At 37.3% G+C, this 288358-nt stretch overlaps 1 protein-coding gene and 1 non-coding gene across 2 annotated transcripts; one reads left to right on the top strand and one right to left on the bottom strand.

The window, feature by feature from the left end:
- The first annotated feature begins 71426 nt into the window (after window positions 1–71426).
- Chm (CHM Rab escort protein) lies at window positions 71427–211762 on the top strand. Its single transcript, XM_005082985.4, has 15 exons — window positions 71427–71511; window positions 97534–97600; window positions 114684–114756; window positions 115954–116078; window positions 129798–130170; window positions 132761–132877; window positions 133386–133506; window positions 135077–135302; window positions 171363–171440; window positions 181169–181273; window positions 181662–181725; window positions 185335–185431; window positions 198875–198973; window positions 204322–204482; window positions 208736–211762. The coding sequence occupies exons 1-15, from the start codon at window positions 71463–71465 to the stop codon at window positions 208925–208927; spliced, it is 1947 nt and encodes a 648-aa protein (XP_005083042.1). The 5' UTR covers window positions 71427–71462; the 3' UTR covers window positions 208928–211762.
- A 19001-nt stretch (window positions 211763–230763) lies between these two features.
- Window positions 230764–230869, bottom strand: LOC121140078. Its single transcript, XR_005876917.1, has one exon. It is a non-coding gene; the product is annotated as a U6 spliceosomal RNA (small nuclear RNA).
- Window positions 230870–288358: the final 57489 nt, after the last annotated feature.

Here is a 288358-nt window from a genome sequence, read left to right as displayed (position 1 = left end):
AATCTTCATGTTTTTCTGACCACGTGTCTTATCTGTTAAAACCGCGGCTGTTTTAAACTGCCGGTTTTTTGTCAAGATGGCGGGCGTAAGCGTGACTCCAGCTTACTGACTCAGTCCATGCTGACCTCCAGCAAAAGCTGCCACTTCCAGCTGTACGTACACACTTTTCAATCGTTAGCAGAGTCTCTTAAAAGAACCTTGTTGGTTTTTTTTTTCTTTTTATGATGAGTCAGGAAGACTCCGGTAAACGAGCCACGTGAATCTCGGCTTGTCGCTAGCAAAACAGAGCACACCTGAGAAAAATGCTGCTACCAAAAATCTGTGCTTCTCTACGTTCTTCTGTTTCTAAAATTCCTTTAAAGCTTTTGTCATTCTGCGTGGAAATTCAATCCCACTCCTGATCACCATTATGTTAAAAGAAGCTTTTTCTTTGCTAGCCGCTTTGGTTTATCCCCCGCCAGTCACCTGGGCTCTGCCGCACCAGCCTGGTTCTAGATCCGCATGAGTCCCAAATAAACACACAGGAGGCTATATTAATTATGAAGCTGTTGGCCTTGCTTGTCCCTTACTGGCTAGCTCTGCCTTAAGTAATTACCCCATAATTGTTAATCTAAGTATGTTTCTTACCGGAGAATAGTTCCCGGCTTCTTACCCCTATGGCGTCACATGTCGACTCTCTTGTCTTTCTCCTTCCCAGAGTTCTCCTGGACACCTAGTCCCTCCTATCTAGGTTTCCTATAGGCTCAACAGTACTTTATTGACAAATGCACAGGACTTCCCCCAACATCCCCTCATTTCCGTTGGGAGGGTGAGGCCCTCCATGGGGGTGTTCATAGTCTGTCATTTCATATAGGGCAGGGCTTAGACCCTTCCCCAAGAGTTCAGGGTGAGAGTGCACCTCACATTGTTCTATGGGAGTCCAAAGTCCGTGTGTATACTTGGGATGGGTACTGATCTGCTGCCCAAGGCTCAATAGATTCCCTAGACCTCCTCACTGACACCCCCATTCAGGGGGTCTTGATCAATCCCATGCTGGATTCCCAGGCTGATGCCTGGGATTCAAGAGTTAACCTTTGTCAGGTCAGCTGTTTCTGGGGTTAAACCAGCCCAGTCTTAATCCCTTTGATAATCAGTCCTCCCTCTCTGTTACTGGCTTTCTTGAGTTCAGCTCAGTACTTAACCAAGGGAGTCTGCCTCTTCTTCAATCAGCCACTAAATAAAGTTTCTGATTCCCAGACTCTCTGGCCATAGGATTGTAGGCTGGCACTCCCCAGATCTATGTCTAAAATCCATATATGAGAGAGTACATGCCATGTTTCTCTTTATGTGACTGGGTTACCTCATTCAGGATGGTTTCTTCTAGTGTCATCCATTTGCCTGCGAATCTCATGATTCCATTATTTTTTTCTGCTGAATAGTACTCCATTGTGTAGATGTACCACATTTTCTCTATCCACTCTTCGGGTGAGGGACATCTAGGTTGCTTCCAAGTTCTGGCTATTACAAATAAAGCTGCTATGAACATAGTGGAACAGACATCCTTTGTTGTATGAATGGGCATCTTTTGGATATATGCCTAAGAGTGGAGTTGCTGGGTCTTGTGGTAGGTTTATTCCCATTTTTCTGAGGAATCTTCATACTGATTACCAAAGTGGCTGAACCAGTTGGCACTCCCACCAGCAATGGAGGAGTGTCCCCCTTTCACCACATCCTCTCCAGCATAAATTGTCATTGGTGTTTTTGATTTTAGCCATTCTGACAGGAGTGAGATGGTATCTCAGAGTTGTTTTGATTTGCATTTCCCGGATGGCTAAGGATGTTGAGCACTTTCTCAAGTGCCTCTCAGCCATTTTAGACTCCTCTATTGAAAACTCTCTATTTAGTTCTGCAGCCCACTTTTTAATATGGTCCTTTGGTGTTTTGGAGACTTGCTTCTTGAGTTCTTTGTAAATTTTGGAGATCAACCCTCTGTCAGATGTGGGATTAGTGAATATTTTTCCCATTCTGTGGGCTGCCTTTTTGTCTTGCTGACTGTGTCCTTTGCCTTACAGAAGCTTCTCAGTTTCAGTAGGTCCCATTTATTAATTGTTGATCTCACTGTATGTGCTACTGGTGTTATGTTCAGGAAGCTGTCTCCTGTACCAATTCGTTCAAGGGTACCACCCACTTTCTCTTCTAAGAGGTTCAGTGTGGCTGGATTTATGTTGAGGTCTTTGATCCATTTGGACTTAAGTTTTGTGCATGGCGATAAACATGGATCGATCCGCATTCTTCTACATGCCAGTCTCCAATTATGCCAGCACCATTTGTTGAAGATGCTTTCTTTATTCCATTGTATATTTTTAGCTTCTTTGTCAAAGATCAGATGTTCGTATTTGTGTGGGTTAATACCCGGATTTTCAATTCGATTCCATTGGTCTACCTGTCTATTTTTGTGCCAATACCAAGCTGTTTTCAAGACTATAGCTCTATAATAGAGCTTGAGGTCAGGGATGGTGATGCCTCCGGACATTGCCTTGTTGAACAGGGTTGTTTTGGCTATCCTGGGTCTTTTGTTTTTCCATACAAAATTGATTATTGTTCTTTCAAGGTCTGTGAAGAATTGTGCTGGGATTTTAATGGGGATTGCATTGAATCTGTAGATTGCTTTTGGCAGGATTGCCATTTTTACTACATTGATCCTACCTATCCAAGAGCATGGGAGATCTTTCCATTTTCTGAGGGCTTCTTTAATTTCTTTCTTTAAAGATTCAAAGTTCTTACGATACAGGTCTTTCACTTGTTTGGTTAGCGTTACCCCAAGGTATTTTATGTTGTTTGTGGCAATTGTAAAGGGTGATGTTACTCTGATTTCTCTTTTAGCCCTTTTATCATCTGTATATAGTAGGGCTACTGATTTTCTTGAGTTGATCTTGTAGCCTGCCACTTTGCTGAAGGTGTTAATCATCTGTAAGAGTTCCCTGGTAGAGTTCTTTGGGTCATTGATGTAAACTATCATATCGTCTGCAAACAGTGAAAGTTTGACCTCTTCCTTCCCAATTTGTATCCCCTTGATCCCCCTTTGTTGTCATATGGCAATGGCTAGAACTTCAAGTACCATGTTGAAAAGGTATGGAGAGAGTGGACAGCCTTGTTTTGTTCCTGATTTTAGAGGAATTGCGTTGAGTTTCTGTCCATTTAGTTTAATGTTGGCTGTTGGTTTACTGTATATAGCTTTTATTATGTTTAAGTATGTCCCTGTTATCCCAGATCTCTCCAAGACCTTTATCATGAAGGGGTGTTGGATTTTGTCAAAGGCTTTTTCAGCATCTAGTGAGATGATCATGTGATTTTTTGTTTTTCAGCTTGTTTATATGGTGGATTACGTTGATGGATTTTCGTATGTTGAACCATCCCTGCATCCCTGGGATGAAACCTACTTGATCGTGGTGAATGATTGTTTTGATGTGTTCTTGGATCCGATTTGCGAGTATTTTATTGAGTATTTTTGCATCAATGTTCATGAGGGATATTGGTCTGAAGTTCTCTTTCTTAGTTGTATCTTTGTGTGGCTTGGGGATCAAGATTATTGAAGCCTCATAGAAAGAGTGTGGCAAAGACCCTTCTGCTTCTATTGTGTGGAACACTTTGAGAAGAATTGGTATAAGCTGTTCTTTGAATTCCTGGTAGAATTCTGCACTGAGGCCATCTGGACCTGGGCTTTTTTTGGTTGGGAGACTTTTGATGACAGCTTCTATTTCCATAGGTGTTATAGGTCTATTTAAATTGCTTATCTGTTCTTGATTTAGTTTTGGCAAATGATAGCTGTCCAGGAAGTCATCCATTTCCTTTAAATTTTCGAATTTTGTGGAGTACAGGTTTTCAAAGTATGACCTAATGATTCTTTGGATTTCCTCAGAGTCTGTTGTTATGTCCCCCTTTTCATTTCTGATTTTGTTAATTTGCGTGTTCACTCTCTGCTGTTTGGTAAGTTTGGACAAAGGTTTGTCTATCTTGTTGATTTTCTCAAAGAACCAATTCTTCGTTGCATTGATTCTTTGTATTGTTTTCCTGGTTTCTACTTTATTGATTTCAGCCCTCAATTTGATTATTTCCTGGCGTCTACTCCTCCTGGGGGAGTTTGCTTCTTTGTGTTCTAGAGCTTTGAGCTGTGATGTTAATTCTCTGGTATAACTGTTCTCCTGTTTCTTCATGTGAGCACTTAGTGCTATGAACTTCCCCCGTAGCACTGCTTTCAAAGTGTCCCATAGGTTTGGGTATGTTGTGTCTCCATTCTCATTGAATTCGAGGAAGTCTTTAATTTCTTTTTTTATTTCCTCTTTGACCCAGGGATGGTGCAGTTGAGCATTATTCAATTTCCATGAGATTGTAGGTTTTCTGCAATTTGTGTTGTTGTTGTATTCTAATTTTAAAGCATGGTGGTCTGATAAGATGCATGGAGTTATTCCAATTTTTTTGTAGCTGCTGAGGTTTGATATGTTGCCAAGTATGTGGTCGATTTTTGAGAAGGTTCCATGTGGTGGTGAGAAGAAGATATATTCTTTTTTATGTGGATGAAATGTTCTATAGATATCTGTTAATCCCAGTTGGGTCATTACTTCTATTAGAGCTTTTACTTCTTTGTTGAGTTTCTGTCTGGTACTCCTGTCTAGTGGTGAGAGTGGTGTGTTGAAATCTCCCACTATAACTGTGTGGGGCTTTAGATGAGATTTAAGTTTTAATAATGTTTCTTTAACGAATGTGGATGCCTTTGTATTTGGGGCATAGATGTTCAGGATAGACACTTCATCTTGGTGGGTTTCACCTGTGATGGGTATGTAATGACCTCCTTCATCTCTTTTGATTGATTTTATTTTAAAGTCTAGTTTGTTAGATATTAGGATTGCTACCCCTGCTTGTTTCTTGGGTCCATTTGATTGAAAATTATTTTCCCAACCTTTAACTCTCAGGTAATGTCTGTCTTTGAGGGTGAGGTGTGTTTCTTGTATGCAGCAGAAGGAAGGGTTCTGTCTTCAAATCCATTCTGCTAGCCTGTGTCTTTTTATGGGTGAGTTAAGGCCATTAATATTGAGGGATATTAATGACCATTGATTGCTCATCCTTCTTCGATTTGCGATGGTTGTTGGTGGTGGAATTATGTGTGGAATTTCACCCCTTTGTTCTTTTGGCTGTTGGTAGAGAGGGATTCTCTAATGCTTATGTTTTTCTGGTTGTAGTTTGCTTCCTTGGGTTGGAGTTTTCCTTCCAAAATTTTCTGTAGGGCTGGGTTAGTGGACACATATTGCTTGAATCTAGTTTTGTCATGGAATATCTTGTTTTCTCCGTCTATAGTGATTGAGAGCTTTGCTGGGTATAGTAGTCTCGGCTGGCATCCATGGTCTCTTAGTGTAGGTAGAACATCTATCCAGGACCTTCTGGCTTTCAGAGTTTCCATGGAGAAATCAGGTGTAATTCTGATAGGTCTGCCTTTATATGTTACTTGACCTTTTTCCTTAGCTGCTCTTAATATTCTTTCTTTATTCTGTATGTTTGGGGTCTTGATTATTATGTGGCGAGGGGATTTTTTTTGTGGTCCACTCTATTTGGTGTTCTGTAGGCTTCTTGTACCTTCATTGGCATGTCTTTCTTAAGGTTGGGAAAGTTTTCTTCTATGATTTTGTTGAATATGCCTTCTGCCCCTTTGAGGTGGATTTCTTCTCCTTCTTCTATACCTATTATTCTTAGGTTTGGTCTTTTCATGGTGTCTCATATTTCCTGGATGTTTTGTGTTAAGGATTTGTTGGATTTAAGGTTTTCTTTGGTTGATAAATCCATTTCTCCTAGTGTATCTTCAACACTTGAGATTCTCTCTTCCATCTCTTCTATTCTGTTGGTAATGCTTGTATTGGTAGTGCCTGACTGTTTGTCCAGCTTTTCTATTTTCTGTATTTCTTCAGATTGTGTTTTTTTTAATGTCTCTATTTCAGTTTTCAACCCTTGCAGTGTTTGTGTTGCTTCTTGCAATTTTCTGTTCATCTGTTCATCTGTTTGTTGCCTTTTATGAATTTTTTGGTTTGTTCTTTCTTCCATTTCTTGCATTTTTTGGTTTGCTTTTTGTTCCATTTCTCGCATTTTGTGCCTTGTTTCTTCTTCCATTTCCTGCCTTTTTTGGTTTGTTTCTTCCTCCATTTTTTTCATTTTTTCCTTTGTTTTTTCTACCATTTCTTGCATTTTTTGCTTTGTTTCTTTTTCCATTTCCTGCCTTTTTTGGTATGTTTCTTCTTCCAATTCTTGTATTTTTTGCTTTGTTTTTTCTTCCATTTCTTGCATTTTTTCCTTCATTTCTTCTTCCATTTCGTGCCTTTTTTGGTTTGTTTTTTCTTCCATTTCTTTGAGGGATTTTCCAATATCCTCTTTTAGGGCCTCTATCATTTTCATGAAAGTGCTTTTAAGATCGTTCTCTTCTGCTTCGTTCGCATTGGAATGTTGGGGTCTTGCTGGTGTGGAGTCTCTAGAATCTGGCGGTGTCATATTTGTTTTTCTGTTGCTGACTGTGTTTTTGTATTGTCTCTTTCCCATCTCTTCCTTTAGTGGGTGCAGAAAGAGCCCCTTCCTGGTCTGGGGACCAGAGTTCCCTTTTGGTGGGTGCTAGTAAGTCCAGTAATCTGGTGGTTCTTCTATGCCTTGTCCAAATGCTGGTACGTGGGTAGAGAAGAAGAACAGGAATCTGGTCTCCTTGGTGGGAGAGAAGATCTGGAGTCTGGGGTGCTTGGCTCCCACCGGGATTGGGAGCTCTGTGCAGTTCCCAGGTGATCTGGAGGCACTGGAACACAGGCCAGGAAGCTGGCCTGTTTACTTGATGCTGCCAGAGGAACAGCTGCTTCCCTGGACTCCCAGCCTCCTCTCCTTTCCTGGTCTCCTTGGTGGGAGAGAAGATCTGGAGTCTGGGGTGCTTGGCTCCCACTGGGATTGGGAGCTCTGTGCAGTTCCCAGGCGATCTGCAGGCACTGGAGCACAGGCCGGGAAGCAGGCCTGTTTACCTGATGCTGTCAGAGGAACAGCTGCTTCCCTCAACTTCATGTATTTTTAGTAATAAAATATTTAATTGTCTTGACCAAAACACCCCCCCTCTGATCATGGCCCTACTCACACCATGCCTTCTCCTTGGATCCTCCTGGGCCTGTTCTGAGCATAGAGTAGACAGGCTCCTGCAAGACAGACCACCCTGAGTCTGGTCACACCTCACTCTAGACCCCTCTTATGCCCTCTGCCCTCCATCCACTATCCTCTGCCCTCTGAGCTCTACATGAGTCTTGGTCGACCTACACCCTCTGCTTGAGTGAAGAGAACACCAGGAGAGGCTGGACCATCCAGAGTTGAAGACGCTGAAGTGTTGGCTCACCTACACCACCGGGAGACTACAGGAGAGAGACAGACCCCACCTGCACCCACTCAAAGAATGGATGGGAAAATGACAGTATAGGAACATTCAACAACAGAAAGACTAATAAGACACCATTAGAATATAGGGACTCCACACCAGCAAGACCTGAAAACCAAATGCAGAAGAAGCAGAAGGACCTTAAAAACTGTTTTATGAAGATGACAGAGACCCTTAAAGAGGAACCAAAAAAATACCTTGAAGGAATAGAAGAAAAATCAAACACACATACATGAAATGGAGGAAAAGACAAAACAAAAATTCAAGAAATAAGCAAATCTCTTAAAAAATCAAAAGAAAGCTAAGAAGAAACAAACAAACAAGTGAAGGAAATAATTCAAACAGTTCAAGGCTTGAAAGCTGAAATAGAAACAAGAAAACACAGATGAGGGGATGCTGGAAATAGAAAAACTGGGTAAATGATCATGAACTACAGATGTAATTATAAGCAATAGAATACAAGAGATGGAAGAGAAAATCACAGGTGTTGAAGACTCATTAGAGGAAATACATTCATTGACCAAGGAAAATCTCAAGTCCAAAAAATTCATAACACAAAATATCCAGGAAATATGGGACACCGTGAAAAGGATGAACCTAAGAATAATAGGTATAGTAAGTGAAGAAATACAGCCCAAAATACAGAGCACATATTCAACAAAATCATAGAATAAAACTTCCCCAACCTAAAGAAGGATATGCCTATGAAAGTACAAGGAGCTTACAGAACATCAAATAGACTAGACCACAAAAAGAAGTCCCTTCATCACATAATAATCAAAACATCAAGCTTACAGAAAAAAAGAAAAACATTAAGAGCAGCAAAAGAAAAAGGCCAAGTAACATATAAAGGCAAACCTATCCAAAATACACCCAACATCTCAATAAAAACTTTGAAAGCCAGAAGGTCATGGGTAGATTTTCTACAAATGCTAAGGGAACATGGATGCCAGCCAAAACTACTATACCCAGCAAAGCCCATATGAAGAAAGTGGAGAATAGACACACAAGAGAATTAACAGTACAACTGAAAGCTCTAGAACAAAAAGAAGCAGACTCACCCTGGAGGAGGAGACTCCAGGAAATAATCAAATTGAGGGCTGAAATCAATAAAGTAGAAACTAGGAACACAACACAAAGAATCAATGAAACAAAGAGTTGGTTCTTTGAGAAAATCAACAAGGCAGAGAGAGAGCATGCTAATTAACAAAATCAGAAATAAAAGGTGGGGCATAACAACAGACAGAGGAAATCCAGAGAATCATCAGGTCATACTTGGAAAACCTGTACTCCACAAAATTCTAAAATATAAAGGAAATGAACAATTTTCTGGATAGATAACACTTATAAAAAATTATATCAAGAACAGACAAGCAATTTAAATAGACCTATAAACCCTAATGAAATAGAAGCAGTCATCAAAAGTCTCCCAACAAAAAAAGCCCAGGGACAGATGGTTTCAGTGCAGAATTCTACTAGAAATTCAAAGAACAACTAATGCCAATTTTCCTCAAAATATTCCACACAATAAAAACAGAAGGGTCATTGCCACATTCTTTTATAATGACTCAATAACCTTGGTACCCACGTCACAAAAAGATACAACTAACAAGTTGACCTGACCTAATGAGAGCACGCAGACCCTAGTTGTAAAGCAGGGGAACCAGCATTGGACCAAACCAAGACCTCTGAATGTGGTTACCAGCTAGGAGGTCAAGACAGTCTATGGAACCTGTAACAGTGAAGCCAGGGTTTATTCCCAGGCCACAAATGGGCTTGGGGAGCCCATTCCCAATGGAGAGATACTATTGCAGCCCAGATACGGAAAGAAGGGCCTGGGCCCTCCCCCAAATGATGTAATGAACTATGATGATCCCCCATGGAGGGTCTCTCTATCCCTGGGGAATGGGTGTTGGGTGGGTTGGGGAGGGGTCGGAGGGAAGCAAGGGAGAATGAGAGAGTGAGGGAATGGGGGGACGTATATGTAATTTTCTATAAAATAAAAAACCAAAACAAAAATAGATCTTTGAGACTGTAGGAAAAAAATGAAAGAGAACTACAAACCAATATCCCTCATGAACATTGATGAAAAAAATACTCAACAAATACTGGCAAATTGAATCCAAGAATGCATCAGAAAATTCATCCAACATGATCAAGTAAGCTTCATCCCAGGGATGTAGGAATGGTTCAACATACAAGAATCCATCAAAGTAATCCACCATATAAACAAACTGCAAAAGAAAAATCACATGATCATCTCACTAGATGCTGAGAAAGCCTTTGACAAAATCCAACACCCCTTCATGATAAAGGTCTTGGAGACCACACCTGCACCCTGGCTTCAGATGAGCTTGGGTCCTCCTGGGAACACCTTCCCTGACCCTCAGTTGCAGTCCCCAAACAACACACTGTTGGCCATTTGCTTGTTTCTTACTGGCTAGCTCTGACTAAAGCATTTAAGTCATAATTATTAATCTAAGTATTTCTCTTACTGGAGAAAAGGGTCTGGACCTCTTACTCCTATGGAGGCTACATCGTGACTGACTCTGCCACCCTTTCCCAGAATCCTCCTTGACTCCTAGTCCCACCTATCTTGCTTCCCTATTAGCCAACAGTGCTTTATTCAACAAACAATAAGAGACAGATTTACAGAATTACATCTGCCATCAGAGGGAAACCCACACGCAATAACACCACCACCAATAAATACAAAACAAACAATAATCAATAATGAATTTTTTGTTACTATCCCTCAATATCAATGTTCTCAACTTGTCTATAAAAAGACAGACTAACAGAAGGGATATGAAGACAGGACCCATCCTTCTGCTGCATACAAGAAATGCATCTCAACATCAAAAACAGATGTTACCTCATGGTAAAGCGTTGGAAAAAGATTTTCCAATCAAACAGACCCAAGTAACAAGCTAGTGTAGCAATCCTAGTATCTAACAAATTAGACTTCAAATTAAAATCAGTCAAAAGAGATGAAGAAGGACATTTCATAGTCAGCAGAGGAAAAGTTCATCAAGATGAAGTCTCAATTCGGGACATCTATGCCTCAAATACAAAGGCAACCACATTCGTGAAGGAAACATTACTAAAGCACAAATCGCACATAAAACTTCACACACTAGTAGTAGTAGACTTCAACACTCCACTCTCACCACTAGACAGGACCTCCAGACAGAAAATTAATAAAGAAACAAAATAACTAACAGAAGTTATGACCCAATTGAGTTTAACAGACATCTATAAAACATTCCATCCAAACACAAAAGAATATACCTTCTCAGTGCCACATGGAACCTTCTCGAAAATCAACCACAAAATCGGAGACATAGCAAACCTCCACAGATTAAAAAAAAAAATAGAGACACAGGAAAGACATCAGCCCTTCCAAGACCCCAATCGCAGCGAGTCCAGCTTCAGGTGAGATTGGGTTTCCGGCAGGACCCCTGCCCAACACCCATCCCCTTGATCTTCTGGGGCCTCTCCTGGCATCCAGAAGACCCGCCCACACAGGAAAGACATCAGCCCTTCCAAGACCCCAACCCCAGCGAGTCCAGCTTCAGGAAAGACATCGGCCCTTCCGGGACCCAAACTCCGTGTCAGCATCCCCAGCTTCAGCTTCAGGAAGGAAGGAGACCAGTGGAGACGGAAAGATCCCACCAGAACCCACTGGAAGAACAGATGGGAATAAGACAGAATAAGAGCTCACTCAGCAATAGAAACACCAACATGACCCCACCAGAATCTAGGGATCCAACACCAGCAAGACCCGAAAAGCACTACATAGATGAAGAAGAGGAGACAGACCTTAAAAATTATTTCATGAAGATGATGGAGACCCTCAAAGAAGAAACAAGGAAATCCCTTAAAGAAATAGAAGAAAAAACAAACAAAAAAATCCATGAAATGGGGGAAAAATTCAAGAAATAAACAAATCTCTCAAAGAATCTAAAGAGCACCAAGAAAAAACAACCAAAAAAATTAAAGAAACAACTCAAACAGTTGAAGGATTGAAAGCTGAAAAAGAAACGATAAAGAAAACACAGAATGAAGGGATGCTGGAAATAGAAAAGCTGGGTAAACGATCAGGAACTACAGATGCAAGTATCACCAGTAGAATACAAGAGATAGAAGAGAGAAATCTCAGGTGTTGAAGACTCATTAGAGGATATAGAGTCGTCAACCAAAGAAAATCTCAAAACCAACAAATCCTTAACACAAAATATCCAGGAAATATGGGACACCGTGAAGAAGCCAAACCTGAGAATAATAGGTATAGAAGAAGGCGAAGAAATACAACTCAAAGGTACAGAAAACATATTCAACAAAATCATAGAAGAAAACTTCCCTAACCTAAAGAAAGATATGCCTATGAAAATATAAGAATCTTACAGAACACCAAATAGGCTCGACCAGAAAAAGAAGTCACCTCACCATATAATAATCAAAACATCAAACCTACAGAGTAGAGAGAAAATATTAAGAGCAGCTAAAGAAAAAGGCCAAGTAACATACAAAGGCAGACCTATCCGAATTACACCTGACTTCTCAATGGAAACGATGAAAGCCAGAAGATCCTGGTCAGATGTCCTACAAACGCTAAGGGAACAAGGATGCCAGCCCAGACTACTATATCCAGCAAAGCTCTCAATTACCATAGATGGAGAAAACAAAATATTCCATGACAAAGCCAGATTGAAACAATACGTATCCATGAATCCAGCTCTACAAAAAATGCTAGAAGGAAAACCTAGAGCCAAGGAAGATAACTACATTCACAAAGACACAGGCAATATATAATCATACTTTACAAAACACCAAAAGAAAAAGGGAGGAGAAACTACACAAAATAACTTCACTAACAATAAATCAAGCGCAAACAAGGATCACCAATCAATGGTCATTAATATCCCTCAATGTCAACGGCCTCAACTTGCCTATAAAAAGACACAGACTATCAGAATGGATACGAAGACGGAACCCTTCCTTCTGCTGCATACAAGAAACACATCTCAACATCAAAGACAGACATTATCTCAGAGTAAAGGGCTGGGAAAAGATCTTCCAATCAAACGGCCCCAAAAAACAAGCGGGCGTAGCAATCGTAATATCTAACAAATTAGACTTCAAATTAAAATCAATCAAAAGAGATGAAGAAGGGCAATTCATATACATCAAAGGAAAAATACATCAAGACGAAGTCTCAATTTTAAACATCTATGCCCCAAATACAAAGGCACCTACATTCGTGAAAGAAAGATTACTAAAGCTCAAAATGCACATAAAATCTCACACACTAATAGTAGGAGACTTCAACACTCCGCTCTCACCACTAGACAGGACCTCCAGACAGAAACTTAACAAAGAAACCAAAGAATTAATAGAAGTTATGACCCAACTGGGTTTAACAGACATCTATAGAACATTCCACCCAAATACAAAGGGATATACCTTCTTCTCGGCACCACATGGGACCTTCTCTAAAATTGACCACATAATAGGAAACATAGCAAATCTCCACAGATACAAAAAAATTGGAATAACCCCCTGCATCTTATCAGACCACCATGCATTAACATTAGAATTCAACAATAACACAAATCGCAGAAACCCTACAAACTCATGGAGATTGAACAATGCACAATTGCACCATCCCTGGGTAAAGGAACAAATAAAAAAAGAAATTAAAGACTTCCTCGACTTCAATGAGAATGAAGACACAACATACACAAACTTATGGGACACTTTGAAAGCAGTGCTGAGAGGAAAGTTTATAGCACTAAGTGCCCACAAGAAAAAACTGGAGAACAGTCATACTAGAGAATTAGTAGGACAGCTGAATGTTCTAGAACAAAAAGAAGCAAACTCCCCCAGGAGGAGCAGACGCCAGGAAATAATCAAATTGAGGGCTGAAATCAACCAAGTAGAAACCAGGAAAACACTGAGAAGAATCAATGAAACAAAGAGTTGGTCCTTTGAGAAAATCAACAAAATAGACAAACCTCTGTCCAAACTAACCAAAAGACAGAGAGAGAGCATGCTAATTAACAAAATCAGGGATGAAAGAGGGGACATAGCAACGGACTCTGAGGAAATCAAGAGAATCATCAGGGCATACTTTGAAAATCTGTACTCCACAAAATTTGAAAATTTAAAGGAAATGGACAATTTCCTGGATAGATATCACTTGCCAAAACTAAATCAAGAACAGATAAACAATCTAAACAGACCTATAACCCCTAATGAAATAGAAGCAGTCATCAAAAGTCTCCCAAACAAAAAAAGCCCAGGCCCAGATGGCTTCAGTGCAGAATTCTACCAGAAATTCAAAGAAGAGCTAATTCCAATACTCCTCAAAGTATTCCACACAATAGAAGCAGGAGGCTCACTGACAAACTCTTTATACGAGGCTACAAATACCTTGATACCCAAACCACACAAAGACACAACTAAGAAGAGAACTATAGACCAATTTCCCTCATGAACATTGATGCAAAAATACTCAATAAAATACTCGCAAACCGGATTCAAGAACACATCAGAAAAATCATCCACCATGATCAAGTAGGCTTCATCCCAGGAATGCAGGGATGGTTCAACATTAGAAAATCTATCAATGTAATCCACCATATTAACAAACTGCGAAAGAAAGACCACATGATCATCTCACTAGATGCTGAAAAAGCCTTTGACAAAATCCAGCACCCCTTCATGATAAAGGTCCTAGAGAGATCAGGGATAACAGGAACGTACCTGAATATAATAAAAGCAATATACAGTAAACCAACAGCTAACATCAAACTAAATGGAGAGAAACTCAAAGCAATTCCTCTAAAATCAGGAACAAGACAAGGCTGTCCACTCTCTCCATATCTCTTCAATATTGTACTTGAAGTTCTATCTACAACAATAAGACAACAAAAGGAGATAAAGGGGATACAAATAGGAAAAGAAGAAGTCAAACTTTCACTATTTGCAGATAATATGATAGTTTACATAAGTGACCCAAAAAACTCCGCAAGGTTACTCCTAGAGCTGATAAACACCTTCTGCAATGTGGCAGGATACAAGGTAAACTCAAAAAAATCAGTGGCCCTATTATATACAGATGATGAAGTGACTGAGAAAGAAATCAGAGAAACATCACCCTTTACAATAGCCAAAAACAGCATCAAATATCTGGGGATAATGTTAACCAAGGAAGTGAAAGACCTGTATATCAAGAACTTTGTGTCTTTAAAGAAAGAAATCAAAGAGGATACCAGAAAATGGAAAGATCTCCCATGCTCTTGGATTGGTAGGATCAACATAATAAAAATGGCAATCTTGCCAAAAGCAGTCTACAGATTCAATGCAATCCCTATCAAAATTCCATCACAAATCTTCAAGGACCTGGAAAGAACATTAATCAACTTTATATGGAACAACAAAAGGCCCAGGATAGCCAAAACAACCCTGTACAATAAAGGAACTTCAGGAGGCATCACCATACCTGACTTCAAGCTCTATTATGGAGCTATAGTCCTGAAAACAGCTTGGTATTGGCACAAAAATAGGCAGGTAGACAAATGGAACCAAATCGAAAGCCCTAATTTTAACCCACACACCTATGAACACTTGATTTTTGACAAAGAAGCTAAAACTGTACAATGGAAAAAAGAATGCTCTTCAACAAATGGTGCTGGCATAACTGGGTACTGGTATGCAGAAGACTGCAGATAGATCCGGGAACTCTTCAACATCGCCGGCGCCGCGGGAGACCCCTCGGAAGACGGGGCGGATTCAGAACTGCAGGGACGTAAGTTCAGAGAGGTATGCTTTATCCTGAACACCCCTTTTCTCGACTTTGGCCTTAGTTTGTCATCACCGTGGGACGGGTCAGTGGAGGCTTTGGTGCTAGTCCTGTTTGTCCTTCTTCTTCATCGTGGCTGGTGCTGACAGAACGGTGCTGTCAGTCTGGTAAAGGAGTCGAGCGCCGTTTTTTTAGATAAGCCGCTAGCGCGATGGGGTCGTCACGGTCAGTGGTTACTGCCCTACAGACTGTGCTAAAACAAAGAGATCTCAAAATTGCACCACGAACACTTCAAAATTTTGTGAAGGAGGTAGATAGAGTGGCACCATGGTATGCTTGTTCCAGGTCCCTCACTGTGGCCTCATGGAACAAGCTAGGTAAAGAACTAGACAGGAAGCATGCAGAAGGAGATCTCCGCTTAGGTACCAAAGCCATTTGGAAGCTAGTTAAAAACTGCTTGGAGGATGAGGCCTGTCACCCTGCTATAGTAGAAAGTCAGGGAACCTTAGAGGAAGTTCAGGATAGCATGTCAGAAACTGAACGGAGTGAGAGAATGGGAGCTCGCAAAAGGAAAGACATGTCTAAGAAAAAAGGCCCTCCCCAAGAAGTTAAGAAAGGGGGGAGAGAAAGAAGGGAGTGATCATTCACCCCCTAACAAATCTAAGAAAAAGAAAAAGCCAGAATCTAGCCTATACCCTACGGTAGAGCTAGAAGCCTTGGAGCTAGATAATTCCGATTCTGACACTCTGGATTCTAGCGAAGAAGGTGGTCTAGAGGAGGAGGTGGCACGGTATGAGGAAGAAAGATATCACCCTGATAGACACCGGCCGCTGAAAACAAAAATGAATGTGAGGCCACCGCCTATAAATCCAGCGGGCTCACGCCCCTCGGCGCCTCCGCCGTATGAGCTTCGGCTGAATACTGGTACTTACTCCTTTTTACCTTTAGAGGAACGGAGAAAAATACAAATGGCTTTTCCAGTATTCGAGAATGCGGAAGGCGGAAGAGTACATACCCCCGTAGATTACAATCAAATCAAAGAATTGGCCGAATCCGTTCGTAATTATGGGGTCAATGCTAACTTTACCACAATACAGGTGGAAAGGCTTGCTAATTTTGCCATGACTCCCACTGACTGGCAGACGACAGTGAAAGCAGTGCTTCCCAACATGGGACAATACATGGAATGGAAGGCTCTCTGGTATGATGCAGCCCAGGCGCAAGCTAGAGTTAATGCCACGGCTGAAGATGAGAATCAGAGGCAGTGGACATTTGAAATGCTGACAGGTCAGGGTCAACATGCCCTTAATCAAACCAACTACATCTGGGGCGTCTATGGTCAGGTGTCGGCCGCCGCTATTAAAGCATGGAAGGCCCTCACAAAAAGGGGAGAATCCAGTGGACACCTTACAAAGATTGTCCAAGGACCCCAAGAGCCATTTTCAGACTTTGTGGCCAGAATGACCGAGGCCGCTGGTCGCATCTTTGGTGATTCAGAACAAGCAATGCCCCTGATTGAGCAACTTGTCTATGAACAAGCAACCCAGGAATGTCGAGCGGCTATCGCCCCTCACAAAAGCAAAGGTTTACAAGATTGGCTCAGAGTGTGCAGGGAGCTGGGGGGACCCCTAACCAATGCAGGACTAGCTGCCGCCATTTTACAAATGCACAGGCGTAGAGATTTATCTAGTCGAAAAGCTTGTTTTAATTGTGGGAAAATGGGGCACCTTAAGAAAGATTGTCAAGCCCCTGAAAGAACAAGAGAACTGGAGCTTTGCCATCGTTGTGGGAAAGGTTATCATAGGGCTAGTGAATGCAGGTCAGTCCGGGATATGAAAGGGAGGCTTCTGCCCCCTATTGAAGAACCCAAGGTACCCCAATCAAAAAATGGGTCACGGGGCCCATGGTCCCAGGGCCCTCAGAAATATGGGAACCGATTTCAGAAAAGCAATCAAGAGGAAGTAGAGGCTTCCGAGGAACCCCCGGAATGGACTTGCGTGCCGCCTCCGACTTCTTACTCATGCCCCAAATGAATGTTCAACCGGTCCCAGTCCATTCCCCTGGACCTTTGCCCCCTGCCACCATTGGGCTTATTCTGGGCCGTGGCTCCTTAACTTTACAGGGACTCATTATATATCCTGGGATTGTTGACCCGTATCATAAAGAGGAGATTCAAGTTCTCTGTTCTAGCCCTCGGGGTGTATTTTCTATAAAGCAGGGAGATAGAATTGCACAACTGGTGTTGCTGCCCTCCCTCGGGGATGGAGAAACCTACACTTTACAAAAAAGGGCTATGGGATCTTCTGGAAGTGATTCAGCCTATCTGGCTATACCCCTAAATGAGAGACCTACAATAAAATTGTTAATTAATGGAAAAGAATTTGAAGGGATAATGGATACGGTAGCAGACAAAAGCATTATTTCACTCCATTGGTGGCCGAAGTCTTGGCCCACTGTTGTTTCATCTCATTCTCTACAAGGTCTTGGATACCAGTCCTCTCCTGCCATCAGTGCCTCAGCCTTAACCTGGCGGAACGCTGAGGGCAAACAGGGATGTTTTACCCCGTATGTGTTGCCACTCCCTGTAAATTTATGGGGACGGGATGTGTTACAAACCATGGGCATGACCCTAACTAATGAATACTCCCCCCAGGCATCAGCCATTATGGCAAAGATGGGGTATACAAAGGGTAGAGGCTTGGGTAGGCAAGAACAAGGCAGAATAAAACCCATTATGCAACATGGAAATCGGGGTAGAAAAGGACTGGGTTTTATTTAGGGGCCGTTGAGGCTTCACGACCCATACCATGGAAAACAGAGGAGCCGTTATGGATCTCTCAATGGCCTCTATCCTCTGAAAAATTAGAGGCTGTCACAAGATTAGTGCAAGAACAGGAACGGCTGGGGCATCTAGAGCCTTCTACCTCCCCATGGAATACACCAATTTTTGTTATTAAGAAGAAATCTGGGAAGTGGAGATTACTCCATGACCTGCGGGCCATTAACAATCAGATGCATCTTTTTGGCCCTGTTCAAAGAGGACTTCCTTTGCTTTCTGCACTTCCTCAAGATTGGAAGCTTATTATTATAGATATTAAGGATTGTTTCTTCTCTATTCCACTTTACCCACGGGATAGACCAAGGTTTGCCTTCACTATCCCTTCTCTTAATCATATGGAACCAGACAAGAGATTTCAGTGGAAGGTACTGCCGCAAGGCATGGTCAATAGCCCAACAATATGTCAGCTGTATGTGCAGGAGGCTTTGGAGCCAATTAGGAAGCAATTTACATCTTTAATCATGATCCATTATATGGACGATATTCTTATTTGTCACAAAGAGTTAGATGTTTTACAAAAGGCTTTTCCCATGCTGGTGGCTGAATTAAAACAGTGGGGATTAGAGATTGCCTCAGAAAAGGTTCAAATTGCAGATACAGGCCTCTTTTTGGGCTCAATGATTACTCCCAAAAATATAGTTCCTCAGAAAATAGAAATTCGCAAAGACCACTTACAAACATTAAATGATTTTCAGAAACTTCTGGGAGATATAAATTGGTTGAGGCCCTTTTTAAAAATTCCATCTGCTGATCTAAAACCCCTCTTCGATCTCCTGGAGGGTGAGCCTCATATCTCCTCACCCAGAAAATTTACCCCTGCCGCCCACCGAGCCTTACAGATGGTGGAAGAGGCCTTACAGGAAGCACAATTACAACGTATTGAGGAGTCACTACCTTTTAATCTGTGTGTTTTTAAGACAGCTCAATTGCCAACTGCAGTCCTGTGGCAACATGGACCATTACTTTGGATTCATCCAAATGCTTCCCCTGCTAAGATTATTGACTGGTACCCTGATGCTGTTGCACAGCTCGCGCTTCGCGGAATAAAAGCAGCTGTTACGCATTTTGGCAGGGATCCTGATTCCTTGATTGTGCCTTATACTGCTGCACAAGTTCAGACCTTGGCAGCCACATCTAGTGATTGGGCAGTTTTAGTTACTTCCTTTTCAGGACAAATTGATAATCATTTTCCAAAGCATCCAATTTTACAGTTTGCCCTAAACCAGGCTATAGTGTTTCCACAAGTGACAGCTAAAGACCCACTCCCAGATGGGACTGTGGTGTACACTGATGGGTCCAAAACTGGTATGGGAGCTTATGTGGTCAAGGATAGGGTTATATCTAAACAATATAATGAAACTTCACCTCAAGTTGTAGAATGTCTGATAGTACTGGAGGTTCTTGAGGCTTTTCCAGGACCCCTCAATATTGTATCAGATTCCTCTTATGTGGTTAATGCAGTTAATCTCCTTGAGAAAGCTGGAATAATAAGATCCTCCAGCAGAGTTGCTAACATCTTTCAGAAGATACAAGCTGCCTTGTTAAATAGGAGATTTCCTGTTTTCATTACCCATGTCCGAGCACATTCTGGACTCCCAGGTCCCATGTCCTTAGGGAATGACTTAGCGGACAAGGCTACAAAGCTGGTGGCCGCTGCCTTGTCTACCCACGCACAAGCAGCAAAAGAGTTCCATCAGCGCTTTCATGTGACGGCTGAGACCTTGCGCCGTCGGTCGTTTTTCTCTATCCAGGAAAGAGGCTAGGGAAATTGTTACTCAATGCCAGAATTGCTGCGAATTCTTACCTGCTCCCCACGTGGGAATAAACCCACGTGGCATTAGACCATTGCAGATGTGGCAGATGGATGTTACTCATATTCCCTCTTTTGGAAGGCTTCAATATGTTCATGTTTCTGTTGACACCTGTTCTGGCGTAATGTTCGCCACGCCCCTAACAGGGGAAAAGGCCTCATATGTGATTCAACATTGCCTTGAGGCCTGGAGTGCTTGGGGAAAACCCAGAATTTTAAAAACAGACAATGGACCAGCATATACCTCTCAAAAATTCCGACAGTTTTGTCGGCAAATGGATGTTACCCATCTAACTGGCCTACCTTATAACCCTCAAGGACAGGGCATTGTGGAACGTGCCCATCGTACACTCAAATCATATCTGATTAAACAAAAGGGGAGTATTGAGGATGTTCTACCCTCGGTACCAAGAGTTGCTGTGTCCATGGCACTTTTTACCCTTAATTTCTTGAACTCTGATGCCCAAGGCCACACTGCGGCCGATCGCCACAGTTTAGAGCCTGATAGGCCAAAAGAAATGGTAAAATGGAAAGATGTCTTGACTGATCTCTGGAAAGGCCCGGATCCTATTCTTATAAGATCCAGGGGAGCTGTGTGTGTTTTTCCACAGGAGGAAGAAAACCCCCTGTGGATCCCTGAAAGACTCACTCGAAGAGCTCCTTCACAACTCCAGAATAAGAAGGATGGAGGCCAAGTGGGTGATGAAGACTCTCCTACTCGGGATGATGGTTCCTAGTATGATGGGAGAGTTACGGTGGGCCATCATGTCTACCTTCCCCTACCGATGCCAGTGATGCATAATGCCCAGGAGTTCCCTAGATTTTTCACAACTAATAGAGAGTTGGGGCTTGCCTTTTTGCCTTTAGATCCTCAGATACAGAGTTTTCAGGATGAGAGAACCTTGTCATTGGTAGGAAGCTTGTGCTTTACTGTGATTTCTTCATTAAAGGATAATTTTATTCATATGGATCCAGAAAGATCTAATGCTAATCCTTTTGAATTAATGGAAGCTGTACTGATCTTTCTCCTATGGCAATGATTGCTGGAGGATATAGTGAGAAGGGACAGATTACTTTTGATTGGAAAGGGGCATTAGGCAACAGTCTGAGTGAGGGACAGAGCTCTGGATCATCTGATTGGTCCTCCTCCAATGTTAAGTATACCCCTTTTAAGAGAACTAATTATTCAGCTGCTCCAATTTGTGTTTGGCTGCCCTTTATTTGGGTTGTGAGTAATGATACCTTAGGTAAGAATCAGAAAGAAATAAATTGCTCTGCTTAGAATTGTTTTTATGCATTATGCTGGGATGCTATTAAGCACCCTTTTGCTTTGGTAATGCGCATGCCTCGATTTGTTCCAGTTCCTGTTGAGGTGCCAAGTAGTTTGAGTTTGTTTAGGGAAAAGCGAGATTTTTGGGATCTCTGCTATTATTGTGGGCCTGATAGCCACCGCCGCGGTTACTGCTTCGGTTACCGCCTCGGCCCTTGCACTTTCCGCCACTGTGCAGACAACTCAAACCATTAATGAACTATCGGCCACTGTGACCATGGCCCTAGATAAACAGGCCACTGCCAATTCTCAGATACAAGGAGGCCTGATGTTGGTAAACCAACAGATTAATTTGGTTCAGGAACAATTGGATATATTGTGGCAGATGGCCCAATTGGGATGTGAACAAAAGTTGCCTGGCCTTTGTGTCACTTCAGTACAATATGAGAATTTTACAAGAGCAGCTAACCTGTCAAAAGCTCTGTCTCAACATTTATTACAGAATTGGACTTTTGAGTTTGAGCAGACACTCCGTGAGTTGAGAGTGGCGATCCTGCAAGTGAATTCGACGCGTCTGGATCTTTCTCTGATGGAAGGCCTCTCCTCCTGGATTTCATCTGCATTTTCTTATTTTAAGGAATGGGTGGGGGTGGGATCATTTAGCCTAGTTCTCTGCTGTGGAATAGTGTTGATGCTTTGGATGGTGTGTAAGCTCAGAGCCCAAACAAAAGAGACAAAGTGATGGTGGCACAAGCACTTGCTGCCTTAGAACACGGAGCCTCCCCTGACATTTGGTTAACCATGTTAAAGCAATAGGTCGCTGGCCTCCCGGCTCTTGCACCCCACGAGGCTAGTCTCATTGCACGGGATAGAGTGGGTAGGCTTCAGCAGCCCAAGGAGTTGCAAGGCTAAGCACTGCACAGGAGAGTTCTGCGGTATAACGACTTTCTCCTGGGAGATAAGTCATCTTGCATGAAGGTTCTATGTCATGATCTCCTTCCCCCAGAAAAACGACATCGGGACTGGTCAGGGCTCCCTCTGGGGATAAGACCCTGGAGAGGAGCTTTGTACATGTTCCAAATTTGCACATGGGGATTTGACCTCTATCTCCACTCCAAAGTTGTGGGTGTCCTATGGCTTCAAAAATAAATGAATAGGGGGAGATGTGAGGAGCCGCCCTCGCTATCACTATCGCCATTACAAGATGGCGCTGACATCCGCTGTCAGTTGGAGTTCACCGTTTAAGCTGTGCCTCTCCCGTGGCTTCATCTGGGGTGATGAGCAAACCACCAATCTCGGCTCTACACGTCTCACTCGGAGCTCCTAGGCTTATATAAGGGGCTGGGTTTCTTAGCTTGGGGTCTCCCTCTCAGAAGCTGATCATCTATCTCTCAAGATGTATTAAAGCTTTACTGCAGAAGGATCCAAGTGTCCTGCGTCGTTCTTGCTGGCGAGACGGTAGCGCGGGACAAACCACCATCTTGTGTTGCAAGCAATCAGTGAAACAAAGTGATCCTCTTAAAATGGCAAGAAATAAATCCCAGCACTTTCTTTCCAACAAAGTATGAACATTGGACATTCCTCTGTATAGGCCATTTATCGTGGATGTAAAAAGCATAATGTGTTTAAATCAATGTGCCAGAGTACTTTTCTCAGTTGGGTGCATGTAAAATTTATTTTTAATTATTATTTTAATTAATTTTTATTTAAATTAAAAGCAATCTTATTTTACATAGCACTCTCAATTCCCTCTCCCCCTCACTCTCCCCCCCAGCTCACCAAGCAACCTTGAGTCTGCTATCTGCACTGAATTGATCCAGCTCCCACCCATGAGGAAAGGGAGTGCATCAGACCCGCCTGCACCCACTGTGAGGACCATCAGAGTATTGGACCTGTATGTACCAACTGGAAGAGAACTTTGGACCCGTACCCACCAGGAGAGGAAGAGACCCCACCTGTATCCACTGGAAGAAGGGATGGAAAGATGACAATATAGGAACACTTCAACACCAGAAAAACCAACATGATGCCACCTGAGACTAGGGACTATACATCAGCAAGAATCGAACATCCCAACACAGATGAAGCAGAAGAGAAGAACCTTGAAAACAACTTCATGAAGATCATAGAAACCCTAAAAGAAGAAATGAGAAAATCCATTAAAGAAATAGAAGAAAAGACAAACCAAAAATTGCAAGAAACAATTCAAACAGTACAAGGTTTGAAAGTTGAAATAAATAAAAATAACACAGTCTGAATGAATGCTGGAATTAGAAAAGATGGGTAAAAGAACAGGAACTACAGAAGCAAACATAACCAACAGAACACAAGAGATGGAAGTGAGAATCTCAGGTGTTGAAGATACATTATGAGAAATAGATTCATCGACCAAAGAAAATCTCAAGTACAACAAATCCTTAACACAAAATATCCAACAAAAATGGAACACCTTGAAAAGGACAAACCGAGGAATAATAAGTATAGAAGAAGGTGAAGACATGTGAGTCAGATCACACACTCCAGCTTCAAGGGGTGTAATGCCCTGTTCTCTCTTCTCCAAGTACCACATACACATGCACACACAAATAAAATTAATGTTTTTAAATTAATAGTATATTATTAATAATTAAGTATTCTTCCAGGCTAGGGCCAAATATTTAAAGAACTATTATCAAGTCTATTGAAAATAATTGAAACAGAGGAAGGAATATTTTCAAATAAAATCTAGGTTTTAAATTGAAAAATGAAAAGAAGGTGAAGAAACCCACCTCAAAGGTACAGAAAACAGATTCAAGAAAATCTTAGAAGAAAACTTTCCCAACCTAAACAATGACATGCCAATGAATGTATAAGAAGCTTACAGAACACCAAATAGAGTTGACCACAAAAAAGTTCCCTCATCACATAACGATAAAAACAACAAACATACAGAACAAAGAAAGAATATTAAGAGAAGCAAAGCAAAAAGGCCAAGTAACATATAAAGGCAAACCTATCAGAATTACAACTGACTTCTCCACAGAAACTCTGAAAGCCTGGATAAATACTCTAGAAACCCTAAGAAAACACAGAAGTTAGCCCAAACTACTATACCCAGCAAAGCTTTCAATCACTATAGATGAAGAAAACACCATACTCCTCAACAAAACCAAATTTAAACAATACATATCTACTAATCCAGCCATACAGATAGTACTGGAAGGAAAACTCCAACCTAAGGAAGTTAACTACACTCACAAAAACATAGACAATAGATAATCCCACTTAACCAACAGCCAAAAGAAAAAACAGGGTAAATCCACACACAATTAACACCACCACCAACAAATCATAACAGAAATTATGACCAAATTGGGATTAACAGATATCTATAGAACATCCCATTTAAACACAAAAGGATATACCTTCTTCTCAGTGCCACATGGTACCTTCTCTAAAACTGATCATATACTCAATAACATAGCAAGCCTCAACAGGTACAAAAAAATGGAATAACCCCCTGTAACCTATCAGATCACCAAGGTTTAAAGTTAGAATTCAACAACAGCACAAATTTCAGAAACCCTATAAACTCATGAAATTTGAACAATGCGCAATTGCACCATTCCTGCTTCAAGGAAGAAATGAAAAAAAGAAATTAAAGAATTCCTAGAATTCAATGAGAATGCAGACAAAACATAACCAAACTTATGGGGCACTTTGAAAGCAGTGCTAAGAGGAAAGTTCATAGCACTAAGTGCCCATATGAAGAAACTGGAGAATAGTCACACTAGAGAATTAATAGCACAACTGAATGCTCCAGAAGAAAAAGAAGCAAACTCATCCAGGAGGAGGAGACCAGGAAATAGTCAAACTGTGGGCTGAAATAAATAAAGTCGAAACAAAGAAGTCAATACAAAGAATCAATGAAACAAAGAGTTGGATCTTGAGAAAATCAACAAGATAGACAAAACTTTATCCAAACTAACCAAAAGGCAGAGAGAACATGCTAATTAACAAAATCAGGAATGAAAGGGGGGACACTGAAGAAATTCAGAGAATCATCAGGTCATACTTTGAAACTATGTAGTAATACAAATGGACAATTTTCTGGATATTACTTAACAAAATTAAATCAAGAACAGATAAGCAATTTAAGCAGACCTATAACTCCTAATGAAATAGAAGCAGTCATCAAAAATCTCCCCCCAAAAAAGCCCAGGGCCAGATGGTTTCAGTGCAGAATTCTACTAGCAATTCAAAGAAGAGCTAATTCCAACACTCCTCAAAGTGTTTCACACAATAGAAGAAGAAGGTTCTATTTATGAGGCTATAATTCCCTTGGTACCTAAGCCACACCAAGACACAACTAAGAAAGAGAACTACAGACAAATTTCCCTCATGAACATTGATTCAAAATTATTTAATAAAATGCTGGCAAATTGTATCCAAGACCACGTTTAAAAAATCATCCACCATGATCAAATAGGTTTCATCCCAGGGATGCAGGGATGGTTCAGCATACGAAAGTCTATCTATGTAATCCACCATATAAACAAACTGCAAAAGAAAAGCCACATGATCATCTCACTAGATACTGAAAGAGTCTTTGACAAAACCCAACAACCCTTCATGATAAAGGTCCTGGAGAGATCAGAGATAACAGGAACATACCAGAATATAAATAATAAGAGCAATATACAGTAAAACAACAGTCAACATCAAACCAAATGGAGAGAAATTCAATGTAACTCCTCTAAAATAAGGAAAAAGACAAGGTTGTCAACTCTTCCCATATCTCTTCAGTATCTCTGAAGTTCTAGCTAGAGCAATAAGACAACAAAAGGAGATCAAGGGGATACAAAGTGGAAAAGAAGAAGTAAAATTTTCACTATTTGCAGATGACATGAGAGTTTACATAAGTGACCCGGAAAACTCTACCAGGGAACTCCTACAGCTGATAAACACCTTCAACCAAGTGGCAGGATACAAGATTAACTCAAAAAATCAGTAGCCCAACTATATGCAGAGGATAAACAAGCTGAGAAAGAAATCAGAGAAACATCACCCTTTACAGTAGCCACAAACAACATAAAATGTCTTGGGGTACTATAAGCGAACAAGTGAAAGACCTATATAGCAAGAACTTTGAGTCTTTAAAGAGAGAAATTAAAGAAGACACCAGAAATGGAGAGATCTCCCATGCTCTTGGATAGGTAGGATCAACATAGTAAAAATGTCAATCTTGCCAAAAGCAATCTACAGATTCGATGCAATCCCCCATCAAAATCACAGCACAATTCTTCACAAACCTTGAAAGAGCAATACCCAGTTTTTTAAAATGGAAAAACAAAAGACCCAGGACAGCTAAAACAACCCTGTACAACGAAGGAATTTCCTGAGGCATTACCATCCCTGACTTCAAGCTCTATTTTAGAGCTATAGTCATGAAAACAGCTTGGTATTGGCAGAAAAATAGGCAGGTAGACCATTGGAATCGAATTGAAAACCCTGATATTAACCCACACACATATGAACACTTGATTTTTGACAAAGAAACTAAAACTATACAATGGAAAAAAGAAAGCATCTTTAAAAAATGGTGCTGGCATAACTGGATGCTGCCATGTAGAAGACTGTAGATAGATCCATGTCTATCGCCATGCACAAAACTTAAGTCCAAATGGATCAAAGACCTCAACATAAATCCAGGCACACTGAAGGAACCCCTTACAATAGAAAGGAGGAGGTACCCTTTAAGGAACTGGAACAAAAGACAGCTTCCTGAATGTAACACCAGTAGCAGAGACACTGAGATCAACAATTAATAGATGGGACCTCCTGAAACTGAGAAGCTTCTGTAATGCAAAAGACACAGTCAACAAAACCAAAGGTAGCCCACAGAATGGGAAAAGAGTTTCACTAACCCCACCTCTGACAGAGGACTGATCTCCAAAATTTACGAAGAACTCAAGAAGCAAGTCTCCAAAACACCAAAGGATCCAATTAAAAGTGGGGTTCAGAACTACATAGAGAATTCTCAATAGAGGAGTCTCAAATGGCTGAGAGACACTTAAGAAAATGCTGAATATCCTTAGCCATTAGGGAAATGCAAATCAAAACAACTCTGACTTACCATCATACTTCTGTAAGTATGGCTAAGATAAAAAACACCAATGACAGTTTATGCTGGAGAGGATGTGAAGAAAAGGGAACACTCCTCCACTGCTGGTGGGAGTGCCAACTCATACAGCAACTTTGGAAATCAGTGTGGAGATTCCTCAGGAAAATGGGAATCAGTCTACCAAAAGATCCAGCAATTCTACTCTTAGGTATATACCCAAAAATACTCATTCATACAACAAGGACATCTGTTCCACTATGTTCATAGCAGCATTATCTGTAATAGCCAGAACTTGAAAGCAACCTAGATTCCCCTCAACTGAAGATTGGATAGAGAAAATGTTGTACATTTATATAATGGAGTACTACTCAGTGGAAAAAAAACAATAGAATCTTGAAATTTGCATGCTAATGGATGGCACTAGAAGAAACCAACCTGAGTGAGGTAACCCAGTCACAAAAAGACAAACATGGTATGTACTCACTCATATATGGATTTTAGACTTGGAGCAGGGGAGTGCCAGTCTTCAATCCTAGCACCAGAGAGTCTGAGAAACAGGGAGGACCCTAACAAAGATATGCCTGGTACCCTGGAGAAGGGAAATGGAACAGGATCCCCTGAGCAGATTGGGAGCATATGGGAGGTGAGAGGGAACTGGAGGGAAGACTGGAGGAGAGGAGGAGAGGGGAGGAGGATATGGGGGAGCAGGAAGTTTGAATCAGGGGAAGAGTAGAGGAGAGCAGGATGAGAGATACCATAATAGAGTGAGCCATTATGGGTTTGAGGAAAGATCTGGCACTAGTGAGATTTCCAGAGGTCTACAAGGATGACACCAACTGACAATCTAAGCAACATTGGAGAGGTTACCTTAAATGCCCTCCCTCGATAATGAGATTGACAAATACCTTATATGCCATTATTGAGCCTTCATCCAGTGGCTGATGGAAGCAGAGGCAGACACTCACAGCTAAACATTGAACTGAACTCCTGGAACCCAGTTGCAGAGAGGAAGGTGTGATGAGCAAAGGGGTCATGACTGGGCTGGTGAAACCCACAGAAACAGTGGACATGAATAAGGGGGGAGCTCATGGACCCCAGACTGATGGTTGAGAGGCCAGCATGGGTCTGATCCAGACCCCCTAAATTTGTGTGTCAGTGAGGAGGCCTCGACAATCTATGGGACCTCAGGTAGTAGATCAGTATTTATTCCTGGCATATGAATGGACTTTGGGAGCTCATTCCACATGGCAGGATGCTCTCTCATCCTGAACACATGGGAGAGGGCCTAGGCTCTGCATGGGATGATATGACAGACTTTAAATATTCCCCATGGAGGTCCTCACTGTCCCTGAGGAGTGGGGTAGGGATTGGGTGTGGGTTGGGAAGGCTGGAGGGGCCTGGGGAGGATGGGAGTGAGAGGGAGCTGGCACTGACATGTGAAGCAAGCTTGTTTTTCATTTAAATAAAAAAATAAATAAGGTTGCAGAAAAGGGTTAATAAAATCATTGAGACTTGATTCTTGTATTTTTACTGTTATATGAGAATTAGATGAAACAAAGATGTGGAATATAGTTCAAGTGAGTATATAATTCTCCTCTTACACTTTACCAAGTAGAATGCAGATTTCTTTCTCATTTATACTAAGAACTAATCCATTGTTTATTACTAAAATAATCTCCTTCCAGAACTAAGAAGAAATCTATGGCTTTTTCTGTGACGTCAAAATCAATTTGATAGTAGTGTTATATCCAGCTTAATTGAAACCTTCAACATAGGAGAAGTAGCACTTATAAGAACAGAATAAACTCATAGTGCTTTGATTTTAAAAATACACTGAAATGAAGCAAATAGATCACTACTTGGGGACTATTGGAAGTTTGAAAGATTATCTAGAAAATTTGTGCTAAGGAATACAATTTGTTTCCTTTAAAACAGCATTCTCCTAAATATCTGTCTTAATTCAGTGTGGACTTCAATTAGGCTAAGTGAACATTATATTTTCTTTTCACTATTTTCCTATAATCATCTTCATGGCAGTCAAACTTTTATATTCAGATATCCTACACGCCTACATTCTTGTCTTTTCATATGCTGTTCCTCAGCCTGCAATCCTCTTTATAAAGTTCTATCCTTCTCATTCTATTTTTATTTCTATATCTCAGTTTATAAAGTCTTTCTTGCAGAATTTTTAGTATGACTTACAGTTTTTTGTGTGATTGCTGCAAGCAAACATGAAGCGACCTTCCCCAGAAACCCATATAATACATTTCCATTATTAAAATATACCTGTTTTTATCTGGATGAAAATTGGGATTTTCAGCAGCAAATATGTGTTGGATTCCCACTATGTGTAAGACATTTTATGAGTAATTGTTCAGTGTGTCTGACGAGTGATGCATAGTATGCACTTCTGGATGATAAGGACCACTGATCATTTGAAAGACATATAATTCAGAAGCATGTGTAGTTAATCAAATCTTCCAGGTATATCGATGCATACTTAGGAGGCTGAGGCAGGAGATTCCAACCAGAAGGTCAAGCTTGGATGGATTCTGTCTCAAAAAAAAAATAATTGATACAACTTTACTCAGAAGCTCACATTGCTTAGTCAGCCTTTTAAAAGGGACTCCAAAACAGTTTCACATAAATATTGCTAATATATTCTATTTCAGTTTGTATCAATATTTATCTGTCAAACATTTTTGTTTGTTTTTAAAGGAAACTGATAAATTCAAATGTCTGCATGCCAACAGAAAAAGCAATGCCCTCTTCTGCATAATTAAATGTTTTGTTTTAATGTGTGCATAATGTAAAATCAATAAATAATAATTACCACTGATTGTAATTGAATGTTTTCTTAATTTAATTGTCATCCATGATAAATAATCAGTACACTTATACTGCAATAAATTAATTAGTGTGTCATTTGCATTACATACATCAGCAGTGTAGTAATGCTGTGGCATCTGTTTTTAATGTTTTGAAGAAAAAATATTCATTGTTACATAAAAGAAGGAGTTGCTAGAGATATTTTCAGTGATTAGAAAACATACTGGTTTCTTCATAGTGTTCTTTATAATAATAGTATTATAATAATTCTTAAAGAACTCTCAGATTGCTTTGTCATACCAATACACTACTCGTTAGACATTGTATGACTATAAAAATAAAAATAGATTCAGCAAATAAAATCTAAGGTATTATATTTACAACATGAATATTGTTCACTGCTGATCTGAAATATAATACTAAATATGGCTAGTCCACAGGAGACCATCCTGACTAATAGCTGTGAGCCTTTCAGCATATCTTCTAATGTGTCTCAAAATGATAGACAAATAAGTGTGGTTTTACTTAAATCTCCAAACTTTGTCTCCAAAGACCCAATCATGTCTGACAAGGATCAAATAGCAGCAGTTGTCCAAACAATTCCTTAAAAAGAAACACAAAGCAGCCATGCGGTGGGGGCACACGCCTTTAATTCCAGCACTAGAGAGGCAGAGGCATCCTGAGTGAGGTAACCCAGCTACGAAAAGACGAACATGGTATGTACTCACTCATATATGGATTTTAGATGTAGAGTTAAGGATTACTAGCCTACAGTCCACACTGCCAGAGAAGCTAGGTAATAAGGAAGACCCTGAGACATACTTGGTTCCTACCTCCCAGAAGGGGAAAGGGACAAGATCTCCTGCTCTAATCGGGAGCATGGGGGAGGGGAGAGGAAGTTAGGGGAAAGAGAAGTGTAGAAGAGGAGGGGAGAAGAGGACATGAGGGAGCAGGAAGACTGAGTCAGGAGAAGAATAGAGGAGAGCAAGAAAAGAGATACCATAATAGAGGGAGCCATTATAGGTTTGAAGTGAAATCTGGCCCTAGGAAAATGTCCAGAGATCTACAACGATTACCCCAACTAACAATCTAATCAATAGTGGAGAGGTTACCTTAATGCCCTTCTCTGATAATGAGACTGATGACTACCTTATATGCCATCCTAGAGACTACATCCAGTAGCTGATGGTAGCAGAAGCAGACACCCACAGCTAAACACTGAGCTGAACTCCTGGAATCTGAATGTGGATGTCAGTTTTGAGTATGGGCAATCTATGGGGCCTCTGGTAGTGGATCAGTATTTATCCCAAGAACTCGAATGGTCTTTGGGAGCCCACTCCACATAGGGGGATACTCTTTCAGTACACACAGGGAGGGTCTAGACCCTGCTCCAAATCAGAGTTTGAAGATGCCCCCATGAAAGTCCTCACCCTCCCTGGGGAGCAGAAAGGGCATGGGATAGGGGTTTAGTGGGGGATAGGGGAGGAGGGGAGGGAGAGGAACTGAGATTGACATGTAAAACAAGCTTGTTTCTAATGTAAATAAAAGATGGAACAAATAGGTGTCATTGCTCCCCATTAACTAAAGACACTCTGATCATTATTAATAATGATTCTTAAATAATTCTGTTTGAAATTCAAATACTGAATCTATATACCAAGACAGTAAACCAAAACAAAAATGTTTCATGATTCATTAGGTATCTCAACTTTTTCCCAGTTTTTCAATTTTAATTAAAATATATTTACATTATTTTGTCCCTTTCCTTTTCACCATTCAATCTCTCCCCTACATCTCCCTTTGCTCTCTCCCTCTCAAATACATGATCACTTTTTCTTTAATCATTGTGAGACATACTTTTACATGTATGATTTCAGGGCTGATCACTTGGTATTGAATAACCAAGTTGAGGACTCTTTTGTAGAGAAGACTATTTTTCTCATTCTCAGCATGCCTTTAGTTGCCTGTAGTTTTTTTCTTTTCTTTTGTTTTGTTTTGTCTAGAGTTGAGGCCAAATGAGATCTCCTCCTTCCATGTTAGTATGTCTACTGGTGTCATCCTTGTTCAGGTCTTATTTAGGTAGCCATAGTGATGAGATTTCATGGGTATAGATTTTAAGTTCAATTTTCTTATAAGCAGTGGACTATATCCTCAACATAAACTAGAGATTTCACATGCAGACACACACTCCTTCACATTATCTTCCATAATAGATATGTGCTGTGTTTAGCATAAACAACGAAATTAAATCAACAAGAACCCTCATTTTGCTTCTTTCCTGTGTGTGACCTAGCATGGAGTTGCCATCACCTAGTGACATCTATTTAATCATTTTACTTTTCAAAACCAAATTGCATACAATTTTGAAAACTAAAACAATGTAGAAATCAGAAGATAAAGTACTAGAATCAATCAATCTAAAAATATCTGTCAGGCCATTGTTTGACTCTTACTTAAAGTTTTCTGATTTCAAAAAATTGGAATTCTTCCAGGTTTCTTACATGTTAAGAATTTATTTATTTAAAAAATGAATTCATTTATTGGTGAAAATACAAGCATTGCAGATTGTACATTCCTTTGTATTTTAAACTTAATGAAACTCTATGGCAAAATCTGACTTACCAAATTGTTTCCAGTAATAATAGTTTTCCATTTTTATAAAACATGCTGCCATCTGCAGCTTTTATCTTGAAAAGTTTCTGTGTATGCAGGTTCCTGAGATCTTGTCACTAATGATTTCCTTGCATTCATGACTACATAAATATTGTCTTAAAGGAAAAATGTTAGCATGTGGTCAAATATTTTAGAATTCTTTCATAAATAATGTCTTCAATTAGTTATCTTTCTCACCTTGTCTCTGTCTCTGTCTCTCTCTGTCTCTCTCTCTCTCTCTCTCTCTCTCTCTGTGTGTGTGTGTGTGTGTGTGTGTGTGTGTGTATGTGTAACCCAGCTCTGTAGAAACTATAAAAATTTGTTTATTTTTTTTAGCAGTAAACTGCTATCATGTTTCTAGTCACACACATAGTAATTTCTGTGTGGAAAATGATGTGTTTAAGCTAGGAAAGAAAAACTGAAATTTTTATTTTAGTTTTCATAAGAATCAGTTGCAGCCCTACTGATAATAAAATAGAACACCCACAGAAATATTTGAATTTTGTTTTTTTTGTTTTGTTTTGTTTTGTTTTTTTGTTTGGTTTTTCGAGACAGGGTTTCTCTGTGGCATTGGAGGCTGTCCTGGAACTCGCTTGGTAGTCCAGGCTGGTCTCGAACTCACAGAGATCCGCCTGCCTCTGCCTCCCGAGTGCTGGGATTAAAGGTGTGTGCCACCAATGCCCAGCAAATTTTGTTTTGTTTTATGAACTACTTTTTAGTAACAGAGAGTACACACTTAAAATTATCTACGGGCTAGAGATGTACCTCAGTGGTAAGATATTTGCCTAGCATGTGTGAAGCCCTGGATTCAATTCCCAGCATTGCCAAAAATATCTTTCACAATTTAAAAATATAATGGGTTATATATAATTTTTCGATTCAATCCTGTTTCCCCACAAGAACAGTATGAAAGTATCTACCATGGACACTAAACATGCCAAACAAGCAATTTAATCACCCTTCTAGTTGAGGAACTGCTTGGTGCTTGGGCTAATTCTTTTGTGTCTGCCAGTAAGTAAAACCCTTAAATATGAATGGGTGGTTTCTGGGTCTCTAGGTTAGTAGCCACTTTTCATTCCCAGAGTCACTAGAACCAAATCTCATTAATCTATGTCTTGTAAAAAGTGATAGGGGTCACATTAAAATGTGTGCCAAACGACGGTTTCTCCATCTGTGCTAAAGAGAAAAACAAAACTAACAGTAGATTTGTGAGGTTTAGACCTTCTATAATTTAATCCCAGGGTTAAATTTGAGAAGTGTCTTAGTGCTATTACTTAATAATAGCATTAGGCTTAAATTCAGCTGATGACTTAGAATTAGACATCTATTATATAGGACTATATGATCTTTGGTTAGATTATGTTTTAAACAGCTTCTAATTAAATATATATAATGCTGGATCAATTACACAATTATTAGAGAATTATAAAGGCAAATTTACTCATGTCATGTAAAATATACAATGTAATATAAAATACTCTCAGTTCTTGATCATATTCCTCATTCTCTTATTCATTATTTTGATCTGAAAGTACAAACTAAGTTTAAAAATAGTTAAGTAGCTGTGACATACCACCAGTATAATACTACTTTCATGAACATAGTTTTTAAAATGTGAAAATATATAAACTTGATTAAATATTTTTAAAATCTAAAAAATTTATGATGAAAGTAATAATCTTAAAAACATTAATTTTTTAATGTAGCCAACATGGCTCAAACATGAGAATGCTTCTTTAACTTGATTTCTTTGTGCACATTTTTTCATCTGTATTACCAGATTGAGGAATGGAGTCAATAACAGAGTACTTTGTTTAGTACATACTAGACTGTGGGTTAAAGTCTCACACACACACACACACACACACACACACACACACACACACACTCTCTATCTCTCTCTCTCTCTCTCTCTCTTAAATTTACCAAACTAAATAAATAATTTGTTTCAAGGTATTTAATAGTCGTCAATGAGAATTTTAATTAAAAGACCATTAATTAATAAATGATTTATTTCTTAAAATATTAAGTAAAGATGCTCACTGCTGAGACAGACATTTCACTTTCAGTTTAACATACATGTTGTGGATTCATTCAGCATTTCTTATTTAACATCAGTCTGTAGGGCAGAGGTTAGACTACAGTAATCCATCAGATGCAAACCTCTCATGTGGAAACACTCAACAGGGGAATATTGTTGTAGCTTCCTAGAGAGACAATGAGACCCTACATTATTGTGTTCTATGTAGTCATAAGAATGAAAGACAAGAACAAAAAATAAAAATGATTTTTACATTTAAGGCAATGACAAAGATTTAAAATCTAAGTGATATGAAGCAATTAAATTCTGCGTAAATGTTGTAAACCTATCTGCAGTGATTCTAATAAACCAATATATATTAAAATGGAAAGAAGTTGTCAAAAACAGAATTTTCAATATGTAAGTAAAAATAATTTGTAAATTCAGAGAATGGTGGCTCACATGAGTAATCCCAACATTTAGGGGCTAAAGCAAGAGGGTTACAAATTCCAGAACATCCTAAGATAGTCAATGAAACCTCATCTCAATAAATGAATGATTAGTAAATAAACAAATAGTATTCAAGTAAAATAAAATGGAGAATATAAAAGAGATGTGGTCAAATAGAGAATTCACAGATGAGCTTAAATTATAAAAGGAGTCTCACAGAAGATGAAAAAATAAACACTGCAAAGACATGTTTTACTGGCACAGATACACATATTTATACATCAAAAGAAAGAATGATGCCAAGGAAGTGATGAGAATTACAAAATTAAAAGGAAAAATCCAACCACTCAAAATGCTTTGAAAAATATGTACATAGGACTCCCCAGGTTTGTTGAATACCTGTTGTACTGGTCATGTCCTGCACTGGTTCCCCTGCTCTTTTCCTCTTTTTTATAGATTTACTCTTTTGGTGAGAACATGTCCTCCAGTCCTTTTCTCAATAATAAATGAAACACTTTTAAATGAATGGGAAAACAAATATTTAAGAAAGGCCTCTGATATAAGAAAAACGGAGGTCAAATTAAGCAGAGAATTTCATAGTAAAAAGAAAAGCAAACTAAGTATAAAACTTTGAAAATGAATTCATAATATTCAGAGACAAATAACATCTATTTAACAACAACATAATACCTTGAAAATAATTAGAGCACAAAACAAGTATACTGGAAATATAAACATAATGTAATAGTGTGCTAAAGGTTTAATGTAGCACAAAAGTGACCTACAGATTGCATAATGAAGAGGATGGGTTATGCCCAGATGATCAATTTTCCCTCTGAAATGCCACAAAAATTATAGGAAAGAATATGTAAAGTCTCCATTGCATCAGATAGCAAATGTAAAAATTAAAAAAATCAAGAAAATGACAAATCTATGACCAGTCAATAGCCTTGAAAAGGGGTTGCTACTATTAAGATTGAAAGTAAACAGAGGCATAGCCAGCTGACTTAGTTTAAGGCAGAGAAAGGTGTACACAGGTTCACTCCTCACTGCTTTATTAAGGCACAGTCCTTTCATATTTCACTTATGTTTCTTGACATGGCTTCTATGTTTTCTGTATACCATGAATAAGTCTTGTAGAAGAATGAATTTCAATATTTTCTGGGTGGTAAGCTGAGCAGATTCCCAAATGTTAGCACCAGGAGCTCCTGAAAAACAGGCACAATTTTAGTGGTCTAGTTTAGTAACCATGTATTTTGGGCTACAACCTTTTGAGTTCACTTATCCAAATTATCACAAAATATTTTCTCATATTATATTTTATCAAATTTGTTGTTTTCAATTTCTCACACACAGATTTTCATGCACTTAGAACTGAAGTTTTTGGGTTTTTTTACATTTTTTATTTTTGTGAATATTTTCCCCACATGTACTTATGTGCAATATGTGTGTAGCCAAAGAAGTCAGAAGATGTTATCAGATCCCCTAGGTGTAACATGTAGTCTTCCCACCAGGTGCCTGAGCTCTGCTGAGCTGTCTGAACCCCCAAATAACACACAAGACGCTATATTAATTATGAAGCTGTTGGCCATTTGCTATTATTTCTTATCGGCTAGCTCTGACTTAATTGTTAACCCATGATCGCTAATCTGAATATTTCAATGTGGTCTTCACTTACCGGAGAACAGGGTCCAGACCTCTTACTCCTCTGGTTTCCTACATCGTGATTGTCTGTACCTCTCTTTCCCAGAATCCTCCTTGACTCCTAGTCCCACCTATCTTGCTTTCCTATTACTCCTAGTCGCACCTATCTTGCTTTCCTATTGGCCAACAGTGCTTTATTCAACAACCAATAAGAGAGACAGATTTATAGAATGATGTCTCCCATCATCTCCTTTTTTCTGTCTAAATAAAAAGAAAGGTTTTAACTTTAACATAGTCAAATTATATATAACCGAATAGTTATCAAATAAGAACTATAATTACAATATTTTGTCTATTAACATTTAGTAAGATTTAAAGAAAGTATTTTATCATCTATCCTATCCATGTGAGTCTAAAGTCTTATATGTAACTTATCTTTTATCATAACTAAGAAAAACTATAATTATAACTAGCTGTCTTCAACTCCATCCAAGACCACAGAAGGATTATAAACACTAGAATTGACAGAGATATCTTGCTACCTGGACAGTCACCTGAAGTTCCTCTGCAATGTTGGGGCATCCATCTTCAGCCCATAGGCCAGCGTGTGTGGCAGACTTCTCAGCAAATCAGGAATTTTTTAAACTGTACATCTGCATTGGCAGTTTGTCAATCATTTTTCTATGTCCTGCAGAATGTCTGGCAGACTCTTCCATGAAGCAGGAACCCTATAGGACTGTTCAAGTTCAGCAGTCATTTTCCGGTGGGTCCTGCATGTCTAGTTTATACAGCAGCAGTCAAACAGTCCAAGCAAGAACAGTTTCTTGCCCAAATAGCTAATCTTGCTATGTTGAAAGCAAACTCCATAACGAGTTTCTTTGATGCCCAACTTCCTCTCAGATGTAATTGATGTGCCAGGAGCAGACATTTCTCATTGTCAAGAAAAACCCTAAACTATTTAAATGCTGTATATTCTGTAGGTCTTTGAAAGATTTGAAGAATATCTATCCATCTCAAATACATCTCTGTATAACTAGAAAACCTACTAACCTAACTATAAGTTTTGACTATTATAGGTCACTATCTATAATCTGTATTTAATTATATACTGCATTTAAAAAAGATCAGTATAAACACAATACTTAAACAAGAGAAATATACATATGACAAAATTGACCTTAAATTTGTATCAATAACTGAAAATCCATACCAATACAAAGTATTCATTACTATATCATATTCCCCTTTTCCCTTTTGAAAGAGATTGACTGTGATCATTACCATTTATAAGCAGCCAAATTTAAGTGAAAACAAAAATTTATAAACAATATTTGGAAATTTGGGCATTGATCATTCTAAACTGCTTTCTGCTGGATGGGAGCGCTGTACATACATACCATGGGGATCATGACAAAACACAGAAACCTGGCCAAAGTCCCTGTTTCTGTAGTCTGCAAGGCTGCATCACCTCAGCGGTTTCAGATGCTGGATCACCTGGGACATTGTTTCAGGAGGTCTTGCTTCTTCACACCACAAAAGCCTGGAAGGAATCCACAGCTTTCCATTTTCTGTGGAAATATAAATAAAAACTCTATTCCCAAGTAACCTGTCATTATATTTAAATTGAGAAGTCAGAGCATTTTCAAAAGTTATCAATTGGATTAATTCAGTAGCATTTATATTCAAGTATATTTCAGCAGTTGTTTCTTTCTTAGCAATTGAACAACTGAAAAACACAATAGCATAAAGTATCCAGACTCTGTATTTTCCATCTTTACGTGGCTTTTTTATTACTCTACTTCTTTTACTTCTATTTATTTATTTTTTTCTCTGAGACAGGGTTTTTCTGTGGAAATCTGCCTGCCTCTGCCTCTGGAGTGCTGGGATTAAAGGCGTGAGCCACCAATGCCCAGCCACTTTCTTTGTTTATGTTTTCCTTCCAAGTGCTGGGATTAAAGGCGTGCGCCACCACCGCCCGGCTAATCTCTTTATTTTTATTTCTTCCAATATCTTGTTTCTTTTACTCTCCCAAGTCTACCTATATTTTACTTCATCTGAATCTGGATTTACTGTAAAACTTTAGGTTTAATGGCCACATGTCTTAGATAGGCTAAAGAACATTGCTAAAATTAAAGCGGAAACAGCTGCTGGCCTTCCAACATGGTGGGCTTAAGTTTGCCCTCAGCATTGGGATCTGTGCTCACCGCCTTAGTCTATGTTGGCATCCAGCAGCATGGTGCCGACTTGGAGATGTGCCAGGACCTCTTAAAAGAGCCTTGCAGTTTTTTTGCCTTATGTCAAGTCAGGAAGACTCCTTAAGGGAGCTGCGTGAGTCTCTGCTTGTCTCTAGCAAAACAGAGCCCACCTGAGAAAAATGCTGCTGCCAAGAAGCTGTGCTTCTCTCTGTTCTTTTGTTTCTAAAATCCCTTTTAAGTTTTTGTCATTCTACATGGAAATTCATGCAACCACTTCTGACACCATTTTGTAATGTGTAGTCTTCCCTCCAGGCGCCTGGGCCCTGCAGAGCTGTCTGAACCCCAGATAACACACAGGGCACTATATTAATTAAGAAGCTGTTGGCCATTTGCTATGATTTCTTATTGGCTAGCTCTGACTTAATTGTTAACCCATAATCGCTAATCTGAATATTTCCATGTGGTCTTCATTTACCGGAGAACAGGGTCTGGACCTAGGAATGGAGTTATAGACAGTTGTGAGATACCATGTGAATGCTGGACACTAAACTCTGCAAGCTGCAAGAACAGCAAGTACTCTAACCACTGACTGCTAAGCCATTTTTCTAAGCCTGGAAAACTTGTTTCTTTCTTTCTTTCTTCCTTTCATTCTTTCTTCCTTCCTTTCTTCCTTTTTTTTTTTTTTTTGGTTTTTCGAGACAGGGTTTCTCTGTATTATTTTGGAGGCTGTCCTGGCACTCACTCTGTAAACCAGACTGGCCTCGAACTCAGAGAGATCCACCTGCCTCTGCCTCCTGAGTGGTGGGATTAAAGTCACGCACCACTAACACCCGGCAGAACTTGTTTCTTTTGATAGTATTGTAATAAATATCTTTTACTAGAGATATCAAAAGGATGCATTTGGGAGTAAACCATTTCTTGCACTTTTGCATTGCTCTGCTTTGAAATTGTGTGACCATGCATATGTGGATCTGTTTTTAAATTCTGTATTACAATACATTAACCTACTTTTCAGTTCTTCCATCAATACTATTGTAGCCTTGTCAATATATATTATTTTTGAGTCTTGATATATGGTTCTTCAGTTTTATTATTCTCTGCACAGGTTGTTAGGGTTATCCTTGGGCTTTATTACTTCTTTTTTATTTAAAAAATATTTTGCATTTTACATACCAACTCCAGTTACTCCTCCCTCCCCTTCTCCAACCCCCCATCTCCCCTCCATCCCATCCCCAATTCACTCCTCAGAGGGAGTAAGGCCTCTCTTGGGGGAGCCAACAAAGTCGGACATACCAAGTTGAGGCAGGACCAAGGCCCTCCCACATGTATCAAGGCTGATCAAGGTATCCCATCATAGGGAATGTGTTCCAAAAAGTCAGTTTTCATGTACTAGGGATAAATCCTGGTCCCACTGCCAGCACCCCCCCCAACACACACACATAGCAGATGGAGCCACATAACTGTCACACACATTCAGAGGACCTAGTTTGGTCTCATGCAGGTTCTGCAGCTATCAGTCCAGAGTCCATGAGCTCCCACTAACCCCGGGTAAGCTGTCTCTGTGGTTTTACCCATCATAATTTTGACCACCCTGCCCCTTGTGTTAACATGATCCCTCCTCTCTCTCTTCAATTGAACTCCAGAAGCTTAACCCAGTGCTTGAGTGTGGGTCACTGTGCTGGTTTCCATCAGTGACTGGATATAGGTTCTATGAAGACAATTAGGGTAGTCACTAATCTGATTATAGGAGAAGGCCAGTTCAGGCACCCTCTCCACTGTCACGACCACCTTGACCAGCAAGGAAGATGAGACTCAGGAACTCTTCTTGCAGACAGTTTATTCAGGACCTTAATGAACAGTGGAAAGGCAGCCGCGGGAGAAAACCCTCCTGCTCCCTAAATAGCCGAGGCCAGCCAACCCTGAGCAGCCACGTGTGCGCAAGCCATAGGCTCACCAGCATGCATAAGCAATCTGATGATCATGGTGTGACCCCAGCGGGATAGGAGCACACCAAATAAGGAGTTGTTTACTACTGAGAGCACTCACCATCGGGATGGTGGAAGGCGGAAGCCAGCGCAGCGTGGCGCAGCTCTCCACACTCCACTATTGCTAGGAGTCTTATCTGGGGTCATCATTGTGGATTCCTGAGAATTTCCCTTGTACCTGCTTTCTCCCTAACCCCATAATGGTTCCTCCTGTCAAGATACCTCTTTCATTGCTCTCCCATTTGTCCTCCCCCAACTTGACCATCCCATTCCATTATCTTCTCACCCCCATCCACTCTCCTCTATAGCCTCCCAGTTTACCCAGGAAATCTTAGCTATTTCTCCTTCCTGGTGCCCTCCATGTGTGTCCTTCTTAGGGTCCTCCATTTTACTTAGCTTCTCTGGGTAGTGGATTGTAGCCTGGTTAACCTTTGCTTTACAACTAATATCGAATTGTAAGTGAGTACATACCATGTTTGTCTTTCAGTGTCTGGGTTACCTAACTCAGGATGATTTTTTTCTAGTTTCATCGATTTGTCTACAAATTGTGTGATGTGTTTGTTTTTTACTGCTAAGTAATAATCTATTGCATGAATGCTGCACATTTTCTTTATCCATTCTTTGGTTGAGAGACATCTACGTTGTTTCCAGGTTTTGGCCATTACAAGTAATGTTGCCATAAACATAGATTAGGAAGTGTCCTTGTGGTATGATTGTGCATCATTTGTGTAGTATTTCTAAAAATAAATTTTAGAATCAATTTATCAGAATGTATATAAAATGTGATAAGAACTATTGTCAAATAAGCCAAACTATAACAAATATCACTCAACTGATAAATTTAAAAGATCATCTCTTTTTGTTTCTGAACATGGCACATCCCCCCATTTATCAGAATTTCTTATTTTCTCAATAATATTTTATAGCTTTTTACAATAATCTTTTTCACTTAAATTAAAATCAATCTTATTTTACAAGCCAATCCCAGTTCCCTCTTCCTCCAACCCTCCCATTCCCCCAAACATCCCCCCATCCCACTCCAATCCACTCCTCAGAGAGGGTGAGGCCACCCATGGGGAATCATCAAAGTCTGTCACATCATTTTGGGCAGAACCAAACCCCTCCTATATCTGGGCTGAGAGAGAATCCCTCCATAGGGAATGGGGCCCAAAAGGCCAGTTCATGCACTAGGGTTCCACTGTCAGAGGCCCCATAGACTACCCAAGGCCCCCAACTGACACCCACATTTAGGGTGCCTGGCTCAGTTTATGCTGGTTCCCTAGCTGTCAGTCTGGAGTCCCTGAGCTCCTACTTGCTCAGGTGGGCTGTTTCTTTGGGTTTCTCCAGCATGGTCTTGACCCCTTTGATCATCACTCCTACCTCTCTACAACTGGACTCCAGGAGTTTGGCTCAGTGCTTAGCTATGAATTTCTGCTTCTGTTTCCATCAGCTACTGGATGAAGTCTCTAGGATGGCATTTAAAATACTCATCAATCTCATTATAGGGGAAGTGCCTTTAAGGTAGCCTCTCCACTATTGCTTAGATTCTTAGTTGGGGTTATCCTTGTAGATTCCTGGGAATTTCTCTAGTTCCAGGTTTCTTGTTAAGGTCATAATGGCTCCCTCTATCAAGGTATCTCTTTCTTTGTTCTCCTTTTCTGTTCTTCCCTTAACTCGACTTTCCTTATGCCTCATGTTCTCCTCCCACCTCCCTTTCTGCCCTCTTCTTTCTCCAACCTCCCTCCTCCCTCCCGACATGCTCCCAATTTACTCAGGAGATCTTGTCCCTTTCCCCTTCTAGGATAACCATGTATGTCTCTCTTAGGATCATCCTTGTTATTTCATGGCTTTTGTGCATGTTTTTCATATCTATTGTTAGATTTGGGTTGTTTTGTTTGTTTGACTTTTATATAAATTTTTATTTAAATTAGAGACAATCTTATTTTACATAGCAATCCCAGTTCCCTCTCCTTCCCATCCTCTCATGCCCCCCACTGATTCCTTCATCCTACCCCCATCCACTCCCTGGGGTTGTTTGATATTTTTACAAATGGTGTATTTTTCTCAGAACAATATGGATTGATTTTTGTGTGCCAAACTTTTATCCAGAAAGCTTATATTTATTGTTTCTAACACACATGTACACATTTATAGATTGTTTCCACCTATAACAATGTCAAATGCTACTATAGTTTGAATATAGTTTGTTCCCTATGTGTTTATGTGCTAAAACCTTGCTCCCCATTGTAAAACCTTTAATACGTGGGGCTTAGTGCAAGATTATAGAAGCTAATAAAAACCCTTGCTAATAATTAATCAATTTTTCATAAGACATAGGTCAGTTCTTGAGGGAGTGCTTTGTAATCAGACTAATATTGTTCTTTGAGTGTCCATGATTTCTGTCTTGCTATGTGACTGTTACCTCTCACTTACATTCAGAATATAATGTTATGTATCATCTTTTGCTATGGTAAGGAAGTCATCTTTTAGACACCAAACACAAAAATCTTTGTGATACTGCACTTTCAACTTTATAAACTGTAAGTAAGCATCTTTCTTTCTAAGGCATGTAAGGTCACTCTGTTGCTTCAACATAAAAGAAAGTAATACCTTTATAAGTCATAAAATTCTTAAGTTTTCTCTTATAACACTTCTTTTTATAATTTTCTATTCATTTTTATTAATTCTTTTGACAATTTCATACAATGTATTTTATATTCATCCCATGTCCCAACTCACTCATATCTATCCCCCTTTCCTTACCCACCTAAATTTCTGCCCTCATTATTTAAAAACATCTAGTTCGATTTGTCCCATCCATTAGAGTACAGTTGACCTACAAGGGATAAAACCCTTAAAAAATTGACTCTCCCTATCGCAGTAGCTGTCAATTACCAATAACTCATTAGCTATGCCTTTGAATGTGTAACTACCTCCACTCTCTATGCTGGGATTTTATCAGGCTAGACCTTATGTAGGTCATATACATATAGCCATCCATAAAGTCTGGCTCTAGCAATCATTCCACCATGAGGTGCCTCTGAATTATGTGTCTGATCTATTTGTAGCTTTTGAAGGAACTTCTGCTCGGTTTTCTGTTGTGTTTGCCTTCATTTGCACTCACAGCACTAAGTGTGCCAATTTCTTACATCATACCAGCATTTAGAACCATTTGTGGTTTGTGTTACATTTATACAAAGAAACATTATGCAACTGTTAGGAAAAATGAAAATATAATATCTGTAGACAAATGGATGGAACTGTAAACTTTCATTCTGAATGAGGTAACCAAGACCCAGAAAGACAAATGTTGCAGGCTTTCTTTTGCTAATTGATGTTTTCTTTGGATATTTACATAAATCTGTTTCAATTGAAATATGCATAGAGATAAGTAAAACATAAGAGACCACACAAAAGGGATTTTCTGTGAAAGGGAGATAGAACACAGTGCTGTAAAGGGATAGTGAAGAATAATGGAATAATAAATGTTGAAATGGGTAGTGGATAGAATACAAGGTAGAAGAGGGAATATGGGGGAAATAGGTAACACTAAAGACCTTTCCAAACAGTCAGATGGAATTCTACTACTATTGAAACATCCTAAAATATAAACACATATAAAAATAGTTGTAGGTGTTACTCTATAATAGGGTGAGAATGACCCTAGAAGACACTGTGCACTAACAAATAACACTAGTGTCTATAATCTGTTATTTCATTCAAAGTTATACCACATTTTCATTATCTATTCATCATATTTCATTATCTAGTAATCAATTTATGAATATCTAGACTATTTTTATTTCACGCTCATTGTGAATTGAACAGTAATGAACATAGATGAGCAGGTTTCTTCATAGTAGGATATAAAGGCATTTGAGCATTTGCTCAAGAATAGTGAAACAGAATTATGTGGCTGATCTATTTATAACTTTTGAAGGCTGATCTATTTATAGCTTCTGTTGCTGCAGTAAAACACCATGACAAAGGAGTCTTAAAGAAGAAAATGGCTTACCTTGGCTTTTGGTTCCAGAGGAGTTGAGTACATAATAGTGAGGACAACATAACAGTAGCAACAGGAAGCTGGGAACTTACCTTTTGAATTGAAAGTATGAAACAGAGAGAGCAAACTGGAAATGACAAGAGGCTTTTGATATCAAAGTTGTCTCCAGCAAGGCAACACTACATAAACAACAACACCAACCAGTACAAATTGTTCAAATGCCTGAGACTAAGGAGGACATTTCTCTTTCAAACCACCACAGTCAGCAGTTCTCAATGACTTAACTGCCCTTAGGCCTCACCTCTTATGGCCCCACTACTTCTCAGTCTCAACACATTGGACAACAAAATTTCAACAAATGAATCCTTGGGAAGCAAGCCACACCCAAACCATAGCACTATCATGCTCATTAACTTCACATTTTGCAATATGAAACTGACAATTGTCATTTCTTTGTAATTGCAGAAGGCATGATTTTTTAAACTTCAACTTAAATACACCCTGTTAATTTTCTTTTAGCCTTTGTAGGGGTGAGCCCCACAAAACTCTTCACTCCCATAAGGGAGGAGGTAAGGAAATTAGCACAGGTGAGGATAAAAGGAAGCAAAATAAAAAGCACTCTCTCTCTTGGGAGTGGGCCACATTCCCAGAGCTTCTATCCCTGTTTATCTTGTAAGTATATTTAGTAAAATATATTAGATCTCTTTTTCAGATAGCATTATTTCCATCTTCATTTACTCGTGATCCTCCTGCCTCTGCCTCCTTCAGCAAATCCTACCGGTGTGCGCCACCACAACCAGCTTCTCTATTTATTTACCACTATGTCGTTTCTTTTCCTCTCTCAATCCTACGTATATTTTTAAACACACTGTAGACCTTTAGAGTTTTTTCTTTATCCATGTCTGACTTTACTGTAAATCTTTATGTTTTTCTGGCCACATGTCTTATCTGTTAAAATCGCGGCTGTTTAAACTGCAGTTTTTCCAAGATGGCAGGCTTAAGCGTGACTCCAGCTCAATGTCTTAGTCTATGCCGACACCCAGCAAAAGCTGCCAGCTTGGAGATGTGGTAACTGCTACTTCCAGCTGTACGTATGCATCTTTCACTTGTTATCAGAGCCTCTTAAAAGAACCTTGTTGGGTTTTTTTCTTTTTCTTTTTTTCTTTTTTCTTTTTTTTTCTTTTTTTCTTTTTTGCTTACGCTGAGTCAGGAAGACTCCCTTAAGCAAGCCGGGTGAATCTCTGCTTGTCGCTAGCAAAACAGAGCCTACCTGAGAAAAAGCTGCTACCAAGGCCGGGCAGTAGTGGCGCACTCCTTTAATCCCAGCACTCGGGAGGCAGAGGCAGGCGGATCTCTGTGAGTTCGAGGCCGAGCTGGACTGACAGCCTCCAGAACAATACAGAGAAACCCTGTCTCGTAAAAACCGAAAAAAAAAAAGCTGCTACCAAAAGCTCTCTGTTCTTTTGTTTCTAAAATTCCTTTTAAGCTTTTGTTATTCTACGTGGAAATTCAATCCTGCTCCTGACAACCATTTGTTGGGCGTAGCCTGCCCCAACATCCACCTGGGCCCTGCCACATTGCAGTCCCCAAATAATACACAAGACACTGTATTAATTAGGAAGCTGTTGGCCGATTGCTTGGTTTCTTACTGACTATCTCTGACTTAAGTATTTACTCTATAGTTGTTAATCCAAGTATTTCTCTTACCGTAGAAAGGGTCCAGACCTCTTACTTCTGTGGCAGCTACATGATGACTCCCTGTGTTTCTCCTTCCCAGAGTCCTCCTCGACTCCTAGTCCCACCTATCTTGCTTCCCTATTGGCCAACAGTGCTTTATACAACAACTGATAAGAGACAGATTTCAGAATGACATCTCCCATCAAACCTTTGTTGGATTCTACATGTTTATTGTCCCTCAATTCTTTCAAAATTAATATATTTTAATTTCTACACAATACTTGTACAGGATTACCAGGTACAAGGTGACATTACAACCCATGTACAATAGATAATGATCATACTGGGTAAGTAATATAACCCTTAAAAATTTATTATTTCTTTGTGTTAGAAACATTCAAAATCTTTTTGCTAGTTATTTTGAAGTGTGTAACTAATTGTCCCACTTAAATGTTTGCCTATCATATCTTCTTGTAAGGATGTAAGGAAATTTAGGGGGTTTATATTTTATTAGAAGAACTTTGAAGACAATTTGTGGGATATTTAATTAGTTATAACACGTCATTTTAAAACATAAATAATAGTATGAATAAAATCAATGACATAGAGATTCATTTGACTATAAAAACAATGATATACATCTTCATTTGCCACAGCAAAATGTCTTACAAATATTCACCCATACCTCAGTTTTGAACTTACAGGAAATCATATTGGGATGAGGAAAATCAGGCACAGCTATCTTATTTCAAATCTAATAATTCTTGAAATAGCCTGATATGTATTCACCACATAGCCCAAGTACAAATTTGCTTGTTGGCAGTCCTTTTGGATGAACTCTTATCAGTAATAACTGTTTATCAATGCAGACTCTCAGTAGAGGAGAAGCAATAGCCTACTTGCATGAAAGAATTGTCTATTGTTCCCTTGTGGTAGTATCAAAAGCAATTTAAGCAGCTAACACTTGGAAAAATGGATCTTTGTGTAAACTTATTTTTCTCAAAGGAGTATCTACTGGGTATCATTGAGTTATTTTATTTACTTTCTTTACATGTCGTTTCCCTCTCCCACTAGGCAGTTTAAGTGTATTTTCATAATATAACCTTTCTTGGGTTTTGGTCAGTTGCTAAATGTTTTCAGTAATGGTGTACAAAAAGAAATAACTGATAAAGTATCCAAATTGCACTCTGTCCCTGTTATGTAATGGGTATAGTGTATCCTTCAGCGAAAATATAAGTGGGAAGTAGATGTATAAAACAGAATCAATCCAAAACAGAAAACTTAATGTTTTCTTTTAAATAATTACTCCCCCTACGTTTTGGGTTGTTGCTTGAGAAGCATGAAAATTTGCTTAGTTGTTTGAGCCAATATATTAGGAAGATCTAATATGTAAGTAATTATTTTTAATCTCTGAAAAGTGCCGACAGTGTCTAATACCAAACTGCAAAGAAATTCTGTCAGCCCTCAAGCAGTATTTAATGGATCGCTAAGATGAATCTTAATCTAATTTGGGGCATCTAGCTGTGATGTTATCTATAGGAACAAGTTATATTGCATTTGTTTAGACAAAGATATTGGAATTGCAAATTAAAATTCCAGGTGAAAAAGTGCTGTGTTGCCTTCTTAGGAATACATGCCGAGGGCTGTTCTCTCGCCACAGTGACTTCAAGTTCTTAATATTGTTGACAAAATTTAATTAGCAATATTTTAAACACACTTTTACGACAACACTGATATGTACAAGTCAACCTCCAAAAACGTTTGCAAAGGAACTTATTATTTTATAAACGGTTCAGACATTTAATATGCTATCAAATTCAGCCCTCTATTCATAATTAAAAGCTATTCTTTATATCCCAGAGATAAAATATTACTAGCAGTGATAACTGTACCCATGTTACCTGGTTCTCAAGTAAAGGGAGTGTTTTTGATTGCTTGATATGTTTACTCAGCTCCCACTAATGTGAATAAGCAGTCCCCAGGGATAAAAAAGAAATTATAGATCTGGCAAAAGAAATACAAGCTCAGTAAGTTTCATTCTGCAAAGGGATGTGAAATTCCTCCTGACACAACAACAACAGCAAGTAAACTTTATATAGAGAGAAAGGACTTGAGAAGCAATTCCCTATCAACTCACACCAATAAAAGTCACCAAGATTTTGGTAATCTGGCTAGAAAAAGTATGGGTGCCTTTAGTGCATCAAAATTTAACAACAATGCTAAAGAGCAATGAGGCATGTTTATTTAATCCACAATTGTTATCAAAGTTTGCTAACTGTTAATTGAGTCATATTGAGGAATATTTGAGAAAAGAAAAGAATTTGCAAATTTTTATTTTTCACTACCAATAGCAAGCTTTTAACATAAAAGGGGTGGTCACAGCATATTTGGAATTTATTTTTCAAACTCCTACAGGAATTGGCTTCTCCAAATATCCTTAGATGGAAAGGGCTAGAGACCGAGTTTGGGGAGGAATGAACTGAAAGAGTGTCTTCAGAACATGACAGGATCATTGCACTCATGAACTCACATTAGCTGTGGTTGCCTGCACTGTACCTGTACAAGGTCAAGTGAGTCAACATTCCAGTGTAGGGGAGAAAAGTCAAAATCCAATTTAAAAAAAACAAAACGAAACAGAGTTTGTTAAGAATTTGGCATGTTGACCATGGTAGGTATTTGGGCAGCATAAATAGGGATCTGTGTGTTGTTTAAAAAAACAATAACAGGACTGGAGAGATGTCTCAGAGGTTAAGAGCACTGACTGCTCTTCCAGAGGTCCTGAGTTCAATTCCCAGCAACCACATGGTGGCTCACAACCATCTACAATTCAATCTGGTGCCCTCTTCTGGCATGTAGGCAGAACACTGTATAGGTAATAAATAAATAAATCTTTTAAAAAAAGATGAAAAAAAACCAACAACAATAATGACCAGATATTTTCAAGTACACAATAGTATCACTTACATCCTAGGGCTAACAGCTACGAAAACGGGACTTCATGCTGGTACTATAAACCTAGCCTAATATCTGTGGCAGGTCATGGACCCTACAGGAGAACATACTACTGCCAGTTTCTTAATTTAGGATGATTCTCAATTACATTCTAAATATCTATGTTTATACCCACAGTAGTTTACAGCTTGACATAATTTTTCTTTTATTGAAAATAGATACTTTTCATACAATAATCCTGATTATGGTTTTCCCCTCCCTTTTCTCCTCCCAGTTCCTCCTTACCTCCCCTCCCATACAGATCTACCTGCTTTCTGTCTCTCATTAAACAAACAGGCTTCTAAAGACTAATAGTAAGATAAAACATAAGATAAAACAAAAACGAACACAACAGAACAGGGAAAATAAAAAAAGAAAGAAACCAAACAAAAAGAAGGAAAAGAGCCGAAGAAAAATCAGAACAGACACAGAGACCCACTTTTTTGCACACTCAGGAAACCATAAAAACACAAAACTGGAACCCAAAATACATACACAAAGGACATGTAGGATAAGAGAAGAGGGTCCCATCTGTTGTAGGTGCCATCTGTCGTAACCCATCTTTGTGGGCTTCAGTTGGATCCAGCTGACTTGCTCAGTTTGTAACTGGGAGGGGAAGTATGGATTGAGAAATGGCAGGTAAAGGCACTACGAAAAAGACAGAGACACAGGACAGAATCAGGAGGGCAGTTCAGTGAATACTGGATGCCCCAAGTTTATTCTTCAACACTCTAAAGTACCCCAACAAAAGGGGGACATGGCAAAAGAATGCTTTATCATGTATAAGGAATAAACAGACTTTCTTTCCTTAATCCACCAAGCATTTGGTAACCACACCTTAGACTCAATTTCCATTATCCAGCCACCTCATCCCAAGTCAGTTGTTATTTAGATAGGACATCCTCTACCAAGATCAAAACATCCTACACTAGTGGACGCCTTAGACAGTTAGGTCTTTTGACTTTAACCTTGGAAAACTAAAGGTAGCTTTGAACTCTCTGACCTTGAGTCAAGATAAAGCAGAGCTATCTTTGTGGGCCCAGACAAAAAATAAAAAGCACAACAATTTACAAAGCCCTGACTTAACACTTTGAGAAAGAAACCTCCAAATGAGCCACAGAGTATGTTTTCTATTGGCCATCTGCTGCTGGGCATGCAGCATATCCAATAAGAGCTGTTTGTTTCCCCAGTGAGACTCCCTTGGAGAAAAAAATCATTTGTAAGAGGTTTTCAATTGCAGATAGCTTATGGATGGGGGATGAGGGCATGTGTCTAGGATCCCATCTGGTACAGACCCATGCAGGCCCTATGCATGCTGTCTCTGTCTCTGTGAGCTTTTGTTCATCTGTTCTCTTGAATAGAGAAGGTCTTGTTTTCTTGGTACCTACCCCCCAAATCCTCTGACTCTTTGTGCCTCTCCTTCAACAGTGTTGTTCCCTGAGAACTGAGGGAAGAAATTTGATGGAGACATCGCATTTAGGACTGAGCGTTTTAAGGTCTCTCACACTCAATGTCTGGCTGTGGGTTTCCACATTCGTTCCCATCTGCTTCAGGAAGTAGCTTCTCAGATGATGGGTGAGCAAGACTCTGATCTACACAGTACAGCTGAATATTACTAGGAGTCATTTAATTGCTACATTGTTTTAGAATAACAATAGTATTTGGTTTTGCCCTAGGTCCCTGAGCTATCTAGTCTCAATTCTTGGTAACCAAAGACCCATCTGGTTATGGTTCCATCTTGTGCAGTGGGCCTTAAGTCAAATCTGATATTGAGTGATCACTCCCACAGCTTTGTGCTGCCATTGCACTAGCATATCTCGCAGGCAGGGCATCAGTGTGAGTAGGTTCTCGTCTGGGTTGGTGTTTATGTTTCTCTTTTGATAGATTGCAGAGTATCTTCCTATACCAAAGATGTTGGAACAAAAAAGTAAAGGCTCTACATAGGCACCAGCTCAACTTCCCCATGTTCATGAGTTGCGTCAGTGTTGTCTTTAGGAATGGGGCCTTGCTGTCAGTTTGTAGAGAACAACCTAGGCTTGAGAACAGCCTAGTTTGTTTTGAGATTCCTTGGGACCCCTTTAGCCAGCAACTCAATTAAACATAACCCATTCCTGGTACTGGAAGTTTTGTTTGGTAACAAGAGATGTCCAGTTGGGCCTGTATGAAAGTTCTGCTGAATTAGGTTTCCATACTACCCACAAATGACCCTCAAGTTTAGCTTCCTCTTTCCGTATACCCTCCTTTGTCCCTTCTTCCCTCTCCTTTCCTGTTTGACCCAACCATTCCAGTTCCTCCCCTCATCCATCAAAAGCTATGTATTGTATTTCCCTTCCTAAGGAGATCAATCAAACTCCTCTAGTCACTTATGCTATATGCAACCTCTGTGGTTATATGGATTGTAGCTTGCTTATCATTGAATTAACAGATAATATCTACATATAAGTGAAAACACACCATATTTGTCTTTCTGGGTCTGGGTTATCTTAATCATGATGATTTTTTATCTAGATTCATCCATTTATAAACCTTCAAATTTTGTTATTACATTTTTAATGGTTGAGTAGTAGCCTATTGTATAAATACACCTCATTTTCTTTATCCATTCATCTATTGAGGAATATCTAGGTTGTTTCCAGCTTCTGGCTATTATAAATAAAGTAGCAATGAACATGGCTGAGCTGAGCAGGTGTCTCTATAGTAGAATAGAGCATCCTTTCAATATGTACACAAGAGTGGTATACCTGAATCTTTACGTCAATCAATTCTCATCTACCTAAGGAATAACCACACTGATTTCTATACTGGCTATACACGTTTATACTCCCACCAGCAATGGATGAGTGTCCTGTTCACTATACACCCTTGACAGCATGAGCTGTCATTTATTCTACTGCTTTTAGCCATTATGAAAGGTATAAAATGAAATTTCAATGTAGTTCCCTTTAGTGTTTCTCAGTCATTGGAGTTTCCTCTTTTAAGAAAATTTTATCTTCCATTACTAGGAGTCCTGGATATGGTCATCCTCTTAGATTCCATGAACTTTCCACTGAACTAGGTTCCCACATCATCTCCTAAATGGCCGTGCATTCCAGGAACTGCCATGTTCTGTAATTACGCAAGGCTTGAGTGATGGGAGCAGGACACCAAACCAGCTACAAAACCTTTGGCCTACAACTTGCCCTATTTGTAAGATGTGTTGAGTAATGGTGGCTCAGAACTTGTGGGAGTAGCCAACTAATGACTGGTCTAACAACTAATGACTGGTCTAACTTGATGGCCATACCAGGAGACATAGTCCATAAATGACAATGCCTGGAGGGCCTTGAACCAGGGGTAGTGGAACCAGTATTTATCCCTAGTGCATTAACTGACTTTTTGGAGCCCATTCCCTATGAAGGGATATTCTCTCAGTCTAGATACAGAGGGGAGGGCCTCGGTCCTGCCCAAAGTGATGTCACAAACTTTGATGTAAAATAAGGTTGTCATTAGTTGAAATAAAAAAATAAAGGATAAAAGAATAATTTCTGTTTTCCAGTTATGTTCATGGAAAACTCCAGATATTTTTATGACATATACCTGAGATATTCAATAAACCAAATTTGTAACCAAAAAAGCACTTTCTCTTCCTAATAGTAATATGATCATTCTAAAGCAGGTCTTCTTGCTAACCTTTCTTCTAAATGACTGCCAAAATGAAGAATAGAACAGTCATTCTTTCTGTGCCAAAGTTTTCAGTAGATGCTTTGATTTTTGTGGAAAATTCGGAATAATATCTGTGTGGTGCATTATCCTTAGAACCACTAGAATAAAGCTTATCATGTATTCTAGTGAATAGTCCAGATTGTAGTTTGTTTTGTTTTGTTTTTTTTCTCATTTACTCTTTGCTCTTTTGGGGGCCCATCACCCAGCTATCAAATAAATCACACATGGAAGCTTATTATTACTTATAAATGCCTGGCTTTAGCTTGGCTTGTTTCTAGTCAGCTTTTCTTAACTATCCTGTGTGTTGTAAAATGAAAACTAAATGAACACAGAGTCAGATATTGGAGTTCAACTTGAAGATCAGGGAAGCAAAGCAGTTGGTCACCTCAAGCTCAGTCTGAAAGGGCTGATCCATGCACAAACTCTCCACCAAACTTGAAACTGCTGCCTCTCCTCAGCGTGGCTGGAGAATAAATGTCTGATACTGAATACTTAAGGCCCTGCTTCTGTCTTTTATAGCCTTCTAGTGCAGGGATTAAAGGTGTGTGATCTGTTACTCTTTTAGACTGGTTTATTCTTGTGTATCCGTGGATGGCCTGCAAGTCAGAGAGATCCCTCTGACTCTTAATCCTGAGTCCTAGAATTAAAGGTGTTTACCACCACCTCCTAGCTTCTGGTTGCTGGGATTAAAGGGCTTGTAGCTAGCTGACTTTGCTTTCTGAATCCTCAGGCAAGTTTTGATAAATCAGAAATAATATATCACCACAATCTATCTTTTGCCTCTGGGCTTTTATCTTTCTCTATTCGATATACCTTAAATTGTATAAAAATATTAGTCATCAGAACATCTTCCTTGATAATTCAAGTGATGAGGGAATACACTTGATGGGCAAAAAATTGAGACAATTCAAACTGGAAAAATTGCTGCATTCTATTGTAACATTAAAAAGCACTTCCCTTGGGGGAACAGAGTGGGTATTGGGTTGGGGGCTGGGGTAGCTACTGGGGGAGGGAGGGAGAGGGAGCTGGGATTGGCATGTGAAGCAAGCTTGTTTCTAATTTAAATTAAAAATAATTAAAATTTAGAAAGCACTCTAATGCATAAAAACGTAAAAAAAAACCAGTGTGTTTTCCTAGGTAAATGGGAATTATTGGGAGATAATCCAGAACAGTGAGCTTTGTCTTGCTTTTTGTTATGGAAAGCAGAAACAAAAATGCCTGGAAAAAAAAGAAAAGCTTGTTTCTGTCAACTGCTTTCTGTTCAGGAAGAGTGCATCCATATGAAAATATGACCTTTATAAAGCTGCCAAGTTTAGGAAAATCTAAGGTGATCTTTCGAGGAAGTGCTAAAAGCAGCTTTAACTTACACACCCAGTTTTAAAAGCTTTTGAAAACAATCTCCAAGACAATACTTATGACATGCTCTTCTGGTTATTCCCCTCTCTTTTTGACTTCCTCTGTCTCAAATTAGGCACTACATAAATATATTGTTTCTAAGAGAACTAGAAAACATTAAATTTAACCTGTAACTTATGTTTCTCATCATTTGGGGTACTAAAGTTTCATATTTGTTTTTTATCCTTTTTGAATTTGCAGTGTCTTCCTCAACAAATCTGAGTTTTCAAGACCTCGTTTCATGTGATATCTTTATGGTCATTTGTTTATGGATTCCCTTTAAAATGTCCAAGTTAAAGTATTGCGTATGGGGGGCATCAAAGCTTTACTTTTATGAACCTCCTTAAACTCTTAGTTTTGTGATGAAATGTAAAGTCCCTAAACTAATTTTTCCAGTTCCAAATTTTGGACATTGTCAAACTGTTTGTCATGATGACTTCAATTTTTCAGGGTTATAGGAAGACTATAATTTAACAAATTTCCCCAATTTTGGAAAAAAGAAAAATAGCAAAGTTTCAAGTTAGATCTCTGCTATGCTCTGACATAGAGTTTTCAGAACAGCAACACACATTGTCTGTGCTTTCAGCCAATTTGAGCTGACTGAAAAGTGTTGGTTTAACAGTTGTGAACAGAGATTTGACGTATTTGGTGACAAGGAGCTATAAAATAACATTTATATGTGTGTTATGTATTTATATGTGGTAGTTATGTATCTAAGAATACATATGCATGTATATGTACATATATTAAATTATATCTGCATGTATGTAATATATGTAATATCAATTAATGGAGAAAAGAGGGCATGGATTTGAAATAGAGCAAGGAATGATATATGGAGGGGGTTGAATGAGGAAAGAGAAGAGGGAAATTATGTAATCACAATATCTCAAAAATAATATATAAAAAATCCCCTTTATAGGGACATAGTGAGTAATATAAAATGAGTAAAGTTATCTTGTATAAGAAAATATGTCTTGAAACAAGATGCAATTCTCATCTCTATTTTTTTCACTTTTGATTTATAACAACTCCAACACGTTTTCCCCCATTTGTTTACTAAAGGAAATAAAACAGTGGAAAACAAGGAATAGCAACTGGCAGTTTTAAATGTGTCTATGAGCACGATTTGGCTAGGTGTTTTCAGGGTATGACTTTTGGTTTAAAGGGAATATCAAAATTGTTAAGTTATCTAGACACTAGCATCAGAGTAAATTTTTATTCATATAAATATGAAGGATAGGAAGACTTGTCTTTAATGCTTTAGAACAATGAGAGATTATAGTTGTACAAATGTTACAGGGGTCACCAACAATTTTCCATAATGAATAAGGAAGCAGAGGAAGGTCGGTACCTGGTCTAGCTTTTTCTGAGATGGATTTTAGAAAGCAGGTCTTTTAGTTAGATTTCTATTATTAAGATAGAAACCACAACCAAAAAAAGTTGAGGGAAAAAAGGGTTTATTTTGTTTACCCATCTGAATCACAGTCCATCATGATGGACAAGCAGGGTAGACACTCGAGGTAGGAAGCGGGGGCGAGAACCGAAGCCGTGGAGGAGTGCTTCACACAGGCTTGTCCCTTTTGGCGTCATCACCTGACTTTTTCATACTGTCAGGGCGTGCTGCCCACGAGAAGCACTGCCCCTTATGAGGTCAACCAACTCAGCCTGTCCACATCAATTATTAGTCAAGAACTACCCTCCACACTTGCCTACAGATTTGAGGCACCGCCTTCCCAAATAACGCCAGTTTGTGTCAAATTGACAAAATGCACACACACACACACACACACACACACAAGCAAGTGATCTTTACTGGAAGTTTATTATCTTGACTCAAAAGTGTTATTCTGATGCATAAATCTTCTCAGCAGAAAGAAAAATCCTATAGCCATCAAGGGTCACCACATTCTGAAAAAACGAGTGACATAATAAAAGCAGAGCTAAAGATGAAATATACACTCTACAGGCATTGGTTGAGCCACTCCTTAACATCGATTTACACAAGGAAATAAATTCTCCTTTAGACTTTAAGGAGTTTTATTTTCTCATATTTTTGGTTATGAGTCTAGTGTTTAATGACTGAGCCATCTCTCCAGCCCAGGAGTTTGATTTTCTTTCTGATAAATGCATTACCATTAAGTTTGTGAAGAATAATAAGTTGTGAGTTTTGTGTACTTGTTTCTTACCCTAGTCACCAGAGTGTTCTGAAGGAGGAATCCTGGAAAACTTCAAAGGCATCTACCTACTTAGAACAAAGTAGAATGCTTGCACAGAACATCTCAGCTGACAGAATTAGGAGACAGAAGACACCAGGGTCAAGTAAAAGCTACTTTTCTGGGGTGAGGGAATGTGGAAGACAATGCACATCATGTTCTCTTCTTTGAAAGGCAAATCATTTGAAAGCATTTAAAATGACTAAGAAATCCTATTAGTAAATAATGGAAGATATTTTTGTTAATTTAAAAAATTAGTTGTTTATGTTTAGTTTTTGGAATCAATCATTAAACTTTGAGGTTGTATTTTTGTTTTATTTTTATTTGTGTGTGTGCATGTGCATATGTGTGCATGTTGTTGCATGAGTGTATGTGCACTTGGGTGTAAGGATGCATAAGACTGTGAGTACCTACATGAATATGAATATCCGATTACAACCTCTCTTGTCATTCTCCATGTGTCTTTTACCTTTTGTTTGAGGCAGAATCTGTGCTTGGCTTAGTACTTACCCACAAAGGTTAGACTACCTATCTGGCAAACCTCTGAAGATTCATCCCATTCCACTTTCCATCTCACCACTACTGTGATTACAGGTGCTTACCAACACACCTGTCCTTTTTGTGGGTTCTGGGTATCTGAATTCAGGTCTTCATGCTTGAAAGGCAGGTGCTGTAAGGGCTGAGTTATCTCCTCACTATACGTTATATATGCATTTTAAAGTAATAAATCAGACAATTAATATAATTTGCATTTATTTATATGCTGCTTCATTTTGTCCAAAAGTATACAGATCTCTCACTATAAATTCACAACAGTGGAGAACGAGTTAGTGAATTTAAGAGGAACCATGAACTCATACACAGAGATTGGGCATTTAAGTACAAGTCAGGGGAGCCTTTTGAAACAAAAATCAGTGGGGACTAAGATGTCCTAGGAAACTCAACACATGGACATACACACACATTGTTGCTACTATCCTGTGAGGAAAGTCCCCAATGTTTTACTTTTTACGTTTTAAATATAATGTCAATTACTATTTTTGTTGATGATGCTACTGCCATTATTTTTATTGTTATAACTCTGGGAACAAAACAAAATAAAATCTGTTATAATTTTAAACGTCAATGTTCATTCACACAACAGATATGTTTATTGTTTCTAATATGCTTCAGATTTTATTACAATCATATTGCATAAAAACAAAGGAAGCCAAACATGTGCTCCCATGAAGCTTCTAGAAACACAGAAGAAGCAACACAATTTACAATGATTTTCTTATATTTTTGGTTCAGCCTTTAATGGCTGAGATATCCCTCCAGCCCTACAATGATTTTCTTATTGTGTTTGGTGTTGTTATGCCAAAATGCCTGAAACTGAGTTGTTTACAAAAAGGTTACATTTAGGCCGGGCATTGGTGGCACATGCCTTTAATCCCAGCACTTGGGAGGCAGAGGCAGGCAGATCTCTGAGTTCGAGGCCAGCCTGGTCTACAAGAGCTAGTTCCAGGACAGCCTCCAAAGCCACAGAGAAACCCTGTCTCGAAAAACCAAAAAAAAAAAAAAGGTTAAATTTAGCTCATAGTTTAAAAAGTTCAAGAATATGAAGCTGGCATCTGTTTGTCTCTAATGAAGACTTTATGGCAAATGGCATTACATTTTAATTGTGGAGAAGAAATGGTCAGTGGCACATATCACAAATAGATTCAAGGGAGGCACCAAAAATCACAGAATTTCACTCTCAAAGAGTAAAGCTGTGAGAAAAGTCTTAATAACCCTTTACTATTCAGTCATGTCTCACTAATGCAACCTCTTAGATGTTTTGCTACCTCTGAAAAAGACTACACTAATACCAAGCCTTCAGGACCTCAAACCACATCCAAAATTTTATGATAATGCTTCACATGCTCTTGTTCATAAAAATTCCCAGACAGTCTCAATGGAACATATAAGATATGTATGTAACTTTTTCTGGTAAATTAATATTAACTCAATTTATAGTTCCATATTTTATTACTTTTTAGCAGTTATAATTATCAATATATACGGTTTTCTATTTCTCTTTAAGGAGGGGAAGTCCTTAATTAAAGACATAAGAGGCTGTATTTGTTAGGATACTAAATAACATGTAACTGGAACACTGTGAGATAATACTTTGAGATGCTTTTTTTTAACACACTTCTTCCTTTTCCATTACTTTCTCCCACCAGTTTTGCAAATAAAAATCATTTGGCTTGCTATATTATACTTTTATTATGTGTAAGTGTATCCCTTGTATCCTTCATCTCAACTGGACTTTTATCAGGAAGGGATTTTGAATTTTGTCAAAGGATTTTTCAGTATCTAATGAGATGATCATCTCTTTTTTGATCTTTGTTTATATCATGGATTTCATTGACTCATTTTCATATGTTGAACCATGCCTCCATCTCCAGGATGAAGTCTACTTGATCATGGTGCATGACCTTTTGATATGTTCTTGGATTTGGTTTGCAAGTATTTTATTGAGTATTTTTGCATAAATGTTCATGAGGAAAATTGTTGTCTAATTCTCTTTCTTTATTGAGTCTCTATATGTTTTGTTTATCAGGGTAACTGTGGCTTCATAAAATGAATCGGACAATGTTCCTTCTCTTTCTATTTTGTGGACTAATTTGAGGAGGTGGAGAATAAAAAATAATTTGAGAAGTATTGCCATTAACTCCCCATTGAAAGTCTGATAGAATGCTGTGCTAAAAACTGCTGGTTCTGGACCTTTATTGGTTGGGAAACTTGTAATGACTGTTTTATTTCAACAGGGATGGTAGGTCTGTTTAAGCCGACCTTCATTTAATTTGGAAAAGCAGAACCTATTGAGAACATTCTCCATTTCCTTTAGATTTTCTGATTTGGTTAAGAACAGGTTTTAAAAATATGTCCTTACAATTCTCTGGATTTCCTTGATGTTTGTTGTTATGTCCCTTTTTGATTCTGATTTTGTTAATTTGGATAGTCTCTCTGTGTCTTTTAGTTACTTTGGATGAAGGTCTGTCTAGCTTGTTGATTTTTTCAAAGAGCCAACTCTTTGTTTCATTGATACTTTGCATTATTCTTTTTTTTAGTTTTTTTTATTTTAATTTTAAATAGCTTGTTTTACATGTCAATCCCAGTTCCCTCTCCCTCCACTCCTCCCCCACCCCCCACCATGCCCCCCATCCTCCTACCCTATTGCCAATTCCTTCCGCATAGGGGATATCTAGAGTCTATCATTTCACTCAGTGTAGGGTCCAGGCACTTCCCTAAGAGTCCAGGCAGAGAGAGCATCCCTCTTTGTGTTATGGACACATGATGTCTGTTAGTATTCGAGGGATAAACACTGACTGATCCACTGCTCAGGACCCCATAGGTAGCCCAGGCCTCCTCACTGACTCTCACATTCAGGGGGTCTGGATCGGTCCCATGCTGGCCTCCCAGCTGTCGGTCTGGGGTCCAAGAGCTCTCCCCTGTTCAGATCAGCTGTCTCTGCTGGTTTTGCCAGCCCCATTCTTTGCCAATTTGCTCTTCGGTCCTCTCTCTCTGTAGCTGGGCTCCTTGGGTTCTGTTCAGTATTTAACTGTGGGTGTTTGCCTCTGCTTCCATCAGTCACTGGATGAAGGCTCCAGGATGGTTATAGACATCAAGTTCATTATCAGGAATGGGCATTCGAGGTGGTCTCTACACTATTGCTTAGCTTGCCAATTGGTGTCATCCCTTTAGATCACTAGAGGTCACAATGGTGCCTGATCTGTCTTCTAACCTATGATTCCCTCTTTCCCCTATCCTACCCCCAACAAGTCAACCTTCCTGTTCCTCCATGACCTACTCTCTCTTCCACTTCTCCCCCCTCTCTATTTCCCAGGTCCCCCTCCCCCCACCCCTCGCTGTGTTCCCCATCTGTTCAGAGGATCTTGCCTCATTTCTCTTCTCTTGGGTACCATGCATATATTTTAGGTTCTTTCCTGTTTCACAGACTCTCTGTCAGTGGAAGTGCAGACTGGCACTCTCCTGATCCATGTCTAAAATCCATATATGAGTGGAGTGAGTACATACCATGTTTGTCTTTTTGTGACTGGGTTACCTCACTCAGGATGGTTTCTTCCAGTGCTATCCATTTACCTGCAAATTTCAAGATTCCATTGTTTTTTTCTGCTAATACTCCATTGTGTAAATGTACCACATTTTCTCTATCCACTGTTCAGTTGAAGGGCATCTAGGTTGCTTCCAGGTTCTGTCTATTACAAACAATGCTGCTATGAACATAGTGGAGCAGATGCCCTTGTTGTATGAATTTGCCTCCTTTGGATATATGCCTAAGAGTGGAATTGCTGGGTCTTGTGGTAGATTGATTCCCATTTTCCTGAGGAATCTCCATACTGATTTCCAAAGTGGGTGTACGAGTTGGCACTCCCACCAGCAGTGGAGGAGTGTTCCCTTCTCTCCACATCCTCTCCAGCATAAATTGTCTTAGGTGTTTTTGATTTTAGCCATTCTGACAGGAGTAAGATGGTATCTCAAAGTTGTTTTGATTTGAATTTCCCTGATGGCTAAGGATGTTGAGCACTTTCTTAAGTGTCTCTTGGCCATTTTAGCCTCCTCTATTGAGAATTCTCTGTTTAATTCTGTACCCCACCTTTTAATTGGATTCTTTGGTGTTTTGGAGACTTGCTTCTTGAGTTCTTTGGGGCCTGGAAGGGCTGATGTCTTTCCTGTGTGGGCGGGTCTTCTGGATGCCAGGAGTGGCCCCCCCGGAAGATCGAGGGGATGGGGGTCGGGTGGAGGATGGGGAGTGCCCCCCCCCGGGAGACCCAAGCTCACCTAGCTGGGATAGCAGGAGATTGGGGCCTGGATGGGCTGATTGATGTCTTTCCTGTTTGGGCGGGTTCGATACTTTGCATTATTCTTGCTGTTTCTATTTTATTGGTTTCAGTCCTCAGCTTGATTATTTGCTGCAATGTGCTCCTCTTGTGTGTGTTTACTTCCTTGTGTTCTGGAGCTTTCAGGTATGCTTGCATTTAAGTTGTTAATATGAGATCTTTTCATTTTTAAAAATGTAGGGACTATGATCTATTAATGTGCCTCTTTTCACCACTTATATCATGTCCCATAAGTTTGGATGTGCTGTGTATCAATTTTGTTTACATCTCTTTTGGCCCATTTTTCATTCAATACAGACCTGTTCAGTTTCCATGAGTTTGTAAGCTTCCTGTTGCTTCTGTTGTCGTAGATAACCAGACTCAATACGTGGTGCTCTGTTAGGATGCAGGAACTAATTTCAATTTTCTTATATCTGTTGACACTCGCTGTGTGTCTGAGTACATGGTTAGCTTTGTAGAAAATTCCATGGGGTGCTCACAAGAAAATATATTCTTTTGTGTTTGGGTGAAATGTTCTGTTAATATCTGTCAAGTTCATATGGTTTATAACATCTATTAAGTCCAGTATTTTTCTGTTTAATTTTGTCTGTATGACCTGTCCATTGGTGATTGTGGGGTAGCAAAGTCACCCACTTTCAGCGTACGAGAGTAAATATGTTATTTGAGCTGTAGTAGTAATGCTTTTCCAAAAATGGGTAACCATGTGTTTGAGGCACAAAGGTTAAAAAATGAAATGTCATCTTGGTAAATTTTTCCTTCCATGAGTGTCCTCTCCCATATTTTCTGCATAGTTTTGACAAAAAATGTAATTTGTAATTTACTCATTGATTAAGGGCATTTAGGATTGTAATCAAAGTTTCCATTAATGTCTTTCCATGGCTATATAATATTGTATGCACTGGATAGTTCTACAGTCTTTTTTTTTTAAATAGCACTTTCTTTCCTTCTCTGAAAAACCAAAGAAACTGCTTATTTTCCCTTATGCTGCAATACTTATTTTGATACCATTTTGTACAGTTTTGAATGATAGATTAAATTGTATTTAGTTGTTGTAGTCGCATCATTTTATAACATGATATTAATATGATACAAATATGTCACTTTAAAATCCAAACCTAATGTTACAAATTAGAGAGGATGGAGTTATAGCTTAATTGTAGCATAAATGTTAGTAAGAGTGAGTTCCTGGGTTTGATTCACAGCGTCATAAAGTATCACAAAAATTATGGAGTACTTACTTCTATGTGTTTGAACCTTTTCACTTCATGAACCCATATACAAAAAATTTACATGGTTTAAACTTTGAGGATAACACAAAAGGAAACAATGAAATGCAAATTAATAGTGTTTATATTTAATCTTTCCGATGTGTATCCTTGAATACATTTAGGCAATTGGGCCACTGAATATTCAGTTTAATTATGTTGGTATGTGTTTCTCTTTGTTTCTAACATCAAGGATCCACTGGTAAAATGAATGCCCATTTTGTGGTCTGTTATGCAGAAAATATTTAATCCAGTGTTTGATTTACTCTGTTAAATCTTCCTTATTGAATGTGCTTATTCATCCATGAAGAATCGGGTATGCTGCTTTCTGTTAATATGACATTATAATTAAATAGCTAAAAAATAACAGCAAGCTTTTTAGCAAAAGTTCATGAAATTACCACAAAATTATTCATAGTTTTCTGTTTTGTTTGCTTTGCAAGGACCATGAAAATGCAAATGTGTTCCAAATACTCCTGTATTGAATAAACTGACAAATACGACACTACAAATAATCATTTTGTTACTGAAACGGGCACTTAAAATATTTCTCAGATGGTGTAATGATTGCTTCTGTGACATTGATTATTTTGTAAAAACAACAATGTACATGCACTTGAAGAAGGAGATTTATAAACAGAAAATAGATGCTGGTTAAGTATTTCTACATATTTGAAATAAAAAGTTTGAAGGTGATTCAAACTACACAAACTTCATGTAATTTAAATTATTCTACAGTAGACAGCACGCTCTCTAGTTTCAGTTATGTTTTACCACCCAGAACATTTGTGCTTGAAGATTTTTATCACCACCACAAACACTGGTTTTACAGCAGAAAGATTTCTATTTAAAGAAAGCATGACAGTAGTTCTGCATTAACTATAGTTTCCTTTTTAAGCATGTAACTTACAATAATATATTGCATAAGATTCCTTTTGTAATGCTAGCGATTATTGTTCGTGGTGTTAAAAGACTCACATTGCCACACAAACTATTTTTGAGTAAATTTTCTTTAACTTAAAGACCTCAATGTGACTATGATTCATCTGACACTGGTGCTTTTGTTTATGCAGAAAGATGTCTTTTGTTAGTTTGGTAGTTTTAATATTGTGACAACAGTCTTCCATGGTGGCTTGTTTAGTAGATGTGTGCATATGTAAGGAAAGTTATGTGATTGTTCGATCATAAACTCTACTAATGCTGTCATCTGAGAAAAGTATACAATGATTCTGAGCCATCTGGTTCACTTCCACTCACAGAAAACATTTTTTTCTTGTGTTTGCTGTATTAAGGATGAGACAATGCATTATTTATGAAACTTTGAGAAATATAATCCCTGAGCATACCAATAGTCCAGCCTAGTGCATCCTATAATTTAAAAGTTATGAACCCCCCAAAAGTTATGACACCCTCATGGCTCACATGTATGTTCATTATAAATTACTTTAAGAGAACTCTTGTTCTCTATTTACTTTCTAAATGTATTTGATCATGAAAATTCTGCCAGTACCCCGCAGTATTATTCCCTTCTAGACAAGTCATTGAGAAAATGGCCTGGGGGTAAAAACTGATCATGTGAGTAAGAAAAAGTTTCACACAAGTACAATATATCTCTCTATGTTTTCAACATTCAAGAAATATTTATGATTATATTTGTATAGGCACTCTTTCAGATGTCTATGTTAATATAAGACTTTCAAAAACATATTTATAAGATAAAGTATGGTTATATGCTTAATTCTAGGTCATTTTGTGTGTAAAGCTCTCATATTTGTTTTAAGCAAAAACTGTCTATGTTATGCCACCGAATGCCAAAATAATTACTAAAATGAAAATTATTTCTTGATCATAGTGATTTTAAACCCAAAGATCAGCAAATGTTGAAATGATATGTAATATTGCATCTAGCTTAACAAATACCAATAAACCACATTTGTGAGTCTGTAGGATAAATTCCAGATAAGAAAGAGGTAGATTGTCAGGCACATACATTTAACATGTTGTGATATTGCCAAACTACCATCCAATGGCAGTATGTGCATGTGCCCGCTTGCATATATTTTTACTTATATGGTTCCTTTATTTATACTGTGTGTTATCAAATCATTTCAACTTTTAAATCTAATTGACTAAAGTTAGCCATATCCTATAGGCTTATGAAAACTGCCATCATTAATAACAACAACATTACTAAATACTTACTCTAGGAGAAATAAATCTAAATAACTTAATTTTTTCACTCCTCATATATACCTTGGAGGTAAGTTATATATCATTTTTAAGCTAAAGATTAAAGAAATCAAGTCTAAAGGTGGAATAACTTGCTCAAGGCCATCTTTCAGTTTGCCATAATGGAACTGGGGCTGGAGCTTTGTCAATCATCACATGAGTCTCAATGTATAACCGTTATCTTCTATTATCTCCGTAAGAAAGAATGTTTGTTGCAGCATGACTTTTAGTAGAAATATACCAGAAAATATTTAATAAAAATTGTTAAATGAGCATAAAATCAATCATGATATATCCATACAATATAGGTGGAGGAAATATTGTAAAGAAAGAGAAACACTTCCCTACCATGAACAGGTTATCTCTAAAACAATAGTAAATAAAGGTATAAGGAGAAGAATAATATATAACAAGATGAGATTTATAATATACACATACTATAATTCACAAGAAACTATAAGCACTAGTGCTTATTATGTATAGGGGAAAAGTTGGGGGGCAGACAGGTAGACTTAATAGTCTTACCAGTCATTGTAAAACCTTTGTGCTTCTTGGATTTTGTATTAATCACTTATTTGATATTTGTTCAATTGCATGCACAAAAGCAAATATTAAAGCAATTTTCTGGGTAAGCAGCATATTTCTGTGAAATATTAGTGATTACATCTCATGTGTTGTTTCCTCAGGTCTTCATATACTTTGCTATTCATCTACTCAAGCAGCAGATACAGTGGAATGTCACTGTGTGCTAGTCACTGGAGCATGTACAGAAAATGAAAGATTCATATAAGGTACAGTCCATGTCTTTGAAGAGCTTACCTACTAGGAGAATGAGACTAGTAATTCCCTATTTCCAATGATGGTAAGTTAAGCAACGACTATTGGGTGATGGAATTTAAGATTGCAAGAGTCCTCAACAAAGACTTGCAAGAACACATGCAATTTGAGTTAATGTAAAAAAATGAGCAGAATTATGATAGGAGAAGTGGGAGAAAAAGACAGATGTGTATCTCACTCACACATAAGACTGACCATGTATGAAAGCCCTGAAGCAAGAAGCAAGAAGCAATTCTAATATGACTGTGGGCCACAGAGTGAAAGCAAAAATGACCCGACACTAAAAACTGAGTGCATTTTGAGAGCAATGAATGGTTTAAGTTAGAGGAGGACAAAATAATATATTGAGCTAATGATGTTTACTTAGCTTATATTGTGGAAAATGAACTGGAGAGAAGCAAGCATGAATAATGTATCTAAACAGGACTTATTGTAATTGTCAGGACATAATTATGGTGGAAGCCCAGGTTGAAAGAACTGAATATGCTTACAACATGTTTCAACCAAATCCATTCCCAGTCCTTTATTTCCAATTCTTCTACTATTCCCTATCCCCCATCATTTATATTCTCAACTCCATGTTCTCTCTCTCTCTCTCTCTCTCTCTCTCTCTCTCTCTCTCTCTCTCTCTCTCTCTGAAACATACTGAGTGTACTTCATTTTACATTTTGTGTTTGGGTGTAAGACCATCCATTGGAGCATGGGTAACCTCTTGGTGGCATGGGGAACCACTTATTGGGCACATATCTGCAGAAATTGACTCCCTCTCCCCCAGAAGCCATCAGCTGTTAATAGACTCTCAGCTGAGAGTGACTTCTTTGTCCTTGTTTGAATTTTGGCTGGCTTGATCTTGTGCATATAGTCATAGCTACTGAGAGTTCATACATACAGTGCCTACCAAATCAAGCACTTAATGTTTGAGTGTTGATTCCTACTACTTATGGCCCTAACAATCTTTATTTCCTTTCTTCAACATTGACTGAGACTTGAGGCCAGGCAGTGTTACATAGACTTCACATTTAAAGTTGAATACTCCATAGACTTATTTTCTGTGTCTGATCAATTGTGGGTCTCTCTTTTTTTTTTTTTTTTTGGTTTTTCGAGACAAGGTTTCTCCGTGGCTTTGGAGCTTGTCCTGGAACTCACTCTGTAGACCAGGCTGGCCTCGAACTCACAGAGATCCACCTGCCTCTGCCTCCCGAGTGCTGGGATTAAAGGCGTGCGCCAACCTGGGTCTCTGTATTAATCAGTATATACTACCAAAAGAAATTTTCTGATGAAGTGTTGAAAAATGCGCCAATTTAGAAATGAGGGGGCAGTTTAGTACTATGACATTTGGCAGGATAATAGTATTGGGTTCTCTCCCATACCTATTCTACATACTTCAGTTATAGGTCATGAAGAAACAACGCTGATACTGACTTGGTAGTGTCATTTCTTCTGAATAGATTTCACAGTGCTAAAGGATTCTGTTGATGTTACCAGAGAAGAAACATCTTCCAAAACAAATAAAACAAAAAACACACCCAGATGTGAACTATGTGAGCTACAATAATGACTGTCCTGACAAGATATGGCTACTGGTGCATTAATGGCGTGAATGCTATGGGAGAAACTAACTACTTCTGACTGGATTTAGATGCTGATTCACAAGATGAAACTCGTGCTTGGTATAGTTAACTAGGTCTCCACCCCTTGCAGTATATTTTAATCATAAATCTGGTATTAGTTGTTAATATGGTTTAAGAGTAGAAGAAAAAGCTGTGTTCAGGATGATTCTTGATTTTTTTTGACTCAACTGAGTAGGAAGTGAAACAATATTTAAGACAGGAATTACAAGATGGAGAGACAGTTTGGGAATGTGGTTGGAATATTTTGGAGCTCAGTACTGGATATACTGAGAGGAGATACTAAGAAGTTAAAAGTAGTTCTAGAGCTGAAAAGCAAGATCCTAGGGAAAAACCCATTCAAAGATTGATTTGTAAGAAGATAATCTTTTCATAGTGGAATATACTTTTAAACACACAATAATTATATAGGGAATTATAGTTTTTCAACTCAGGAAAGCTTTATGTATAAAATTAGTGTCATGGTGATTTAATAGGCACTCATTTCTTAGATATAATTCATTGTACTGTGAGTTATCAAAATATTTCAGCACTTAAAAATAGATGTCCTTGGAACAATAGCCAGCAATTGAGTTGTTTTGTCTTATTCCATTTCCTGACATTGCCAACTCCTGTATTATTTATTTGCATAAAATGTAAACAACATTTATAATAAGAAAAGACATTTTTACATTAAGAAAATTTATGTTTTCCTAATACGGTGTTTGTTTTTCATGTGTGATATAAATTTAGAAAAAAATACATCTAATATTGTTGATAATATTACTTTCACGAAGACCATGCTTTTTATCTTCAGGGGGAAAAAGCAACATTAAATATGAGAAAAGACAGAATGAAAAGTCAGTAGAATGACGTGTGAACTTTTTGAAGACAAGAGAGTTTGCCTATTATTGGCTTTTATCTCAGCATTTAGACAATAACCTATCTACTTACAAAAGATTAATTACGTTTTAAGGAATAAATTTATTAGTGACTTCTGTAGTTACATTGTGATTGTTAGAAAATTTTCTGAAATCATAGAAAGTTACTCATATTTAGAAAACACTATAAGATGTACATATACTATGTGTATGCATGAATGTATATACATGTATCTCTGAAAGGAGAACACAATGGTGTTTGTTTTTAGTTTGTATTTCAGTGCATTCTCAACTCCCAAGTAAGATTAGTGGAAAGTTTCCAGTATTTACTTTGGGCTGTTTTAATTTTCATTTCCATTAATATATCAGGCATCTCACAGATAACATTTATTTTAGTTCTGAAAATACTCAAAACTTTCTTGTCCTAGCAAGGCAAATGATATATTGACATACTGAATAATGCATTATATTCAAGGAATCTATTTTCCAAGAGATACATACTCCCCAGTAGATCATACCACAAGAGAATACTATACTACAATAAGGTAATCCATAAATAAAACCAAGGAAGCTATAATGTTAATAATGATTTTACTAAATGTAACAAAAATACAGAAAAATATCCTACAAAATCTATTTTTCACCAGTTCCCATGGAAATTTTAAAATTAAGAAATATATCAAATGTTTTAAAAAATTCGAGGTACTTCACTGTGGCTGATAGACATAAACGTGAAAATGGCCTAGTCTCTGTCTTTAGAATGCTCTGTATCTGCTAAAGAAGTCAAGATTACATTCAGGAAATAGTTGTTGAATTCCTACTGTGCAAACAAGTTTAAGTTAAGTCTACTGAAGAAAAAAGAGAAGCACGACTTGATCTGTCATGAAAGTACTGTATGTTTGGGTGTGTGTTTTGTGTGTATGTGTGGGGATGTGAGTACTTTATAGGAGTCAGCATACATGAAATTTTAGTGCAATGTAGCAGGATTGATAAAGTGGTAATACCTTGTAAGGAAGCAGCACAACATAGAGGAGTAAAAGTGAGATAAAATACAAGCCGAGTTACATTTTCCTTTAAAAAGAATTTGTAAACATAGCTTGCTGGTTGAGCATTCTCGGCTGACCCAGCACACATTAATGGGGTCTTATCTCAAGAAGTGTATCCCTTAAAGTTTTGAATGCTTTGCCTCCAAAGGTTGTTTTTTTGTTTTTTGCTTTTCTTTTCTTATGAATATTATTTCTAAAAGTTTGTTTATATAGTATGTGTCTGTCATGTCTGCGCACTATGTGCATGAAGCGCCTGGAGAGGCCAGAAGAGGGTGTGAGATTCTTGGAACTTGAGTTACAGGTGGTTGTAATTTGCGATGTTGGTACAGGAATAGAACTGGGTCTTCTAGTGGAGCAGCCAGTGCTCTTAACCATCGAACTACATCTCTAGCCTTCAGTTTATTTTATTATTTTTAACAGACACACAAAGTTGTTCACATTCATGTGGAATCAGGTAGTGTTTTGAAATACTTATGCTTTCGTTAATATTTGAATAAGGTTAAGTATATCTCTTCCTTGATATTAAATATAAGTGTAACCTAGAGATTGAGAAGATCTTTTATTGCTGAGGAAAAATCTAGTGTGACTAGGTTGTAGAGACCGAGAAGAAAACAAAGTATGGAGCACTATAAGCACCTGAGGCAGTAGACAGTATAAAGAATTGTCACACTACTGCACCATGCATTTGACTTATTTTGAAATTCCTGGAAAATAACTACACGAACAATTCCCGAGATTAAAAAGTACTTTCCTTAATCCAATGCAACCCCCCTCTCTTTTAACTTTAGTATTTTCAGACAGGCAAGCCTTTTAAATAAGGTAGAGTGGGAGGGGACAGACCTTGAAAATACTCATGAGAGCTGTTAATTGTTTGGAATAGACAACCTTAAGCTCATTTATCAATTATGACCACTTTTATACAAGTCTATTTTACTTTAATCATTTCTCCAGCATCTTTGCATGAGAAAGTTGTATGGGCTCTTCTTTTTTGGTTGGAAATCAGATTCTGAAACAAAAGATTTATTAAGCATCTACTTTTGTTATTATTCTTTCACAGTCTTTTTCTCTGCCTCACTTTGAAACTTACATTGCTAGGCAGCTGTTTGAATTGACTAGAGAATAGAGGAGGAATTCCATTCTGTGGAAACTAGGCAAAGGGATTTTTATTTGGTGGTTCCCCTCCTTGCCCCTACACTGGAAAGACACAGGGGCGAAAAATACACAGAATATAGTTGGACAGCATAGTAATGAAGTGAAAATCGATGCCTCTTGTTCCAAAAATACAAATGCAGACATGCTAGGGGAAAGAGTTTCCTTGCGTGAATGAAAAATCTCCTTTGTCCAGAATGAACCCCTTTTTATTTCACTCCTCCTTGAGTGTCTCTGTCCAATTTTTGCTTGGTAATTGTCAAGGGGTGTACAAGACTCCTCATGCTTGACAAGTCGAATACTTACATTTCTTTTCCACATCAAACCTCCAGGATAAATAAGCTATTTCACTTAAGACTGCAAAAGGAACAGAAGAACTTTTACCACACTTGTTAACATTTCAAATACCTTATTTTTGTCACCTCTCTGGACCCTTCAGCGTAGAACTACAACACCCAGAATGCACTGTTTTTCCTTCCGCCTTCTACGGCGAGCCTGCCTGAGGAACTCTCAACCACAAACTACGGTCACATGACACATTTCCTGTTAAGATGGCGGATAATCTCCCTTCGGACTTTGATGTGATCGTTATAGGGACGGGTATGTGTGGCCGTGGTTTTTCCTAGACAGTATTTAGGAAATAATTCTCGCCTTTTAGTTTCTCTGTCAGTGGCGAGGGCTGGAGAGAAACGGCGGGGGTCGAGCCTGGGAGGGAGGAGGCAAAGGAAGTGAGGTAGTCTGGAGTCAGCGCGGGACTTGGCAGCTCCAGGGAGGGGCTTGGAACCTCGGTGTTTTGCGCCGTTTGAGTAGGGGTCGATCTGGTCGATGCCGATTGCTGAGGTTGGTTGCTGCGGTGATTCCTGTTAATTTCCTAGAGGAGGGTGGGTTTGCAGTGTCATGAGAGTGGAGGGTCGGTATTTGATCAATGGAGACGCCATTGGCGAACATAATTGCCTCTTTCCCTCCTTGTTGATTTCAAGGTTATTTTCCCCATCGTTTTCTGTCGCCATTTCATAAGACTTTTTCAATATACTTACATGATTCTAGGATACGTTGCAGCTCAGATGTAGCTTAATTTGCAGTTTATAAGAATGATGGTCATTCCCCCCACCCCCCGCGTGTATTTCTACTACGGGAAAGGAAATGGACTCCTTTTTTACGTGTTGAGTACCCTAAGGGCTTTTCCCCCCCCCTGAGGTAGCCTTTATTCTGGCATTCTGGTGTTTAAAGCACCCTTGTTTATGATGCAGAAAGGAAACATATTGTTTTCTTTCACGCATCTATACACCACAACTAGATGTGCTGAGAATAAGCCCCAGTGTTTCGGATCCCGTGTCTGACCTTGGCTTCTCCTTGCTTTTTCATCATTAGTTCTCCATGTTTTGGGTGGAGCCAGAAATCCTCTTCAGCTTCTAGTTGATTAGTTAATCCTACAATACTTGGCAGCAATGAACATTTCTTAATTATAAGGGATGTAGTTTGCAGAGGAAACAAGAGATAGTGCATAGGTTTTTCTACTGTCTGTAGAATGTGGTAGGCAGCAGAAGCTTTGGTGAATGGGTTTCTGCCCATTGTGTTAATAAATTTAGTTTTCTCTGTTCCCAAAGAGTAAGAGTAGTCATATTTCCAGGTTTAGAGTAAAAACAATAGCAACTCGTTTTCAAATGCGTATCATTTCTCAATCAATAGACTAAGCAATCCATAAAATTCCAACAACAACCTTCCTAGAATGGGTGTTCTCTTCAATACACAGAAGAGGAGAAGCATCCTGGAGCTCTAACTTGCCAAAGTCACACAGCTGGTAAATGTCCAAAGACCAGCAGTATCCAAGAAATGGAATCACTTTTTGTTTACTCTCACAATTGTACGATGTTAGCAGAAATAACTGGGAAAACGTACTCTAGATCATGTTATTTCAGTTTCCACAATTTTGAATTTAAGGTGCTTAAGTCAAATATCCTTTAAAGGAGTTATCGAAACACAAATTTTCATATTGTAGCTATATGGGAGTAATTAATTGTTCTCAGAACAGTGGAGGTGTGTTTATTCCCAGCCTGAAGATCACTACCACAATCGCTAACCTATTGCAATGAGCAGATGTTGGATGAGACTATTCACCTCTCCCAGTCTGCTGTAAAACTGAGAACACCATCCATTTTAGAGAAAGGTGATTTTTAAAAAAAATGTACTTGAATTCTATTTGATTTGGGTGATGCGTTAACTTTTATTAAATGTATTAATTCTTTTAGATACATTCCAAACGGAAACATTTGGTAAAATTCATTTTTCAAATAAAATGATTCTGACAGTTTTTTAAAGCATTTTGATTTCTTTCTGAAATATTACGCTGAAGTAGATTTCAAATATGTTGGCATTATTAAATTAATTCATAGATAACTTATAGGAAAAGCAGTGTTTCATCACTTCAGTTCTGTTAACAAAAGCAGAATGAAGTGTATCATTATCAGAAACAAGTAAAGAACTAGGCTGTGAGTTATAGTTACCCTTAAGCAAGTTTCTAGTTTAAGTATCACCAAGAGACAATTGCTTCAGCAAGTAGAATCATCCAAGAATACTGTAAAAGTCCACCTACCTTAAATAATTTTTGTTTTTTCCATTTTTGCATGACCTGGTGTAAAGCTTTTCTTTAAGGTTGTATTTTCAAGATATGGGAAAATAATATCAGAATACCCAAAGAAAGAAAGTTAACACACAGTGCTTGAATTGTGGAGGAACAGATCAAAGACCATTTGGAATCTCAATAGGGAGGAAAGGTGGTCATAAATAAATGATTAGAATGTGATCTTTGGCTTGGGTACACTATTGTCATTTCAGAATAATTTGGCATTTAAAAATAATTTTAGCAATAATTTTGTGGGTTTTGGAAAAGTTATCATTGGGTGCAAGTTAAAAATTATCTCAGCAACAAATTGTATGATCTCCAGCAAGGCCAAAAAGTCACAAGTGAGGAAGAAATCTTAGTTATAAAGGATATATGATAATGTTGACATATGCCATATATAGGAGCATAATTCAGCTCCTAACTTGGAATATATTCTTGTTTTAGAAGGAATTCTAGCATGCTTAAAATGCACTATTAGGAACTCATTTGGAAGCACAGACTCTTATCACCCGTGTAGAATATGTTTGTCTGGTGCTATTAGGTGTACAGCTGACTGCAAACTCAGAGCTCTGTAAGAAAGGGAGTATACATGAAGTGGCATAATGGCTTGGTATATATTAGTGTAAATACACACAGACACACAGTCTAATTCCTATAGAGAAACCACTCCCCTGTGCTTATAATACTTACTGTATTGCCTTTTCTTAGAAACCGTTTGGACTTGCTCAGAGTCATAATTCTACAGTTTTTCCTAAAACCATGGAAATTTTTCTTTATGCTTTCATAACACCATAAAGGAATTCAGTGTGTGTACCATTCCTTCTCGACTATACTGCTTTATCTTTGCCAAAAGTTCCTCCTCTAAGAGACTGTGTAGTAAGCTAGCTCATTTAATTTCTTAGTTATTTTCTTGAAGAAGATAGATCTTTTCTTCCCCACTCCCCCTCCCTCCCCTCCTTCTTCCCTCCAGTCTTGTGCTGGTCTTTGAACCTGGGCCTTTGCACATGCTATGGAAGTACTCTACTGAGTCACATCCCCAGCCCCACTTAGACAGTCTTTTAAGAGCTGGTAGCTAAAGCTTCTCCAAGGTAAGGATGTGTGTATGTAGATGATCCTGTGGTCTCTGTAGCCTTTCAAAGAAGTTGAATTTGTGTTCTATATATAGAACTGATTAAAATTTTTTTAAAGCTAAGCTGCTTTTTTCAGGAATGTTGATGTAGATAGCACAATCCCTTTATGATGTATCAGAATGCAACACTGAGTTAGTTTTTGACTGGCAGCTCGTTCAAGGATTGTAATGTTTTTGATAGCAGTAGGGTACTAATTTCTAAACCTTGGTGAATAATAATGCTGTAGGAAGTGGTGCCAAAACTCAGCATAAGTGATTTTCCATATTTACATACTATTTAATACTCAGAATATCTGTGTGTGCTTTGGTTATCATTAATATGCACACATTCCCTATATCTCCAAACATCCTTACACCTATTGTTGAGAAAGTTTGTGTGTGTGTGTGATTTATTTTTTAATATCCCAACTATAGTTTCCCCTCCCTCTTATCCTCCCATCCCCTCCCCCTTCCCTCTGCCTCCCTGCCCTCTGCCCCCCTCCTTCTATTCAGGAAAAGGCGGGCCTTCCATGGATATCAACCAAACATGACATACCAAGTTTCAGTAAGACTAAGTACCTCCCCATGTATTAATTTTGGGCAAGGCAACCCAGTATGAGGAGTAGGGTCCCAAAAGCCAGCCAAAGCGTTAGGGACAGCCCCTGCTCCCAGTGTTTGGAGTCCCACAAGAAGACCAAGCTGTACAACTGTAACATATGCAGAGGCCTAGGTCAGTCCCATGCAGGCTCACTGGTTGTTAATTCAGTCTCTGTGAGCCCCTATGAGCCCATGTTAGTTGATTATGTGGTTTTTCTTGTGCTGTCCTTGATCCCTGTGGCTCCTACAATCCCCGCTCCCCTTTTCCACAAGATTCCTGAGCTCTGCCTAATGTTTGTGTGTGGGTCTCTCTGCATCTGCTTCTATCAGTTGCTGGATGAAGCCTCTCTGATGACAATTGGGCTAAGCACCAAGAGTGGCTTTGTTTTTGAGTTGCAAGTTGCCACTTCTCTGTAGTTCATGAAATGGATGCTAGCCTTTAAATGAGTAGAGTATATAATAATATATATAAAATAAAAGATGTATGTATTCTCTTTATACACATAAAAATTATACTGTCTAGGAAACGTTAATCAACTTAATAGTAAATAAAATTTAAAGTAGTATTTCAAAGGTCCTTTAGACCTTCCATATATTTTGCATGTTTTTACATGCATGTGTCTCATTTATGCAGTATAATGAGGTGATTGACAGTGTGGCTGTGAAATCAGCCAAGTTGAATTTCAATCCCAAGTATGCTTCATGAGCCACCTTAGACACATTCCTTTTTAAGTAGGAAGAGTTCCATCAAGCTGCATTAAATATGAAGAAATAATTCTGATAAAATGTTTATAAAATGTAGCTGATTTTTATGGTTTGAAAGCCATACTGAGGTTTTTTTTTTATGAGACAGGGTTTCTCTGTATTGTTTTGGAGGCTATCGGTCCAGCCCGGCCTCGAACTCAGAGAGATCTGCTTGCCTCTGCCTCCCGAGTGCTGGGATTAAAGGTGAGCGCTACCACCGTCTGGCCTGAGGTTTTTGTTTTATCATTACTAGTTAGCCTGAATGGCTTCAAGGAAGAACTCAGGCTTTTCTAGTGTCCTGGATGATGCTGTTGTAAGATTCATTATCTTCCTCTTCCCATTGTCTACTTGGTTGAAAAGACCTTTGTGTATTGCCACTTTAAAAAAAAAATCAGATTGCGTATCTGGTAGTTTAGAGCTATTCCTTCTTCTCTTGAGTTTGTGTCTCCAGTTTGCATTATTTATCATTTGTTTTGCTTAGATTTATCAGTTCATGTTAATTAGGAGCATAGTGTGAAATGCTTCTTCATCGCTTAGAAATGCTGTAGGAGGTAAAGAAAATCTACAGATCTTGCTGTTTTGTTAACTACTTTATACTTACTTTGTGCTTTTTTTTTTAAGGAAAATAATATCTTTTCTACTTGTAGTGCCTAACAGCGTAAGGAGGACTTATTTAATTCCGAAGATTCTCTGAGCTGCTACACTTCTCTGTAAATCATAAATTTGAGTCAATCCCTCCAAGACAGCCACATCTGTTACCAGAGCTCTCTGGGCAGCATCATTTTCATCTCCCATGCTGCTTGTCATTTTCTCATTTTCTCCAGTGTTCTCATGATGTTTTGGATAATGCAGGCTACAGCAATTAAAATCAAATGTGGTTGCTCAAGCTCACATTCTCATGTTTAACATAAAATCCCAATGCACAGAAACAATTATAATTCCATATAATTGACCTGTTACTCCTGCTAAATCATCTGCCATTCGGTTGTAGTGTGAATGAAAAGTTAGGCTGTGCCTATTATGTGTGTAAATCCTAAAAGTTGCTGTCTGTTCATAGTGTAGAATCCATATTATAGAAAGATTTGGAGTTTGGGAGACATTTAGTCGTGGTTAGTAAAATAGGGATACTTTTCTAAAGATTTAAAACCAACTCCCCAACCAGGTTACAAATATTTGAGGAGACAGGCACCTTGGCTAGCATAATGCCTGATTGATTTCATCTCATACTGGATGGTACCAAGAACTTAAGCTGGTTTGGTTTTCTAGTATCTGCCTTCTCCTGTCACAAGTGTTCTGTTTTATTATGCTTGTCCACATCAATTTAGTATAATATTAGATTTCTTAGTGTTACCCTCTCTGAGGTAAATATTACCTCACCTTAAGTAAGTGTAAAAACATAGATTTAACCAACTTCAACTTAGATTGGATAGGTTAGGCAAGTCATTATCCGCTAAAGTTGAGATACTGAAGTGAGCTTGTTGAATTTTTCTAAGTGGAAAAGAGCATCATATACTCTGAAGATTAGATTAGTGTGTTCTAGGTTTGTGGGTTGCAGTTTTTTTACTCATGCCTACTTTATGTCTGGTCCGTAATTATAAACAGCACTATGACATTGGGGTCAGCTTGCAAACCTTTACTTGAAGGCAAATAGGATAACCTACTTAGGTTTATTCCCCAAAACGAAACAAAAAAAAATCAAAGAATTACAGATATTAAATCAGTGGGATGGGAAATGTTAGTCATGTTTTAAGATATGGTTTGTTTCAATTGAATTTCATTCATTCTAAGATATGTAATTACATAGTAATGCCGTGAGTCTGAGAATGATTCAGTATTCATCTTCTTTCAACATTGGCATTCATGTCTTAGTTTTCATTACTGTCAACTTGTTTTGTGGCCATTGTTATAAAAGCTAACACTTGGTGTTCCTTGAAGAGAAGAGTAATGATGCATGCAGAGACATAGTCTGTGTCTCTGGGTTTCTTTTTACTAAGACAAAAGAACAAACTTAATTTACAATTTGGTGTATTTAAAGGGCAGAGTGGGTTATGGGTTACTGGAAGTGTCAGGCTAAATCTAGAGCTTTGGAGGTCATTAAGGCTCAGAGTTAGTGAACATACTTCTCCTCATGGTTACCAGACCGCCCTGCTGTTTTTTACAGAGACATGTGAACACCCATTGGGAGGATTGTCTGCTTGCCCTTGAATTTAGGTTTGCCCTTGATGAAAACTTTGCAGGCCATCTGTATAGCAACAAACTTGATACACAATACTATTTCTTGGCAACAAATTTGATACACAAATAATATTACTTCTGGTTTGAATTTGTGTTTTATAATAAATAAGGCTAAATATTTATGTGATTTGGCCACCTACATTTCCTTTGTGAATTGCCATAACATAGTAGTCAGACATTACTTTTCTTATTATAAGAACGTAGTAATTCATTCATTAACTTAATTTTTGTCATATGTGTTTAAATTACTATTGTTATTTTGATTAGCAATACTTGTATATCTCAGTTTTGTTAGCATGCTCATCACTTTAAACTTTATTTCTTTATTTTACGTATATTTGAAATAATTTTTAGTTATTATTTTATTTTTAAATTTTATTTATTTTTATTTAAATTAGAAAGAAGCCTGTTTCACATGTGAATCCCAGCTCCCTCTCTGTCCCCTTCTCCCCTGCCCTCTACCAACTCCCCCATCCCATCTCCCCTCTGCTCCTCAGGGAGGGTGAGGCCCTACATGGTGGAATCCCTAAAGTCTTGTCATATCATCTGGGGCAGGGCCTAGGACCCCCCCCCCCATATATCCAGGCTGAGAGAGCATCCCTCCACGTGTAATGGGCTTCATTTCTAATTATTACGAAATGTGTAATGTGGTATATTCATTAAGTAGGTCACCAGAACTTTACTCTTCTTAATGACCAAACTCTATTCCTCTTTTACCTTATTTCCCCAGTTTCTGTTATATCACTGTTTTCTTTCATTCTTATTTTTGAATTTTGGATAGAGCCTTTTTGTATAAATTTTATTTAAATTAGAAACAATCTTATTTTACATACCAATCTCAGGTCCCTCTCCTTCCTATCCTCCCATGCCCCCCACTGACACTCCTATCCCATCCCCCATCCACTCCCCAGGGAGGGTGATGCCTTCTGTGAGGTGAGGGATCATTAAAATCTGTCAAGTCATTTGGGGCAGGGCCTAGACCCTCCACTGTGTATCTAGGCTGAAGAGTATCCTTCTATGGGAAATGGGCCCCCTAAGTCTGTTCATACACTAGGGATACATCCTGGTTCCACTGCCAGAGGCCCAGTGTTCCTAGCTGACACCCTCATTCAGGGGGCCTGGTTTGGTCCTGTGTTGGTTCCCCAGCTGTCAGACTGGGGTCCATGAGTTCCCACTTTCTCAGGTCAGCTGTTTCTGTGGATTTTCCCAGCATGGTCTTGATCCCTTTGTCACTCCTCCCTCTTTGAAACTGGATTCCAGGAGTTGGGCTCAGTGCTTAGCTGTGGATGTCTGCTTCTGCTTCCATCAACTACTGGATGAAGGCTCTAGGATGGCATTTAAGGTAGTCATCATTCTCATTATAGTGGGAGGGCATTTAAGGTAAACTCTCCACTATTGCTTATGTTCCTCGCTGGGGTAATCCTTGTGGATCTCTGTACAATTCCCTAGTGCCAGATTTCTCTTTAAACCTGTAGTGGCTCCCTCTATTGATGTGTTTCTTTTCTTGTTCTCTATTCCTCTCCCCACTCAATCTTCCTGATCCCCCATGTTCTCCTCCCTCCTCTTCTTCTGCCTTCCTCTTTCTCCTACTTCCCTCCCCCCATGCTCCTAATTTTTCAGGGCTCTTTCTTGTCTTTTCTGCTTCACGGGGGGCCATTTGTGTCTCTCATTAGGGTCCTCCTTATTTCCTAGCTTCTCTGGTGGTGTGGACTGTAGGCTGGTAATCCTTTGCTCTATGTCTAAAATCCATATATATGAATGAGTACATACCATGTTTGTCTTTCTGTGACTGGGTTATCTCACTCAGGATGGTTTCTTCCAGTGCCATCCATTTGCCTGCAAATTTTAATATTCCATTGTCCCCCCCCCCCGCTGAGTAGTACGCCACTGATATCGATGTTTTTTTAACTTCTGTTGAGATCAAGTTTTGTGAATTCCTTTAAGATCACATGGTATTTGTGTATCAGTGTTAATTTGTTTTGTTTCACATACCATGTTGTTGTAAATGACAAGATTTTCTTTCTTTTGAAAATTTATTTTATGTGTATACATATGTGTACCATATGTATGCTCAAGGAGCTCAGGGAGAGTACTGAGTCCTCTACAACTGGAGTAATGGGTGGCTGTGAATTACCATGTGGATGGATGCTGGCAATTAGCATGGGTTCTGTGATAGAGCAGTGGGTGGTTTAACCACTGAATCATCTCTCCAGCTCCCGATTTCATTTTTTTAATTGCAGAATATTGTTCCACTGAGTCTATGAACTAAATTCTCTTTATCCACTCACCACGTGACAGATGGACATTATAGTTTCCATCTCTTGGCTGTTGTGAGTAGTATTGCAATTGAATGTACTTATCAGGTGGGTGGTGGTAGCAATAATACTGCAATTGATTGTCTTTGTGGTGCACACCTTTAATCCCAGGCGAAGGCAGGTGAATGAGGCCAGTCTGCTCTATGTAGTGAGCTCCAGGACAACCAAGGCTACACAGAGAAACTCTGTCTCAAAACCAAAACCAAACTAAAACAAAACAAAAAGTGCTTGTCTCCTTGAAGTAATGATTTATTTTATTTTGGTGTACACCCAGTAATGGGAAGGCTAGAAATACAGTGATTCTACTTTTAGTATTTTGAGAAACCATTATACCTTTTTTTTTTGGAATAGCTATACAAATTCTTACTAACAGCATATAAGAGTTTGGTTTTGTCTGCCCTTGTGACTTCTTAAGTTTTGGTCTTTTCAGTGATTGGAATAAAGTCATAACCCATTCCTTTTTTTAAAAATTTGTTTGCATTTCTTATTTGAGAAGTTTCTCGTTTATCTATTGCCTGTTTGTCTTAAGAAATGCCTAATCTGTTCTTTAGCTCCCTTTTGAATTGGTTTATTTATTGCTGTTAAGTTCAGTTCCTTGTGTATTCTGGATGTTAACATACCTGCTTGTCAGGTGTATAGTTTGCGAATATTTTCTCCTGTTCTATTAGTTGTATTGCCTGTCTCTTCAGTCATTTTTCCTCAGTGATGACCATTGATCCCACAGTGAGGCCCATTGATCCTATGCCTTCGTATATGCTATTCAAGTAGTCTATTACCAAGCCTATCTCTTAAATTTTGATTGTGTCATTTGCTGTGTAGAAGAAGCTTTATAAGCTGATAGATCCTATTTTTCAATTTCTGGTTTGGTCGCTAGCAGAGTTGGGATCATTCCCCAAAACGTTCTTTACCCAGACCAATGCTTGTTAGTGTTTTCCATGTTTGCTCTAGCAAGACTCACAGATTTGAGTCTTTCAGATACCTTTAATTCACTTTGGGTTGATGGCTGTGAGAGGTAGGGGTTTGATTTCGTTCTTCTGCACATTGATACTGAGAAGACTGCCTTTTCCCTGAGGTGTGTTCTTTGTGCCTTTTGTCAGAGATCAGTTAGTTTTACATGTAGAAGGCAGTTTTTCACCTTTGTTCTCTTGCATGGATTTCATGGTAAAATTTCAGATAAACAGGAATGCGATTTTGTAACAATCTTTCAAGGAGCACTCAGTCTATTTAATCATCTGTTGTACTTAGTTTTATTACAGAAAATTCTAAAAATAGTGCAGCAGTATCAAATACCCCCCCAGGTATCAAATTCCCAGTTTTGTCAGTTACTTACTGATAGCCACTCGTGTTTTTTCTGTTTTCTCTACCTTCTCTCTCATTTCATCATACAACTCCAGATTGCTTAGAAAGAAATCTGAGATATAACATTTTTTTCCTGTAAATACAGTTCCAACATACATCTGAAAGATAAAGGCTCTCCTTACAAGCACAAGACTGTCATCCCATAAAATTTCATTGTCAGGTTTTTTTCATTCATTCATTTTCTGTGTTTGTGTATTATTTCTAGATTAGTTTTCATTTCTGAAGAGTTGGAAAAAACTTCCTTCTTAACTGATTTCAGTCTGTTTTAGGATTTCTGTTGTTGTGGTAAAACACCATGACCAAAGCAACTTAGACAGGAAAGGATTGGTTTCAACTTAAAACAACTCACAGATCACAGTCAATCAGTCAGGGAAGTCAGGACCAGACAGAGCTCAAGGCAGGAGCAGATGTAGACACCAATGAGGAGTGCTACTTACTGGCCTACTCCTCCTGCTTGTTCAGCCTGAATTCTTAACAAGAGGACCAGTTGCCTAAGTAATCACTGATAGTGGGCTGGAGAGGCCTTTCCGCATCAATCATTTGTCAAGAAAATGCCCCCACAGGCTTGCCTACAGGGCACTCTTGTGGAAGCACTTTATTTGAGGATGTTCTAGATGCCTTCAGTTTGTGCAAAGTTGACAAAAACAAACAAATACCAGGAGGCAGTCCTTCAAATGTTCCTGTTCTCTATTCACCTCACATTTGAGCTTCTCTTACTTTGATTTTTATGTCAGATGTGTGATGATTCTCTTAAATTCTCTTAGCTTATATTACCACATTTAGTTTAAAATTTCCATTGAACATGTGAGGTTGTTTTTGCTTCTTTTTTAATTGAAATTAGAAACAAGCTTGCATGTCAGTCCCAGCTCCCTCTCCCTCACCTCCTCCCTAAGCCCCCACCAGCACTCCCAACCCCCTACCCAATACTCACTCCACTCTCCAGGGAGGGTGAGGTCCTTCATGGGGGAATCTCCGAAGTCTGTCATACTATCCAGGGAAGGGCCTAGGCCTTTCCCCATGTGTCCAGGCCGAGAGAGCATCTCTCCATGTGGAATGGGCTCCCAAAGTCCATTCATATGCCAGGGATAAATACTGATCTAGTACCAAGGCCCCAAAGATTGCTGAGGCCTTCTCACTGACACCCATGTTCAGGGGGTCTGGATCAGTCTGGTGCAGGCCTCTCAGCCATCAGTCTGGGGTCCATGAGTTCCCCCTTGTTCAGGTCCACTGTTTGTGGATTTCACCAGCACGATCTTGACTCCTTGGCTCAACACTCCTCCCTCTTTGCAACTGGATTCCAGGAGTTTAGTTCACTGTTTAGCTGTGGGTGTCTGCCTCTGCTTCCATCAGCCACTGGGTGAAGGCTCTAGGATGGCATATAAGGTAGTCGTAAATCTCATCAGGGAAGGGCATTTAAGGTAGTCTCTCCACTATTCCGTAGATTGTCAGTTGGATCCTTGTAGATCTCTGGAAATCTCATTAGTGCCATATCTCTGCTAAAACCTATAATGACTCCCTCTACTATGGTATCTCTCATCCTGCTCTCCTCTATTCTTCCCCTGACTCAAACTTCTTGCTCCCCCATATCCTCCGCTCCCCACTTCTTCTCTACCTCACTTTTTCCTAGCTCCCTGTTCCCTCCCCCATGCTCTCAGTCCACTCAGGAGATCATCCTATCCCATTTCCCTTCTCCAGGGTACCAGGCATATCTCCCTTACGGTCCTCCCTGTTTCCCAGACTTTCTGGTGGTGATATTGTACGATGGCACTCCCCTGCTTCATGTCTAAAATCCATGAGTGAGTATATACCATGTTTGTCTTTTGTGACTTGGTTACCTCACTCAGGATGGTTTTTTCTAGTGCCATCCATTTGCTTGCAAATTTCAAGATTCCATTGGTTTTTTTTTCCACTGAGTAGTATTCCATTGTGTAAATTTATCCCATTTTCTCAATCCACTCTTGTAAAGAGAAGCTTTTTCCTTGTGAGAAGCCTTCCCGCCAGCCTGGTTCCAGAGCCGCATCAGTCCCAAATAAACACACAGGAGGCTATATTAATTATGAAGCTGTTGGCCTTGCTTGTTTCTTACTGGCTAGCTCTGACTTAAGTAATTACCCCATAATTGTTAATCTAAGTATGTCTCTTACCGGAGAAGTTTCCGGGCCTCCTACCCCATGGCGTTACATCTCGACTCCCTGTGTTTCTCCTTCCCAGAGTCCTCCTGGATTCCTAGTCCCACCTATCTAGATTCCTATTGGCCAGCAGTGATTTATTGACAAATACACAGGACTTCCCCAACACACTCTTCAGTTGAGGGGCATCTATCTAGGTTGCTTCCAGGTTCTGGCTATTACAAATAATGCTGCTATGAACATAGTGGAACAGATGTCCTTGTTGTATAAATGCACATCTTTTGGGTATATGCCTAAGAGTGGGATTGCTGGATCTTGTGGTAGACTGATTTCCATTTTTCTGAGGAATCTCCATAATGATTTTCATAGTGGTTGTACGAGTTGGCACTCCCACCAGCAGTGGAGGAGTGTTCCCCTTTCTTCATATCCTCTCCAGCATAAACTGTCATTGGTGTTTTTGATTTTAGCCATTCTGTCAGGAGTGAGATGGTATCTCAGAGTTGTTTTGATTTGCATTTCCCTAATGACTAAGGATGTTAAGCACTGTCTTAAGTGCCTCTCAGCCATTTTAGACTCCTCTATTCTGTGTGCTACCTTTTTGTCTTGTTGACTGTGTCCTTTGCTTTACAGAACCTTCTCCGTTTCAGGAGGTCCCATTTATTAATTGTCGATCTCAGTGACTATGCTACTAGTGTTATGTTCAGGAAGTGGTTTCCTGTACCAATTCGTTCAAGGGTACCTCCCACTTTATCTTCTAGCAGATTCAGTGTGGCTGGATTTATGTTGAGGTCTTTGATCCATTTGGACTTAGTTTTGTGCATGGTGATAAACATGGATCTATCTGCTTTCTTCTACATGGTAGCATCCAGTTATGCCAGCACCATTTGTTGAAGATGCTTTCTTTTTTTCTGTTGTATAATTTTAGCTTCTTTGTCAAAGATCAGATGTTCATATGTGTATGGGTTAATATCGGGGTTTTCAATTTGATTCCATTGTTCTACCTGTCTATTTTTGTGCCAATACCAAGCTGTTTTTAGTACAGTAGCTCTAAAATAGAGCTTGAAGTCAGGGATGGTGATGCCTCCAGAATTTCCTCTATTGAACAGTGTTGTTTTGGTTATCTTGGATCTCTTGCTTTTCCATATAAAGTTAATTATTGTTCTTTCAAGGTCTGTGAAAAATTGTCCTGGTATTTTGATGGGGATTGCATTGAATCTGTAGATTGCTTTTGGCAAGATTGCCATTTTTTACTGTGTTGATCCTACCTATCCAAGAGCATGGGAGATCTTTCCCTTTTCTGGTATCTTCTTTAAATTCTTTTTCAAAAGACTCAAAGTTCTTACTATACAGGTCTTTCACTTGTTTGGTTAGCATTACCCCAAGATTTTATGTTGTTTGTGGCTATCATAAAGGGTGATGCTTCTCTGATTTCTTTCTCAGCGCATTTATCGCCTGTATAAAATAGGGCTACTGATTTTTTTTTGAGTTAATCTTGTATCTTGCCACTTTGCTGAAGGTATACGAGTTCCCATGTAGAATTTTTCAGGTCACGTATGTAACTATCATATCATCTGCAAATAGTGAGAGTTTGACTTCTTCCTTTCCAATTTGTATCCTCTTGATCTCCTTTTGTTGTCTTATTGCTCTAGCTAGAACTTCAAGTACTGTATTGAAGAGGTGTGTGGAGAGTGGACAGCCTTGTTTTGTTTCTGATTTTAGAGGAATTGCTTTGAGTTTATCTCCATTTAGTTTGATGTTGGCTGTTGGTTTACTGTATATTGCTTTTATTATGTTCAGGTATGTTCCTGTTATCCCTGATCTCTCCAGTACTTTCATCATGAAGGTGTGTAGGATTCTATCAAAGACTTTTTCAGCATCAAGTGAGATGATCATGTGGCTTTGTCTTTGTGTGGCTTGGGTACCAAAGTAATTGTAGCCTGGTAAAAAGAGTTTGGCAATGAATCTTCTGCTTCTGTTGTATGGAACACTTTGAGTAGTATTGGAATTTCTGGTAGAATTCTGCACTGAAGCCCTGTGCTAGTTCCTTTGTTTCTTTGTCAAGTTTTTTTCTGGTGGTCCTGTCTAGTGGTGAGAGTGGGGTGTTGAAGTTTCCCAGTATAAATGTGTGACGCCTCATGTGTGCTTTGAGTTTTAATAATGTTTCTTTTACAAAGGTGTGTGCCTTTGTATTTGGGGCATTAGATAATCAGAATTAAGACTTCCTGATTGATGAATATGAAATGGACTGTCTTCATCTCCTTTGATTGATTTTAGTTTGAAGTCTAATTTGTTCAATACTAGGATAGCTAAACCAGCTTGTTTCTTGGGTCCATTTGGTTGGAAAATCTTTCCCCAACCCTTTATTCTGAGGCAATGTCTGTGTTTGAAGTTGATGTGTGTCTTGTATGCAGCAGAAGGGTGGATTCTGTCCTTGTGTCCATTCTGGTAGCCCATGTCTTTTTATAGGCAAATTAAGGCCATTAATATTGAGGGAGATTAAGGACCATTGATTGTTAATTCTTGTTTGTTTTTGATTTGTTTTTGGTGGTGTTATTGTTTGTGGATTTACCCCGCTTTTTCTTTTGGCTTTTGGTAAAGTTGGATTGTCTATTGCCTATGTTTTTGTGAGCATAGGTTCCTTCCTTAGGTTGAAATTTTCCTTCCATTACTTTCTGTAGGCCTGGATTAGTGGATGTATATTGTTTAAATCTGGGTTTATCATGGAATATCTTGTTTTCTCCATCTATAGTGATTGAAAGTTTTGCTGTGTATAGTAGTCTGGGCTGGCATTCATGGTCTCATAGTGTTTGTAGAATATCTATCCAGGACCTTCTGGTTTTCAGAGTGTCCATGGAGAAGAAGTCAGGTGTGATTCTGATATGCCTTTTTATGTTACTTTGCCTGTTTCCTTTGCTGCTCTTAATAGTCTTTCTTTATTTTGTATGTTTGGGGTTTTGATTCTTATGTGGCAAGGGGACTTTTTTGTGATCCACTCTATTTGGTGTTCTGTAGGCTTCTTGTTCTTTCATTGGCATGTCTTTCTTTAGGTTGGGAAATTTTCTTATATGATTTTGTTGAATATGTTTTCTGCCCCTTTGAGGTGGGTTTCTTCACCGTCTTATATCCCTATTATTTTTAGATTTGGCCTTTTCACAGTGTCTCATATTTTCTGGTTATTTTCTGTTAGGGATCCGTCAGACTTAAGATTTTCTTTGGTCGAGGAATTATTTCTCCTAGTTTACCTTCAGTGCCTGAGATTCTCTTTTCCAGCCCTTGTATTCTGTTGGCTATGCTTGCATCTGTAGTTCCTGGTTGTTTACTCGCCTTTTCTAATTCCAGCATTTCTTCAGACTGTGGTTTTTTTTATCGTCTCTATTTCAGCTTTCAAATCTTGCAGTGTTTTAATTGTTTCTTGCAATTTTTGGTTTGTGTTTTCTTCCATTTCTTTAAAGGATTTTCTCATTTCCTCTATTAGGGTCTCTGTCATCTTCATGAAGTTGTTTTTAAGGTCATTCTCTTCTGCTTCAAATGTGTTGTGTTGTTCAGGCCTTGCTGGTGTAGAGTCCCTAGACTCTGGTGGTGTTATATTGGTTTTTCTGTTGTTGAATGTGTTCTTATAATCCCTTCTTCGAGTGGATACAAATGGGGTCTTTTCTTTTCCTGATGGGTACAGGTCCAAGGTTCTCTTCATGCGGGTGTAAACAGGTCTAGTACTCTGATGCATCTAACAGTGGGTGCAGGCCTGTGTGAGGCACTCCCTCTCCTCTGCCCTGAGTGGGGCCAGAGTAGACTGAAGTTCTCAGCAGGCTCCTGGTTACTTGGCCCTCCAGGGGCAAATTGCCCTTGCTGCAGTCCCTAGACCAGGAGATCCCGAGATGGCAAGAGGAAGAAAGTCCGTGAGGTTGTTTTTTTAACAAGTTTTATTTGAATGTTTGGAGTGTTATTTTGCTTTGTTTTTGTTTTCTTAATGTGCCTTAAGTACAGTTCATCCAAAGTTTTGTTTTGTGTTGTTTTTTGTTTTTTGAGACAGGGTTTCTCTGTGACTCACTGAGATTCGCCTGCCTCTGTCTCTGGAGTGCTGGGATTAAAAGTGTGTCCTACCACTGCCTGGTTTAATCTAGTATTTTTTTCATTCATTGGGAAATTCATACATGTATATGGTGTATTTGTTCATATTCTTCACTTCCCTCTGGATGTCCTCTCAGGTTACCCTCACCTCACATACACGAGAGAAAGAGAGCGTGTGTGTGCATGTGTGTGTGCGTACATGCGAGAGAAGGAGAGAGAGAGGGGGGGGAGACAGACAGACAATATGATGCTATGTCCATTTAGTAAAATTAAAGTTGGTTCACTCCTAAAGCCTTAGTTCTCCAGCCACTACCTCTTGTCTAGATTTATATTACCAGACATAATTTTCCTTTTGTGGGGTTGGCCTTAAAGTAGTAAATCAGGAAGTCATTGGCCTCCAATAACATTCATGCCACAGTTGGCACCTGTTGCAAATCTTGCCATACTAGTTGTTACTGTAACTCATAGCTTTCATAGCTTAGTGTTGATGTCTTTTCTTCCCCAGCCGGCTGCATGGCACCTTCTTGTACTATGATAAATAGCCAGCAAGGAGGGTCCTTATCAATGTGATTTCTCTGACACTTGTACAAAAAAAATCTACTATCTTTAGCAATATGGTCTTCACCAATTTCTGTTAGCTAATCAAGAGCAGTGCTAATAGCTCTCTAAGGTGGTCTCTAGGATTCTCCCCTGACCAACAACTTGAAGGGAGGTATTCTATGCCTATTACTGGGCTTTTGATTTGATAACTTGTGGCTTCTGGGAGTAACATTTTCCACATGGCTTTTCAAACATCTTCCTCTACCCTCTTATTTTCCCCACCCTCTCATCCCTCTGTCCACTTATACCTTGCTCCTTAGCTTACAATTCAGTTTGATTTGTCAATTTTTTGGGGCATTCTGACCCTCCTCTTATACACCCATTTCTTTTTATTCATCCACATTAAGGCCTTCAGCATCTCATGCATTTTCCTACATTTTCACAAGAGTGTGCCAACCTTCCAGCCAGTACATAAGGCGATTTGGGGTGTTCTAGCTCTCAAGGTAATGATACATTTGCCTTACCCTCATTTTCTTGTTATCTCTTGGGTGTTGGAATTAACCTACTCATATTTTGAGGTTTATGATGATAGTGTATATCCAGGTTTTGTTGTGATGTTTTCCTTTAGGATTTGATACTTAGATGGTCTTCAGGGAGATTTATCACATCAAACTCTTGTGCTCCTGTGGTTTTAAGAATCTTTATTTTTCATTTCCTATCATTTGCCTATTTTGCATTACCATTCATGTCTTTTAGAGTCTGAAATAAACCTTTATATCATTTATGCTAAGCCCTTCATTTTATCTAATGAGAATATCTATTGGTAAGGAATTAGAATTGCAGAGAGAAAATGGCAATGACTTTCCCAGTGTCAAAGCTACTTATTTAATATAGACCTGAAAAGATCAAGACAGTTCTGTGGTTTGGTTCAACACTGTTCTCATTATTAGTCATTCTTAGGAGCTTACTTTGTATTGAACTTGCATTAATATTTTGATTGGTGACTTATTTTTTCAAAAATGCTAGAAAAATTATGCATGTAAGTACAATATTTTTTACAAGGAAGACATCCTTTAGATTTTAAGCATCATTTATTAAAATGTGCCTGATATTTTGGGGGAATTAATGTGAGTTAATATTGAATTTAAGAACCATATTTTCTGTGTTTTTGTGATTCCCTAGGTTGTTTCCCTGGCACTTTACGGTTTTCATTTTAAAGTAGCCACTAAAAGTAGTCTGAATGTGACTACTTAAATTAGGAATAAACAAAATGACTTGAGCCATGGTTGAAATGGAGTTTCTACTTAATATTATGTCATCCTTTTTGAGTGGCTTTAACCTTTGAAGGATGTAGCCCTACTTTTGCATTGCTCTCTAGTCATTTCTGTACCTAATGTTGCTTCTGTTTTGTTTATGATGGTGCAGGTGTCTACATAGTGTTGATTAAGTAGTAAAGTAAAAGCCGTGGCTCACTAAAAGCTTGGTGGAGTCACAAGTTTCTTCTTGCCAGTCATTCTGTTTCTCTTCCTAAAAAAATATTCTTCATAAAAGCAGTCACAGTAAATTTTCTAGTTCTATGTAATTTTCTTTCCATCCTGGTCTTCACTAGTTATAAATAACACATGAAATGACTTTCAAGGTAGAAAGCAGGAATCCATTTTGAAATGTTCTATAAAATAAAGAGTGATTTATGGTTTCATATGATTTGAGCTGAAAGCACTCGGGCTTTGCCAGGTCATCAAAGTCCTGTCAGGGGAATCTATTATTTATTGTTTGATTCACTAGGAGTGGTGTAAGTATTTTATTTTATGTTTATCTTATGTAAGTGTAGTGTTAGGAAAAATCAGCCACAAATACAAATACAATTTTAAGAATATATCATGGATCTAACCTAAATATTATAGTTGTAAATGATGAAGTCCAGCATTAATGATTTGGATTGAAGGTTATTTTAACATCAAATGAATAGTTTCCTCATTCTTTTAAGGTATTTATAATAATATTCTTGAAAATATTCATCGTATAATTTTGTAGCCTTTTTAAACTTGTGTCTTAATTTGATTATTAGACATCTTTATCCTAACAGGTTTTGAAAAATTGCAGAAGGATGGGACTATTCGTATCAGTGTGTGATCATATAACAATCCATAAGCTTCTAAATGTATTTTTTTAGCTAACAACTTTGTAGTGGAATGTCAAGTGAGAAGGTGTGATGACCAATACTCCAGATTCTCCATAACAACTGTTAGGAAAAGTCATTTTCTTACCTCATATATACCTATTTTTAGTATTGTCTTTTCAGCTAAATTGTTCTTATACAAAAACTATGCATGCTTACTATAATTGAATGGCATGGCTGATTCGTTGGGACAACCTTACTAATCATATGTAATGGGAAATGTTTTGAGAAGCTTCTATAGAATACATAAAATGATTTGCTTGCTTATAAATAAAATTATCATACATAATAACTAATAAAAATAATGTACAAGTGCCATGTATTGCATATATTTATTTTTTTAATTTTATGCATGTACTATGTTTATATCATTCATTTTTCCTCACTTCAGCTCCCCCTTTGTTTCCCTCCATTCTCTCTAAAACTCTTGACCTCCTTTTATTTAATTATTATTATTACATCTAGGGTGTGTGTGAGTGTATAAGCAAATTAAGAGATAAATATCCTTTACTGAATCCATTTAGTATTCCTCAAATGTATATTTTTTAGGGCTGACCTTTTGGTATTAGATAATCTGTCAGGGACTCATCCCTGGGGCAGATTGATTTTCTTCTTCTCAGCAGTCATTCATTACCTGTAGCTCTTATGTAGGAATGGGGCCTTGAGAGATTTCTCAAATCCACAGCAGGATGTCAACTGGTATATCATTGTACAAGTATTCTTTAAGGGACCATATTGTTGAAATTTCATGGGTACAACTTATTTGTCCTATATAGGTTTTTTTTTTAAAGCACACATCTTCCCTGGTCCTCTGACTCTAAGAATTGTCCTGGCCCCTCTTCAATACTTCCTGAGCTTTAGATGTAAACATTGTGTTGTAGAAGCATCAGTTGAGGGTGGAAATCCCAGTCAGTTGTTCTCTGCATTTTGGTCCGTTGTGACTTTCTGTAATGGTCTCAATATGCTGCTAAAAGAATCTTCTTTGATTGGGGTGGGGGGGTGGGGGGGTGGGGATGAGAGTACTCTTATCTGTCGATATAAAGAGAAGTATTTAGAATGTGGTTAGAAAGTATACTGACTTAGGAAAATGACAGTAGTAAGTTCTCCTCTAGGTTTCATGGCTTCTCTAGCCATAGGTAGTGGGCTAGGTTTACAGGACTGGACATCAAGTCTCTCCTGTTCAGTGTGACTTCAGTCCAATTAGACAGCTGCTGGTTATACCCAAAATAGACATAGCAGTGCTGCATCTTTGGGGATAACTTGCCATGCTGACCATTGCTGTGGTCCATAAGTGTCACAGCTGCCTGGGAATACTGACTGCTTTTCAGCTTTGGCAGCCTGCATAGTACCTTATAGTACTATGAGAGGCAGTCCTCAGGGTCAAGGTTCCGGGTCAAATCTAACTTGATTCTTCCAAGTCCTGTGTCCAAAGTGTGTGCTCTTTTCAGTAGTAGGGGCTTACCTTCAAATTCTGGGAGGCAACCAATGGCAACTGCAATACTTTATTCTTTGGGGGGGGGATCTCTTATATTCCTGACTTACAGCTTCAAAGGAGGTTTATCAGGCTTGGTACTGTCCTCCTTTCCCCTTTCCCAGCTAACGACTACCCTCCTTTCTCCATTCCCCGCTTCATAGTACTTGTTTTCCCACCCCACATGTCCCCTTTTATTTTCCTGGTTTCTGAAATTACTCCAAGCTATATATGCACACATAAAGATTCAGAACTAGGAACCACAAATAAGAGAGAGTATTCATCACTTGTTTTTTTTCTGGGTGTAGGTTATCTCACTCAGTGTAATATTTTCCAGTTTATCCACTTATCTGCAAATGTCGTGATTTTATTTTTCTTTTCACTATTGCATGGTTGTACCACGTGTTCATCAATTTAAAGACATTTAAGTTGTTTCCATTTCTACATAGAGATTCATGATGTAAATTCCCTTGTAGATAAAAAGCTTCCTTTATTGTCTATAACTATTGAAGATCCAGAAAATTATGAGTATCAGTAACTATTTAGAAAATATTTTATCTGAAGTAATCAGATGTATACCAATAAACTATGCCACAGAAGACAGACGAGAAAAATTCCCTAAAGACCTAGGAAGTAGTGTGATTAAAAATATATTTTTAACCACACAGACTGTGTATTAGTTACTGTCCTCTAAAGGAATAGAATTGATAGAGTGAGAATTGTTAGAATTATTTACAGGCAGGTAGTCTGATGATGGCTGTCTCACGACTGATGATAGGAAGACCAAAAATTCAGTAGTTGTTCAGTCCATGAGACTGGATGTCTCAGGAGCTAGAGTCCTGAAGCATTTCTAGAGAGAAGCTGATATTTAGTCCACCTTGGACTGAAGAAGTAGGTCTAATACCAGTGAAGGAATGCCTCAGCAGAGTGTAGACAAACTTTCCAGCCTCAAAGGTGTTGTAGTAAGCTAAAAAAGTGATTCATACTGGTAGGTGTTGAGTCTTGCATAGAATATAATGGACTTGTTTGTAAAAGTGCACGAAATAGTTTTTTTTCTTCTGGCACAAAACAGTAGTACCTGACTTCTTATTAGAGCTATAATCACTGTGTAGATCTTTATTTTGGAATAAACCTAATGAACAAAAAGAAGCAGACCCACCTATTGCATATAATGCAATGCTGGTGGAGTGTTCATCCCTTTTTCCGTCTTCAGCTGGCACTAGTCTCAGACCTGCTTACAAATGAACTTTAAAAATGCTTTTGAAGATAAATGAGTGGTAAGCAAGTGGTGCTATTTTAAACCCTCAGAGAGCTAATCTTAACTCAAGAAATAGAGGAAGAGAATATTTTTTCACATAGCTGTATAGGTGTGTCATACCATTTTGTTCCTGTTCTTCCCCAGACCCTATAAGGTACATTAGTAGGCTATCTGAGCAGTGGACACATTGCACTTACATATTTGTGCTCACACATTTCATAGAGCTTCCAGTGAAACATTGTGTGATTTGTATGTGATCTAACATTAGGCATTAGCCAGGTCTTTGAGGATATACAACCAACCTACACACAAACTCCTCACAAAGGGTAAAGGAGAGGAGAGCAAAAGAGTGGTCCTGAGTAGCCAGGCTGGCCTGTATCACTTAGCATGTTTCCGATAGTCATCTACTTTGCAGCAGAGGTCTGCCTCTAAGACATCTGGCTTTTCTTCCTAGGGAGATCTTACAATTTATTAAAGCCTGTATGTGTTCTAGATAAAGACTCACAAGGGTGTGTGAATTTGAGTAATGATTCAGTACCATTTTTCTAAGCGTTAGAAGAGATTTTATTACAAAATTAAAGTTTGTAAGTGATATTAAAGTTGAACATACACATACACACATATACATCCATATTTAAACAAAATAAGAAAGACAAAAGGGCTGGTGAGATAGCTCAATGGGTAAGGATGCTTGCTGTTAGGCCTGTCAATCTGAGTTTGATTTCCAGGACCGGCAAAGTTGGAAGGAGAGAAATGATTCCTGCAAATCTTGTCCTCTGACCTTCACATGTATGTGCATCATGGCACATGTTTTCTCCAACTCCTGTTTTAAAACAAGCAGTCATTTTATTAAATGATTGAGAACAAAAATTTAATTTGTCCCTTTTCCTACACAAGTCTTTTAAAACTTGCAGCTCCCATTTAATGAAAGTTTATTCTCTCCTGTGACTAGGGGTAGTTTTTTTGGGTTTATTTTATTTTATTCACACGAACATTGCACCTGTATGCATACACATCTACCAACTGTATGCCTGGTGCCTGAGAACATCAGACGAGGGCATCAGATTCTTTGGAGCTGGAGTTAGGTGGTTGTGAGCTACCATGTGGGTGCTGGGAACTGAACCTGGGTCCTCTGCAAGAACAAGTGTCCTTAACTACTGAGCCATCTCTCCAGCTTCAAGTCGAAATATTTTTAAAAGCTAATTCATACTGAAACACTCAAATCCTTTTCAAACTCCTTTTTCCTCAAAGAATGGCATCCAGACTTCCTAATTTGGCTCTAACAACTCATTTGCAAAAATTTGTTTTATTGCAGTGAAAATATCTAACATAATAGCTGCTCTCTTTTTTCTTTGCTGTGTCCTTTCCTTAAAAGTCATTTATTGACTGGGTGGGACAAAAAAATGTAACCTAGGCCACAAAGAAATTACTAACTGAATCCGTAGCTTGTTATTTTAACAATTCTAAGCATGCAGATAATGGACCCTTGGCATTTGACATTGGAACAGCTTGCCTATTGATTTCACAAACTTGTGGTGATATCTGGATGGAAGTATTAAGGAAAATTGCAAATAATAGTTATTTGGGTTTTATGTAGTTTGGATTCAGATCATATTTCACATTGAAAACCATTTTTGGCTTTGCGTTGTCAGCAGAGGCTTGACTTCTGACTGTTGATTTCAGGCATAGAAATTACCACACACATATCTTCCTACCCAAAGGAATAGTTAATTTGGATAAAATAGAGGAGAGTGATATTGTCTGCGGTTGGTGTTGGCATTTGTGCAAAGACATATGTTTGGTGTGGTGTTGAATGAAATGTTCGTGCTTCTAAACTATCCTCAAGGATGCTAAGAATTCTCTTCCAGGTTGTATTTATGTATTTAGGAATATTTATGAATGTATTTGTAGATGCATATGCATATATATTATCAATTAATTAGAAAAGAGGCCACTAATTTCAGAGAGTGCAATGAAGGAATACATGGAAGGCTCTGGAGGGAGGAAAGGGAAGGGGGAAATTATCCAATTATTATAATCTCAAGAAGTAAATGATTAAAACAGTATTCTCAGCACAGACAGTATTCTACTAACTAGAGAATCATATGAAATAGGTGATGAAAATTGCCATTGACAGAAGGAAAAATAGGTACAGAAAGTGTGACTTGTCTAAAGTTGCATAGCTAGGGAACCAATGAAATAAAGATTCATGTCCATGTCTCAATGGTACTCATTTTATTAAGTGACCTATATTGCCCTTCAGTCCAGTTGTCCAAAAGTGAATTGCTTCTTTTACAAAATTCCTTTGTATTTGGCTTGTTTCCTCACTTAGATAGTATTGTCCATGATGATAATGATAAATAGATGGGATGATATGTGTTTACATGATACGAAGCATAAAACTATATATATGTGCCATTTTAATGCTATTTTATAGAAACCTTTTTAACATTTCTATTTTGTAATATTTCTTAGCTTATCAACTTTTAAAAGTATATTGATTACATTTCTTTATCAAGGGAAGTTATTTAGGCATGCAAAGTAAAGATCATCATAGTACACATTAGAATAATAGTTTTAACTGAAAAATATAATATGTATAATTATTTGAAACTCTCATTTCTCTCTAGTCTTTTTCTACACTTATATCAAAAGATAAAACTGTATGGTGGCTTGGTTCCAAAAATTGATATTTAATGGTTATACTCTGTATATTTGGACACAACTTCTATTTTTGAACCAGACATTATATACCCACAAAATGTTCAATACTGGAAAAATAGTTCTTCATGAAGGCGGTTGGCTCTTGTGTTTAATGTGGTTTTTAGCTGAAGACTGATTATGTCAATTGTTTCCATGTGTATTACTTTAAATCAGCTTTCTAACTTGTGTGTGTGTTTGCTGGGCATATGGAGTAAGGTCTGAGGATAGCTTTGTGGAATTGATTTTTCTTATTCTACAGTGTGGACTCTGGAGGTCAAACTCAGGTTATCAGTCTTGGCAGTAGGCATTTTTACTCATTGAGCCCTCCCCCCAGCACCATATTACATTTCTACAGAGGAAAGTTAACCTTTCCCTTTTTTGTAATTCTTGCTTCTTAGTGAGCACTTTAAGTGGTCATCAAAGAATGCAAAACAATTAGGCTTTTTCATATTGATAGTGGTGCTCATTCCAGAGGATTGTACTGAACTTTCAATATGCTTTATCTGGATGACCTAATGACCTCTAGTGAAATGGTAGATCTGACGATAAAAATTGTGGAAGAGTCTTGAACTTATAACATAAGGTATATCAGTAATGTCATAGAAAACTTGCTCTTTATTATAACATAATTGAGCTTGCTAATTAAAATTTGTATTCATATTGTTAGTAATTTATAGTCCCTTTTATGATAATAAGCTTTGGTATGACTACATTTGATTCCAAAGCAATAATATTTTTGTTCCAATGTGCTATAGCGACTAATAAACAAGATAATTAACTAGCATAATTTTTAACATAAAAAGTGTATTCCATTCTTACTTAGAGGCTTTGTGGCTTTGGAATTAGATCTGAGTTGAAATTTCAACTGGGAGCTTTTTCTTAGCAGTAAATTTCCATCCCTGAGCAGCAGTCCCTTTGTTGTCTCTGCAGGTGCAGATTGTTATCTCAGCGCCTTTGGGAGGATCAGATAAGCTTGTGTGGCTACCTGGCTCCTAAGTCACAAAGGCCTATTTGTTTCAAAACAGTTGTCCATTTCTGATAATTTACAGAAGGAGCTGAGGGCTTATCTTCTTAAAACATTTATCTTCTACCTGAAACAACCCAGCACTAGTTTTATATGTTTAAGAAACATCTCTCTTTAATATATGCTTTATAGCTTTGAAAATTATACATTTTCTTTAGTGAAAATACTTTTAGTTAAAAAATTTTATGCAGCAATAGTATGAATTGAACATTTTCTATAAAATACGTATATACCTACATTCTAAATGATATAGGTATGTGTTTTTATAGGTTTGCCTGAATCCATCATTGCAGCTGCATGTTCAAGGAGTGGCCAGAGGGTTCTGCATGTTGATTCGTAAGTTTTAACCCTGGTAGCATTTAACACACCTATATGTCTATATATTTATGAATGTGCCTGTATATATGTATCATGTGAAATTTCTTAACATAGAAAAAGCACTAGTATTACTTTGATTTTTAACCAATAGTCTGTAAAACGCAGGGTTTCTTAGTGTATTCTTTGAAATAAGGATAGTTGTCGTTTAAGAGTAAACCAAATGCGTCTCTTGAATTTTTTTTCTCAGACGTGAGCTTGATCTTAAAATAAGTAAAACAGGCTTGAAAACCCATATGTACCTTTTTATATAAACATGTGTTTGTCTGTGAGAATATACCACATTTATTGTATTTTAGGCTTCATGTTTTATCACTAAAATTTAGCCAGTAGATTTGAATTTATGGTTTTATTAAAGGATATCAAAATCAAACTTATGAGAGTCTTAGGAAAAATGTGTAGGCTAGTTTTCTCTTAAATGCATTAATAAAAAAGAAGTAAAGGGAAAACTGCTCGATGCCTAACTTAAATCTTAATTCCCATGTCCCTTGAAAGCAGATCTTAAGTGTGTCACCTGTATGATTACTCCTTTTGACCCAGAAGATATAGAATAAGCGGACTTTCTGTTTTCTTGTAGATATTAACTACAGTATTTTCCAGAGTGCTAGAAAACAAAGTAGCGCTAGGTCTGAAAATAGTGTATGGTGTTTTCCCATTTGTTCATATTGTAAAATGTAGCATTCATTATACTTAACATTTCATAAACTAATGTGATTCATCTTTACATATGTATGTATGTATTTCATTACACCTTATTCTTACTCATTCCCCATTTCCTTACCCTATCATACTAATGAATGCTCTTCTTACTGATCCTTTCTCGTCAGTGACCCCTCCCCGTCTGTGTTCACATCACATGTATTTATAGCTATTTTCCTTACCTTCTCTGAGGCACCTCGTCAGATCATTTCCTTTCCTCTTATGGTTTCCTTTTTAGCTTTGTAACAGTCTGTTTCTCTGTATCTCTGTCTCCACAGACCATCAGATTGTGTGCTGGTTAGTTTTTGTCAACTGAACACACGGGAGAGTTATCTAGAAAGAAGGACCAGCAATCGAGAAAATGCGCATATCAGATTATCCTGTGTAGGCAAGTCTGCTAGGCATTTTCTTGATTAACAATTGAAGTGGTGGTGGGTGGACACACAGCTAGGCATGTGGTCCTGAGTTTTATAATAAGGAGGCTGGATAGGGCATGGGGAGCAAGCCAGTGTGCGGCATTCCTACATGGTCTCTGCTTCAGCTCCTACCTCAGGTTCTTGCCCTGACTTCCCCTCTTGATGGACAGTACACTGTAAGATTATAGAAAGTAAATAAAACAAATTTGCCTGTCTATATATATTCTTCAGAATGTAATTGAGACTTTCTTGTGAAATGTGTTGAATTTTTTTATCACTTTCAGTGCTATAGCTAATTTTACAATATGAATTTTGCCATTCGATGTGCATGGGAAGTCTTTTCATCTTCTCTTCAGTTTTTTCTTTTAAAATTGTGTATTTATGAAGGCAACAATAGGATGGATATCCAAGAGTTATCCTAGTGAGGTCCAGTATCAATAGTGTGGTAGAAGCCAGAGGCTTCAGTCTAGACTAGTGACTTATTGCAATGAACACTTGCAAGTGAAGATTATGAACTAAAGGGTAAACTGTGTGACACACTGGGCCACACTACAGCTTCCATGCTGAGATTTTTTATTTGTCTTCTGTTGTTGTTTTGGTTTTACTTTTAAATACTATTTTAGGGAGGATGCACGAACAGAGGGCAGAAGTGAGGGGACAGGGGGGTGAGTGGGATCAGGATGCATGTGAAACCCACAGAGAGTCAACAGAAAGTGAGAAAACCTGTTTTTACTTTTAATTCTTTGAGACAGGGTCTCATAGCACACCACTTCTGATTCTCCTCACTCTGCTCCCCGAGGGCTGGGGTTAGCAGACATAAGCCATTGACACCGGCTTTAAATTTTAGACTTTAGTGTTGATCATAGTGGTGATCTCTTACCTCTTTTTGTGTTCCTGAGGATTTTATTCCTTTTGTGGAGCTATTTCAAGTGAAGTGTTTTTTTTTTGCTCCAAATTTTTCCTCTACAAGTCTGTTATTGTTATATAAGTAAGGGTGATGGCTTTCATATGTAGATTTTATGTTCTATTTTACTATATGTGTTCATTAGCTCTGAGGGTTTTTGCTGAAGCCTTTTAGTCTTTTAAATAAGATCATATTGTAGAAATAATTTGGCATTTTCCTATTTGGCATCCAGTTCATCTCATTCTCTTATTGAAATCTACATTGACAAGAGTGAAGAAAAGGTGGACCATTTTCTCGTTCCACGTTTTAGAGTAAATGACATTTTGCCACTTAGCATAATGTTGGCTTCAGGTTTCTTTCATGTTGAGATATGTTTCCTGTAGTTATAGTTTTCTAACAGATTTCATCATGAAGTTTGTCAAAGCTCTGTTCTCAGTGCACTGATAACTGCCATGTGGTTTCTGGCCTTAAGTCTGTCTTATATGTTGCATATCTTGATTTATCTGTGTTGATCCAAATTTCTATCCTTTGGGATAAAATCAACTTGGTCATAATATAATAGATTTTAATTTTGGTTTACATATATTTTATTGAGATTTCTAAACATTTTAGTTCTTTAGAGAAATTGGACTTTAATTTTATTATCTTTATAAAAGAAATTTGATACTATTCCCTCTTTCTATTTCATTCAACTTTGTTTAGTATTACTGTTACTTCTTTAAATTAGTCAGGGTTCTCTAAAGGAAGAGAAAAGATAAAATGAATATATGTAGATTATCGGCTTATAGGAAATGGTCTATATCGTTTAGCAATGGCTGCCTCAGAGTCTGGCAGTTGTTTAGCCATGAGGCAGGATGTCTCAGCAGTTTCATTCTGTAACTGGAGGTCTAGAGGATTCCTGGAGTGCTCAGGTCTTTAGTCCACATTGGAATACCAAAGAATATTTTTGGTTGTAAAATCAGTCAAGAAATGTCACAACAACAGAATGAATCAATTTGCCAGCTAGCATGACAGCAAATGGGTAAAAAGGAAAATTTCCTTCTTTTATGTCTTTTGATTTGGACTGCTGTCAGATGGTTCCACCCAGATTTAGGATGGGTTGATCTTCAAATAATCTCCCACAGGAATGCTCAGCACCCCGTGCTTTATCCAGATGTAATCAAATGGATAATCACGATTAATGTTCATACTCTTCCTTATAAAATTGTTAGAATCTGGTAGTGAATCCATCCATCCAGTCCTGGGTTTTTCTTTCTGGGAAGGCTATTGTCATGCTTCTTTCCCTTTTTCCATGGCTTATTATAGGGTTTCTTCAAGCTGTTTTGCTTTTGGCAGGTCATCAGTATTAGACTTCATTTCTGTTCTGTGTGTATATATTTAAAATTATGTCTTCCTGATTAATGGTATCTTTAAAAATATTTTAATTTTTTAAATACAATTTTTAAGGAAGGCTACTACATTGTAATTTTAAGAATACAATGTAGTGTCCTTCCTCAAATCTGAATAGTTTAAAGACTTCATTGTCAGGAAGCAGAATAGCATTTCCAGCTTGTTTCGGCTTCTGTTTGCCTTATTTGTTGATTTCTATCCTTTAACTTTATATGTCTTTATAAGTAAGTTACATCTTGGAGTATACCCAGTTCAATATTCATGCCTTCCCACGTGTGCTCTCTGTCTCTCTGTCTCTGCATGTTTCTCTGTGTGTGTGTGTGTGTGTGTGTGTGTGTGTACCTGTATGCATACTTGTGTGTATGCTCGTGAACAAGCTCAAGTGTTCTTCCTTAGGATCCATCTGCCTGTTTTTTTTCCAAGCCAGGGCCTCTTGCTGGCCTGTGCTTGCTAAATAGCCTCTGGTGGCTGATTGGCCGGCCCCCGGGATTCATTGTCAACTACCTTCCAAGTGGAGGATTACAAGATGGTGATGTTATGCCTTTCTATTTTCTGTGGGTTCTGTGGATCACATTCAGATCCTCTTGCATTCAAGGCAAACATTTTACTGAATGATGTGTCTTACCAGCTTTTCCCATGGTTTAAATATTTTTAAAAAATTACGCTTAAGGTGAAACAAAATTTACTATCTTAATGCTTAGATATACAATTCAGTTGTGTTATGTATATTCACATTCTTGTATTCACATTGTTGGACCATAAATATTCAAAACTCTTGATCTTTTAAAACTGGAATTTTATAGATTTAACAATAACTGTGCCACAATCAAATTTTTAGGAGCTAAAATTCTAATTTTTGTTACCATGAATCTATACACTTCATAGAAACAAATCAAAGAATTTGTCTCTTTATGATTGGTTTATTTCACTTTGCTCAATATCATCATGTTTCATCTGTATCATCATATGTTACAGGATATCTTCCCTTTGTAACTGAATAATAACCCATGCTGTGTTCTTTGATAGATATCTTGGCTGCTTAAACTTTTTGGCTATTGTGAATAATGCTTCTAGAAATATGTGATAGCAAATATTTGTTTTTAGTTCTGACTTTAATTCTTTTGTATAAATACCCAGAAATGGGATTGGTAGATGACATGGTGCTTTAACATTTGTTTCTTTTTACAAACTATAATCAGGACATATGTGAGAAAAAAATCTGTTCTCAGTAAAGTCTTGCGGGGGGAGACTGCCTGTTTAAATATCATTGGGAGGTATTTTTCATTGCAAAATGATTTATTTACTGTCTGTCAGATAGTATCTGGGTGTTGATGATACAAGGAGAACTTAAAGTTCAACACATGCGTATGTAAAATACAAATGTCAAATCAACTTTTTGGCTGACAGCTTCTTCTCATCTCCTCCCCAAATCAGAAGGGTTCCCAAGTGTGTGGATGCTGGAGTGACCCATAATACTCAAAACTGATACCTGCCCAGCCTCAACATTCACATCAAAGTCTGCATTCATCCATTTCAGATTGACAGGCACAGCTGCTGTCTGGGGAATGAAGGACGTCCCTGGGGAAGAGGCATGCCATTCTCTCTCTTGCAAATAAGGGAGTTGACATGATTAGCTTTCATGTGTGGTATTTTAGTATGGATTTCCCCTGTTACTCTCTAGGTTTTTTCAAAGTAATTCAGTGACTACATATAAAAATGAGAGTTTCAGTTTTCATGTGCTTTTGTGTTACTTAGCACTTTAAAAAGAAATAGATTTTGTGATTCACAAAAGCAATGTAGACACTAACATTTAATTTAAACTTGGAGTTGCTTATGTAAGGTTCAACTATAAGAAGAGAAGTTCATATTTGATTCTACTATACTTGTACCAATAACTTTGTCTATGTGGTCTGGTCAGACTTCTTTCTTATTTAGTTCTATTTTGGTTCTGTTAGTGTTTCTAGTGTAATACTACTTTACATGAAAGAGAGGGTTTAAACTCTCCATTGAAAATGATGATGTTACCTCACTGAATTAACTTATAGAAAGTTATGGATTTATTAGTAGAGGCAGGTTTCATTGCTTAGTAAAATTTCACTTCATTGAATCATTTCAGAAATTGCATCTGTAATTGTCTATCAAATCAATTTTGTGGTTATTTTTCTGCCCCGGAAATAAATTGTACATAAGCAGAGTTCAGTGAAATGATGCCTTACTTCTCTAATGAAAGAACAAAAATGCTCTAGATGTTCAATGATTATTCACTCATAAAAAGGAAACCAGTATTGATTCAATAACTATTCCTCCCGTGACAATTCTTTTTAGTAGCTTTTTAGTGGAAATTAAGATTTGATTGGCTGCTTTCGTGCTCCCAGCTATCTCCAACTGACAACCATGCACAAAGGAAAAATTAGTTTCTTCAACAGAGTCTCACTGGGTATACAAATACATTCTAAGGACAGACCCCATGCCCAGCTGTAGATGGCAAACACAATTGAACCCATTGGTACTTTTGGAATTGATTTTCCCCCTCTTTATAAGTCTTTTGCTTATATATTATGGTTTCTGATTTTGTGTCTATATGGGATTTCTATGTATGCAAATGTGTGTGTGTCTGTGTATCTATGTTTTCTTATGTTCTTTCTTTGGCTTCGTTTCCTGTTCATTTGTTATCTCCTGTGCGGGTTTGTTTGTTTTTATTTTACTATTTTTTTTAAAGATGCCTATTTGTTTTCAAATGAGAAAGAGTAAGAAAGTGTATGGATTTGGGTGGGTGAGAAGGTGGCTATGATCTGGGAGGGCTGTGAGGAGGAGAAACAACAGTCAGAATATATTTTATGGAAAAAAATCTATTAAATAGATAGATAAATAAAGAAATAAAACAGGGGGGTATTATAATGTGCTTCCAAGGTTGCTAACCACTTCCTAATAAACGACTACTCAAACAAGATAGATCTTATTAGTTTCTTTTCATCTTTAGTATAAATAAGTTAGACAATATAGAAAAATAATGTCTTTTTCCTTTACTATATTATACCGATATATGATTAAGTTAGCACAAAGTGATATATTTTGTAGACTTTGTGAATAATACTATACCACAAAGGGATTGTAAAATAGAGAAAACTTTACCTCATTCTGAATAAAAGTATCATTTATAGAAAAGATATAAAATTATCCTTGTCAGTGATATTATGAAAATAAAATCAGGCAATCAGTTGCTACCATATTATTTGCCTTCTCTTCTTCATGTTGTTGTTTTGTTTTAATTGCCATAGTTTTTAATTGTTGTTCAAACATGGTCTTATGTAACATAGGCTGGTCTGGAACTCTTTGAGGATAGCTTTGAACTCTTGATCATCCTGCTTCTTCCTAGGATTAGAGCCTTCTTAGTGCAATCCCAGTTGCCACAATCAGTATTATCCCTTTTGTTGAAGATAGATTTTCTAATGCACATGATATTAATTTGTGAAAGTGATTTTCATTTGCTTATGATGATCTCTAATAGTTATATATTATTAGACACAGTACAACAATAATAGCTATTTCCCAATTCTTTGGTTGTACTGTAAATACTCCATAAATATTATGTAATACTTACTAGATTTCTCTGAAAGAGATATGCTTTTTGTCCTTTGTGCAGACAAGGAAACAGACTCAGGCCTGAAGTAAAATATATAATATTCCTCTCATGTAACAGGGGAGAACCAGCTTTTTTATGTAGGCCCATTTGACAAGCAACACCTGTGCAAATTTCACTATGATTGTTATGTAACAGACAAAAATTCATATTCATTGATGGTCAAGAGACATGATACAGGTTCTGACTCTCAATGATTAGTAACATGACTGATATTTTCTTTGCCTGTAAAATTAGACTAGCATGCAAGCTACTAAGAGCTCCTGTAAGGGTTCAGTGGGTTATACATGAAAATCTGAGTTGTGGTTAGAAATGAGTGAAGATTAAATGTAGCAGGTTCAACCAAACCTTCTTCTTTGGACTACTCGTATGTTTAGGCTCTAATTTGGAAAACAAGAAGAAAAACAAACTCACTCAAACAGTTTATAAATTTGTGTGATCTTGAAGAAGAAATGGCATTTTACCTTCTGGTCACTGAAATTCCCACCACAGCAGCTTCATTTGCAATTGATAATTATCGCAGAAGGAAGAATCTAGTCCCAACTAATTGAAACAGAAGCTGGATTGATTAACATAGATCTCTGTAGAAACAAAGCATCAGCTTCATCTAGATGTTGCTAACCTTGACTTGTTTTATTGAGTTTTAATTTAAGACAGTTTTTACATCAGCTAGAAAACTATAAACGAAAGTAGTCGAATGTACATATATGTACTTTTTAAACATAAATCAGTTTCCCCAACCTCTACCATATTAAGGTTTCTACATGACCCTTTCTATTTTGAAAAAAAAAGTAAAGATTCACTTTTGATTTTTGCTCTTAATTTATTTTTTTAATTTAAATTGGCAACCTGTCAATCTCAGCTCCCTTTCCCTCCTTTCCTCCCCTGCCCCCCACCTGCCTCCCTCCAGCCCCCCATGCAATCCTCACTCCATTCCCCAGGGAGGGTGAGGCCTTCCATGGGGATCTCCAGAGTCTGTCATTTCATTCAGGGCAGGGCCTAGGCCCTCTGCCAAGAGTCCAGGCTGAGAGAGCATCCCTCATTGTAGGAGGAGCAGGCAAAGTTCATTTGTATGCCAGGGAAATATTGATCTACTACCCAAGGCCCCATAGATTGGCCAGGCCTCTTCACTGGCAACCATGCTCAGGGGGTCTGCTTCAGTCCCATTCTGGCCTCCCAGCCATCAGTCTGGGATCCAAGAGCTCCCCCTTATTCAGGTCAGCAGTTTCTGTTGGTTTCCCCAGCCTGATCTTGATCCCTTTGCTCATCATTCCTCCATCTCTGTCACTGGGTTCCAGGAAGTCAGTTCAATGTTTAGCTGTGGGTGTCTGCCTCTGCTTCCATCAGTCACTGGATGAAGGGTCTAGGATGGCATATAAGGTAGTCGTCAGTCTCATTGTCAGGGATGGGCATTTAAGGTAGTCTCTCCACTATTGCTTTGTTTGCCAGTTGGTGTCATCCTTGTAGATCTCTCGAAATCTCACTAGTGCCAGATGTTTCCTGAAACCTATAATGACTCCCTCTATTATGGTATCTCTCAACCTGTTCTCCTCTAATTCTTCCCCCGACTCATCCTTCCTGCTCCCCCATGTTCTTCTCTTCCCTCCTCTTCTCCCCCTCTTTTCCCCCTCCCTCTCCCCTCTCCCATGCTCCCAATCTGCACAGGAGATCTTGGCTTGTTCTGCTTCTCTGGGGCGCCATGCATATCTCTCTTAGGGTCCTTCCTGTTTCACAGACATTGTCAGTGGAGTTGTAGGCTGACACTCCCCTGATCCATGTCTAAAATCTGTATATGAGTGAGGACATACCATGTTTGTCTTTTTGTGACTTAGTTACCTCACTCAGGGTGGTTTCTTCTAGTGCCATCCATTTACCTGCGAATTTCAAGATTCCATTGTTTTTTTCCGCTGAGTAGTACTCCATTGTGTAAATGTACCACATTTTCTCTATCCACTCTTCAATTGAGGGGCATCTAGGTTATTTCCAGGTTCTGGTTATTACAAATAATGCCGCTGTGAAAATAATGAAACAGACGTCCTTGTGTGTGAATGTGCATCATTTGGGAATATGCCTAAGAGTAGAATTGCTGGGTCTTGTGATAAATTGATTCCCATTTTTCTGAGGAATCTCCAAACTGATTTATTTTTAATTGTATTAGAATTATGTCACTTTTTCTCCTTCCTTTCTTCCCTGCAGCCCCTTCTAGTTACCCTCCTTAAAGTCCTCCTATGCTCCCCTCATTTTCTTGTTGATAGTCTCTCTTTCTTTGATTAGTATTGTTACATAACTATACATATGTATGTATGTATGTGCACAGATACATAAATATAACCTAAGTCATTTTTGTTGTTGTTGTTGGTAGTGGTGGTGGTGGTGGTGGTGGTGGTGTGTGTGTGTGTGTGGTGGGGGTGTGTGTGTGTGTGTGTGTGTGTGTGTGTGTGTGTGTGGTTTCAGGGACCACTACTCTGCACTAATAACCATATAAGGGGGCTCACTTCCATTTTTTTTTACACTTTTATGTATCCTTTTTATTTTTGTTTTTGTTGGTTTGCTTTTATTTTGAAGTGGCTACTGTTCTTGCCAGTTGCTTAGGAGTTTAAAGAATATCAGTCAGCTTCCTAACTGGGAGTAGAATGACATACAGTATAAACAGCAAATCTTTTAACCTGTTCCTGTTGCTGCATGCTGTGATTTGAATGAGAAATCTCCCCATAGGCTTATGTAATTGAACACTTGATCCCCAGTTGATGTTGCTGTTCGGGGAAGGTTGTAGAACCTTAAGGATGTGGAACCTTGTTGGAGAAAGTATGTCACCGGAACAAGCTTTGATGATTCATAGCTTCACTGTACTTTCTTTTCTCCTGCTGTGCTCTATGTTTCCTGTGTGCAAATGAAGCAGTATCTCTTTTCTTCTGCTCTTGTTGCCTTGCCTTCCCTGCTATTACAGATTGTATCCCCCTGGAACTTCTGGAACTGTAAGCCAAAATAAATCCTGTCTCCTCCAAGTTGCCTTTGGTCATAGTCTTTCATTACAGCAACAGAAATATACTTAATATGGTTGAATTTCGTTGTTCCAGTGAAGAAAAAGGTTTGATTTGCCTTACTGGGACAAGGAGGGATGAGGAGGGGTTCAATGTAAGGAGTGGAAGACATATCCTCAAGTAGAGGATAGGGAAACCAGGAAAGGAAATAAGCACATAATCTTTTTTTTTTTTGGAGGAAGTGTTTCTCTGTATAACCCTGGATACCTTGGAACTCACTTTGTAGACCAGGCTGGTCTTGAACTCAAGAGATTCACCTGCCTCTGATTCCTGAGTACTGGGATTAAAGAGGTATACCACAACCACCTGGCAGCACATAATCTTTTGATGTACAATTTCTATCTGCAGCTGTGACCACCTTATTTTTTCTGGTTTTTATTCTTAGAGTTGTCTGTAAATCCAACAATATTTGACTGGCTCCAAACTGTTTTAATTGGTAGCAGAAGAGCTCTGGGGATTGCTATATATTTTTCTATGTTTATCTTTTGTAACAGGGAAAAGGTAGTGATCATGGTAACTATGTGCCAAACAGTGCTTTAAATCCATATATTATGGATGTGGACAATGAGATTTTAAAGAGTAATCTCTGTAAGTGGGTAACTGAGGTTTTACAGCTATTAAGAAAGTAACAGCTTACCAAAAAATAAAAAATACAAAGTGGGACATTGGTGGGGCATGCTTTTAATCCTAGCACTCTGGAGGTAGAGGCAGGTGGATCTCTGTGAGTTCGAGGCCAGCCTGGTCTACAGAGTGAATTCCGCGACAGCCTCCAGAACAATACAGAGAAGCCCTGTTTCAAAAAAAACAAAACCAACAACAACAGCAACAACAACAACAACAAGAAAGGAATAACCTGGATTTGAACCTTGCTCTGTTAGGTTCCAAAGGCCCTAACTGATATCAGTGTATTTATTGTTAGTAAAGATTTCCTTATTTTACAAGTATTACTATTGTTAATTGCATTACATAACCTAGTAACTCTCCTTATTCCTAAGTTTCTCTTAGTCTTAACAGAATAAGCATCCATGCAATCTAATTATAGGACATTGGGGCACACAGTTCTTTCGATGACTTTATGTTGGAGCACTGGAGGCTGCACAGAAAAGTGATGATGGATTTGAGAATTCTGAATGTGCTGGCCAGTACCATTATTAGTTTTGTGATGAACTAAAATTATGGCATAGTATAGACAGTAATACAAACAAAAGACACATGGAGGCACTTGGCTTAGTCAGGCAATGTTGAATATGAGTTTGTGGCTGGTGCATATAGAAAAGTAATAAGATGATACAGTTAACACAGATTGGCTACTCTAATTGTCATCAGAGAGGCTATACCCCACCAAGCATTAGGCTGTGCTCGGGGAATCCTAGTGAAGAGAGAGAGGAAGGATTGCAGGAGCCAGAGGAGTCAAGGACATCACAAGAAAACCCACAAGGGGACTGGAGAGATGGCTCAGAGATTAAAAGCACTGGTTGCTTTTCCAGACATCCTGAGTTCAATTCTCAACAACCACATGGTGGCTCACAATCATCTATACTGAGATTTGGTGCCCTTTTCTGGCACCCAGGCATACATGAAGGCAGAACATTGTATAGGTAATAAATTTAGTAAATCTTAAAAAAAATGTTTAATAAGAAAAAATCCCCACAGAGTCAACTAACCTGGGCTCATACAAGCTCACAGAATCTGAACCAACAGCCAGGGAGCCTGCCCAGAACTGACCTAGGCCCTTCATATACATGTTCCAGTTGTGTAGCTTGGACTACTTGCGGGACTACTACCAGTGGGGGCAGGGGCTGTCCCTAACACTTTGGCTGACTTTAGGACCCTATTCCTCATACTGGGTTGTCTTGCCCAGCCTTAATACAAGGGGAGGTGCTTTTTCTTACTGCAACTTGATATGCTGTGCTTTGCTGATATCCATGGGAGGCCTGCCCCTTTCTGAACAGTAAAGGGGGAGGGAATGGAAGGCGAGGAAGCACTTGGGATATAAACTAAAAAATTAATTAATAAAAAAGATTATAGAGTTGAGTTGGTAGTAATTTGTGAAACATTTTGTGACCTTAATGATTTTGTACTTGGTTCCAGAAGTGTTAATGAGCCATTAGACATATTTAAGCCTGAGAAATACATAATTTAGTCTCTGAAGAGCAGATCACAGTGGCGTTAGTGTTGAGGTTGTATTAAAATGGGAAGAAGCTGGAGGTAGGGAAATCTTTGGTGAGACTAATGCAATAAGACAGACCAATGGTAAGTGAATACCTGAACTAAGACAACAGAGGGAGGGTTGGAAAGGACAGAAGTCTGACAAACTAATTACAGTTGACCCTTGAAGTAAACTTAATTGGGGCTAAGTGACAAATAGCAATTTTTGCCTATTGATTATATAGACTCAAAGTGAATTCTGGCTGTTTAATGAAGGGAGATGTCCAATAAGCTGGCGGCACATGATCTACATTTTCAGATCTGAATTTTGAGGGGCCCATATTGGAATGCCTATTTATGAGTTATCAGTGAAGGAGTGATAAGTGACTCATCAGTGGGGACACATGAGCTCACGTGAGAAAATACAAGTTGAGGATCAGTTTGTCATGTATTCATAGGTCTGCCTTGTTACCTAAATAGCTTGGATTAGATGGGCTTATATAGAATAACTAATGACTGCAAACATAAGAAAAGTTTCTCACTAAGCATAATGACTGGAAAAGTAACCTGGTTATTTCTTTCTACAAGATTAACTTGAGTTTTAAAGGAACCTCCTATAGCTTCACAGGACTCATTTAGTAACATAACATGTCATAATGATAAGTACATGCATTTTTTGCTACTTAAAACACCACAGTGAAGAAACGGCCTGATAGTCTTCTCTCATATTAGAATTATATCTGCAGAGTCTATCATGGAAGCCCAATATAATTGTCTAAGAATGTAGGGGATAATGGAAGTACTACAGCTTCCTTCTGTAGCACGTTTTGAACTTTTACTAAATGAAACTTTGTGTAGGGTAATCCAAAATATTGTTTATGTCCTAGAATTATGGCTTACTGTTTTTTTTTAACACGGTGATAGTGGCATGTCATTACTGTAGTATTCCAACAAAATTAAATGGAACTGACCATTTTTATGAGATCAACACACTATCTACTGTACTAGGGAGGCAGGCTTGATGCACTGTTTAAATTGCATATTGTACTCATTTCTAACTGGCAAACCAATACTAGTAGATATGGCAATAATTCTTTTCTTTTTCCTACTTGTTCATTCTGAACTTGAGAGATCCAATGAAATTTCAGGTCCTAGAAATGAATAGTCCCCCCCCAGTTCTGTTGAGGTTATTGTACTGGTTTTATTACGCAAAGAAAAATAAAATAGACTTTATACTATCTGGAGTTTGTAAACAGATACCATTGCTTTTACTTATAAGTCAATCTAGGTTTTCTTATGCTTGTAATTTTACAGATCTGAAACCCATAGATTATAGTAGGTGATATTTAGTAGGCAGAGGTTAGGCTTTGGATTTGATATGCCCTGGCTCATGTTCCAAATATACTATTTCTTATCTGAATTAATTAGACAGGGTATATAAAGTCTAAATGAAAATGTGAATATAAAATGCCAAGTTCAATGCAGGTAGCTTTCTTTCCCCTTAATATGAATTCAGCTAATATTTTTCAAATTATGTTCTGCTAAACCTCTTTCATTCAAAATCCCTTCTCAAAAATGTGCTCATTGGTCACTTGTAATAGTTAATGGTGTTGACAAGCCATGACACTAGAAAACCATTTCTTATTCACTTTTTGGAACCTAGCGTTTTCCATTTTTATTTTGTCATTATGCTCCCCCCAGACAACTATTAACATGGTTTCACTTTGGAGAAGGAGAATTTAGACTTAGAGGCAAGCTCTATCTCAGTATACAGCTACTGTTATCTTGAGAGCTAATGCTTTCTAGTCTAAAAGTTACAAATTTGTGTGTTGGCATGTACAGGATTAGCATTGGGAAGAACTGAGTTTGAACATTAGTTCCCTCATTTGGAATTGTCCTGTCTTGACTGATAGCAAGTTTCATTAGGCTCATGTGCCTTTCTCACAAAAAAAGTGATGGAAATCTAAGAGAAGATACTTCTGAAAACAAACTTGGAAAGGTAAAATGCTGAAAAGGAAAATGTTATTAGTCTTCCCCTAGGAAGAAGAGAATTGTAAGATATTGGGACATAGGAAAGTACTATTAGAACTTAGCTAGGTCAGTTCTCTTTCTCACTGAGTAATCTTAAACCCTATTGCCTACTTCTCTGAATGTATTTTCAACTATAGGTTTCTTAAGGAAAATGATTCCCAGATGAATGTGCTTGGATGTAAGTAGCTCTGTCTTTTGTTAGTGTTTTGGGACTAGTTTATGTAAGCAATTTCACAATATAGTATATAATATAGTATCTTGTGTCTGTCCTAGCTGCTGACTAGTCAGTAAAGTATTATAATTATGGTGCCAAATAGAAAGAAAGAGGGCTTTTTTGTAGATCCTAACTAAAATATTTAATGCTCATCTTCTCTACTTGTTATTTGTTTTCTCTTGGATAAGATTAAGCAAAGTGATATAAACACTATGGAAAGTGTAAGAAATATTTAGAAGTACTGTGTCAGCAGTGTTTTCTTATTTATTGATTTGTGTTAATTGATGCAGTTGATGAAACTATTTCTTCATTGTATTTGGAAAAACTTAGGTAACATTTGGAGTAGGTCATAAAACTATAGAAAAATTAAAACCATATTTTATGCAATTTTAAGATCATCATTTCACATGATAATGGAATGGGGATTGTCTTAAAGTAAAAGAAAAATGCCTCATTATAATTTTTCTCTATTTTTTGGTAAAGACTTTAGGATACTTCATTATAATGGGACATTAGAGGGCTTTAGATTCTAGTTTTATGTTTCCTGTTTTTATATCATGAATACTTTCTGTTTTCCCAGACTCCCGTTTTCATCTTCAGAAACTGTTCTTGACAGCAGAAATGTACTTCCTTTTCCATAATCAAATGCTTCTTCTTTTACTTGATGTGCAGAGGTAGTGATGGCACAAAGTTGGCAGACAACGTGTCATACGATTTCCCCCTTATTTTCTCTCATTTTCACTTTGTCTTTAAATCATGTTTCCGAGGTTTAAAAACCCAAACTAGCAACCTAGTTTTATTTCCCCTGTAGAATCAGTTTTAAACATAATGGAAAAACATTTTATAAATTGGATTGAAATGTCACAGTTCTAAAACCATATCTTTAAGGATAAAACATTTTGTAGCTTTAATTTCTACCATATCTATTGTAGTTTGTTTCATGGATCTTTTTGGAATGTCATATTGATTTTTTCTATTTCTCTTGATAGTAATACCTAATGTCTTTATTTAAGTAATGTCATAAACCACATTTAAAACTATGGCGATATCAGAATGAGTTTAGTCAGAATCTTTTGTTTTCATAGTAAGTTTACTAATAATTGTCTTGCCATCTTTTGTCAGAAAGACCACAGTAATGAAAACCATGTTTCACCTTTTACATACATAATTGGATGAGATCACCAGATGTTTATGTTAGCAACAAATCAACAGGAAAAGTAGAAAATGGGAGCTGCATGGAAAAATACTAGAACAATTAGTTCTGTCAAATAACATATGACCACGTACAGGGGAGAAAATTAGGTTTTGACCAGGAACTGACCTCAGGTCACTTAATAGTGGAAAGAAACACCAGAATGACTCTTCTTACAGTTTTCTTAGACCTTTCATAATTAGGTGAAAATACCTTGAAAATGGACACATTGTAGCTAGTACTCAAAAGGAGATTATTTCTATTTTTCCTACATTTTATGGTAATAATTTTCAAGTATACAGAAAACTTGAAAAAAAACCCACCGTATTGTGAACACCTATGAGTTAACTATGTAGGCTCAATAGTTGCCATTTGGATGTAGTTTCTATATATCATATAACCATCCACATATTCATTCTTTGGATCCATGAACCTTTCAGTCTTACTGATTTGTACACATCGGTAATTTCTGTCACTCAGGGTGCTAGCATAAACATTACTAGTAAACACTTAATTTTGCCTCTTTTCAAAGATAAGTTTTCTATATTGTGAAATGTACAGATTTTAAGTATATCATTTAAATATGTTCTTAAAATTGCATGTACCTATGTAATTAAAAACTTACCACTCCCTCTCTGAGGTACCCGCTTATGATTTTTTAATCATAGATTAATTTAGCTTGCTTTTAACTGTCCTGCAAATAGAATTATGTAATATATACTCTTTGTGGCTTAGGCTTGCATTCAGAGTAAGTTTTGAGGTTGATCTATGTCATTGTTTGTGTCACTATTTTATCTTCTTATATTGCTATAAAGTATAAATCCAATGGGCATAGCTTATTTACCCATTTTCATATTGAAGATATTATCACTTTGGGCCTTTAATGTGATGAAAAAAATTTTTATATTAATATGTTTTTCTCTTGTATGATCACTTAGGAATACAATTGCTGGATCATTGGGTAATTGTACCTTTTTTATGAAGCTGCAATTTATTTTTGAAAGGTTATCAACTTATACACACCATTCCATCAGTGCCCAGCATTGTGACTTAACTATTCTGTGGATCAATGTTGGAATTCATTATTCTGGGGCTTTGAGACTGAGTTTCCCTCTGATCACTGAAGAAAACTCAGTAGAGGGCAAAGAATAGTTAAGCTGGTATGCCAGGAAAAGTTGCTTTTGAGATCTGAGAATAGCCATTTGCTTACACTTACTCTTTTCTCTTATTTCAACAGCTCAATTACTGTGATTTGGAACACTTAGGACAGTGATATTGGAAAATGGTATAAGTTTAAAGGTCAGGCATGACTTAGGTTATAAATATCAGTGATGTGATTTTTCATGTTCTTTGTATTTCATTGTTAACAGACGAAACTACTATGGAGGAAATTGGGCCAGTTTCAGCTTTTCAGGACTGTTGTCTTGGATAAAGGAATACCAGGTAAAATTCTTATCTGATATTGTAAGTCACTAGGTTGTATCTTGTGTCCACTTATTAAAGAGATGTTTTCTTTTTCTGTCATGTGAGATAGATACCTTATTTTCATTCACTTACTTGGCAAAAATACACACAAGTACCTTTTTAGCTAATCATATCTATATGATTTTTCCTTTGAATCATTTACAGAAATTTTACCAGATGTTGTAAAATCTCACCTAGTTTTAGTTATTCTTTGTATTACTGTGTGAAAAGAAAAACAATGTACTATCAGTTATTTGAAGAAAGAAATTTAATTTGGAATATTCTCTGGTTTGTAAGTTTATTTCTGTCATGTGCCAGAGGCAGTTAAAGGAAAAAGAAAGAAAACAAAATTGAAGTTCAGAAATTGTTTTTCCTATGGTAGCTTCTTGTTACTACAACTGTTGAATACCCATCATAAAGAAGAGTTTTAGAGATAAGTGGCTGTGTGGTGTGGAGATTTAGTCACACTGTATAGTTTAACATTTTTTATAAGACATGTTTTGTAAAGATATGGGTATATGTGACTTGAATGTAACTTATGCTGAGAACATCTTACATGAACTCAGACTGTACTGTTTCTCAAATTAGCTGAGAAGGTTGGGAATAGAGAATGATAATATTCCAGAAATCTATATTCAGTTAGCTAAAAATTATTACATACTTACAGCATTCCATTACTCTCTAAGCATGGTACTTGCTTTCATTGATTTAATGGAGTATTATCAGCAGTAAGTCTCCTGAGGACAAAATCATGGGTGATAAAGTCACATTGATATAGTTTAAGTATCATTGCATAAAAATGTGTGTGTTCCACTGGACAACATGCAGAGCCTGAGAGACTTTGAAATACTTATCCCTAAATGGAGTGTCTATATCATATAATATTGTACATCAGAACTTAACGATCTATGCAGACGATGGAACAGAAGATTAAGAGTCAGGACCTCATTGACACCTGTATACCAAAGCTAGCTTTTGATAAGATTTTATGCAGTTTTCCTCTGCCTTCTTTGAAGCTGGCATGCCATTGGAGTCAATTCAGTTACTCTGAAGCATTGGCTTTTGTTGTGATAAAAAATAAATACATGAATTTAAGACGAGATGCAAGTCTTTTTTGGAAAGTTTAAGCTCAGATCTTTCAATTTAGTTAAAATACCTTTTCTGTGTTTTGTTTAGGAAAACAGTGATGTTGTGAGTGAAAATTCATCATGGCAAGAACAAATACTTGAAAATGAGGAAGCTATTCTTCTTAGTAGCAGAGACAAAACAATTCAACATGTAGAAGTATTTTGTTATGCCAGGTATGGAAATTATTTACATAACATTAAGTAAGAATATCTCTTTTCCCCTTTTCACATTTCTTCAGGAAAATTGGATAACAAGGATATTGCTGTAGTAAAATTGATACATTGGATTTCCCTCTTTTTTGTCTATACTTTTCACTGTTCTCTAGTTTTAAAATAACAACATCTAACAATGTCATACATTTCCTTTTTTTTCTTTTTAAAAATCCCATGTTACAGTGACGCTGTGCTGGTTAGTCTGTCACCTTCATACAAGCTATGGTCATCTGGGGAGGGGCAACTGCAATTGAGAAAATGCCACTAGGCCTGTAGGTAAACCTGCAGGGACATTTGCTGATTAATGATTGATATAGGAGGGACCAGCTCACCGGGACCAGTGCCACCCGTGGGCATTTGGTCCTGGGCGGTATAAGAAAGCAGGCTGACAGCTCAAGGGATGGCTCACTGTTATAAACACTTGCTGTTCTTGCAGAGGGCCCAGGTTCTATTCCTAAAAACAACATGGTGCCTTATATTTCTGTTGTTACTTCCAGAATTCTTTTTCTAGGTATTTGTTCTTTGTTAACTGTGTAGTTTAAAAATCACTTTCCCCTTAACTGTAATTTGTCTTTTCATCGTCTTTAAACAGGATATTTCATAGAGCAGGTTTTATAAAAAAAAATTTAAGAGGTATCAATGGAAAGGTCTTACAAATTTTAACCAGCTGCCATTTCCTCATTTTTCCTTCTGCATATTATGTTTTTGGCATCTAGTCTGAGATCTCTTTACTTGGTTCTACTTCCAGAAGATTTCATCTCATCGAAAAGTGCTTCCATGACTCATTTTGAGTTATTTTTTGTATGTGGCATGAGGATTAGGTGAATTTTCTCCTTACTCCCCAACCTCAGAATATCATTTGCTTTGACATCAGATTCTAGAGTATGAAGATTATTTTGTCAGGGTTTTATCCTGAGTGCTGCTACCTCTTTGAACATACTAACAATGCTCTTGCTATTTGAAGGTTGTTTCATTTACGTTATCTTTTGCAGCTAAACAACTGATTAATGAAAGGGAAGAAAAGAAAGTACCTGCAGTTGTTGGTTATTATTTTTGTAGCAGTCACTGTAGCCCTCCTTAATATATCTTATTACATTTGACTTCTTTATTCTTTGCCAAAGCCATGTGCATGATTTGTTGCAAGTGGATAAACTGAAGTTCAGTGAGGCAGCTTTTATAGAACCAGGATTTCAAATCACAGTTTTCTGAGTCTGAAGCCTATGCTGTTTCCATTGTACCTCTTTTTGATTTTGTTTTTGTGAGAGAGGACCTTGCTATACTGCCCAGCCTTGAACTTTGAACTCATGAGGACATAAGGTATTCCAGTATCCTTGATTTGTTGTGATTGTAGTCTATAGGCTCAGAAATATTTCTTAGTTTATATGGGGGAAGTAAAGTAACCATATTTCTAGCTTTAATTCTTATACAGATTAGGAGGAAGCACACAGCATTAATCTTTTTCTTATACAGGAAAACATTTTAATTGGGGCTTACAGTTCCGAGGTTTAGTCCATTACAATCACGGTGTGACATGGTGGTCTGCAGGCAGACACGGTGCTAGAGGAGATTCTCCCATCTGGAGCTGCCTCTCTGATGTTTCCATTTATTTTTAATTATACATAGCTGATTATGTCTGCATGTGAGTTATGTTCACATGAATGCAGGCACCAGTGGAGGCCAGAGGCATCAGTTCCCCTAGAAATGGAATTACACTCAGTTGTAAGTCACATGACATGGGTGCTTGGAACTGAACTGGGGTCCTCTGGAAGTGCAGCAGGTGTTAACTGCTGAGCCATCTAGCACTCCACCGATATATTTTAAAATCGCCTTGGCTTATGACTGTTTTTCTTTTGCTACTAGCAGACTTCACCAAACTGCTTCCTCATTGGAACATGGAACATGTGGGTGTGTGTATGCAAGTGCTGATGTTCCCAGAGACCAGAGGATCTAGAGTGTCAAGTGGCTATGAATGGCCCGATCATGGTTGCTGGGAGAGGAACCTGGGTCCTCTGCAAGAGCAGACTTTTCTCTTAACTACTGAACTATTTCTTAAGTCCCTCCACCTTTCTTCTTTATAATTGTTTTTTTCATTTTACATGCAACCCCAGTTCCCCCTTCTTCCCCTTCTCTTGCTCTCTCCACCTCCTCCCCTTCCCTACCCCATCCACTCTTCAGAGGGGAATCAACAAAAGCCTGGCATACCAAGTTGAGGCAGGAACAAGTCCTGCCAACTGGATCAAGGCTGAGCAAGGTATCCCACTATAGGGAATGGACTCCAAAATGCCAGTTCATGTACCCAGGAATGGTCCTGGTCTCACTGCAAACCCCCTGCCCCCCAGCAGATCAAACCACATAACTGTCACACACAGCATTAATTATTCCCACTTGGTCACACAAATGCAAATAATTCTTAGACAACAAATTCATGCTAATTTCATATTCATGTTTTTTTTAGTAAGGAAGTAATTTTTAAATTTATTTTGTGTTTGTGAGTGTATGTTTTTGTAAGTGTATGTTCACATGCATGTGTATGTGTAAGTCAGTGAAAAACTTGCTGGAGTCAGTTCTTCTTTCTGTCACGTGGTTCCTGGAATCAAGGTCAAGTTGTCAGAATTGGTGGTAAATAAATACCTTTACTCACTGAGCCTTGGAAGAAGACATCTTATTGTTCTAAATTATGTCAACAACATACTTGTTTTTCTTTAGTTTTTAATATTAATGACTAATATTTCCCCCTTGTTGATACAAGGTTAAACCAGAATGAAAATGTGTTTCTTCAATTAAATGGGCCAACTTTTTAGTGGATTGATATGATGTAAAAAATGAAGATTTTATTGTGACAGGAATCTGAAATTCCTCTTCTTCATTTTGAACTCCAAAAACATAAACAGTAAACTTCTTGAACAGTATTAACTGTGACATTAGTCCAATAAGAAGAGTGAAAAAAAAAACATGTAATATACGCTGCATTTTTTCAGTTTAGAGGAAGTTGTTTATTATTGTGTGCAATAAGTTTGTTTCAGGCAGTGAAAGTATGCCAGTTACAAGTTGTTGGAACAAGTAGACAGACAGGAGTGTATCAAGTAGTTTGATAGAGGATTTGTAGCTTGTGTGCATGTTGTAATACTAAGGAATACTAAAGGTGCACATTTAGCTTTCCATCCAGGGTTCCTAGATAGTAGCTAGATGGTTGTCAGGATTCCACCCAAGTTCTCACACACAACTAAAATCCTATACAGGAAAGGAAACGGAAGATAATACATTTTAGATTTATATATTCATTTGTATTTTATTCATATAAAATACATTTATTATATAACTTATAATCATAGATTATAGAAAGTCTTTACAAAGACCTTTAAAAGATTCTACTTTAACTGTTTGGATACAACTTAAGTGCATACATATTTTTAAATCCATCCCACCATATAGGAAATAAAGTTACAAAATAAAATTCTGATTGTTCATGAATTATTCCTAGGACTGGGTACCTTCTGCCCAATAAATTGTCATGAACAAAGTGTATCTCATGGTAAGGAAAAAATGCTGTTATGGTTGAGTAAGGAGCCAGTTTTACCTGCTGCTAACCTCATGAAGTTTTGTTTTAGGGAAATGTGATGAAAGGTTGTTGTTTCAGCTTTATTCTATAATGTGTAAAAGCATTTAATTTGGTGACAACTATAGAAATTTCAACAATGTATTATATTGCAGAAAGTCAAGACTAATACAATTTTATGGAATAGTTTAGATAGTCTGATTTCTGTATTTCTTTTGAGTAGTCATGGAATATTTATTTATTTTTAGGAATAAACACCTGGAAAGCAGTATAATATAATATGCAAGTCAAAAATGAATGGCCTTAGAACAAAGTGCACATATCAATTAAAAGATTACATTTTCTACAACATGCTATATTGGGGAAGAAAATGTACAAAAGTTAAAAAATAGTGAACTGTAGTTGGCATTTTCTTTAGACTGCTAACAAGCTTCCCAAATAAAGACACAGAGACTTATTATTAATTACAAATGCTTGGCCTTAGATAAGGCTTGTTCCACTAGCTCTTTTAACTTAATTTAACCTGTTCCTATTCATCTACATTTTTGCCTTTTCTTTCATTTTATTCTGTATGTCCTATTTCCCCGATTCCTCCTTCTCTGGCTGGCTGGCCCCTGGTGTCTCCCTGCCTCCTTTTCTTTCTCTAGAGCCTAGACTCTTCCTCCTACTTACTTTCCCTTCCCAAAAGTTCTGTCAATACTTCCTCAGTATTGGCCATTCAACTTTTTATTAGACCAATCAGGTACCTTAGGCAGGCGAGTTAAACAGCAGTACATCTTAACATAATAAAAAATGCAACACATATATTTATAATTATACAAATATTCCACAACAAAAATATGTAACACATATTTACATAGGTAAACAAATATTCCACAACATATATAAATGCAATACATCTTTGCATGATTATACAACGATTGTACAACAGTGAACACCTGTGCTAAATAAAGGAACCAACTGGTTGGCAGGGTATATTTTTAACCCACATAAAGGATTACGAAGTATTAATATGGCAAATTCATTTGGACGTGCTCCTTGGTTATTACCACTAATTGGTGGGTGATATCCAAGTTCTTTAAATTACAGTTAGATCTTGACAATTAGTTTTTTTAAAAGGTGCATTTATACAAATCAGTCAACAATTTTAGTTGTGATAAATTATTTTAAAAAGTACAACCCATATGTAATGGACTTTGAGAGTCAGATTGGAAATATAAGTGATATTTGCCTTCATTTGTGAAATCTATTTGATAGTGAATGTCTTTATAAGAGCTTCTTTTGAGGGCTTAAAATTAACATATCTGGCAGATGCATTTTCATGGTTTTCAAATACATTTGAGTTACTAAAATTAAACTGTTATTCTAAAATTTCTTTGGCAGAGGAATATCTTTTATGAAAATGCTGCTTACATGTGAATCAGAATGTAAGGGTTTAAATTCATGGAAATATCACCCTTTTGGTTAAAAGAATTTGGTTACACAGTAATTATCTGGGGATTTAAGAGTTTCTAGTGTTTTCATCACATTTTTAGTTATGAGCCTAACACTTAGGCAGAACTCCAAAAATTCTTTGGTTTTTAATAAAGTGGGAATATTAGTATGTTTTTATGCTTCAATTTCTTATAGAGCTAGGCAATTCGCCAACTTGTGATGTTGAGAATATTGAAATTTAGTATTTTTTCAAAGTAGGACATATTCTAAAACAGGAATTTCTTTCCTTACACATTCCTTACTGCCTTAGAGTTACTTAACCTTTGATTGCAACTTTAATGAAATGTTTTGACTTTTAGCTTTCAGGTTGTCCAGCATTGGATAATGGATTTAATTTACTACATAAAACCTCTTTTTACTTAATATACGAGATAGCTACTGAGCAAATCAGTTGTTATGCTCAATTTTCATGCTGTTCTCATCACAGTCTATAATAAAAGAAGTTGCCATATTCTATCTTGTCTGTAGTGTAATTAATTACTCTGTCATTTCTTAGTCTAATCTTTAGGCATGGAACTTTTGTTGAAAGTTGTCATCTTAAGTTTTATCAATTTTCAGATTGAAGACAAATACAGACATGCGAATATTACTGTGGAAAAGATACAAATCACATTTTATATCATAACTTAATTTTTAAAGGATTCAACTTTTAATCTTTATTCATGCAAATATATGTGTGGGTATATGCCATGTGTGTGGATTCTTTTAGAAGAGGGTATTGGATCCTCCAGAGCTAAAATTAAAGGCAGTTTTAAGCTCATTAGCATGGTATTGGAACCCTGTTTCTTCTGCGAGTGCAGTGTGCTGGTTTGTTTTCATCAGGTTGGCAAAAACCAGAGTCACCTGAGGAAAGGTTGCAAAATCGAGAAATTGACTGCAGCTTGGCTTATAGTGATGTCTGTGGGGCAGTTTCTTAATTGTAATTTGATGTAGAAGGACCCAGCTCACCGTGGGCAGTGCAGTCCTCATGCAGTTGGTCCAGAGCTAGTTAAGAAAGTTAGCTAAGGTAGCCAGAGGAAATAATCCAGTAATAACTTGTAATAACACAATTCAGTTCCTTCAGGACCTCTGTTTCAGTTCCTACCTCCAGTTTTCTGTGTTGAGTTCTTGTATGGGCTTCTTGCCTTGATGGACTGAAACCTCTACACCAAATAATTTTCCAACTTGGTGTTGATCAGTGTTCGATCATAGAAACAGAAATTAAAATAAGGCAAGCAGCAAACATTCTTAACTGCTGAGCCAACTTTCTAGGTCTGACTTTTTGTTTTTAATGTTAATGGTAATGGTATAGCCAGAGTTTCCATCATATGAGACAATGTAGGTACAAGTTTTGAGTTTTTTCTTTTGAACTACAGGCAGTTTAACAAACTTAAGATTTGATCTCACCCTTATATTTGACTTTTTGTGTTTATTCTCTGGATTTCCCTGGCGTCTGTTATTTAGCCACCCTTTTTGTTTCTCATTTGGTTAACTCTCTCTGCCTTTTAGTTAGTTTAGACAAGTGTCTGTCTACCTTGTTGATTTTTCTCAAAGAACCAACTCTTTGATTCATTCATTCTTTTTATTCTCTTGTTTCCATTTTATTGATTTCAGCTCTCAGTTTGATTCTTGTTGTCTACTCCTCTTGTATATATGATTACTTCTTTTTTTCTATAGCTTCCTCGTATGTTAAGTTGCTTGTATGAGATCTTCCCAATTTTTTCAATTAGGTACTTAGTGCTATGGACATTCCTGTTAGCACTGATTTCTTTGTGTTCCATAAGTTTGGGTATGCTGTGTATTCATTTTCATTGAATTTCAGAAGATCTTTAATTTCTGTCTTTATTTTTGTCTTGACCCATTCTCTACTCAGTAGAATGTTGTTCATTTCCATGATTTTGTGAACTTTCTGTTGTTTCTGTTGTTGTTGAAGTCCAGCTTTGATCTGTGGTGATCTGATAGGATGCAGGGAGTCATTTTCATTTTTTGGTGTCTCCTGAGGCTTACTTTATCACAAAGTATGTGGTCAATTTTGCAGAAAGGACCCTGAGGTACTGAGAAGATGGTATATTCTTTTGTGTCCTCGAGAAATGTTCTGTAAATATCTGTGAGGTGTATTTGGCTTATAATGTCTTTAAGTGCCAATAATTCTCTGTTTAGTTTTTCTCTGGATGACCTGTTCATTATTGAGAGTGGTGTGTTGAAGTCTCCAATCATGAATGTGTGAGAGTCAATATGTGATTTAAGATACAGCAGTATTTCTTTTACAAAGTTACATGCCCTTTGTGTTTGGGGTATAGATGTTAAGATTTGAAATGTCATCTTGGTGGATTTTTCCTTTAACGAGTATGCATTGTCCATCCCGTCTGTTTTGATTAGATTTGGTTCAAAATCTATTTTGTTAGATATTAAAATTCCAGATAGCTTCTTAGGTCCGTTTGCTTGGGATATCTTTTACCAACTCTTTACCCTGAAGTAATGTCTATCTTTAATCTTGAGATGTGTTTCTTGGATAAAGCAGGAAGATAGATCCTGTTTTCACCTTTTTGTCATTGGGGAATTGAGATGGTTGATATTGAGAGATAACAATGACCAAAGATTATTGATTCTTCTTATTTGCTCATGATAGTTGTACTGGTGGTGGTAGTTTGCGTGCATGTGTGCGTGCGTGCATATAAGTGAGTTTGCGTGGTTTTACTGATGTGAGATTACTTCTGTTTTTATGAGTTTAGATAACCTCCTTTTGTTTGAGTTTTCCCCTTAGCACTTTCTGTAGGGCTGGATTTCTATATAGACATTGTTTAAATTGGTTTTTATCATAGAAAACTTATGTTCTCCAATTTATGATAATTGTAAGTTTTGCTTGGTATAGTAGTCTGACTAGGCATTGTGGTCTCTTAGAGTATGCATGCAGCATATTTGTCCAGGCTCCTCTGGCTTTTCCAGTCCTTTTTTTTTTGAGTCTTATTTTATATGTTAATTGTTCCTTTTTCTTGGGTGCTTTTAATAATCTTTCTTGGTTCTGTGTATTTAGTGTTTTGATTATTATGTGTTGAGGGAACTTCCCTTTCTGGTCCAATCAATTTAGTACGCTGTAAGCTTCTTGTACCTCTATAGGCACCTCCTTAGGAAATTTTTCTTCTATTATTTTGTTGAAAATATTTTCTGAGCCTTTGATCTGGGATTGTTTTTCTTCCTCTATTTCTGTCAGTCTTAGGTTTGGTCTTTTCATGGATTTCCAAATTTCTTGGATGCTGTGTGTCAGGAATTTTTTAGATTTACAATTTATCTTTGACAGATGTATCCATTTCTTCTATCCTGTCTTCAATGCCTGAGATTCTGTCTCCCATCTCTTGTATTCTGTTGGTGAATCTTGTCTCTGTAGTTACTGTTAGAATTCCTAAATTTTTTATTTCCACAATTCCTTCAGTGTGTATTTTCTTCTATTTTAATTTTCAGGTTCTGACAAGTTTTATCCATTTCCTTCAACTGCTTGTTTTTTATTGTCTTTCTTTAATGGACTTACTCATTTCCTCTTTGAGGACCTCTGTCAACTTCATATACTTGGTTTTAAGGTCTTTTTCTTGTGCTTCAGCTATGGTGAAATATTCTGGACCTGCTGTGGTATGATATCTGGGCTCTTAGTGGAGGGAGACGTATTCTTCTGGCTGTTATTGATTGTGTTCTTATGCTAACTGGCATAAGGTGATTCTAGATCTACTTACTAATTTCTGGGTTTGTCTTGGTGGGTGAGTGTTTTGTTCCTTGGTTTCTGTTCCCTGTCTAGATAGTCAGAGTGTGATGGCTGTGTTTTGCTTTTTTACTGTCCTGCTTGGATGGTGTGTCCATAGGGAATGCCTGCTGGTTTTGGAGGCTGGGATAGAGTGGGGAAGCAAGATCAATTGGGGTTGTTTGTGGGATCCACAGGAGAAATGGGCAGGAGGAAAGGGATACCACAGCTTTTGATCTGTTGCAGGGCTTGTGAGGAGAGAGACAGAGTCAGAGAGAGACAGAGAGAGAGAGAGACACACACACACACACACACACACACACACACACACACACACAGAGAGAGAGAGAGAGAGAGAGAGAGAGAGAGAGAGAGAGAGAGAGAGAGAGAGAGAGAGAGAGAGAGAGAGAGAGAGAGTGTGTGTGGTGGTCCTAGGGGAATATAAAGAATGGAGAAGTTCTGCGGGTGGCCTGCCTGTTTTTCTGGCAGGGATGACCTGAGCCTGAGCAGTAGGTCTCCACTTGAGTTGGATATAGTGTCAAGTGGGGGCAAAGGAGTTTAGGAGGGGATGGACTATGGGATCCACAGGAGATGTGGGCATGAGGGAAGGGAGTCTGAAACTAGTGTTCTGTTGTAGCTCAGAGGACAAGTCTGAGAGATTAGCTCTGGTGGAGCAGAGTGAACAAGGTTTGTGGGCACCCTATCTGGTTTCCTAGCAGCCTTGGCCTCTGGTTGGGCAAGTAGAGTCTGTCTGAGTTGGGGGCTAGGATACAGTGATAACTGCTAATAGGGAGTTCAGGGGGGGATGGTCTGTGGGGTGTACAGGCAATTTGGGCAGGGTGGAAGGGAGAATACAGCTGGGACTCTGTTGCAGCATTAGGAAGGACCCAGAAGAATTGAGTCTAGGGGAAACAGAAAGTGTGGGTATGGTTTGTATAGATGCTACCTGGCTCTCTGGCATGCTGGTATTTAATTTCTTAATCTGTGACTATCATTCTAATTTTTCACTTCCACTGTACACAGAGTTTCCAATTTATAAATCTCTTGGCTGATCTTTTTCTACTTTCTATAGATGAGCATTTTTATATTAAAATATGATTTTCATGTCCATTGTTTTTCTTGCTCATTAATGTTTAGGTAGATACGTTGGTGAAAATTTAATGATGTAGTTTGTGACATGAATTTAAAAGAGCAAGGTGGGTATACGGAAGGGTTTGTAAGGAGTAAAGGGAAGGGAAAAGATGTAATAATGTTATAACCTCAAAAAGAAATGGGAAGAAAGTCGACTTTTGCCTACGTATGTCATTTCATCCATAATTTATTAAACATACGCTAACTGTAATAGGTATTTAAATATTTTTATTTTTTGATAATTTCATACAGTGTATTTTGATCATGTTTGCTTTCTTTACCACCTCCCATATCCACCCTCTCAACCCTTACCTCCCTACTAACCTAAATTGAGTTTCCGCCTGTATTTTTCACGTCAAGTCCAGTTTGTGTTACCTAACTACTCTTAGAAGTGAGTCGTCTATGAAGATATTTTAAGGAGCACACACTAGGTACTAGAGCCTTCTCTTAGGGAAAATTCAAGAGATAAAGCATATCCAGTTTGAGAGTCATTTATCCTAGATAGTGACATGTCAGTTACTTTTCTGTTTCTGTAGTAAAACACCATGACCAAGGCAACTTACAGAACAAAGTTTATTTGGGCTAACAGTTTCAGCGGGATAAGAGTCTCTCATGGTGGGTAAGCATGCCAGTAAGGAAACATGTTGGTTAGAGCAGGGTACTGAGAACCACAGATGTAAAGCACTGAGAACCACAGATGTAAAGCAGAGACAATGAACTAGGCAGGATGAGACCTTAAGATCCCTAACTGCACCCTCAATGACATATTCCTCCAGCAAGTCCATACCTCCTAAACTTACCACACTGCACTACCAACTGTGGAGCAAGTTGTAAAATTCCTGAGACTATGACAGGGGTAATTAATAATTTAAATTACCACCTTTCATTACTAAGTCCCCTATTCTTTTATAGTTGTAACACTGTTTAAAAGCCCAAAGTGTCTTTTCTGAGTTTCACGGCGATTTCCTAAGTAACCACCTGTAAAATCAAAAACAACTTACACATTTCTAACATAGAGCCGCACTGAATGCACACTACCATTCCTAAAGGGAAGAAGGGGCATAGTGAGGAAATACTGGACCACAGCATAGCTCTGGCATTTCCACCGTCTTGGGGTCTCTAGTGCGGTCCAGATTTCCCTTTCACAGCTCCACACAATGGCCGCTTGCCCTGTCTTGCCCTCTTATTTTCTTCATGTAGGGATTCCCTTACCCACTGTTCTATATCCCTGTAGCTTTCTAAAACGACGGAGAAGGAGTCTATGGCCCCTTTATACTTATATTCTATCCTTCATAACTCTCAAGCCAGTACCACCTGGCTGATATTTCTAAAGCTGCCAGCTTGGGACGGAACTTTGGCCCCCTGAAAGGCATTTTCAGCAGCTTTTGTTGTTGCTTCATAGGAGCAGAAAACTCCATTGGATCCTTTAGAAGCTGGAGACTTAGGTGCCAGAGGTCTTGTTCTGAGGACAACATTCGAGTCATTCCAGGATCAAGCAGGAGGCCTCTCCTTAGTCACCTTGCGCCCATCTTATTTCTATCAGCATAAGCTTTGTGTTCAACATGGGTCCCTTGTGTTCCTTTTTTCTAAGCTACAGATTTTGTTTTTATTTCTGCCCTATTTCCTCTTTTTTAAATTGTAGATATGTATAAGAATGACAACTAATCACCATGTGACCATCAATATTAGGTTGCCTTGAAATCTCTGCCAGAGAAATTAGTCCAACCTTTTTTACATTTAGCCTCTGGTATGTTCTAAAGTTAAAGACAGAAAGCAGCCATATCCTTCATCAAATTATGGCATGAATGGGCTAGAAACCCATTCATTTCTCTCTGAAACCTCCTTAGGTGAACTTCCACAGTCCATATTGCTGTCAGCATTGCTGCCTTCCAGTCTCCAGCTAGGTTCTTCATTAAGTTCTACTTAATAGCATTAAACTGCTTAGTAAAGCAGTCCACAGTTCCACAGTCTACCACATTCCTTCAAAAGTGACATGGTCATGTTTGTTCACAGGAATAGCTCACTCTCTGGAACCAACTTCTTGCTTGGTGTTTTCACTGTTGTGATAAAATACCACAACCAAGACAATTTACAGAAGAAAGGGTTCCAGAAGGATAAGAGTCTGTCATGGCAAGGAAGAGTGGTAGCAAACAGTGGCATGGTGGTTGGAGCAGGGTGTTTAGAGCCAATCTCTTGATCCACAGACATGTAGCAGAGGGAGCAAACGGAGTAGACTGAGGGATTAAACTCTCAAAGCCTATGCGCAGCTCAGTGATAGACTTCTTCCAGTAAAGCCACCCCTCCCAAACTTCTCAGACTGCAACACCAACTATGGACCAAGTATTTGAATGCCTAAGACTATGGAAACATTTCTCATTCAGATCACTATACTTGGAAGCAGATGTGCTTCAGGATTGTTTTATTTTTAATTTTAGAATATTGACATACATAGACTTTACTGAGTATACCTTGTCCAAATTGTTCCAAAGTTTAAAATCTCGTGGTTAGTAACATGATGCTCAAAAGGTTTTAGATGTGGTAACATTTACTATTTGAGGACGTAGCTTAGGCACGATCAATCTACACTACAAAACCAAAGGGCAATTAGAAAGGTTTTGATGAATACATGCAAGTTAACTGCACCCATATACTATAGTTCATGATAAATATGATTGTTTTTGAAATTTAAAATTTTCTGCCTTACATAGATTGTTAATATGTGATTATATTTGGAAGTAGAGTCATTTTGATATTATGAGGGTTGGGAAGAATAGCCCATATGACAAAAACATGATAAGGGGCAAAATTCAGGGACTCAAGATGATTAATTGGGTGATAGAGATGTCATGTGTGAAAACAGTTTAAATGGGATGAGAGTATTTGTAAAGAGGGAAGGTATATGTTTTAGAGCATAAAGAGTAAGATTTTTTGGGAGGTAGGGTTTAGGCTTGATAGTGGAAGGGTCACCATTAGCTCTTAAACATCCAGTTAGCATATGCTAAGTTAACAGACATTAAATACAAGGAATTGGGACCAGATGCTGAACAAGAAGAGTGGATTTTCTGGAACAGAAATTTGCATTGTAGGCAAGCCAAATATGAATCTGTTGTATCAAGATAACAGTAGATTAAAATGCTCACTCTAGTAATAACCTTGAAAATTACGTTTTCAGTGGAGTAGTAAATATCAATAGTAAATAGGAAACACTGTGAAAAGACCTGGTAGGTACCACAAAATAATAGAAAAAGTGACATGACACATTTCCTCCCCCATTGACTGAAGGTACATCTGTCATGCTACCAAGTCCAAAGAGCCTCAATATTAATACTCTGTCAGGTACCATTATTGAGCATTTGCTCTGCTCCAGGTACAGTGTTGGGTTCTTTGCATGCAATGTGTCAGTTTAGTTTTATACCAAACTTGATGGTGGGTCCTATGATCCCTAGATAGTGTAGGACTAGAGAAGAGAAATACATTTGGAGTGTTAATCAGTAATGGGGTTGGGTTTGTAGCTCTGCCTGTTAATTTTGATAATTATACTGTGCTGGTTTGCTTTTAAAAGAAGATTCCTTTGTCTGCTTTAAATTCTCAAAAATGTTCATGTTCATGATCTCTTCAATATCTTAAATTTCAAATTTCATATTGAAACTTTAACACTAGGTACCCTGAACTTAGGACAAAAGGATAGAGGAATCACACTTGCCATGAAAAGATTAACGCAGTAAGTAAATTGTAGCAGGGTAGAAATATCAGAAGCATGATCCTTATTATTATCATAATTTCTTATTAGTCAGGATTTGCACAAAGATGTTGAAGAAGCTGGTGCACTGCAGAAAAATCATGCTTTTGTGACACCCGAGAACTCCATAGAGGCTGCAGAGGCTGCTTGCTTGCCTACTGCAGATGAGTCATTTAGCACCCAGAGCTGTGAAACACCAGCAGAACAAACTCAGAGGAGTGATCCAGAGAGTTCAGTAGAAGTAAATGATGCTGAAACAGCAGGAGAAAAAGAAAATCTTAGTGATGATAAACCTTCAGAAGAAGAGACAAGTGAAAATGTGCCTAACGTACAAGACAACACAGAGCCACCAAAGAAAAATAGAATTACTTACTCACAGATTATTAAAGAAGGAAGAAGATTTAATATTGATTTAGTATCAAAAGTAAGTACCAATTTTATACATCTTAGCATAGAGCAACAATATTGAATATAGCATCTAGATCTTCAAGTGCACTTTTCTTATTTTAGTTTCTGAATTGAAAAGTGTTTGCTTTATACAAAGATCGTAAACACATTTTATAATTCAGTTACAAATAGTTGTTTTAAGTATAGGTTGAAAGTGCACTAAAATGTTAGTCTGAATATATTTACTGCACTTTTAAACTATACTAAATATTTTTGTACCCAAAGAATGCTATTGCATTAGGGCAAATAGTCTATCCTAGTATTCAAATTCATGGGCACTATGAATTCCATCAGAAGAAAATTTTTATTGAATTTGTGTTCAAATCTCATGTTCTTGGCAATAAATTTTATATATGTGTTTTTAATCCTTATAAACTTGACCTCACAGAGAAACCCTGTCCCATAAAACCAAAAAAAAAAATTGACCTCAATATAAGTGTTCCAAATAAATGCAGTTTTGAAAATCTGTGGTCAGGATTCAGGACATTGGAGCTGGTGTTTCCATAGTTAACTCTAATGTTATCTCATTGTAATTTCTGATGACGTTGTTGGATCATGGGAGGCTTCAATGCTGCATTGGGTTCATAGGAAACAAGATTAGTTTTGTTCAGAATAATAGTAAAATATCCAGTCAGACTTGCCATCAAGTGTGTGGTAAGAGAAAGCGAAGGGACAATTCCTGCACCTTACATTTTACTGCTGAAATCTGTATGTCCATTCCTCTGTTTGCTTTGAATTTAGTGTGTGGAAATACGAATATTTCCCTAAATAAAATATTGTACTATTCAGAATAGTAGAGAAAAAAATCAACATAAGACTTTTTTCAATTAAAAGGGATTCTAAGTAAGCTTATTTACTTCAGTTATTGAGCCAATGTGGCAAATAGACAAAAAGATTGTTTAAAATGCTTCTGATTATTTTAGTGCAATTGCACCCTTTTTCATCTCTCATCAATGTGAAATTGCTGTGGTAGATCACTTACGGGGCATTGATAAAAAGCCTTAAGATTAAATATGGTGCATGTATTATTTCCATGATTCAGAAACTTATATCTGAAATAATTTTAGTTAAGATTTGCTTCTATTTTTCAGTGAAAACTGAAATTCACTTGTTTTAAGCTTTATTTGACTTATGAATAGAATTTTGGTCTATATTAATATTTAAAAAATTATGCCTCTTCATGGAGTATCACATCAGAAATAATTATTTTTTAATGTTTTTATTTAAATTAGAAACATGAATGCTTCACATGTCAATCCCAGCTCCCTCTCCCACCCCTCCTCCCTTGTCCCTCCACCAGCCCTCCCAGCCCCCTACCCAATCCCCACATCATTCCTTAGGGAGGGTGAGGCCCTCCTTGGTGGGATCTCGAGTGAAAACCACTTTTATAGAGTTAAGACTTGTCATTTAAAAAATAATGTGTGTCAGTTTTACAGTGTTAGGAATGAGGCAATCAAATAACATGGCATACTTATTTAGTCAGAGTATTTGGATTAATTTCTCAAAGTGAGACACTAACTTCGGTTAGCACAATGCTAAAGTAATATGATAGTTTATAAAATTGCACTTAATTGATATTGATTAACAGATCATCTTCTTGGTTGCTCAAATTATTGAATGAGATCAAAATTTTGAGCTGCCATATTTCTTTGTATAGTCAAACTTTTATTTAATTTTCTCCAGTTACTATTGATACAGCTTTTATTTTTTATGTATTGAGTTACAAGTTATAAGTATCATGATCATAGGAAATAGCCAAATATAATATTTATACATATGGTTGAATTTCAAACATACTAGATAATGCTGTTTAACGTTTTATATTCCTCTCTGCTATTAACTATGATGTATGCTGAAAGATTAAGTCAGTCCTTCATAGAAATATCAATAGTAAAATTGTTTACTTCTTGAAAAAGGTCATGTGTCATATAAACTTAGATTTTGAGTGGCTTAGAATTCGACTCTGTTATAGAAATTTATCACAAATCTATTTGAGGTTATTTTGTTTTATTCTGGTTTCTTTTGGTTGGTTTGTCCACATTGGTGGCATGGGGTGGTCTACTATACTCATCTCTTCTTATAACCAACTGGCTGTATTTCCAGTTCAAAATTTTGTATCTTTAGATCCTGAGGTATCATATCACTCAGATGACAGGGATATTTCAGAAGGAAATACAGTGGATATGTTGATGTACTGTGTGCAGTGTAACATTCTTAGCAGATCTGGAAGAGATTTTATAACTAAACCCATTAACATTTCTGTAATGAAATTCATGAATGCTCATACATCATCCAAACAAGAGTAGAAGAACCATTTAGGAGCTCAGGTTTTACTGCCAGAACAAGTTATAAAAAAACCTTTTATATTATAGAGTTTTTTTTTTTGGTTTGAATTTCAGTAAAAAATTGTGAACATCTAATGAGTTAGTTTTAGATTTTAAAATGTATGTATAACTTAAGTTGTAACAGAAGTGTGTGTGTGTGTGTGTGTGTGTGTGTTTGTTGTAATTGCCATTTTCCAATATTTTGCTTTTGATCATATTCTCTCAAACACTTTCTGCCTACAGCTTCTCTATTCTCGTGGATTGCTAATTGATCTTCTAATCAAATCGAACGTTAGTCGATATGCAGAGTTTAAAAATGTTACAAGGATTCTTGTCTTTCGAGAAGGAATTGTGGAGCAGGTACTGTGCCGCTCAGCCATGTGAGCCAAGTTATTGTCACTCATTTAGAAGGATAAGAAAGGAAAATTAGCATTTTTTTCTAGTAAGGCCGTAAGTTCCAATTTGCTTGGTCATTTATAAATGTAAATACAAAATTTGCTCCATTAAATTTTCTGTTGTATTTTTGAACATTTATTCCCTAGGTTGATTTTGATGTTGAAGAAATGCTAGTTTCAGCCAGCAGTACTGTTTTTGAATTGTCATTTGTTCTCTATTAGGGGTGACATGTCATTGGCCTTTTAATGGTATGAAGAACAATGTGGCAAAATTAAGTAACAGAGCTCTCAAATTAATTAGCTCTGTAGTTAACAGAGATGCTATTAGAACTGATGAAAGGTGACATGAAGGAGCCAGAATGGAATGGAAATGATAACCTTGTAATGAGGAAAGGAATGAAAAGTATAGTCTGGAATACTTGTGTCATTAGGAAGCATTCTAAAAATCATCTTCACTTTCAAATACTTTTCAGGTTCCCTGTTCGAGAGCAGATGTCTTCAATAGCAAACAACTTACTATGGTAGAAAAACGAATGCTTATGAAATTTCTAACATTTTGTATGCAATATGAAGAACATCCTGATGAGTACAAAGGTATCGCTTTCCAATATTGTTTTTTAATTATGTGTGATTTTAATTTTAATCTGCTTCCTCAATTTGGTAAACAACTAATTATTCTCAAATGCATTCTGTCTCTACTGTATCCAGTAAGTTAGCCATAGCAACATGGTACTATTTAAATCCATTCAAATCCTGAAAAGTTCATTCCCTCAGTCATGCTAGCAATATTTCAAAGTGCTTGGTATCCATGCGCATCTAGTGGCTATAATGCAGATGTTTTCAACATTGCCAGACTGTCATGGCAGGTCTCATTTTTATTCTTTTTAATTAAAATACTATGGTTAACTGATTATTTAATCTATGTGTATATGGCAGTAGGAATTGAACATAAGACCTGGCTCATAAGATATAGCCTATTAAATGATTGTTGATATATGGCATTCCTTTTTGTATTTCATCTTTACTTTGTTAATAATAATAATAATAGTAATAGTCATAATAATAATAATAAATTTGTATAGATATTACTTGTCAGGACTGCTTTTACTTGAAGTATTGTCCTATTCATTTTGATTGACATAAATGCTATGTAATACATAGTGGAAACCTCTAGATTTAGTGAATCTGTGGTTTCTAATCTTAGTTTTAAACTTATTATTGTAATCTTAAGGACAGTTATTTTAGCTTGTTGAAAATTGATTTCATTGTTTTAATGTCAGCTGCTTTTCCAGTACATTGGGTTGGAAAAATTGTCCAAAATTAAATTTTATTTTGATAATTTATGTATAAAATTCAATGAGAATTACATCATGATTTGTTTTGATAGAATTCTGAAAACCCAATTCTCACTATTAAAGCCTCAAGCCTCAGTAAAGTTGTCCTTTCCAGTGCCTAAACTTAGAGACTTCCAGTCAGTTAATTTCTATCACTTTTATTAACTTAGCTTATTTCCCTAAAGTAATGGCTTTTAACACAGGATTGTTTTTTCCTAGTAGTAATGCATTTGCTTGTTTCTCTTACATAATGAAAGGATTAGTTTTGTAGGTATTCCTTATTATCGAAGTGTGACTGTCTGTATGTTGGGTTCCAGCAGCCACGAAGAAACTAGTTTCATTATATTACAGTAGTTTTTTATTCTAGGTTTGAATGCAAAATATACATTTAACAAAAGTAAAATGTAAAATATAACAAAAGTGACATTTTTATTAATGCATTTTATCAGTTCATTATATTTTATCTTAATATTTTCAGATATGTGTTGATATTATTATATAGTCTAAATGCTAATGAATTGAGGTATTGCCGCCCACCATAATTCATTGAGGTGTTTAATATCTTCCCAGATTTTCCCATCAATAAAATACTAAACAAAGATTCATCGTTTAAATTTTAAAAACTATGCCATTTATTTATTTAGGATAATAAGGTTGTTTCCATATTTTGTTCTTAAAACCAATAGTATATGTCCACACTGTAGTAATAAGGACCATTTGTATCCTGTTTTAAACCTTTAACAGACTTGGCTATTTAATGTGGGATTTTTTTTTAAATAGAAAAATTAAGTTTTATTTTAATCGATAAATTTTCCTATTTCTTTTCATAGCATATGAGGAAACTACATTTTCTGATTATTTAAAAACTCAGAAATTAACCCCCAACCTACAATATTTTGTTCTACATTCAATTGCAATGACATCGGAGACAACAAGCAGTACTGTAGATGGTCTCAAAGCTACCAAAAACTTTCTTCACTGTCTTGGGCGGTATGGCAACACTCCGTTTCTGTTTCCTTTATATGGCCAAGGAGAACTCCCACAGTGTTTTTGCAGGTAAGTTACAATTTAAAGGTGAGCTTGGTGGTGCATCCCTGTATTCCTAGCATGTGGGATGTGAAGTAAGTTGGGTTAGGACTTTAAGGCCACTCTTGGCTACATAACACATTGAGGTTTGGCTGAGTTACAAAAGCTCCTACCTTAAAATAAAATCAATAAAGAGTTAGTATATGCAAATATAGTATCTTCTCTTTTTATAGGCAATTTAATGTTTCTTGGTTTCATCTAAATGATAGATTCAGTTTAGCCTGTTTTGGAACTTGATAAAATATTATAAATTCCTATTGTCACCCAACATTATGTTTCAATGTTATCATATATATATATATATGCATTTTTATTTTTTATATTTATATTTTATTTATACTTAGTCACATATTCTATGTATATAATTTTCACTGTTAGATAAGTCAATTGTGAATGTACCATAAGCTACTTCTTCCATGTTTTCTGTTCATATTTTCTATTAACATCCTTCTGTATGTGTCTTAGTTAGGGTTTCTGTTGCTATGATGAAACACCAGGACTAAAGCAACTTGGGGAGGAAAGGTTTTATTGACTTATACTTCTAATTGGTCTTATTAATAAAAACCTACAGCCAGATATAGAGGCAAATACTGGAAGATCAGAGAGAGGAAAGAGAAGCCACAGCCTTACTTTGCTAACTCCTCAGCTGAAAAGAGTTCTGTCTCCTCTTGCCTTATGTTTCTCTCTCTTTGCCCAGGCATATCATTTCCTGTGTGTTTGTACAGACCTCCAGACCTCTATGGTTAACTAGTGACTAGCTCCACCCTCTGATCTTCAGGCAAGCTTTATTTGTTAGAGTATAAACAACATGTTACTACATTTCCCCTTTTATGCCTAAAAATAGAAAAAAGACAGTATTAACTAATATAAGAAAAACTATATATGATAAGTACAATAAGTATATACAATATGTACAGGCAATAAGCACATCAACAATTGTGTAGTCCATTAACAGTTGACAAATTCAGAGAAAATACTCCCTATCTATCCTATCTTGGTTGAGTCCAAAAGGTTGTACCTAATTCACTTTCTATTCTAACTTGAATTACCAAAACTATCTTTTTATGTTTTTCAACCTTATATATTTTACACCTCTTCAGTGAAATTCGTTTCTGAATCTGGCAACAAGGAAAATCTATAGCTATAAAGTCTTCAACTCCATCAGAGACCCAATAAGGAAATAATATTACCCAGTAAGCAGGAAATGTAAGCAAATGACTTCTAAAACATGTGAGAAATGACAGAAACAGCTGGAGAGTAACCCAAAAGTTCTTTTGCAAGTTTGGGACATCCATCTTCAGGCTACAGGCCTAAGCATATCTGAGAGATTTTTCTGTGTAGCAGCATATTCTGAAGGACTGTCTCACCTTGTCAAAGTTCAGCAGTCCGTCCTTTTGTGTCCTGCTTGTCCAATTTGGACAGCATACTGTCAGCAGCCAAGGCAAGGACTCTTTCTTGCCCAGGGCTAACTTGTGCCACAAAGAAAGTAAACTCCATATGGAGTTTCTTTGATGCCCATCATGTCTGAGTAGATAGCTGTTACCAGGAGCAGACATGTGTCATTGCCATAAAAAAGAACCTATGTTATTAAAACATCTTAAATGCCATATTCTGTAGACCTCTGAAGTGTTTGAAGACAACCTGTCTAAAATTTATCTGTTTGACCTTGAAAACATACTATATATGACTACAAGTTCAATTGTAATAAGTGACTAATTGCTATCCTGCATTTCCTTATTATCCTATGTCGTTGGTAATAATAACTTCCAAAGGCTAGAAATTTGCATTACGTTGTTAAATGTGGTGCATAGGTACTATACCTTGAACAGGATGAGAAATGAATGTACAATATGTTATAACAAAAAATCTCAATTTTGTATGGATATACAAAAAATCCAAGCCAATGTAAAATATTTAAGAATAGTAGTTGCTGTTTTGGTTAAAAGATTCAATAATCCTTTTTTTTTTCAGAGTAGATTCAATAATGTACCCTATGCAATCATAATCTGTATCTCCCTTTTTTTTCCAAAAACGAACTCTGAATCTATTCTCCTTTGTTCAACTTTTTTCCTGACCACTACTAATAATAACTTATAACCAACCCCCCTAAACAATGATAAATGTCCATTACCCACTGAATGACCAAACTCCACCTACCCCACCCCGTTTAGAGAAGGAAAGAGCCACACTCCAACTCCAAAGACAGCTTTAATTTTTAACTGAACTTGGACTACTAAAAGATCATTTGCATTATTATGTCTGTAGAAAAAAGCAGAAATAAACATTTGGGAAAATTTATGAAATTGTATCCTCCTGAAGATGTAATATTGTAATAGGCCAATTCACACTTTTTCTTGGGCCTTTTTTGTCTGAACGATTTGTCCTTTTTCTTCAGATGTCTCATCTGTTCAGTGTTCTTTAGATTCCTTAGCTGGATGGCTTCATTCTCTTGAAAGGGCAAAAACAAAACCCTTCCCTAACCTACACTGTTCATCAGTCAGGACAGGAACCGAAACAGGGCAGTAACCTGAGGCAGGAGCTGATGCAGAGGCCGTGGAAGGGTGCTGCTTACTTGGTTGTTTCTCATAGCTTACTCAGCGTGCACTTACAGAACGCAGGACCACAAGCCCAGCAATGGTATGATCACAATAGGCTGTGCCCTGCCTCATTGATCACTAATTACAAAAAGGGTTACAGGTGGATCTTATGGTAGCATTTTCTCAATTCAGGCTCCTTCCTTTCAGATAAACTGTATAGTTTGTGTGTCAAGTTAAGGTACGTCTAGCTAGCTGGTATTTCTTGTGATATATGTGCTCAAGACTTTCTTTAATAGCTAGAAAGATGGGTCAGTAGATATAGAGTGCTTGCTTTAGTCATGTGTGTGCCTGTAACTCTAGGGCTCTGGGGAAGAAGTCTGAGACTAGACGATCTTTGGGGCTTGCTGACACAAACCTAGCTCCAGGTTTAGTGAGAAACCCTGTCTTAATTTTTCTGTTGCTGTGATAAAACAGCATGGTAACTTATGGAAAGAAGGATTTATTTGGGTTTACATTTTCAGAGGACTAGGAGTCCCATCATTGTGGGGAGCCATAGCAACACATGGTGACAGGAGCAGGAAGCTCGTGTCACACCTTCATATACAAGCACAGTAGACTTGATGTGTGATGAAATTAAACACTTGAAGCCCACTTGTAGTAATGTACTTCCCCAGCAAGGGCACACCTGCTAAACCTCCCCAAACAACTCTGGCAACTATTGAGTGATATTCTCATTCCAACCACTGCATTCTGTTGCAAGGGAATAAGGTGAAATATGATAGAGCAGGACACCCATGCATGCACAGGCACATATAAGGACTTCCTTCAGGATGCATACCTACTAATGAATTTTTTTATAATTTAGTGTCTATGAGTGCTTTTCCTGCATGTGTATATGTGCATCACATGTGTGCCTGGTGTCCATGGAGACCATGATAGAGTGTAGGATCTATTGGACCTGAAATTACAGATGAGTGATTGTGTGCTGCCATATGGTAGCTGAGAATCAAACATGGGTCCTCTGCACGAACAGCCAGTTCTCTTCAACAGTGAGTCATCTCCAGCCAAGAATGGATTACTTTTTTAGCCATAACATGTGTGTTTTACATTTCACCATCAAAATATTGTTATTTCTTTTGTAACTAATTTTTATTAGTTAAACACCCTAAGAAATTTCTGTTTGCTTTACATATTTCCCGACATTTAAACAATTTTGTTAGTCTTTACTCATTGTATCTCAATTTTGAGTTTCCTGATTTTCTGTGAGGTTGAGCCTCTTGTTTATTGGCTACTCATGATTTGAATTCGGAGGAATACTTATTCCTCATTGCCCATTTGTCTTTTGGGTTGTTGCCCTTTTCTTAATGATGTTATAAGTTTTTAAGTGTATTCTGATTATAGATCATAGTTAAAATTTTGTGTATTTTTGTGCTACAAGAAGATTGTTAAGATTAATATAGTTGGATTCAGGAAGCTTTTCATTTCTGTTTAGTGTTTTGACTGGTACTATAGCATAGTAGTGAAGACCATGAACTTTGTCAATAGATTGCCTCTGTTTAAGTGTGAATGTCTGTGTTCACTACCATTGTAACTTTGGATAGCTGTATAGCTGTATTAGATTTCTAAGAATTAAGTTCGGTGTTTGAGTTGTCTCTGTTAAAGCTTTGTTTATTTCTGTTCTTTACTGTCTCTGTAGTTTTGCTTGTGGGAGACTTAATTTAACTCTTCTGTATTCTTCCTTGCCTTTCCCAGTCATTAGGCTGAAACTTGAAACTTACTTGATGGAATAGTTAGTGGAACTGACCCCCTCCTTGAAATCATCTGCTCACCCCCAAAGAATAAATACTGGTAGTCTGCAGTTGACTTGAAACCATACTGTTAACATTATTGATTAACACATATTTTGTGTGTACTGCCTGTGACAAAAATGTGTAAGAAAAGATCAAAAAGAGACAAACTTCTTTTGTGATGTTTGATACTCAAAATTTTAAGTGGATACATGTAACACTTGAGTTTGCTGACTAGAAGATGAGATAGCTATAAAATGGTTGGAGTAACACAGTGTGGACCATGTTTATCTTTGTGTCGCTTATTTTGCTCTCCACTGTGAATGGTACCATTAATTGTGTTATTGAGATAGAAATATTTTGGGTACTACTGATGCTTTAAGCTTTGTGGCTTAGTATAATCATCAGGTTTTATAATGTCTCTGTAGCTGCTCAAAAACATTTAGAGAGTTGAAAGGTACAGAATTCTCTGAAAATTGTTTTCAGACTTCATTAAATCAAACTTAAATTATAATTTTCAAACTATTTTTATTCCTGTTAGTCTATCAATATTAGAGATGTGTTTTGGAAAGCCCTATCATGATACTGGATTTGCCAATTTTCCCTGTAATTTTTTAGATTACTTTATGTTTATTGTGATGTTTATTAAAACCCTAAAAATGATCAATATTTCCTAATCAATTTAATATTTTAATTATCTGCTGATTTTTTTGCTACATTTTTTTACTTCAAAAAATCTGCTTTGCCTGGTAGTTGAATAAGTATTCCAAGTTTTGAGTAGGTATTTACTTGCCACATCTTTGTATTCTTTTTCTTTCGGTGTTTTTGGAGTCTGTGTTTGGGGCTCTCTTAGTGTTTAGTACTTTCGCGGAGCTGGGATGAGTCCTGTTAGCTGCAGTCTACCCATTCCTCTCCTACACAGCATTCCCTCTGAGACTGTTTGTATCAGGAAAATAACTATAGTTGTTGACTTTCTTTTGCCTCTTGGCTGAGTGGAATTCAATTACATAGACAAATCTATGTTGGCAGTCTTTTCACTATTTTTAATGTTAATGCTGTTATTTATATCTCATTTTTGTTCTTAAAAAATTTGATGTCAGCCTAATTTGTGGTTTCTTTGTAAGTTGTATCTCTTTGAATTTTTTTAAAGAGTGTTTTTCATGTCCTACATTTTTACTACACTGTCTTATAAATTATTTGATTTTTTTGTGTTTATAAGTGCTTGTGTATGCCTGAATATATACATATCCTCCACATGTGTGCAAGCTCTCTCAGAGTATAGAATTGTACATTCTCATTCTGTTTAATACATACTTTCATATGGTCAGTTAGTGTCATGTATTAATCCTGCAGATTCATATTAGTGTTTTATTTCCTCTTGCAGAGCTTTCCTTTGATTTGGTCACTCAGAGTTTTAGATACTTTGTATTTCTGGAGTTAATTGCTTTTGTCAACAAGGCACTACAAACTTGACATGTTAGTAGTTCCTTTCCAGCTTTTGAACACAGTTTTTTGTTGGAGTGTTTATTGCTAAAAGCTGTAATTTCAGCCCTAGTTTTTTATTGTGTTCATGCGGGTGTTTCAGAGGATGAGGGATTTACCGTGCGCAGTTGCTTTCCTTCAGTCTCAAGAGTGCAACAAGAATTCTTTCATGTAAAATTCGGTTTCTTTTGGTGTGAACAGATGGTTCTGTTTTACTATGCATTACAAAGTATCAGTGAAAGCATGTATTCTCACATTTATTATTTCCTAAATTTTTGATTATAAGAATGGAAGTGACTAATTTTTGAAAATAATAATTCTGTATATTATAGCTCTCTTTCTTCCTCCTAATTAGGGTACAAGGTAGAGATAATGGAGGAGTCTGGGATCCTTAGAATCATAGTTGTACTATTAATTGAAATTAAGTAGGGACCTGTGATCCTCCTGCATCTGCCTCTGCATCATATCCTACTGGTGTGTACTACCCAGATTATATTTAGGCATATGTATGTACATGTACATACATGCAATACAGTTAGTGAAAATCAGGTCATGAATTTGATGGAGATCGGTGAGGGGTGGATTTGAGTGTTTAGAGGGAAGAAAAGGAAGGAGAAATATTAAATTATAATCTCAAAAATAAACAAAATGCTTAAAAAAGAAATTAAGTAGGGAACTGTATAGTTTTGTTAGTCACTCTCTCTCAATGTTTAATTGCTATTTCTTGTAGGGTTATTTTCAGAAACTATAGTGTATTTTTTTCTATTGCCACACTCGCTCCTACCAAACTAGGTAAAGAACAGGGATAGAATGAGAAGTTCCTTATGAAGTGATCTGCAGCACACTGACTTATTTATTAATCCTTTATACAGAGGGAAGGCAGCAACCTAGCATCACATTACACAATTCCAATCCTGGATCACCATGAGTTTTATGGTGGTATAGCCAGCAGATATAGAGATAGAGATAGAGACAGAGACAGAGACAGAGACAGAGACAGAGACAGAGACAGAGACAGCCAGCCTGGGTTATATAGTGAGACCCTATCTAAAATAATCATATTAAAAGCAATAGTCTTAGACATAGATCTGGGGAGTGCCAGCCTACAATCCCATGGCCAGAGAGTCTGGGAAACAGAACCTTCATTCAGTGGCTGATGGAAGAAGAGGCACACTCCCACAGCTAAACACTGAGCTGATCTCAAGAAAGTCAGTAACAGAGAGGGAGGACTGATGACCAAAGGGATTAAGACTGGGCTGGTTTTACCCCCAGAAACAGCTGACCTGACAAGGGTTAGCTCTTGAATCCCAGACTGGGAATCCAGTATGGGACTGATCAAGACCCCCTGAATGTGGGTGTCAGTGAGGAGGCCTAGGTAATCTATTGAGCCTTGGGTAGTAGATCAGTATTTATCCCTGGAATACAAATGGACTTTGGACTCCCATCCAACAATGTGAGATGCACTCTCACCCTGAACTCTTGGGGGAGGGTCCAGGCCCTGCCCTGGATGAAATGACAGACTATGGACACCCCCATGGAGGGCCTCACCCTCCCTGGAGAAATGAGGAGATAATGGGGGGGGGTTAGTGGGAGGGCACGGGAGGAGGGGAGGGAAACAGAGAGGGACCTGGAATTGACATGTGAAGCAACCTTGTTTCTATTTAAATTTAAAAATAAAAATATATAAAAAATAAAAGCAGTAATCTTTTTATGAAAAATTGAAATCCTAATATGCTCAGCTTTGAAATTTGTGAGTGCTGACATGATGCCACAAGTCAAGAATTCCACATATTATCTGGTACTTAACAGTCTAAACACCCATGCTGCAAACATATTATGTAGAGTTACTTTCATATGAGGTAATATTAAACATAAATAAATTAGTGTTTAAATTTGCTCCTCATCACTAAGATACCTTGTCACATTTTATATATAACAAATATTCCAAAACACTAAAATATTTCAGAATGAGATATCTATCTATATTTATCTGTCCCAGAGCTAGCTCTGTAGACCAGGCTGGCCTCAATCACAGAGAACCCTCTGCTTCTGCCATATGAGACATTTATGTACCATTTAACCCTGTTTTTAATTTTAATTTTATTTTTTATTTAAATTAGAAACAAGCTTGCTTCACATGTCAATCCCAGTTCCTTCTCCCTCCCCTCCTCCCCCCGCCCCTACCAACCCCCACCCAAACCCCAATCTACTTTCCAGGGAGGGTGAGGCCCTTCATGGGGGATCTACAAAGTCTATTATATCATCTCGGGCAAGGCCTAGGCCCTTCCCCATATGTCCAGGCTACATTTAACCCTATGTTGATGGTTAATCTTTTGTTTGTTTGTTGTTCTTGGTTTTTTCTTTTTATTTATTTTTCTCTCATATAATACACCCCAACTGAAGCCTCCCCTCCTTCCACTGCACTCCTCCCAGTCTTCCTCTGCCTCCCCTCTCCCCCAGATCCACTCCTCTTCTGTTGTTCTTCAGAAAAGTATGAACCTCCCAGGGATACCATCTAAACATAGCAGACAAGATGCAGTAAGACTAGGCACGTCACCTTATGTTAAGGCTGGATAAGGCAACCAAGGAGGAAGAAAAAGATCTCAAGTACAGGCAAAAGAGTCAGAGACAACCCCACTTCCACTGTTATGCATCCCACAAAACCCTGAGGTTAAACAACCATAGCATATGTGCAGAGGACTAACGCAAACCCATGCAGACTACCTGATTGCCTCTTTAGTCTCTGTGAGCCTGTTAGCTCTGCGTAGTTAATTCTGTGGGCTGTGTTCTCCTGGTGTCCTTGACCCTCTGGCTGTTACAATCCTTTCTCCCCCTCTTCTGTGAAGTTTCCCAAGCTCTACCAAATGTTTGGCTGTGGGTGTCTACATCTGCTCCCATCAGCTGTTGGAGGAAGCCTGTCTGATAACAGTTGGACTAGGCACAGATCTCTGATTATTAGGAATCATTTAATTTATTGAAGGCTAAAATGCTATCAATACTTTCTTTTTATTCTTTTACTGAGCTTGAATCAGTATTTTGCCTGTGGTTCAACTTTGATGTTATAAAAATTGTACTTGATATTCTCCAATTTGACGTTTTCTGTCAAGGACTGGTACAATGAACTGTATGTATACTAGAAACAACAAACCCCTCCCTGTTATATTTGAAACATTATATTAAACTTTTAGCTAGTTCTTTGGTAATTAACGCAACTCTGAGTTCTTTGAGTATTTTATATACATGGTACTAAATTACAGTAAAAATGCATTTACTTGGCTTAGGGACACTTTTTAAGTTTTTAATGGATTTACTGCATAATGCACTATAATTTCATGTAAATATTGATCTGTTTATATCCTAAAGTACTAACACTACCACTGTCTATACATCATAGCCTATGTATGCTTTTTATCACCAGCTTATCAGAATAAGGTGTCACCTGTTCTGTGATTTCTAACCACCATTCTGTATTCTGTTCTAATATAAGCCTCTTAAGCATTTCTCACAGCCAGTTACAGCGTGTTCTCATCAAGGCTACTGTTATAAATGGTGTGCATGCATATTTATGTGAAGGATTCAAAGACATTTGTAAGTCATATCCTTGCATCCTAAATGAATTCTGTGTAAGCAGTATAACATTTTAACCGCTAGAGTTAACTTCCATGAATAAAAGCCTTTTGAGGCTTTTACCATTTTAAATAGGTAGATTTTTTAGCAAAGAAAATAAAGCTTATTTATTTTGCTATATAGTAAACATTAATATGTTAGGGCATATAATTGGCACCATATTGGAAGGAAAATCATTGAAACCTATGTATTTTACTAGTCTAGAAAGCCTTACGATTTTCTTTACTGTGTTTCAGTTGGTTAATGTTTTTTTTTTCTGGCACAGAGGAGAGAATATGTGTGCAATGTATACATTTTTAAAACTTTATTTTCCAAACAAAAGTTCTTTTTCTGCCCCTAACTTTAGGAATTTATTATTGCCATCTGTGTAGTTGGTGACACAATAAATTTTAGAACTTCTTTCTAGTTCAGAATTGCTTTTTATATTCTGAGAAATGGAGCAGCACAGTGGGAACAAACAAATTTTAATTTATTTAGTGTATTCGTTCGTTCATGTGGGCAGGTGTATGTGTGTGTGCACCCTTGAGTGAGCACCACGCAAGCTCCGCAATGTGGAGGTAGATGGCAGAGAACAATTTGCAAGTATTCTTTCCTCCCTTCCATTGTGCAGTTCCAGGGATCATTCGCATTCATGTTCATCATGCTTGGCAGCAAGTGACTTTACCTGTTGAGCCCTCTCACCAGCATGAGCAGACAGATTTTGTATATTTATAAGTAGAGTGGGACTACCCAAAGTTTTGTTTGAGGAGAATACAGAAATAAGGGAGTATTTATTGTTTACCCGGTAATTTAGTCTTTTGTGCTTTAGTGGCCTATATTTGATCTTATTTTATCCTTCTAGTTTGGAAAACTATTTAAAGATTAACAACAGGAATGGTTCAGTTTTAGCATATATATGTAAACACATACATGTGTATATGTGTGTTTGTAACCATGCACAATCAAGTAAATTATCACTGTCAAACTTTTTCTACTGAGTGTTCAGACTCAATGTTTCCCTGCTTGTTTAATGTGAAAAAAATCAAATAATTGCAATATACTATGTAAGGCAAGTCCCCTGTTATTGCCAGGCCTCAAGCTTATTTCTAAATTAATGATTTAAAAAAAACAGAGCATGAGTAAGACCCAAATGTACAAAATATGTGAATGGATGTGTGCATCATTAACAACATTATTCAAGATCATTGGAGCAACAGGAAATGGAAAGGAAGGGGAATCTTCCATTGAATATGTTCAATTATTGATGTTAGAACTCCATCCTAAATGGGGCATGCAGTTGCTGCTTTGATTTGGTGGTAACCATCGGTTTTGGTTTTTAATATGGACAGATATTTGGTATTGCTGTGACACTTTTGCTTTTTGAAAGACTGCTTCAGTCTAGAGTTCAACATTAGTTAAATAGTAAATCAATATATTTTGCTTAATGTTTTGTGGTTCCTTTTGGACAAATCATAGTAAAAAATACCTTACAGGACAAAGGAATCTACTTAGTTCATCCTTTAATAAATAGGACTTTTTTCCCTCCAGGGAATTTTTATAATCATAAGAGGCTTTTGTTAATTTTTATAAATTTGTCTGAAAATCAGGGGAAGCCTTAAATGACCACATATTATACTTTTGAGAAACTGACAAGCCCCTTAATTTCTTTTATATAAAAATCAAACTATAATTCTTGGAAAAATAGACCTGGGGGAATATTCATAGAAATTGTTTTGACTGGTTGTCTGATTTTACAAATGAGGAGAATTAAAGTAAAAGGGTACTGAGGCTAGAATCAGGTTGTCTGATATGCATTCCTTGTGACTCATGAAGTATACAATAATTAATATAATGTTTTTTTGTGAAAAAAAGTCGATATGACAAAGCTTCTTAATCTGTAGTACAATAATTATTGGAATATGTATATGATATATTATACATGTGAGTTTTATATAATAGAGTCATAATCTCTTTATATTTTTCACAAGCAGCTCTGATTTAAAAGAATTGAACCATTGCTATTGGTTTTCATTTTTAAATATTTGTTAAGAGGTTATGAAAGCAAGAATTCCCAAGGAGTGAATTATGAGTGCTTCAGGGATCTATAAGATATATAATGTGAGTCAGGTACAGTAAGCTTGGAATATGTTGTTACGGGAGCAATACTTTTAATGTACTTCTTCCAAATGGATACAAATGATCACTTAGGCCCCAGTTATGTGGACAAGAAATAATTATAGTGAACAAGAGTAACAGACTCATGAGATCAAATGATGGCCCTGCTATTTACTTGGTATGCATATTTGAGCAGGTATTTAGTATTTTGCTGTTTCTCTTGTTTGTGTGGATGATAGTGTTGTCTGTCTTATAGGATTATTACAATGACTAATTTGTAAAAAGTTTTTACAGTACTGTATACTCATGTATTTTGGAAATAATAGCTGCTGTTAGTATTGTTATTATGATTGTTGATGGTCACTGCTGCTGCTTTTATAGAATGACATAGTGAATATGAGGCAGAGTTAGAAAGTCAGATTTAGCTATATAAATTAGTAGTAAAGATTTTTCCACAAAAGTTTTAATATTATTAAGTAGTTTGGGTTTTGTTGGCTATATGGTTTCCTTAAAAACTTATGCTAGAAAATGGTACAGGCATGCCTCAATCCAGCTTACGCCTACTATATATTTCAACCATTCACTAAATATGAACAAGTTAAAGCTAGGCTGATTTTATGTATAACAATGGAAACTGTATGTGAATGAAATATTAAGGTAGTGTTCCTCAAGTATTCAGAAATTAACACAAAATTTACAGAGGTTCATATTTGTAGAACTGGAGTTGGTCATGATAGTTTGTATTTCTATCCAATTCCCAGGTGTTGCTTTTCTTGCTGACCCAGAAACCACTGCCATCAGTGGAATTGCTGTTTTATTTCCACTATAGTTAACAAAAATGATCAGATTAAGGTAACTAAATGTGAGCAAAAAAGGTAAAGAAACATTTGCTATATTTGGCTTCATATCTGTCCATTTAATTCAATAGTTGATTTTTAGGACATTCCATATGTAGTGAAAATTTATATAGCTTATACTCTTATATCAATATAAGAGGTATCTTGATGAAGTTATAGACTGTTGCTAACTCCCCATTTTAAGAAAAGAAACCAAAATATTTGATTGCTCTGAAATAAGACCCATCACTGGTCTGAACTTGTTTGCAATTTACTGTGAGGCATTAGAGTCAAACACATAGTTTTAACCTGTCTTGTAGAACACTTTTTCAAGTTTCACAGTTAAAGATATTGATGTCAGTATGATTCTTTTCTGTCGGAAGAAGGACTCTCCTTTGTGTTGCAGAAAACTTATTAGTGTGTTTGAACTCTGCCCACTAAAGTTTCTTTAAGGAATAGAGCAAACTAACATACCTTAGCATATCAATCAGTAGAACAACTCAAGTAGGACATTTAGCAAAGTTCTTTTTTACATGTAGGAGATTCTGAATACCCATTAAAACATGAATTATTCAGCAATACAAGGTCTTCATATTTAGGGGAAAATCCTGAAGGTACGAAAGAGCATTCACTCATAATTTCATAAAGAAATACAAGACCTATTCTCCATCCTTGAATTCTACTTGTATTATAAACTATCAAATTTGAATGTATATTTTCCCACCTATTCTATGCTTGTACAGACAATCATATATAAGTGTGTGTGTGTATGTGTACATTAAATTTTTAAGTGGAGAAATAACCTAATATATGGATGTATACAAGATAATTTAATCATTGCCTTATTTTAGTACCAGAATTTAATACCTAATGTGGTCTTTATTATGTAAGAAACATAATTTCACTTGGAAAAATTTTGGAAAACAAGAGCAAAAACATTATTTATTGTTATACGAATTTGAAGGCTCTGGTTGTAGCTACATGGTAGTTCTTATACATGATTTTGGGTTCTATTACCAGCACCACAAAAAAATAAATGGGCAAGAAAGGAAAAACTCAAATCTGTTACTTTTTTGTTTTTTATGATATAGGCTTTTGCTATGTTGCCCAGATCTGTCTGGAACTCATTATAGAGCCACATCTGACCTCACAGTCTTAGCTCTGCTTCTGCCAGAGTCCTTCAAGGACTGGGATTATAATCATGCACTACAATGCCTGACTTCGGTAACCCATTACCATATCACATTGAACATGTTGCTCTATTTTCTTCTTTATCTGTTCAGTCTATAAATCGAAAAGAATATATATGATTATAATTGTATTACTCTGTTGTATTTGACTTTCAGTTGCACCATAAACTTAAAGCCATCATTTAAAAAGCAAATCTCAGTTTAAAATAAAAATAGTGAAAGCCTGGATAGAAGGGAAGAATTTGTCAAATTCTTGAGTAATAAGTTCAAATCCAGTCTTCCATCATTCACTTAGATTTCAGAAATCTGGGATACTTTGAAATTGCATGCCTAATTTTGCCTAAATAATATGTGTAACTGCATTTGTTCACCAAAAGAAGTTAACAGACTCTCAGAGTACCATAAAAGCCTCTATGATTGCCAGTCTGCACCATGTGCAAATGATAACGCCTACTGAGATGCACTCAGTTGAGAATTATTCTCATTAAATTACAAGAGCAGTGTGGAATAGAAAAATGAAAAAAACTGCCTTGAATGTTAAGGAGCTGTATTTCAGGAATTAGCATAGACTCTAGAATTCTGGTAGATTAACACAGCAATATAGCTAGTTTTCAGAATCAGTTATATATTATTTTAAGACAGTTTTCTTTCTAGTTACTAGTTTGTATTGTCATAGAAGTTAAGTAGGGTAAGCATGGTTATGTTTGTATGATTGTGTGTTTCTCCCTTGAGGAGAGAATGTTGTGTGGGATAAACAGCAGGGTGGTGAGATAATCCATCATTTTGAAACCTGTTCTGTAATGATGGATGGATAGATTGGTAAAGTAACTCAATAATCTTCATTCTTTTTCCAGGTTATTCACAGATCAGTGAGCATTGTCGTTAATAAGGCAATGGAATGCTTTGTGTTCTTGCCTACATTACTCCTCAGGTTTTGACAGGGAAAGAATTAATGTGAATAACCTCTTGCTAATATTTAAGTGTATGGTGTGGGAGATTCATTGTAACTCTTAAGAGATAATTAGAACATTATTGGCTAAATAAGTAATACGGTTTGAGATTCTGTTTATAGAAATAGCCCACTTCAGTTCTGATTCAAGTAATAGTTTATCCTAATAGGTAGGTATGAAAACTTGTCCAAGATATTTTCTCCCTATGTTACATAGGTATAATATTCCGACATTAAAATAAATATTTCCAATAATTTGTATTAGGATGAAATATTACTGGCTCCATTATTGGATGTGGGTGATATTTTAAAGGTCAGTGTTTGAACCTGAAATTTTAGTGTTATTAAACTGGAAGGTAATGCAATATTAATGTACTGATTTTTAAAAATAATTTCATAGTCAGCTTTTTCCATCTCTTTGGAATAACTGTTTCTCCTAAGTGTGATAGAAAAAGTATGTAAATTGTGATTATTTTAAATATAGATTAAAGGTTGTTATTCAAAATGAATCAAAATAGAGTAAAACAAGAAGCCAAAACAAAGACAGCCTTTAAATTCAGTTCTGTCTGTCTTTCAAGTTATTTGTAATGAGTTATTGCTGGTACAAACATCTTCCAAGCATCTCAGCTCGTTTCTACTTCTTCCAGGCAGTGTTCTGGCCTCAGAGTTTTCTTTGTAGATTTTCTGACTTGAGAATTTTCTTAGCAGTGTGGCTTGTCTGAGAGTCTTCTTTGTACCTTGGCTTCTCTGAGAGAGACTCTCAGCTGTTGTTTACTCTGGCAAGGAGGGGGCCTACTAAGTCTGGTCAGTTTCAGGGGCTTCCTGAAGCCGTTTTGAATTGTTTACCTACTTAAGGAGCTTCTGAGCCATATGGAATGTTTTGATCTCTGAGGAAACTGTTACACAATGTATGCATAGTATAGGCTTAGTAAATGAAATATTTTAATTGGTTTAGAAATTATAAAAAACAATGAATACTGCAGTGCAGAAACTATTTTCATTTTTTCAACTAGATAGACAAAAGAAACTGAGATAGTTAATGTAACATTTGGCCCATCCTTATTTCTTTAAACTATCTCCCTTCCCACCAGTTAGGCAAAAGGTTAACACTTGTGTGGTAATGATGAAATAGAGTAAAAACTTGTTCTGGATTGGGAAGATCATTCAGTTAGTGGACTGATCTCCATGCAGACAGACATCAGGCTCTGAGTTTTATTTCCAGAACCCATATGCAAAAGCTGTTTGTGGGGTTGGACAGATAGTTTAGTAGTTAAATTACCTGTCAGGCAGACTTGAGGACCCAAGTTCAGATTACAGTACCTCTGTGAAAGTTTGGGCATACTCTCATGTACCTGTAACCCTATTGAGAGGGGGAAGAGATCGGTGGATCACCAGAATTCATTGACAGGTCAGTCTAACCAGTGGGAGTCAGTGGGAAACCCTACCTCAAGAAATGAGGAAAAACCTCAATGTTGACCTCTGGCCTCCAAGTATGCACAAGTGTGTAAGTGGTCCCACACATATATAAAACCCCAAAATACTTTTGTCTCATAAAGTTTTCTGATTTGAATTTTACCAACTTACCATTTGTTCACAAGTATTTATATATTTTTGCTTTGTACTCTGTATGTAAACAAATTGCTAAACAAAAGGATGATGAATGAGCAGAAGTCGTATAACCTTTTACTATTTTACTTATTTAAGAAATCAGACTAGGTTTATTACTTCTGAGTGGCTCCTGTATCTTGAGTTACGTTCTATGGGGTAACACAGGGCCCATAGAAGTTGTTAACCAGGGTTTCATAATGTGCACCTACACTGGTCCTCAGTGATTTAATAGAAATTAAATTTACACATCTATCTGTAAACACCCATACCTTTCAAGCCTTTTGTAGGTAGTTTCAAATAACAGTCTGACTATTTTAAAGTAAATTTACAGAATTTTCAGATAATTCTTTTCTTAACCTAAAGTAATCATGGTCTTATATACATAGGCCCATAATCTTAAGGTCCACTTAGAGGAAATTAACTCTAAAATAACCTCATCTGTCTAGTGAATGATTTACTGTGTGTTTTAAACTATGTATTTCACAGAGTTGTTAGAAAGATTAAGGAAACAGATATTTGCAAAGCTCTTAGAATAGTGCCTGACACATAAATCAACAATATTCAAGTCACTGTTACTTCAAATAATCTCCAAGTTGTGTTAATGTGATAATGTGTGGATTTTGATTTTTAGGTAATATAGAAAGGCATGAAGTGCCGAATATGTTGAGGACCAACATTCTGACTTGATTACTTCCGTTCTTCGTGATATTTCCAAATGAACACTTAAAGTCATACTGCAGTAGCCCTAAAGACATGTACCAGATCAGAGCTGCTGCCTCCTTATAGTATTTCTTCTTCTCACTAGGATGAACTCTTTGCTTACCACCATTTGTGAAGTTGAACTTCATTCTTTCCTGCGCTGTGGTAGTGTATGTGTCATGGTGTACTCCTTTTGCTGGTAAATATAAGTGAAAATAAGTATTAGTTTTAATTACCAAAAGCAGAAATAAAGTAACATTTACTGTATTTTTGGACATAATTGGGATGGCACTGGAAACCAGCAAAGTAAGGCAAGGCCTATATAATATAGATGAGTCAAATATAGCCAAAAACTCTTAATCTTCAATTTTTATATTTTACTTTATATTGCCTATCTCTGATAACATTTTTTATTTTATAGTAGAAGTCTAATAACACCAAAACTGGAAATCTTGTTTTATTTCTGAAATGTTTACTGGGGTGGAAAATAATTTTTCTTGGACATGTAAATTTGGAACTATTGTTTTCTTTTTGGCGTCAATAAATTCCCATTAGCCTGTTGATATTCAGAGCCAGCAGAACAAAAGCAAGTACTTATGCTTTTTAGTTGCATCTCTCATGCAGATGCGCTTCCTCACAAACAAATGTGTTAGTAAAAGCATTCAGTCCATTGCATTTGAAGAGACTTAAAAGTTTCCTTATATGTTAAGACTGAAAGATAATAACCCACCAGTCTCTAAGAAATGCCCACTCTGTGAAACTCTTCAAAGAATTGTAATGTACTGATGTGAACCTAAGTTTGTATACATGTGAACTTAATTACAGAATGTCATTTGGTGTATAAAAAGACACCTTACTTCTCTATCAGAAGTCAGGCATGCAAAAGACAGCCAAAAGCTGAATGAAAGCTGCTTGTGTAGCTGTGAGGTTATCTTTCTGGCACAATTCCTTCTTGACAAGGTTAAACAATGAGGATCTCTCAAGCCCCCTCTCTGTTCCAATACATATTTCTATGATTCATTCATTGCTGGACACACACCCCAAGAGGTTTTTATGGCTTTTAACACAGATAAGAGAAGCTGGAAGTTCCGTATAGGTCCCAATGTTATTCCACTTTATTTTCTCTTAAGTAAACATGAGGCTCACTGCCTCTTGGAGCACCAAGCTTCTTAATGATTTAAATAGAGGTGATAATTTACTACTGATCTTGTTAGAAAATGTAGTGTTTAAAAACTGATATGTGTGTTTCCTTATACTCCAACGAAAACATAATTTTTATCTTATGATTTAAAACAAAGGTAGAAATTGATAGTTGTACAAATAACTTTGTAAAATCGATGTGAGGGGACTAGCTATGACATCAGTTACCAGCAATGATCTTGCTGATCTGGTTTTTGGCTGGTTGGGTGGGTTCACTTTCTGCATAACCACTATAATCTCCATCCTTCCTCAAGCTGCATATTCACTGGAAGAGGGCCACCTTCCTTCCATTATAGAAAAGAACTAGTCTTCATTCAAGCGTGTAGGAGTAGCTGTATTTCCTTTCTAGAACTTTCAACCTCGCTCTCAAATAACTTAATAAAATTTGAGTGTTCCATTAGGGAAAATAGTATAATATGTAATGTGTATCCATGTAACTAAAAATTGTTCTAGTTTGTAACATTTGTCTAAAGCAACTTTGGGGATGAAGGAATTTATTTGGCTGACATTTCCATGTTACAGTCCATCATTGAAGGGATATGGGACAGGAATTCAAGGCAGAAACCGAGTCAGGAATTGAAGCAGAGACCATGGAGGAACACTTCTAAATAGTGCTTGCTTTCCATAGTGTACTCAGTCTGCTTTGTTATTCAACCTGGGACCACCAACCCTGGAGTGGTATCGCCTACAGTAGGCTGGGCCGTCTCACATCAATCATTCATCAAGAAATTTCCCCACAGATTTGCATTCAATCTGATGGAGGCATTTTCTTAATCGAGACTCTTTCTAACTAAGTAACTCTAGTTTGTATCAAGTTAGCAGAAAACTAGCATAGAATTTAACTTAGAAGAAAGAGTGATTGTGTTTTGTCCCTCTCTGCTTCACATAGACTCTCTTTCTTCCTGAATCTTCCATGACCACAAACTGAATCCCTAAATCTGTTGAAAATATGTGCTCTTGGTCATGAGAAGGACCTAGTAATTAAGAGTCTAATTAGTTCATTATTTCCTACCACCAATATATTTGCAATAGTCTTGGATTTTTTTTGTGGCCTATGAATCCTCACCACCACCACCACCAAATCACTATAAATTTAGGTTCCTTGCTTTATCATATGTAAGTTTAGACTAAAAATTTTAATTTACCAAATAGACCCCCCAGTGTTTTGGTAGCTGTTCAAGATAAGCTGATGAAAACAGATTGCGGGGGCGGGGTAGGGCTGCTGAGAGACATGAAATAATTGAAGTGTTCTGTGAGAAAAATGAGGGTTGTTTTCATGTGATGATTGTTGGGACGTGTGGTCAGTGGGTATCTAAGTCTGTTTAGGATGGTAGCATTGGAGTGTAGTGCCAGAGTATGATAGAACAACATGAGGTTGTAAGGTTATGGGAAGAGCTCTCTAAATGGCAAGAACCATTACTGCAGAGCTGGAATGTTGAATCTTTTCATATATACAAAAGGAGAGTTGATCAGAGTGGGACAGAATTAAGTACAAGTGTAGTATGTGGTAAAAGCCCAATTGAGGACGCATGAAATTTGTTGCTGCCCACTTTTTGTGGTATTATTGCACCTCTGTAATTTATTATAGTCAAACTTTCAATCTTTTGAAATATTATTTCCTGACTTGGAGGATTGCTTTTTACTTCTGTGGGAAAATATGCATCATTTAATTTGCTTTATTGGTTTGATGCGGTTATATGATTCATCAGCTTTGATGATAGGACCTCAAGCTGAAGGGCTGGGGAACTTTAAAAAATAATAAAATGAAGCATTAAATCTAGGACACAGAATGTTCTGTGTGCAAAAATAGATTAAATAAGAATAATGTATTAATATGAGCCCTGACCATGTTTCCTCTGATCTCTCTCCAACCTCTCAGGGCCCTGTGCCCGTTATTTATCTTAGAGAGCGTAGAGAGTCTTTCCACCTCTAGGAAAGCTCTAGCTAAGACAAGATATACTCTTCCTTTTTCATGTACAGAAGCCCATACACTTAATTTTAGAAATGAAAACATTGCTTTACATTTCATAATATGTGTTTAGGGACTATTTAAATATTCTTGGTATGTTTTATTTTTAAAACATTAGTACAGTTGGGTTGTGTAATTTTAGTATTAGTATAAAGGTAATGCTTCCAGTTTTGAAATTGAGGTATTAGATGAAGACACACTTTGTATTGCATTGGATGTGTTCTGTATGTTATATCCACACAGTATAACAGATGAGTAACCCTGAAGCCTCTCTTCTTTCTTGTTACATTAGTTTTTAATTAAAGAAAACAACTAGACGTAGGCAGTTACTTTTTGTGAAATGTAATGAAGATTTATTTTGGAAGTGACCTTCACTTTATTAGCTGAAGCAGTAATCAGCAGAATTAATAGAATAATCAAATTATATACAAACTCATAAATCATCTTGAATAGTGCTGTCAAAAGTTCAGCTATTAATGGGTCCTATTGTTTTGCAGCTGTATTAAAAAATTACAACTGCTGATTCTTACCTTGATAGGAACTAAAATTGCTTTTTTAAAGGCTATGTATGATGAGGGCTACCAGCCAAATTTTTTCATGACTCTTAATTGATCTATAATACTATTTGATGTCACCAGGGCAAAGTTGAAATTCAGTCCAGTGTTGGTATGCAATTTCAGTAAAATCTGGATCATTGCTGGAACTGTACTCTACTAATTAGAGTTATATTGCCTTAACTGTCTGCTCTTTGGGGTTAATAGCATCAAAGAGTTCGGGTGTACTCCAGATATACACAATTATCTGAATAATATGTTGTATGGATATTATGTTGGTTTGTGGATTTTCTTTGAGCTTGTAATTGTAGAGGCAGTTTAATAACTGAAACAGGAAATCTCTCAATAGTTTCAGTTTTTCATATTTTTCAGAAATAATACCCATGTTCTTAACATTCATTAAAATGGAAGAAGTGAGGAAATCTTGGGGCTGAGCTGGGTATGATTCATATATGGAAAGAGTAGGTATTGACTACCCTTGTCATATAGTTCATTATACTGCAAAATTAGCCCTAGCAATACTTTCATGCAATCAACCATTACATTCTGTCAGAGTCTTTTAAAATAAAGTGAATTTACTTTTGAAAAGAGTCCAAGGCTTGTGAAATTAGAAAACAAATTGTCAATTTTTAAGTTGTGTGTTGTGATTATTGTATATGCTTGAAAATGGCATTTTCTTTTTCAAACACAAGTTTTTACAAAAAAAAAAAACCATGCCCACAAGTGAGGGAATTATTTTGTACTCTAATGTCATTAGTCGGGTCCATAGATTCAAGTCAGAAGTGATCATTGCTTTGCTTTCAGGGTTTTTGCTTCTGTGTGCTAATTTGAAAACTATGAAAATTCCATAAAATATGAAGATTATTTTGATACTAACTGGTAAATAACTAAAAATCATTTTAAAGTATTTTTAAAATGTCTCAGCATTCTAAATAAGGTAGATTCATAATGAAGTTTAAACTTTGATTAATTACCATCTTATACATAGGTTTTTAAAAAACCTAAATAAATGATATAACCATGAAATCAGAAACATTCCCAAAAGTCCTTCATTACTAGAATAGAATGGAAATGAAAAAAAAGAAAACATTGATTTCCAGTTTTTAAAATGTGGCCATTTGAAGCATTAAATACATTTTTCTCTTTCCATATCTTTTATGCTTATTTGTATCATATGTGTGTTAGGGCTGGGGTAGGGGCAGAGGTCCACATCTGGTGTCTTCCTGAATCACTGTTCACCTTATTTTTTGAGACAAGTCTCAAACCTGGAGCTTGTAGGTTTCCTATCCAGAAAGCATACAGGACCTCCCTGTATGCCACACAGCTGCGAAGTTATAGAAACATGCCACTATGCCTGGCTTTTATGTGGTTGCTGGCAATCTAGACTAAAGTCCTTTTGCTTATACAGAAAATATGTTATCCACTGGACCATCTTCCTAGCCCCCTAAGTTTTCTAAAGCTAGCTAAGTGAATTGTACTCAGAATTTTACCAAATCTGCTCGTGTGTGTGTGTGTGTGTGTGTGTGTGTGTGTGTGTGTGTGTGTGTGTGTGTTTGGTGGTTGAAGCCTTCTGTTATCACTCATATTTCAGATTTTAGTGCACAGCCTCCTGAATTTCTTCTAGTACGGAACGTCCATGACATCAGGAAAGAAATATCATAATAAAAAAGCTTAGCGAATAGCAGAAACATAGGAGATACAATCCCGTAGATCACTGAGTGAAAGAGACCATGGTGAACTGTAAAGCACATGCTTATATCTCAGCAGCTGCCATGTGTGTGACCTAGGTCTCGATTGCAGGCTCAGTACTCCCAGATCAGTGTGATGTTCCTCTTGTTTAAGGGAGCCACAGAGCCTTTGTTTTTTACTGTGATAACAAGTAGTGCAGAACTAAGGCAGGATTTATCTTCTGGTCTGCCTCTTGGCAACTCCTCATTCTAGATAAGCAATAGTTTTTACTTACTTTTTTTTGTGTTTTTTTTTTTTTTTTTACGAGACAGGGTTTCTCTGTTTTGGAGGCTGTCGGTCCAGCCTGGCCTCGAACTCACAGAGATCCGCCTGCTTCTGCCTCCCAAGTGCTGGGATTAAAGGCGTGCACCACCAACGCCTGGCCTACTTACGTTTAAATAATTATTTCTTTACATTTGTGTGAATGCCAGCATGTCTGTGTGTGCTCCACATGTGTGCCCAGTGCCCCTGTAGGTTGTAAGAGGGAATGTAGGAACAGGTTGTTGTGAGGTACTGTGCTGATGCTTGCAGTGCAACCAGGATCCTCTGTTAAAGCAGGAAGTACTCTTGACCACGGAACCATCTTTTTAGGCCTTCATCAGTCTCTGACTATTAGAAACCATCAGCTTTTTAGGTAAGCGAATTAAGCTCTTGGATGTTGTATAATAGAGAACCTCTTTGAAAGATTTGCTTTCATCTTAAACTGTAACTTCTCTAAGGAATGCATACTGGCTTCCTTGTGTCTGGACTGGATAGTCTCCTCTTTAATATTCCTCTAATTTTTACATGCACACCGTTTTTCTCATGCTTATCAGAGGGCCAAATCTACTCTTTCATACTAAAGGTAACACAGTTCAAAAACTGTGCCAGGTTAGTAACTGATTGATTTGATTTCAACCAAATGTCTAATAGCAGCTGAATTGTGCTTTCAGTCGCTGGCTAGGGCCATTGTCAGTTGTGGTAAGAAGGTCTGAAGGGGGTAGCCAGGAGTTGCCTAACACAGCTTGGCAGCCTTTTTTTGGACTATATAACTTTATATATGCCAGCAAGGGTTAAAAAGTGGAAACCCTGTATCTGAGGTCAGGGACAGCTGGGCCCTGATGTGTTTTTGAGCCATCTCAGTTTAATATGGTACCATTGTTGGGAACTCCTGTTTTCAGTGGGGGCAGCTAAAGGAAATGAGTTGACATGCAGAGTAGAAAAAGTGTACAGGGTGTATAGTTTCTAGAAATAGCCCAGGAGTGATAGAGCAGTAAGGCAAAGTATTAATTGAGCATGAGAGTCAATTTTGCAATAAATAGCAGAAAGCTGAAGTTCTTGACATAGAATCCACAGGAGGAAAGAATGTGGGTTTTGTGAGAGAATTATATCTCAACATTCTAAAAGTTCTTTGACAGGGGTAAATAAGGTGTGAACAAGGGGGAGCCAGTGAACATTTGAATTTTCAAAAAGCCTTTGATAACATTTTATATCAAAGACTGCTTTAAAAAAATAAATGTTCTCTCACCATGGGGTTTGGGATAATGTTTAGTCATGCATACAGATCTGGTTTAAACACAGGAAGGAAGGAAGGGGGTGGTTTAAATGAGCTCTTACTTGCATGGCGAGATTTTTTATAGTAGGCTTACCAAGAAGCAATGTTTTGTTTTATGGGGGTTTTTTTAATCATGAAATATTTTTCTAAGCAATAGGGGATTCACTGCAGCAACTTCCCACTTCACTAGTAATCTGCTTTCCAGTTTGTAGTTGGCACTTAGGTATTTATAAGGCAGTGATCTCTTTGTACAATTTCAAATAGTGAAAGGGACCTAGGAGTTATTGTATAGGTCAGAAGATAGTAGTTTTGGTTATTCACTTTAAATTCCTATTTAATTTGTTTTCATGAAAAATTTAAAGTTAACATACAAAGTAATGATTTTGCTCTGGCATTTTAAGAAAAATATGGCATTGTACGTTGTACTTATTTCTCTCTCTCCCACTGCCTTCCTTCCTGTACTCTGTTGCTGGTCCACTTCCTCTCCCCAATAGCTCCCCTCTCTTTTTCATGTTGCATAGATTCCCTTACCCTATCTTTCCCCTCCCATTTTTAATAGCTCTTCCTCTGTTCTCATAGCCCGCTTTTACTTTCATGTCCTGCACAGGCATGTATACACTTGCATGCATGGACAATGTTAAATTTATATTCTTTGCCCAAGAAAAAAGTATGTAGTATTTGTCTTTCTAACTGGCTAACTTCACTTAATGTGATCTGAAGCTCCAGCTGTTTTCCTGCTGTAGTGAAGAAAACAAATAACAAACAATGCCTCGGAGGATTTAGGAAAGAAGGAACCCTATGCATTGCTGGTGGGAATGTAAACATGCCAGGACTGTGGAAGTCAGTATGCAGGTTCCTTAACAAACTGAAAATAAGAGAGAACATATAGCAATTAATGACTGCTGAGAAAGGGACAGTCAGTCTCTAATTGGCTAACAAATACGATGTGGTCAACTATGAGATCCTATGCATACAAGTAACACTAAACAGATTCAACAGGTTGTGCCTGTGTGCAGTGTGTGTGCACTGTGTGTGTGCAGTGTGTGCAGTGTGTGTGTGTGTGTGTACATACATATAATAATAGAGAAAATATCATGTGAGAATAAACACATCAGTAATAATTGAAGAAGAGCTAATGAATTTGAGAGGGACTTGGAGGGGGAAGATAAGGGAGGAGGAGTTGGGGGGAAATGCTGTTAATACAGTATTCATGTATAATATTCTCAACAAAATTTAAAACAGAGTTAAGAACCTGATAATAGAAATATAACCACTCTTGGATATATACTTAAAGGACTCTTAAGCTAAAATATCACAGAGATCACTATGTATCAATCCTTTTCTTACACTACTCACTATAGGAAATAAGTGGCGTAGACTTAGATGTCCAGCAACAGATAAGCAGATAACATGTGCATATACACAAGGGAATTTGATTTGCATACAGTTTGGACCATTCTTGTTTCTGCACTCACAAATCCCCAAAGAATACTATACATAACTATGAAGGGTTTTAAAAATTAAAGAGACAAGCATATTCTTGTCATGGTTTAGACTAGATTTCTTTTTGTCTGTGTATTGTGAAGTTTGGATCTTCACTGTGAGGTAGCCAAATGGAAAAAAAAACAAGATTCACACAAGGGTTACCCAAACTAGAATTGAGTGTATCATTTACAGTGTCAAACTCGAGAAAGAGTCAGAGAGAAGACTAATCAAAGGAAATTGCATAGTGTATGGAGGTTCTTTTACGTAATTGAATTTAAAAGTTCTTTAAAATATTTTTTAAGTAGATCTGTCACCACAAAAAAAGATGAGGCTGTTTGTCATAGTGTTCCTACTGAAAACTTGGGTATTATTTAGAGTGTTCTTGAAATTATGTTTAAGACTAGGCCAGAAACCCTGATGCTTTCCATTCCTAGTCCTCTTGGTATCACTGTAGTAAGCTGGATTTAGGAGCTTGCTGGGCTGGGCTTGATACTTGGAGCCCTTGTGCAAACATGTGAACTGCAGATCTGTAGCCTCGCTTGTGATGGAAGCATACAGATTGACCCCCAATGTTTTGAAAGGCTTTATTTTTTAGGGCTTGAATGATGACTAGTGTTCTATAATTTATGCTAAGTTATTCTGAACCCCTGGTGCAGTTATTAATACAGATCTGTTTCTGTCATCCAATACATAGTTGTATTGTGACTTTCCTAGAGAAGGTTAAATTTAAGGACAGCTGGAAAAGCTTGGGAAAAAGTGAATATATCATCTACAGAGTGGCACCAAGAACAGAAGAGGCAAGATATATGGCTAAGATGTATGAAATAAAGGCCGTTTCTGTGAGTGAGCTTTCTAAAGGCTGTGCATTCTTTTTTTGGACAGCTTCTTCTAAGTTAACCATGATGATTATGCCTTCTAAGAGTGACAGCAGTGCCTATCCTGATTTCCTTGGGGCTGCAGTCTGCATGAGAAGCCCCACTGCATTCAGATACATATGCCAGATAATTTCTTAGGTTACCAAGAATACTGTGTCCTTCCTAGTTCGTGGTAACTTCTTCAATGAACAAAACTAGTCTGCGTATTCCCCCAGCTGGAAATGAGTATACATAATGTTAAGTAATGATGTTGAGGAAAGGCCAAGAGATAGTGTTTGATGGCAATAGTAGCAATTAACTAGTAATCACGCAGCCCTGGGGAGAGAGAGTAAGAGTGTTCCAGGATACTCCTTCAAAACATTGCCCTTGTAGGAAGACAATTGGGCTTGAGAAGGTGCCTTTGATTGTTATATGATTCAAGGGAAACACTATACTTAGAACTTTATCAATTTCCTGGAATTGTTCTTGGGGAATCTATGTTACATATCCAGTTCTTCAGCAGTTGTCTTAAATCTGGTCCCAATCTCTACTTCATTGTCTTCATTGTCACTTCTGTGCTTCAGGTCACCATCATCACTCACGTTATCAATTGCAGACATGGCTCACCTTTACCCATTCCCCCCTCCTTTTGAAAAATTTCCATTGAGTAGCAAAGGCCATCTTTAAACAGAAAAACAAACAAAAACTAAAAATCTTTTTATGTAATTCTGCATTAATTTTCCTGGGAAGTTATGATACCTCAGAAATAGGGCACTAACTTGACCAAAAAATGAATCCCTCCCAAGTTTAACATAATGAAGCAGTAGATTTAATTGGGGTTACTTTCAAGAGCATCAATGATGTTTAATCTGTAGAAACATGGATAAATTCTGGGTGGCTACACCAAGGAAGAAAAACAAAATTTTCCAACTCTAACCTTGCATTATCCAATCCCTTACTGTTATTTATTATAGCCCTATTATTCATTTTCTATCTCTCAAATACACTGAGCCATTTTATAATTTAAATGCTGGGATTGGCTGTTTCTTCTGCTTGGAATATTCTTTCTCTACATCTGCACATGGTCACATTCTTCTGTTTACTTGGTTCTTTGCTCAGATATCTTATACTCTGACTCCTAGATCACATTAACCTTAATCTGTTTCTTTCAGTAAAATCACAAACTTTAATTATGTTGTTTTATTGTGTTTTTATATTGGAAAAATTATATGCCGTCAAAAACAGGTATTGTCTTCATTTTTGTGTCCTAACTGACTAATATCTGCTCAACAGTAGGCCTAATTTCATAAACATTTGAGAAAAAAGGAATAAATGTCAGTGCATGGTGTGATTATCAGAAATGGTTCTCATTGACCTGTCACATATTGCTCTGTGGAAGATGGTTGCATTGACCAGGTGCCTACGTTGTTTAAGCTCTAATAGAAGAAACTACAGACTGTGAACTATATACTTTGATCAGTGTTGGCCAGCAAATCTTCATAAGTAATGGAATCTGTAAACTTTGTCTCTTTGCCCCGGGGGGGTGGTAGCTAACAAGTTGTAATATAGTGAACACTTCCCTCACATGCTTTAACTCATGTATCTCAGGAAACAACTGTGTTGTAAATACTATCCCTATTTTATCATCTCAAGCACTGAAACATAGTCATAGAACTAGTAAGTGAGAGAAACAAAAAGGACGTAGGAACCGTAGCTGATGTCAACATTGATTTCATGACCATCTCCAAAAATTAATCTCTGCAATTTGCATATTGTAACTACAATTGGACGCTTGATTCCTAGTAACCTGAAAGTTTGGATAATTATTGCTTGCCAATCCAGCTGCCTTCAGGTTCTGTCACTGTAATCAGTATTATGAGTGGCTTGTCGTTTTCACTGTACTAGGCCACTGTGACTAGAACACACATTTGAGTGTTTTTAATTGACGATATCATTATTTATTTTTTGTTTTCATTTTGATCTCACTGAATACAATAAAGAATGGACAGTAACAGAGAGTCTGGCTTAGGATTGTTATGAACATTCTTTTTCTTCAGTTTACATTTGATTCTGGGACAGTGAGAAGTCTGAAGCTTGTTTGGAAGAAAGTAGCTTGAATATTAAATGAAATCAAGGGACTCACATCATACCCATTTTGACCTTCCTAGAAGGTAGTAGACTCACTACAACCAAAAATGTAGCATTCACTTTTGACACCTGATGTCCTTCTCTCTTCTTCCAGTTGGAAAGATAGTAAATGCCAGGAAAGGGGTGGGGGGGCTTAAGAATCATAGTGCAATTGAGCACTGTACTAAGTAAGTACTCACTGCACTATAGTCAGTAAGCACAATGTAGTATAAATATGCATTGTGAGTGTATAACTCATAAACATGCCACGTGATACATAATATATAGTGAGACTGACCTTATGGTGTGTGAATATGGGTAGCACTGAGATTTTGATACTCCTCCCTCACGTGTGTGTATTTAAGTATATAAAATAAACACACATCCATGAAGTTCTCTCTACACTCATTTTTCAGAGCAGCATGTACTACGTGAACATGATAGAAAGCTCAGTGTGCTGCTTTCAATATAGTGCTCTGACATGTGTATGCAGGTAGTTATTATAAACATCATCAAGTTTTGCAGATTCAATAGCTGATTGATATTTAGGAGACATATTTAGTTTTGTTTATCAACTTGCTATGTGATTTGGGTATAGCGAAAGTACAGTGACAAGTGATAAATGATAGGTTTTTCTCTTCTAACATTTATAAAAGGGTCATGATAAGTTTTCAACTATGTTTTAGTCTTTGGAGGAGCAAAACAATCTGATATTTATAGTATCTCTGTAGGTTTTTCTGTAGTTGCTCGGTACCTGTATTACTTATTATTCTTTTTTTGTTTGTTTGTTTTTGTTTTTCGAGACAGGGTTTCTCTGTGGCTTTGGAGGCTGTCCTGGAATTCGCTATGTAGACCAGGCTGGCCTCGAACTCACAGAGATCCGCCTGCCTCTGCCTCCCAAGTGCTGGGATTAAAGGCGTGTGCCACCACCGCCCAGCTACTTATTATTCTTATAATACTTAACATACACGTTCTTTCGAGCTCCATGATGCTGCTGTAAAATTTAAATCTTGGATGTTTGCTGCTTTGGGTATCCTAAGTGCTCAGCATTAATGCGTTGATGCTTGCATTACTACGTTACCATTCCATACACTAGAATCAAACTTATTACGCCATATAACCTATAAATTTACCCCATTTTGGAGTGTTCTCATTTTACTCACAGCACTTTATTTAAAATTTCTACTTGAGTAATATACTTTGTGACATTTTTAAAAATGTGTATTGTGAAGTATTCATTATTTGGTAGAAACTTTAAAGACAAGCATTTCTACTGTAATTATAATTGTACCATCTATAGTTGAAGTTATATATTAGGCATATATAGAAAGAAAAACATTTTTTCAGGGGAGAAAATAGTGAATAAGTCTTGAGGGACTACTGTACTTTTCATAATAATCTTTGCAAATTCACAGGTATAGAACAATGTTAGGAATAAACTTGGCAATCTAACTCTAGCTTTTCTTCATAGAAGAAAAACACTGATGGTACTAACAATGAGGTTAACAGAGAAATCTTTTAAATAAACCCATTTCTATCTCTTTCTCAGCATTGCCATTTATTAAATGACCCTGAGCAAATCTCTTAACACCTCTATGTTTGTATGTGTCTCCCTCCGTCCCTCCCTCCATCCCTCCCTTCGTGTAAATGTGTTTGTGTCTAGTTTTCAAATTTGTAAACTCTGTCTCATGGGATTATTACAGGATGCATCATGTTCATACATGTAGTATATATGGCATGTAGTAAGCATTCAGTGGTAGCCATGATTACTTAATTGACATTACAGGGTTTTTTATCCCAGTAACCTGAATGTAGTGCATAGTTGTTTCTTCATGTGTCCTTCCCCACTTGCCATGACCATGGTCGCTGTTTAAGTTTTGAATATACCTCTCAAGAACCAATTGTTGAGCTTCTTACCCATTTGTAACAAGTTTTCTATGTTGCTCATTGCTATCTTATACCACCCAGCAATCAAACAAACAAGAAAGCACTGAAGGTGAAATACAGAAATGAGTTGTATGAGGAACACAAAGAGAAGTTGATGAATGTCCTTATTTTGCGTGACACAAACTGCTAAGTGCTGTGATGGGAGCATAAGATGCATAAGGAAAATACATGTGTGAGAGAACAAATACCACCCTTGTAAACTATATGTATTTCCTCTTTCCAGCAGAGAAGTGCAAAGAGAAGCAGTGTGAAGACTGTAAACATGTAACTGTATAACCTTGCATTCTTGGAGGTTTATAGTAGATATTGTTATTCTTTGCGGCATCACTAAATATTTACATTGTTATTTAAAACTTGGAAGGAATTTAGTTGGATGGTCATGACTGTATGTAACCATTGAACTTTGTTGTAATACTCCATGTAATTCTCATTATGTGGTTCTCTGGGCCTTAACATTTTTTACATATTTTTTCCTGTTGTATGTAGAGCAACAGTTGATAGATCATACCATGTTCAAAACCAGGTAATTTTTATTTTTTGGTTTTTCAAGACAGGGTTTCTCTGTGGCTTTTGAGACTGTCCTGGAACTCGCTCTTGTAGATCAGGCTGGTCTCGAACTCACAGAGATCGACCTGCCTCTGCCTCCTGAGTACTGGGATTAAAGGCATGCGCCACCACCACCTGGCAAAAACCAGGTAATTTTTGATGAATTACAGAGACTTAATGTAGCTCAGAATTTTTAACGGTTTATTTTCAAAAGGATAGTAGATAATATAAGCAAAAACAATCTTATGTTTCATACAGAAACTTAAAAGAGGTCTTTGTCCCTGGGGGAATGAGGGGATAACGGGGCGGGGGGGTTAGGGGGAGGGCACGGGAGGAGGGGAGGGAATGGGAGAGGGACCTGGAACTGACTTGTGAAGCAACCTCGTTTCTTATCTAAATTTAAACTGGAAAAAAAAAGAAAGTTATTTGAATGCATGTTAAACATTAATGTAATTTTTGAAAGGTTATATCTGATTTTTTTTACCAAAATAAATCTGGAGAATAAAAAAATAAAATAAAATAAAATAATTAAAAAAGAGGTCTTTGTAAAGCTCATATTTTATTTCAATGCATTTAGCAATCTTTTGATAATGTGGTAACATTCTATGACATAATGTTTCATAGCATTTTAACCTTACAACTTTGAATTCAGTCAGAATTTTTCAAAACTAAGAAGGCATTTTAAAATACCATTTCCCCTTTGAAGACTTGATGCCACATTAAATTTTCTCTGTTGCTGTGAGCAGAGCATACAGGGGTAGGAGAGGAGTGAGCATGAGAGTGTGGCCTAGGCTGTCTGAGATGGGAAAGTTCCGGGTGGTAACAGCTCCCCACTAGCTGCTTTAGAGGAGCTGAAAAACACTGTTGCAACCACATTTACAACATAAAAATATCCCCCAAACAAATGAGAGCATTTATTTTGGGTTTTGAATCTAATGTAACTCATTTGTGTGAAGTAGACCAATGGTGTTTCATGTGAACTCTTTCATTAACAGCAGGAGATTGACAGTGAAGATCATATTAAGTACCTTGGTCATGATTTTCTGTGTGTCAGTATGCTCTTGCCCAAAACAGAAGACTGAAGACCACAGTGCAAATGTAGCTAAATGGTCCACCCAGGAGATTGTTTTTTTCGAAGTCTCTTTAAAATCTGTTAGATTGTAATGTCTTAACATCAGATAGACTAATAAATATTACTGCACAATTTGACATTCATATTGGTGAACAGCACTTAGAGGAAAGAAAAGTATCTTATATTTAGTGTCCTGCATAAAATTTATAGTCTACAGGGGGTTCTAACCATGTGAAATTTTGCTTAGTAGCTCTGTTGTGTCCTTAATTGCATTATTCTAATTTTCTCAACATTAAAAAAAATACCAGTTTGCTTGTGCACTGATGTTGTGTACCAGAAGAAATTATTACCTAATGTCTAATCTAGCATAGCTATCCTGCTTATGTACAGCTAAAGGGATTCAATTTGGAAAGACAGAAAAATTCTAAACCCTATTTAATGAATGTCATTTATCTCTGCCATTTATAGTTTTCATTGCATTCTAAATAGATTATGAAATACAGTCTCAGTATAGACTAAAAGACATCAGTGTACTCACTTGGTTTTGTTAAATTTCAGAATTTGGCCAAATATACTCTAATTACTTTTTAAAGATTTACTCAATTACTTTTATTTCTGCATATGTGTGTGTGCCTGCATGAGTTTATGTGCAGCATGTGCATGCATATTCCCGGGGAGGCCAGAAGAGGTTGTCAGATCCCTTGATGCTAGAGATGATTGTGAGCCTTTGATACAGGTTCTGAGAACCAGACATGTGCTGGAACAATGAAGAAATTAAGCAACTGATTATCTTTTGTGTAGCTCTCATTCTCTTGTTTCCTAGATGAATTGTTATTCCAGTGTATTGTTTCTAGTTTCCTCAAAGTTTGGTGTATTACATATTGTGTATCCTTTTAAGGTATGGTGAGATTTTGTATATGAAGTTGTGATTATTTTTATAAATGATACCAGAAGTTAGACAAACTTAGTAATACTAAATTTTAGAATTCTTTCCTAAATTTCTGTTGTCACCCAACTTTTACATTTTTAAAATACAACCATATTAATAGATCAGAGATTAAGTTTCATACATTTCTATTATAGTATTCTCTTGTATGATATGAGAATTTGGACAACTGTGCGCATATCTATAGGATGTAGTCATCACAAAATATTCTTATTTCTAACACCAAGTGCATAGTTGTTAGTTTTGCATTGAAGACCAGGGTATGATAATTAGCTTGGAGGACTCATTAAAAGTTGGTATATAAGTCAGGCAGTGGTGGCTCACGCCTTTAATCCCAGCACTCGGAAGGCAGAGGCAGGCGGATGTCTGTGAGTTCGAGGCCAGGCTGGACCAACAGCCTCCAAAACAATACAGAGAAACCCTGTCTCATAAAAAAAAAAGTTGGTATATAATAATTTATAGGGCAGAACACTGAGGAATTCCAAATGTATACTTTCTAGCATGTTTCCTCACTGAAGAATCAGAGTTTTCTGCCTTTCCAAATGCAGGTATATGACCAAGAAAACTCATTTGAGCATCATTACTCCACTTTTTTAAAGTTTAAAAGCTTAAACATTTAGGCATAACTTCACTTGGAGCTGAGGTCAGTTCCCAACCCATTGGAGTTGAGTTGATATTTATCAAATGACCAAAGCTCTCACCCCTAACCAAACTGTGGATCTGACCACCCCATCCTAAAACTATCTGGTCCACCCTGCCCTCACTCAAAATCGATTTCTTAAGGCTGTCTGTTGAAACAGTGTCTTTAGGCAAACAAAAACAATCATTTCAGGCATGACATTTAGAGGGCATAGAGATCACCTCCCAGAAGCTGGGGACATTGGCTAGGTCTTAGATCTTCTTTGGTTAAACTAAACTTCTTTATTGTGTATATAAATGGCCATTTATTTTTTTTAAACTCCTCTAGATATTTTGATTTTATATTGGTACATTAAAACACCATTTATGAATGAACATTTAATGTATTTGTAATTCTGTATATCATAAAATTTATAACTTCTTTACAAACATTATTTTGTTTATTCTTCAAAGGAACCCTATGTGAATAAGTGGTATTATAAGACTGGTGAGGGAAATTAGATACAGTGGAACTGATTATCCTGTTTCCATGGTCACACAGCTAGTATGTGGCATAGTTGGCATATGAACTCAGGCAATCAAAATTCTTCCTTAACCACGATGCCTAAAATGTGTACAGGAAGAAAGAAAAAGTTGCATACATCTTCTTCCATATGTATCGCAGGGATTACCTAAAATGTCTACATAGCAATGGGGTTTGCTGCTCTGAAAATGTATGCATTTTGAGATTATTGTACCAAATTGTTATCCTGACTGAAAAATGTAATTACTAATGTATCTATCTGTGCATCTCTTGGTATCTGTGTCTTGCCATTTTAAAAAAATCTTTCTTGTCCACATGTTTAAATGCTCAATGTTACTCGATTTTCTTGATTTTCATGATGAGTTTTAGTTTATCTTTCCTGACTTCATATATCCTTATGTTCTCTTCTAGTTTTGCTTTTCATACTTACGCCTGTTTTCTTCCTGAAATTGATTTTGAACACAATGAGAGATGATTTTTCTGATAAATATAACCTGTTGTCCCTAAGTCTTTAGTCTTTTTCTCACAGCCCATTCTTTACCCCGATACATAGTACTGCTCCTTTCATACACATTTCTATGTTAATTTCCTATTTCTGCTCTAACCGACTCAGTAGGATAAAACAACACAAATTTATTATCTTACATTCCTGGAGGTCAGCAGTCTGAAAGAGACCAGCGGGACTGCATTCCTTCTTAGGGCACGAAGGAAGGTTCTGTTCCTTTCCTTTTCTAGTTTAAAAGGCCACCTGCATTCTTTGGCATGTGGCCACCTCATACAAACAGCATCACTCTGACCTCTGTGCTCGTCTGCACATCTCTGTATCTGACTTTAACCTTCCTGCTTCTTCTTTTGAAGACCCCTGTAATTGTGTTGTACTCACCAGGATTATCTGATGGTAGGCAGCTCAATGTAATATACATGTAAAGTCCTTTACTATGGCAGTGTAACGTGTCTCTATGTCTGACATTAGGGTACGGACATCTGCTGGTGTTCTATTCAGCCTACTGTAGTTACCTTTCTGATATCCCATTGTTCTTTCTCACATTTTGATTAATTCATCTTAAGCACACCTATAACCTCTACCTAATAATTCTATCTGAATAAGGTTTTATGGGTTTAATTCCGCTGATAAATTGTGCCTGCTAATTCTCACTCAGGGCTTGATATATTTCTGTGTAAATTTGGTTTTTAAATCATTGTGAGACTATAACCTTCCAAAGTCTCATATGGCTCTAGTTGAAGTCCAGGATAATCATTTGCCCAAAGCTACTTTTCTTGATGTTCTCTTTTTAATGTGTGTTTTGGATCATTTAATGGTGCAATTTCAAATTTTTGATGTTAGTGAGGGTGGAAGCTTGGTTGTGAGTGCAGAGGTATAAGCTTCGTCCACCCCGAGTTTCAAGACAAATCAGCATTGTGTCACCCCACCACACCCCCCTGTGCTCCCCTAATAATGAGTGCACTTCTTAGGTCATTTTACTCAAGTCTTGTCCCTTAAATCATCATTGCCATGAAAGATGATTTCCTTTTCTGCTCAGATCTTAAGGCTTGCTCTCCCTATATGAGTGTTTAATCTCTTAGTACATAGGTGACTGAAACAAGCACACTGCTTACAACTTCTGCTGCGTTAACTCAAACCATGTTCTGAGTTTTCAGTTCCTAGTTAGTCTTGGCTCCTGGAGATTTTGCTTACCTCTGTGGCAGGTGACCTCTCCAAAAGCCCCCTGAAGTCTTCTTGCTCCCTCCTTCTCTGCTGGTTTGGTTACTGCTGTGGTTCAGGAATTCTTGCAGCACCCCTGGAGGTTATCTGTGCTTTATGCCCCTTAGAAACGCAGGAGCTGATTTTAGGGACACATTTAACTCTTACATAGGGATACAATTTTAGATATCAGTATCATATTATTGATCATGATCCCTTTGTTGCATAAAGAAGTTGCTAATATTACATCTGAGAAAATTTTAAATGGATAGTGAAAATTATATATTACCAGATTTCTTTTTATAATACCAAATGCTATGTATAAGTTAACTAAATATTGTTACCTTAATTTCAACTCAATTATTCTAATTCTCATTTTTCTTTTCTCTTTCTAGAATGTGTGCTGTGTTTGGTGGAATCTATTGTCTTCGCCATTCTGTACGGTGCCTTGTAGTGGACAAAGAATCCAGAAAGTAAGGGTGCTATGAGTAACCTTCCTATATTTATACACCAGACATGGCTGAAAACACAGAAGTTGCTTTATAGAAAGTGGTTCTTGAATGATACTCCTTGGTATTAATAACATATCAACCTTGATTAAAAGTAATTTGTGTTTAGGTCTTCCAGAACAAGGAAAGTGAGTTCAGAATATAGAAACTAAATTAATTTCCCTGCAATATGACTGTAGCTCCTGATCATTCAAGCTTGGAAGACAAATCATTTCAGCTGCCGGGGGTAGGTGATGAGTGATGTTAGTTTTCCTTGTGGCCTTACCTCCTCTAATTGATTTTCATCAGATGACAACAAAGCCCTCTGTTATTGCATTTTTAAAAATGGAGCTCACCTAAAGACTCATCAGATTAATCTCTGCTGATAATGCATGTCACTTCAAGAGAAAAGACCTTAATGAGTTTTTAGGTAGATTGTTGTCATAAACTATGCTGCCCTGTTATCTGAGAATAAATTCTTTTACAACAGAATCAAGCCTACAGACTGGTAGAGGATTAAAGTAAAAAATTTACCTGCTTTATTAGAATAGCTGAGCACCATCTATTTACCTCTAGTTTGTATTTTAATTATTTTTTCTAAGGTTATTATTATTTGCTAATATATACTGTTGTCTGAATTAAATTCAGTAAAATGCCATTGTACAATTTCTACGTTTTGCCTTGAAACAGAAATAGTTCAACTGGATGATGTTTTAAGAGCCATTGAAATTGCTGTTTCTCTTCTTTCTTAGATGTTCTCAAGTACCTATTGATCTGTAGTTCATAGATGACTATTTTAGGAGTGTATTAAAAATAGTGTTGTTGAAATTATCAAGTGCCATAATATTTGTAAATAGAATCTTATGCAGCTTGGTTCTTTATGCAGTAATTGTGTACAATCTAAGTGGAATAAACTGGTCATTAATTTCTCATAGGTGAGTTACAGTGTTATAAGTAATTAATTTAGCTAAGATTTTATGTTATAGATAATACATAGTAAATTTGCAGTTCTGTGATGTAAAAATTGACACATGACCTAAGATTCTTATAGATTTTCTTTTGCAACTGAATAGCATCATACTGTATAAATAACAGAAATGATAATATAGAATGAACCATCCCCAAAGGCTCAGGACATTCAGATTTTGACTCATGAAGAACTCTATAAGTTCATAAAAGAGTAGTTCTTATTCTTCCCAGTTTGTTTTTCCTTTTACAGTCATTTTGAAACAAGAATGCTTTCCTGTGACAGAAAGCAAATAATGAGCTGCTGTTTGGTGTTTATTTGCTTAGATCATTTTTATACTCTTTGGGCACCATTCCAGTACCACACGTTGGTCTCAGTGACTGGTCTCAGTGACAGGAAAGATTTGCATGGCTCATATTTCTTGTTTGTGATCTCTCTCTCTCTCTCTCTCTCTCTCTCTCTCTCTCTCTCTCTCTCTCTCTCTCTCTCTCTCTCTCTCTCTCTGGTTGTGCTAGTATAGTAATAGCATTTGCCAAATTAAAGACTACATTTACCTTACATCTGACTTACATTTTTATGAAATGTTCTAAATGAAGGATCTACTTTTATGAACTTACACAGATTCTATTTGGAACATATGCATGAGAACTAATGGTCTTAGAAACCATAAAAACCTCCAGACGGGTAATTTTAAAACTATAAAGTGACCAAGAAAACTGAATTGAGTAAATATTGTTTTAGACACTACCGGAATTAAGTTTCTGTTGGGTTGGTTTGTTTGGTATTTTGAGACAGGTTCTTGCTGTGTACCCCAGGATTATAGGTTTTTGTTACCACTTTTCGATGGGAAACTGTAGTTATAAGCAACACCTCGGAGAGTCTAATATAAACCGTTCTCAGGTGACACTGAGAAAGAGTGACCATCTCTGTAAGGTAAATTTAGAGAATTAGGCAAAAGTACTGTGTTCTGTGATGAGTTTGGGGAATGAGAGAGGCAGATCAATGCTGTGAATGGTAGCGAGTTCTGTTTTGGGCTCATTCCTCCATCTGTAAGATAGTTTAGAAGAACGCAGCAATAATCATTGAGTCTTCCAGAATTTGCCTGATGTATTAGTTCCATTAGATGATATTGGAAAGTACTTTGGTGGCTCTTCCTTAACATTTAGAAATGATCTTAAAATAGTTCATACACCTAAATGTGGGCCAGTAGTCACATCATTGAGTAATGAGAAATTATAAACAAATTGAACAAATTATATCTGTTTTTATAAACAAATAACATGGTGTCTATTTATTTGCTTAATCCCCAGTTTATCAATGAACATCATTTTTCTTATCTATTGGTGTTTTTGTTTGCTTGTTTGATTCATTGATTGGTTTTTGTCTTTTTGAGTCATGGTTTCTTTGTGTAGCCCTGGCTGTCCTGGAACTTGCTCTGTGACCACGCTGGTCTTGAACTCACCAAGTTCTGCCTGCCTCTGCCTCCTGAGTGTTGGGATTAAAGTTGTGTTCCTCCACTGCCTGGCTCTTTCTTGTTTTTTTATTCCCGTTTTTGTTTCTTATACAACCATTTTAGATATGGCATGTAATTTTCTTACTGAAACATTTGTTCCTTCCAAGTTTTAACAATTTATCCCATAATAATAGTATAGTTTTCAATCTTGGCTTGGAGTGGTTTGATTCCTGTTTTTTTTTTTTTTTGTCACCTCACTGTATGAGTCATTTAAGTGATCTTTAAAGTTCTTCCTTGGGAAACATGGAAAAATAAAAATGAAAGCATGTAATATTTTAAAATTGAAAATGTGTACCTCTAATAACAATGACCAAGTTTATGTAAATATCAAAAGCTATTTTAATTTAAGTTGGTTTCAGGCTATTGTATCTTTCCTGAACATTGTTCTCATTTAAGACCTACTATTTTAGAGAAATACCAATAATATAGGAGCTATATTGTGAAGACCTAAAAAGTACAGGATAATTTTGTTTAAACTCCTGATCTCATAGTTGAGTATATCCAACATCTGTTTATTTTTAAGAACTCTAAGGTGGCTTAGAAAATTGTTTGTTGTAATTATAATCTAAAGCAAGCAACCTCCAAAGGTTTGCATTTGTATTCTTTTAATTTGCCTCTCTTGCTAGATGGAACATTTGACATTAATTCTCCCATTTAGTGTAATTACAGGTTGCCCATACTTCAGATCAGAGTCCTTAAATCTCAGACAGTAGATCAGACCTCCGTGCTAGTCCCCAAGTCAGGTTCCCTAGTGCAATTATTTGATAAATTCTCTGTAGGAAATATAAGATCTTACTAGAATATTTTCATAAATAAGGCTTGTCTCTATCACTTATTATCCTCAGTAACTCTCTAAGAAGTTAATTAATGAGGCTTAGAGTGATGTTAGCTTTGTGTGTGTGTGCTTTGCTTTTTACTTTCTATTTAAGAAAGTTGACAGAAGCATAGAAGACCGCAGCGTTGATGGGGTTGTCCTGTTTACACATTAAAGTGTGAAAGAAACTTTGAGAGAGGAGGCACATGATATTATATTATATGGAATATGTGACCAACTACATCTCTTTGTTTTCCTAGAGCTTATTTTCTTTTTACTTTTTCTTAATTTGCTTTGCCTGTGATGTGTATGACGTAGACTCTCCATACTATGTTACTAAGTTATCTTCTAATCTTCTCCCACCCCAAATTCTGACAATCTACCCTCTGATTGGGTTGTTGTGGATTGGGGGGGTTTGTTTGTTTGTTTTTTGGAAATACTAAAAGCTCTTCTTGAGCAGCTTTCTTTTCTCTTGTAGTTGACTAGGTGAAATTCAGATAAATTAAGTTTGCCTCTGTAGTAGTACAGTATTTAACATGTGGGTATAGTAGCTATGACTTTGGACTAGTAGTCTGTAAAAAAATATGATAATAGTCCTTGTGTTCATCTTCTATTTATACTTTAGCTGTTTAGCTTATTAGATTTGCTGTTAGGATATTTTAGAAGTATTTTTTATGTTTACCTTCCCTGGGTATTTGGATGTTAATAATAGTTTGTCATTACTGAAGTTCTTATTTACTATCTCCCATTCTAGTTGCTATGTTGTGATGTGATTTTTTTTCAAGGGGAAATAAAGTATAGACCCTGTGTGTGGTGATATGTTGTTTGTAGTCTAACAAATAAAGCTTGCTTGAAGATCATAGGATGGAGCTAGCCACTAGTTAACTATAGAGGTCTGGAGGTCTGTACAGACAGACAGGAAATGATATGGCTGGGCAAAGAAGGAATATAAGGCAGGAGGAGACAGTAGCTTGGTCTCTCCTTTCAGCTGAGAAGTTGATGAGGTAAAGTGTGGCTGTGGTTTGCATCTTTGTCTCTCTTGTCTGTCAGCATTTGCCCCTGTATCTGACTCTGTGTTTTTATTATTAAGACCAATTAGAAGTGCTACAATTGTGTCTGTGTATTGGGATTTAAGGGAACAGTCCAGCCTTCAATGTCACATAAACTGTATTTGAATTCTGACATTGCCATTTCTAAGTTCTGTAGAATTAAGCAGGATGTATAACTCCTCTGTGCCCTAGTGCTATTATATAAAACAAGTGTTGTGCCTGACAAAGCATATCTTATAGGGTTCTTATAATATTACCGAGCAGATAAACCTTATAAAACCATTGGTTACACATACCAGTAGTTCAGTACACATTAGTAGTATATGTAATTGAAAACTTTGGCATGCCCTAAAGGAAGGCCTGTTGTGTTCCACCCTTTGCCAATAAGTGTGACTTATTAGCCCCATTTTTCAATGGTGTTAGTAATTTTGGCAGTGGTTTGGAAGAAGAAATGTAGTGCAAAGATACTCTTTACCTCCAGAATCACTCACACAGAATACTTCCAGCATCTACCCATTCCCCCATTCATGAAAGTATTAGTTATTTTCTATGGCCTGGGCCCTGGGAATACAGATGAGAACAAGACAATCAGGATTTATTATTTGTGCAGTTTACAGTCCACTGGACAACATTCTCCAACAATTAATGTAGTCAGGTTATCTTGGGAGTTATATCATCCACAGATCTGGCTCTCCTATGAAAAGGAAATGTAAAAAGCTTCCATGGTTTTTTATCATCTCCAAATAAACTCTAAAGCCTTATAGGGACATCTGGCCGATGCCTGACACTCATTTCTTTCTCCCTCTTCGTTTCCCACCTTCTTGACAGGTACCACTGAAGTGATTGTTAATTTCTGTACCTGAGACATTCTTGTACTTGTTTGCTTAGCTCTGTTTGTTCCTGTACAAACTGTGAATCACTTTGCCCAAACTACATTCCCTGATACTCTGCTCATCCATTCAAGGCTGAGTTAGATAGCTCCGTTATGTAAAGGCCTTTCCTAACTGTTTTGTTTTGTTTGGAGACAGGGTTTTCAGGGTAGTCCTGGCATCCTGGAACTCACAGAGATCTGCATACCTCTGCTTCCTAAGTTCTGGATTAGTAGAGTTTACTACCAAGACTGCTGGCTTGTTTCCTTACCTTTTATTGCTGAGCAGTACTGTCTGTGTCTCCATTATTACCTATTGGAACAGTAGGCTAATTGGCCTACTTGGCACAGATAATTTCCTTATTTTTATGTTAAATAAATGAGGTATCAGCTTTGTAGCAGTCTACTCCCTTATTAAATGCTACCAGAGCCTAAGGCAGTGTCAGTGGTGTGGGAGAAAAGACACTGATTACAAGAAATAAAGGTGGAATACAGTATGGTATGGTATAGTATAGTATAATATAGTGTAGTGTAGTGCAGTGCAGTGCAGTGTAGTGTAGTATAGTAGTAGATTAGATATGAAGAGAGATTTGAGTGGGAAAATTATAATGAGATCATTATTGATAGAGAGATTGCAAGGAAGGAAAGTAGATGTAGGCCATGCCAAAGTAGATATAAAAAGGAAGTAGGTAATAATAACTTCATTGTGTACTTGAAATTTGATAAGAGCAGATATTAAGCATCTTTGCTCCCCAATGGTAACTGGATGTGTTAATTTGATTCTTTTATTCATTATACAGTGTATACATATGTCAAATTATCACATTGTATTCCTTAAATATATATAGTTTTTATTTGCCAATTAGATATTCTGAAGAGAATAAGTAGACCCTATCAAGAAAACAAATTAGAACATAATTAGAAAGATAGATACACATCTATGAAAAGGTCAGAGCAAAAACTAAAAACCCAATTCTGTTAAGGAGTTGAAATGACTGTAGTAGATGTTCACCTGGAAATACCATTGTGAAACATTTTAGAACAGTTTTCTGAAAGATGTAAAATTGGAACTAATGCCTTTGAGAAAACTTACAAGCTATGTCCAATAGGAAGACTTGTTTTGTTTCCTTCCATGCTTAGCAATCTTATCATTTCCTTAACTAACATTTTCCTGTTTTATTCTTTCATTTCTAATTTCCATACTGTGTTATTACCTGGGGTTTTAATTCTGAAGATCTAAGGGACTATATACCTGTTAATACTGTTATTTTCTCTTCTTGGCCGAGTTCAAGAATTTTTGTTTTAAAGTTGCTGTTTTTTTTTTTCTCCCTTATTGTCATTTTGCTATTTATGCTCTTGTTATCAATGAACCAAGAACTGAGTAAGTGCTGTGGTTTGTTGATTTAGAAAGCCTTACCCAAGAAATGCTCTGTCTAGCTTCAGTGATTCTTATGATAAGCTTGGTCATTGTGTCCCTGTAACTAGGGACTCCTATCATGTTCCTTCTCAATTTACTATTTATGAGGCTCAGCAAGGCCCTCTGCTAAGACCGAGATGGCTGTTAATCTTTAATGGCTTCCTCAGGTTTATGTGGGAGGAGGAAGCAGGAGGATATTTTAATGTGTCTGGCAGCACTGTTTCATTTTGTTGTTTTCCATTAAGCGAATGTCATCTAATTTTTATATTAATCTTTATAATACAAAGATTAAGACTAGGTCCCAAATCAATATCCGTTCTTCATTGTTCTCCCAATTAGGCTGAATATATGGCATAAGTCAAGTATCTGAGGGAAAACAAATCTTACCACTTGCTTAACATATCTTGGTTTGCACAGCTTTGCTTAGGGCTACTGCCCCAGTATTTCAGAGTAAGAATAAGACTAACAGGTGAGTCATGTTGTTACCATCTTCCAGACTAAGACTGGGCCTATGTAATAGTCGCCTCACTCTGTACAGATGTGGGTAATTTGTCTCTATCTGTAGCTCTTTACTTGTCTCACTTAGTGCAACATAAACGTGCAGCAGTAGCAGAGGCTTCATTCTGATTCTTTCTTGGGACTTGGAAGCTTATCAGAATCTCCAGGGGTACTTATTATTTGAAGAAGTCCCTCAGGTGTGATTCTGATTTGTTTCCTTCTCCTGCTCCTCCTCCTCCTTTGGAAATCACTGTTTCATCTGAAGCATCTGCATAAACAGGCACATTTACTAGCATCTTATCCCTGCATAGTTGAGCTTGCCTGTGTGTATCCTATCATGTTATTTCCTCTCTCGGTTATCTGCATTAATTCTTTCTAATACTGTAACAACGACAAAAACCTGCTTGCCAGTCCCCAAAGGATCACTATCACTCTTTGGAAGCCAACTATGGAGAAAAGACTCCATAATCTTGAGGGCTAGGTTTATTTCTGAGTTTGCTTGCTTGTTTGTTTGTTTGGTTGGTTGGTTGGTTTGATAATCAGAGCCTCTTCAAAAGTCACTGAGGTTGAAGATTTATATGAAAAGCACTTTTTTCTCAGTTTCATTCCAACATTTTATGATAAAAAGTTTGAAACCCATTGCCAACTTTGAATTTAAAGTGAACACCTCTTACATCTTCTGCTCGGTTTCTGCAGTGAACACTGTATATACTTGCTTATTCATAAATCTTCAGTTATTTACCTCTTGAGCTATCTATTGATTCATCTTTTATGCATTCCACAGTAAACTGCAGATATCACTAAAATTCACCCTAAACACTTCAGTATGGATACCCTGAACTATAGTGCCATGTTTTCTGTCATCCTTTTAGCTATACTTCCAGTTGTGTCCCGACCTTAAGACTCATTAGTTGAGTTTGAACAAAAACCTAAGTTCTTTCAGCATATAATAGCACTTTATACTCCCTTTCATTTGCCTGCCTGCATTATTCCTTCTTCAGTTTCAGTAGCTTCTTAGTTAAAAGTAAGAAATGTTTGCCAGTGGTTACAGGACAAATATAATCACTATGTCACGACAATTCAGCTGTTGTCTCTTCTTCATTCCTTCAAGTACTTTGATTTTTAAATTGCTTTTGGATGCTTTAAAAAAGGAGGTTGAAAAACAAACTTATCTTCCTACTTTTTAAAGGTTATCTTGGTCAGTATTTGGTCAGTCCTTTGTGTTAATTTAGTGAAGTATTTTATAGGTAAGGTGAACTCTTAGTTTAAGGAAATGAAGAGTTGAAGTGTAAGCAAGATGGAGAAGTCATTTAAATATTAATACAACAGATTTATATTAAAATATGCTTAATTGTTTATAACTATCGCATAGCATCACTGGATATAATAGACTAAGCTTCCAGCAGCAGTATGCCATTTATTCAATAATATCAGCAAAATGCAAATTCATTTCCTTTTTGGTCTTAGATGCTGGCCATTTTATTTTAGTTCATATATGCCTGTTTTTTATTTGACTTGTTTAGAGCAATTGAGGATACTTTAATTTATAACAGAATATTTTAAATATCAGTGTCAAATCATTTGCTTGCATTTTTGTGAGGACCAGCATATAAGTGTATTTCTAATAAAATATTTCCTGTACCAAAACAAACTGTGACAAAAAGCAAATTGATATTTCCATAATAAAAAGATATAGCAAACGTATAGTCATTTGCATATAGTTCCTGAAATATTGCATAGTGGCTTTGTCAGTGCTGGTAAGTCCACTTCAAGGATGTCGCTCTTAGTCCATTAGTTTGGATAATGAGCCCTATAAAGTACATTTATAACTTGTGGCACTGCAAGGAGATGGATTCTAATTTTCATCCTTTTATCTAGACACATTGAAAGAAGGTCAATGGAGGGTTCTATATGATTCATTGTCCCAACACATATCAGATGACAGAGACCTGATAATGTCCGTGCATAAGTGTTTTCCTTATTTGGAAACAGCACTTGAAAGAAATCTTTCCATGATTATCCTTTGAAGTAAAGTGGAAACAGATATTAAAAGAGGCTCTATCCCTTTTTTCTGTTTAAAACATTATCAAACGCGTGACCAGATAGCTATTCTTGAACAAAAGAGAAAGCAACACTTAACAGAAAAATAAAAGGCCTTTAGTGGCCTTTATAGGCTATGAATGATACAACAAGATATTTAATCAGCTTTCCTTTCTCTCTTAGAACTGTGAAAGGTGGAAAGAAGAAAACTGGGGTTTTTTTTTCTAAACAAAGGAATGGCTTCTATGTTTCTTAACGTGAGGACAGCTTGGAATTATACAATAATGCTTTGCTGGCCTTACACTTACAGACTAATGACAATCAAAATAAATATTTAAGTTACGGTTTACATGCATTTATAGTTTAAATGATGTCAGAATAACAACCAGAATATATCTCTAGTTCATTGTCAGAAAATTCAGAGTAGTTGGCAATTCTTTTTTAAGTTTCACAAGGTTTCAAATTCAAAATCAGCAGTTCATTATTTCATTTTCTCAAGTAATTAATCACTAATATGATCTTTTTTCTATGCTTATCTTCTTTATAGATGTAAAGCAATAATAGATCAGTTTGGTCAAAGAATAATCTCTAAGCATTTTGTTATTGAAGACAGTTACCTTTCTGAGAACACGTGTTCCCGTGTACAGTACAGGTAAGGTGCCCTCCACCCATTACTCAAAGGATGGGAACACCTCTGGCCGTGTGGCTGTATTGACCCTGCTCATTATTCTGTTTGTCAAGTAGCATGCCAAGGTATACCAAACCAAAGGTATATGTATTTCTTATCTTTCTTCCCTACTTGGTTCTGTTTTGAGGGGAGCCTAGCAGAATTTTTTCTCCTTTGCGTCAGCTGGAGTTTGTCTGTAGGTCATGCATCCTTCTTTCTTGAGCCAAGAAAAGATTAAAGCAGAACTTGACTGGGTTTTGACACTTTTATCCTTATTTAAATCTTTGAAACATGCCTTCTGCTAGTTACATAACAATAAATGAAACTTAACCGTAGAATCTGAATCACTGCTTTCCTCTTTTGTGCATTGCAGGCAGTTATCCAGGGCAATCCTGATTACAGACGGGTCTGTACTAAAAACGGATTCAGATCAACAGGTGATTCAGTCTTCTATTTTTTTAATAAAAGATGCATCTGCTTAAAAGAGATATATGTGCATGGTGAAATTATTACTGCAATCAAACTAATTAACATATTTATATTTACAAAACATTTTATGACAAGAATAGTGAAAATCCACTCTTAGCAGATTTTAAGTTTATAGGTTTAGTAACCATAGCCCTAAATCTCTAAAACCGAGCTTTCACGTGGTTGGCAAAAGAGCACCTTTTGCTGGGCAGCCAGAGTGTCCTGATCTCCTAGGAGAGATTGATAACTATGATAGCATGTCTGCCTTCAAAATACCACATAGCCTAGGGGCACAGACACAGACAGCTAGGAAGTGCAGTTCAGTGCAACAAGGATTAGCCTGGTCTGTTTTAAGGAAATTATGTAACAATTAATGTTTCACTCATCACATTGGTCTGCAGCTCATCACAGTCGTCAGTTTATGTATCTGGATTTCCCATTAAAGTGCAGGCTTTGTGAATACATCTGAGGGGCACAGGACGATGGAACTGTGAAGAGACCAAGCTGTAGAGTAGGAGAGATAGGAATTGGTCCCTGATGAAGGATGTAGAAGTAAGGAGGGCTTTCTTTGCAAAGGCTGTTACGTATTTTAGCTCTTTGAATGGAGTCAGCAGTGTTGATATTCGGGCAAGAAGGAAAGTAATTGATGAATTCAAGTCCAGACAAAAGTCAGAGAGAAACCACGCCAAGCATTGCCCTTAGAAATATGAGGTGTGTTAAAATAAGAGGGTAAAAAAAAATAAGAGGGTGAAAATGGGACTATTTGTTTCTAAGTTTGGAAGTTGATTAATTCCATTCTTTAAATTACAAGGTGAAGTCCTCTCCTGAGTATGAGTTTTATAAGCAATTCAGACCTGAAAGAAAGATATATAATAATCACTATATGCAGTGACCTGTTGTATATACATGTTCTTGAGCAGTATTAATGGTCCAGTTAAATCTGAAGATTATAGACTTACAGGATCATGAACCTACTCCAGTCCCCCCATCTCTGTTAATCGTTTATTCTCATTCTGTCTGTTCATAGAATTGCCCCTCTATTTCTTCCGATTTTTATCATCTCTCTTTTACCCTCTTCCTTTCCTTTGCTGTAGATGCAATGGTGGGTACTCTTTCTAACACTTTCAGTTCCCATGCTGCCAGGGCCTTCCACTGGACCCTGGCTGTTACTTGTATCTATATCACTGAGGGCCACTGGGAAAGCTACACAACCAAGCAGACTGGGTCTCCCACCAAGCTGTGGTATCAGCCTCATTCAGATGGATCCTGTTCATGTCTAAATAATTCACGGGTTTCTCATCACTTGCTCATTCACCTCAATGACTAGTTATCAGTCTTTCCTTCCTAACACACACAGCATCCCAAAAGTGACTGAGAAGTCTGTGTCTTCCTCATCCATAGGTAAGCTCCTTCCCAGGTGCCCTTGATATATGCAAAAACCCTTTTAAAACTCAGTCTTTCATGCATACATACAGTCACATTGATGGAAATTTTAGAATTAAAACAATCAAAACAACCTCATGTCTGGTTCTGCCTCTGAGTACCCAGCCTCTCCCTTCATTTTAATGGTACATTCTACACAGTATACTTGCTGCTTCAGCTCCTGAACTCCCAGTCATTTCTCAACCACAATCTTGTTTCTGCCTGTATACGTCTACCACAATTTCTCCTACTAAATGCATTAAAAAGCATGATATTCAGGGTCAGGGGACATATTTTTATTGTTATTTTCTGCCAGGACTTTCTTGATGGCTTTTAACACGTTTTTTTCTCTCTTTCTCTCGAACACCTTTGGCCTCCATTCCCTGTACCCTCCTCATAGCAGTGACTGTCCCTTCTCTGCCTCTTTGAAGCTGTTTTTCTTTCTCTTCTGTTCTTAAATATCAGAATACTCCCTTCATCCAACTGCATCATCCTTCTTCCTGCACGCTCAAATGACTTTATGTTTTCCAATCCGTATTCTCAACTGCACATAAATGCTGAAGGCCACGTTTAGGAGGCCCAAGGGTGCCAGGCCCCCATGCCAAAGTTCTATTGGTTGACTATCAAGAGATAGACACTTAAAGCTGAGGTCACCACCTTCTGTCCCCACATTGCTTTTTTTTTCTCGTGTTCACTGCCTCTGACAACAGAACTGTTCTTCTAGTCACACAAACTTCCTTCTCACTAACATCTTCTCAACCTTTGTGTCCTATCCTTGTAATTCATAAAAGTTGTCTCAGTCCTTTCCTTTCCTGTGAACTTTAATGTCTCCATGCTTACAGTCTCTACCTTCTAACTTGTTCCCCTGCCTTACATCTGCATTCTTCTGATCTGTCCTCCACATAGCTGACACAGTTACAGTCCTTTATTTCCTTTAGCTCCTCCCTCCCTCCCTCCCTCCATCCCTCCCTCCCTCCCTCCCTGCCTCCCTCCCTCCCTCCCTCCCTCCCTGCCTCCCTCCCTCCCTCCCCTGTCTTTCCCTATCCCCTTCCCACCTCTCTTTAGAACTTCAATTTCAATTGCAAGTAGAACTAAGAGGGTTAGAGAATGGGAAAGCAGTGAGTGGACAGTCCAAGCATAGTTCATGGATATCAGAGAGTTGAGGAGGTCCTCCTTTACCATCTTTAAAACCTCTGCAGCTCTTGAAACAGTCGACTTCTCAGAGTTCAGGTGAGGGAGGTGCTCCAATACAATAATACTGATTGTATCTCAGTAATAAATTATGGTAATTGCAGGAACCAAAAGAAATTCTTCCATATTGATAGAATCATTAAAGGAATGTTTTTAATTATGGTCATATTTTTAGTCCCAGTCATTTCATTATTTCACGGTGCTCACTGTCTTGGTGATTTCTCTCTTTGATGCTAAAGTACATTTTCTGTCCGTAATAGCAGCAATGGGAGTTAAGAGGAACATGGAGAACTGTTTTTGAGCTATCAAAAGCCTCTAAATAGATGGCAAATAGGATAGTCATTGCTATCAAGACAATTTCTGTTTATAAAATGTATTGGAGTTTCTTCCTCTTTGCATTCCCGGTCAAAATGCAAGCACAGCACACGCAGAGAAAAGTGAAACTGGGGCTTTCTCTTTCCCTAGCACTTCTTTAAAAGGGTATAAATTGCTCAGATAGTAGATTTGACTGAGGACTAACACTGACACTGCAGCTCTGCAGAGAAACATTGATCTCATGGTCATGTAAAGCCTTTAAAATATGAGCTATATAACTTATCAATTGCAGATAAGACTACTTACTAATATAATCTGATTTCAGGGGTCAGAGTGCTTATATTCTAACAGTAATATTATAATTGTATTCCTTTGAATAGTATGTGATATGTGATGGGTGGAATCAGTATTAAAGATTTGAAATAGTCATGGTTTATGAGAATTATGCAAACATGAGTAATAAATAATGAAGACATTGGATATTGAGATATATGTGTTGCATGTTTTACATTTTACTCCCAAATGAAATCACTATAAGCAAAATATTTTCAAATATCAAAGGATATTTGGAACTATGAAGTTAGTGCTCTGAAGATAGAAATATAAAAAGAGACCTAACAGTTATTTCCGGTACTTGTTCTGGCTTTCAGATCTCCATTTTGACAGTGCCAGCAGAAGAACCAGGAAGTTTTGCTGTTCGGGTCATTGAGTTATGTTCTTCAACAATGACATGCATGAAAGGCACATGTAAGCACAGTAACCCCCCCCATCTCTCTCTCTCCTTCCCTTCCATTTTAGTTCTCCATTTAAAACTTTTAATTAGTTTTTAAAATTTTTATTAATATGTAAGACAAAAAGATACATATTGGATAAAACACTGTACAATGTATTAATTCATATTCGGAAGGTTCTTTACAGAAAATCTTGTCATCTGCAGTGACTGTTTAACGCCCAACCTTTTTCAATGTGGATACCTTTTATTACGTTGTCTTATCTGATTGTTCTAGCTAGGATTTCTTACACTATGATGAATAGAAGCAAGGAATGTTAGATGTGTATCTCTTTGAAAATTTACCTCCCTCTTTTTATCATACTAAGAAATGAACATACAGTCTCATGTATGACAGGTGATCTAGAACTTAGCCACAACTTCCGCCTTAAGTGGTCATTGTTGACTTTAACACAGTTTCTTTGCCTGTTGGCAGAAAATGATGATCAAGAGTGATAACAGTATGGATTAAAGAATTTGCCATTAATCCTAATAGTGATTTTTACAGTATTTAACATTTACACTGTATCCTAGAGAGAAGTGGGCTTCCCTTCTCTGTCTCATTTCCTTTAGTAAGGTGCAAGTTCACATTTCTAGAAAATAGCAAAATAGTACCATCCACTGGGAAGCAGGTGTTCAATAAACAGAACATTGGCAAACACTTTATGACCAAAGTATACCAGTACATAATTCCATTTTCTGTCTGAGCTATTTATTTCTAAATCTCTGCGATATATAAATGTTATACATGATCATGACATTTGAACATTTTTCCTTTGTTATATTTCAAGAAACACATTAGAGGGAACATGTGACATTTGTCTGTCTTTCTGTGTTACCTCAATATAATCTTTTCCAGTTCTATCCATTTATCTACAATGTTCATGCTTTCATTTTTCTTTACAGCTCAATAATCTTTCATATAGTATATGTACTACAGTTTTATTGCCAGTTGAAGGACATTTAGGTTGTTTCCATTTCCTAGATGCTGTGACTAGAAAAGCAGTGAACTTTGTTAGGTATGATCTCTAGAGTAGGATGTAGCGTTCTGTGGGCATATGGGAAGAAATGATGTAGGCGGATCATGTGGTAGATTTATTTACATAGCCTTTGGGGGTTCTCCATACTCATTTCCACAGTGACTGGACTACTTTGCAATCCCAACCGCAGTGAATAAGAGTTCCTTTTTCCTGCATCCCCTTCTTCATTTGTTTTTGGTTGTTCCATTGTGATCAGGGTAAGACAAAATCTCAACGTTATTTTGATTTGCATTGGTATTTTTTTTCTTCTTTTGAAAACGCTGTCTAGATCTCAAGCCCACTAACTTTTTTTAATTCTTTATATTTTGGATATTAATCCTCTGCCAGATGTAGAGTTAGCAAAGATTCCCTCCCACTTTGTGGGCTTCTGAATGTTTATAAAGCATTTAATATAATGTCTATCAAAAACAAAGTATATAATAAATGGCAGCTGCTGTTGATACATTACAGATACACTGGGTTATGGATTCTTCATGTAGCAAAACATTATGCATTTTTAATTTTCTTTTTTTAATTTAAAAAAAATCATGGATTTTCCCCTACCCCAGCTCCTCCCAGATATGCCCCAATTCCCTACCCATCCAACTTCATATTCTTTCTCTCCTTCTCTTAACAAAAACATAATAACAAAAATCATGGTAAATCAAACAACAATCAAACAAACAAAAGAAAAACTCAAACAATACAAAAGAAGAACAAATTCATTTTGCATTGGCCTGCTATTCTTGGGCATGGTGTCTGCTTTTGAGTGTGGTTGGTTGATAAACTCAGCGACACTCTATTGGAGAAAACTTACTCCCCTTTCCTATAAGATATTAATTGTAAATAGCTTCTTGGTTGGGTGTGAGACTTTGGGTCTACTCTCATTTTTAGTGCTGGAATTTCTGTATGGCTTGAATATTTATATAGGTCTCTGTGTGCTGCCAGAATCTATGTGAATTCATATGTCCATCATTCCTGTTGTGTCTGGACGACATTGTTTCCTAGGAGTCATCTATCACCTCTGTCTGATGTATACAATCCTTCCATCTCCTCTTCTATGTCGATCCCTTAGCCTTGAGGGGAAGGTTGATGAAGACCTCCCATTTAGGACTCACTGTTTCAAAGTCTCTCACTTTCTGTGCATTTTCCAATTATGGGTCTCTGTTATTAACCATATACTTAAATAAGAAACTTCTCAGATGAGAGTTGAACTGTACATTGATCTATGGGTATATCAATATGTCATTAGTAGTTATTTTCTTGTCATGTTCCTTTCATAGAATAATAGTAGGTTTTCCCCTAGGCCCATGACCAGTTTGGTCAGAGATTCTTGGTCATTTTAGCAGTGTCAGGTATGGTTTCCATTTCATTGTGTGAACCTCAAATCCAGTGAAAAAGTTGTTGCTCTTTCCCATCATATTAGTGCCAGGAAAGCATCAGTGTGTCTTTCAGTCAGGATTTGTAGATGGGTGATTACTTTTCTCTTCTGCTACTTTACAGAGTACCTTCTAGCACCAAGAAAAAAGACATCAAAAAACCCCCAAATAATCCAATTAAAAAATGGTGTATAGATCTAAATAAGAGAATGCTTTAAAGAGAAATTCCAACTGGCCGAGAAACTTATAAAGAAACGTTCAGCAGCCTTAGCCATCAGGGAAATGCAAATCAAAATAACTCTCAGATTCCATCTTATACCTGTCAGAATAGCTAAGATCAATAACACCAATGACAATTTATGCTGGAGAGGAAGTAGAACAAGAAGAACACCCCTCCATTGCTTTTAGGAATGCAAACATTTAACGCCACCTTGGAAGTCAATATGTTGGTTTCTCAGAAAATTGGGGATCTGTCTACCTCAAAACCCAACTATAATACTCCTGGGCATATACCCAAAGAATGCTCTACCATACCACAAGGACACTTGCTCAACTATGTTCATAGACACTTTATTCATAATAATCAGAACCTGCAAACAACTTAGATGCCCATCAACCAAAGAATGGATAAAGAAAATGTGGTATATTTCCACAATGGAGAATTACTAAGCTATTAAATACAGTAACATCATGGAATTTGCAGGCAAATGGGTGGAACTAGAAGAGACAATGAATTGGTTTCTTAATCTACTGTGTCTCTTTTATCCACTATAAGTTTCTCCTGTTTAAATTTTTATTCATTTAAAGTATTTAATTTCTCTGAAGATGTGTGTCTGTACTGCTAGGAATGTAGCATATGCTAAAGAATTGATCTAACTTTGTAGCCATATCCCCTACCCTGGGAATATCTAAGTGTTCCTTAGAAATTATCCTAAATTATTTTGAAAGAAATCAAGCTGGACAAGCCTCCAGAATTTTCATGTAGGGAAGAAGCCACCAGTCAAACAGACATTTTCGATAATGCATGGCAATATTTTAAGCAAACTAACCAAGATATTTTGGCTTCTGAAGCCCTTGATCTTGATCTCTCACTTGTTTTCAACCTTGATAAAATTCTCTGTTCTTTCCTGTAACTTAATCACTTTATCTCAATATAATACCAGGAATGTGAACAAATACACTAGCCGTTTTTCTCTTGTTTCTAGCCTGAAAGAGAAAAGTTTGAGTTCACCTTTAAATCTAGTTTTCATTCATTTTATAAGTTACTAGAATTAATGTATGATGTAATATGTAGCAAGACTTAACAACAATACTAAGACAGAAACTGGCATGTTTAATCATTTACTTACTTTATTACTTAGTATTTGGCTTCTGCCTTTTCTTAAAGCCTCTTCACAGACATTCAGGAGCAGTTTGTAACTCAGATATTAAAGGTCCTTAATGGCGTATTTTCCTATTGTTCCCTTATTTAAGAGTCATTGATGTCACATGTGGTTTCAAATTCTTCTGTTCTCCATCCGTCTTGTAAAATAAAATTTGTCTGATGTGTCACAGAAGACTTTCCCATGCTTGTTCCCATTATCTTCCTTTTTCCTTTTCATTTTGTTTTTCTCTATCTCAAGTCATATACTATGCTTTTGTTTTGTGTGTCCCAATCTGATCCCACCTCATTTATTTTTCTCATTTGCAGCTCCCTGATGATAAAGCATGTTGCTTCATTCAGAATGTTACACCTCCATTCTCTTCCAAAGTACTGTTCTATCTATCTCTTTTGAGGATTTTCTCTTCTAAAGCTTTCAATAAAGCAAATTGTTGACACAATAGAACATGTTCTTAAAATGTGCATAATTATCTCCTTAGTCTAATTCAGAAACATAATCTAATCCTTTCTCCTGTCAAGCAGCTTGGAAATGATAAATAGGACTGTGTGATGTGTTAAGAACCCACATTTAGATTCTCTCTTCTGGATTTCCCATATTTGCACTAATTTTAGTGAACTGTAAGTGAAGTGCAGGTTGCTTATGACTATCAACAGTTTAAACAACATTAAAAAATAATTCCACATGTGCAAATTTTGTTTTCAGGCTCTTAACTATAAATGCATTTTAAGTGACTTGTTTTCCCTGTGTATTTAAGATTAATAGAAAAATTACTAGTTGATCACATTGTATATAATATAATCAGCTTGTCAGGTTGTTCTTATCCTAAAAACAGGCTATAGTAATGGAAGCCTAAGTGAAACTCATCATTCTTTCTATTGGAGGAATCACTTGACAAATGTTGGCAAGCACTAGAACTAATGCAGTTATACCTGAGTAAATCAAATGTCGTCCAAATATATTCCACTGAGGCTGACTGTATCCCTTCCTCAGAGGAAACAAAATGAAATTTATCGAAAGTAAATTATGGAACTTTGGTGATTTAAGGTGACGTTGTTTGTTAAATACATTTAAAAATTTTCAGACATTACCCAAGAGCAAATTAACTTGTTTGTAAGCTGTACTTTATATGTGATTATGACTTTTGTCATGAAGATGGGCAAAGACATAGGGATTGAAAGATCCCGAAATGTTAAAAAATTGTTCAAGTTAGCTTGTTCTTATAACATATGCTTCATACAATTTACAGCTTTCAGAAAGAAATTGAGAACTGTTTCTAGGGACATCTTTTTGTACTTTCATGGTAGTCTTTACTTTTTAAAAATTTTGACAAACTAATAGTTATATGTTAATTATAAAATGTGATATTATGATCTATATACATTGTCAAATAGTACAACGGAAATGATAAAGATGTCTATTGCTGCACCAATGTTTTCCTCCCCCCTATGGTGAGAACATTGACAAAAATCTGTTGTTCAGGCATTTGCCTTTGGTGACCCTAATGTATACAATCAATAACTTATTCTTGTCCAACCAGAACTTCATATACTCTGATCATTGTGTCTTTTTCCTCACCTTCTACCTGTGGTGATGATTTTCCTAGTGTTTTTATGCTGAAGGAGATGGGAATGACAATTATCTTGGTTTCATCATTGCGTATTACATACATGTTTTATTGAATTATTGTTCTATTCCATATAAACATGTAAAATTAAAGTAACTTGTATTAAACAAGCCTGTAGCAGACTTGTCTCCTAAGGAAACTAGAGATTTTGTCCTGCAAAATACAAATGCTTTTGATTATCTTGTTAAATTAATTTTCAGTACTCTAGAAGGGATTCCCATAGGAAGCAGTTGACCACTGCTGAGAAATGTCATTTGTGGATACACACTCTTCAGTCACTTGTCGTTTATTCTGCACACTACTATGCAGTGGTCTCCTCGAGTACTTTCTTTTAGAATCAGACCTTTGTTTGTGCTATCTCACATTTCCTTGCTATGCTGTGTTATAACTTACAAATAACAGGATCATTTTTTATTATAATCCATTGTAATTCAGCCTTGCCCTCGAAGGCTACTGGGGTGTTGAGGCCTATCTGCCCCTATGCTAACGGACCCTGTGTCATGCTTTTGTCACTTGTTGTGTCTACATTTCATATGTCTTCCTTCTTTCCCCTTGTCAAGCTGCTTTCCCGTGCCTGGCACTATGCTCTTTCTGGCAGCACAGTGTACTTTAAGAAAAACAAAACAAAAACCTATCATTTAGAAGTCAAAATTCTCTCAAAACAGAGCCAGAAATAACTTCACAGAATTTGTCTTAGAACACTGATATATCTCCCAAGATATCTTCTTTGCCAGCTCTCATGTGCAGAGGGTCAGAAAGCAAGATAAGTAAGCTTGCCTATAATATAATACCTGTAATACTGGCATGTATCAGTCCATAGTGAGGGATTGAGTAGTAAATGTTGTAACATCTTGGGAAATCAGGAAAGTAAAGCCAGTAAGTACACTTACTTGTTTTTGACTATGTGCAAAAAAGTTCCTTTGGATAAATGTGGTATTACTGTACTTGGATTGAAAATGGAGACCAGTACTTCTTAAGCTGTTCATTCCATCTGGTAATACAGACCTTTTCTCAGCAGCCCTGGATTAGCTAAATGATCGTATCATTTGTTACAGTTTTAAAAATCTTTACATCAACTGAAATTCATGTTCCCTTGGTTAATTTGGTTTTCTGCTACTGGGATTGTTAAGAATTTGACATTATTTTGTTTTGTAAAGCTAAACAAGTGTTATATCCTAAATGAAGATTTTTTTATAACATCAGTTATGAATGAGCAAACTTCATCTCTGCAACCTTTCCGTTTGACATTCAAGTTCTTGTTTTTTATACTTGTTATTCATATGCTATGCAGTTTGAAATCTTTTTCCATACATAATAATCAGGCAGTAACAGCTGTTTTATTCTGGGATTTTATGTTACAGGAAGTTAGTTATTTGTGATGACTATAGATTTGTGGATATTACATGTAATAATGAATAATCTAAAGTTTTATGTGGGATCTTGTTTATATACTCCTTTTTGCTTTTTCAACCCTCCTAGAAAAATATTACATACCTTTCATAAAGTGAGTTTAGATAGTTTAAAACAATTTTCAGTATCTTCTTCCCTTTTTAGTTGCTACTTGAAAATATAATATTTAAAATTATTTTTAATAATGTTATGAAACAGATTTTATTTTACAAGGAAGCTGATTTTTTTTCCTCTTATTCTTAGGTTAACGTTCTGGAGTGATATTTTTAACCTTAAATTTTACCAAGAAAGTGCAAGTTGAGTCAAGTTTTTCAAAGTTGGCTTATGAAACCAAATTGTGTGACATATGTCAAACTCATTTCCCCATTTGGCACTATAAAGAAAACATTTTTTTCTAACCCTTTCACTTTTATGGACACAACCATGCATTCTTATTTGTGCTATATTGCATAAATTACAGTTGGCTTTTTATGAATGTGTGTGAAAGATAATTTATGAGCCATATCAATCCCTATTCATATAAACTACATTTTCTTTGGTCATATAACAAAGTGCACTTTGTAGCTAGCTTGTATTATAAGATTCCTTCAAAACCTTTGGAGCAGATACGGGTGTTTTTATGGACAACATTGAGGAGTGGACTTCTTACCCTTTTCAGCAACCATTTGCTTACTCTCATTTTATATTTGCCTTTTAATGCTGTCCATTTTTGCTTTAAGATTTTATTATCATTAAAAAGTATCATTTTAAGTAGAATTGGCTTCATAAGACTTTAGCAGTGGTAGTGCAGATGACCTAATACCATCCCATTGACTTAATCATGAGGACACTGAGTCCTAAGAGAAAAACTGCCTTAGCCTTAGCATTGCAGATGCAGAAAACAGAAGAAAAATGAAGAAAAAAAAAGGACCATATAATCATGCTACTATCTCACCCAGCTACCATATATTAGACTTGTCATTTCAATATGTACCTCCTGTATGTGTTCCTGTATATTTATGAGTAGAAATCTCTATGTTCCTAAACACTATCTTGTGAGAGATATCAGTGTTCCAAAACAAGTTTTGTTAGCAGTTATTTCTGACTTTGTGCTGAGAGAATTTTGATTTCTAAATATTATGTTTCTCTATTCTATTTTCAATGATAATGGTTTTGATTAGTAACTGGCTTTACATAGGTTATCATTAAATGTTATTTTGAAATATGATTTCTTAATGCCAATACAAGTCTGTATGTATTGGTATCACAGGGATGGTAGTCTAGAATATATTGAGTTATCTTTTTAGCCCAGTAGGAATGCAGTTTGTAAATTTTACAGTTAGGATTTGTGAACAATTCTTTGGCCGATTTAAATTGAGGATGGTAAGATCTCTAGGTACTTTCTATGCTTCTGTCCCAGTATATCAATTCCCTGCATTTCACATAGGAAATCAGTCATACTCTGCTCATCTTCACATGTGTATAACAGGTGCATTGGTGTGTACTCGTGTCTCTCAACAGTGGGAATAATACCTGGCCATGACAAGGAAATTTCACAGGAACAAATGTTTATGAAACACTAAGTAAAACTTTTATTTGAGAACTAGACAAAGTAATTCTTATTTATATTAAAAACAATCTTATCTTACATACCCATCCCAGTTCCCCCTCCCTCCCGTACTCCTATTTCCCCCCACAACCCCTCCCATCCCAACCCCCATCTACTCCTCAGGGAGGGTGAGGCCCTTCCATGGGGGATCATCAAAGTCTGTCACATCATTTGGGGTAGGACCTAGGCCCTCCCAGTGTATCTAGACTGAGAGAGTATCCCTCCATAGTGAATGGGCTCCCAAAGCCGATTTGTGCACTAGAGTTAAAATACTGCTTCCTTTGCCAGAGGTCCTCTAAACTGTCCAGGCCCCCCAACTGACACCCATGTTCAGGGGTCTGGTTCTGTCTTTATGCTGGTTCCCCAGTTGTTAGACTGGAGTCCCTGAGCTCCCACTCTTTTCAGGTCACCTGTTTCTGTGGGTTTCCCCAGCATGGTCTTGATCCCTTTGCTCATCACTCCTCTCTATGCAACTGGATTCCAGAAATTCAGCTCAGTGTTTAAGCTGTGAATCTCTGCTTCTGCCTCTATCAGCTACTGGATGAAGGTTCTAGGATGGCATTTAAGGTAGTCATCAATCTAATGATAGGGGAAGGGCCTTTAAGGCAGCCTCTCCACGATTGCTTAGATTTTTAGTTGCTGTCAGCCTTGTGGATTCATGGAAATTTCCCTAGTGCTAGGTTTCTTGTTAATCCCACAACAGCTTCCTCTATCAAGATATCTCTTTCCTTGCTCCCTTCAGTTCTTCCCCCAACTAGATCTTCCTGATCCCTCATGTTCTCCTCCTCCTCCCCTTCTCCCTTCCTCTTTCTTCTACCTTCCTCCCCCCTCTCCCCATGCTCCCAATTTACTTATCCCTTTCCCCTTCTCAAAGGATCCCTGAAAGTCTCCCTTAGGGTCCTTCTTGTTTCCCAGCTGCTCTGGGGTTGTGGATTGCAGGCTGGTTATACTTTGCTTTATGTCTGATATCCACTTATGAGTGAGTACATACCATGTTTGTCTTTTTGTGACTGGGTTAACTCACTCAGGATGGTTTCTTCTACTTCCATCCATTTGCCTGCAAATTTCAAGATTCCATTGGGTTTTTTTCTGTTGAATAGTACTCCATTGTGTAAATGTGCCACATTTTGTCTATCCACTCTTCAGTTGAGGGGCATCTAGGTTGCTTCCAGATTATGGCTATTAAAAATAATTCTGCTATGAACATAGTTGAATATATCACCTTGTTGTGTGAATGGGCATATTTTGGGTCTATGCCTAAGAGTGGAATTACTGGATTTGAGGTAGACCGATTCCCATTTTCCTGAGGAAACACCATACTGATTTCCAAAGTGGATGTACAAGTTTGCATTGCCACCAGCAATAGAGGAGTGTTCCCCTTTCTCCACATACTATCTAACATAAGCTGGCATTGGTGTTTTTGATTTTAGCCGTTCTGACAGGTGTAAAACAGTATCTCAGAGTTGTTTTGATTTACATTTCCCTGATGACTAAGGATGTGGAACATTTCCTTAAATGCCTTTAATCCATTTGAAATTCCTCTGTTGAGAATTCTCTATTTAGATCTGTGCCTCACTTTTTTTTTTTTTAGAGACAGGGTTTCTCTGTATTGTTTTGGAGGGCTGTCCTGGAACTCGCTCTGTAGACCAGGCTGGCCTTGAACTCACAGAGATCTGCCTGCCTCTGCCTCCCGAGTGCTAGGATTAAGGTGTACGCCACCAACGCCTGGCTTGTGCTCCACTTTTTAATTGGATTATTTGGTGTTTTAGTGAATATCTTGAGTTCTTTGTATATTTTGGAGATCAGCCCTCTGTCAGATATGGGGTTGGTGAAGGTCTTTTTCCATTCTGTGGGCTGCCGTTTTGTCTTGTTGACTGTGTCATTTGCCTTATAGAAGCTTCTCAGTATTTGTTAATTGTAGATCTCAGTGTTTGTGCTGCTGGTGTTGTGTTCAGGAAGCAGTCTCTGTAATTTTTAAAGTTTGGCCCTTGAAAGGATTCATGAGGTATAAAGATTGGTAGTTCAATTTAAGAAATGATCCTAATTTAGAATAACACTAAAAAATTTCTAATACAAAGAACATCAAAATGGAGTAAGAGAAACTTATAATTAATATACTAGCCTATAATATGATTCTGTTTGGTAGACCAGGAGTGCTACAAAGTTTGATTTTTGTTTACATGTTTATAAGTTCCCCAGAGGTTGGGAGAAGATTCTGTGGATAACTTGAATTGGGATCCCCAGCACACGTGGGAAAACACTGCACTTATGCAGTCTCAGTGCTAAGAGGCAGAGACAGGTGGAACCCTGCGACTTACTGGCAAGCTAATGCAGCTGAAACCGAGAGCCCCCAGGTCCAGTAAAAGACTCTCTTAGAAAAAAGGTCCTATTGAGGAAAATATCGTAATGTCAGCCTTTGGCCTCAACACATCCCCACACACATATACTTTCTATCACAGACATAACCACAGTTCCCCATTTCTTTTATAGATGTTTTGCATCATTTGAAATGAAATTGATTTTTGTTATGCATTATACAAAGGAGTAGATTTCATTATAATATTTGCATACATTCATGTAATGTGCTCTGATCATATTTACACACACACCTGGTACTCTTCCTCACTCCCCTTCCCCTGAAATTCCACATATAAAAAAGGGATGCTTGTCTTTTGGGTGTGACTTATTTTATTTGCCACAATAATATCAAATTCCATCCATTTTTCTATAGATCACATGACTTGGTTCTTTTTTGTGGCTGGTTAAAACCCCAGTTTATAATTATGCAACATTTTCTATATCTATGAGATGAATTTTAATAATGAGTTCTATTTTGATTTGTGCTTTCATTATAACATTTGAAATATCTTTCCAGGGTTTTTCAAAATTATACTATTATAAAATTAATTCTTAGTGGAGAACTGGACATGCCTTTTTTTCATAGAATTGTTAATTATTAAAGTGAATGTGGGTGTCAGTGAGGAGGCCTCGGCAATCTATGGGGCCTTGGGTAGTAGATCAGTATTTATCCTTGGCATACAAATGGACTTTGGCTGCCCATCCCACAATGAGAGATGCGCTCTTAGCCTGGACTCTTGGGGGAGGGCCTAGGCCCTGCCCTGGATGAAATGACAGACTATGGACACCCCCATGGAGGGCCTCACCCTCCCTGGGGAAAAGAGTGGGGAGGGGGGTTGGTGGGAGGAGGAGAGAGAGAGAGGGAGAGGGAGCTGGGATTGACATGTGAAGCAACGTTCCTAATTTATTTATTGGTTTTCATAAGACAGGGTTTCTCTGTATTGTTTTGGAGGCTGTCAGTCCAGCCAGGCCTCAAACTCACAGAGATCCACCTGCCTCTGCCTCCTGAGTGCTGGGATTAAAGGCGTGCACCACCGCCGCCTGGCTATGTTCCTAATTTAAATTTAAAAATAAAAAAGACCAAATGTAAATAAACAAATAAAACTCCAAAAATAAAAAAAATAAGTAAAGTGAAGTAGCCTAGACTCAGAAAGGTAAATACCACACATTTTTCTTTTAAGTGTGGATCCCAGATTTTAACTTTTTTAAATTTAAATTAGAAACAAGCATGCTTTACATGTCAATCCCCGCTCCCTCTCCCTCCTCTCCTCCCCACCCCCCCAGCTAGGCCCCTCAGCCCCCCACCCAATCCCCATTCAGATCCCCAGGGAGGGTGAGGCCCTCCATGGGGTATCTCCATAGTCTGTCCTTTCATTCAGGGCTGGACATGCCTTTTTAGTGGTATATTTGGAAAAGAATTTATTGGTACTGTCATTGATTATATTTTTTTGCTTTTATTTTATTCCACTCTACACATTGTATGTCTTTCAGTACATAACACTTTCTTGTTGCAGAATATTTGTTTAGCTATGCAAAGATATGTTACATTTGCTGTTAACTTCCCTGCCAATGCATCCGATTTGTCTAGTAAAAAGCTGAACGGCCAATAGCGAGGGAAGAGATATAGCTGGAACTTCCAGGCAGGGAGAATACTAGGAGGAGTAATTTAGGCTGGGGGAGGGGAAGGAGAAAAGAAAAGGAGACCTACCACAGGGAGATGGGCCAGACAGACAGACATGTAAGAATCAGGAAAGTAGGATATATAAAATGAAAGAAAGGTAAAAAGCCCCGAGGTAAAAACCTAGATGAATAGAACAGGTCAAGTTAAAATTTCTATTGGGATATGCCTAAGCTAAGGCCAAACATTCATAATTAATAATTAATAATAAGTTGGGAGCTGATTGGCAGCTCAAAGAAAATTCCAGCCACGCTTTCTCTTTGTACATATGAGTTGAGAAGTTTTATCAGACTATAACATTTCACTTTTCTGAAGGGTTCTTATACATGATATTATATTCTCTAACCTAAACATTTTCCAAGTCTAGGCAATATAAATTTCTACATGCAAAGATAAGTAGTTTAGATTTCCTGGAAATACTATATATGCTCTTTTGACTCCCATTTTATGGATTTTGACATAGTTTAAGAGTCAGTCTAAGCCAGCATTGTTCCCTAAAAAGTTTCATGGAATCTCTGTAAAGGATAGATGAGTTGTTGTTAACTTATCAACCAAGTGTGTGTAATGAGTTCTTCTTTGGGCTAATAAATGTTCTTTGACCCCTCCCACCACCCTCTTGTGTGTGTGTGTGTGTGTGTGTGTGTGTGTGTGTGTCTGTGTGTCTGTGTGTGTACATTTGTGTGCATACACAAATGATTTTATAAGCTTCACTACTTTATGTTTTACAAAGTTCTCTTTAGCTACTATTTACCTTTGGTTATTACTATACTTTTTCTTTTAACTATCCTTCATACACATTTAATTTATGTGACATGATACATTTATTTTACCTGTACCCTCATTACTGGGTTGTAAATTCACTTAACAGAGGAATCAGGATTTGCTCAGTCACTACTATCCATGATACTAAATTTGTGTTTCCAATATGAATAAAACAAGTCTGATGAGCAGGAAGTCAGGATGTTTTTGTTTTTGTTTTTCAGATTTGGTGCATTTGACTTGCATGTCTTCTAAAACAGCAAGAGAAGATTTAGAACAAGTAGTACAGAAATTGTTTACTCCATATACAGAAATGGAAACAGGTAAGAAAAGAGGTGGTGGTAAGTTAATGTAACATATTCCTCTTAGCTCATGAACTGAAGTGAAGCTGAATTAAAGTTAAGTATTGAGCAATAACTCCCACATACTTATTTGCTAAGGATTTTGAACACAGTCATTGTATAAATAAGACAAGAACGGTTCAGTCTTTATTGTTAAAGGAAACTAATCACACAAATAGACAAAAAACCATTTATTATCAAAGTATACATTTATATGCATATATACTCACATGCCCAGGAAAAAGAAAGTATTGTTGGAAATTTTCTCAATTTTGGTAGTATTACAGGCACTTTTTCATAACTATATGTGCTTTACAGGATTTTCATGAAAAAGCATATATCCCTTGTTAAAATTTTGCTTATAAATGTTTATTTAACTTTCCAAAGACTAAAATATAAATTAGCAAGTATATAAGTCCTATTAAGTAATTACCTTTAAATGCTTTTTCTATGCCAAATACTTATTTCTACAAATTATAGCTGCTTCTGACTCATAGTTAAAGAATACTTTTCCACTTTAAATTTTTAAATTCATCCCCCTATAATAGGGTATAACTAATAGCTCTGAGTGGAACAAATATCACATATGTAGTATGTAGGTGAACAAAACTGTAGCGTAATAAATCTTCTTCATGTATGTAAAGTAAACGTAATTTTCATTAAAGCATTTTCGTGTTCACTTGATTCCTTTCACTTCTTCCATTCTTATGTTGCCATTGTCTTCCGTTGACACATTTATTCAGATAGCCAACCATTTGTTTTTATTCCTACTGGTTCTGTTTATTTTTATCTCCTGTGTGTTGTTAGTATGGAGATGATGCTGAGTGAGATATAAACATTTATGTATAAGACAAAGTGTTCCATTTAAAGCTGTTAAAGTAATGTAATTTCTTTGTGAAATCCCCAGTTGAAAAAATTCTTTCAATCTAAAAAACTTCACTTGAGTTTAATTTTGTTTTGTTTATGTATACTTTTATTTGAATGTTTTGTATAAATGTTTGAGTTACTGTTAAATATTTGTTTGCAAAGTTATAATATACACAACCATATCCCTCAACATAATGTAGAAACATAGTTGTATCTTCAGGCTTTAATTGAATCTATGTCTTGCTCATAACCATAAGTATCATTTTCATTTCTGAAATTTTTCAGTGTTTCTGTTATAATTTCAGTTTGAGTGTGCCAAATAGTATACTAAACATATCATTATTTCTCACTTTCTAAATGGATTTATCTTTGTGATTTACAAAATCAAACTGGCAGAAATTGCATGTTCACTAACTAGCATCCAGTAGCCATTTTAGATTTTTGAGATTAATCTTAATGGTTAAAGTGATCCCGGTTTGAAATGATGTATTGTTTGGAACCTAAGTGAAATTCTTTAGCAAGAACTATGCCAGAGAGGTCCTCAGGTGCACCGAGGCACTGCAAAGCTAGTTTTCACTGACACATGGGCCTTTTTATCATCAGGATGAGGTAGTGGTCATATTTTAATTAAAATGTCAGAACAAATACTGTTGGAGTTATTGAAAATGAATCACCAGATAAAGTGAGCACTGGGCCATGGCAGGTCAAAGAGGCAAAGTCACCTGCAGAAGAGAATTCAATTCATTTTCCTGCCTAAATGAGGGAGAATCAACTTTATGAGCAATAGGAACTTTTAATACATTAAAACACATTCTTCACTTGTAAAAGCTTGTATTTTTACAGGCTTTTATTTTGTTTTGGTTATTTGACCCTTGCCTGAAACTTTGTGGTTTAGAGCTTTGTAAATATTTTTGCTGAAACTTGTAGCAACAGAATAATGTTATGGCCTTGTTTTTTTGTGTTTGGTTTGTATGTTTTGTTTTACATTCTGTATCGTGTTGTACATCATAAACCTTTATGAAAATTCGCCTCCTCACCTTCCAAGGAAGTTCATTTCAGAAAAGGATGATGTTCTCTTTAACCCTATAACACTGATTAACAGTGTATGTGGGGAATTGTAGTGAGGTTTTAAAGACAATACTTGTCTTTCTTACCTTTCTGGTTCATGGGTAGCAGCCAGAGCTCTTCAGACTATGCTCTCCAAAGAAATAATTGAACTTTTACCCACCCACCAGGTTCCTTTAAGCACATCAGATATCTCTAAATCCTTGTCTGCTTTTTAGTCTAAAGAAAGCAGATGATTTATGCATAATAAGCTTCATTCTGTAGGTTAAAAACTAAGGTCATTGCTTACAATTCATTTTGTTGTTTGGAATATCCTTGGAAACATTGAGATGTGATAAACTGAGTGGTATGTGATCCTCATTGCAGAACTTACTGATTTCTTATTTTACCCAAAAATACAAGAGTTTTCAATACAAGGTAAAGCAAGAATTCTGCAATGGCTAGCTTTTCTAGCTGAATCAGTGAGCTTGCAGTCCATTGAGAGACCCGACTCAAAAACTAAGGTGCCTTAATCAGGATGCTTAGAGCACTCCTTGTAAGGCTCAGGGAACGTTAAGCACAGAGAGCAGAAAGAAAGAGAAGAGTTAAGTGCTGTTGTCAGGGCACGACATAGCAAATGTGATCTCACAGCAGCTGTGCTTGCCTAATGTCTAGAATGTAGTGTTATCACAGCGTCATCTTTCTTATTTCTTTTCCCCTCCATTCCACCTGGTTAGTGCAGTTCCTCATTCCATTGTAGTCATTTCTATCTCTGAGAGCAAGACTTTCTAAAAACAATTTCCCTTCATAAATGAAGTATGAATTTTGTGCTAGGGAAGGATATTAAATACTTGCTGTACCAGGAAATCAAGTGCCATATCTTAATTTCGTGTTTTTTTTTTTAATTTCACTTTTATGTTCCAGGGCTTAAGCAGCCTAACTAAATTCAACTTAACTGAATTAGTTTGCTTGTTCCCATCACATGGCTTGCACTTACAGACCCTTCTTGCTTTTATTTGGTTTGCCTTCACTCTTTCCTTTTACCTGCTTTATTCAGTACATACACTTGTTTAATTAACACAAAATCTTATTCTGTGTCATCTACTACTTCCTTGGTCTAGCACACCATCTAACTGATTGAAATGAGCTATTGTTTAGCATCTTTCATAGTTTTGACAATTATTTGCTTCAGAGTGCATATTATTTTTCCAGCTCTTGCTCTGCCTCCGGCTGACCTCCGAGAAAGATGAAGCAATTACATGTCTCTTTGAAGCTTCTAAGGTCAAAGCTTGATGGCTCCCTTGTATCCAGACCATTGATCTTCAGACTATGTCAATTTTCACTTTCAACATAGTTTCTTGTCAAAGCCTTAACCTTTGTGAAATCTCTTTCCTAAAATCTGTTGGACTATTCATTTCCCCTGTCGTGTATTGAATGAAACCTCTCCTCTGAGGCAGAGAACATTTATGTAGTAAAAGATAGGCTCACCTGATGTATACCTAGTCAGGACCTGGGCCCTACTAAAAGCCTTCTGCACCTGAGCTCACTTCCCTGCTGTGTTGTTTGATGCCATCACACTTACGTGGCATTTACCTGCAGGATTTGATGCTTGACACTTGGTGTTTTTAAGTAAATTCTCAGATGATTTCAACTATGAAATATCAGTTTCTTATATTCTTTTGTTACTTAGTAGTTTTTGTTAATATTTCCCTGCATGAATTAGTGGTACCTCTGACCCAAATCTCTTGGCATCAGTAAGAGATCCCTTGGGGCTGCAGAGAGGAATTAGTGATTTAGAGTGTCTGCTTTTCCTAAGAACCTGGCTTCAATTTCTAGAGCCCGCATGATAGCTCACAACTGTCTGTCACTCTAGTTCCTGAGACATTTTATGCCCTCTTATATCTTTAGCATTTTCTTTGTGATTCACACTGTGTCTCACAGAGGTGGACTATTTTCCTAAACATTCCTTATTATCATTATGCAGAATTTGACCTTTTGGCCGAGTTGGGATATTAACAGCAATATTTTCTGTCTTCAACCAAAGAAACTTTAATTATAACATTTTAAAAGAAGAGACACAGAAGAATGGTCGTTACTATATTAAGAAATAGGCTATAGGAATTGAGGTTAACAAGCCTGAACCTTTCTATAAACACATTTTGTTTTGATTATTGACAATAGTACTAAAATCAATTTATAAATTATTTAGTGAATGTCTTTTGTGTGCTACTCCCTGTGTTAGGAGAAAATTTCAAAACGGAGGACTCAGAAGTGAGTCTACTCCATCTGTATGCCCCCAGATCCTATTTCATTGCCTAACATGCATAATGGATGCCTGCTGTTCAGTGAGAGAACTTGTACTCGAAATGACATTCAACCTATTGGCCTTATGTGTTTGATAATTGTTTTTTGTTTGTTGGTTTCCATTAATCCTGTAATCCAGTAACATAAAGCATTAGAATAAGAGTTAAAATATATCATTTTAAATTCTGTATGTGTTATTTTCAATGATATTTTTAGAGATATTCATATGAGTAAGAGTTAGAATATATCATTTTAAATTCTGTATGTGTTATTTTCAACGATATTTTTAGAGATATTGTTCATATGCCACAAAATTTTCACATGGGTGAAACACCAAGTTTTAAAACAGATATTCACAAAATTGTCTAAGCATCTCTAGAAACAACTATACCACATTTCTGTTTCTTCCCTCTGACAAAGAAACTCGATATCCATAAATAGCCACCTGACCCTTGTCCCCAACTCCCCCTCCCTGATTTCTAAGTACCCATTAATTCCACTCTCTGTGTGTTTTTCTTTTTTCTGAATAATATCCTATTATATAATTATCTCATATGTATATACTATTAAGTAGCTATGTAGCATTAAGTTGTTTCATATGTATATACTATTAAGTAGCTATGTAACATTAAGTTGTTTTTCTATTTGAAATTTGATTTGTGGTATCTTTTCACTTAGGAGATATAATTTAAGGGCGGGTATGATTGTAAGAACTGTAATATTTTGTTGCATTTGTTTATTTGTTTGAGTGTGCACGTGCACACAGCACTCCATTTAGTCAGAGAACAATTCAGGATTCGTTTCTCTCCTTCCGTCCTGTGGGTCCCAGTGCTTGCACACCAGCCCTCAGGCTTGGTAACCAGTGTCTTAACCTGCGGAGCCATCTTGCCAACCTTCCAAATAATTTCTAAAATCTAACTTGTCCTGGATGGAAAAACTTTCATTGTTTGAAATGCCATATACTTACCTTAGAGTTTGTCTTTTCATATTCAGTAATTACTTATATATAAAAATATCCTATGTGCTATAATGTCTAGTCATGCTTTTATTGTTATTTGGCTATTAGTATAGTAAATTATGGTTTTCAATGTGATAAAATTTATTTCTACTACTAGAAAATGAACACGTTGAAAAGCCAAGAATTCTATGGGCACTCTACTTCAATATGAGAGATTCTTCAGATATCAGCAGAGATTGTTATGATGATTTACCATCTAACGTTTATGTGTGTTCTGGCCCAGACTCTGGTCTAGGAAATGACAATGCAGTCAAACAGGTAAGCCACTGGTGTTTCTCAGTTTTGTTTTAAGAAATTGACATACTGAGATAAATGAGGGGTTTTTATCATCCTTGGAGGAGGGAAAAAATAGTAAAACATCTTTCTCATTTAATATTGATTGGCTTTTTTCTGTGAACTACAGTGCTACTTTAAATATACTTTATGAGCTATTTTACCTCCTTGAATTATATAAGGAATTATAAAGACTTGTTACAAGTACTACTTTGAGAATAAATAATGAAGATGTTAGAAATATATATTCTTAACATGAATTTAAGATGTTAGTGTTGTTAAATATTTCTTCTAACATAAATAGTTGGATTATTGGTGCATATTTTGAAAAAAATAAATGTTAATCTCCAACAACCTGAGCCATTTCCAGAAGTATATAAGATAATTTTACAATGTTCTAATGCATTTCATAGTCTTGGAAAAAGAATGAATAATGTCATTTTAAGTAATTAACATAGTACCATTAATGTTTTGACTCAAGCCAGTGCACCCCAAAGCTGCTGTTATAGTTGCCAAGAAGTGTGTTAAATCCAAGTGGGCTAGTCTGGGTAGAGCTGTGTAAAAGTACACACTTCTTCTAGGTGCCAAATGTAAACTCTGATTCCATTAAGCAGAAGATCCTTAGAGCATATTAAAAAAACACATTTTTCCCTGATAGAAAGAAAGAAGGTATGCTCTGAGGCAAATGTGAAAACTTTTAGTAAATTTTGTTCTTCAAAATTTCATGTATGTGCATTGTATATTCTAAATACTTTTCATCTACACTAACTACCAATCTCTCTTCCCTATTTACCAGTTTGGGTTTTATGTAATGCCCTCACATAGTTTACTAAAGGCCAAGTATGTGACTGTAAGTTTGAAACCCTCCTTGAGGGCCTGGACTATTGAGTATGCAACTGATACGCTGCCTCCCCACTCCTAGAATCTATTGGTTGCCAATAAATCAGCAGTAAGCTGTAGATCACCTTGAGTCTCATCTCCTTCCTTACCTGACAGTTCTGAGGGCCCAGTGAACACAGCTGCTATTAGTTCATGGTTGCCATACCTCTATCTTTTCTACTTACAAGATGATATTTCACATCTTTCTACCCCGTTGTCTTCAGTTCCCTGAGCTTTATGGAGTCAGAGTGGGGGAGTAACTGTGAGACCACAGAAGACATGGATTCAGTTATGTTCTCACCAGTAGCAGTGATGTTTTAGTACTAAGTGGTCTTTGAATCTTTAGAATACCTTTTAGTTACAGCAGTAATGTTATGAACAGTGGTCCAGCCTTTTACCATAATTTTATATTTTTCATTGGAGTCTAATATTGGTTGTGGAAAATTATGCTTGGCCATGATGTCAAATGAACAGGAAATTACAACTCCTATCCATAGCTCAAGATTTGCATTCATGGCTTAAGCTAATAATTTCATTTTTATTTTAGTGACCCATTTTTTTTAAAGAAGCAATCTTCAAAAAGCCTTTAGCCAATTAAGTTAGGTTGGTATTTTTTCCTGAGTAAACAGAACATTTTGTAAACCAAAATAGGATGATTTTCAAATAAGGATTTACAATACAAGTGCTTTGTGAACTATGCTGCATACTAGAAGATTACAGCTAAGGGACTTTTTTTTCATGCAGTAATTTTCTTCACAAAAAGATAACTTTCATAGGTTATATGAAATATAATGAAGAAAACAGCATTGTTTGTTTACCTACTAATTAACATGTTACACCTTATATCTACTTGAGGAAAAATATGCCTTCTTTTAAGAACATCAGTAATATTTATAAATTGCCAATTTATTCAGATAAATTGAGCTCTAATTCTAGTATATCATCATGTGGTTATCTCAGTCACCTATTGGCAACTTCGATTTCTAAGTAAGGAAATTATTCACGAACTCCCTCAGAGTACTGTCATGGCTTTGCATATATAAAATACACAGGTCCCTGCAGAATTGTAACGTGTGTGTTTATTTTTTTAACTAAAAGTCTACATTTTAGCATTTGGAAATTTTGCACCCTTTCTTATTATTGCATAGAGACAGAATTTCTAGATCTGACTTTCTTGGATGCTTATGTGACAGTTTATGACTTTAAGATGCACTGATTACATACACATTGATGATACTACTTGATCTGGCTTCAGAAGCCACTGGTTCAAATATGTGTAGTGACAATGAACACCTTGCATGGTGGGACATGATAGATGTGGAGCATGTCCCATTCAAATCAAAGACAAGCAGTACAGTTGGCGAGATTAACATGTTGGCCTGCACATGATGTGCGCATCATGTTTAAGAAAGTGATAACCACCTTTTAGTGAAGCAAAATGTATGAGAGCTGGAATTTGAGAGAACCGAGAAGGTAAGACCAGAGAAGGTAGGCGGGAAGATTTTTATAATGCAGTAGTTAGGGCTGTCAGTTTTATCAGTAATGGCGTGGTTGTAATCTGGAAAGTGGCATAAAGAGAATTTTGTTTTCAATAAACACCATTGAGAATGACATAGAGATGGATTATGGTAAGAGGCAGGGTCCTTGAGGCAAGATAACTACTCTAGTTTAGAAACTGTCTCGTTGACAGATGGTACATGCTGGAACTTTGTCAGTGGGGAAAAAACAGAGTTTAAAAATCAGAAAATGACATTCCCGTGATTTGGCAACTGTTCGTATGAGGAAGTAAAGGGGAGGGAGAGTTTCTACAGACAGAATAAAAACACGGGACAAAAGGCCATCGGGGAGAACTGTGAAGTCTGTGGTAGAAGAGGCCTCAATTTCGGTCTTCAAGCCTCTACAGTAAGAGCCACGATTCTCTAGCAAAGACATGTGGTGAAATCTCAGGGTAAAGAACAAAGAAAGATATGTAAGATATTCATAGTAGACAGTACAGAGTTAACCGTGATCACTAAGCAACACGTTAGATCCACAGCAGGTAGTCATCTTGTTTAGATCGTCTGATAGCTATCTCCGTATTGCTCTCACTTTATACTTCCTGACCATTGTTTCTGTGATTCATTTATATATATATATATCATATAGTATTAATCTTTCTGTGTCTAGCTTTACCATTTAGTGCCCTTCAGGTAATATTATCATAGATGAGGGGATTGATTTTGTTTGTGGAAATGTTATAGGAGACCAGATGGTAAGTGTTCTAACTGCAAACATCCAAAATTGTAGCCATGAATGTTTTTATTTTTAATTAGTATTAAAAGTATTTGGTATCATTGTGGCATTTTCAAACAAAACTTAATTTTTATCACTTCTAGTTTGAGTCAGTTTGCTTAATGACCTTTCCAAATCCAAGTGAAGGCATGTTTTAGTTCATTAGATTTTGGTAGCAATTATACTATGTATGCCAAGATGTTATCATATACATATACATTCAACTAAATGTTTATATTTTTAAAGTATATACATAGTAAATGCTCTGTTTCAAAATATGTATACACTTGAAGCATACCTAAAATTCAAATTGATTTCAAATCCATATTAAATGCAAGAAATGGCTCTGTGGGTAAAGGTATTTATTGCCATGAAGGCCTGACAACCTGCGCTCAAATCTCAGAACCCAAGGTAGAAGGAGAGAACAAATTCTGGAAAGTTCTCTTCTGACCTCTATATGTGTGCTGTGACACATGCACACACACACACGTTATACACATATGTAATAAAAAATAATTCAAGTCAACTTTGAAGTTTCAAAGTTTCTGTTATTACCCTTCCACCAAATTCATCTAGCAAAGGTATCCAGAGGGTAAGTATTTAGGTTCTACAGCAATTTTTCAGCTCTGCCATTAAAGAGCAAAAGCAGCCATAGATACTAGGTAAAATAATGAGAATTGTGTTCCAATAAACCTTGACTTAAAAGCAAGAGGTGGTCTGGATTGGATCTTTGGGCCATAGGTATTCATGTTTTAGCCAAATAGATGACCTTGCATGTGTATTACAAAGAAAGGAGAAGCAGTATAGGAAACTAGTGTGTTCATTAACACCTAAAAATGACTCTTCCTTACCACTTGCCTAGAGTAGAAGCTTCCTAGCATGACACAAAGCTTTAACAGTGAAGTGGACTATTGCCACTTGTCACATTTACTATCTGTTATTAGCATCATGTTTGCTTTTTTATTCTCTTACCTTGTCCTTGATTATGTAAGTTTTTAAAGATGTGATTTTTTTTAGGTAGTGCCACAAATGCACATATATTTTAAGCTGTTGTCCAAAAACTAATTTGTCTTTTCATCTTTGACTAGGCGGAAACACTTTTCCAGCAAATCTGTCCTAATGAAGACTTCTGTCCAGCCCCACCAAATCCTGAAGATATTGTCCTTGATGGAGACAGCTCACAGCAAGAAGCATCAGAATCCAGTGTCATACCAGAGGCCAACTCAGAGACTCCCAAGGAAAGTACAGACCTGGGAAACCCAGAGGAGCCCTCTGAGTAGTGGATATGCAGACTCAATATCCTAATTTGGAAATTCCTCTTGACCCCATAGTCTTCTTGATGAAAGGAATATATGAACTCTTATAGCAAGCAACAACCAGTAGGCAAAATGATAAGAAGAAACCGGTCCCAGAAATCTAAAGGGGAATTTTCCTCAAAACTGACATTTCCAGGAACATAAAACACTTACAAAGCACATTGACTTGCTTATTTAAAGACAACAAACCTGTAAGATTAGCAGATGAAAACTATAAATAGGTTAACTCCTGGGAATGTAGCTGTGATGTGAAAAGGATCCTATGCATTGTTAGTAATTATGTGGCATTCATGGAAATGTTTTGCCACTTGGGATCTTTTTTGTTGAAAGTCACATCTGGAGAATTTGAATTATATTTTCATTCTGGGTGTGCTATAACAGGTAAAAGCATATGTAAATACAGTAGAGTAAAGCTAAGCTATCATAACCTGGCCAGGAGCCTATATTTGGGGTAAAAGTTGTTCTTTAGTTTCTACGTTAAAAACTGAAATTGTTAATACTAAGGTGTTCAGATGTTTTGTTAATCATTATTTGTTAGTAATTAGTGATTAGGGTGTAATATTATATACATTGGTTAAAGTTCAAAGATGAAGAAATGTAAGAATGGAAACAAGATCAATAGTCCTTCCTGATTCTAAGTCAGAGTAACTGAAGCACTAACCTCCTTGGTCACAGAGCTAATCTGATATTAGGCAAATTGTTTTAACTTATCTTCACTTTCTCCAGATTCAAAGTAGAATACTATGCCTAGTGTATCAGAGTGGTTATGAAGATAAATGCAGCACACCCCTTAGAATGGTTCTTCTGGAAAGATACAGTTTTGGAACTTTCCCATTGATGGAACTGTGGATAAATATCAACCTAACCTCTTGATCACAGTGTTATATTTATTGCGTTCAAATTTTTAACATGCAGATCTGTTTCCTAAATTTATTAGTTACAAGTGTAATGGTGGTTTTTAAAGACTTAGAAATACTTCATAAACTCATATTCCTCTTCTGGCAACTAAACCTGAAACCATCGAGAACTGAACAGAGTATGATACGACAGTTAATAAACTGTAATACACACTTTACATGAAAACATGAGGGCTATCTATACATTGGCAGCAAACCTATTTGCAATGCCTGCATTTAAATTTCTCCAAGCTCTGTGGTCTACTTTCTTTGAGCAATAGTTTGGACCTAGTACTGCCTGTAAATAAATAAACAATAAATAAACCCAGTGCTTCCTGCCAGGGAGTCATGGCTCCAATGAAAAGCACAGAGTTTTCCATGTGCAGCTTGCCCCTGGCCTGGCCAGGTTTCAAAGGAAGCTCCCAGCACAGATTCTTGAGAAATGGAAAAATCCAAGGAATGTTGCTCTTCCTGACCCCTGCAGATTGAATTGAATTGAGAAAAAAGGATAAACATCCCAGACTCCCAGGCTGCTCTTCTCAGGCTGCCTGCACCTCCCACTGTACAGCCCTCTCCTCCTATGTAGTACCTTTCACTTTTGTAAGGTCACACAAATCAGGGACACAATCACATATAACCTACTTTGTCACAAAGCTCCAGCTCTTAAGTCAGCTGTTGTTTCCTGAAGCCCCACCGGGGCGTGCACTAAATACCAAGTTCACACCTGTACTGCACCAGGTATTGGTCCGGCGTCTCCATGCCAGCAATAGGGAAGTTTCTCTTAGATGAGAATATTAAGTTGGAATAAAATCACAGCTAAGTTGCACCAATAAAAATGTTATACTTTGTTATAATCTAGAGTTAAGGCCTGCTGAATGCAGCATGCACATTTATCTAAGGACATAGACTTAGAATAACTAGAAACCTTTGGATACCGCAGCTGTGGAAATTGTAGAGCAACAGCAGCTATTTCATGCTTTCATGGCCCCGCTTATACTGTATCTGTTTTCATTCCTTTGCTGTCATAAAAAATCGAACTTACAGGTCATTTACTAAATATATTGTTGAAATGCTTAAAGCTCCTGACTCTGATTAGTAATTGTTAGAATACAAAAATACTGTTGTCAAAAATTATAGGCAGTTCTGCCTAATTCTTATTGCCTCAGAATGCAATACTAAGCAATTGCAGAGCTTTTTCTTGTATTCTTAATTACTGAAGTAAGTAGTTGTTTTTACTGTTTTAATTTCAAAACAATACCAACAACAAACATTAAGGTAGTATTATAAAACCTTAAGTCTAAAAGTCATACGAATGAAATTGCTGTTTTATATAATGGAAATATTTCAGTAATTTAAAATTTGAAAGTTGCTATTATCAAAGAATTTTTACTTGTATGCTCAAAATATTTAAATATGCATGCCTGTTTCCTAGTAACCAAAAATCATATCATTAATTTAAGTGGTTGATATAAGATCCAATAACTAATCCTATGTTGCTTTTGTATATCTTTTCTAGTTGGTGTGCCTGCCCAAGGAAACATAAATAATAGATGTCACTTTATATTTTTCTATAGTAAAATGGCTTCAGTCATGGGTAACTTGTAGAGTACTGGAAATTTCTCAAATAATATCTACAATTATAAAGTTGATTGTTGACAATTACTAATTTCTGGTAAGATTGTTTCTAGATTTTTGTGTCTTAAAATTTGTTTTCTAGTTCCTAGATGGTGGTAGTCGTTTACAGGAATTAAAACCATTTTCTTGCCAATTACTTATGTGCTGTTATTAGCATTTGTCTTTTGCTCAGTAAACTTTCTTATATGTATTTTAAAAAGCATGAATATATAATAATTTATACACTGTAACAGGGAATTTTCATAGGAAATAAAGACTTTTCATTGCCTTTCCACTGTAATGGCCTATTTTTTTACATTTGAATTTTGTGTATAGGGCTAGAGATGCAGCTGAATGGTATAGAGTTTGCTTAGCAGTGTACCCACTAGAATTGTAAGTGTAGATAGTCTGTTATTTAGCACTTCCACTCATCATAGGTTTCCTTAGCTTATAGTCAGTTCTGTATATGTTTAATTATAACTTAATATGTATTCTTTAATAAGAGAATGACTTAAATTGATTAATATACTAATTCCAAACACCACTTTAAAAAATATATAAATGTTGGGTGGTGATGGCGCACACCTTTAATCCCAGCACTCAAGAGACAGAGTCAGGTGAATCTCTGAATTTGAGAGGTCAGCCTGGTTTCCATAGAGCATTCCAGGACAGCCAGGGCTACACAAAAATGGTGTCTCGAAAAACATGCACCAATAACTGAAAAGATTGTCTTGGATCTGGGTTAGTTTTCTGCCCTTATCCTGTTATTAAGTAGTTGTCAGCTGTGTGTTTTCTTTAATTTTCAGGCATCTCCCTGCCCGCCATGGTAAACTTTTATGGCAGACTGTCAAACTTTTCTTTGGTTTACTTGGCAAAATGTTCTAGATACCAATATTAATGTCATTATCAAGCATAAGAAGATGGTAATTGGTCCCTAGATCAGTGTTACAGAGGCTGTGAGGCATAAGCTATAACAGTACATTGATCACCTACACACTGGCCGCCTTCATAGCTTAGAGGAACAGACTTCAAAATGTTTTTGGTTTTGTGTGTGTGTGTGTGTCTATGTGTGTGTGTCTATGTGTGTGTCTTTGTGAGTATGTTTGGTAAAACTGAAAATGCTTTTCTCCTAGGTATTTTGGTCTCAATAGCTTATTAGCAATAGGAAAAATAATTTCTTTTATTTTTTGTATGCAGAAATAATTCATTAAGCTATGGTTTTTCTTGAACAAAATAATCAAATAATACTGATATTTTCTGTCAATTCCAAGTGGTTCATGACGCTCAGAATGTATTCAAAAGCTAACCAAAACCCCTGCAAAGCTGGAAATTTATCTGTGAAATTATTAATAAATCAAGTCTTTGAAACCTAAAGTTGATTGAATTTCTTTAATCAAGCACCTTGGAGCTCATAGTATTAACACTCTTAAGAAGTGCTTTGATATGTTTGAATTCTCTTTAATGATAACTTTAAAACACCAAGCTGTTTAGTGCTTGGCTTTTCAAGTCACTTTTTTAATTAATTTTTATTTAAATTAAAAACCATTTTATTTTTCATACCAATCCTAGTTCTCTCTCCCTCCTGTCCTCCCACTCCCCCAACCATCTCCCCATTCCACCCCTCATCCACTCCTCAAGGAGTGATGAGCAAAGGGGTCAAGACCATGTTGGAGAAACCCACAGCAGAAACAGCTGACCAGAGCAAGTAGGAGCTCATGAACTCCAGACTGACAGCTGGAGAACCAGCTTGAGACTGAACTAGGCCCCCTGAATGTGGGTGTCAGTTGGTAGATTGGGCAGTCTTTGGGGCCTCTGGCAGTGGAACCACTATTTATCCCTAGTGCATGAACTGGCTTTTTCTAGCCCATTCCTTATGGAAAGATACTTTCTTAGCCTAGATACAGGAGGGAGGACCTTGTTCCTGCCCCAAATGATGTGATCGACTTTGATGATCATCCATGGGAGGCCTCACTAAGTCACATTTTGAAGGCTATGCTCTTTCCATTAATGCAGTTTTGCTGTGGACTCCAGTGAAAAGTCCTTCCCCTGCAAGTTGCTATGTGTGTCTTGAAGAGGACAGTGAACACAAACTTTGTATTTGCTATGAGAAGTTCATGGCCTTGGTTACTGGTGCTCTGGGTGAAGAGTGGAGTGATTCTGTGGTCCGAATTGTCGAGAATGACAAAGTTTTCCCAAGAAGCAAGTCATCGTACCCCATGGCAGAATACACCTACTGTTGAATAAGGATCATTCTTCTAATAGACCAAGGAGAACTGGAGAGAGAAAGAGCAAGCCTGTTCACGGATATATTGTGAACAGCAATCTGAGTATTCTCAGCTTGGTTATTGCAAAACATGGGGTAGGGAGATATTCCTGGACTGGCAGATAATAATGTGCCTTGGCTGCTGGGGCCTCAAGAGCTAGCAGAATCCAAAAGCTTTCCATCTCTCAAAAGAAGATGGTGTCTGTAATTAGAAGTAATCCCTTAAACAATGGTAAGAAACCCAAGACCAAAGCACTTAAGATTGAGCACCTCGCTACTCCATGTGCCCTGTGACAGGAACACTGACATATTGTTCTAAAGAAATAATTCACTAAGAAAAACAAGGAAGACACTGCAGAATATGCTAAACTTTGGGCCAAAAAAAAAAAAAGAAGGAAGCCAGGGTAAACACCAGGAATAAATTGCTTCTAGTTCTTTGACAAGGTCAAGCCATTATTAGGTAAACTTCTCATATATGTCTGTTCATACATACATTTAACAAATTCTTACAGGTTGAATGCTGGATTGGGGGCTATATATATTTTTTTTAGATTTTGATAGTCACAATAATAGTTCCAAAAGTTTGGTTTTTACATATATTAAAAGCTAGATACTATTATTTCAGTTTTGTATATCTGATGTCTGATTAATCAAAATTATATCATACTTCTTTAATTTTCATTTTTCTATTTTCTGTATACCTACACATGTGTTAATTGGTGATTTTGGTGGTTTCTCAATATTCCACTACCACTATGATTTTTTAGTTTTTTTTTTTACATTTTGCATACTAACCCCAATTCCCTCTCCCTCCCCTTTCCCACCACCACACCTCCCTCTCCCTATTCCCACCCACCCACCCCAGTCCACTACTAAGAGGGGATAAGGCCATCTTTGAGGAGTCAACAAAATCTGGCTCACTAAATTGAGGCAAGAACAAGCTCCTTCCCCTCTACTAATGCTGAGGAAGGTGTCCCAGCATAGGAAATGGGCTTCAAAAAAGCCAGTTCATGTACCTGGGAGAGGTCCTGATGCCACTGCCAGCCCCTTGCCCCAAAAGATTGAGCCACGTAACTGTCACCCACATTCTGTCAGTTGGTAGGAATGCAGTACATAGTGACTTTAATTGACTAAGATAGACTTACTAAACTTTTAAATTCCACATAGCACACTTGCCATTGGGAAATTTGATGTCATTCTGTATCCCCACATAATTTTCAAAATAAAGCAATAAACTAAAATCATCACTGAAATGAAGCTGTTATTGAAGATAAGAGAAGTTTTAATTGAAAAATTTCCCTAATGACAACACCAAACACTTTTTTAAAAATCATAAATAGTAGGATAAATAAGAGACAATCTTTGACTTCAAAGAGGTAAGCAGTCTACTGGACACATTGATCTGTAAAAGTAAGCAATGATACCACTAGCTTTGTGGTCTATAAGTAAAGATGACAATGCTGTGTCCTGGGATTTTACAGGTGTCTTGGTTGCCTCATGGTTTCTGGCATGTGTTTTCTTAAGACTTGGTTTTGGGTGTTGTTTCGAATAAAATATCTGTTCTTGTCAACACAGCTTCGATTTTGTAACTACCCTGCATAGTAGTTTATTCTTCTACGATAACACAAAATCAGTTAACTTTTATCCTCTGAAAAAATATTACTATTAAATAAGAATACAAACCTTTGTTTGCTTTCTTGAAATAAGAAACACAAGTATGTACAAGCTGTGAGATCAAGCCCAATTAAAATTCCAGTAAATCAAAGCAAGAGAAGGGAACAGGATGCTGCTTGAGGAAAATAAAGTACTGCAGGAAATGGCCTCGAGTATTCTCATTTTTTTTCAGTACTCTGCCTAAAGTAGAGAAAAACGTGTTTTCTTTAAATTGAAAGACACATCTGATAACGATTTCAAAACATTGTGCAATCTAAAGTCAGTTTAATCTTTATTAAGTAATTATAATGAAGAATGTTTTGGTAAACAAAACAACGGTAGAAATAAACTATTTCGACTAGATACAGTTCATTTAATGTATGTTCTAATGAAACAATTTTTATATAATCATATGGCTAACAAAAAGATCTTTTCAGATAACGAATCAAGTCAGAAATAGTACAGTTGCAACTGCTATGTATAATTATAATTGGCAAAGAATAAATCCAGGATGCTATACATTTTCTAGCTAGGAAACTTCTACTTGTTATCTTTCCTGTATCTATCATGGACTTTAGACTGCGAGGCTTTTAGCAGATGACAGCCTCTTAAAATTGATCTTTGGCAAAAGTACTTCCGAATTCCAACCAAGGATTTCAGCATGAACCTAAGTTAAATTGGGTGAAGGGGTCAAGAACAGTGCATTACAAATGTGACTCATTGTGCTTTAACATGCTGAGAAGTAGATAAGATATGCCTGCTGAAATGGGAGTTTTGATTTCTGGACAGTCTCAATCTAAGAACCAGGGAGAGGTCAGAGAAAATACCTTACAAAAGTAAATGAGGCCAATAAGAAATGCCCGGCAAGCAAAGCAATGTCTTTAGACTAGAAAGTCTGTGTATTGTTTTAAAAACCTGGGCTTAACTTAACTCATAAAAGTAGATTTTATGAGTTATTACGGCTAATATTTAATAGCTAACACTGCGCATGTGCTTTAAAAGCACTGGATTAGGTGCTTTATATTCATATACAGTCAAGAACACTGATACATTACCATTCCTATTTCCAGAGATAAGGAAGCTGAGGATCAATTTTCTACATTACATGGTAAAACAAAGTTTACACTGAGGTAACCAGGTTTCAAATTCAGGGTAGTTAAAAGCAATTTAAAAATTCTGCAGGCATATTGGTGAGAATCTTGGCATCCTTTCTCCTGTTACCCTTGTATTGTCTCTGTCATTTGTCAGTAGTTAAGTGGCTTAAACTAAAAGGGAGACCAGCACAAAAATGCTTAGTTTTGATGTAAATCTGCCTCACTTCTTTGAAGCACAGCATATTGGACAATTTTCATAGGCTAAATTTCTATAGAATGTTTTGCTCAACAACTTTAGAGTAGAAATGCCATGATAAACAATCTATAATTTCTCCATGACAGAGTTTTCTTATTTGACTTCCATTACGTGAAAGTAACATATTTCAGATTTAGAACTTCCAATTTAATAATGTAGGCTCCTGAGAGAGCAGTTTATAGGCTGAACTTTTTACTAGCATAGAGAAATGAGTAGGCGACACCATCAGATGAATGAGTGCCTTCTCTAATATTTCAACAAAGCCACATGACTCCCATCCTAAGCAGGCAGTATTGCCCATGAAAACTGAGCTTTAACAGGAAAACTGGATCTATCAGGCTCAAGTTGTTTGCTAAGGAGGCTGCATTATATCCAGGAAGTGAGAGGCCTCACATTCTTCTTCACCTAATGCAAGGGTTATGACCCTATTCGTTTCTTGAAAGATACAAGAAAGCAAGCAAAATAATGAAATTTGAGCTAAGTGGCTTTACTCCAGTCTAATTGGTCATATCAAAACAAGCGTATGAAGATCACATTTTCCAAATGGCTCTATAAACTGTAATCCTATACAGTGTGACAATAGGATAAAACCAATGGCATCATTGTATCCTTGAAATTATCATCCTGTGACTGATGGAAGCAGAGGCAAGCACACAACTAATCACTGAACTGAACCCAAGGAACCCAGTGACAGAGAGAGAGGAGTGATGAGCAAATCGGCAAAGAATGGGCTGGCAAAACCAGCAGAGACAGCTGATTTGAACAAGGGGGAGCTCTTGGACCCCAGACTGACAGTGGGGAGGCCAGCATGGGACTGATCTGGACCCCCCAAATGTGAGTGTCAGTGAGAAGGCCTGGGCAACCTATGGGGCCCTGAGCTGTGGATCAGTGTCTATCCCTGGTATACAAACTGTCTTCATGTGCCTATAGCACAAAGAGAGATGCTCTCTCAGCCTGGACTCTTAGGGGAGTGCCTTGACCCTACCAAGAGTAAAATGACAGACTCTAGATATCCCCTATGTGGAAGGATTTGGCAATAGGGTGGGAGGGAGGGGGGGGGAAGGGGAGTGCGGGAAGAGGGGAGGGAGAGGGAACTGGGATTGACATGTAAAACAAGCTATTTAAAATTAAAATAAAAAATGAAAAAAATTTCTATATGCAATCTAAATTATTTATCCTGCTTGATTTAGTTACACAAGCTGGTTGACAACACTCTGTGCAAACAGTCGCTTCTAATATGTGAGAATACCTAAATGCTGCCAAAACAGTGGTAAATATTCACCTTTTTCTTTTTCAGCATTGTGAAATGTTGTGCAACAGAGGAAACCGTGAGTGTTAATATATAGATATACTGTAAATATATGCTGGAAAAATGCTGAGGGCAGATGCAAACAATTTTCTGTATGGAAATCAAATATAACTGTAATGATATGTGATGGAACAGCAGATGTTTTCCAGATCAAGTACCACTTCCATCATTAATGTTTTCCTTATTTTTTAAAAACCACTTTCAAGACCCACAAAAGCCTTGTTTTGTTTGGCTTTTAATAAAAACAGAAGTAATTAAAGTATAATACAAAGTGGCACTTTATTGAAATATGTCTTACTTCTGTGTAAGATTTGCAGCAGAATGAAAATCGCTTCCTTGTTTAATTAGGTCCAAATGATAATGACAAAATTGTATTTTTACTTGGAACTGTAAGATTTCTTCTTTATTGCTAGGTGATAAAATATATCATCTTGTTTTAACAATAAAATTATTCTATGAAATTCAGGTTTAACTTTGTCAAAAATTATTTTGTGCACTTATGAATTAAACAGAAATACTTACAATGAATTCTAATTAGTCTTACATTTTTCTATTAATTGAAACACAAAAAATGATCTTATCCCAGGCATAATTAAATGACTTTCCAGAAATTTGTGTATATAAGGTGGGAAATGAAGGAAAGTAAAGAGAAGTATTCAAACACATAAACTAAGAACACTGGTATAATCATCATTCAACTTACCACCAAAATCTCTTTCATGGATCGCTGTCTGAAGAAGAATGCTCCAGGCTATTGAAAGTAGGGAAACTAAGGAAGAGCCTTGCTCTCTAGAAAAGGAAACAACAAAAGGGGAGTAAATAGGCAGTTTCTGGTTCCTTCTCTTCTAGAGTTGAGATATTTGAAATAATTTGAGGAACTATGAATATAGATGAAGCTGTAGCAAAATTGAGGAAGATATCCTGAAGCCCTACAATGGCAAGATGAGCTAAATCCACCAAAGCTTTAGGAATCACTAGAGAAGTGGAGCTCTTGCAGTGGCACAGGATGACAGGGAAGCTAAAACAAATGTTTTCCTTAAAGTACAATTTAAAAAACAAGAGTAGGGTTTCGATTAAAATGGAGAATTTTAACTTTGATATATCATCATCTATAAACATTGTTATAGTTTACATTTTATTAAATTATATTCTTCATGATTTTGTGTTGAGATCTAAGAAACTGAGATTCAATGTGGCTTTTTAATATGGAAGCTATTCTGAGAACTGCTAAAAGAGCATGCTGTGTATATGATCATGTGACTTCAGGGACAAGCACTGGTGTTGAGTACAGCAGAGAGCGCGTACTCAGTGGCACAGTCCGTCACTGTTACTTCAGTTCTATGTGAAGAATCACACATCATGAACTAGGTGAAATGAGAAAAATATAAAAAGGGCATGATGGTGCTTGCTTCTAATTCTAGAATTCTAGGAGGCGGGGGGGGGTGAAGGTAATTAATTCAATGCTTCCCTGGTTTTCACAGGTTGATTGACCCTGTTCAAAAAAAGACAGAATTAGAGAAATCTACTCTGCCTGTCTGCCTGTCTCTCTCTCTCTCTCTCTCTCTCTCTCTCTCTCTCTCTCTCTCTCTCTCTCTCTCTCTCTCTCTCTCTCTCTGTCTCTCTCTCTCTGTCTCTCTCTCTGTCTCTCTCTCTGTCTCTCTGTGTGTGTGTGTGTGTGTGTGTGTGTGTGTGTGTGTGTGTGTGAAACGAAGTCTGGAGTACCTTCAAACTTCCTTTTTTTCTCTTGTTGACACTAAGTTTCTCAGTATGTTTCTTTAAAAAGTTTCCTGTGGTGGTAGTTGACCTAAGCTCATATATTATTTTTATATTTATTGATAGAAGAATGTTCTACTCAAGTTCCAGTAAAACTCGTAGAAATTTCCTTAATGGCAAGTTTGGGCCATTTGTTTATTCCAAAATTACACATTTTGGCAAAGGTAAAAAACCTAAATCATCTTACCATGCTTGTGGTCATACAGAGCAGTCAACTTGTCAGTTAAAGTTCAAACACCAGAAGACAGAATTATGTTGACAGACAAGACTATGGCTGATACAATAGAGTAACAACAATATTTTGAAATTTGTAACATCATAAGGAAATATATGACAAAACCTAAACTCACAATTACCTGAATATCCTTGATAAAACAGTGTTTTTAATCGTCATTTTCATGTATATATACATATATATAGTGTGTTTTTAATATGCACATGTATGCCCTCATGTATGAGAGCATGTGCCTTCTATGTCATGCATATCGAAGTCAGAGTACAGCCTTTGGTGTTATGCTTGCCTTATATTATGTTGGAATCAGGGTCTTCTGATTTGTCTCAAAAATTCTCCTACCCCTACTTCACAAGTGCTGGGATTAAAAACATGCACCACTATAGCCACTGCCAACTACAATATTGTTTTCCATAAGCTCAACCATCATTTCAGGGATCTGACAATGAGTAATGGTAAGCCAAAAATAGAAGAGTGTTTAGTCACAAAAAGGTTATTCTCAGGAAAGAGCAATAAAATCCATAACGTTCTGTCTTCTCCAGTGTTAACACTGTGTTAGTAGTTGAGCTAGTTCCACCACCAAGGGAGTAAAATCATACCATAACTACTACCACAGGCAGTAAAATCATGCCATGACTGGCAGAGAAAGATAACTTCATGTGATATAGGAGATGGGAACACTATTCCCAGTGGCACTGTTAGTAAAAATAGAAAATATGGTAGGCTATGAGCAGGGCTACAGTCAACAGCAAAGCAACAAAGCAGTTGACATTTCACATGAACATCCGGTATGTCAGAGAACCATAACAAAAATATTCAGGGCTGACCAGGAGACTATGTAAATGTAATTAGATTCCTTAAAGGGCCCAGTGTCTGGAGGGTAAAGAATGGCCTAAATTTGTATAAATACACAAAAAGCATGCACAAATGCCCCACTGACTAAAGTTGTTTGAGCACAACCTTTGATCATTCACTGACCATTAAACTAAATAAACACAGAGTGACCCCTAGGAAGCCAGGCTAGAAAGCAAAACTAAGAATTTAAAGAACTGAGCCAAGTCAGCAGAGGCCACCCAGTATGGGGAACACAAACTACAGATTAACCCCAGGAAAGTCACTAAGAAATGAAACAAACAAACAAAAAAATGCCACCAGTAACCACATTCAGGGGGAAAACTTCACAAATCCACAACATATTAAATAAATATGCAATTTTTAAAAGTTCAAGACATGAAAAGAAAAAAGAGTAATACAAACTCTGTTAAGAAAAAGAAAAAAACCAACACAATTCAAATTGCCTCTGAGGGATCCTAAATGTTGATTTTAGCAAACGAAGAACTTCAAAATAGATATTAATATAGATAATAGTATTGTATAAGAAATTAAAGTAAAATATAAAGACAATGGCCTGTAAGTATTGAATTTTAATGAAGAAAATTCACTATGGTTCAGTAGATGTCCCCACACGTTTATATATATGGACAGCATTTGTTGAATATAATGATTTTTTAAAAAAACAACATGAATTTAGGAAGGTCAACAAGACACTGATCTAGGAAGAGTTAGAGGATAGAGATGGAGTGCAAATATTATCAAAATACATTACATGCATGTATGAATTACTCAAAGATTAAATATCAAATGTATTTCAAATGATACTTTATACTTGAAGATACAATAACTAAAATGAAATCTTCAGTATATTTAACAATGCCATGTTTGAAAAAGAGTAACAGTAAGTGTACTTGAAGACAGTTTGAAATCATCTAATCTAAAGAAGAAAAATATTGTATATCAATTATCAGAGCCTTGGTGATCTGTAGGACAGCATCAAACATACCAAGATTTCTCTAACAAATACTCAAGAATTAGAATAAAGAAGAAACAGGACTGATAGTTCATGAAGTAATGGCTAAAACATTTCTAATATGGGGGAAAACATTAATCTATGGATTAATAAACACAGAGGAATCAAAATCTAGCCACATCACACTCAAACTTTAGAAAGGAAAAACCAGAAAATCTTGAGATTAACAAGATATAAATATAAGTGTAGAGGAAATACAACATAATCCTGTTATTTTTGGTATCATATTTACTTGTGAAATAATTTATCCTTACTCTTTAATATCATGACAAAAATGATAGAAGTTATTACCACTTCTAGTTAATACTTCCTGAAAATTCTAATTAGTGCAATAAGCAAAGAGCATCCAAATTTGAGACTAAGTAAATCTAACTCTGTGGATTATATGCTCTGGAAGTAGTCTCCAAGAAAAAGCTGGTTACACACAAGCAAATACAGGAAAATCATGTGATACAAGATTAAGATCCAGTTATATTTCCCTATATAATCAAATAATAATAATTATCCAAAAAATGAAATTAAGAATATTACCTGATTCATTCTAGCATCCAGAAAGATTAAAGTACTTAGGGCTATCATGTAAAGTATATCATTTATCCATGGAAAACAAAAACACTTTATCAAGAAAACTTAATATGTACTTATTATTTTTATCTTATTTAAAAAATTTTACTTAAATTTTTACACATGTCACTCTCAGTTCCCTCTCCCTCCCCTCCTCGCCCATCCCCCACGCCCAGTCCTCCCAACCCCTCACTCCCACTCCATCCCCCTCTGCTTCCCAGGGAGAGCAAGGGCTTCCATGAGTGATTTTCAGAGTCTGTCACATCCCAGGAAGGGCCTAGGTTCTTCCCCAAGTACCCAGGCTGACAGAGCATCCCTCCATATGGTATGGGTTCCCAGAGTCCATCTGTATGCCAGGAATAAATACTGCTCTACTCTCCAAGGTCCCACAGATTGACAAGGCCTCCTCTCTGTTACCCAGGTTCGGTGGGAAGGATGTCTGGATCAGTCCCATGCTGGTACCACAGTCATCAGTCTGGGGTCCATATGTTCCCCCTTGTTTAGGTCAGCAGCTTCTGTGGGTTTCGCCAGCCTGATCTTGATTTCTTTGGTTATCACTACTCTTTGTAACTGGATTCCAGGAGTTCTGTTCGGTTCACAGCTGTAGGTGTCTGCCTCTGCCTCCATCAGCCACTGGGTGAGAGTTCTAGGATGGCATATAAGGTAGTCATCATTCTTATTATCATGGGAGGGCATTTAAGGTAGCCTTAATGCCAGTTGGTGTCATTCTTGTAGATCTGTGAAGATCTCACTAGTGCCAGATCTCTCCTCCAACTTAAATTGGCTCCCTCTTTTATGGTATCTCCCATCCTTTTCTCCTCTATTCTTACCCTGGCTCAACCTTCTGCTCTCCTATGTCTTCCTCTCCCCTCCTCTTTTCTCCTTCTCTTTCTCCCATCTCCTTCTGTCCTCCCCTTCTCCCCCTCCCCAATCCAATTAGGAGATCACATCCCCTAACCCTTCTCTGGGTTACCATGCATATCTCTTTTAGGGTCCTCCCTGCACCCCAGACTCTCTGGTGGTGGGATTGTGGGCTGGCAATGCCCTGCCGCATGTCTAAAATCCATGTACGAGTGAGTACATACCATGTTTGTCTTTTTGTGACTGGGTTACCTCACTCAGGATGGTTTCTTCTAGTGCCATTAATTTGCCTGCAAATTTCAAGATTCCATTTTTTTTCTTCTGAGTGTTACTCCATTGTGTAAATGTACCACATTTTCTCTATCCACTCCTCACTTGAGGGTCATCTAGGTTCTTTCCAGGTTTTGGGTATTACAAATAATGCTGCTATGAACATAGTTGAGCAGATGTCCTTATGGTATGAGTGTACATCTTTTGGGTATATGCCTAAGAGTGGAATTGCTGGAACTTGTAGTAGACTGATTTCCATTTTCCTTTGGAATCTCCATACCAACCTCCAAAGTGGCTGCACAAGTTGGCATTCCCACCAGTAGTGGAGGAGTGTACCACTTTCTCTACATCCTCTCCAGCATAAACTGTCATTGGTGTTTTTGATTTTAACCATTCTGACAGGAGTGAGATGGTATCTCAGAGTTGTTTTGATTTGCATTTCCCTAATGGCTAAGGATGTTGAGCACTTTTCTCAGGTGTCTCTTGGCCATTTTGGACTCCCCTATTGAGAATTCTCTATTTAATTCTGTACCCCACTTTTTAATTGGATCCTTTGGTGTCCTGGAGACTTGCTTCTTGAGTTCTTTGTAAATTTTGGAGATCAGTCCTCTGTCAGATGTGGGGTTTGTGAATATCTTTTCCCATTCTGTGGGCTGACATTTTGTGTTGTTGACTGTGTCCTTTGCCCTGCAGAAGCTCCTCAGTTTCGGGAGGTCCCATTTATTAATTGTCAATCTCAGTGTCTGTGCTACTGTAGGTGCAGGGAAAATTTAAAGAAGTAGATAATCCCTGTTTATGACTTAGAAAGCTCAATAGTATAAAAATATTAACCTATGTGTGAAGCACAATTCCCATAGAATTCTCAGGAGGCTTTTAAAAGAAATTATACTGACTTAGGAAAGATTCTGCTCTAAGACCCATGATCTCATTAGCTGCTGATAGATGGCTAGGTAAGTCCAATTAAATAGCTGTTGGTTATACTAAGATAATGGTAAAACTACCTCACCAGGCCTATGTACTACAATGGCCAACATGAAACGATATCCCTAAAGAAGCAGCAGTAATACCCATATATTGGCAGCAACATTGGTTACATAAATTTCCATGTACAATGACAAAAGCTTAAAAGAGATTTTTAAAAACATAAGAACAGGGAGAAGCATGGCTTCATGGTAACAGCATATTCTTGGGTAGGCTCTGTTTTGCTAAAGACAAGCAGAGACTTTTGCGGCCATTCCTGACCATGTTGGAAAACCAGCGGCTAATACAGCCACTGCATTGATTTTAGCAATATTGTTTACCAGATAACAGACATATGGCCAGAAAAACAAAGAATTACAGTAAAGTCAGATTCAGATAAAGTAAAACCTCTAGAAGGTTTATAGTGTGTTAAAAAATATACATAGGCCCTCAAATGAAGAGTGGATAGAGAAAATGTGGTACATTTACACAACGGAGTATTACTCAGCAGATAAAAACAATGGAATCTTGAAATTTGCAGGTAAATGGATGGCACTACAAGAAACCATCCTGAGTGAGGCAACCCAGTCACAAAAAGACAAACATGGTATGTAGTTACAAATATGTGTATTTTAGACATGGATCAGGATAGTGCCAGTCTGTACTTCCACTGACAGAGAGTCTGGGAAACAGGAATGAACCTAAAAGATATGCATGGTACCCAAGAGAAGAGGAATGAGGCAAGATCTTCTGAACAGATGGGGAACACGGCAAGGGGTGGGGGCTGGGAGTGGGAGCTGGGAAGAAGAGAGGGGGAAAAGAGGAAGAGAGAGTAGGTCATGGTGGAACAGGAAGGTTGAGTGGGGGGTAGAATGGGGGAAACAGGATGAGAAATATCATAATAGAAGGAATCATAGGTTAGAAGGGAGATCTGGCACTAGTGAGACCTCTAGTGATCTAAAGGGATGACACCAATTGGCAAGCTAAGCAGTAGTGCAGAGACCACCTTAAATGCCTATTCCCGATAATGAACCTGACGCCTAACCTATATGCCATCCTAGAACCTTCATCCAGTGACTGATGGAAGCAGAGGCAAACACCCACAGTTAAACACTGAACTGAACCCATGGAACCCAGCGACAGAGAGAGAGGAGCGATGAGCAAATTGGCAAAGAATGGGCTGGCAAAACCAGCAGAGACAGCTGATCTGAACAGGGGAGAGCTCTTAGACACCAGACCGACAGCTGGGAGACCAGTATGGGACTGATCCAGACCCCCTGAGTGTGAGAGTCATTGAGGAGACCTGGGCAACCTTGGGGCTCTGGGCAGTAGATCAGTGTTTATCCCTGGCATACAAATTGACTTCGTGTGTCCATAACACAAAGTGGGATACTCTCTCAGCCTGGACTCTTAGGAGAGTGCCTGGACCCTACCCTGAGTGAAATGACAGACTCTAGATATCCCCTATGTGGAAGGAAGTGGGGACCGGGTGGGAGGCTGGGGGGAATGGTGGGGGGATGCAGGAGGAGGGAAGGGAGAGGGAACTGGGATTGACAAGTGAAGCAAGCTATTTAAAATTAAAGTAATAAAAAAGTTTGAAAATATACGTAGGCTTGGAAGAGAAAAAGAAACAGGATAATGGCTGGGTGTGGTGGGACAAGCGTTTAATTTCAGCACTCAGGCAGAGGCAGAGGCAGAGGCAGAGGCAGAGGCAGAGGCAGAGGCAGAGGCAGAGGCAGAGGCAGAGGCAGAGGCAGAGGCAGAGGCAGAGGCAGAGGCAGGTGAATTTCCACAGAGAAACCTTGTCTCAGAGAAAAAATAAATAAAAGTAAAAAAAATAGAGTAATAAAAAGGCCACGTAAAAATGAAAAGTAGAAAGAGAATCTGGATATTGTATGCTATTGTGATGTCTTTCTGTTGTCCAATTGCTAAAGAAGAAACAACTGCTAAAATACACTTGATTATCAATGCTCCTGACAATTTACATGTTTTAAAAATGCTTCAACTTCTAAATTTACATATGAGGACAGGCTACTTGGGAAAAAAATTTCTGCTTGCATTTCCACAGAAAATGGAAGACTGTGGATTCGTTCCATACTTCTATGGTTTGATGAAGCAAGACCCCCTGAAGCAGTGGCCCAGGTGATTCAACATCTAAAACAGCTGCCCGGGAAGAATGAACGCATGAGGCTGGGTCCTCAGTTAGATAAGACCTTACAAAAATATATATTAGTAGTTGTGGGTTAAAAATTAAGTCAGAGCTAAGCACTAAGAAACCATAGCAAATGGTCAAGAGCTTTATAATTAATATAGCGTCTCATGTGCTATTTGGGGGCTGAGACAGTGGCAGGACCCAGGCAGCAGGTGGGAAAGAATACATGTTACATATAGTCCTTTCTTCCCAGGATCACATGGTGACTCTCCACCCTTGACTACATTTCCCAGAATCCTCCTCGACTCCTAGTCCCACCTATCTTGCTTCCCTGTTGGCCAACAGTGCTTTATTTATAAACATATACACAGAAGGACTTCCCCCATCAGTAGCCAATAGCTGTCTATTTGGATTTATAACCCACTTAACAAGAGCGAAGTCATGCCTGGTACTGGAAAGTTAACCAACTACCTAGGGCTAATGAAAATATGGATCTTAGAGGAAAAATTGCTATAACCATTTTACTAAACCAGCATAATTCATAAATGCATTCTAAATACTTATCCTTATACACAAATAAATGTAGCTCTCACACCTCACCAAGGAAATTTCTTTATGTAACAGATGTACATCATTATATAAATTCACAACTGGTAAAAACGCAAGACCTGACTGTAGAGTGCCCAGCTTCAACCGATAGTGCTAAAAGACAGCCCCTCCTTCTCAAAGTCAAGGAACATTACATTTGGGTTGGGGGCAGGGGTAGAAAGATCGTAAGGTCCAGAGGACCAGGAAGTCTTCTACAAAATTGTGTCTTCCCTGGTGCTAGATTTCTTGTTAAGCCCATAATGGCTCCCTCTATCAAGGTATCTTTTTCCTTGCACTTCTCTGTTCTTCCCCCAACTCGATCTTCCTGATCCCTCATGTTCTCCTCCGCCCCTCCCTTTCATTCTACCTCCCTCCCCCATCTCACTCCCCCCTCTTGTGCTCCCAATTTACTCAAGAGATCTTGTTCCTTTCCCCTTCTCAGGAGACCATGTCAGTCTCTCTTAGGGTCCTCCTTGTTTCCTAGCTCCTCTGGGGCTGTGGACTATAGGCAGGTTATCCTTTGTTTTATGTCTAATACCCACTTATGAGTGAGTACATACCGTGTTTGTCTTTCTGGGTCTGGTAAACCCAGTTTCTTAAAATGTAACAGTATTATCAAAATAAATGTTGCAACAGCTGGGTTGTATTCTCCTTCATTACACTGGCCTTAAACAAGATGCCATAGAGGGCATAGACAGGAGTTCTTGGAATGGCAGCAGCTGAACTTTACAACAGTCTGCTGTTAGACAACAGCTGCAACCCTCACAACTAAGACCCACAAGGATACTTGCTTGACCACGTTCCTATCAGCATTATTCATAATAGCCAGAACCTGTAAACAACCTAGATGCCCCTCAAATGAAGAATGGATAAAGAAAATGTAGTACATTCACACAATGGAGTATTTCTCAGCGGTAAAATCAATGACATCGTGAAATTTGCTATTTATTTTCATGTTTCATACACTACTATACAGATACCATAACTCCTTTTGTATAATTTACTATGCTGTCTTAATATGAGTTTTCTTAATGGGTAGTTTGTCCCACTAATTCTTCAAAGAAACCAGACATCCATTATATTGAACTAAACAGTACTACATTATAAAGGTACGTACTTCATATTCTTAAAGTCAAAATTAATATTTTCTCTTTGCAAATGATGATGCTTATTAGTATCTAATCACTGATTGTGGGAGCACCCTGTCATACAGCAAATTCAAGGAAGTAGGGAGGTAGCTGCAAGTCGAAGTAAATGCTGCCAAAGATTTTATGATTTGACGTAAGGCTTATACTGCATAAAAGATCACTGAAATATTTGAAATGTTTACTATAATTCATCTTTACATGGTCTTAGTTATATAACTGTTCATGCTATTTTCATGGAACAAGCTTTGGGTCTTTGTTCATTGTAAGCATGTATGGTGCTTTATGAAAGCATGCAAGATTATTTCAGCACAATCCACATTTTAGGACAGCTATTTCTCAAAAGTCATCCCAGTGCATGTGTCAAGATCTCATGTCATGTGTGAACTTCAACCTGCAATATCTGAAATTGCTCCATGTCTATTCGGTCGTTAGGATTTTTTTTTAGGATTTATAAGTAATTTAATGTTTCTTTGCACTCTCTTCACCACCAGACTTAGAAGCTCAAGTCTACTCACCTAGCTAGGAATCAGCATCAATTTCTGACTTTCTTCTTTTGTGATTTGTCACCTAATAATGTTGATTCTACAAGCGTAACTCATTTAACTTTTCTTTTAGTGGTCTTGTTTTCAATCAACCATGCTTTCTCTTTTTAGACTTTATATATCTTGAATATTCAGGAAAGATTTTCCCACACAGGAAGTTTCCTACTGCTGAACAATTCTGTTTTCTTTTTGACATTTCTAATGAGGTTTTAAAACAAAGGACAATTTTCATTCCTAGTACTGCTGTGGGATTATATGACATACAGACAACAGATACACATCTGTCTTAATGAATCGAGATGTGACTGTGGAAATTTACATCTTTCTTTGTTTTCTCCAAATAAATAAGCCAATATAAAGGTTGCTTTCTCACTCTTAACCAACCAACAGCTGTTCCAGCAGTAGTTGGCACGAATTGGTATCCTTGCTGACATTTTTAGAGGCATAGCCAAAGGGTAAACGAACCTACAATTTAGCATAGACTATTTCCATGACAGGTGTGCCTACAAAAGAAGTTCAGGATCATTTGAGAGGATTTGTATAGGAAACACAACACAGCTGCTGGGACTTGCTAGTCCTGAGGAGAGGCTCTTCTCTATCCACAACAGTCAATTTGATCATTTTTAATAGCCATAATCTACATTAAATGAACAGCAGCTCCTTTTAGAAAGAATAGAAAGTAATAATGTAATTAATAGAATATAGTGTAATAGAAAATGGGCTTGTGTTGCTACTACAAAATAGAAAATCTCTCACATTGCATGATGTGCATTATCATGCTATACCTGTACCAGGAATATGAATGGAGCAATTCATGTGTAAAGATACCTTTAAAACATGAAGCTTTCTTGTGAAAGGAATATCATTTTTAAAGCATAAGCAGGAAGGATTTTTCAACGAGGAGTCTTTTTCTCAGTGTAATGTTGCATACAAACTGAAGATTGCCTCTTCTATTGAATTGTATAATGAAAAATCAATCAGTTTAATGGTTGACAAACTTTGACATTCCAATAAAAATGTTGCTGGTATTTTCATAAAGACCTGTAGGCAAAACGAGATTCCATGACTTTAATTTATGCAACAGTAAATGTCTGCCAAAACATTGTACAAATGACTGTATAATGAGGCAATAATAACCAAAGGAATCAAGGGAAAGGAAACAGAAGCCAAAAATCCTCAGAATTTGCAGATTACAGAATGTATCAATGAAACTGACAAGGGTTAAAGAAACGAAAAGCAAGAACAACAACAACAAACTTCTACTCTCATATCAGTTGATTTTGTTTCAGAATAGAATTTTAGAAATAATTTGTTATATTGCCTTGACTTTTACACCTCATCCCCAATATAATTTGTGACTTATTTGCTTTCCTAATTTATTATTGGCTATCCTGTGTCTTAGATGAGTTTTTTGTGTGATTTTTTTTATGAACCAATCCTCAAAGAGCAAGAGAATTGGCAGGACTGTCAGTTGAGAATTGGCAGGACTGTCAGTATTACTCACCTCATATAAAAACCTATTGCTTTGATACTGACAGTATAACCAAACATGCTATATAGTTTATGGGTAGTCTGAATGAGACATTGTCTATTTTATTCCAGAGCTTCATGAAGCTTAAGAATATTTACAAGCAGGGAAACGATACAGGTGTCAATGGATCTAAGTTGGGAGAATATGCAAGGAGAGTGATGGAAAGTGAACACTTAACTGATTGTTTTTATTATGCAGTTCAGTACAAGAAGTGATGTTTACCTTACATGAAACATACAAACTTATTAGGGGCCAGAATTAGTTTGCGCAGGGGCCATACTAATCTTCTTTGTATCGTTCCAATTTTAGTATATGTGCTGCCGAAGCGAGCACCAGAATTAGTTTGAATAATTGATGATACAGTACTTAAATAATGGAAGTGGAAGTAAAGAGGAATTATAAATTAAAGTAGTATGATTTAATTCAAGATTTGGGAGGTAATTTAGTGAATGTTGATGTGTAGAATATAGCCATGAAAGTGAGTGGAGAAGGTAAGAAAGAGGAAGAAATCTATAAGGGAGCCATAGACCCTGTAGCTGAAGACATCATGTACTTTAGTCACAGGACTTGGAGTAATCCAGCTGAAACTACTAATTTGGAAGACCCCTCCGTGAGCACAGATCTTGTAATACATGAAGGAGCTACAGAAGCTGCCAATGAATAAAAACAACCAATAGCCCTAACCAACAGTAAAGCCTGTAAATAACAACAATGGAAAGATATCCGCAATGGTACAATACAAGTTTACTTTGGGGATAACAAACAGATCTAATTGCACTTACATCTTATGCATTAAGAGGGAATTCATGTCTGGTACCATAAACCTACCAACCATCCATAGCTGAAGAGGTCTTGACTCTAGAGAAGAATCTACTACTACCATTTCCTAATGTAATGTAATTCCTAACTAATTCCAAAAATTATCCTTATCTCCACAGGTAAGTATGTATTTCACCCCTCATCAAAGAAGCTTCTTTTGTAACAAACAGAGATTATTACAGAGACTCACAAATGGCCAAAATGCAAAGAATAGGTAGCGTGGGCTGCCCAACCGCAATTGGTACTTCTACAATGCAGCACCTACACCCAAAGGCTCATGTAATATAGTGGTAGAGGGTGTGGACAGATTTTAAGAACCACACATGAAAGGGAGACTATTATATGATTCCAGTTTTATGATAGACCTATAAAAATTAAATTATCAAGGCAACAATTACAATTATGACTCTCCATGACTTAGAGAGGGAGATTCTAATTGTTACAAAAGAAGCTACTGTGACGAGAGGTGACATAAATACTTACCTGTGTGGATAAGGCTCAGTATTAGTGTACAGTTGGATTTTTACATATATTATCTTACATTATATTAGGTAAATGGCAATAATAGATTCTCCTCCTGAGTCTGTGGAATATTCAAGTATGGATGCTTGCTTAGGTTTATGGTACCAGACTTCAATTTCCTCCTATTGAGTGTGATTTCTGAATTTTTATAATGGTCGTATTAATTTTTATTCCCATCAGCAATGAATGAAGCTCCCTCAACCTCAACATTCCCTTAAACATTTATTGCCAGATTTATTGATAATAGCCATTCTGAAAAGGATAAGGTAGTATCAAAAATTAGTTTGAATTTGCATTTCCCTGATGACAAGGGATGTTGAGCATTTTTAAAATACTATCCATTTGTGCTTCTTCTTTTGAAAGATGAAACATACATTCATCATCCTCACTTGTTTATTGGTAGATGTTTTATTGGTGATTAATTTTCAGCCCTTAATAAATTTTGAATATTAGCTCCTGTCAGAGATATGGCTGGTAAATATTTTATTAGGCATATAACCACAGAGCTTCATATCCCACCACAAAGACACCTATACATTCATGTTTGTTGTTCTAGTTAATAGGAAATGGAATCAACTCAAATGTCTAACTGAAGAATGACTAAGGAAAATGTCATGCATACACAAAATGGAATTGTACTCAGCTGTAAATCAAATGAAATTTTCAGAAAAATGGATGGAAATGAAAAATACAATAATAGACATGACCGAAATTTAGCAAGGCAAAAAGACATTTTCTATCTTATTTGTGGTTCTTAGCCTGGAAAGCAAGAGGGGGGATGGGGAGAATGGGTGTAGATGTGGGTAAACCCTAAAGGAAACCAGGAGAGGGTAAGAACTAGGCGCTAAGAAAAGGTTAATGGGGAACTAAAGGGCACATGTGACATGACAGAGGAGGAGAAGAAACTCAGGAGACCTCACAAGGATGGGGACAGGAAGTCATGGAAGTGAGGGATATGAAAGGGGCGAAAAGAATCTACTGAAGCACAGTTTGTTCAAAAATGCCACGATGACATCTACTAATTTAAAATAAAAATAAATAGACAAATCCTCACTTTCATGATATCAGGAAATATATTCTCAAATGAATGGTAGTGAGGGTTATATATCACCATGAACATACTCAATGGCACAGAAATATAAATTGTTGAAAGGTTAAATTCTGTATTAGGTATATCCACAATAATTTTGAAGGAAAATCCATGTTAAATAAAAATTAATAATATAATGATCATGGTTGATAAGTTGTCAGAGATATGAGATGAGCAAGATGGGCTGGAGAGATGGCTCAGCTGTTAAAGGCTAAGCTCACAACCAAAACTATAAGAAATTAGCAAGAAACAGTCATGAGATAACAGTCATGAGTTAAGCAATGATACCTGTGAATCTACATTTCATGTTTCTTTAGTGAAGTATAGGAAGATGCAGGCAACTCCAAGTGGTTAGGGGATCAAGAGAGGGATGATTCTCTAGAGGAAACACGGAAAGTTCTTGGGAATCTGCTTTTATTAGATTATGTTGGTCAAATAAGAACAGTATAGAAAATCTATTAGTTTTATGGGATTTTCTTTTCTACCAAAATAAATTTTAATCTTGTCACTTCCATTTGACATCTATGTAGTGTCATAGGTATACTTTTTTCCTTTTTTGACCGTAACAACTACTAATTTAACAAATATTAAGTCATACATTACTGAATTCATCGAGACCTTTCCATAAATGCATGTATTATGCACTGATCATAGACATCCACCCTCTTTCTAACCTCTAATCCCTTCTAAACTGGAGAAACATAGTTTTTGAATTGCAATATTACAGCAATAAGACCTATCTGAAGAAACTGTGTGAATCAGTGATTACATAGTTAAGTGCTTAGTACATGGCTATGGCCTTGACTGTTGCAATTATTCCTATCAGTTATTATTATTATCCTTGTCTTTTACATAAGAACTTCAATAGTGTGAAAGGCCTGGGGATTATGAGATAAAAAAGCACAGGGCACTGGAAATAAATTTCCCAAAGTTTTGAATTGGTCCATTTTGATCTTTTAATATAATTAATGGATAAGGAAACCTCTAGAGAAAGTTTAGAAGATATTAAGTAATATAAAATTAAAAGCCTGTGATTTAATTTAATTGAAGATTCTATTATGGAAAAATAAGTAAAGAGTGTTTATTAATATTAATTACATCACATCTGAGTAGTCATTAAAATATTTCTTTAATAAGAACTGAGATTTTATAAGTGAAAAGTCTAGACTTAAAAAAACACATCTGGCAATATAATTGACACAAGATCTTTTTTTTCAATTTTTCTTTTTTTTATTATTAAATTTTTTTATTTTTAAGTTTATATTTAGATTAGAAACATGGTTGGTTCACAAGTCAGTTCCAGGTCCCTCTCCCTTTCCCTCCCCTCCTCCCGTGCCCTCCCCCAACTCCCCCATTATCCCCTCATTTCCCCAGGGAGGGTGAGGCCCTCCATGGGGGTGTCCATAGACTGTCATTTCATCCAGGGCAGGGCCTAGACCCTCCCCCCAAGAGTTCAGGGTGAGAGTTCATCTCACATTGTTGGATGGGAGTGCAAAGTCCATGTGTATACTTGGGATGAATACTGATCTACTGCCCAAGGCTCAATAGATTACCTAGGCCTCCTCACTGACACCCCCATTCAGGGGGTCTTGTTCAGTCCCATGTTGGATTCCCAGGCATCAGTCTGGGACTCAAGAGTTAACCCATGTCAGGTCAGCTGTTTCTGGGGTTAAAGCAGCCCAGTCTTAACTCCTTTGGTCATCAGTCCTCCCTCTCTGTTACTGGATTTCTTGAGTTCAGCTCAGTACTTAGCCGTGGGAGTCTGCCTCTTCTTCCATCAGCCACTGAATGAAGTTTCTGTTTCCCAGACTCTCTGGCCATGGGATTGACACAAGATCTTAAACCCTACTAATAACAAAAGCTATTATTTTGATGTCTTCTAGATTTTTAAAAACCTACATGAAAACCTTTAATAAAAATTAGGCCCAATTCCCCGTACTGCTTGTGGTGATTTCAAAGAGTAATGTCCCCTATATACTTATGTATTTGAACACTTGCCTCCCAGCACATGGTGCTCTTTGGAAAGTTAATGAAACGATTAGGAGATGGAGCCCTATTAGAGGAAGTATGTCAGGGGGATGCCCTTTGATGGTTTACAGCTTTGTCCTGCTTTTAGTTTTCTCTGTCTCTACTTCCTGTGTTTTGATGAAAATGTGACAAGCCAGCTTCCTGTTCCTGACACTATTTTTTTTCCTGAATGTCACCAGGCCTTGCCTGCCGAAATGTCTCTATCCCTAGTGGGACTGTAAGCTAAAATAAATCCTTCTTTCCCTAAGTTGGTTTTTGTCAAGGTATTTTATCACAATAACAGAAAAGTAACAAATAAACCTGCATAAAATGGAATTACTTTCCCTTGACACAAACTTTAATAATATCCTCATGCCAATAAATACCAGGTTATATTGTTACTTTGAAACTATATAGGGGCAATCTTCAGCAGGGAGACCTCCCTGCAGGATGCATTACCACTGCCACCACGCACTGGATTCTGTTCCCCCCAAGACCCATTTCACCAACCAACCCCACCCACGTCATCATCAGCTTTCACCCCCAATACCAGCAGATTCCATAGACACAGGCACAGCTCACACCATGCGGAAGAAAAGGTGAGTGACTGGCCTTCCAGTTGGACTGCCCTAACCTACCAGTGCTACGTCCCAGAGCACATCCCTTGCCCCTACCATGTCCATCTTAGCATTAACAAGGCAATTAGGCCCTGCCCCCAACACTGGTGGAACTCCATATTGTGGTGAAGTCCTTCAGCAGCTGGCCAGCAGGTGAGAAATCTGACTGCAGGCTGAACTGCCACCACCATCACCTCCTGGATTCTGTCCCCCCAAGAACCACTCTGCTACCCAACCCCAACCACCTCATCATCCTTCCTGTGGTCAGCCCTCCTCTACAACTCCAGCAGACTCAACAATCACAGGCACAACCCACACCAGTCAGAAGAACAGACTCCATAGTCACAGGTACAGCCCATACCAGTCAGAAGAATAGTAGGATCCCTGGATATAGGTACCCAACCCCCAACAAACCTCAGCAGAGACAAGCCTACTGGACCTGAATACCAGCAAGTCTCCAGAACAGGATCCATTCTTCTGCTGCAAAAAGAAGCACACCTGAACTTCAAATAGACTTTACCTCAGAGTGAAGGGGTGGGAAAAGATTTTCCAATGAAATGAACCTAAGAAGCAAGCCAGTGTAGTTATCCCAGGATCTAACAAAACAGACTTAAAATTAAAATCAATCAAGAGCGATGGAGAAGAACATTTCATATTCATCAAGGAAAAATCCCTCAAGATGAAGTCTCAAGTCTGAGCATCTATGCCCAAAATACAAGAGCACCCACATTTGTAAAAAGAAATATTACTGAAGCTTAAATAACATATTTACCACTACACAGTGATAGTGGGATAATTCAATATCCAATGCTTATCAATTGGCAGTTCATACAGACAAAATGTAACAGAAAACTGATGGAACTAACAGATGATACGACTCAAATGGACTTAACAGATATCTAAAGATCATTTGACCCAAACACAAAAGAATGTACCTTGTTCTCAGCTAAAACTGACCACATCCTCGGTCCCAAAGCATATCTCAACAGATACAAAAATACTGGAATAACACCCTGTATCTTATCAGATCACCATGGGTTAAAGTTAGACAACAACAACATAAACTACAGAAAGCCTAAAAGTTCATGAAAACTGAACAACTATCAACTGAATTACCACTGGGTCAAGGAAAAATTAAGAAAGAAATTAAAGACTTCCTACAATTTAATGAAAATTAATGCATAACATATCAAAAATTATGGGACACTGTGAAAGCAGTTCTAAGAGGAAAGTTCATGGCAGTAAATGCCAACATAAAGAATTTGGAGAAATCTCTCACGAGTGCCTTAATAGCACACCGGAAAACACTAGAACAAAAAGAAACAAATATACTGAGGAGGAATATACACCAGGAAATAATCAAAGTTAGTGCATAAATCAATAAAATAGAAACAAAGAGAACAAAAACAAAGAATCAATGTAAAAAGGAGTTGGGTCTTTGAGAAAGTCAACAATGAAGACAAACCCTGTCCAAACTAACCAAAAGGCAGAGATAAAATTTGCAAATTAACAAAATCAGAAATGAAAGTGGGGACATGACAACAGACACTGAGAAAATCATTAGGTCATACTTCAAAAACTTGTACTCCACAAAATTGGAAAATGTAAAAGAAATGGACAACTTTCTTGACAGGTACCACATATCAAAATTAAATCAAGAACAAGGAAACAATTTAATCCTTCAAACCTTATGAAACATTTTCACTCCCTGGCGATTAAGCATTGAAATACATGAGCCATGGAGGTGATTCTTATTCAAGCCACAATACCATGTAAACTTTCCTATAATACCCATGTTCCAGTGAATGACCCTCTATCTACTGTCATACACATAACCCTCACTAATCTCAGCAGGCAACACCAAAAGAAAATCATGAAAGTAAGGGGAACTTGTTGAGAAGACAAAGGGGTTAATAGGAATGAGAGGGAAATAAGATCAGGTAATAAGGGGGCTTCTAATAAAGTATATTATATACAAATATGAAATCATCAAAGAATAAAAATAGAATATACTGTTTAATAGATTTAATTATTCAAGCACATGTTACAGATGATTTTAGGTAAAAGTTAGTAATTTGTATTTTCTTTGTATGTCAGAATTTTTGTGACTTTAATGAGCATGCAAAGATCTTTGAAGCAATGTCAAGACTGAGTTTATAACCCTGAAACTTAGCGAAGATATTCCCTATTGCTTTTCCCACTTCCAAAGCTACAATCCTTCTAAAGAAATGATTTTTCTAGATTTTAGCATTAGCAAAGTTTCAAAATAACCAAATTTCTAATTTACTGTATATCAAATCTATGCTCTGAGTTCCAAAATTTAAACATATCTTTATATCAAATAATTTTAATCTGCCTTATGTTTTAAAAGGCCATATTCAAACATAAAACACAATTTTCCTTTCTCAAATTTTATTTCAATGACATTTTCTTTCTGGGCCTGTAATTCCATAAAAGTACTGAAGTCCCTTGTGTCCTGGGAAGTGACATTGCATAGCATTTGAGCTGCTGCATGCAGCTCGGACAAGAACAAAGAGAAAGGCTTCTCACTGAACTCCAATATTGCTTCAGATCACTGGAGAAATGCCTGTTTTTTATATAACGCATATTGGCTTTGCTGACATTCTATGACACAGTCATAATTCATTTATCCTATGTCATAGTTTCAGTATTTGCCAGTATCTTATTTTGACCTCTCATTGATTAAATACAATCTACCTCCCTTCCTATTAAGCAAAAGATAAATGCTAACTTCATAGAAACCATGTAGGCTTGTTTGAATGTTCTGGCAGTTATAGTGTAGCTATATTGATACCTTTAGTTATATTGATACTTTTGGTAGTTATTTCTGGGAAAAGCATCTTCCTTGACTGAAAATGGCTTCAGGAAGAGAGAGGGCATAAAGAGGAAGGTTTGCTAAATTGATCCTACTGATCAATGGGATAAAAATGTGATAACAAACTGATCCTCTAATTCAAATGCAACTTTACTAGTGAAAAAATATTTGAGATGATGACCTCGGTAACAATAAATGACATTTCATTCATAGTAAAAATGACACAAGACAAGGTGAACAAACCTGAACACACACACACACACACACACACACACACACACACACACACACACACACCTTGTATCCTGCCACATTACTGAAGATGTTTATCAGTTGTAGGAGTTCCCTAATAGTTTTGGGGGTCACTTATGTAACTATCATCTCATCTGCAAATAGCAAAAGTTTGACTTCTTTTCCAATTTCTATCCCCTTGATCTCCCTTTGTTGTATTATTGCTCTAGCTAGAACTTTCAGTACTATACTGAATAGATGTGGAGAGAATGAACAGCCTTGTCTTGTTCTTAATTTTAGTGGAATCACTTTGAGTTTCTTTCCATTTAGTTTTATGTTGGCTGTTTACTTGCTGTATATTTCCTTTATTATGGTTAGGTATGTTTATTGTATTCTTGATCTCTTCAAGACCTTTATTATGAAGGACTGTTGGATTTTGTCAAAGGCTTTGTCAGGATCTAGTGAGATGGCCATACAGCTTTTTATCTTTCAGTTTGTTTATAGGGAAGATTACATTGATGGATTTTCATATATGGAACCATCCCTACATCTCTGGGATGAAGCCTACTTGATCATGGTGGGTGATTTTTTTATGTGTTCTTGGATTCTATTTCTCAGTATTTTATTGAGTATTTTTGCATCAATGTTCAGGAGGAAGATTAGTCTATAATTCTCTTTCTTACTTGTGTCTTTGTGTGGTTTGAGTATCTGGGTAACTGTAACCTCCTAAAACGTGTTTCACGATGTTCTTTCTGTTTCTTTCTCTTTTATTACTTCAATTTTAAATAGCTTGCTTCACTTGTCAATTCCAGTTCCCTCTCCCTCCTCTCCTCCCGTACCCCCCACCAGCCCGCCCCAGCCTCCCACCCAGTCCCCACTTCCTTCCACATATGGTATATCCAGAGTCTGTCATTTCACTCAGGGCAGGGTCCAGGCACTCCCCTAATAGTCCAGGCTGAGAGAGCATCCCTCTTCGTTATGGACACACGAAGTCCGTTTGTATGCCAGGGATCTGTTTCTATTGTGTGGAACAATTTGAGGAGTATTTGGTATTAGATCTTCTTTGAAATTCTGGTAGAATTATGTGCTGAAACCATGTGGCCCTGGAAATATTTTGATTGTGAGACTTTTGATGACTGATTCTGTTTCTTAGAGAGATAGATCTATTTAAATTGTTTATCTGGTCCATTTCTTTTGCATTTTCCAATCAATTTTCTCCAAATGAGTGTTACTGGGGATATTCAGGGTAGTCCAAGACAAACTCAGGAGTGGCTGACCAACATATAATTGGATTTCACAGGTTTTTGTTTCCTTTTCTTTTGGTTGTTTTTGTTTTTTTGAGTGTGTATGTCTATTTATTTGGTCACAGTTTGGTATTTTGTTTTGTTTGTTTGTTTTTAGATGTGGTTTTATTTTGTTTCCTTGGTTTGTGGGAGGTCCTGTTTCTGTATTGGGATTTTTGTTGTTTTTTGAAAAAGAACTTAAAGTTGGTTGGATAGGGAGGGGGAGAAAACCTGGAAGAAATGGGGGAGAAGAAATATGATCAAAATATATTTAAATTTTGGAAATATTTAAATAGTAAAATAATAATAATAACAAAAGAAAATGTCACATACACACATACATACACATATAACATTTACCTGAAAATAATAAAAATCCTCTCATTTGAAACAAAATGGATGGAATTAGTGTCATCACGATAAAATGAGCTTGACACTGAAATATAAGTACTTTATGCATTATCTCACACATGGAAATTAAAACTTTTTAACTGAATTTATAATAGTGATTTCCAAGGACTGAGAAAGAAACAGCAGGGGAACAATAAAAAATTCATGCTTAAATATGGTCAGTGCCCATTGACTACTTTCCATAGATTTTTCCAAACTGCTCTTCAATGTGTTACAAGCCTTTTCAGCAATATATGGAGTCAATGAATGAGCCTTTAAACTTGTTTAAGAAACGAATTTTGAGGGTATAAATTTCCTTTCTACTTTGTTATACTTCCTTTATTCTTAGTGTTTTTGTTAACAAAAGACAGCTAATCAACATTTATTTGGTATAGCTTGATGATATGTACATTGTAGTATGATTCAACCAAGGTTTCCAATATCTCCACATCCCAATAACTTTTTGGGTAAAATATATGTGAAAAATGCTCAATATTGCTGATCCTTGGGAAAAGATAAGTAAAAACAATGAGATATCATGTCACGCTAGTAAAAGTGATTGTGATGTTTAAGGTTAATTATCACCTTCTCAGACTCTGGAATCACCTCAAAGACAATAACCTCCACACACACCAGTGAGAGATTACTTAGCTTTTGCTCATTTCTTTGAATGATTACATTAATGACTTTACTTAATGTTTGAAGTGCCACACCAAAAGTTGGTAACACCATTTTCTAGGTGTGGGTCCTAGACTATATCAAAAGCGGAGACCTAGGCAACACAGAACATACTTCTTCCTTTTTTCTTTTTCTTTTTGTTTTTCTTGTTTTTTGTTTTTTGAGACAGTATTTCTCTATCTAACAGCCCTAGTTGTCCTGGAACTAGACCTGTAGACCAGGCTGGCCTCAAACTCACAGAGATCAGCCTGCCTTTCCCTTCCAAGTGCTGGGATTAAGTGCGTGCACCACCACTGAGTGGCACACAAAACATTCTTTCTCTACTTTCTGACTGTGGAGACTTTGTGACCAGATGCTTCAAGTGCCTTGCAGTGATGGATGGTAGTTTTGAGTTGTGAGCTAAAATTATCCCTTTCTGCTTTGACATGCTTTTATCAGGCAATTTGTAGAGCAACAGGAAAAGAAGATAAAACAATGGATATTATCAGAATAACAAAAGATAAAAAGTCCTGGGTATGTGGGACACAAAGGAACCATTTCTCATACTACCACTATTATTTTTTCTTAAATATGTATAGGTATACATACTGAACATACACCCATTACATTTTCCTTCTGCCCTCTGTTTTCTTATCCCTCCCCTTTCATTCATCTTCTTCATTCACCCTAGACAATTACACTTCCATTGTCATATATATATACATATATATGATTTTAGCGACTATACAAAAATCTAGGAACCACAGATGAAAGCAAACCTGCAATATTTGTCTTCCTGAAATGGCCTTCATGTCCTTAAAAAGATAGTTCATTAAGGCTTTTTCATATCTTTAGTTTTGGCTAAGCTATTCTATCAACCTGTCACTACCCCTGGTTAATTCTCAAACCTCAAATACACCACTCTCTTGTACATATGCATAAAATTCTTAAGAGCAAACAAAAATGATAAGTAAAACCTTGTCTTGACATTTCATCTCCACATACTTTTGTAAATGTCAAAAATTACAGGGAACACTCATTGCCTCTTCCAGGCAAACTCAGTTTCTCTAGAGTGCCTCTCATCCCAAGTGTGGGCCATATTTTAGTTCCTGAGTAAAACCTGGCTGTGGTGTTAAGTCAACATTAATAGAATCATACAGTTAACATGAGGGTACATATAGTAACACAGGAAACTAGGTATAAAATATTAATATCTCATTCATATGAATCTTTCTCTCTTTTTCCCCTCTTTCATCTGCCATGTACCCTCTCTCTCACAAACAGGAATCTCTATTTCCTCTCTCTCTATATATATATATATATATATTATTTAAATTAGAAAAATCTTATTTTGTGTATCAATTCCAGTTCTCTCTCCCTCCCATTCTCCCATGCCCCCACAACCCCCATATCATCCCTCTTCTGTTCCATAGAAAGGGTGAGGCCTTCCATGGGGGAATCACCAAAGTCCGTCATATCATTTGGGGCAGGGCCTAGGTGCTCCTCCATGTGTCTATACTGAGAGAATATCCCTCTATAGGAAAAGGACTCCCAAAGTCCATTCGTACACTAGGGATAAATACTGATCTACTACCAGTGTCCTCATAGATTGCCCAGGCCTCCCAACTGACACTCACGTTCAGGGGTCCTGGTTCAGTACTATGCTTATTTCCCAGTTGTCAGTCTGGGGTCCATAAGCTCCCCCTTGTTCAGGTCAGCTGCTTCTGTGGGTTTCCCCAGCCTGGTCTTGACCCTTTTGCTCATCACTCCTCCCTTTCCACAACTCTTTTTAAGAATCACCCCTTGTAGGTCTCCCAGCTTAATTTTCCTTTGCTCTATCAAAGGGAGAAGGTGTATGCTCACTCTGTTCTTAGTTTCAAGTTGATTGACAGTAGTAATATTGACTTTGTTCAATTGACCTGTCCCCTTGGTCCAAGCAATGCAATAAAAATAGTCATCTTAAATAATATTATGTGCAAGACACAGACAGGCAAGATCTGGGTATGCAACACTAAACAATTCAATTCCTTTCCAGCATTTCCTTTGATATTAGATCAAGAAAATATAAGTCCTGAACAGCGTTCACTCAGGGGGGTCAGGCCAGGATTTCCTGTCTTTTATTAGCAAATAACTGTTTAAGAAAAGATATCCCACCTCCTAAGGAAAACGAATTCTCATATGCAGCTGTGGCTAAATCTATATTTAGAAAAGAAAATAAAACTTTACAAGGCAGCAGTCTCCGTTAAAAAATTCACATTATCAAGCAGAATAGTCACCTGAAGTGTCGGCATTTGCTTTTATTTTATAGTGCAGAGCTTCATTGAGAAAAATAGAAAAGTTTTACATGCTGTGACTGAAATCATTCAACAAAGGAATCTCTATCCTAGAACAAACAACAGTTCCAATTTCCTGAATGAACTCCACCCTTCTTCAAGAATATGGTGGGCTGCAGAACTAAATAGAGAGTTTTCAATAGAGGAGTCTAAAATGGCTGAGAGGCACTTGAGAAAGTGCTCAACATCCTTAGCCATCCAGGAAATGCAAATCAAAACAACTCTGAGATACCATCTCACTCCTGTCAGAATGGCTAAAATCAAAAACACCAATGACAATTTATGCTGGAGAGGATGTGGTGAAAGGAGGACACTCCTCCATTGCTGGTGGGAGTGCCAACTGGTTCGGCCACTTTGGAAATCAGTATGGAGATTCCTCAGAAAAATGGGAATAAACCTACCACAAGACCCAGCAACTCCACTCTTAGGCATATATCCAAAAGATGCCCATTCATACAACAAAGATGTCTGTTCCACTATGTTCATAGCAGCTTTATTTGTAATAGCCAGAACTTGGAAGCAACCTAGATGTCCCTCAACCGAAGAGTGGATAGAGAAAATGTGGTACATTTACACAATGGAGTACTATTCAGCAGAAAAAAGTAATGGAATCATGAGATTCGCAGGCAAATGGATGACACTAGAAGAAACCATCCTGAGTGAGGTAACCCAGTCACGAAAAGAGAAACATGGCATGTACTCTCTCATATATGGATTTTAGACATAGATCTGGGGAGTGCCAGCCTACAATCCCATGGCCAGAGAGTCTGGGAAACAGAAACTTCATTTAGTGGCTGATCGAAGAAGAGGCAGACTCCCTTGGTTAAGTACTGAGCTGAACTCAAGAAAGCCAGTAACAGAGAGGGAGGACTGATGATCAAAGGGATTAAGACTGGGCTGGTTTAACCCCCAGAAACAGCTGACTAGACAAAGGTTAACTCTTGAATCCCAGGCATCAGCCTGGGAATCCAGCATGGGGCTGATCAAGACCCCCTGAATCTGGGTGTCAGTGAGGAGGCCTAGGTAATCTATTGAGCCTTGGGCAGCAGATCAGTACCCATCCCAAGTATACACACGGACTTTAGACTCCCATAGAACAATGTGAGGTGCACTCTCACCCTGAACTCTTGGGGAAGGGTCTAGGCCCTGCCCTATATGAAATGACAGACTATGGACACCCCCATGGAGGGCCTCACCCTCCCTGGGGGAATGAGGGGATAAGGGGGGGGTTGGGGGGAGGGCACGGGAGGAGGGAGGGAAAGGGAGAGGGACCTGGAACTGACTTGTGAAGCAACCTTGTTTCTTATCTAAATTTAAACTGGAAAATAAAAAAAAAAGAGAAAGTGGGAGGCACCCTTGAATGAATTGGTACAGGAGACTACTTCCTGAACAGAAGACCAGTAGCTCAGATACTGAGATTGACAATTAACAAATGGGACCTCCTGAAACTGAGAAGCTACTCTAAGGCAAAGGACACAGTCAGCAACACAAAATGGCAGCCCACAGAATAGGAAAAGATATTCACTAACCCCACATCTGACAGAGGGCTGATCTCCAAAATTTACAAAGAACTCAAGAAACAAGTCTCCAAAACACCAAAGAATCCAATCAAAAATGGGGTACAGAACTAAATAGAGAATTTTCAATAGAGGAGACTAAAATGGCTAAGAGACACTTAAGAAAGTGCTCAACATCCCTAGCCATCAGGGAAATGCAAATCAAAACAACTCTGAGATACCATCTTACTCCTGTGAGAATGGATAAAATCAAAAACTCCAAAGAAAGTTCATGCTGGAGAGAAAGTGGAGAAAGGGGAACACTCCTTCACTGCTGGTAGGAGTGTCGACTCATACAGCCACTTTGGAAACCAGTATGGAGATTCCTCAGGAAAATGGGAATCAGTCTGCCACAAGACCCAGCAATTCCATTCTTAGGCATATAACCAAAAGATGCACATTCATACATCAAGGATGTTTGTTCCACTACGTTCATAGCATCATTATTTGTAATAGCCAGAACCTGGAAGCAACCTAGATGCCCCTCAACTGAAGGGTGGATAGAAAAAAATGTGGTACATTTACACAATGGAATATTATTCAGCGGGGAAAAAAAGAATATGGAGAATATTTATGTTCAGCCAAATTGGTTGGACCTCAACCAAAAGTTCATCAAAAGTCAATAACCCAATTCATGTTATATGATTCAATCACATTAAGTGTGATTGAAACTGAAATTAGAAGTGAAGAATGCTCCACCCCTCAATGATATATAAGCTGGGCAAAGTGTTAATCATGATGTAGAGTTACATGATCCCCCAATATTTTAGGTGGTGCCTTTGATGGAAATCTAGAAAATCTTGTTATGCTAGATGTCTAGTTTAGAGAACATAGTCAGAAACTTCTAGACTAGGAAGATATACCAGAATCTTATTATGTCTTATGAATCCCTCAGTGTAATTGTACAGAGGGACTCTTAAAGATTTAATAGGTATATGGATCTGAAGAAATGTGTTATGTAAAATATGATATAATAGGCTTGGACTGTTAGGATGAAATAGCTGTGGTTCATCTTATATTTAAGGATGTTTTACTATTAAATACATATAGTTGAGAAAATATGACAAAATTTCGGATTTTTCTTCCAGTTCTAGAGTATGCATCATAATGTCTTCAAAGTTTCAATAATCTTCAATGACTAATAAAAAGGGTAACTATAAGAGTCTCTTAAATGTCTTTTCATATAGCAGAATTTGGAAGGTGATTGATAGAGGAATAAAAGTGAATCCTTGATGTGATTTTTTGAATTTGAAAAATGGAATTGAAGTTTTATAAATGCTGAGGTCAGATTGTTGAATTACCTGATTGACTCAATGTTAATAGATGAAAGTCACAATTCCATTAGTGAGCTGAAAGACTGGTGTGTCCATTAACACTAACAAATGGCTGATGCCTGTTCTTTAGATTCTATATCAGCATTTACTGATTCTTAGTATTTTTAATTTCATTCTGACTCTCATTTTGAAAGTGAGTAATAGCACAAGAAAATTAAACTGGATATTATCTTTTCTGCTTTTACTTATTCTTGTATATTCTTATTAGAACTTATTTAAACAATGTGATTATACCACTAAAATCTAGATTTTAGCACTAAGATGGTTATGATGAAAGCATTTCTGGAGTTGGTGTGTGATGTACACATCGATATAATATTACTCCAACCCATTAACTATCCCATACTTATGGAATGATGCTTATTTGTAGTTTAAATCCACAATATTTTTAATGCTTGATGTGGTGTTATTTTCAAGTACATAGAGTCTTAAATGGGTGGGACATGACTAAATGGAGTTAGGTCACTATCGGTATGTCCTTGACAATGGCCCTGGTTCTAGTCTTCTGCCTCTTCTCCTCTGCCATGTAAATAAACTTTCACCACACTCTCTTGCCCTCATAGTACAAAATTTTCCAACGTTGGCTCCCATGCTATGATAGATTATGACTTCCTAAAACCTTGAGCCAAAATAAGTTATTTTCTCCCTTTTAAGTCTTTTGAGAATGATTAGGATTAAATAGTCATAAGACTTGAAACTCAGTGATCTAATCATGGTTTTTTATTGCTTCTTTCAGGTATTTTATGATAATAATGAAAAAAGTTATTGATTACATAGTTCATCATAGCATTGATTACATTCTTTGAATAGTATCCCCAGAAACTTTGGATTTTATAATATCAAAAATATCCTCAGGCAAAAGATAAGTATGGAAGAATTTCAGTGGGAAAAGTCATAGTAGCAAAAACTAATAGAAGGGAAAAATATGATTCACTGGTCAGTGATTGGCAGACAGATTTTTTTTTACCCTACTAGCATTTGTCATAGAAATGGCAGAAATGGTTGCTACTTTATAAGGCATTTTATAATTTAGTACCTTGCCTATACGGAATAAAACTATTTATGAAATCAACTCTTAGTCAGGAACGGTGATAATAGATTAGAGATATATGGTCATCTATCTGTTCCAAATGAACTTCCTGTTGATTTTCTTTTTTATGTTTTTATTTAAATTAGAAACATGCATGCTTCAAATGTCAAACTCAGCTCCCTCTCCCACCCCTCGTCCCTTGTCCTTCCACCAGCCCCCCCCACCCCCAGCCCAATCCCCACATCATTCCGCAGGGAGGGTGAGGCCCTCCTTGGGTGGAATCTCCAGAGTCTGTCATTTCATCCAGGGCAGGACCTAGGCTCTTCCCCATGTGTCCAGGCTGAGAGAGCATCCCTTCATGTGGAATGGGCTCCCAAAGTTCATTTGTATGCCTTGGTGAACACTAATCTACTACCTAAGGCCCCAGAGATTTCTGAGGCCTCCTCACTGGCACTACATTCATGGAGTCTGGATCAGTCCCCTGTTGGTCTCTCAGCCATCAGCCTGGGGTTCAAGAGCTCCCCCTTGTCCAGTCAGCTGTCTTTGTGGGTTTCACCAGCACGATCTTGACCCCTTTGCTTATCACTCCTCCATCTCTGTCACTGGGTTTCAGGGGGTCAGTATTTAGCTGTGAGTATCTGTCTCTGCTTCCATCAGTCACTGGATGAAGGTTCTAGGATGACATATAATGTAGTCATCAACCATATCATCAGGTAGGGGCTATTAATGTAGTCTCTCTGCTGTTGCTTAGTTTTCAAGTTTGTGAGTTGGGGTAAGAATAGAGGGGAGCAGGATGAGAGATACTATAATAGATGGAGTCATTATAGCTTTGAGGAGAGAGCTGACACTAGTGAGATTTCCAGACATTTACAAGGATAACACCAACTTCCTGTTGATTTTCTATGGATAGTTCAAATTTCCTTTATCTTGGGAATTTAAAACATGAATTACAAACTTCTCAACTAAAAACAAAAAACATGGTCAGGTTGAAAACATATGTACAAATAACACATACTGATAAAGTTATATAGAATATATATGCATATATATACATATATATGTCAACAGTCAATGAGAAAGGAGGTCATGAATTTTCAAGGAGCAATGTGGGGTATATTGGAGGGTTTTAAAGGAAGAAAGGAAAATATATAATTATACTGTAATCTTAAAAACAAATACTTTTTAAATATTCAAAGGCTAAAATGCTTCAATTGTGAACTCTAATAAACATTAAACGAAAAACAACACCAATATTACTTGAACTTCCTTTAAAATTGGAAAAAGGAATACTTTATAATTCAGTATAGAAGGTATTACCTCATAACAAAGATACCACAAGAAAATATAGAGTCCATATCCATAATGAGCATAGATACAATCATCCTTTAAAAATACTACAAAACTGCATATTAACTGGATTTAGCATTATGATTAAATGGAATTTATCACTAAGATACAAGGATGTTTAACATATGCAAATCAATAAATGTGACATGCTATATTAACAGAGTAAAAATTGCTTGGTCATACAGGTCATACTAAAAGTTCCAAAAAAACATTAAATCTAGTTTAGCAGCCGTTTATGATAAAAACAAATTTGACATGAGAAGAAAAGTAATTTTAAAAATATTCCTTTTATTGGTTTAGATCATAGAATAAGTTACATAATTTCTCCCTCTCTAAGCATTCCCAAATACAGAAATATAACCTGCTCTGTCTGTATAATGCCAGGTCAAGTGACAAACTTATTAATATATAGACAAAGGGCTGGTCATTGTCTAAAGCTCTGAAAATATTTTGAAAGAATTCTTGCTAAGAATAGATACTAATGGATGCATATCCAGATGAAATGTTCTTTGTCTTGGTAGCACTTTATAATCCATAAGACTTAAGGTTTGAGACATCTTTTGTGACATTTAAAAAAATCTTATTCATATATCATACAGTCTTATAGTCATATATTAGGTACTTTATTTGGAAAAAAGTTTCTGTCAAGAGCTGTTCACTTCCTTTTTTCATTTTTTATTTAATTTAGAAAGAATCTTATTATACGTATCAATCACAGTTCCTCTCCCTCCAATCCTCCCATGCCACCCACCATCTCCCTGTCACAAACCCCCATCCATTCCCCAGGGAGGGTGAGGCCTTTCATGGGGAATCATCAAAGTCTGTCATATCATTTGAGGCAGGGCCTAGGCCCTCCTCCATGTATCTGGGCTGAGAGAGTATCCCTCCATGGGGAATGGGCTCCCAAAGTCCATTCATGGACTAGGGATAAATACTGGTTCCACTGGTCAGAGGTCCCATAGACTTCCCAGGCCTCCTAACTGATACCCACATTCAGGAGGCTTGATTTGGTCCAATGCTGGTTCCCCAGCTGTCAGACTAGGGTCCCTGAGATCCCACTTGCTCAAGTCAGCTGTTTCTGTGGGTTTCTCCAGCACGGTCTTGACCCCTTTGCTGATGCCTCATCCCTCTCTACAACTGGAATCCAGGACTTTGGCTCAGTGCTTAGTTGTGAATCTTTGTTTCTGCTTCCATCAGGTATTGGATGAAGGCTCTATGATAGCATTTAAGGTAGTCATCATTCTCATTATAGGGGAATTTAAGGTAGCCTCTCAACTATTGCTTAGATTCTTAGTTGGGGTCATCCTTGTGGATCTCTGCACATTTCCCTAGTGCTAGATTTCTTTATAAACCTATAATGACTCCCTCTATTAAGGTATCTCTTTTCTTGCTCTCCTCTCTGCTTCCCGACTCCATCTTCCTGCTCTCTCAAGTTCTCCTCCCCACTCATCTTCTCCCTTCCACTTTCTCCTATCTCCCTTTCCCCTCACCCCCGCCCGGCTCCCAATTTGCTCAGGAGTTCTTGTTCCTTTCCCCTTCTCCTGGGGACCATGTATGGAGCTGTGTACATTCTTATGTATCCACTGTGGTAGCAATCTGATTAATTGTAAAACAATTGTGTCTATTTAGAAATATATATGCAGAACACTTTCTGTGTGTCTTTGTGTGTGTCTCTGTCTCTTTGTTTCTCTGTGTCTTTGTCTTTTGTCTATCTATCATCATCTATACATCTACACACACACACACACACACACACACACACACACACACACACACACACACACAAAGTGCCCCACTGTGGTGCCTTCTTCAAAACGTTAGATAACTTTTCTCTTTATTAACTCTTAAATAAGTGCTGTTTTTTGATTGCAGAGTTATATCTTTTATTGTGCCAATGTCTATTCTTTAATGAGTTTGCATAGCTGAAAAGAGTTTTAGCATTAAGATTTCTGAGGTGTATTTTATTATCCAATTTTTCTCACATCAGTTTCAGATAGTATTGATTTATTAATACCAATCATTGTTTTTGCTTCACAGATAAGAAACTAAAATATAATGATGTTAAGGTACTCGGCAAGCATATGATATTCCATACTAGATATTCACCAATGAATGAATGTTAATGCTTTAAAATATGTATTGTATGCGAAAACACTTACATGTGTCTGAATTTGTTAGAAGTTTTATATTTCATATGAAGAATGTGTGACAGTACTGTCAGTAAATCATCTATAGTACTGACATTGTTTTGTCTATGCTAGTTTTTACATTTCCAATGGCCAGCATTCTTTCCAAATACCTGGTAAAGCTCAGTGCAGGCTGCATAATCACTTAAAATACAATGGCATGCTATATGCACAACAATGACAACAAAATCAAACGGTACTCTCAGAAGCCATAGCAAACAGGATAGTATTCTGCCCTAGAATATTTTTAATGTAATAAAAATCACAGTTTGCACTTTATCTGAAAACTGTTTGTTGAGGAAAGTAGCAATTTTTAAAAATTAAGTTTTATATTAACTTTATTACTTTTTGCAACTATAGTTTAATTCCATAATTTCCCCATTCTCTTTCCTTCCCATGTATTCCCATTGTTCTCTCTCAAATTCATGGTTTCCTTTTAATTAATTTTGTGACATATATAGTACATATTAATAAATACAACCTGCTCAGTTCATATGTTTTTTTGAACAAAATAAAAATAGGATCCAGCAATCCTTCTGCTTCATATACATTCAGAAAACAAGAAATCGATATCCACAATGACCAAAAGCACATACTGACTTCCACGGCACTTCCAGCATAACCAGAAAAATCTTGTATTTTCAGGCCATGAGATTTAGTGATTGTTGCTAGAATATGGTCAAGCACATCTGGACTTACTTGTTTATCAAAATTTCACTACCCACAATAAAGAAATTAGTATATTATGACCGAACAGTTTGGAGACAGAGTGAATTATGTAGCAAGTTCTCTGAACCAACATCAACAAAAGAATTTATGTAAAATGTTAAGTGTAATTATAACATATTTAGTAGCAATATTTCTCAAGAGAAGAGCCTTTGTAGAAATATTAATCAACTACATAAAACTGACCTTTTTATCTTGTAACTGATAATTAAAACCCAAGCAGCACATTTGAGGTGAGTGCTCTTCTGTTCAATTTGTTCAGTGTAAAAGAGGGGAGATTTTAAGTGATCATGTAGTTTATCTGAATAAGGTCTATGACACTTGGATTTACTTCAAGCATTTTTGTAAAAATGAAATTCTGATATCTCATACTCTGGAGATTTGCTGTGTGTGTGTGTGTGTGTGTGTGTGTGTGTGTGTGTGTGTCCTGGGGTGAATCTGATGCTTGGTTTCTATATGCTTGATTCCAGGAGAAAAAGTTAGCTTGTGACTGTATATGTATTTAACACTTGTTTGTATTATTCACATATTCTTCTTCCTGTATTTTCTTCCTAGCATCTCTAGTTCTGTGAATTAAGACAAGTAATTAGCTTTCTCATCATAAATGTATTTTAATCTATTCCTGTCTTATAAGAGCTTTCATAGTGCAGTGCTTTGTGCACAGAAATAGCTTAATATAATTTATATTTGTTGTTGAAACAACTGCCAAGAATTTTCAAAAGATATTACATTCAAAGAACATGTATATATGTCACTTATGTAGATAGTGCAGGCTAAATGAGAGAGTGTATGAAAAAGGAAATGATGTATATTAAGAAGTCTAGTAGCTGTATGACAGAGCAGATAGAACCTTGCTCTTGGAGTTCAAATCTTGCTTCTGACAATTATTAAAAACAAAGCTTTAAGAAATTCAATTTTTAAATTGTAAATGAAAACTGGTTACTTTCCATGATAACTCTCAATATTGCAACAGCAAATGTGAAGTTATTATAACAACATTTGAGAAGCTACAAATCGATAAATCCATGGCAGGGATAATGAACTTCTCTAGTCACTAGTATGTAACCCTGGACAAGGTGCTATTTGCTGTTTTTTTAAACACTGGAGATTATAATTAGTACCATGTTCACTAAAACCAGATCTTCTGAAATCAGACTATCTTCGTGACTCCTACTTTCTCCCAATTATTTAAGCGAGTTACTCAATATCTGCAAGCCTGTATCTACACCTGTAAAAGTAGAGACAATAATGATCTATATTTTACAGTGGTTTGAAAGACAAACAAGAGAACACAATGTTTGTTATGTAGCAACCATTCAATATATACTCTATTGTGCATGTAGTTTCAAGAATTTTCTTTTCCCACCCTTACACTCAATTTAGAGATCAAAATTAATGTAAAGGACAGGAAATCCATGAAAAAAAGAGGTCAAAAATAAACTTGACTTTACTCACATTTCATTTACTGTATTTCTATTCATTTTTTCCATACCACCTTGCCGTTGTTTGAACATAAAATACAGATTGTATGTAAAGGGGCCAACAGCACTGCATGTTGCCTTTTCTCTGGAAAGCAGGTTGCTTACTCAGCAGCAAAATGGAAACTGCTTTCTTGTGCCTCAGTATTTGTGTCAGCAGCAAAATTGAAAATATCCCTTGTCACCCACACTGCTGTCAGTCGGGTGGGGGGGGGAAGTAGAGGGACATAATTTCAGCACTAACACAAGTATCAGGATGATTTACCTATCTGTTCTGCTTCACTTTCATCTCAGCTCTCAGAGATTCATTTATCAATATTTTATTTACACACACATATCTCATTTTTACACCGTTTCTATCCCCACTGGCAGATGGCTCTGTTGTGTGTATCCTGTTCATCAAGGAGAATGAGAAAGAGACACTGGCATATAGTATTGGCACTTAGGTAGTGCTCCAACAAACAATGGGTCAGACTAAAGTAAATATTTGCCCTCCCTTGAAGAAATACTAAGCAGGGACAAAACAAAGAAGGAAGTAATTAAAATTAGAAACTGTAAGATAGATGAGTTCATTTATTTTGCTCCTATCATGCCCTGAAGTTCAGTGCATTCCATTATGTACTTAAAATACCTAGTACCTGAAGTTGCTATCACTTCCCAAGGTGAGTCATTTCATAGGCTAGTCCATCTCTTAACTGAATCATTCCTCTTAACATCAGTTTTACAAAAGAAAACAGCACAATTAGCCCGACTATATCTGCCTATTTCTATTGTTTAGTCATAATTAATTTACTTTAAAAGCACAATTCTGTTAGAAAGACCATTTGGAAGTGGTTTAAGAGCTCAACCCTGAATTAGAATTTCAAGTCTTTTACTTACCACTTGGGGAGATGCTAATAAATAGTTTAACTTTTAATGCTTCATTTTGTTCATCTGTAACTGCTAAACAACTACAAGAATAGAAATGTTACAAATATTGAAGAGATACAGCACAGTGCCAAACATAAACTCTAAATGAAGGTCAGTTAATTTATGATAAAATCAAGATTGGAAATGGCTAAGGAAATGTTTTCTTTCTTGCATTTTCAGTTTCTATGAGACCCTCTATTTATTACTTGAGGCTCTCTAAAGGAAACTATCAAATAGGATAAATACACACCTCACATATCTTTATTAGATTTATTAGACTGATTTACATAAAATGGGTTTGGTAATGTAATGACAGCTGTCTGCAAGCTGGAGAGTAGGAAGACCTTGTAGCTTTTCGGTTCATGAAGCTATATGTCTCAGCAGTCCCAATCTGGCACCAAAGGCTTGGAGGGTTCATGGACATCCTCTGATATTCAGTCTACATTAAAAGGCTAAATAAGCTGGGTTCTGATGCCAGCAAAGAGTTTCAGCAGCAGCACCAGCACAAACATCAGCAGGATAGATGCATTCACTAACAAAAAGCAAAATCAGGTGTTTTGTGGCCTTCTTCTGAGGAAATAATAACAGACAACTATTCACTGCATGTGTGATACCAACAAAAGGCCAAAAACCCCCCAAGTTTAGCATGATGAAATTATGTCATTATAATTAGGGTTGCTTACAGGAACATGGGTGAGAGGCTATTTATAAGAACATGGACAACTTAATGGGAAGCTACACAAATGAGAAGAAAAACATGTCTGCAACAAGTACCTGCTATGTGTCTATCTTTGGGGGGTGAGGGCTTGTGTGATCCTCCCCCAGGAATTGTTAATTTAACTGCCTATAAATATTGGAAAAGAGTAAGGACACATGACTCTTTGTCTCTTGGTAATCATTAACAGTCCATAAATTTCTGGGGAGTGGAAGGGACCTTGTAAGTCCAATAAAGGAAAACTTAACAGGACCAGTCTTGTGTAGGTTCCCTTCAGGTCATCACAGTTGTTGACACCTAAAGAAGAAAATGACCTTGTCTGACCCGTAAGACAGTGTTCCCCAATAGCCGACAAGCAAGCAGTATTTCTTTTTTTTTTAAAAACTCTTATAGCTGAATCACACCTGGAACCCATAATTCACTCTGGGGGTTATTGTCTTTGCCCATTATTCCATCCTTCCTGAACATGTCTTTAAGGATCAACCTAGAATTCTCTCTCTCTCTCTCTCTCTCTCTCTCTCTCTCTCTCTCTCTCTCTCTCTCTCTCTCTCTCTGGTTTTGCGAGACAGGGTTTCTCTGTATTGTTTTGGAGGCTGTCGGTCCAGCCCGGCCTCGAACTCACAAGAGATCTGCCTGCCTCTGCCTCCCAAGTGCTGGGATTAAAGGCGTGCGCCACCACCGCCCGGCTGAACTCTTAGTTGAATCCAGATCCAATCAGGTTGACAATCAATATTAAACATCACACACGACCTATGCAATCATAACCTTTCAAAGCACATGGAGAAATTTTCAACCTAGAAGAAAGAGCATGCACAAAGGAGCACCATGACAATAAAGTTATATGGATTTCTAATATATATTTCAATCTCTTTGGATACACAATATTTACAAAAATATTTATTTCTAATTATGTGTATGATTATGTTTGTATGTCTGTGTGGAGTGTGTGTGTGTGTATGTGTTTTGTGACACCAAAATAACTATACAGCAAAAGTCTAAAGTGGTGAACTATTTTTATTGAGGTTCCTTATAAGACTATGGGTGAGAGATTACATACAGTAGCAGAAATAACTTAATGACAGCTGCATTACCATAAGGCCACATCAACATTCATGACAGCTCATGAAATTAGGAAATCTGGAGCACACTGTAAAATCTAGTGGCAACTCAACAAGTTGGAGACAGTGTCCTTATCAAGTAACTGTATTGGTCCTAACCTCTTCCAGGCAGTGTGGCTGATTTTTCGCTTCTTCTAGACACTTAACTGATCTGCCTCTTCCAGGCAAACTCAGTTTCTCTAGAGTGCCTCTCATTTACTCTCGGCTCTCATTGACTGCTTATACACTCTTGAGAAGCAAAGGGCCTAGTGTATCTGGTCAGCTTCAGGACCTTCCTGAAGTTTTAGGTTGTTTACTTTCTTATGTTAAATAGCTTCCCTGTAGAATAGAAGTTTTCATCCCTCCTTACAACACCCTGTTGTTTTCACCTTTACTTTTAACATCCTGTGATTTAACAAGCTGCCCTCTAAAATGGAAGGTTTTAAACTTGGATAAATTGCTACACAAAACATTTGAATGGAGGTGCCTTTGGAGGGAAAAGATATAAGATCCTGCAGAGATGGGATTGCAGGCAATTGTGAACCACCTGATGGTGTGGGTTCTCGGTCCTCTTAACTATGAAGACATTTCTCCAGCCCCTAGACAGTATTTTTAAAGTAAAGACATTTTTCAATTGCAAAAGCAAAGCTATATGAGAGTAAAATGGTTTTGTTTGTACATTTGTTTCAAAATCTTGATTTTGAAGTTTATTCTGATGTCTAAATATTTTAATAATAAAAGACTATGATTCTATATCAAAAAAGATCATCCACCATGATCAAGTAAGGCTTCATCCCAGAGATGCAGGGAAGATTCAATATATGAAACTCTGTCAACATAATCCACATATATACAAACTGAAAGAAAAAAATCTACATGGTTATCTCATTAGATGCTGGAAAACCATTTGGCAAAATCCAACAACCTTTCATGGTTTAAAGTTTTGGAGAGGTCAGGGATACAACAGACATATTCAAACATAGTAAAGGCAATATACAGCAAGCCTAAATGGAGAAAAACTTGAAGCAATTCTACTAAAATCAGGAACAAGACAAGGCTTTCCACTCTCCATATCTATTCAATTTAGTACTTGAAGTTCTAGCTAGATAACTAAAGGAGAATATGGGGCTCAAAATTGGGAAGGAAGAAGTAAAAGTATAATTATTCACAGATGATTTGATGGTAAACATGAGTGACCCCAAAAATTCTATCAGGGAACTCCTACACCTGATAAAAACCTTTAGTGACAGGGCTGGATACAAGATTAAAAAATAATCAGTAGGCCTTCCTATATACAAATTATAAATAGACTGAAAAAAATCAGGGCAACAACACACTTCACAATAATAACAAATAATATAAGATATTTTGGGGAAACTCTAACAAGGTGAATGAAAGACTTGCACAATAAAAACTTCAAATCTGAAGAAAAGAATTGTAGAAGATATCAGAAGACAGAAAGATTTACCATGTTCATGGGTCAGTAGTGTTAACAGAAAAAATGGCCATCTTATCAAATGCAATCTACAGATTCAATGCAATTACCATTAAAATCCCAACACAATTCTTTACGGACCTTGAAAGAACCATCTTCAACTTCATATGGAAACGCAAAACAAAACAAAACAGCACAACAACAACAAAAACATGGGATAGTTAAAATAATCCTGTACAATAAAAAAAATCCCAGAGGTATCACCATCCTTGGTATCAAAATTTACTACAGAGCTATAGTACTAAAAACTGCATGTTATTGACATAAAAACAGACAGCTGAATCAATGCAATTCAATCAAAGACCCAGACTTAAATTCACACACCTATGGATACCTAATTTTTGACAAAAATGCCAAAATTATAAATTGGAAAAAGAAAGCATCTTCAATAAATGGTGCTGGTATAACTGGATGTCAGCATGAAGAAGAATGAAAATACATTGATATCTATTGTCCAGCACAAAACTCAAGTCCAAGTTGATCAAAGACCTCAACATAAATCCTATACACTGAACCTGACAGAGGAGAAAATGGCAAATATCCTTGAAGGACTGGCAAAGGAGACAACTTCCTGAATAGAACACCAATAGCAAAGGCATTAAGATAGAAAATTAATAAATGGGACCTCATGAAACTGAAAAGTTTCTGTAAGACAAAGGACACCATCTATAGGAGAAATGGCAGGCTACAGAATAGGAAAATTTCTTCAGCAACCCAATATCTAACAGAGGGCTCATTTACAAAATGTATAAAGAACTCAAAAGATTAGACATCAACAAACCAAATCATCCAATTAAAAATGGGCTACAGATCCAAACAGAGAATTCTCAATAGAGGAATCTCAGCTGGCCAAGAAGAACTTGAACAAATTTTCACCATCCTTAACCATCAGGGAAATGTAAATCAAGACAATTCTGAGATTCTGTCTTACACCTATCACAATAGTTAAGATAAAAAATACTTCATGCTGGTGAGGTTGTGGAGCAAGGATAACATATCTCAATTGCTGGTGGAGTGCAAACTTGTATAGTCACTTTGGAAATCAATATGGCAGTTTCTCAAAACATTGGGAATTAATCTATCTCAAGATCCAGCTATACCACTCTTGGGCATATATCCAAAGAATGATCAATCATACCACAAGGAATGTTGCTCAACTATGTTTATAGCAGCTTTATTTGTAATAGACAGACATTGGGAACAATCTAGATGTCCTGTAACTGAAGAATGGATAAAGAAATTGTAGTACATTTATACAATGGAGAATTACTCAGCTTAAAAAACAATAACATCATAAAACTAGGTAAATGGATGAAACTAGAAAAAGATAATCCCGAGTGAGGTAACCCAGGCCCAGAAAGAGAAACTTGGTATGTACTCACTTATAAGTGAATATTAGCTATAAAGTAAAGGATAACCATACTACAATCCACAGACCTAGAGAGGTTAGGTGACAAGGAGGGTTGAATGAGGGATGCTGGGTTCCCTCTGGGAAGGGTAAATAGAAGAGATTTTGTGGGTGGACTGGGTATATGTGTGGATGAGAACATGAGTGATCAGGCTGGGGGATGGTGGAGGTGAGTGGTGAATGAAAAAACTGAACACAGGGTCAGGTAGAAACCTGGTGCAATAGAAACTCCAAGAAATCTACATGGATGACCCCAGCTAAGACACCTAAGAGTCCTAGCAGTAGCAGATACATAGTCTGAACTGGCCATATCCTGTGACCAGGCAAGATTCCTGGTTGAGGGACTGGGACACCAACACAGCCACATAACCTTCAACCTACGGTCTGTCCTGGTTGTGGGATATGTTGTTGTAAGGTTGGTGCAGAGACAGAGTAGCTATCCAATGACTGGTCCAGCCTGAGATTCATACCATAAAAGTGATCACACCACCGACACTGTCAGGAGTACCAGGAACCAGAGGCTGGGTGGCCAGGGACCTAGGATAGACCCAAGCACAGCTGGAGAAAAAACAATGTCAATGTAGTGATGCCTAATGGTATTCTGCTATGCTCATAGATTGATGACTATGCTGATTGTTATCAGAGAGACTTCTTCATCCAGTAACTGCTCAAACATTGGGCCAAGCTCGGGGAATCCTGCTGAAGAGATGGAGGAAGGATTTTTGGAGCCAGAGGATACCACAAGAAAACTCACAGAGTCAACTAACCTGGGCTCACAGGAGTTCACAGAATCTGAACCAGGGAGCCTGCATGGGACTGACATAGGAGCTCTCTGCATATAGGACAATTACATAGCTTGGTATCCTTGTGGGACTCCTAACAGTGGGAACAGGGGTTGTCTTTGATTCTTTTGCTGGCTCCTGGAACCCTATTCTTCATACTGGGCTTCCTTGTCCAGCCTTAATACAAGGGGAGGTGCTTAGTCTTACTGCAACTTGATATGCTATGTATTATTAATATTCAAGGGAGATCTGCCGTTTTCTGAGCAGAAACAGAGGAGGAATAGGTGGAGGCAGGGAGAGAGACTTGGAGAAGAAGAGGAATAGGAAACTGCAGTCAAGATGTAAAATAAATTAATGAATTAAAAAAGAACTAAAAGAAGAATGTGGTTCCTAGACTGGAAGCATCAGCATCAGTTGGGAAGTTGTTAGAAATACAAGCCCTGTCAATTACTAACCAGAACTGCAGGGTATGGTTCAGCTTTCCTTTTTAGGTTAGGTTAGGGTTAGATTAGTACTCCAGGTTATCCAGCTTCATCTTCAAATAAGAAATACAGAATAATATGATACTAATATAGATTTGGGATGCCTGCATAATGAACCTAGTTTCCCTATTTAAAATGAACCCAAACTTGACCAATGATATTGCTTAATGGATAAAGTTGTTGTCGAGACTGATGACCTAAATTTAACTCATGTGGTGTAAGGAGAGGACAGACACCCACAACTTGTCCTCTTACTTCCACATGTGGACCTCATGGCATGCACAAGCACACACACACACACACACACACACACACACACACACACACACACACACGAACTATTTTTAAAAATGAACCAAAGTTAAATGGTGAGGAGACAACAGAATTGAGAGAGCTACTATATTGACTCTCTGGTCCTCAGGCTACCATAACAAAGTACGAAAGACCAAAGAGTTTAAGAAAAATCTATTTTATCAAATATGGAGACTGTGAATGTCTAAGATCAATTTGTTACTAGGGTTTAGTTTCTCTTGAGATCAACATCTTGACTCATACCGAATTGTTTTGTATGTGTCCTCTCATGTGAACACTCACAGAGAGAATACATGAATTACCCCCATGTTTCTTCTTAGGAAATTGATCCTGTCAGATTCAGGCTACACTTAATAGCTCATTTGACCTTAACTAGTCCCACCTCCAAATATAGTCGTAGTGGAGGTTAAGATTTCTGTATAAAAGCAATGGGCTGAGGGGGTGTCACAGTTTTTCAGTCCATAATAATCTATTAACAAATCTATCATTTACTCAGTCTCTGTGTCTCTCACTAATTTTTGCATCAGAAGGGACCGAATCTAAGGCCTTTCAAATATGAGGTAAGCACTTTACCTGTCATTTACAACCCCAGCTTTATTTTCACTTTTATTTTTTGAGACAAGATCTTCCTGTGTAGCTGACTGTCCCAGAACTCTCTATGTAGACCAGGGTGGCCTTGAACTCTCAGAGACCCTCCTGCATCTACCTCCATTATTCTGAGATATATTTTTACTTTTAAAATTTTGAGACAGAGTCTCACTAAGCTCTCTGAGTTTACCATGAACTTCTCCTTCAGCCTAGGCAGACCTCAAACTTAAAATCTTCCTGACTAAGCCTCGAAAGTATTTGGGATATAGACATAGGCCTATCTACATCTGGGTTGACTAAGTCTGTTGCAAGAAGTTATATACTTTATCTTCATGTTCTGGGTGAAAATATGAATTACAGCTAAGATGTAGGTTTCATTACTGGAATAGCAAAGTAAAAATATTTCTAAAGAAATGAAAATTAGATCTGTGGGTACCCAAATGATGCTTCTTATGCTATGTGCTAGAAAAGCTACAAGTCTATAAATGCCTTGGAACCAATATGGTAGATGACTAGCAGAATTATAATTTGGTGAAGTATCTTAGAAGACTGTTCTAAAGACATTTTAAAATGGTTCATTAGTATTATGCCAGTTATACATAACAATGTATTTCATTATTTTTTTCATACATGATGCAGTTTCTTTGCCAAATTTGCTCCTGTTACCCTCTCTTGTCCTTTCCCCACTCATGAATATTTCCTTCTTTCTTGAACTTCCCAAGGTTTTACTTTTATGTCCATGGTGTGTGTGTATGTGTGTGTGTGTGTGTGTGTGCAGCCAAGTTTCATTAGTGTTGTTTATGGAATTATGAAGAGAGGACCTGTTTACCAAAGCATGGCACCTTAACCAGTGGCTACACCACAAAATAAAATGCTTTCTTCTCCCCCACCAATCATGATGTACATGTAAATCTTCAGAGAGGAATAGATCCCCAGGTGCCCACCCACCTTCCATGGGAAGACGTTGACAGTCCCAATCTTGTACAGATGTTGTGCAGGTGATGTGAATTAGGAGTGCAACAACACATTATACCCAGAACGCAGACTCAGGTTTTCTTTCCACTCCTTCCTCCAGCTATTACATTTATTCTACTACTTTTCCCATGATGTTCCTTGAAGTGTGAAGGGGGTGATTTAGATGCCCCATTTATGTTCGAGCATTAGTCATTTATTCTCAGCAATTTTTCCACTTATGAGTCCCTGTAATTACTGCTGGTCACTGCAAAAACAGCTTCCCTGACCAAAGCTGACAGCAGCACTAATCTATGAACATAAATGTAGATATTTCAAAGGCTATTTGATGGGCACATCATGTCCATTTAGTAAAACAGCAGAAGTAGTTTTCTCTCCAGACCCTATGACCTCTCTAGTCATGGAGTTTTGACCAGAGTTAGAGTAGCAAATGTAAATTCTTGCCTGAGTATGGAAAGTAAGATACAGTTGTTTACTAGATTTTCTTTTTAGGGTCTGCTTTTAAACATTTGTTTTGAAAATAAAATCATACTTAAAAATAAATGAAATAAAAATTGTACAAATAGCTTCTATATACTCCTTATTCTAATATGTCTGGTGACATTTTGTTTTATTCTTTCTCACATATAGACACAGAACAGGCACTGTTTTTAGACAATTTAGTGATAAGTCATGTAAACTACAGTCTCAAGAATATGACACAATATTTTCATACTAAAATATATTTCAAATTCAGTTCCTTCTGTTTTTCTCCATAATTTTACTTTTCAATGATATTTGAGAAAGAATGATCCTCTCTCACTGATTGGAAAGTTTTAGTTTATCAAGTCTATCTTCTTACTGTATTACAGATACTTGAATTGTTGCTATTGCTAATTTGTGTGTTGTAAAATGAGTACACATATACTTGTATAATATATTAGCATATACAATGTAATAACAAAGTGCGTAAAATATTGTATCACTTGTGTTTCTTTTTTTCATATTTTTATAAAACTTTTAACACATATTACTCTCATCAGTTGTGTTTCTTATCTTTGGAAAGAGACACATGACAAAAGCAAAAAGAGAGTGTGATTTCAAATGTTTAAGAATATTCTTTTCACTGAAACCCTTATATAAATAAACAAATAATTTAGATATTTTGTGGTTACTGCCTAGGGCTCATGGCAAACTGTGTATCACCACATTGGAAGAGAAAGACTTGTTACAAGTCAAAGCCCTAGACAAGTAAAAGCTGTGCATGAAACCATTTAGTTGTAGCAGACCCTTTTTTCCTGGAGCAATCTAATAGGAAGTGAGGATGGGAATGCATCACTTAAGGCACGGCAGAGCAACTGTGATTTTGCTGATGAAGTGCCATAACCACAACATTTCTGGCTCTAAGAATAGTCCATGCTAACAATAACTATCTTTTCTGAAGCTATGAGGAGCTAAGAAAATGAATATGAACTCATTTCCGCATAGAGATGAGGAAGTTCCCATTTCTAGGGCATCATTTTTCTCTGTACAAGAAGAGAATAGCCAGGCAATTCAGAAAGCAATGAAAAGGGGAGGTTTGAAAGTTGCATGCACACTGACATGTGTTCTGGCTTCAACCAGCCCTCTGATCTTTGGGAGGAGTTCAGTGACATTCACAGGAAATTAAAATTTCAAAGAATGAATTTAGTCCTATAGTAGAGAATACGCTACAGTCAAAACAGACTATTGCCATCTGACTGAAAATATCATTATTAATTTCAATTTCTTGGCTCATGACTTGCTGTGAAAAACAATGTAAAATGAAATTCATAAAAGTGCAACATTTGGTGGTTTGTTTTTCCTAGTTTTGAGCTACATAAAACACCAATATCTATAAAAGAAATTGCAATCTTAGGAATTTAGGCTGCGTGAACAAAAACTATGTTTAGTTAGTATGTCAGATGTGGCAGTTCACCTATTGAGAGGATTAGACTAATCAGGAGAACCAACTAGCTGGTTCTCTGCAGTTTTGTATAACAGATATCATCTCTATTAATTTCAAGAATAAGTAAATAAATATTTTATTTCAGAACAGCAGATTTCTCACTTTCATAATTTTCGTCCTTGAAAGATTAGGTAAGCAACAACATGCTAGACAAAATTAGCCTGAAGAGTCAGTAAAGTAGGAGACAAGTTCTCTTGGGAGGATTTATGGAGCAACTAGTAAATTATAGTCATATTTCATAACTCAGGTTCTATGGCACTTACACCTGGGACTTTCATTTAAACGTGCTTTAAAATTCTCACACTTAGAAAGACCAGAAATATAATCTTTTTCCTCTTAAAATCAGATTCTCGTGACATCTACTTGGGACTGCAAGGGTCAGCATCTCAATGTTTGTCATTTTTCTAATTAAACATTCAACTGAAATACACACTTTGAGATATTTTCTTTTATGGTATCCATAGCTCCTAGATTCATTGCCACTGATGTGATTTAAGTGATTGTTAATTTATCAAGGAATATCTACCACGCTCAAATACATATTTTACACCCATATACTCCTGCACTGCACGCAAAAATCTCATGTTTATATACACTTGTTTCATACCTTACCGGATGGAAGAATACAATATTATTTTAAAACTCACAAAAGGATAAACCATGCTGCTTAGATTAAGAGTGATGTTGGTGTTGGCACTACAAAGAAATTCTATTTCCCAAGAGGTTTCTAGGAGAATCTTAGTGATGTGTCAAAACGGGATCCTTTGTTTCGATTAATATATCTACTTCTCACGCTCATCACTACCAAGTCAAGAATGAGTCTATTATAATTTTACAAAGACGTTAAACTTGAATGAGTCTATTATAATTTTACAAAGACGTTAAACTTGAGACTTGTTCAGTGTTAAAGAAGGATTGTTATGCCTTAAGGATGGTACACTCTGAAGAATATGAAGTATGAAAGTCTACTTTCTCAAAGGGTAATGAGGAGCCATTGTTACTGTGCAGTATGTTTTATTCTGTCAGTTATATTTGGGTACCTAGCATCCCCTGCTGGATTTGAACAGTACTCAGTGCAAGAAATTTTGGGTGATGGGACTAATGGCACCTAGGCACATACTAATGGCTGTATTACTTATATAGTGAAAATAAAATATGTGCCCCTCAAACACAAAAGTACATATATGATCCAGAGCATACAAGAACCTGCAAGCCTTTGTTTATTCAATGAGGTTAGTGTGTGTAGCCAGGGTAAGGTGGTAAGGAGAAGTAAATTTGCTAAGATCAATGAACAGGTGTGTGACCCATCCTATTAGTTTCCCCAGCTCGCGCTCTCTCTCTCTCTCTCTCTCTCTCTCTCTCTCTCTCTCTCTCTCTCTCTCTCTCTCTCTCTCTCTCTCTCTCTCTCTCTCTCTCTCTCTCTCTCTGTCTCTCTCTCTCTCTCTCTCTCCTCTCTCTCCCTCTCTCCTTTTCTTGCTTTCTCACACACAGAGACAGAAAGTTTAGGGACTTGAAAACTCTCATTGGTCAAAAAATAAAACTGTAGTTTTTAAATTTATTAGAGTTGATATCCATATCAATATCTTGCCTAAAGGTTTCCATTTGGAATTTGAATTTGCTTTTAAGTCCTTAATCCCTGGGTAGCATACGTAATTACTATTAATACATTTTAATAAAATCAGCATTGAATCAAATAATTTCAGAAAAAATAAGACAACTGAGAAAATAAGATAGTACAGGCTCATGGTAAATGTTGAAATAGTCTATGAAGATTTTTGATAATAATAATAATTATTATTATTACCTGACTTTTGAGTATTTGATTTAATGTTTCCTGATTGACTTTTATAGCTATACTTTGTCGTAGGGTGGTGTGAGTACTATGGACATCTCCCTTTGTTTTCAGGGTATTTAGTAATATAGGTTAAAAGTAAATGTTTAGTTGACACTTAGGATTTCACTAAAATGAATACAAAACAAGTAACTTAGATAATAAAATAATAAATGCAGTAAATACTCAGTATACAACATCAACACACAAAATTCTATTGCATTTCTTTGTGTGTGTGTATGTGTTTGTGTATGTACTTGCTTGTTGGTGCAAGTGTTGACGAAAGCAGAAGGGAGTGTTAGATCCCATGGAATTAGTTATAAGCAGTCATGAGTAGCATGATGTGAATGCTGGTGACAGAACCCAGGTCTTGCAAGAGCAAGTGCTCTTAACCACTGAACTATTTCTCCAGTCCCCTGGCTCTTATGTTTAGGTCTATCTACAATCTGTCACAAATTAATTTCCCTTCATAAGTAAGACAGTGATTGGCTTTGACTTTTTTTATTACTTTAATTTTAAATAGCTTGCTTCACATGTCAATCACAGTTCCCTCTCCCTCCCCTCCTCCCACACCCATCTACCATCCCCCGACAGCCTCCCACCCTATCCCCACTTCCTTCCACATAGGGGATATCTAGAGTCTGTCATTTCACTCAGGGCAGGGTCCAGGCACTCCCCTAAGAATCCAGGCTGAGAGAGCATCCCTCTTTGTGTTACGGACACACGAAGTCCATTTGTATGTCAGGGATAAACACTGATCCAGTGGATCAGTGTTTATAGGTTGCCCAGGCCTCCTCACTGACACTCACATTCGGGGGTCTGGATCAGTCCCATGCTGGCCTCCCAGCTGTCGGTCTGGGGTCCAAGAGCTCTCCCCTGTTCAGATCAGCTGTCTCTGCTGTTTCTGCCAGCCCATTCTTTGCCCATTTGCTCATCGCTCCTCTCACTCTGTCACTGGGTTCCATGGGTTCAGTTCAGTGTTTAACTGTGGGTGTCTGCCTCTGCTTCCATCAGTCACTGGATGAAGGTTCTAGGATGGCATATAGGATGGGCTTCAAGTTCATTATCAGGAATGGGCATTTAAGGTGGTCTGTCCACTATTGCTTAGCTTGCCAGTTGGTGTCTGTCATTCCTTTAGATCACTAGAGGTCTCACTGGTGCCAGATCTGTCTTCTAACCTATGACTCCCTCTTCCCCTTATTCTACCCCCCACTAAACCTTCCTGTTCCCCCATGACCTACTCTCTCTTCCTCTTCTCCCCCTCTCTTCTTCCCAGCTCCCACTCCCCCCCAATCACCGTGTTCCCAATCTGTTCAAAAGATCTTTCCTTATTTCTCTTCTCTGGGGTACCATGCATATCTCTCTTAGGTTCTTTCCTGTTTCCCAGATGCTCTGTCAGTGGAAGTGCAGACTGGCACTATCCTGATGCATGTCTAAAATCCATATATTAGTGAGTACATACCATGTTTCTCTTTTTGTGACTGGGTTACCTCACTCAGGATGGTTTCTTCTAGTGTCATCCATTTACCTGCGAATTTCAAGATTCCATTGTATTTTTTCTGCTGAGTAGTACTCCACTGTGTAAATGTACCACATTTTCTCTATCCACTCTTCAGTTGAGGGGCATCTAGGTTGCTTCCAAGTTGTGGCTTTTGCAAATAATGTTGCTATGAACATAGTGGAGCAGATGTCCTTGTTGTATGAATTTGCATCTTTTGGATATATGCCTAAGAGTGGAATTTCTGGGTCTTGTGGTAGATTGATTCCCATTTTCCTGAGGAATCTCCATACTGATTTCCAAAGTGAGTGTACGAGTTGGCACTCCCACCAGTAGTGGAGGAGTGTTCCCATCTCTACACATCCTCTCCAGAATAAATTGTCTTTGGTGGTTTTTATTTTAGTTATTCTGATAGGAGTAAAATGGTATCTCAAAGTTGTTTTGATTTGCATTTCCTTGATGGCTAAGGATGTTGAACACTTTCTTAAGTGTCTCTTGGCCATTTTAGCCTCCTCTGTTGAGAATTCTCTATTTAGTTCTGTACCCCACCTTTTAATTGGATCCTTTGGTGTTTTGGAGACTTGCTTCTTGAGTTCTTTGTAAATTTTGGAGATTAGCCCTCTGTCAGATGTGGGGTTAACGAATATCTTTTCCCATTCTATGGACTGCCTTTTTGTCTTGTTGACTGTGTCCTTTGCCTTACAGAAGCTTCTTAGTTTTAGGAGGTCCCATTTGTTAATTGTTGATCTCATTGTCTGTGCTACTGGTGTTATGTTCAAGAAGCGGTCTCTTGTACCAACTCGTTGAAGAGTATCTCCCACTTTCTCTTCTAAGAGTTTCAGTGTGGTTGGATTTATGTTGAGGTCTTTGATACATTTGGACTGAGCTTTGTTCAAGGCGATAGTCATGGATCTATCTGCAGCCTTCTGCATGTCAATACCCAGTTATGCCAGCACCATTTGTTGAAGATGCTTTCTTTTTTCCATTGTATCGTTTTAGCTTCTTTGTAAAAAATCAAGTGTTGATAGGTGTGTGGCTTAAAATCAGGGTTTACCCTTCGGTTCCATTGGTCTACCTGTCTATTTTTGTGCCAATACCAGGCTGTTTTCAGGATTATAGCTCGATAATAGAGCTTTAAGTCAGGTATGGTGATGCCTCCTGAAGATTCTTTATTGTATAGGGTTGTTTTGGCTATCCTGGGCCTTTTGTTTTTCCATATAAAGTTGATTATTGTTCTTTCAAGGTCTGTGAAAAATTGTGCCAGAATTTTGATAGCAATTGCATTGAATTGGTAGACTGCTTTTGGCAAGATTGTCATTTTTATTATGTTGATTGTACCAATCCAAGAGCATGGGAGATCTTTCAATTTTCTGGTATCCTCTTTCATTTCTTTCTTTAAAGACTCAAAGTTCTTGATATACAGGTCTTTCACTTCTTTTGTTGACATTATCCCCAGATATTTGATGCTGTTTATGGCTATTGTAAAGGGTGATGTTTCTTTCTCAGCCACTTTGTCATCTGTATTTCTATTGAGTTATAAATAATAGTCTGAAAATTTTTGAGAGTACAATTTTATTCACAATTTTATTCACAATGATTCTTAGTGGAGTAAAAAGAATAAAATATTTAATGATAAATTTAACCAAGAGGCACATATTTTTTCGGCTGTAAGATGATGAATAAATAAGGAAACTGTAAGTAGAAAAGACTCCTTCATGGATTTTCAAATTTAATATTGTTAAAATGTCCATACTGCCTGTATTAATCCAGGTTACGTAGAGAAAAAAACTGTGTGTATGTGTGTGTGTGTTTGTGTGTATGTGTGTGTTTGAATGTTTATTGGTGACTACATAATCAATATTTTCAGTAAACAAGCCGGATGCCCAAGAGAAACAATGGTTCTTGGATGAAATAATTCCAAATGCTTACAAATTAGGAGAGTTGATAATGTGATTTAAGTCTGAAAGGTTCATGACACAGTAGAGTCAGATTGTCTCTGAAAGCATAAAATAACTGATACACCAGTTTGAAGGCAGCAGGGAAAGAGAAGTTTCATCTTTGTCTTCTTATATTCACACCTTTAATATACATGCTGTGACTCACCCATATTTGTGTAATCAGCCCACTTTATGCAGTTTTCTGGTTCGAATGCTCATCCAGATGTAGCATCACTGACACTCATAATAATGTTTTTAAAATTATCTGTTGTTCTGTAACCCAAACAACATGACACATACTGCCAACCATCATACTAACCAAAGCAATCCAAAGGCCCAAAGCAAGTATATAAAATGCCACTGAGTTTTTTTTAAGTAATACAAAAACAGTCTAAAATTCATATATAATCTCAAGGAACTTCAAATACTCAGAACAATATTGAAAAAAGAATAAACTCAGAGTATACACATTTCCCAATTTCAACCCTTAGTGATACACACACACACACACACACACACACACACACACACACAGTGTAGATTTGACATAAAAATAGGCACATAGATAAATGAACTTACACATAAACTCTATTGTGTATCATCAAATAGTCTTTGGAAAGGGTATAAAAATACATAATTGAGATGGCCAAATTTTTCAATAAATAGATTTGAGAAAACTGATCATAGCATAAAAAAGAATGAATTTGGATCCCTGTCTTATAATACAAAACAACTGAAAATTGATTAAACACCTAAGACTAGAATATAGTAATTGTGTTCATCCTAGAAGAATACACAAGGAAACATTTCATGAAATTGATTTTATAAATAATTTAGTAAATCTCAACAAATGGAATTCAAAATATTAAACTAAAATGCATTTAATATATGTAACTTCACCAACATTACAGCTAATTAGTAGAATTTTGCTACAAATCATCATCTCTTGGATCTCATGATGGTAAAATTGACTAGGAACTACAATAACTCTGCTACCTACATCATGATAATGGGTTTTATTGGAATAAAAAAGTATCAAAATTCTAATTTTAAGTTGCACTCTGTGCATAATCTGGAGTAACGTCAGAAACCAGGAAAGTAAAAATGTGCCATGGTTGGGAGAAAAGGAGCACTAGAAAGGCAACCAGCAGGCTATATATAATATGAAAGGGGAATGGAAAGCTCTGAGAGATTTTAATGGGCAAGAGAGGATAGTGGTCAATACATAATGAGAAGGAGGGAGGAGTAAATAATACTAAGAATATTTGAAAAGCTATGTAGAAACATTATTTTATATTCTCATAAAATTGAATGCTATATATGAGTGTATATGTATACAAATACATATATAGTTCAAATTAAGTTATACTCCTTAAACTGCCAATATTTCCCCTAAGAGACAGATTATATAGCAAAATTCCCGGTACCAGGCATCAGAATGCCCCCTTTTAATTGTTGATTAAGGGAGTCCAAGAAACTCATATACAATGTAGGCTATTGCTGTTGCTCTTGGTTGTTGCTCAAAGGTAGAAGATAAATCCCTATTGCTGAACAAGCCATGCTCTTTGTATACAGACTGTGGAGGATCTGAACTGGATAAGTTTCTTCCATGATGACTAGCTTTCAAAGTATCAGAATGAAAGATGCCAAGGTAAGGAAAAAATCTACAGTCTTACCTGAGAAGCCTGTAGACCACAAGGTGGAGTAGTAAGGCAAAATATCCATAAGGGTGCAATAGAAGCACTCATATTTTGGAGATAACCAAAAGCTGTCTACAATTCAGATCCTCTCTAAAGGAGAGGAATTGTCAGCACTTGGAGGCAGAAGCAGGTGGGTGTCTGTGAGTTCAAGGACAGCCTGGTCTACAGACTGAGTTCCAGGACATCCAGGTGTACACCAAGAAACCCTGTCTTGGCGGAGAGAGAGAGAGAGAGGGAGAGAGAGAGAGAGAGAGAGAGAGAGAGAGAGAGAGAGAGAGAGAGAGAGAGAGAGAGAGAGAGAGAGAGAGAGAGAGAGAGAGAGAATAATCATATCTGGTACTGGTACTGGAAACCTAGCCAACTGCCCAGAGCTAGTGACATCACAGATCTTAGAGGAGAATCCAATTGCCACTTCACTAAACCCGCATGAATCCTGATTGCAGTCTAAATGCTGATCCTTATACACAGAGATAAGTGCAGTTTATTCTCCTCTTCAAAGAAACTTCTCTTTGCAAGAATCGGAGATAATTGCAAAACCACAACTAATCAAAATTCACAGAACAAATGACTTCATTGTGCCCATGTTCAATGGATACATCTACAATACAGTTCATGCAACTGAATACTGGAAATCATCTTGGAAAAGGGACTGGAAATATTGCTAGAGACAGAGTCAAATTACATGGTCTAGAAATGACAGGGAAGCTTCACACATGATACTCTAAGAATATGGCTGCCAAACCAAGACATGAACAAGGAAAACACCTTATTCACACTAAAATGGAAGGAAAAAAAATCTCATGGGACCACACCCAGATAAAGATCTCCTGGAAACTAATAACTGCTGAAAGCCAGAGAATTAATCTTTCCCAGGGATGAGTTCCCTAATTGGTTAGCCAATACCAAGTAGTCAGCCCTGAAGTCATATACATTGAACACTAAATAGATTCAGTAGGTTGTATTCATGTACATTTAGATATTTATGAATATTTGTTATCTAAATATATACAAATAATATCAATATTAATAATATACATCTGAATTTATATGTTATAATAATAAAGAAAAAAGGATATTGCTTTGAGAAAAACTGCAGGGAGTCAAGGGAGAAGATGGAAGAATGGTTCATGGGAGGAGTTAGAGGGAGAAAAATGTGGGAATTGTGTAATTATTAGAGGTGGGAGTTATGTAATTACATTTTAATTAAAATAAATAATTAAACAATAATTCTAAATATTAATACTCTCAGCTCTCAATAAAAATTAGGAACTAGCAGACTGGCTTGGAAAACAGGATTCATTGTTTTTCTGCCTCCAAGAAATACACCTTAACATCAAGTACAGACACTATCTTAGATAGAATAAAAGCAAGTAAAAAGATATTCTATGCAAGTAGAACTAAGAAGCAAGTCAATATAGTTATTCTAATATCTGACAAATAAATTTCACATGAAGACTAATAAAGAGCTAAGGAAGGATACATCATCATACTTATTAAAGAAAGCACAAATGGGAAAAAAGATTATTTGTAGGGAGAACAGAGTTCTACCAATGATGGGAAGGGAATATGAACAGGTGGGGATGGAATAACCTAAAACAATATACCCATCCATAGAATTGTATTTCCCTGAAGTGAGCACCCTGATTGATTATCCAATATGTGGGAGCCCACAAGTGGCTCAGTTTCCATCTGGAGTCTATTCTGACTTATAAGTTCAACTTGCTTGCTCCAATCTCCTTGAGAGCTGTGAGAAAGTTCTGATTAAGATCATGAGAAAGAAGACAGCGTCTAGTAAAGATGCGGGCTGTTGATTTAGCCAGAGGTACAGTGTGATAGAAAATGAAACTTCAGGCTGCTAGCCAGAGGTACATAAAGAGATAGCAAGACTGCTAGTTCCTTGACTCAAGGACAGGATATGGAGGGAGTTTACTGTGTTGTGCTTTGTTCTGCCTTGAGTCTGTATATAAGCAGGTTCTGAAATACACTCGTTGCCGTTCGGTGTGTTGAAAGGCATTCACCGACAGTCCTCCTGACTCTGGTTGTCTTTGTCTTCTTTGTCTTAACCCCTATTTCAGGTAACCCAGCTGACTCATTGGAGCAGGCTCTGACACCAAAGACAAGTGGTCAGCCCTAGAAACATATACATGCAGGCAACACTGATAATTTCAGCTTGGATTTATATGTTTATTTGTTTAAATGTCTGTGTAACAACAGCATTTAAAGAAGTCAGGGCTGTGAACTGGAGGATGAAGTTGGCATGGGCGGGGATAAAAGGAGGGGGAAATTATGTAATTGCATTTTAATTAAATTAATATTTTGTTTGATACATATTCATTGTATAAATTGGTGACTTTCATAGAGACAATTTCTTTCTAGTATATAATATGCTTTGGACATGTTTACTGTTCCTGAAGAGCAAATTTAGAGTGTAATTATGAGAATGTGGCATTGATGTAAATGTAAACCAATTTCACAGAAAAGAGATTTCAAATACAGACAAACAGTATCCTAAATTATGACAAATACATACTACAGAGAAGTGGGATAAAGGATTATTTTTTTCAAACAATGTTGCTGGATTAAGTGAATACCCACCAGGAAAAACCTAGGATATGATGACATAGCTCACTCTATAGAGAGATTTAGTCAACATTTATCAAAAACCTAATTTAAATAAAGCTTCTAACAGAAACCAATGTAAATATGAGACAAAGCAGGCAAATTGTGTCTAAGTGATAGAAATGAATTAACTGCGGTACAGAAATATAGCTCAGTAGTATTGCACTTGTCTAGCATGTGCTCAGCCTGGAGTTTAATTAAAAGTATATCAAAAGTAAATGAATTAACCATAAATGAAAAGATAAATCCATTGGAATTTGTTAACATGAAAAACTTCTGTTTGTCGAAGCACACCTTTCTGACAGTATATAGACAACAAAATAGTGGGAAATATTTATAGTATGTAATAGCTGATAAAGAACTAATATTCATCTCAGTGTTTTATTAGATTATTTCTAAAAGCCAATAAGCATATAGCACATTGTGCTGGCTAGATTTTTCATGGTCGACTTGCTATAAGCTAGAGTCATTTGAGAAGAAGCAACCTCAGTTGAGAAACTGCCTGTATGTGATTGGCCTATAGGCATCCCTGCGGGGACATTTTTGTGATTAATGATTGATGTGGGAGGGCCCAGCCCATTATGAGTGGTGCCACCCCCGGACAGGTGGTTCTGTGGTATATAAGAAAACAAACTGAGCAACCCATGAGAAGGAAGTCAGTAAGCAGTGCTCCTCCATGGCCTGTGCTTCAGTCTCTGCCTCCAGGTTCCTGTCTCAATGTTTCTGCCTTGGGTTCCTTCCCTGACTTCCATTAGTGATGGAATATAACCTAAGAATTGCAAGCTGAAGTCAACCCCCTTTTCCCCAATGAAAACTGTAATTAAGACACAGATCTAAGTTTTACAAAATGGGCTGAAGATTTAAACAGATTGTTCTTGAATTTCTAAATAGCCAGTAACATTTTGAAAATGTTCTCAGTATCATCAAGAACTAGAAAAATACAAGTTTAACATGCATTTAATCTATGTATTAATTACGATAGAGGTTACATAAATTTACAGATGTGATAAAACGGAGATCAGTATACACTCATACACACAATTGCATGTAAAACTGGTGAAACCTGGGCAAGTTTAATAAATTTACCCCAATACCAATCTCTTGGCTTTGCTATTACTGCAAAGATATTATCACTGAGGGGAATCTGGATGAAGTATACACAGAGCTGTCTATTTCTTTTTTAAATTTCCTTTGTGAGTCTGTAACTGTTTAAAATATAAAGCATGGTATTAAATAATTACAATGGAAAAGAACTAGGTAGCAACAAGAATTACTAACTTGAATAATACACACAAATCAAGAGTTTAGAGTGACAATCTGAAACTTTCTTACTTTGAGGCAGAGAATATAAATTCCTATGATCACTTTGGAAAACTGCATTAATGCTGAATAAAAGCGGACTCAGAATCTTCATAAGGATATATGTGCATTATTTGTTCTTCCTGTTGTTTTGACAAAATAGTAAATAAGAACAACTTAAAGAAATGAAGAGATAATTTTGGCCCCTGACTTGAAGGGACTCAGTAGTGCCTCATTGAGGAGAAGGCATGTCCATTTGAGAATGATGGTTGTTCAGTGGGGAAGCTGAGGGAGGTGAACAGTGATACTCAGCTGAATTACTCCCTTTACCTCAGTATCCTGTTTATTGAATACAGGATGCCAGTCCATGGTATGACTGGTTTTTTAGTTAAACCCCTCTGTCCATACCCTCATAGGCATGCCTTGAAGTGTAGATGATTACAAATCTAGGCAGGTTGACAAAGATTAGCCATCATAATACAAAATAAAATATAACACAACTTCAACATGATTATTACAACTTTACTGATCATATCCCAAAGTATAATTTAGAAAATCTAACAACATTTGAATGAATGAATAAACTGTGGCATGTATAGAAAATGAACTGCTAAATAATAACAAAATGATAAGCAATTGATACACATAGTAACAGAGATGACTCTGATATAATGATTCAAAGAAGCTAGAGGCAATACATGCAGTTCTTCTACATGAAGTTCAATGACATGTAATGGGCAGTAGAAATAAGAAGAGTGGTTACATTTGAAGGAAAGTGTTTGTTAGGAAATTAATGAAAGTCTCTGTGATAATAGGAATCTTCTATAGCTTTTAAGGGGTGATAGTTACATAACTGTAAACACATGAAAAATACATGAACTTTTACTTCAATATTTGATCACTTTATACAGGAGGTAAAATAATTAACCAATCAACAGAAAAATGGTCTTGGAGGAAATATTTTCAATACACATTGCTGGTAGAAGGTGTTCCTGCAGAATATATAAAGAAATTATCAAAAACAACAATAGAGGGAAAGCTATACAATTTTTAAAATAAACAAATCATTTCAACATTTCAGAAAATATGCTCATAACCTTGTAGTTCCTTTGTAGACCAGCACAAGTGATCAGAGAATATTCTGGTCATTAAATCACCAAATCTGCCTGTGCCGATGTGAGTCCCAGCAACATAAGGTACCTCCTCCATGTCTAAAACTCACAATAAGGAAACACTATCAGGACACTAACAAAATAGACAAATTCAAAGTAATAATGTTACAAATGTATGCTGTAACAAACATTCTTCCTACTAGCCTCCTCCCAGAGCCATGTTAACCCCAAATCCTAATAACATATGAGACACTATAATAATTATAAAGCTGACAGCCAATATCTGGGGCTTCTCACTGGCTAGTTCTGTCTTAAGTATTATCCATAACTACTTATATATACATGCATATATATATCCTATAAGATCTTATTTTGCTGAGGATGCCAACATCATGTGTCCTCTCTTCCCAGGATCACATGGCGACTACATTTTCCAGAAACTTCCTTGATGCCTAGGCCCACCTATCTTGCTTCCCTATTGATCAACAGTGCTTTGTTTATCAACCAATAAGATAAACATATACACAGAAGGACTTCCCCATCAGTATGCAAAACATTTTTCTCTCAGAAATCAAAGATAATACTAGTTACTTAGAAGCTCTGTTATCATATAGTGAAAGGAATCACAGTTAGTGACTGTTACACACAGCAAAAAGAAACCTCTCCCTGGTAGATAAGGTGTACTATCTTATAGTACCTTGGAGTAACTTCTCTCTAAATATCTATTTCTTTTATGGACACTGGCAATTGTCTGTAAAATAGGGCAAATCCAATTTATATAATCAAGGAGAATTTCATAAGCAATTTGTTGAAATTGAAAACCAACATTCTCTATAACAAAATAGTTTATAAATGATCTCAGAAAAGAATCAAGAGAAATTTCAGCAGTAGAAGTATATATGAAATTCATATATGAAAATACAAGTGTAACATGAATAATATAAACTCAGAGACAGATATTGGGGTTCAAGCTGAAGATCAGAGAAACAAAGGCTGGGGAGACCCTGTCCTTAATTTGGCTGGAAAATAACTGCTACCTCTGAGACCCTGGAGAATAATTTCCTGCACCGAGACCCTGCTCTTGTCTTATAGACCTCTTTAGTGTTGGGACTAAAGGCATGCAATGCCCAGATTCTATAGCTAACTAGTATGACTGCTGGTATTAAAGGTGTGTGCCACCACTGCCTATATTCTATGGCTGTGGCTAGTTTTACATTCTGTTCTCTAGGCAAAATGTGTTAGATCATAAATAATATGTCACCAAATACAAGTTACAGAATGCAATAAAGTGTTTATGTCTATTAGCAATTTTTAAATCTATTTTTAACTTCAAAGAATCCTTACTAGTGTCAAAACTAGTGTCACAACTATATGTTTAGGAAAAACTTCTCAGGATCATACAATTAAATACATAGTGACAAACCACCTTATACCCATTAAAATTGGTAAAACAAAAACATCCTGTTTCATAAATGCATAAAATTTTATCTGTCAGTTTAAAGATAAATAAAATAAAAATAAATAATTTTAAAAGACAGAGCAAACCAAATGACGAACTAGGTGTTTAATATATGACTAATAAGACTGTAAAGTGATAAGACTTTTGAAAACTCGCAATTGCATTTTGTTATGTACAGAAACTGTAGCCCTAGTTACTCACTCAAGACAAAAGAAAACATACATCTACAAAATACTCTTACGGTATTGTTCTGAGTAGTTTTAGTCATTATTTTCCAAACTAGAAGCAGCCCAAATACAAATCACACATAAAGACTGAGGTATTAATACAATAGAATACAGCATAATAGTAAAAAGGAAGACAGATAACATGGATGAATCTTAAAATCATGTTGAATAAAAAATAGACATAAAGGAATACGTACTATATAATTCTAATTATGGTATCCTAAAACAGACAAAAGAAACTTACAATAATAAAAATAAGAATGGCTGCCTATAGTGTGGAGGGAAATTGACTGGAAACATTGCTAGATCACTGAAATGTTTTGCTACATAGGTGATAAATGTGTCCGTACACTTGACAAAAGCATCTCAAGTTATGCAATTAAGTTTTATGACTTTTATATTAAATAAATTGTACTCAATATTTATAAGAGAAGAAGGCATAAGATATAGGAAACAAGAAATGTAACATGCTGAAAATGGGATTTCAACATCATTTCTAAGAGAATTCCCAGTATCACTGGGAGCAACAAGCCCACAAGATGAACCAGTCTCAGTTCTATATGAATACTATGTTAATCAGGTATGAGGATTCTCGATAAAACTGAAATTGGTGTATTGCCTTATTTGACAACTGGAAATATTAAATTAGTCTTCAATTTAAAATTGCTGAGAAATTAAATAAGAATAGACACAAAATATTTCTGGGAATACATTTCAGTAATGGTCTGCTTCGTTGTAAGCTGGTTGATTCAAGCTGTAGGCACACACACACACACATAAATGTACACATGTACACACACAAACACACACATAAACATATGGACATACACATGTAAATATGCACATGAACATACACACACACGGACATACACACACATGAACATATGCATACAAACACACACATATGCACAATTTCCAAACACATATTTTAGTTAGTTGCTATTCCTAGGGTAAACAATTCTCAGCTATATTTGGAAAAACAAAAAACCCAGGATAGCTAAAACAATACTGTAAAATAAAGGAACTTCTGGAGGCATCACCATTCCTGAGTTCAAGCTCTACTATAGCGCTATAGTAATAAAACCAGCTTGGTATTGACATTAAAACAGACCATAGAACTGCTATGCTCAGAAGTCAAATTATATAAAGTAAACATGTCAAAATAAAATCGGTTTTATATACCAATAATGAACATGTGAGCACCAAAATTTAACTAGAATTATTCATAAAATTAAATGCCTAGATTAGAAATCTAAATTTTGAAAAAGAAAACCCTAGGATAGCAACTAACTAAAATTTTTGTTTAGAAAGTCTGTGTGTGTGGTATATTCTTGTGTGTGTGCATATATGTGTGTGTATTTGCATGTGAATGTTAATGTGTGCATTTACATGTGTATGTTCATGTGTGTGTGCATGTGGGCCTTGCTGTCGGCTTGTAGAGAGCAAGCAACCTGTTTTCTTGGCAACAGCTTGGCTTGTTTGAAGGTTTATGTCACACCCAATATGTGATATAGTTGTATTGGGAGGATTCAGATAGGAGAGCTAGTGTATACACAAGTATGAATGTGCATATTTTGTAATACATCTAAATTATATGGTTCATAATAGGAAATTTAAAGATGGCTATGGGAAACTTAAAAACTAATATATACATTGATAGGTGAAATTAGAACGCAGGGGCAAAAAAACCCACTGGAATAGCTGAACATGGATGCTTTATCAGTTGGAAAATGGGTTTTTGGAAGAGTGGACAAATTACTTTTCAGTGTTTGCGTATGTGTGTGCCTGCATATGTGCATGTACAGCCACATGTGTGTATGTATGCATGTGTGTTTTCATGTACGCCTGTGCGTTTGTCAATGAGTGCATGTGTGGACGCTGGAGGTTGATGCCAGGTGTCTTCCTCTATCAATCACTCTTTATCTTGTTTGTGAGACAAACTCTCTCTTACTGATCTCAAAGACTCACTGTTTAGTCTAGGGCTAGCAAGTGACCTCCTCCTCTGCAGTGCTGGGGTTGTAGAGACATGACATTGCACCTGGCTTTGACCAGGTTCTTGGGATTGAACTCAGGTCCTCATGTTTGTACAGCAAGATCTTTACTAACTGACTATCTTTACAGCCTAGCCCCTTGAAAGTATTTTAATAGTAATTATGCATTCATTTCCAGGTTGACAAATATAAATTAACTCTCAAAGAGACAACCGAAAGTAAGATAATGGCCCCAAAGTTGTCCACATTCCTAACCTTCTGACTCTGTGACTCAATTACATGACCTAGAAAAGAAGAAATTAAAGTTGTAGGTAGAATTAGGCTTGCTAATCAGCTAGAATTAAAATACAGTTATTCTGGAATGTTTGAGTATACTCAATATAATTATAAGGAAACTTCAAAGTGGAAGAAGTTGGCAGGAGAGAAGTCACAATAATGAGAGGTGAGAATGACTCCCTCATCACAGGTAGCTTTGAAAAGAAACGATGGAACCTTAAGTGAAGGTGTAAGGAACACCTCTGGAAGTTGCAAAGGGTAGACTTGGATATAACTGCCAATACTTGGGACTTAGTCAACAAAGACCCATGTTCACTGTTGGGGTCCTTTTTTCCCTCTTAGCCTGTTGGTCATTAGTCTGTGAGGGCAAAGGGGCAGAAGTGGCAACAGAAATCTTTGTATTAGACCCATGAGCAAGAACAGAGACAGCGTTTGGTGAATCCACTCAACTTTACTTCAGAGTATAAGGAATATAAAGGATTGGGGAGCCTGGGGACAAACCTTAATTTGCATTAAGTGGCATGCTCCTATCACAAGGCTTCGTATGTAACAGTAGGTTCCATAGCAGAGCTCCTAGCACAAGTATTTTTTATTACACTTTTTAATTATATATTTAAATTAGGAACAAGCTTGTTTCCCATGTTAGCCCCAGCTCCCTCTCCCTCCCCTCGACACCCACTCCCCCCACCCAACCCCCACTCCGTTCCCCAGGGAGGGTGAGGCTCTCCATGGGTGATCTCTAGAGTCTATCATTTGGTTCCTGGGAGGACCCAGGCCCTCCCCAAAGTGTCCAGATTGAGAAAGCATCCCTCCTTGTGGGATGTGTCCCCAAAGTCCATTTGTGTGCCAGGGATAAATACTGATCAGTAGATACCCCATAGATAGCCTGAGTCTCCTCATTGACACCCATATTCACGGGGTCTGGATCAGTCCCATTCTGGCCTCTCAGCCATCAGTCTGGGGTCCAAGATCTCCCCCTTGTTCAGGTCAGCTGTTTCTCTGGGTTTCCCCAGCCCAGTCTTGACCCCTTTGCTCATCACTCCTCTCTTTCTGTCACTGGGTTCTGGGAGTTCAGTTCAGTGTTTAGCTGTGGGTGTCTGCCTCTGCTTCCTTCTGTCCTTAGATGGAGGTTCTAGGATGGTATGTAAGACAGTCGTCAAAATCATTATTAGGGAGGGGCATTTAACGTAGTCTCTCCACTGCTGCTTAGTTTGCCAGTTGGTGTCATCCTTGTAGATCTCTGGAGATCTCACTAGTGCCAGATCTCCCCTCAAACCTAGAATGGCTCCCTCTATTATGGTATCTCCTATCCTGCTCTCCTCTATACTTCCCTCAACTCAACCTTCTTGCTCCCCCATGTCCTCCTCTTCCTTCCTCTTCTCTTCCTCTCTTTTTCCTGGCTCTGTTTCCCCTCCCCCACCTTGTGCTCCCAATCTGCTCAGGAGATCTTGCTTCATTCCACCTTCTCTGGGGTACCATGTATATCTCTCTTAGGGTCCTTCCTGTTTCCCTGCCTTTCTGTCAGTGGGATTGTAGACTAGCATTCCCCTGATTCATGTCTAAATACATATATGAATGAGTACATACCATGTTTGTCTTTTTGTGACTGGGTTACCTCACTCAGGATGATTTCTTCTAATGCCATCCATTTGCCTTCAAATTTCAAGATTCCATTGTTTTTTTTCTGCTGAGTAGTATTCCATTGTGTAAATGTATCACATTTTCTCTATCCACTCTTCAGTTGAGGGGCATCTAGGTTGCTTCCAGGTTCTGGATATTACAAATAGTGCTGCTATAAACATAGTGGAACAGATGTCCTTGTTGTATGAATGTGCATCTTTTGGGTATATGCCTAAGAGTGGAATTGCTGGGTGTAGGCTTCAACGGACGCTGTAACGATACGCGACACACAATTACTGACAGTAAAGCTAAGTATTTAATGTAGAAAATTACTCACAAGATACCAAACCCAGAGGAGCCAAGCAGTTCTCAGCTAGCAGCCGGACCGGAAGCCGAACTCCAGGGAAAGAGACCGAGACTTCCTGTGTGCTGTCTTTTATGCCTTCCCCCCATAACGCCCCTAGCCATGCCCAAAAGTGGGCCTGGCTAGTGACGTAGTTCCGCCTACGTACGTATATGTCTTTACGTCCAGCCGTATACGTCTTTAGTCCTGCCTAAAGTGGGTGTGGTTAGCGGTGTGGTAAACCGCCCTTTTATTACCTCATCTGTATGCGCCTCTAATAAGTCACATGTTTAATGGCGGCATCAGACTTCCTCCTACAATTCCCCTTTTAGTCTAAAAAAGGACAACTAACTTGTGTCCATGAACAAAATGTATCAAACTTCTATCTAAACCTAAACTTATCTGAAAGAAACACCCAAATATGAACACCTCCTTCCAATCCCAACTCTAAAATAATTGAAAACTAACACTAACAGGTGTAAACTATCTTATAATATCAATAGTAGGGAGAGGGGGGCGCAGAATTCTCAAAACTACTTCCTGCTGAGATGGGACAATGATAATCTCAGCTGGGTCTTTTGATAGACTGATTCCCATTTTCCTGAGGAATCTCCATACTGATTTCCATAGTAGATGCATGAGTTGGCACTCCACCAGCATTGGAGGATTGTTTCCCTTTCTCCACATCCTCTCCAGCATAAACTGTCATTGGTGTTTTTTATTTTAGCCATTCTGACGGGAGTAAGATGGTGTAGAGAGATGCCTATTTCTTATCTGCCACTTTGGTTTTTTGCCACCAGTCCCCTGGGCTCTGCCAAGTTGTAGTCCCCAAATAATACACAAGACGCTGCATTAATTATGAAGCTGTTGGCCTTGCTTCTTTCTTACTGGCTATCTCTGACTTAAGTATTTACCCATAACTGTTAATCTAAATATTTCTCTTACCGGAGAAAAGTTTCCAGGCTTCTTACCCCTATGGCGGTTACATCTTGACTCCCCTTTTTCCTTTAAAAAGAGATTGGTTGTAATCATTAACTAATTATAAGCAACGCCATTCAAATGAAAACAAAGATTTATCAACAATATGGGGATTTGGACGTCCCTCATTCCAAACTGCTTCATGCTGGAAGGGGGTGCTGTTCACACCATGGGGATCATGACAAAACTTAGAAACCTGTATAAGTCCTTATTTTCAGGGTCTGTGAGGCTCCATCATCTTAGCTGTTTTAGATGTTGAATCACTTGGGCCATTGCTTCCGGGGGTCTTGGTTTATCAAACCACAGAAGCCTGGAAGGAATCCTCAGCTTTTCATTTTCTGTAGAAACATAAACAAAAACTCCTTTACAAAGTGACATATCCTTATACTTAAATTTTGAAGTCAAGGCATTTTTAAAAGATAGAAGTTGGATTAATTCAGCAGCATTTATAATCAAGTGTAATTCAGCAGTTGTTCCTTCCTGAGCAATCAAAAAACTGAAAAACACAATAGCGTATAGTATCCAGACTCTCTGTGTATTTTCCATCTTTACGTGGCTTATTTATTTATCTATTATTACTTTATTTCTTTTACCTTTATTTATTTTTCTCTGAGACAGGTTTTCTCTTGAAATCCGCCTGCCTCTGCCTCTGGAGCAAACCCTACCGGCTTGCACCACCACAGCCAGATTCTCTATTTATTTACCACTGTGCCGTTTCTTTTTCTCTCTCAATCCTATGTTTATTTTTAAACACACTGTAAACATTTAGAGGTTTTTCTTCTTCCAAGTCTGACTTTATTGTAAATCTTTATGTTTTTCTGGCAGTGTGTCTTATCTGTTAAAACCGTGGCTGTTTAAACTGCAGTTTTTCCAAGATGGCGGGCATAAGCGTGATTCCAGCCCATTGTCTCAGTCTGTGCTGACATCCAGCAAAAGCTGCCGGCTTGGAGATGTGGTCACTGCCACTTCCAACTATGTGTACAACTTTTCAATTGTTAGCAGAGCCTCTTAAAAGAACCTTGATGGATTTTTTTCATAAGGCTTTTTCAGCATTTAGTGAGATGATCATGTGACTTTTGTTTCTCAACTTGTTTATATGATGGATTACATTGATGGATTTTCGTATGTTGAACCATCCCTGCATCCCTGGGGTGAAACCTACTTGATCATGGTGGATGAGCTTTATGCTTTGTTCTCGGATCTGATTCGCCAGTATTTTACTGAATAGTTTTGCATCAATGTTCATGAGGGAAATTGGTCTGAAGTTCTCTTTCTTAGCTGTGTCTTTGTGTGGCTTGGGTATCAAGGTTATTGAAGCCTCATAGAAAGAGCTTGGCAAAGAACCTTCTGTTTCTATTGCATGGAATACTTTGAGGAGAATTGGTATAAGCTGACTTTTGAATTTCTGGTGGAATTCTGCACTGAGGCCATCTGGACCTGGGCTTTTTTAGTTGGGAGACTTTTGATGACTCTTTCTATTTCCATAGGGGTTATAGGTCTATTTAAATTGCTTATCTGTTATTGATTTAATTTTGGCAGGTGTTATCTATCCAGAAAGTTGTCCATTTCCATTAAGTTTTCGAATTTTGTGGAGTACAGATTTTCAAAGTATGACCTGATGATTCTCTGGATTTCCTCAGTGTCTGTTGTTATGTCCCCCTTTTCATTTCTGATTTTGTTAATTTGCATGTTCATAGTCTGTTGTTTGGTAATTTTGGATAAAGGCTTGTCTATCTTGTTGATATTCTTAAAGAACCAACTCTTCCTTACATTGATTCTTTGTATCATTTTCCTAGTTTCTGCTTTATTGAGTTCAGCCCTCAATTTGATTATTACCTGGCGTTTACTCATCTTGGGTGAGTTTGCTTCTTTTTGTTTTAGAGCATTCAGTTGTGTTTTAATTCTCTAGTGTGACTATTTTCCAGTTTCTTCATGTGGGCACTTAAGGCTATGAACTTTCCTCTTAGCACTGCTTTCAAAGTGTCCCATAAATTTGGGTATGTTGTATCTTCATTCTCATTGAAATCTAGGAAGTCTTTAATTTCTTTTTCTATTTATTCTGTGACCCCGGAGTGATGTAAAAGTACATTATTCAATTTCCATGAGTTTGTAGGGTTTCTGCAATTTGTGTTGTTGTTGAATTCTAACTTTAAAGCATGGTTGTCTGATAAGATACATGGAGTTATTCCAATTTTTTGTACCTGTTGAGGTTTGTTATGTTGCAAAATATGTGGTCAATTTTTGAGAAGGTTCCATGTGGCAATGAGAAGAAGGCATATTCTTTTATGTTTGGATGGAATGTTCTATAGATGTCAATCAAACCGAATTGGGTCATAACTTCTATTAGTTCCGTTGGTTCTTTATTAAGTTTCTGTCTGGTAGTCCTGTTTAGTGGTGAGAGTGGGGTGTTGAAGTCTCCCACTATAAGTCTGTGAGGTTTTATGTGTGGTTTGAGTTTTAGTAATATCTCTTTTATGAGTGTGGATGCGTTTGTGTTTGGGGCATAGATGTTCAGAATCGAGACTTCATCTTGGTGGATTTCTCCTGTGATGAATATGAAATGACCTTCTTCATCTCTTTTGATTTATTTCAGTTTAAAGTCTAGTTTGTTAGATATTAGGATTGCTACCCCTGCTTGTTTCTTGGGTCCATTTGATTGGAAAATCTTTTCACAACCCTTAACTCTGAGGTAACATCTGTCTTTGAAGCTAGGATGTATTTCTTGTATGTAGCAGAAGGATGCAGTCTGTCTTTGAAACCATTCTGTTAGCCTGTGCCTTTTTATGGACGAGTTATGACCATTAATATGGAGTGATATTAATGACCTTTGATTGCTCATTCTTGTTTGTTTTAGAAGAGTCGATGGTGGTGGAATTGTGTGTGGATTTCCGCCCCTTTTCTCTTTTGGCTGTTGGTAAAGTGGGATTATCTATTTCTTTTTTGTTGTTGTTGTTCTTTTCTTTTTATTTATTTATTTTTTTATTTTCCAGTTTAAATTTAGATAAGAAACGAGGTTACTTCACAAGTCAGTTCCAGGTCCCTCTCCCATTCCCTCCCCTCCTCCCGTGCCCTCCCCCCAACCCCCCCCCTTATCCCCTCATTCCCCCAGGGAGGGTGAGGCCCTCCATGGGGGTGTCCTTAGTCTATCATTTCATATAGGGCAGGGCCTAGACCCTTCCCCAAGAGTTCAGGGTGAGAGTGCACCTCACATTGTTCTATGGGAGTCCAAAGTCCGTGTGTATATTGGGATGGGTACTGATATGCTGCAAAAGGCTCAATAGATTCCCTAGGCCTCCTCACTGACACCCAGATTCAGGGGGTATTGATCAGTCCCATGCTGGATTCCCAGGCTGATGCCTGGGATTCAAGAGTTAACCTTTGTCTAGTCAGCTGTTTCTGGGGGTTAAACCAGCCCAGTCTTAATCCCTTTGATCACCAGTCCTCCCTCTCTGTTACTGGCTTTCTTGAGTTCAGCTCAGTACTTAACAAAGGGAGTCTGCCTCTTCTTCGATCAGCCTCTAAATGAAGTTTCTGTTTCCCAGACTCTCTGGGCATAAGATTGTAGGCTGGCACTCCCCAGATCTATGTCTAAAATCCATATATGAGAGAGTACATGCCATGTTTCTCTTTTTGTGACTGGGTTACCTCACTCAGGATGGTTTCTTCTAGTGTCATCCATTTGCCTGCAAATCTCAGGATTCCATTATTTTTTTCTGCTGAATAGTACTCCATTGTGTAGATGTACCACATTTTCTCTATCCACTCTTCGGGTGAGGGACATCTAGGTTGCTTCCAAGTTCTGGCTATTACAAATAAAGCTGCTATGAACATAGTGGAACAGACATCTTTGTTGTATGAATGGGCATCTTTTGGATATATGCCTAAGAGTGGAGTTGCTGGGTCTTGTGGTAGGTTTATTCCCATTTTTCTGAGGAATCTCCATACTGATTTCCAAAGTGGCTGAACTAGTTGGCACTCCCACCAGCAATGGAGGAGTGTTCCCCTTTCACCACATCCTCTCCAGCATAAATTGTCATTGGTGTTTTTGATTTTAGCCATTCTGACAGGAGTGAGATGGTACCTCAGAGTTGTTTTGATTTGCATTTCCCGGATGGCTAAGGATGTTGAGCACTTTCTCAAGTGCCTCTCAGCCATTTTAGACTCCTCTATTGAAAACTCTCTATTTAGTTCTGCAGCCCACTCTTTAATTGGGTCCTTTGCTGTTTTGGAGACTTGCTTCTTGAGTTCTTTGTAAATTTTGGAGATCAACCCTCTGTCAGATGTGGGATTAGTGAATATTTTTTCCCATTCTGTGGGCTGCCTTTTTGTCTTGCTGACTGTGTCCTTTGCCTTACAGAAGCTTCTCAGTTTCAGTAGGTCCCATTTATTAATTGTTGATCTCACTGTCTGTGCTACTGGTGTTATGTTCAGGAAGCTGTCTCCTGTACCAATTCGTTCAAGGGTACCACCCACTTTCTCTTCTAAGAGGTTCAGTGTGGCTGGATTTATGTTGAGGTCTTTGATCCGTTTGGACTTAAGTTTTGTGCATGGCGATAAACATGGATCGATCCGCATTCTTCTACATGCCAGTCTCCAATTATGCCAGCACCATTTGTTGAAGATGCTTTCTTTATTCCATTGTATATTTTTAGTTTCTTTGTCAAAGATCAGATGTTCGTACGTGTGTGGGTTAATACCCGGATTTTCAATTCGATTCTATTGGTCTACCTGTCTATTTTTGTGCCAATACCAAGCTGTTCTCAGGACTATAGCTCTATAATAGAGCTTGAGGTCAGGGATGGTGATGCCTCCGGACGTTGCCTTGTTGAACAGGGTTGTTTTGGCTATCCTGGGTCTTTTGTTTTTCCATACAAAATTGATTATTGTTCTTTCGAGGTCTGTGAAGAATTGTGCTGGGATTTTAATGGGGATTGCATTGAATCTGTAGATTGCTTTTGGCAGGATTGCCATTTTTACTACATTGATCCTACCTATCCAAGAGCATGGGAGATCTTTCCATTTTCTGAGGGCTTCTTTAATTTCTTTCTTTAAAGATTCAAAGTTCTTACGATACAGGCCTTTCACTTGTTTGGTTAGCATTACCCCAAGGTATTTTATGTTGTTTGTGGCAATTGTAAAGGGTGATGTTTCTCTGATTTCTTTTTCAGCCCTTTTATCATCTGTATATAGTAGGGCTACTGATTTTCTTGAGTTGATCTTGTAGCCTGCCACTTTGCTGAAGGTGTTAATCAGCTGTAAGAGTTCCCTGGTAGAGTTCTTTGGGTCATTGATGTAAACTATTATATCGTCTGCAAACAGTGAAAGTTTGACCTCTTCCTTCCCAATTTGTATCCCCTTGATCCCCCTTTGTTGTTGTATGGCAATAGCTAGAACTTCAAGTACCATGTTGAAAAGGTATGGAGAGAGTGGACAGCCTTGTTTTGTTCCTGATTTTAGAGGAATTGCGTTGAGTTTCTGTCCATTTAGTTTGATGTTGGCTGTTGGTTTACTGTATATAGCTTTTATTATGTTTAAGTATGTCCCTGTTATCCCAGATCTCTCCAAGACCTTTATCTTGAAGGGGTGTTGGATTTTGTCACAGGCTTTTTCAGCATCTAGTGAGATGATCATGTGATTTTTGTTTTTCAGCTTGTTTATATGGTGGATTACGTTGATGGATTTTCGTATGTTGAACCATCCCTGCATCCCTGGGGTGAAACCTACTTGATCATGGTGGATGAGCTTTATGCTTTGTTCTCGGATC

The sequence above is a fragment of the Mesocricetus auratus genome, unplaced genomic scaffold, assembly GCF_017639785.1.
Source record: "Mesocricetus auratus isolate SY011 unplaced genomic scaffold, BCM_Maur_2.0 Super-Scaffold_100003, whole genome shotgun sequence".
Lineage (NCBI taxonomy): Eukaryota > Metazoa > Chordata > Mammalia > Rodentia > Cricetidae > Mesocricetus > Mesocricetus auratus.
This window is presented reverse-complemented; position numbering and strand designations above follow the sequence as displayed.

Bases quoted from the DNA above. Each gene is read 5' to 3' on its own strand.
- Chm (XM_005082985.4), top strand. From the start codon at position 71,463: ATGGCGGATAATCTCCCTTCGGACTTTGATGTGATCGTTATAGGGACG. The intron at 71,512-97,533 runs GTATGTGTGGCC...GTGTTTTTATAG, and splicing joins TGTGATCGTTATAGGGACGG to GTTTGCCTGAATCCATCATT. The intron at 185,432-198,874 runs GTAAGCACAGTA...TTTGTTTTTCAG, and splicing joins GACATGCATGAAAGGCACAT to ATTTGGTGCATTTGACTTGC.